At 42.3% G+C, this 288,358-nt stretch overlaps 7 protein-coding genes across 16 annotated transcripts in view; 4 read left to right on the top strand and 3 right to left on the bottom strand.

Annotated features, from left to right (window-relative positions):
- The window catches only part of atg2a (autophagy related 2A), a 59,635-nt gene extending 32,487 nt beyond the window's left edge, over window positions 1–27,148 (top strand). Inside the window, exons 19-42 of one of the 2 annotated variants that reach the window (XM_034180909.1) lie at window positions 735–856; window positions 1,170–1,324; window positions 1,595–1,727; window positions 1,882–2,066; window positions 2,790–2,870; window positions 3,326–3,432; window positions 3,567–3,659; window positions 3,793–3,863; window positions 6,429–6,505; window positions 11,714–11,884; window positions 12,081–12,207; window positions 13,343–13,566; window positions 15,598–15,827; window positions 15,939–16,074; window positions 16,452–16,679; window positions 16,797–16,898; window positions 17,126–17,210; window positions 23,921–24,074; window positions 24,318–24,387; window positions 24,536–24,618; window positions 24,816–24,937; window positions 25,034–25,188; window positions 25,342–25,500; window positions 25,600–27,148. In XM_034180909.1, the coding sequence (XP_034036800.1) occupies window positions 735–856; window positions 1,170–1,324; window positions 1,595–1,727; window positions 1,882–2,066; window positions 2,790–2,870; window positions 3,326–3,432; window positions 3,567–3,659; window positions 3,793–3,863; window positions 6,429–6,505; window positions 11,714–11,884; window positions 12,081–12,207; window positions 13,343–13,566; window positions 15,598–15,827; window positions 15,939–16,074; window positions 16,452–16,679; window positions 16,797–16,898; window positions 17,126–17,210; window positions 23,921–24,074; window positions 24,318–24,387; window positions 24,536–24,618; window positions 24,816–24,937; window positions 25,034–25,188; window positions 25,342–25,500; window positions 25,600–25,836 (3,307 nt within the window). In that variant the 3' untranslated portion in view covers window positions 25,837–27,148. Of the gene's footprint in view, window positions 1–734; window positions 857–1,169; window positions 1,325–1,594; window positions 1,728–1,881; window positions 2,067–2,789; window positions 2,871–3,325; window positions 3,433–3,566; window positions 3,660–3,792; window positions 3,864–6,428; window positions 6,506–11,713; window positions 11,885–12,080; window positions 12,208–13,342; window positions 13,567–15,597; window positions 15,828–15,935; window positions 16,075–16,451; window positions 16,680–16,796; window positions 16,899–17,125; window positions 17,211–23,920; window positions 24,075–24,317; window positions 24,388–24,535; window positions 24,619–24,815; window positions 24,938–25,033; window positions 25,189–25,341; window positions 25,501–25,599 lie in introns of both variants that reach the window. The other variant, XM_034180908.1, reaches the window with a different exon arrangement.
- A 6,175-nt stretch (window positions 27,149–33,323) lies between these two features.
- trmt112 (tRNA methyltransferase subunit 11-2) lies at window positions 33,324–40,601 on the top strand. Its single transcript, XM_034181281.1, has 4 exons — window positions 33,324–33,491; window positions 38,265–38,366; window positions 39,686–39,778; window positions 40,222–40,601. Exons 1-4 carry the CDS (start codon window positions 33,417–33,419, stop codon window positions 40,321–40,323), a joined length of 372 nt encoding a protein of 123 aa, XP_034037172.1. The 5' UTR covers window positions 33,324–33,416; the 3' UTR covers window positions 40,324–40,601.
- A 4,543-nt stretch (window positions 40,602–45,144) lies between these two features.
- tgfb5 (transforming growth factor, beta 5) lies at window positions 45,145–76,150 on the top strand. Its single transcript, XM_034181963.1, is given in 9 exon segments — window positions 45,145–45,523; window positions 46,046–46,209; window positions 68,463–68,595; window positions 68,701–68,811; window positions 70,818–70,900; window positions 70,902–70,937; window positions 70,939–71,003; window positions 71,400–71,550; window positions 75,749–76,150. Coding segments are annotated over 9 exon segments (1,254 nt in total). The 5' UTR covers window positions 45,145–45,171; the 3' UTR covers window positions 75,908–76,150.
- Window positions 76,151–99,255: 23,105 nt separating this feature from the next.
- On the bottom strand, window positions 99,256–139,665 carry kcnk4a (potassium channel, subfamily K, member 4a). 4 transcript variants are annotated; one of them, XR_004563374.1, is made up of 11 exons: window positions 139,533–139,664; window positions 136,066–136,156; window positions 133,709–133,975; window positions 128,419–128,536; window positions 126,425–126,594; window positions 118,368–118,554; window positions 117,303–117,421; window positions 115,581–116,162; window positions 114,940–115,547; window positions 102,749–102,751; window positions 99,256–99,265 (listed from the first exon to the last, which is right to left on the bottom strand). XR_004563374.1 is itself a non-coding variant. In XM_034180875.1 (9 exons), exons 3-9 carry the CDS (start codon window positions 133,892–133,894, stop codon window positions 115,098–115,100), a joined length of 1,812 nt encoding a protein of 603 aa, XP_034036766.1. In that variant the 5' UTR covers window positions 133,895–133,975; window positions 136,066–136,156; window positions 139,533–139,664; the 3' UTR covers window positions 114,777–115,097. The 4 variants fall into 4 exon arrangements, 3 of the variants coding, with proteins under 3 accessions (XP_034036766.1, XP_034036769.1, XP_034036767.1); XM_034180875.1 differs by lacking the exons at window positions 99,256–99,265; window positions 102,749–102,751 and having other exon boundaries at window positions 114,777–115,547; XM_034180876.1 differs by lacking the exons at window positions 99,256–99,265; window positions 102,749–102,751 and having other exon boundaries at window positions 114,778–115,547; window positions 126,434–126,594.
- Window positions 139,666–142,342: 2,677 nt separating this feature from the next.
- Window positions 142,343–242,056, bottom strand: si:dkeyp-115e12.6 (centromere protein F). 6 transcript variants are annotated; one of them, XM_034180874.1, is made up of 19 exons: window positions 241,881–242,056; window positions 220,844–221,021; window positions 220,408–220,604; window positions 214,781–214,875; window positions 214,396–214,457; window positions 213,641–213,905; window positions 186,822–187,018; window positions 183,294–183,419; window positions 182,264–182,392; window positions 173,132–173,254; window positions 162,070–162,205; window positions 160,260–161,620; window positions 156,994–157,156; window positions 156,368–156,918; window positions 154,697–155,070; window positions 150,509–150,599; window positions 148,594–149,170; window positions 146,725–146,850; window positions 142,343–144,802 (listed from the first exon to the last, which is right to left on the bottom strand). In XM_034180874.1, the coding sequence occupies exons 2-18, from the start codon at window positions 221,003–221,005 to the stop codon at window positions 146,738–146,740; spliced, it is 4,722 nt and encodes a 1,573-aa protein (XP_034036765.1). In that variant the 5' UTR covers window positions 221,006–221,021; window positions 241,881–242,056; the 3' UTR covers window positions 142,343–144,802; window positions 146,725–146,737. The 6 variants fall into 6 exon arrangements, with proteins under 6 accessions (XP_034036765.1, XP_034036760.1, XP_034036762.1 ...); XM_034180869.1 differs by having other exon boundaries at window positions 156,368–157,156; XM_034180871.1 differs by having other exon boundaries at window positions 156,368–157,156; window positions 186,822–187,015.
- Window positions 242,057–260,693: 18,637 nt separating this feature from the next.
- On the top strand, window positions 260,694–262,353 carry zgc:162144 (RD3 domain-containing protein). The gene is made up of 3 exons (XM_034181353.1): window positions 260,694–261,062; window positions 261,178–261,485; window positions 261,983–262,353. Exons 1-3 carry the CDS (start codon window positions 261,057–261,059, stop codon window positions 262,350–262,352), a joined length of 684 nt encoding a protein of 227 aa, XP_034037244.1. The 5' UTR covers window positions 260,694–261,056; the 3' UTR covers window position 262,353.
- A 2,820-nt stretch (window positions 262,354–265,173) lies between these two features.
- On the bottom strand, window positions 265,174–287,118 carry stx5a (syntaxin 5A). Its single transcript, XM_034181352.1, is given in 13 exon segments — window positions 265,174–265,926; window positions 265,929–265,981; window positions 268,425–268,546; window positions 268,787–268,890; window positions 269,044–269,130; window positions 270,663–270,744; window positions 270,836–270,892; window positions 271,204–271,320; window positions 271,418–271,488; window positions 271,623–271,678; window positions 277,696–277,766; window positions 286,398–286,616; window positions 287,000–287,118. Coding segments are annotated over 12 exon segments (987 nt in total). The 5' UTR covers window positions 286,461–286,616; window positions 287,000–287,118; the 3' UTR covers window positions 265,174–265,822.
- Window positions 287,119–288,358: the final 1,240 nt, after the last annotated feature.

Below are 288,358 nucleotides of genomic sequence, written 5' to 3'. Positions count from 1 at the left end.
GGGGCAGGACCAGGGTCAAAACATGACAGTATTGAGGTATTGAGCATTCTCCTTATGTAGTTGGTCATCAGTTGTAGCTGTTATTGATGTGAGACTTTAACTGAACCACCAAAGTTAGAAAACATCATGATTATTATTAGTACTGGTACTAAACAGTGCACTTTTTTCCTGACCGGCTCTGCTCTGAGCAGCAGGCAGCGTGATGGAGGCATAAACTCCACGAGCTGCTCTTAGATTAGCATTGGTGTGAAAAATCTGCTACCATTTTGTATTTGTCACAGGACTGCATCTAAATCGAACCCTGAGCTGAATAATCACACCCAAACTGCACCCCCCCCCCCCCCCCCCCCCCCCCATCTTACCTTGCAAACTCACTCACCCCTTGTTTTCCAGCATAACAAAAAGAGAAAAAAGTTGCCAAATTTGCTAGGCGCTCATGCCTGAGTAGTTGTAGAAACTGCTCTGTCTAAAAAAAAAAAAAAAAATGGTCGCAACCCTGTCAGGTGTTCTAAAACAGGTGACAAATGATGTCTATCAGAACATCACTGGATGAACAATAAGCTGAGTAGTGCAGCGTAATAGTCTGTTCACATAATGAAGCAGAAACTGTTGTTTCCCTGTTGATGTTATCGGCTTGGGCTGTTGTCATGAATCACAGCCGTATTCTTGTATCAGCATTGTTACTCTGGTTTGTATCACAACTGAAATGATGTGTGCACCTACTCACCCAAAAGGATCAACAATGATTTATTGATGTGGGAGCCGGTTTCCCCTCCTCCCTCCTTGGCCCAAAGCCTGATCCACAGCCACCATCATCAAGACGAGTTCCAGCTCTGCAAGTCAGCTTTTAAACTGGGTAAGCTGAACTGCACCTTTGATGGAGAAACCTGGACATCTCTCAGACAAAATTACACATATTACACATTTTGTAGCCTGATTCAGTAGAAAAATGGTGGTGTGCAATTGCAAAACTGAAGCAAAGTTGAGAGTGCATTACAAAAGTCTGCTTTTTGAGTTGAATCAAACCTGGCAACACACAAGGAAAAAAAATGTGATTGTTTTGGTGGCTTTGTGATTTAAAGGGGACCCCCCCCCCTTCTTCTCTCTCTTGATAAACATATTAAAATTACACTGTTCTTTCTGTCTAATATTTCTTTCTAATATATTAGACTCTGATTCTGAAGAGGATGAGACTCAGTTCTTCTTGGCCAGTGAACCAGCTGGAAGAATGCAGTCAGTTTCTCGTGCCAACCACAACCTCAGCTTCCTCTCTCTCACAGTTGTCATTGGCAAAGGTCGTCTTCAGGCCAGGACAGACCAAAAGGTGAGCCAAATAGCTTCTAACCATAATCTAAAAATGGTCGTATCCTTCAAACTGGACAGAGAATGGTGTGCCATTTCCCGATTGGGGCTGAAAAATTCCACCTTCTGGTAAGAAAAGCCAGAGTACTGGTCATCTTCAATATTTTCCTCTGGAAATAAATTCAGAAATACTGTTTTTCAGAAGACAGATATTTATATCTTTATCATCTGGGTCCCACTGTACTGCAAGGTGTATTTGAATATCATTCCACTTGTGCTCCTGTTAATTCAGGAGGATCACAGTCATGGAGAGATTGTGCTCGACGTTGAAGATGGAAAGATATTCAGTGTTGCACAGTACCAGAATGACCCCAACCTCAACTACCTTTGTCTGGAGAGCAGACGAGTGCAGCTTTACCATCGAGGTGTGCGCCATCTCCAAAGCAATAGTTTATCCCAACTTCCACCCCCCTCCCTCCTCATTTCTAATAAAAGCTAAAGTATATGTGAGGACAGAATATTATCTACACAGTTGTTGTTTTTTTTTTTTTTTTTTTTTTTTATATCTCACTGCTACAGCACTGGTCGAAGACACGCCCATCCCACAGCAGCTGGAGATGCCCACCTTCACTTCCCCAAAGCATTTGCAACTGACCATCTACCCCACAGAGGTGGGTGTAAGCAGTATAAGTGGCAGGGAGAGGGAACTGCAAATGCTGTCTGCAGCCATCAAAATCACCCTGGACCTCCAGAGAAATGTAAAGGTAGGTGCCTCTCTAGCAGTAGTTGTTGGTATGTCCAAAAAGCCATACTATGATATATTTTAAATATTTGGCCAATAGGGCTCCTTGGCCTTCTGGTTAGAGCATCCACCTCCCTTACCAGAGATTGTGAATTCGCACCCCGAGGGGAGCGAGTGGGACAAGTCAGCACACACAACACAACGCAGAAGAGTACAGCTGCTACACCCAGAAGAATTTATGGCTTTTCAGCCTTTTAGTATCTCATTTTCATGTGAAATTCATGTGTTTCATGTTGTTTGATGTAACCACTGAACTCTTCAGCAGCAATGAATTATTGTTACGAGTTGCAGGTAGACATCAGTGCCTCAAAAGTGTCTGCATCATTTGATTATGCATAATTCAGGTGTAATGCAGTGAAATGGTCTTTTAACAAGCACTTGAATGGACTTTCTTGCTATGAAGCAGGTTGACAGAATTTATGAATTGTAAACCGAATGTAAGTTTTGAACCAGTATACCAGGTCAGACAGTCCACTGCTCACTGCTAATCCAGATCATAAAAAAACAAAAAAAACAAAAGTAAAAACTTTACTGAAGCTATCTGGGTCAGCATAAAATGAATCTGTTTCATGTTTCTTCTGTGAGCAGAGTAGCTGTAGTGCTTTAAATCCTCAATAGCCATGAGAAATTGTGATACATCACAGAGGTGTGAAATTAAGCTATATTTATTTCTGTCTGTTTGTAGGAATTTCTGGTTGCGCTTCGACTCCAAGGTGCCACCATGCGACATTACATGACACAAACCAATCAGAGCTGGCATGAACAGGTGGGAAGTAGTGCTCAGGTGCAAATGGATACAAGCCCTTTCTCTAGCACTGAACTATACTTTAAATCAGAGGTCTCAAACTCTTTCCAGAAAGGGCCGCGAGGCTGCAGGCTTTCTTTGCAATCACCAACTCCACCAGGTGATTTCACTGATTAACATCACTTTGAGCAGCAGTAATCAGTGAAATCACTGTCCCAGATTTTTTGAAATGTGTTGCAGGCATCCGTTCCAAAATGAGCTAATATTTGCACAAAAAACAACAAAAAAAAATCTATCAGAACATTAAATATCTTTTCTTTGTGGTGTATTCAATTGAATATAGGTTGAAGAGGATTTGCAAATCATTGTATTCTGTTTTTATTTACATTTCACACAGAGTCCCAGATATCTAGTTTGAACACATGTAGACATTTTAGTTCTTTGTTCTGTCAGGTGAATATTGTTGGTTCTTCTAGCTTGTAGACTTCCTGGATGTCGTTGACGATCCTATTCTGGGATACACAGCACCTGCTGTCATCACTGTACTCCATACACACCTCGCTACCTGTGCTGTGGACTACAGGTGTGTACACACAGCGCAATTCTAAAAATAATACTTTTTAGTGTGGTGTTATCATCATATGTGATTAATAAGATAAGTTTAATTTCATTTTAATTTTCTACCTTTCTCCTTTATTCCTCGCTGCTTCCTGTCAGACCTTTGTATTTGCCACTGAGGGTGCTGTTCACAGCAGAATCCTTCTCACTGTCCAGTAACATCATTTTTGACACTGCCACCTTCCACCTCAGGTACAGAGAAAAGATGTTCTTGCAATTTATTTTTTAACGCACACTATTAAACATCTTGGATTAGTTTATTATATCAGTAAATAGGAACCTTGCTGTAATTTTAAATTCTGTTTTTTCATTATGCTGCTTTCAGATTCATCTTGGATGACTCTGCTCTCTACCTCTCTGACAAATGTGAGATGGACTGTGTGGACCTGAGGAGGGGTAAAACACACAAAACACATCCATGCTTGCACGTAAAGGAGAACTCTTTAAAGACTGCTTTAACGCTTGCATCACTGTGACGCTGTAGTTCTTTGTTTTGTTCATGACGACCATGCACAAATTACACCTCAGTGTCAACTTTCCAGGAGTGCAAAGCCGTTCTGAATGCTGGACTGGATGAGGAACAAATAACTCTAGCACATTTTCAACTTGCATTCCAATCATCCATAAAAGATTTTCAGTCCTTCTATGTCCCACAGTTCACTCTTAAAACATCAAAAACAAAGCAAAGATAATTTTGTGTGTGCATGCCTGTATGCGCTTGCTTGCGTGCTGGACATTCAATCAATCAATCAATTTTATTTATATAGCGCCAAATCACAGCAAACAGTTGCCCCAAGGTGCTTTATATTGTAAGGCAAGGCCATACAATAATTACGGAAAAACCCCAACGGTCAAAACGACCCCTTGTGAGCAAGCACTTGGCAACAGTGGGAAGGAAAAACTCCCTTTTAACAGGAAGAAACCTCCAGCAGAACCAGGCTCAGGGAGGGGCAGTCTTCTGCTGGGACTGGTTGGGGCTGAGGGAGAGAACCAGGAAAACGACATGCTGTGGAGGGGAGCAGAGATCAATCACTAATGATTAAATGCAGAGTGGTGCATACAGAGCAAAAAGAGAAAGGAACACTCAGTGCATCATGGGAACCCCCCAGCAGTCTAAGTCTATAGCAGCATAACTAAGGGATGGTTCAGGGTCACCTGATCCAGCCCTAACTATAAGCTTTAGCAAAAAGGAAAGTTTTAAGCCTAATCTTAAAAGTAGAGAGGGTGTCTGTCTCCCTGATCTGAATTGAGAGCTGGTTCCACAGGAGAGGAGCCTGAAAGCTGAAGGCTCTGCCTCCCATTCTACTCTTACAAACCCTAGGAACTACAAGTAAGCCTGCAGTCTGAGAGCGAAGCGCTCTATTGGGGTGATATGGTACTATGAGGTCCCTAAGATAAGATGGGACCTGATTATTCAAAACCTTATAAGTAAGAAGAAGAATTTTAAATTCTATTCTAGAATTAACAGGAAGCCAATGAAGAGAGGCCAATATGGGTGAGATATGCTCTCTCCTTCTACTCCCTGTTAGCACTCTAGCTGCAGCATTTTGAATTAACTGAAGGCTTTTCAGGGAACTTTTAGGACAACCTAATAATAATGAATTACAGTAGTCCAGCCTAGAGGAAATAAATGCATGAATTAGTTTTTCAGCATCACTCTGAGACAAGACCTTTCTGATTTTAGAGATATTGCGCAAATGCAAAAAAGCAGTCCTACATATTTGTTTAATATACGCATTGAATGACATATCCTGGTCAAAAATGACTCCAAGATTTCTCACAGTATTACTAGAGGTCAGGGTAATGCCATCCAGAGTAAGGATCTGGTTAGACACCATGTTTCTAAGATTTGTGGGGCCAAGTACAATAACTTCAGTTTTATCTGAGTTTAAAAGCAGGAAATTAGAGGTCATCCATGTCTTTATGTCTGTAAGACAATCTTGCAGTTTAGCTAATTGGTGTGTGTTCTCTGGCTTCATGGATAGATAAAGCTGGGTATCATCTGCGTAACAATGAAAATTTAAGCAATACCGTCTAATAATACTGCCTAAGGGAAACGTATAAAGTGAATAAAATTGGTCCTAGCACAGAACCTTGTGGAACTCCATAATTAACCTTAGTCTGTGAAGAAGATTCCGCATTTACATGAACAAATTGTAATCTATTATATAAATATGATTCAAACCACCGCAGCACAGTGCCTTTAATACCTATGGCATGCTCTAATTTCTGCAATAAAATTTTATGGTCAACAGTATCAAAAGCAGCACTGAGGTCTAACAGAACAAGCACAGAGATGAGTCCACTGTCTGAGGCCATAAGATCATTTGTAACCTTCACTAATGCTGTTTCTGTACTATGATGAATTCTAAAACCTGACTGAAACTCCTCAAATAGACCATTCCTCTGCAGATGATCAGTTAGCTGTTTTACAACTACCCTTTCAAGAATTTTTGAGAGAAAAGGAACATTGTTCAGCCCATTTTGCTATCCTTCTTGTCTTCTGAACAGTCATTAATCTGTGCATGTTTGTCATTTCAGTCTATGACAAAAACAAAATAGTCATTGTTGGTCAAGGATATATTAAATACAGTAGGTGCCCAATGTTTTCATCATATTGATGACTAGAGTTGGTCCCCAATTGCTGGATGTGGCTGCCTGCTGTGCTTAGCGGGCAGGAATGTGTCCAACTGTAATTGGTATTTGTTGAATACAGAAGACTATTATTGTATTATTGTTGTATATGGCAATAAAGCATTCTTGTTCTTCTTAAAATATGGTGGTTTTGCCTGCCATCATTGGCTGTAATTTTCGCTTCGTTTGTGGTACATCTGCAGTTCCAGGTGTTTTCTTCACAGTATTGAATGTTCGTGACGTTAATGGAGAATTGGCGTATACCATTTAAGAACAATCAAAGGGAACCTTCACATTTACTTGACATCATCTCCTTGTGCCATACAGACTATGTATGTGTTCTGGACATTGATCTGCTGGAGCTCGACATTACTACTTGGAAAGGCAGTGATACAGGAAAGCTGGTAAGTGCACGCCATCTGTTTACACCATAGCGATGAATGAATGCTAGAGCGAACATAATTATTCACTGAAGTAGCCAGTAACGGGTCACTCATGCCGCCATCTTGGGAGAGGGATTGAATGACATTCCACAATATTAACGAAGCAACATGCGCACTGCTTACACCACAAAAGTGGTAGAATAGTTTGCAGAGGGAGAGCCTGTCAACAAACCTGTTATATGTGTGTATTATGTGGATCTGTTCCTGTTAAAAGAAAAATAATTTAGTTAAAAATACTTTTACTGGAAATGAACGGCAGCTGGCACTAATTTAACTGGGTGTCAGTTCTCAGTCAGTGTGATAAACAGCTCTGTTCTCTGTAAACAGAGGAGAGCTGGTTTTAGGAGAAACTGCTCTATCCTCTGCAGTCAGAGAAGAGCTGGTCACAAGATAATTGCTCTTACTAACTCATCGGCAATATCACCCAAGTCATCCGAGTTTCAGCTTATGGTTAAAATTTTAACCAAACTAATTTTGGACGTTATTTAAATTAACGTCACTTCTGAAGTTTTATAAAATGAAAACATCAGCTATATGTTTTAGTTTTAAAGTATTGCACTAATTTTGAAGGTTTTAGTGTGGACACGCTGTGTCCAGGTGGGTAATCTTGGTATAGTCACGACAGGAGAAATGCATTTGAGACGCTCTGATCAGGCTCCACATAGACAACAGCATTAAACTCTTTATATATTGTGCCTAAAACTCTCATGAATATATTCTCTGGGTTATTGTGTTTGTTTTATGTAAAAATGCCAGAAGAAACTCAGGTTGCTTCTCCATTATTTTCAATTGGAGTCACTGTGAGTTGTAATCGATTCCTGTTTGCTTTACAACGTCTTGCTTATTGTCCTTATTGTCGTCTTTGTTCCAGAGTAATAAATATAAGATCTCTGAAATTCGGTTTGCATTTATTAAATTCCACGCAGATTAAACGTAGCACACGGATTATTTGGAATATTTCTTTTGGCAAGTTTTCACGGTCTCTACTGGCCAGTAATGTTCATGGCAGTATTCGCCCTAAGTATTGAGATATCCCATAATCCTTTGTGTGCCTGAGAGATGTTGCAGCCTCTTGCAGAAGCTAAAGAAATAAAAATGTACATTTTGGTTGTGTAATGTTCATTTACAATTGTCGTGGATTCTGTTGCTTAAACCACAGCAACTCTCTGGCGTATGAAAAAAAAAAACTGTTACGCAAAGGATTATGGGTAAGGGTCTGAGCGTCTGGGCACCAGTAGATGGCAGTGTTCTTTGCATTTTGACCCTGGTTATATCAGACGGTTGTCTAATCGCAACTTGACGTTTGGCTTTTTTTTTTTTACATATGAATAAAATGGCATATTTTACAAAAGCACATTTATACGTAAATACCAACACATGTCATTTCACATTAACGTGTTGGTTTTTACATAGAATGAATGAGTCAACCAATCAGTGTTAGCGGAGGCTCATTTACCCATAATCCCATTGGCATCTGTCTGTGTTTGTTACAAAACTTCAGAATTAGTGCATTATTTAAAATTAAAAGATATGTGTTATTTTAACTTTGTACAAATGACAGAATTAACATTAATGGAGTTACTCTTTCTGGATTCATTTTTTTTTTTTTTTTTTATCAAACCCATAAGTCAAAACTGCTTTATTTTCCAAGACCTCTGCCTCACGGCGACATTGCTATATTCTGTTAAGGAATAATGGCGTATTTTTTGTGTGTGTAGAGTTGAGCTTCACTGGTCCTCTCAGCTGCTTCACTGCTGCAAGCTATGTAGTAAATAGGAGCTTCCAGCAGTGGGCAGGGGGCACAAAGACTGAAGTGCTGACTCATTGTTTGGGTCTGTGGTAGCTTTTAATGCTACCAGAAGTGATTCTGGTGTTAAAACTCATAATCAGCTTGTTAGTAGTTGTTGCATGTGTACCGGAGACAGTACTGAAAGTTAGCGGTTAGCTGTAGTTTCCGATAAATTTTTGGGTGGTTTATTGGTTTAGCGTTATAAAAGATGGTAAATGGACTGCATTTATATAGTGCTTTTCCATCTGAATCAGACGCTCAAAGCGCTTTACAGTTATGCCTCACATTCACCCCGATGTCAGGGTGCTGCCATACAAGGCGCTCACTACACACCGGGAGCAATAGGGGATTAAAGGCCTTGCCCAAGGGCCCTTATTGATTTTCCAGTCAGGCAGGGATTTGAACTCATGATCTTCTGGACTCAAGCCCAACACCTTAACCACTAGACCATCACCTCCACTCTTAGTTAGCTGATTAGCTGTTATCGAAGCTAACTTTTTGGTTAGCTGTGCCCACCATTGTATATAAGAAACTTAATTGTTCATGGTTACTTATTTTACTTCAAAGCATAAAAGCTAAATTATTAAAACCTTCTATCTATGTTTAAATACCAGCTCACTTGTGGAAAATAGTTTCTGTATTGGTGCACTATGGTGGTGTTATGTTTGTGGTATTATGTTTGTTCTTGAGTCACTAACAAACAACTTTATGAAACATGGCTCAGAGTTTTGTCGTATTTGCAGACTCACCAGATAGTGGGTATTATGTAATAAATTTATCTGACACGTCTTGAGTGTCAGCAACATGGTGGCTTGGTGGTTAGCACGGTTCCTCACAGAGAAATGGTCCAAGGTTCACTTCAGACCTGGTCCTTTCTGTGTGGAGTCTGCATGTTCTCACCATGGTTGCGTGGGTTCCCTCTGGGTACTCTGGCTTCCTCCCACTTCCAAAGGTTAGGGGAGTTGATAACTCTAACTTATCGGTAGATGTGATTGAGAGTCAATCAATCAATCAATCAATTTTTTTATATAGCGCCAAATCACAACAAACAGTTGCCCCAAGGCGCTTTATATTGTAAGGCAAGGCCATACAATAATTATGTAAAACCCCAACGGTCAAAACGACGAGAGTATGAATAAGTTTGTCAATATATGTATGTTGGCCCGGTGAAAGACTGGCGACCTGTTCAGGGTGGAGCTTCTCTCTCACCTAATGACCACTGGAATAGGCTCTTACTCCTTCATCCACTAACCCTTAACTGAGTCAGAAATTCGTGGCAGTCCCTCATCCAAGATAGTGGACGAAAACATAAAGGGAAAAAAAAGAGTTCAGTGTACACTGTTTATTCACAACTCTGGTTTTTACATACCTGTTTTCATTTATACTGCTGTGGAGCAGAAAAATACTTCTTTTGCCTCCCAGCAATATAACGATAAACAAAACATAATTTAGTTTATTTTGTACACCACAGGCCTGGTGTTTCTAAATATTTGTTTTATCATAATGAAATTTCCCTAAAATAGCCTTAAACGTATAATTTAAGCCAAGGTTTTTGTTGAAGTTTATCATGGAAATGAAGTCAGTAAGCTAACTGTAAATATGTCTAGCCTCAAAACATGATTCAGCTGTTCTTTGTGCCGGTCAGGAGCAAGATGTACCGACATGACAAAAGTCACTCTCATCTGTTACGTTGCAATGAAAGTACACTTGATTTTTCTATTGTAGAATTTCTTTCTGCAGGCTAATTTTTTCATCATATTCATGTGACATAAAAAACAAAAACAATGATTTAATTACAGTAGTGTTCAGAATAATAGTAGTGCTATGTGACTAAAAAGATTAATCCAGGTTTTGAGTATATTTCTTACTGTTACATGGGAAATGAGGTACCATTAGATTCAGTAGATTCTAATAAATCCAACAAGACCAAACATTTATGATATGCACACTCTTAAGGCTATGAAATTGGGCTATTAGTAAAAAAAAAAAAAAGTAGAAAAGGGGGTGTTCACAATAATAGTAGCATCTGCTGTTGACGTTACAAACTCAAAACTATTATGTTCAAACTGCTTTTTTAGCAATCCTGTGAATCACTAAACTAGTATTTAGTTGTATAACCACAGTTTTTCATGATTTCTTCACGTCTGCGAGGCATTAATTTTGTTGGTTTGGAACCAAGATTTTGCTCATTTACTAGTGTGCTTGGGGTCATTGTCTTGTTGAAACACCCATTTCAAGGGCATGTCCTCTTCAGCATAAGGCAACATGACCTCTTCAAGTATTTTGACATATCCAAACTGATCCATGATACCTGGTATGCGATATATAGGCCCAACACCATAGTAGGAGAAACATGCCCATATCATGATGAGTGCACCACCATGCTTCACTGTCTTCACTGTGAACTGTGGCTTGAATTCAGAGTTTGGGGGTCGTCTCACAAACTGTCTGTGGCCCTTGGACCCAAAAAGAACAATTTTACTCTCATCAGTCCACAAAATCTTCCTCCATTTCTCTTTAGGCCAATTGATGTGTTCTTTGGCAAATTGTAACCTCTTCTGCACGTCTTTTATTTAACAGAGGGACTTTGCGGGGGATTCTTGCAAATAAATTAGCTTCACACAGGCGTCTTCTAACTGTCACAGCACTTAAAGGTAACTCCAGACTGTCTTTGATCATCCTGGAGCTGATCAATGGGTGAGCCTTTGCCATTCTGGTTATTCTTCTATCCATTTTGATGGTTGTTTTCCATTGTCTTCCACGCGTCTCTGGTTTTTTTGTCCATTTTAAAGCATTGCAGATCATTGTAGATGAACAGCCTATAATTTTTTGCACCTGCGTATAAGTTTTCTCCTCTCCAATCAACTTTTTAATCAAACTACGCTGTTCTTCTGACCAGTGTCTTGAACGTCCCATTTTCCTCAGGCTTTCAAAGAGAAAAGCATGTTCAACAGGTGCTGGCTTCATCCTTAAATAGGAGACACCTGATTCACACCTGTTCACTGACTGAATTCCACACTACTATTATTGTGAACACCCCCTTTTCTACTGTTTTTTTTTTTTTTTTTTACTAATAGCCCAATTTCATAGCCTTTAGAGTGTGCATATCATGAATGCTTGGTCTTGTTGGATTTGTGAGAATCTACTGAATCTACTGGTACCTTGTTTCCCATGTAACAATAAGAAATATACTCAAAACCTGGATTAATCTTTTTAGTCATATAGCACTACTATTATTCTGAACACTACTGTATGTCCTTGTATATTACTTTTTTGGTGGTTACTTCACACTCAACGATTTTATTTTGCAATTTGTAATTCATGTTGTATTGCCTCACACTAGTTCTTCTTCAGTAATGCCTGGTCCCTTTGTCTTTTAGTCTCAGCCTCTGTTTGAGCTTCGTTGCTCCAACAATGTAGTTCACCTTCATACCTGTGCTGATTCCTGCGCAGCACTGGTCAACCTGCTGCAGTACCTGGTATCCCAGGGTGACTTGCATCCCCCAGTGCGACACGCGTTGCCCACAGAAATTGCTGGCCAGAAACTACCAGTAAGAAAATGTTCATTCTTTTGAGAAAGACGATATGAATATCGGGAGATTGTGGCTTTTTGCTAGTTTAATCTGTCTTTATCGGTTGTCAAATGAATACTACAATTTTGTTACTTTCTCTTTTTTTTGTGTGTATTGATTGACCCCAAATTTTCCTTCTGTGTAATATATTTTATTACACAATTATTTTTACTAGCTGTCGGAAAGTCCTGCCTCTTTGCCAGTGTGTCCTCCAGCTGAAACTGCTGAGATCAACCAATGTGATCTGGCTGATGCCTTAATTGACACAGACAAGAGTCAACAAGAGGACTGTCTAGATCCAGGTACTGTTAGTTTTTTAATAATATGAAGTGTTTTTGATTGTCTGGACTGTAAGTCACACCAATATTGTCCAAACATGTGACAATAAGAGGAATAAAGTATGCAGTCTATAAGGTGCATTTATTTCTGAAAGGTGGTGCTAATGTTTCATGCAACAAGAACCAAAATTAATCTGTGCATTGTTTATCACACAAAAACTGTCAACAAGCAGAAGTTACCAAGCGAATTAAAAGGCACAAAGAACTTGACTAAACTGGTTCTTGTGGGCACTGAACAGTCACAGATGAGGTCAACTTACCAAATAATTAAACATTTGAAAATTCTGCACCACTGAACAGACATTTTCATCTGTTCATTGTAATTAAACATTTGAAAAATATTTTGTAAAACCTGTGTAAAACATCACAGCATTACCTTAGCTTAAGCTAGCTTAACTGACCTACCGTTGTGGTTCTTGTTGTCACACAGTCTGAACAAGTGTTGTGCTAAGTAAAAGTCAGTCCCTTCAGCTGCTCCCTTATTTGCACGTGGGGTCACCACAGCAAATCTGAGGTGGATCTGCATGTTGAATTGGCACAGGTTTTACGCTGGATGCCCTTCCTGATGCAACTCCACATTACATGAAGAAATGTGGCAGGGGTGGGATTTGAACCGGGAACCTTCCGCACTGAAACCAAGTGCACTAACCACTTGGCCACCCAAGTAATATGGTTACATTTCGTCTTTTTATTCATCATTGTGGTCTTTCAGTTTGAGAGCATGATTTATGTGAATCACAGTACCTCATTTGATATACAGTGTGTAGACTGTGCTATCTTTTGGCCAAAGATGACAATGAAGTATTTTTTCCATGTATGTGACTTTAGAATAAAAGATGCAACTTATAGTCCGGAAAAAAATGGTACTTATCTGTGAGGCACAAATGCTGATTCAAAATATTGAACTTGCTATTAATGAAAGAAATAAACTTGAAATAACACCTTCATTTTCTAGCTATAGCCAACTCAGGATAGGACAAAGGAATGGATGTAGTTCCTGGAGAAAGTTGTTCGCAGTACCATCAAGTTTAGCCTGAAGATTAGTTTTCTGTTTGATTTTGTTGATTTTCATGAACGCTGGATCTTCTGTTTTTTACAGCTTTACCTTCAGTGCCCAGAGGCTCGCCTGTCTCTGTCTATTTGTTCCCTGGTGAAGTGACGAAGCACAGCCCCTCCATCCTGCAGGAGGATGATTCTGAGCTTGATGCGCTGGTTTCTACAGCAACAGAGGCTCAGGCTGACATGATGTCAGAAGAAGGGTCAGAGGGCTCCACCGACGATGATGATTTTTGCATATTGGAGGCTCCTGGCATGGGAATTCCTGTGAGTTTCATTAATTTTCCAGCTTGATTAGTAGTAAAGAGTAGAAATAAAATCATGTTAGCCTTGAGTTTGTATGTTTTTATTAATGTTCATTGTGTTTTTTCCTTTTACAATGTGCTTTTAATGGGGTTGTAAAAAGACTGCTAACTTGAAATACAACCCCTGGCAATAATTATGGAATCACCGGCCTCGGAGGATGTTCATTCAGTTGTTTAATTTTGTAGAAAAAAAGCAGATCACAGACATGACACAAAACTAAAGTCATTTCAAATGGCAACTTTCTGGCTTTAAGAAACACTATAAGAAATCAGGAAAAAAAATTGTGGCAGTCAGTAACGGTTACTTTTTTAGACCAAGCAGAGGGGAACAAAATATGGAATCACTCAATTCTGAGGAATAAATTATGGAATCACCCTGTAAATTTTCATCCCCAAAACTAACACCTGCATCAAATCAGATCTGCTCATTAGTCTGCATCTAAAAAGGAGTGATCACACCTTGTAGAGCTGTTGCACCAAGTGGACTGACATGAATCATGGCTCCAACACGTGAGATGTTAATTGAAACAAAGGAGAGGATTATCAAACTCTTAACAGAGGGTAAATCATCACGCAGTGTTGCAAAAGATATTGGTTGTTCAGTCAGCTGTGTCTAAACTCTGGACCAAATACAAACAACATGGGAAGGTTGTTAAAGGCGAACATACTGGTAGACCAAGGAAGACATCAAAGCGTCAAGACAGAAAACATAAAGCAATATGTCTCAAAAATCGAAAATGCACAACAAAACAAATGAGGAACGAATGGGAGGAAACTGGAGTCAACGTCTGTGACCGAACTGTAAGAAACCGCCTAAAGGAAATGGGATTTACATACAGAAAAGCTAAACGAAAGGCATCATTAACAGCTAAACAGAAAAAAACAAGGTTACAATGGGCTAAGGAAAAGCAATCGTGGACTGTGGATGACTGGATGAAAGTCATATTCAGTGATGAATCTCGAATCTGCATTGGGCAAGGTGATGATGCTGGAACTTTTGTTTGGTGCCGTTCCAATGAGATTTATAAAGATGACTGCCTGAAGAGAACATGTAAATTTCCACAGTCATTGATGATATGGGGCTGCATGTCAGGTAAAGGCACTGGGGAGATGGCTGTCATTACATCATCAATAAATACCCAAGTTTACGTTGATATTTTGGACACTTTTCTTATCCCATCAATTGAAAGGATGTTTGGGGATGATGAAATCATTTTTCAGGATGATAATGCATCTTGCCATAGAGCAAAAACTGTGAAAACATTCCTTGCAAAAAGACACATAGGGTCAATGTCATGGCCTGCAAATAGTCCGGATCTTAATACAATTGAAAATCTTTGGTGGAAGTTGAAGAAAATGGTCCTTGACAAGGCTCCAACCTGCAAAGCTGATCTGGCAACAGCAATCAGAGAAAGTTGGAGCCAGATTGATGAAGAGTACTGTTTGTCACTCATTAAGTCCATGCCTCAGAGACTGCAAGCTGTTATAAAAGCTAGAGGTGGTGCAACAAAATACTAGTGATGTGTTGGAGCATTCTTTTGTTTTTCATGATTCCATAATTTTTTCCTCAGAATTGAGTGATTCCATATTTTTTTCCCGTCAGCTTGGTCTAAAAAAGTAACCGTTACTGACTGCCACAATTTTTTTTTCCTGATTTCTTATAGTGTTTCTTAAAGCCAGAAAATTGCCATTTGAAATGACTTTAGTTTTGTGTCATGTCTGTGATCTGCTTTTTTTTTTTTTTTTTACAAAATTTAACAACTGAATGAACATCCTCCGAGGCCGGTGATTCCATAATTTTTGCCAGGGGTTGTACATGGCTCACATACTTTTACACAGTTTTTAAAGTTACACTTGCTAACAGTGGAGTGTTTTGACCAACATTCGTTTGTTGTTACGTGCAGTCCACAGCATAACTCTGCATTACATATGTGCTTCCAGAAAATTTGGGCTATTTGTTATGTGTGCTAAGTGATCCGTATCCCACTTCCAGCCCAAAGATGGAGAGCCTGTGGTGACAGTGTTGGCCACAGGGCCCATCTTGGTGAAGGACAGTCACTTCTCCAGGCCCAGAGGCAGCACAGACCTGCTTCGGGCTCCCAGCCGCTTCCCTGTACCCCAGACCAGAGTGGTGCTGCGTGAGATTTCTGTGGTGTGGCATCTCTATGGGGGCAAAGACTTTGGTGGCAAACCTTTATCTATGCATGTCCAGCATGCAAACAGGTAGCAGACAGAAATACTCTGAATACGAGTAGATTCTCAATGATGCTTTCATTTTTTTTGATCAGTTTTGTCTCTCCATTTCTGTGTCATCCATTATCGCTATACCTGCAGAGGTCGTTCAGTCCCCACTGGTGTTCAGAGCTCTCCTTCTCGTTCCGTAGCTTCTTCCCGCCCACAGAACTCATGGCGTTGGACTGGAGGCATCAGCCGTCAACATACAGTTCTGATGGAGATCCAGCTCACCAAGGTGTGTGTATTTAAGTCATTTCCTCTCAGAAGGCAGCCTGATTGTCATGATACCAGTTGCTGCAGGTGTTGGACCACTACAGGTCCATGTTGGAATTTGGCAAAAGTTCTATGCCAGATGCCTGAGCTGACACAACTGCAGTTCTGCATGTAGAAACACACACAGCCACTGGTGTTCCGAAGCATCTCCCAGTCAGATACTATTCAGGACCTAATCCGCTTCACTTCTGAGATCTGATGGGATCAGGTGCACACGTGGCAAGATGACATATTGTTGTGTTTAGCAGAATAAGTAAAATAATTTTTGTTTATAGCTTTCCAGAAAAAAATGCTGTTTTTAAAATCACTTTCTGACGTTTGTTCTGTTTTGTCCCTTAGGTGTCCTTCCAGCATGAGACTTACCCAGTGGTCATTGCTGGGCAGGATGGGGATGGGTCGCAGGCATGTGGGGTAGGAGTGGGGCCAGGTGGGGAACATCCCCTCTCCAGGCAGGTGTTCATTGTTCAAGAGTTGGAGGTTCGAGACCGACTGGCCTCCTCACAAATAAACAAATTCCTCTACCTCTATACAAGTGAGAGCATGCCGCGCCGAGCCCATTCCAACATGGTGAGATGGCAAATCGACATTAGGACAACAGACAAAAGCAATTATTTGTGATGACTGTTGGTCCTAGTAACATCTGGTAAACGCTCGCTGTGTTTGTGTGTGTGTGTGTTGTCTTAGCTAACAGTGAAGGCCCTGCAGGTGTGTCCCGAGTCTGGCCTCGGTGGTCCGGAGTGCTGTCTCAGAGTCAGCCTGTTGCCTTTACGACTTAACATCGACCAGGTAACTATGATTCCTGACACTAAATACCAACAGCTACTGTGAACACGTTTGTCAAAGGCCAGTATTTTGGTTAGACTTAAACATTGTTTGAGAGAGCAGACAAAATTTGCACAGTCTTGTCTTTGGTGTTTTGAGATGTATTAATTCTATGAACAGTCACTAATTAATTAATTAAGCTATTCCTGGTCTTAACTAACCTTTTTCTTCTTCTTCTTCTTTGCCATTAGGATGCATTGTTCTTCTTAAAGGATTTTTTTAGTAATCTAGCTTCCTCTGTTAACCCTTACCTGCCTGTGGATCCTGCAAGTGAAGGTTTGCTTTCTTTTGATGATTATTATTATTATTATTATTATTTCATTTTGAGTCATACATAATGGTGAGGTTTGCTGTTCAAAACACAAATGAGTTTTTTAAAGTTCCATCACACAGCCTACTTAATTTTTTTCAAGATGCTCTTTTGTGCTGTACTGTGCAATAATTTTATGTACATTTATGAACATTGAATGAAAATTCAGTAAGGTATATCTTATATATTATATTCCAATTCTAAGGTGAAACTATGCTAGTATACTAAGGTATATCTAAAAAGGAAGAGTCATATTTTAGGCAAACTATAAGGTAAAACAAAGTCACAGTCATTTAATCAATTTTGTACATTCATAATCAAGTTTATTTCAGTGATTCTGTCACTCCTAGAGACTATATCTTGGCTAACAGGAGGTAAAGGGAAAGGGCATCAGAAACAGCCAGCTAATGTAACGTCAGGCCCGGATCCAGACTGGTTTGGACCGATGCAATTGCATCGGTCAATTTTTTTTATGCATCGTTCGTCATCGGTAAAAAAAAAAATCTTGAATAATCCCGAATAGTGCCGAACGTGTCCCCGCGGTGAACACAGCTTTTCAGTGGTTTTCATGTCAACCTATAGTCCGTAAATTATATGTTTCAGAGTCATACGGACGTACAAATATAATCAACTGTTTCTGCAGCGCGGCTCCACTTTGAAGCCGTGAAGCAATGCTTCGATCCACTAGCTCGTTGGTTCTTTGATTCGCTGTTCTTCAGAAACGGCAAGTCCGCTTCTTAACCCTCTCAAAGCCATTAAAATACTGTGAGTCACTTTTGTGTGGATTAAAGTCACTAACTGGGACTCTTGTGTTGCTGCTGTCAAGAAACGAGAATTGTCCTCCGTTCCGTTCACACAGCTCAAAACGCTGCGCAGCTCTCTGCCGAGACAGAGTCCGGTTGGAATTACTTCAAAACGAATCGCCGCTTTAAATAAAGTGACACTTCTTTCCAAACATTGTAATACAGACAAGAAACTACAATCGACTAAAACGTTTTTCCTCCCAAAATGAGACGCGCTCTATTTCTTTACAAATTACATCCTGAAGTGAAGCACAGCAGCTGCAAGAGCTCAGCTCAGATATATGGAAACACTTTCATGTCAATAATGTCTGAAAGGAAATGCTTTTGACAAAAATTACAGATTTTGTTTATTCCTATTTATGTCCAGAGATCAAGGATCCGCCATGTAGAGTTTATGTCAAAAGTTTAAGGATCCAGTGACCAATTTCATATTTATTTACTTTAAGACTCAATAAAATGTTCAATTTCAGTTCAGTTTCAATTTAATCAGCCTATAAAGTGCCAAATCACAACAAAATCTAAATATACTAAAACAAATACATCACAATTGTACACATCACAGTTGTGATATGTGTACAATGTAACTGTCTGTATCTCAATATATTATTACTAAGAATATATGCAGTCATATTTTTATTGATTTTATCAATAGAAAAAAAAATCATATATAGATTCAGGTATAATTGAAAGATTTTGGCAATAAATTTGATCCTGTTTACAGTCAATTTTTGTTATAGTGTTGTTTTTTTAGGACATCATATTTATGCAAATAAGAAGTGTTCACTATGGTCCATGAAGTATAATAAATATTAAAAGAAGTGTGACAGTGTATGTTGCACATGAATAAAAGAATGAGGATTATTGAATAACAAGACGCGTACGATTTTTATTTTATCATTGGGCAAAAATGCATCTGTCAGATTTTCACTCTGGATCCAGCCCTGAACATGTCGAAAAATTATTTGATACAAGCAGCAGGGAGCCATGGTGGCTACCTGACCTAGGCTTTGAAACTGACAGAAAGAGACACACAAGCTACATGTAGCTTCAGTCACAAACATGTTGATAAAATGAAGCAGCCTTTTTTTTTTTTTTTTTTACATGTAATAAGATTATTTCCTGAAATGAGCCTACACTTTTTCTCCAGTATGAATTTATTTTATGGGTATAGCACCAAAGCACAACAGTGCTTCCTCAAGGCACCCCCTAGCAAGCGCCCAGGCGACAGTGGTTAGGGGAATGATAATGAGGAAGAAACTTCAAGGACACCAGACACAGAGGAGTGACGTACTGCTTGGGCCATTCTAACAATTACAAGATTTTAACAAATTTTACAAAAATTTCTTAACAAACAGAATAAATGGAAAACAGGAAAAAAAAAAAAACAGAAGAGCAACAACAACAGTCTTTAATTGGGGGAAAAAGAAAAGAATCAAATCAATTTTATTTATATAGCGCCAAATCACAACAAACAGTTGCCCCAAGGCGCTTTATATTGTAAGGCAAAGCCATATAATAATTACAGAAAAACTCCAACGGTCAAAACGACCCCCTGTGAGCAAGCACTTGGCGACAGTGGGAAGGAAAAACTCCCTTTTAACAGGAAGAAACCTCCAGCAGAACCAGGCTCAGGGAGGGGCAGTCTTCTGCTGGGACTGGTTGGGGCTGAGTGGAGAGAATCAGGAAAAAGACATGCTGTGGAAGAGAGCAGAGATCAATCACTAATGATTAAATGCAGAGTGGTGCATACAGAGCAAAAAGAGAAAGAAACACTCAGTTTTAAGCCTGATCTTAAAAGTAGAGAGGGTGTCTGTCTCCCTAATCCGAATTGGGAGCTGGTTCCCCAGGAGAGGAGCCTGAAAGCTGAAGGCTCTGCCTCCCATTCTACTCTTAAAAACCTTAGGAACTACATGTAAGCCCGCAGTCTGAGAGCGAAGTGCTCTATTGGGGTGATATGGTACTATGAGGTCCCTAAGATAAGATGGGACCTGATTATTCAAAACCTTATAAGTAAGAAGAAGAATTTTAAATTCTATTCTAGAATTGACAGGAAGCCAATGAAGAGAGGCCAATATGGGTGAGATATGTTCTCTCCTTCTAGTCCCTGTCAGTACTCTAGCTGCAGCATTTTGAATTAACTGAAGGCTTTTCAGGGAACTTTTAGGACAACCTGATAATAATGAATTACAATAGTCCAGCCTAGAGGAAATAAATGCATGAATTAGTTTTTCAGCATCACTCTGAGACAAGACCTTTCTGATTTTAGAGATATTGCGCAAATGCAAAAAAGCAGTCCTACATATTTGTTTGCTATGCGCATTGAATGACATATCCTGATCAAAAATGACTCCAAGATTTTTCACAGTATTACTAGAGGTCAGGGTAATGCCATCCAGAGTAAGGATCTGGTTAGATACCATGTTTCTAAGATTTGTGGGGCCAAGTACAATAACTTCAGTTTTATGAGTTTAAAAGCAGGAAATTAGAGGTCATCCATGTCTTTATGTCTGTAAGACAATCCTGCAGTTTAGCTAATTGGTGTGTGTCCTCTGGCTTCATGGATAGATAAAGCTGGGTATCATCTGCGTAACAATGAAAATTTAAGCAATGCTGTCTAATAATACTGCCTAAGTGAAGCATGTATAAAGTGAATAAAATTGGTCCTAGCACAGAACCTTGTGGAACTTCATAATTAACCTTAGTCTGTGAAGAAGATTCCCCATTTACATGAACAAATTGTAATCTATTAGATAATATGATTCAAACCACCGCAGCGCAGTGCCTTTAATACCTATGGCATGCTCTAATCTCTAATAAAATTTTATGGTCAACAGTATCAAAAGCAGCACTGAGGTCTAACAGAACAAGCACAGATATGAGTCTACTGTCTGAGGCCATAAGAAGATGATTTGTAACCTTCACTAATGCTGTTTCTGTACTATGATGAATTCTAAAACCTGACTGAAACTCTTCAAATAGACCATTCCTCTGCAGATGATCAGTTAGCTGTTTTACAACTACCCTTTCAAGACTTTTTGAGAGAAAAGGAAGGTTGGAGATTGGCCTATAATTAGCTAAGATAGTTGGGTCAAGTGATGGCTTTTTAAGTAATGGTTTAATTACTGCCACCTTAAAAGCCTGTGGTACATAGCCAACTAATAAAGATAGATTGATCATATTTAAGATCGAAGCATTAAATAATGGTAGGGCTTCCTTGAGCAGCCTGGTAGGAATGGGGTTTAATAGACATGTTGATGGTTTGGAGGAAGTAACTAATGAAAATAACTCAGAACAATCGGAGAGAAAGAGTCTAACCAAATACCGGCATCACTGAAAGCAGCCAAAGATAACGATATGTCTTTGGGATGGTTATGAGTTAAAATTTTATTACCAAAGAAAGTCATGAAGTCATTACTAGTTAAAGTTAAAGGAATACTCGGCTCAATAGAGCTCTGAGTCTTTGTCAGCCTGGCTACAGTGCTGAAAAGAAACCTGGGGTTGTTCTTATTTTCTTCAATTAGTGATGAGTAGTAAGATGTCCTAGCTTTACGGAGGGCTTTTTTTTTATAGAGCAACAGACTCTTTTTCCAGGCTAAGTGAAGATCTTTTCAATTAGTGAGACGCCATTTCATCTCCAACTTACGGGTTATCTGCTTTAAGCTGCGAGTTTGTGAGTTATACCACGGAGTCAGGCACTTCTGATTTAAGGCTCTCTTTTTCAGAGGAGCTACAGCATCCGAAGTTGTGCTCAATGAGGATGTAAAACTATTGACGAGATAATCTATCTCACTCACAGAGTTTAGGTAGCTACTCTGCCCTGTGTTGGTATATGGCATTGGAGAACATAAAGAAGGAATCATATCCTTAAACCTAGTTACAGCGCTTTCTGAAAGACTTCTACTGTAATGAAACTTATTCCCCACTGCTGGGTAGTCCATCAGAGTAAATGTACATGTTATTAAGAAATGATCAGACAGAAGGAGGTTTTCAGGGAATACTGTTAAGTCTTCAATTTCCATACCAAAAGTCAGAACAAGATCTAAGGTATGATTAAAGTGGTGGATGGACTCATTTACATTTTGAGCGAAGCCAATCGAGTCTAACAATAGAGTAAATGCAGTGTTGAGGCTGTCATTCTCAGCATCTGTGTGGATGTTAAAATCACCCACTATAATTATCTTATCTGAGCTAAGCACTAAGTCAGACAAAAGGTCTGAAAATTCACAGAGAAACTCACAGTAACGACCAGGTGGACAATAGATAACAACAAATAAAACTGGTTTTTGGGACTTCCAATTTGGATGGACAAGACTAAGAGTCAAGCTTTCAAATGAATTAAAGCTCTCTCTGGGTTTTTGATTAATTAATAAGCTGGAGTGGAAGATTGCTGCTAATCCTCCCCCTCGGCCCATGCTATGAGCATTCTGACAGTTAGTGTGACTCGGGGGTGTTGACTCATTTAAACTAACATATTCATCCTGCTGTAACCAGGTTTCTGTTAGGCAGAATAAATCAATATGTTGATCAATTATTATATCATTTACCAACAGGGACTTAGAAGAGAGAGACCTAATGTTTAATAGACCACATTTAACTTTTTTAGTCTGTGGTGCAGTTGAAGGTGCTATATTATTTTTTCTTTTTGAATTTTTATGTTTAAATAGATTTTTGCTGGTTATTGGTGGTCTGGGAGCAGGCACCGTCTCTACGGGGATTGGGTAATGAGGGGATGGCAGGGGGAGAGAAGCTGCAGAGAGGTGTGTAAGACTACTCTGCTTCCTGGTCCCAACCCTGGATAGTCACGGTTTGGAGGATTTAAGAAAAAGAAAAGAAGACCATTATGGGTCTCCACAAGTCATCCTTGGCTCTTGGACAACTCTTCCGATAATTCTTTTCACTCCTTTGTCAGAAATCTTGCAAGCACCACCTGTTCATGGTCAGTTTATGGTGAAATTATGTTCTTTCCACTCCTGGATCATGGCTCCAACAGAGCTCAGTGGAACATCCAGAAGCTTAGAAATCCTACTGTAAGCAATGGCATTAGTACGTTTTGCAACAATAAAGTTGCACAGATCTTGAGAGAACTCGTTGCTTTTAGATGAGATGTTTCTTGTGTGACACCTTGGTAATTAGACACCTTTTTATAGGCCATCAGTTGGGACTGAACCAGTTGATATTAATTTGCACTGACAGGGTGCAGGATTGCTTTCTAATTACTGATAGATTTCACCTGGTGTCTTGGCTTTCCATGTCTTTTGGCACCTCCATTTCTTCAGGTGTTCAATATTATGCATGAATGTCATTTCACATTATTGCACAACTTAATTTATGGACTTATTTGTTTTAGTTTCTTTGTATGTGTGGATTACTGGAGTTGTTACTGATGTGGTGAAAGTTTTATGTCAATAGCACCTTTAGAAATATATTTACTGAAAATACTTATAATACTTATTTTACCTGCTGTGTATATACAAAAGGTACAGAGCTGCAAATGTTTGACACCCTAGAATTTTGAAGGGAGAAAAAAAAAAAACAAGAATAATGTAACTACTTTTTTTACTCCTTCCTTTGGTGAATTTGAAAATTTCTCCATAACATTTTGAATAAATACCTGAAAATTTTAAAGTGTTTTTTACTGACAGTGATGAATGAAAAACTATCATAAATGACATTTATGGCTGCAAACTACCAAAAATTTTCCGAAGCTCTGCAAGTCATCAATATTAAAACTGTTAAAGCTGATTTTCTCGTGTGACCCTTATTTGGACTAAGCGGGTATAAAAAATTAATGCATGTTTATGATAGTAATTAGCAGAAACATTTTGTCCTAGACAGGTTCTTGTAAATTTATATTTTTTTCCATCCATCTTCAGTGAGGGCAGACCCTTCACAGAAGGCATCTGAGGAGGCGGAGTCAGCTAGTGACTTGGGACCTGATCTCACAGCATCAGTAGAAACCACAAACAGTGAGAAGAGCTCATCCTCTGTTGGCTCCACCTCCTCCTCTGACCAGCCAATTTATTTCCGGTGAGTAAACCCTGCTTCACCCAGAGAAATGCACGGAGTGTGTTGCAGCATTCATAATCAAACCGGAAAATCAAGAAAAAAAATTGGTGTTTTGAAGATTATCTGCCACAAAACTAAAATTTGTCACACAAAAGCCAAAATAGGAAGCAGTCATCATGATGTGCTGTTTTTCAATGTGTGACATTATTTGGAAAATGCTCAAGTCAGCTTTTCTGGGATAAATAAAACTTTACACTTTTTCAGGGAGTTCCGCTTCACCTCTGAAGTGCCTATCTGGCTGGATTATCATGGTAAACACGTCGTTATCGAGCAGGTGAGGCTCAGATATCTCTTCTGTTTCCTGCTTTAAATAAAAGCTTAAAATGCAGAAACACCTAATGGCATTTTGGGGAAAATTCACTCAGCATACAATGACCCAGCATGCTATGTTTTCACACTGGTCCTCTCCTCGGGTTTCACAGGGAACGTTTGCTGGGATTTTGATTGGCCTGGCCCAGTTGAATTGTTCAGAGCTCAAACTGAAGAGACTGTGCTGCAGACATGGGTATTAAGACAAACATTTACTGCTTGAAATACTTCTTCTTCTTTTTTTTAAGCTGAAATGTTTATTCTTAAAAATGTCCCAAAAATTTACTTTTTAAGACTAATTCCTGAATTAGTCAGGAAACAGTGTCACGTGTAAGAAACAGTGTCAGTTAGCATTTGACACATTTCTGGTGTTTCTCTTTCAATGCTTTCCAGTCTGCTGGGTGTTGACAAAGTGATCCAGTACGCTGTCACAGAATGGTTAACAGACATCAAAAAGAATCAGTTGTCGGGCATTCTCGGAGGTGTTGGTCCCATGCACTCTGTTGTTCAGCTGTGTGAGTTGATACACCACATGTATGATGCCACTGTTGAGATCACCTTTTTCTTCACCATTTCCTTTCTTGCTTTTCTCCTTTTCTGTGTTTCTCCAGTCCATGGAGTCCGGGATCTGTTCTGGTTGCCCATAGAGCAGTACAGGAAAGATGGTCGCATTATCCGAGGTCTCCAGAGGGGGGCAGCATCTTTTGGCACATCTACAGCATCTGCCGCTCTGGAGCTCAGTAATAGGCTTGTGCAGGCCATCCAGGTACCCAAGCTGTCAAGGAAATCCAGTACCGATTCTGAATTTTAAAGCTGTCTATTATGTAGAATATTAGCAATGATGACTTCAGAATTCTTCTTTTAGCTACTGATTTGAGCATGGTTACTGTTGTTGCTGCCTGTTATCTGTAATTCACAGGCTACAGCAGAAACGGTGTATGACATCCTGTCTCCAACACCCCCGCTAACAAGCTATGCCATCACAGAGGGCCGCGCCCCCTCCAGCCGATCACGCAGAACCACCCATCCTGCAGACCTCAGAGAAGGTGTGGCCAAGGCCTACGACACAGTCAGAGAGGTGTGTTCATTAATCCACACTGTTGGAGTTTAACTGGTTGCTTCCTGTACATGGATTCCGTGCGGTACACTCATGCTGCGCTCTTACTCCGCTCTGCAGGGAGTGATTGACACAGCTCAGACCCTGTGTGACGTAGCATCCCGTGGGCATGAGCAGAAGGGTCTCCCTGGTGCTGTGGGCGGAGTCCTGCGGCAGATCCCGCCTACTGTGGTTCGCCCTTTAATACTGGCTTCTGAAGCCACTTCCAATCTGCTTGGTGGCATGCGCAACCAGATTAAACCAGACGCCCGAAAGGAGGATTTCCTAAAGTGGCGTACAGAAGATAACCAAGAATGACGCGTGTGTGCATGAGTGAGTGAGTGATTTGGGGAAGTTTAAATTTAACAGGGTGAGTCCAAGGTTTGAATGTGTCTGTGCATGTGTTTGTACTAATGAGACTGTGTGTGTTTCAGTCCAGACATGAATCATCGAGTAACTACTAATGCAGTTACTGACACCCAGTGTTTTACGTGACTCCGCTGGACAGTGGACGTAACTTAAATTCTGAACTCATAATTTAATTCCTTCTTGTAGTACACTAGTAGCAGATGAGTTTGCAAACATATCGCCACTGCTCTCGTCTATTCCACTGCTTCTTTTTAAGGTTGCACCAGCAATGAGGAAAAATTATATATAATTGAAGCTTCCCTCCGCTGTTTGTGAGACACTGATTCCAGGCGCGAGCTGAACTTGCACAACTTGTACTGTTGCCGGAAAATGTTTGTTTTATAATTCAAACCTCACTTTATGTAACCACCACCATGTGAAAGGTTTTCCAACAGATCAAGTCTGTGCATGCACCAGATCTTCTGCAGTTTTTTTTTTTTTTTATGAAGTGTCCTTTACTAAAATCCATGTAGATTTTGGTAGGTTTTCCACAATAAAATGCTGTACGACTGGTTCAGTTTTGGGCTCACTATGCACCTCCTCTTCCCCAGTGCTGTTATTAGTGCCATAAATCTTGCAGTGTCCTTTTTACCTTGTTTGTGTTGCCTTCCTTACTACTGTGCCCTTCCTGCTCATATAATGGTTCATATTGATTTGCACACCCATGATAAATATCCTGACTCACACACACTCATCTTCAACCTCTTATCCAAGACTGAATTTTAAAAAAAACAAAAAAAAAAAAACTGAATTCTCTCTCTAAATGTTCATCGTCCTAATGTCTGAAAACTTCCTCCACATGAGCTACTGCTAATCTCTGCTTCATTCTGCTCAAAGGTGTTGGCAAAGGGTAACTTTGATCTAAATAGGTCTTCATAAATTACTTTTATAAGATCATTTAATCACCTTCCTGCATTTATTATTTGTAATATTTAATCATTGTCATATTTGTCTTCTGAATAATTGCGTTGAAATGATGTTCATGTGGACTTTTGTGATATAAAATGTTCTACATTTTTTGTGTGCGTGCGAGTGATGTATGAGATACAACAGTGAAAACGTGCACATGTGCGCGCATGATGCATGTCTGTGAGTGACGAGGTGATACTTGACAACTCTTGTGTGTAATTATGAATTACTATATCATGTGACCTGTATAATACAAAGACAAGAAGTATTAAAAAAATGAATACAAAAATTAAAAATGTCTACAAAAACTGAACATTGGCTTTGTGTGATGTAAGTATTGATCATAACCACTTAGTATTGTAAAAATCACTGCATCCAAAAGGGGTACATTTCACTTATTTGTTTATTGTAACGTGGGGGTTTAGTGCATGAGGAATGTGGCAGCACTGTCTGAAGTGTGGATACCTGGAAAAGACCAGATCTCTGTGGGTGAACATACTTTTGGTCTGGTTGCCCCAGTTGGTATACGGAATGGGAGTTTCTGTGGCAGACCAGCACCATCTAGTGGTGTTGGATGTCAGTCCTGTCTGTTAGTGTATTATGATGCTCAGACTCAAACATTCTCAGTATATGCACCGAGTGCGGTTAACAATATCTCTCTGAGGGGGATGTTTTATTTGCACCTTCACTCTGTGATAGAGGACTTCCCCAGCGGTGAGACTTTGTTCATGGGTGATTTCAATGTGACCATTGGTACTGACGGGGCTAGCTACACTGTGTTGGTCCGCGTGAATCTGCTAATGTAAAATTGTGTCAGTGCTCCTTGACTAGAAAGTCGGGGCTACAAGTTGCTGGATCCTGGCTTCAGTGTACCAAATGTACACTGTTGGACACAATGTTCTAATACTGACATTGACCATGTCCTGTGGGAAAATACTGGAGAATTCTGTAGAAATGTGGGGTCTTCAGACATAACCACTTTGTGAATTTCAATCACAGACCTGTGGTTTCTCTGAGGTTTAAAGGCAATTGAAGTCTCACAGAATCAGAAACACTTTTATTGTCATTATACAATGTATAATAAAACTGGAGTTTAGTCTGTATGGTTCCACCCACAGTCCAATGTGTGTATTGTGTATCTGGTGGGGTGTGATGGAGGCCACAGCTCGGGGGTAAAAGCTGCGCCTCAGATGTTTTGTACTGGACTTTATTATTCTGAATGGTTTCTGGCGGTAGCGGTTCAAACAGGAAGTTGCCAGGGTCTGTTCTGTCCATTTCAATGTCTCTGGCCTTCTTCCTCAGTCTGCTGGCGTAGAGCGTGTTAAAGTGAGGGACCTCCATCCCAGTGATGCACTGGGCTGCCTCCATCCCTCTATGCAAGGCCCTCCTCTCAGCAGCTGTGCAGTTCACGAACCACAGGGTGATGCAGTTCATGAGGATGCCCTCAATGGTACTCCAATAGAAATTGAGCATCAGTCCCTGGGGGATTTGGGGCTTCCTCAGCTTTCTGAGGAAGAAGAGTCTCTGTTGGGACTTTTTGACCAGGTTTGAAGTATTGACAGTCCAGGACAGCCAGTTGGAAACACTGACTCCAAGGAACTTCACCCTCTCCACATTTTCCACAGTTGCTCTGTGAATTTAGAGGGGGAGATGTATTCTTCCCTTTGATCTGAAGTCAGTGATTACCTCTTTTGTCTTGGAGGTATTGAGGACCAAATTGTTGTACTCATACCACTCAGCCAGATGTGCCACCTCCCGCCTGTACGCTGTATCATGATTTGATACTGTAGTATTGTCGGTGAATTTGATAATGGAATTGGCGGAGTGGATGGGAGTGCAATCCAGTGTAAACAGTGTAAAGAGGATGGGGCTCAACACACAACAGTCCCAGTGCAAAAACATCAAAGGGACTGTGTCCCTATAGCTTTGAACGAGACACACATTGAGGTGTGAAGCACGCACCACAGTGCATTGGTAAATGCACTGTGAAGCACAGTGCATTTGCACTGGTAAATGTACAACACAGAACACACTACCATAAATAACTGGGTATGGTGAATTACCTCCACAATGTCTATTACATATTGATTTTTTGTGAGCTACACACGTCACCCCAGTATTCACTATAAATGAAAACAATAAATGGGTGATTCTAACTACGGGCACTATTGGCCTTGTAAATGTAATTTCCACCACACCATTGCCTTACAATATAAAGTGCCTTGGGGCAACTGTTTGTTGTGATTTGGCGCTATATACATGTGCTCTGATGTCACTGTTTATCTCCATAGAAAATACCCAAACAATCTTTCATACAAACTGTTTAAAGGGACATTACAGTGTTGTGGTGGAAATTACGGCAATAGTGTGGGACAACTACATTTTGTTTAAAAAAAATCACAACAGTTGTATGACATTGAATACCCCAATTATGTTTTGATTATTTTACTGATATTTTATTGAGATATTTTAAAACATTAGAAAAAAAACGTTTCTTTACCATTCATTTTTATCATTGAAGACCAATGCGACTTTAGCCGTGATGAAGTCCCAGCTAAACCTCTGGCCACCAAAACACAAATCAACATGTTGGGTGCCATAAGTGTGTAACGGAGGCCAGCAGGTGTCGCTGTGCAGACGTAGTTAGTAAACCTCACTCCCAACAGCTCAAAAGGATTCTCTGGTCACAAGGCCAGAGCCCTGGGTTTTAGCCTTCTGGTTAGAGAGTCCGACTCCCATGCCGGAGCTCATGAGTTCGCATCCCGAGGGGAGCGAATGGGTGGAGTTATAACAACACAACGCAGAGTGCAGCCGCTACAAGTGCATATGAGGCTGCCATTGGTGGCTTCTGGGGGTGCAGAAGCTCATCCATTGTGATGTCCAGTCTCAAAGTCTCGGTGTTACCCAAGAAACGATGCCCAGAGATGTCCTGGATGAACAGTAGCCTGCCGGTGTGGCCGACACGCATGGCCACTACTGAGCACCAGCCCTGACATTTCTCTTCACAATGAAGCTGCAAGGTGACTGGCAACGCTTGGCTCTGGATCCAAATTTAGCGTGGTAGAAACACAGGCCGGGCTCACCTGGGAGCGGCGCAGCTGGTGTGAAAGGTGTGAGCTGAGGAGAGTGTGGCAACAGTCATGCGTTGACCAACCAGAAAAAAACCTGCCTGCTTCCTCTACCAGAGGACGGTAGTCAGTGAAGGTGGTGTTGGCTAAAGCTGCACCCACCTGAGGAGGGAGCTAATGCAAAAAAGGTGGACAAGAAAATCAGGCCTGTGCTCCCCCAGCAGGCCTAATCTGTTCATAAGGTCAGAGGGTTTGTTGTCTCCTAAGCTGTGCAGAGAAAATAATTTGTTAGCCCTCTCAGCATCAGAAAGTTCAAATGAATTTCAATTTCAAATTTATTTATTTATATAGCGCCAAATCACAAGTTACCTCAAGGCGCTTCACAAACATAAGAAAAGGCTCTGTAACCCGCTGACTTTTTAATTCACCCTAGGGACGCACAATAGTCCTGCACCTTGTGAACGCAGGGCCCGAGCTGGTACGTAGGGCTCAACCAGGCCGGCCAGGTAGGGGGGTGCCAGTCCGTGAACAATTTTATAGGTCAATAATAACACTTTAAAATCCGATCTTAAAGAGACCGGAAGCCGGTGAAGGGATGCCAGAACTGGTGTAATGTGGCCAAACCTTCTGCTTTGTGTCAGAATTCTGGCAGCAGCATTTTGAACCAGATGAAAACCCCTGATGCTGGACTGCGGTAAACCAGAAAACAGAGCATTACAATAGTTCAATCTGGAAGGAATAAAAGCATGCATCAGAGTCTCAGCATCAGCCATAGATAGGATGGGACGAATCTTCGCTATATTTCTTAGATGGAAGAAAGCAGTCCATGTAGTGTACCTAATGTGGAGGTCAAAGGACAACATAGGATCAAAAATTACCCCAAAGTTCTTCACTTTGTAAGTATGAAGTATAACATACGAACCTAGGCTAAGTGCTAGCTGATCAAATTGATGCCGATGTCTTGCTGGACCAAGAACCATCATTTCAGTCTTTCAGAGTTCAAAAGTAGAAAGTTACTAGACATCCAACTTCTCACTGCTGCAAAGCAGTCTTCTAAAGAGCTGACATAACATGTGAATTTCTCCTCTGTGAGATCAATAAAGTTTATCTTTGTCTTTAAAGATTTTATGTGGACAAGATTTCCAGCAGTTTAACAGGTGAGCCTTGAGAGCTGCATATTTATCCACTGCAGGGGATTTTTCAGGAGACTAACCAGTTTTGTCACATTATGTCGTGTCGTGTCACTCCCGACACGACATAATAGTATTTTGTGTCATCCACAGTAATCTCACGCAGTGCAAACTGTGCCTCCCTCTGAGCGAACCAAGCTGAAGCAGACAACTCTCAAAACTCAGGAAACTTCAATGATACAGTATTTGCTGTTATGCTGATGTCAGAATGTCCTTCAAAAACATCCAAAAGACAAACGCTGGGGTCACCAGTGTGAAAATTGGAATAGATGGAAAATGATGAGACAATTTCCCACATTGATAAAGCAATGGCGTGCTATTAATTTTTTAATGGCTCAAAAGCTTTTTAAAGGTTTAAAAACTCACACACCAGATCAAAGCACCACCCTTCAAAAACGCAGCAGTCCCGGTGCTAAAACATCACAGGGGCCGTGTCCCTGTAGCTTTGAATGAGACACACGTTGTGTGCAGCACTCATCTCAGCATATTGCTAAATGTACAACACAGAAGACACTAACCAATGATAACTGGGGATGGTGAATTATGTCCACTATGTCCATTACATATTGAATTTTATCTGCTACAGTGTCTGGGTTTGTGATTGTCCTGGATCAAGGCTAAGATCCAGGCTTTTAAGAACTCTCTTGACTTGGCCATCATTTGTATGTGGTGAAAGTGTTGAACTTGTAGAGGCATTCATGTGTCTGTGCTTGCTCTCAGCCTTTGAGCTTAAAAGATGCCTGGACTTACAGAGTCATGAGATTGCCGGACAGAGGAGTTTGGTGTCTTTAGGATCCTAGTGATTCCTGTCTTACTGTACAGTTGTAAGACTTGCCAGCATGTCTTTGGTACCAGATCTCTTTGGAGGATCCCTGGATGCCACTGGAATGACTGTCAAATGAGTGTCACTTGCATTGTGTGGGAATATCGGCTTCAAAATTTTGGCCATGTGGCATGGTTGTCTGTGCATGCCCTTGCATATAGTGGATGCCAATGGCTGGATAATTTCTGATATTTTTTTCATTAAACCTGCATCATATCATTACTGTTATGTCATTTTTTTTCTGCTTTGTAACTTGGTCAAACAAAACATTGCTATAATTGTGGTGCGGATTTTGAATGTTTTTCTGACCGTTTAAAAGTAGGGCAAGACTCCGTATCCATTTTGCTTTCTGTACCCGGCAGTCAGTTCGCCCTATTGAGGTTTCAAATCCCACAAAATCTCTCAAAATTTCAGAGCGTTTGCTGCACTGCGAGATGTCCGTCATATTGAGAACTGCATTGAGTCGGTCTGTTAACGTGGCAATTTAACCGCTGCGCACAGACAATCATTAACATCACAATATAAAACTGTATACTGTCCCTAAATGTCTTGTGAATATATCATCTGTGTTTTTAGACGTTATTGTGTTTATGTAAATGTGAGAAGCTCAGGTTGTTTCTCTGTTATTTTCAATGCGAAATGCTGTGAGCTGCGATCGCTTCTTGTTCATGTCATTCTGGGGGAAAGTGAAGTTTGCTCTTTAACGCCCTGCTTATTGACCTTTACAACACTGTTTGTGCTGTTTGTATAAGATGTCTGAAATTCATTTTGCGTTCATGAAGATCCACGCAGGTTGTAGGTTGCAGGCAGAAAATATTTGGAATATATGTTTTAGCAGGTTTTCAGGGTCTCATGCATATGCAGTCTCTTATTAACGTGATGAGAAGCATAAAAATTTAATTTGCATCAACTCTCTGGCGCGCAAGGGATAATGGGATATCTCAATGGGGCGAATGGCAGAAGCCTGTATGCAAACTTCAGTAATATCAAGGGCCCATATCCACGAAGCAACCTAAGGTTAAAAATAGCTCCTAGTGACGTTATTCTAAGAAAAACCTTAAAATTCCTTGAATTCTTAGAGTTTTCTTAGGGCCCGCTCACACATAGTACGAATAAGTACAAATCAGGGCGAATCACGGCTGAGGTTTCAAATTCCACAAAATCTCGCAAGATCTCAGAGAGGTAGCTTTCACTGCTAGATGTATATTATATTATATTATATTATATATGTAGAATTATAATGGTTTCACGGCTATGGAATAATTTCGTTTAAGGGCATAAGCGAATAGAATTCAATAATTATTCAAATTAAAAAAGGCAGTGCAGATCTTAAAAGAGGAACGAATGTTAGTAGCGTATGGTTTCGGGGAACCTTAAAAATGATGCGCAATATATATAAACGTGATCGTTACTAGTGGTGGTTGTACGTGAAGTCGTCTGTGTACATTTGTAAACTGCTGTGCAGTCGCTACTTTTCCCATTTATACAGCATCGATAAACATGAAATTGTTGACACACAACATGTTGATGTCTCATGTGAAGGGAGTTGTCAAAGGATACCCGCTTCTTATCAAGGTAAAACGTACGGTCATTGTCAGCTCCAGCGCTAGCTTCAGGGATGCTACTAATTTTTGTTCATGTTGTATGTAGTTGTCGTTCACTTAAACGAGAGTATAAAAACCTACTTCTCTCTGTGAGGGAAGGTGAATATTTATGTTTTATTATTTAATGTTCAGTGGTTAGCGTTTCGCGTTTCAGAAAAAGATTCGATATTTTGAAACATCTCGGCAGAGGGAATTTTTTTTTTTCCTCTCCTGAAGATGTAAAAAAAAAAGGTATTGTTACAGATAAATCCCAACAAGTCGATGGGTCCAGACGAAATCCACCCTCGAGTTCTTAAGGAGTCAGCCGCGGCCATTTATTTACCCTTGTATTGCATTCTGTGGTAGTCCAGATATATGGAAGTGATCTAATGTCACCCCTACAGTCATTTGCCCAGTTCTGGATTACGTTTTTGAAAGTCCCGCTATACGGAGCCATAATGCAACTGAATATCCTTTATTGTGTATTGTTGTATTGGGTATTTGGATGTTATCTAACTGAAAAAGTCAGGATGGGGTAGCCCTTCTACTTAAAGTGTGAAGCCACATATGTGTGTGCCAATATTTGCCGGAAATGGATCACTTTGCCCGGTTCTGGATCACAAAACTCTGTTGCTTTGGGGGCATTCCTGGCATCTGGCTGGAGCCCCTCTAATGCAGAGTGATACACACTGTGCCCGAGAATGTGGTTTGAACACAAAATGATATAAATTATACTTATTAAATGAGAATTTACTTAGTTTTGAAAGGCACTGTTATACGTTTTCTGAGCAAAAAATGAAGTGTTTTGAAATACCGTCCAACCTGCATTATTTGGTCCATATATGGTCAGTAAAATGTTGCTAAATTGAAATATGTTTATTGAGATTCTACATTATTTCTGAAAAAGCATAAATGTGCTGTGTTGCAAGAGCGTGTATCCACCATTCAACCTTCATGAACAAAATAATACTTCTTTTAAAGGGTTATTAGCGCATTTCATGTTTTATTTATATTGTTAGAGATGGAGAGCAAAGAAGGGTTTTAAATGTGTGGAGATGAGATTTCTCCCGAATTAAAAAGTAAAAGCCCCCACATTCATGCCCATTCATGATGTTGAGATGACCCCCAAAGTAGACATGGCTCACAAGTACAGACACGAGGCTGCTGCTTCAGTGATCCACAACCAGCAAATTTTTGCATCACAGATAAATGCGTGCAACAATTAAACAGCAAGACATAACACACTGACATTTTCTACCCAAATAAGTAAGTATTTTCCCACTCTAGAACCAATGACACTGAATGGCTAACTCACCTTTGCTACTTCTTAAAAATCATCACTTTCACACTTGCACAAATGAGTGAGTCAGAAAACGCACGCACACCATGGAGACTGGATGTTTTGATTCCTCTGCTGATCACAAAGATGGCTGGATCCGGACGAATTTGTGGTCGTTTGTAGACAAAACATCCATCTTTCCATTGGTACCAAGAATTAGCTTATTCGCATTGATTACAAGAAACGCTGGCGCAAATACTACAGTAGTGATCCGGAACCGTCAATGATCCAGAACTGGGTGAGTGACTGTATCTTTAAGAAAGGGGACAAGGCAGTCACAGGCAACTATAGCCAAGTGAGCCTGACCTCGCAGGTCTGTAAATTATGTGAGAAACTTGTCAGGGACAAACTTGTTTTTTTCTTGAAAAAGTACTTTCAAACGAACAACATGGTTTTCGAAGGGGCATGTCTTCTCTCACAGATTTGCTCATTACTTTAGAAGAATGGACGACGTTGTATGACAGTGGCTTGTCCTTTGATGCCCTGTATCTCGGTTTTAAAAAAGCATTCCATTCTGTGGCAAGTGCCAGACTGATGTATAAATTACAGTAATTATGTTATTGGGGGAAAACTCTGCAATTGGATAGAAGATTTCTGAAGCTATAGAGAACAGCGGGTCTGTATGAATGGAGTTAGGTTCCCTTGGATGCAGGTTACCAGCTGAGTCCCCCAGGTCAGTCAATGGGCCAATATTGTTTGTGTTATTTATTAACGATTTGCCATGTGCAATAAGATCGAGCTGTAAAATCTTCGCCGATGATACCAAGGTGTACCATCCCATTTTTTCATTTGTCAATGGGGAGGATCTCCAAAAAGACTTAAATAATCTTATTGCTTGGTCAGAGGAGTGGTTACTTGGCTTTAATGAAGAGAAATGTAGAGTTACCCATATGGGGAAGAAAAACCCATGTTATGATTACGTTATGAATGAAAAAGTTTTAGAGACTGCCACAGAGGAAAAAAATCTTGGAGTCTTGATTACAAATGACCTGTCCTTTTGTAGGCATGTGGCTGTTTCAGCATCCAAAGCTAATAGAGTTCTAGGCATGATTTAAAAAAAAAAAGAGCATTCTCATTTATTGACAAAGAGTCATTTCTTCTTTTGTATAAGACCTTTGTTCATCCCCATATTGAATATTGTGTTCAAGTTTAGGTGCCATAACTTGAGAAAGATAAAAATATTTTAGAAAAAGTGCAGCGGAGGGCCATGAAGTTGGTTCCAGAATTGCAGCATATGTCTTATGAAGAGATTTTTAGAATTAAGTTTAACTACCTTAGAAGACAGATGTACTAGAGGTGACGTTATCGAGATTTATAAAATTATGCATGGTTTTGAAAATGTAAATTTTGCAGATTTCTTTCAAATGAGATGCTGGCCTGGGAGGCCATGAACTGAGCCTTGAAGTACAAAGGTCCAGGTTGAATTTAAGGGAAAAAAAAAATTAGCAATTGAGCAACTGGAATACAGAATAGTTTACCACGAGAAGTGGTCTCCTCACCTAGTGTTAACGTTTTTAAAATAAATTATGATTTGTATTACAGTATAACGCCACCAGCTTTTAAAATTTTTTCTTTTAAATAATTTGAAATTGCATTATTTATTGTTATGATGTATTTTATATATATTTTTGTATACATCTATTTTACACAATAAACTGAATTATGAATTATGATGTCTTATCTACTAGATAGGACATCTAGATAATGTTATGCTAGATAATTTAGCAGCCAAATGTTTGCACAGAACTAATCAGCACGGAGTTAAAACATTTATTTAGGTCTGGTCATTCTAGTCTTACACACACACACACACACACACACACACACACACACACACACACACACACACACACACACACACACACACACACACACACACACACACACACACACACACACAAGTGAAGAAAACTTTATATATTCTATGGGGGGGGGGCAATTCAAGTCTCAGAACAGTACAAAAACAATACACCATCAGTGCAGTGCAAATTAGAAAAAGAAAACATGAGCATACTTCAGTTTAACACTATTCTTTCTTTCCATCTCCCCTTCTCCTTTTAATAGACAATTTACAAAAGACTTTAAAATGGTGGGAGAGCATCAAATGAGTCTACGCGTAAATAATGAGTAAAAAAGTGAAAAATAAAATACAGAATGAGCACATGCACATATACACACAGATGTCTGTGTGCTGTTGTGTAAGATGCTCATCTGGACAGGGTAAAAGAGCTTGCCCAAAGGACCTGTTTGATGCAAAAGTCTAAACCCCTAAAAAAAAACAAAAAAAACAAGGCATTATCTTTTATTCTTTTGTAGATATGGCCATTCAAAGTTTGCAAGAAATTAGGCGTCCTGGCTAAAAAAAAGTGCCCAGCCTCCTTTTTCAGCCCTTCTAAAAGAAAAACTATTTGAAATATGAATGTAATATTTTGTATATTTTGTCAAAATATACAAAATGGGCAGCAAGGTGGCTTAGTGGTTAGCACTGTTGCCTCACAATGAGAAGGTCATGGGTTTGATTCCCACCTGTGGCCTTTCTATATGTGGCCCTGTGACAGACTGGTGTCCTGTCCAGGGTGTACCCTCCCTCACGCCCTATGACTGCTGGGATAGGCTCCAGCCCCCTGCGACCCTTAATTGGACTAAGCGGTTGAAGATGAGTGAAGCAAAATATGTGAAAATAAAGCAAATCTGAGACAAACACCTGGGAGCCACTTGATTTCATATGGAGTGACCCTTCAGCTCGGCACAAGAAAAATATATTCTTTAAAATAAGTTTTCAGTTGACTAGTTATCTTCCTGATACTTTTTTTTTTTTTTTTACAGAAGAAAAAAAGTAAGTCCTTTCGGTTTCTTCCTTGTTTTCACTCGGGGTCGCCACAGCAGATCTGACATGGATCTGCATGTTTATTTGGCACAGGCTTTACACCGGATGCCCGTCCTGGCGCAACTTATTGGAGAATGGGCAGAAGTGGGGCTCTAACTGGGAACCTTTCGCACTGAAAACAAGTGCACTTAACCACTTGGCCACCACCCCTGCATTTTCTTTCCTCCTTCTGTGTTACTGAATGGAAAATGGTAAATGGACTGCATTTATATAGCGCTTTTCTAGCTGCATCAGACGCGCAAAGCGCTTTACAGTAATGCCTCACATTCACCCCGATGTCAGGGTGCTGCCACACAAGGCGCTCACTACACACCAGGAGCAACTTGGGGATTAAGGACCTTGCCCAAGGGCCCTTAGTGATTTTCCAGTCAGGCTGGGATTTGAACCAAGGATCCTCTGGTCTCAAGCCCAACAGCTTAACCACTAGACCATCACCTCCCCATTGAATATTATCTGTGGAGAAGATTAGCTTGTGTTTTTAGTACCCTAAATGCTCAGTTTCTGTGCACGTGAATGGTTTTCTTGATGTTCCTCTGCAGGCCACTGAGGTTAAGGTGAATGAGGTTGAATTCAACCCTCAGTTTGTCAGTCGGATGATTCCCAAACTGGAGTGGAGTGCACTGGTACAGGCTGCAGAGGGGGTGAGTTGTCCAACCGGAGACGTAACACAGGGAATGGGCGGCTTGAAATTTGATTTCTGTAGATCTAAGGAGTTCTTGCTTCCTTCACTTGCTTCTCTTCCTCACATACTAAACTCAGGTCAGACCACACGTTTCCTAGTCAACTGTAACTATAAAACACTGAACAGCGCACATTTAGTGATGAAAATACAGTGATGTCACACATTTTTTCACCCGTTTTTCTATACACGTGCATAAGACCTGATGTGGATGACGGGAAATGCATAAGAGAACAAATGCCTTCACGTGTCTATTTCAGTATTTCAGTTCCTTGTGCTTTCACGGTCACTTCCTAATCCATTTGACAAGCATTAAAAATGAACCTTTCAGATGTATTGCATTCCAATTCCGTTACATTGCTGAAAGGTGATATTACAGTAAATTTGATCTCACAATGTTTTCACTGCAAAAAAAGGCCTCTTCCTTTAGATTTCACATTTACTTAAGTTATAAGTAAAAGTAGTTTTGCACTCATGGGACAGTTATAAGATCAGTTTGAGGATATTTGTAATAATTAACATGAGATGTGCAACGAATCATCGACCATTAAATCAATCCCAAAGTATTTTTACAATCATTTAATTGTGATTTTTTTGTATTCATTTTTTAAGTCCAGATTCTCTGATTTCAGCTTCTAAAATGTGATTTTTTTTTTCCAGTTTCATTACTTATTTATAATCAATAAACAGAATATGTTTGGATTGTGGACAAAGTAAGACATTTGAAGATGTCATCTTGGGTTTTTGGAGACATTAATCAACATTTTATGCACCAAGCAACTAATCGATTAATTGAGAAAATAATCAACAGATTTATTGATTATGAAACTCACTTTGTTTATACAGCCCCAAATCACAACATGAGTCACCCCGAAGTGCTTCACAAATACATGAAAATAACCAGTGGTTGTAACCCTAATTGACACAGAGTTGGATCTTTCACTCACACACACACACACACACACACACACACACACACACACACACACACACACACACACACACACACACACACACACACACACACACACACACACACACACACACACACACACACACACACACACACACACACACACACACACACACACACAGAGATTACAGCTTTAGCTTCCTTGGTCCTACCTTTAGTTGTTGAGGTGCTGGTTGTTACAGTTTTAAAACCCAGGTGTGTCAGTCTGCAGGTGGCCTTCAGCTTGTAACATGCTAGGCAGACTGTTGCATGTAGCTTTGGGGCTCACGCAGCTCTTGACTTTTTTCTTTCCAAATCTTTGTTTATAGTTGGGTCATCGGCAGGACCTCCCCACCGAGCTGGTTCAAGATTATGACAAAAATGAAGAGTTTCTGAAGAAAGTGCACAGAGTGTTATTAGAGGTATGAACCCCAGCATCATTGATAGGCACGTAGGTGAGGTTTGTTTTCTGTTGTTGTCTGTATCATAAAGCAGCTGTTGCCTGCCTGGGCGTAAAATATAAAAAGTAACATTTTGTTTGGTCCATTGTAGCATCACAAGTTGTTTTTATTGTAATTTTCAATAAAAAAGCAGATTGGGTCACTAAGGACATTTCTAACTGGAAGGTAAACCTGCTTTGTTGTTCTTGGAATTTATGAATTTCTCAACTATTTCAGCAATTTGTTAAAACTGAAAACTAAAACTTGATCAGGACATCCCAGTTAAGTTTTATTGTTTTACTCAAGTTTGAGTTGTATTGTATTTATTATCATTCTTTTATTAAACTGGTATGCATGTTTCTCGATGAGGACATCCAGTGGTGGTTTGACATCATGTCTGTTTATTGGGGGGGTTGATGTTGCAGGTGGAGGTGATAGAGGGATGTCTGCAGTGTCCTGAATCAGGGCGTGAGTTCCCCATCACCAGAGGGATTCCCAACATGCTGCTGAATGAAGATGAGGTTTAAACGACAGCAGCGCCTGTGGTTCTGACACAACCTCACCCAAGACTATCACTCAAGTGGGACTGTGAGACATGGGATGTTGGACTCTGGGTTGAGTAGATGCCATGACAAGAGTTGGTTGCAGTTGCAGTTTATTATTTCTTTGTTGTACTTTGGAGCAAAGAGAGTTGAAGAATAATTGATGGAATTGTTTCCTCGGTGGTACCGCCAGTGGTTTTATCTGTATTTATTTTTGTATTAAAATAAATAAATCAATAAAAGGTTTTGATCTGATTTGCATGACAACCAAAAGAGTTTCACATTGTATGCTATACTACAAATTAGATCTGCAACAGTTAACTGATTATTAAGCAACAGCTATTTTGATAATCAAATTTCAATTAAAAATCAAATCAAATAAAAATTTATTATATAACGCCAAATCGAGCTGAGCTTCATAGAACATCATTTAAAAAGCAGAACATAATGAATTAGAAGATTAAAAACACAATAAAAGAATGAAAATATAAGTAAACAGAATAAAAGAAGACACACAGTAACATAAAATACTACTAATAAAACAGGGGGAAAATTGTGTCTTCCGTTTAGATTTAAAAGTCTCCACAGAGTCTAATTGATGGATCTGTGCGGGCAGATCGTTTTACAGAGCTGGGGCATGGTAAGAAAATGCTCTGTAACTTGCTGACTTTTTATTTACACTAGGGACACACAGCAGACCTGCACCCTGTGAACGCAGGGCCCAAGCCGGTCCATAGGGCTCAACCAGGTTGGGAGGTGCCAGTCCGTGAACAATTTTGTAGCCCAGTAACAACACCTTAAAGTCCGATCTCAGAGAGACTGGAAGCCAATGAAGGGATGCCAAAACCAGTGCAATGTGGTCAAACTTTCTGCTTTGTGTCAGAAGTCTGACAACAGCATTTTGAACCAGTTGAAGACCCCTAATGCTGGACTGAGGTAAACCAGAAAACAGAGCATTGCTAAAGTCCAGTTTGAAAGAGATAAAAGCATGAATCAGAGTCTCAGCATCAGCCATAGATAGGATGAGACAAATCTTCACTATATTTCGCAAATGGAAGAAGCTAAGTGCTAGCTGATCAAATTGATGTTGATGTCTTGCTGGACCAAGAACCATCATTTCAGTCTTATGAGAGTTTAAAAGTATAAAGTTACTAGACATCCAACTTCTCACTGTTGCAAAGCAGTCTTCTAAAGATTTTATGTGGACAAGATTATCAGCTGCTATAGGCATGTACAATTTAGTATCACCAGCACAGCAATGAAAGGCAATCCCAAAACGCTGCAATATATTCCCAAGGGGTGCGACATAAAGGGGAAAAAAGCAGGGGTCCTAAAACAGATTCCTGCGGAACCCCAAACTTTATGCCCCTAAGATCAGAGGTAGTGCTGTTGCACAAAACACAGAACGGCCGGACAGGTATGACATTAACCACGCAAGGGCAGGTCCAGTAATCCCGAAATGATTATCCAACCTATCAAGTAAAATATGATGATCACCGGTATCAAATGCAGCGCTGAGATCCAACAGCCCCAAGACTGTAGTGGTATCCGAGTCCATTGCTCGCATAAGATCATTCACTACTTTAATAAGTGCTGTCTCTGTGGAGTGATATTTTCTAAAAGAAGACTGCAGTGGCTCAAAAAGATTATTCTCAGTAAGGTGGTCCATGAGCTGCCGTGAAACCACCTTTTCCAGAATTTTAGAGCAGAATGATAGATTTGATATCGGCCTATAATTTTTCAATACACCAGGGTCAAGATTAGATTTCTTAAGTAATGGTTTAACCACTGCAGATTTAAAACATTTTGGAACAGATCGAGAAGTTAGTGAAAGGTTAACAATTTTCAGCGCAGTCGGCCCAAGAATGGGCCATAGATCCTTGAACTGTTTTGTTGGTATGGGATCAAATAAACAGGTTGTGCTTTTTGTAGACATCACAAGTTTCATCAGCACACCTAGTGAAATACTATTAAATTCCAGAAATCTTGGTAACACCTCAGTGGTAGTCCCACCTCAATAGCTGGGTGCAGTGACTGGACCAAAGTATGCTGAGATATGCTCAACCTAATAGCTTCTATTTTCTTCTCGAAATAATACAGGAAGTCCTGTGCTGAGAAAGAAAAACGACTAACAGGTGGCTGAAATGCTACCGTATCAAACAAAAACTTTTTATTGATCAAATCAGATTAATAGGCCTGCATCGTAGCCCATAGTGCATGCTTTAATCTAAAATAGCATCACGCAACGCAAGGTGGAACACCTCTAATTTGGAACTATGTCATTTCCATTCCAAACCTCTAGCCTTCTGCCTAAGGTTGCGCAAATAACCATTGAACCAAGGTGACTGTGCCTTGGGAAGGCGTGGTCTTAATAGAGGAGGCGCAATCTTATCAAGTGCGGGTTTTAGTGCTGAATTCAAGCTATCCATAAGACTGTCCACTACAGCAATGATAGGAAGAGTCGACATCAAAGGATCAAAAAGCAATGTAGCAGTGAACGCTTGGCTGCCACAAGCCTGTTATCACTGTGGTAACTTTTCTGACATCTACTGCTTAAAACCCAAAAAGTCAGAAGGATCGTGAGGCCCCGCTTTCATGGTCTGTATTACTGAAATCAAGATCAAGCAAGCTTTTGCCCTTCTGCTCCACGGGAGGTTTCTGTCCTCCCTGAGTTTGCCTTAGGACTGAAAAATTAATCATTTTAGGTCTCTTTTCTATCCAGATTCTCTGATTTCTTTTTTATTTTACTAATTTTTTTACTGCTCTCTGTAAGTAAAATGAGTATCTCTGGGTTGTGGATGAAACAAAACATTTCATGATTCTGGGCTCTAAAACAAAGACATTTCTCCACTTTCTGGCAATTTAAGGACCTAACAATTAATTGCTTAGCCAATTATTTTCTTGATTGATTATGAAAGTAATTTTTAGCTGCAGCCCTACTTAAGATGTGCTAAAATAAAGCTGCAGTTGTGCACTGAGGACAGACGGTTCACTGAATGAGAGGCTGTGAACCCCGTTGTTCAGCTCAGCAGTGCTCGCGCCTGGTTAAAGTGCTGAGGTTCAGATGACGTGGCAGCTGCTCGGCTATATTTGGATTTAAAGAAAAGCAGGGAGAAAAAGCAGCCATAGCATTCAAAGGTTTTTGTGTGCGTGTGTGTTTGTGTTTTTGGTCTCAGAGTACGTAGGATGCTCACCTGCAAGGTGGGCTGCTGTGATCCGAGATACGCGTGTCTGCACTTCAGATAGGGGTAGACAAGAAGTATGGAAACATCTGCCCCACTTTCACTTCTGCCTGATTCTCCAGCAGCAGTCGAGTTGGAACTGAACCCTGTTTGTTCCCAGGCAGTTATCATTTTTAGAAGGGGGCTCGTCTGGAGGCTGCCTGAGTCTCTCCCTCCCTTACCTTTCCCTTCTACTTACAGCAATTACAGGCCTGCAGCCGCAGCTATAATAACGGTATCATGAGATGGTAGCAGAGCAGCAATAAATGCCAACCCTGACAGATTAACAGTCCTCTGAGTTCTGAGCTGTAATTAAGAGACCAAGATGAACAGAGAGGAAAGAAAGCAGCTAAATTGAAAGCCAGGAAAAACAAAAAAATTAAGTCTGGGGAGTGATTTATTAGTCTCACACATTTATCTGTTGGCAGAAATGTGTGTGTGTGATTGGAAATGGCACAGAGGTCCTCTAATTCAACCAAACTGCTGATGTAAGGATGCTTCCATCCTTCCTCCTTTTTAAGCATTGCAATGTTTAAAACTTGATAAGACCTCAGAGTGGCGCAAACATTCTTGTGGGTAGAAGAAATTGCAAAATGTGTGCGTGTCTGTGCGTCCAGTGGTGAGAGGAAGATTCTCCCCCTTCGTCATAGGCTCCACTTTGGTGGCACCACCTCCTCTCTCTCTCTCTCTCTCTCTGTCTCTCTCTCTGGAGCGCCACTCATTTCTCAGAGGTTCTGCACAATAATGGAGTCGCATCGTGCTCTCATCGGGTCTCTTCTGCATCTTCAGGAGACATTTCCCTGTAAAACCCAGGATCTGCAAAGTTAATTTGCTCTTGACCCCATAAGGACTTCTTTCATGTGTGTGTGCTTTTTTTCCTACAGCATGGCTCCTTTGGCAGTCTGACTTTTTCCACGTTTTGATGTTTATATGGGAGCATTAGCACCAGCATGGGTTTTTCCGAATAAGTCGAGCTTTATAGCGCAGGCTGGTCTCTGTTTACCTACAGCAGGGGATGGGAGGATCTGACTGGTTTGTATTTAAAGAGGAATCAGCACTCCGTGGACGCAGGCATGGACCTGTACTCTGATGTCCTGATGGCTCTTTGGGAGGTAAAAACACAGCAGCAGTCCTTCAGATAAAGTGAGCAGCAGTGGCTTTTTGGAGAACTTTGCGACATGGGCTGAGCTCCTGTGAGGACTTTTCTTCTGGAAGCTGTTTAGTTATCCCAGGATGAACTCCTGCATACAAAGGAAATCTGTGACTTAATTAGCCAACTGATATATTTTTTTTCTTTCTAAATGGACAAGGGGTAGGAGGTGATTTAAATTAAAGTGTCAACCAAATCCTCAAATATTTAAAATACTGTATTATAAGCTTGTTAGATGCAGTTTCCTATTGCTTTTTTTTTAATTGTTAGACAATATTAATGATAGTGTGAGACAGGTTCATAACACCCCCGCCACCCGGCAATTTTTTTTTTTTTTTTTTTTTTTTGCAGCAGTGTTTCCACTTTTAATCAACTCTGACTTTAGTTTTGTTGTTTAGTTTTTAGTTTTTTTTTTGTTGTTGTTTAAGTCCGTTGCTGTAGTTACCAGATCCTCGGCGGACAATGTGGCTCGCGCACCTGGCGCTCGTGCTGCTGCTCCGCTTCTCCGGTGTCGCGGACGGACTCAACACGTGCCAGTCCATCAACCTGGACGAGCAGAAGTCGCGGCGCATCGAGGCGGTCCGCGGACAGATCCTCAGCAAGCTCCGCATCCGCAGCCCGCCGGACGACGACGACCTGCCGTCTTCGGGCTCCGTGCCCGCCGAGGTCATGCTGCTCTACAACAGCACGCGGGAGCTGCTGAACGAGCGCGCGCGACAGGCCGAGTCCGCCTGCGAGCGCGAGAGCAGCGAGGAGGATTATTACGCCAAAGAGGTTCAGAGGATCAACATGACGCCGCCCCGAACCGACACCAGTGAGTCCGACCACAGCACGTTTGTTTAGACTTTGTTTTAAAGGTGGTAGGGAGGCTGTACGGTCTGTGGGGGTGTGTATGCTAAGTGCCAGCAAAAAGTTCATAGTTGGAAGGTGACGTTTGAACACCACACGTTAAGTACAAGGCTAGACGCCTTTATTCACTACTGCACCCAACCCTAGCATTTAGTTTTGAGACACCCGTTAACAGTAATTATGTCCGAGACAATGCATCACACTCACTGTTTTTACTGATATTATAAATAGTAAGTTCTTTCAGTTTCTCTTTTTTTTTTGATTTGGCACAGGTTTTACACCGGATGGCCTTCTTGACACAGCTCCACATTACATGGAGAATGTGCACAGGTAGTCTTGAAGTAGGAACCGTCTGTTTTGAAAGCAAGAGCACTAACCCCTTGGCCACCAAACTGCTGTTTAGAGTTGTCACAACAAAACAATTAAAGTTTTTTACAGGTGACTGTGAATTGTCACTTGTCACCCTGTTTGTGGGTCTCTCCTTCAGATGCAGTGCACCCGGCGCCCGCCAGCCCCCATTACAAAGTCATCCACTTTGATGTCAGCAGAGTGGACCTAACCAACAGCACACTGGTTAAAGCTGAGTTCAGAATCTTCAGGGCTCCAAACCCGCAGGCACGGGCCACAGAGCAGCGAGTGGAGATCTATCAGGTAACAGCAGGAGACCAACATGGGTCAAAAGAGTTTTTCTGTATTTGACTAAACTGCTTTGGAAGTCATAAGAACACAAGCTATAATCTTAAAAAAAAAACTTCCAAGTATTTCTCATGTGTGAAAATTACTTCATGTGTGCATGAGTGGTGTCTTTTTCCAGGTAAGAGAATTTAAATAGTTTTTCAGGGTTTTGAACATTAGTTCAGCAAGACTTTTGATTAACTTTTTTTTTGGAGCTTGAGAAAAACACTTCACACACACTCTCTCACAGAGAAATGTTAGTGCTCAGAAAGTGAGCTCCCATAATTAACTGTCAGATGACAGGTTATTACAACTTTGTGCTTTCCACTGTGTTATGTAGTAAATGAGTGTGAACTTAGTGGCTCCTTCACCATAGTGGAAATTATACCAGCTGATGGTCCTGACAGGAAAAGACATTAGAATGTTGAGCCAAGCACATGAACAGAAATTACATCTTAATTGTTGATGTGTTGTGTATTTGCTCTGAGATGTTTATTTTCAACTTTGTGGAGTGATGGTTGTGAAGCTGTGACTGCGTACATGACCTTCAGTGTGCACGGTGTCGAGAGGGTCTGGTCTATATCAAATATGGCTGACAGAGAGAGCTCATACACACAGGTCTGCGACAACAACGTCTGAAGAGCACCAATTGCACCGAATGGATGTTAGAAACAGTTGATACCTGTTTTAACTTATGGATCCACTGATCTAAGATCGGCTGATCCTGGTCACATCTGTGTGTGTGTGTGTCTGTGTCTTTGTGTATTCTTTGAATGTAAGTGAGGAGTTGATGAGACAAGTTAGAGTCAGTCATCCGATATAATTGCATGTGCATGCACCTGTGATCATTCGCTGGGGATTGTGTGTATGTATGTACCATGTATTTGGAAAGTATTAACAGCGCTTAACTTTTCCCACATTTTGTTTTGTTACATTATTATTATTATTATTGTTATCCTTATTCCAAAATTCAGTAAACCAATTTTTCCTCTTAAAATTCTACTCACAACACCCCATAATGACAACATGAAAAAGTTTTTTTTTTTTTCCAAATTTATTGAAAATAAAAAAATAATACCCCTGTCACACAGCCAGAATCATGCAGAGTGGCGTCAGAATGACAAATCGGCGCACATCCGAAAAGTGTCGGGTTTCAGTTCCAAAACGTTCTGACAGCCATCTGCGAGAGGCCACACAGTTGGTCAAAATCGGCTGGCGGCCCCGAGTGTGATGCACATGTTCTAAAGCCTCCGGGAGCCATCGAGATGGGACACCGATCCGATGGCGATCCATGTGCAACCTGAGGACCATCTGACTTCAATTTACATATTCTGATGGCAGCAAAACAGGATCCTAAATGATTTGAGCGCATACAGTGGGGTAAAAAAGTATTTAGTCAGCCCCTGGTTGTGCAAGTTCTCCTACTTATGATGAAAGATGAGAGAGGTTTGTAATTTTCATCATAGGTACACTTCAACTATGAGAGACAAAATGAGAAAAAAAAAATCCAGGAAATCACATTGTAGGATTTTTAAAGAATTTATTTGTAAATTGTGGTGGAAAATAAGTATTTGGTCACCCACAAACAAGCAAGATTTCTGGTTCTCACAGACCTGTAACAACTTCTTTAAGAAGCTTTTCTGTCCTCCACCTGTTACCTGTATTAATGGCACCTGTTGGAACTCGTTATCTGTATAAATGACACCTATCCACAGTCTCAAACAGTCAGAATCCAAACTCAACCATGGCCAAGACCAAAGAGCTGTCAAAAGACACCAGGAAGAAAATTGTAGACTTGCACCAGGCTGGGAAGAGTAAAACTACAATCGGCAAGTAGGTTGGAGTGAATAAATCAACTGTGGGAGCAAAGCTGTCCAGTGGCACGCGCCCCACGAGTGTGCTTAGTGGCTCATGCAGCGTTATGCATACACACACAGACACACGGCTGAGTGATAATTTCAGCACCATGCGAGTGTGTGGAGCGCACACGTCCTGTCCGTGCACGTGCGCATGAGGAACACAGCACTCCCTCCGACTCCGGCCCCGTGTTTGCCATCCAGGTGTTTTGACATCGGGCAGTCTTCAGTGCTTTTTATGGCCGTCTGACAGCAGTCTGTGTCATCTCCCTGTTGTCTACATACGCTTTGGATGCCATCGTGCAGGTGTGGACGAGGTAATCTGGATGCGTTCCGACAGGGCTGGTCATGCCTCTTTTCCTCCCAACTATGTGGGATTATGGCAATATTTGCCGTGTCGGGCTGGTTCCTGCACATTCTTGCTATGTTTGATGGGGGCTTAATAAATCATACGAGGTCTGTCAATAAAGTATAGGTCCTTTTTATTTTTTCCAAAAACTATATGGATTTCATTCATATGTTTTTACGTCAGACATGCTTGAACCCTCGTGCGCATGCATGAGTTTTTCCACGCCTGTCAGTGACGTCATTCGCCTGTGAGCACTCCTTGTGGGAGGAGTCGTCCAGCCCCTCGTCGGAATTCCTTTGTCTGAGAAGTTGCTGAGAGACTGGCGCTTTGTTTGATCAAAATTTTTTCTAAACCTGTGAGACACATCGAAGTGGACACGGTTCGAAAAATTAAGCTGGTTTTCAGAGAAAATTTTAACGGCTGATGAGAGATTTTGAGGTGATACTGTCGCTTTAAGGACTTCCCACGGTGCGAGACGTCGCGCAGCGCTCTCAGGCGCCGTCGTCAGCCTGTTTCAAGCTGAAAACCTCCACATTTCAGGCTCTATTGATCCAGGATGTCATGAGAGAACAGAGAAGTTTCAGAAGAAGTCGGTTTCAGCATTTTATCCGGATATTCCACTGTTAAAGGAGATTTTTTTTAATGAAAGACGTGCGGACGGATTGCAGCGTCAGCTCGCAGCCGCCGCGACTCTCCGCCACTGGAAAAACACCTCTGTTGGAAGCTTTAAGGACAAGTTGGAACATGTCCAGCTGTTAAACAATTTCTCATATACTCACTCCACTGAAAGCCATCAAAAGCCGCCTGGATTTTACAAATGGTTATCAACACGGAGGTGTTTTTCCTGTGCCGCCGACCGCGCCGGCTGCGTCCCGATGCGCGGACCCGTCCGCACGTCTTTCATTAAAAAAATCTCCTTTAACAGTGGAATATCCGGATAAAATGCTGAAACTTCTCTGTTCTCTCACGACGTCCTGGATCAATAGAGCCTGAAATGTGGAGGTTTTCAGCTTGAAACAAGCTGACGACGGCACCTGGGACCGCTGCGCGACGTCTCGCACCGTGGGAAGTCCTTAAAGCGACAGTATCACCTCAAAATCTCTCATCAGCCGTTAAAATTTTCACTGAAAACCAGCTTAATTTTTCGAACCGTGTCCACTTCGATGTGTCTCACAGGTTTAGAAAAAATTTTGATCAAACAAAGCGCCAGTCTCTCAGCAACTTCTCAGACAAAGGAATTCCGACGAGGGGCTGGACGACTCCTCCCACAAGGAGTGCTCACAGGCGAATGACGTCACCGACAGGCGTGGAAAAACTCACGCATGTGCACGAGGGTTCAAGCATGTCTGACGTAAAAACATATGAATGAAATCCATATAGTTTTTGAAAAAAATAAAAAGGACCTATACTTTATTGACAGCCCTCGTATGTACATACAGTAGTGTTCAGAATAGTAGTAGTGCTATGTGACTGAAAAGATTAATCCAGGTTTTGAGTATATTTCTTATTGTTACATGGGAAACAAGGTACCAGTAGATTCAGTAGATTCTCACAAATCAAAAAAGAAAAGGAGGTGTTCACAATAATAGTAGTGTGGCATGTTAGATAAATTATACTGTAAAAAACACAGTATAAAACAGGTGTGTCTCAGGTGTACCCTATGTAAGGATGAAGCCAGCACCTGCTGAACATGCTTTTCTCTTTGAAAGCCTGAGGAAAATGGGACGTTCAAGACATTGTTCAGAAGAAGAGTAGTTTGATAGGCCATTCATGTACAATGATCTCCAATGCTTTAAAATGGACAAAAAACCAGAGACGTGTGGAAGAAAACGGAAAACAATCATCGAAATGGATAGAAGAATAACCAGAATGGCAAAAGCTCACCCATTGATCAGCTCCAGGATGATCAAAGACAGTCTGGAGTTACCTGTAAGTGCTGTGACAGTTAGAAGACGCCTGTGTGAAGCTAATTTATTTGCAAGAATCCCCCGCAAAGTTCCTCTGTTAAATAAAAGATGTGCAGAAGAGGTTACAATTTGCCAAAGAACACATCAAATGGCCTAAAGAGAAATGGAGGAATATTTTGTGGACTGATCAATCAATCAATCAATCAATTTTTTTATATAGCGCCAAATCACAACAAACAGTTGCCCCAAGGCGCTTTATATTGTAAGGCAAGGCCACAAAGAGTCTGTTGCTCTATAAAAAAGCCCTCCGTAAAGCTAGGACATCTTTCTACTCATCACTAATTGAAGAAAATAAGAACAACCCCAGGTTTCTTTTCAGCACTGTAGCCAGGCTGACAAAGAGTCAGAGCTCTATTGAGCTGAGTATTCCATTAACTTTAACTAGTAATGACTTCATGACTTTCTTTGCTAACAAAATTTTAACTATTAGAGAAAAAATTACTCATAACCATCCCAAAGACGTATCGTTATCTTTGGCTGCTTTCAGTGATGCCGGTATTTGGTTAGACTCTTTCTCTCCGATTGTTCTGTCTGAGTTATTTTCATTAGTTACTTCATCCAAACCATCAACATGTTTATTAGACCCCATTCCTACCAGGCTGCTCAAGGAAGCCCTACCATTATTTAATGCTTCGATCTTAAATATGATCAATCTATCTTTGTTAGTTGGCTATGTACCACAGGCTTTTAAGGTGGCAGTAATTAAACCATTATTTAAAAAGCCATCACTTGACCCAGCTATCTTAGCTAATTATAGGCCAATCTCCAACCTTCCTTTTCTCTCACAAATTCTTGAAAGGGTAGTTGTAAAACAGCTAACTGATCATCTGCAGAGGAATGGTACATATAGACTGATGAGAGTAAAATTGTTGTTTTTGGGTCCAAGGGCCGCAGACAGTTTGTGAGACGACCCCCAAACTCTGAATTCAAGCCACAGTTCACAGTGAAGACAGTGAAGAATGGTGGTGCAAGCATCATGATATGGGCATGTTTCTCCTACTATGGTGTTGGGCCTATATATCGCATACCAGGTATCATGGATCAGTTTGGATATGTCAAAATACTTGAAGAGGTCATGTTGCCTTATGTTGAAGAGGACATGCCCTTGAAATGGGTGTTTCAACAAGACAATGACCCAAAGCACACTAGTAAACGAGCAAAATCTTTCTCCAAACCAACAAAAATTAATGTTTTGGAGTGGCCTGCCCAATCCCCGGACCTAAATCCAATTGAGAACTTGTGGGGTGGCATCAAAAAAGCTGTTTCTGAAGCAAAACCAAGAAATGTGAATGAATTGTGGAATGTTGTTAAAGAATCTTGGAGTGGAATAACAGCTGAAAGGTGCCACAAGTTGGTTGACTCCATGCCTCACAGATGTGAAGAAATCATGAAAAACTGTGGTTATACAACTAAATACTAGTTTAGTGATTCACAGCTACTATTATTGTGAACACCCCCTTTTGTACTTTTTTTTACTAATAGCCCGATTTCATAGCTTTAAGAGTGTGCATATCATGAATGTTTGGTCTTGTTGGATTTGTGAGAATCTATTGAATCTACTGGTACCTTGTTTCCCATGTAACAATAAGAAATATACTCAAAACCTGGATTAATCTTTTTAGTCACATAGCACTACTATTATTCTGAACACGACTGTAGGTATTCATACCCTTTGCACGAAACTTTGTTGATGCACCTTCGCCAGCAGTTACAGCCTAAAATCTGCTTGAATATCAATTTCAATTTATCAATTTTTATTTATATAGCGCCAAATCACAACAAACAGTTGCCCCAAGGCACTTTATATTGTAAGGCAAGGCCATACAATAATTACGTAAAAACCCCAACGGTCAAAACGACCCCCTGTAAGCAAGCACTTGGCGACAGTGGGAAGGAAATCTCCCTTTTAACAGGAAGAAACCTCCAGCAAAACCAGGCTCAGGGAGGGGCAGTCTTCTGCTGGGACTGGTTGGGGCTGAGGGAGAGAACCAGGAAAAAGACATGCTGTGGAGGGGAGCAGAGATCAATCACTAATAATTAAATGCAGAGTGGTGCATACAGAGCAAAAAGAGAAAGAAACACTCAGTGCATCATGGGAACCCCCCAGCAGTCTAAGTCTATAGCAGCATAACTAAGGGATGGTTCAGGGTCACCTGATCCAGCCCTAACTATAAGCTTTAGCAAAAAGGAAAGTTTTAAGCCTAATCTTAAAAGTAGAGAGGGTGTCTGTCTCCCTGATCCGAATTGGGAGCTGGTTCCACAGGAGAGGAGCCTGAAAGCTGAAGGCTCTGCCTCCCATTCTACTCTTACAAACCCTAGGAACTACAAGTAAGCCTGCAGTCTGAGAGCGAAGCGCTCTATTGGGGTGATATGGTACTATGAGGTCCCTAAGATAAGATGGGACCTGATTATTCAAAACCTTATAAGTAAGAAGAAGAATTTTAAATTATATTCTAGAATTAACAGGAAGCCAATGAAGAGAGGCCAATATGGGTGAGATATGCTCTCTCCTTCTAGTCCCCGTTAGTACTCTAGCTGCAGCATTTTGAATTAACTGAAGGCTTTTCAGGGAACTTTTAGGACAACCTGATAATAATGAATTACAATAGTCCAGCCTAGAGGAAATAAATGCATGAATTAGTTTTTCACCATCACTCTGAGACAAGACCTTTCTAATTTTAGAGATATTGCGTAAATGCAAAAAGCAGTCCTACATATTTGTTTAATATGCGCTTTGAATGACATATCCTGATCAAAAATGACTCCAAGATTTCTCACAGTATTACTAGAGGTCAGGGTAATGCCATCCAGAGTAAGGATCTGGTTAGACACCATGTTTCTAAGATTTGTGGGGCCAAGTACAATAACTTCAGTTTTATCTGAGTTTAAAAGCAGGAAATTAGAGGTCATCCATGTCTTTATGTCTGTAAGACAATCCTGCAGTTTAGCTAATTGGTGTGTGTCCTCTGGCTTCATGGATAGACAAAGCTGGGTATCATCTGCGTAACAATGAAAATTTAAGCAATGCCTAAGGGAAGCATGTATAAAGTGAATAAAATTGGTCCTAGCACAGAACCTTGTGGAACTCCATAATTAACCTTAGTCTGTGAAGAAGATTCCCCATTTACATGAACAAATTGTAATCTATTAGATAAATATGATTCAAACCACCGCAGCGCAGTGCCTTTAATACCTATGGCATGCTCTAATCTCTGTAATAAAATTTTATGGTCAACAGTATCAAAAGCAGCACGGAGGTCTAACAGAACAAGCACAGAGATGAGTCCACTGTCTGAGGCCATATGAAGATCATTTGTAACCTTCACTAATGTTGTTTCTGTTGTGTGGGCCGCTGAAGAGGAGATACTGCTGGCCCACCACCACAAGATGGCGCCCTGCTTGAAGTGCGGGCTTCAAGCACGAGAGGGCGTCGGAGCGACCGGGAGTGACAGCTGTCACTCATTATCCGTACCAGCTGTCACTCATCCACTACTCATCACCACCACCATAAAGGCCGGACTGCAACTCCACCTCCCCGCCGAGAAATCAGCTACCATTCAGGTAATTTCTCTGCTAAGCTTAACTGTGACTAATAGTCTGATCTCATTTGCAGCCGTTTTCCTGTGACGGTGTCCTTATCTGTGGTATTGGCTTCGCCTCACACCCCAAACCAGATAAGTGGTTTCACAGGAGCTGTACGAGTGTGTGATTGGAGGTGGAGGTTTTCCCTCCTAACTGTATACAGACTGTGGGATTACTGAGTGTGCGAACTCACACTCATCAGGACTGTCTCTGTTCTCTGCCAGCAGTACCGGGTCTAACTGCTGAAGACAGCGGCCACCTGGGGCGCAGGGCTTGGCGGCTCCGGTGTTCTTCAGCTCCGTTGGTGGTGGAAGCTGTGTGGAATCCGGCTCTTCTCTCGCCAGGCGTCTTCTATCGTCGAGCCTGCCCACACGTCACCTGGTGTATAATTGACATTCCACCATATTGTTATTGTCTGTACGTCGTTGTGCGATTCACAACATTAATTGTTACTTTTGGCTTATCCATTGTCCGTTCATTAACGCCCCCTGTTGTGGGTCCGTGTCACGACACTTTCACAACAGTTTCTGTACTATGATGAATTCTAAAACCTGACTGAAACTCTTCAAATAGACCATTCCTCTGCAGATGATCAGTTAGCTGTTTTACAAGTACCCTTTCAAGAATTTTTGAGAGAAAAGGAAGGTTGGAGATTGGCCTATAATTTTGCTAAGATAGCTGGGTCAAGTGATGGCTTTTTAAGTAATGGTTTAATTACTGCCACCTTAAAAGCCTGTGGTACATACTTTTGGCTTATCCATTGTCCGTTCATTAACGCCCCCTGTTGTGGGTCCGTGTCACGACACTTTCACAACAGGATTTCTTGGCCAGCGTCATGGATCCCGAGGGGCGTCAACCATCGCTTGAACAGCCAATGGAAGAGCAAGGTGCACAGGCGCCAGCAGGAGGCGTGTTGGGTGAGCTGCAGCACATCTTAACCGCCTTTACCGCTCGGTTGGACTTAGTTATCGAGCAGAGCATTATTCTCAATCGTAGGATGGAGGCTCTCACCGCCCAGGTGGAAGCGCATGCTCAGGGCGCTGCTGCAGCACCTCCTCCTGCTGACAGTGTGCCAGAGACAGACATTCCGCTGGTCGTTCAACGAACCCCCCCACCTTCCCCTGAAGCATACATGAGCCCTCCGGAGCCGTACGGAGGCTGTGTGGAGATGTGCGCGGACTTCTTGATGCAGTGCTCGCTTGTCTTTTCACAGCGTCCCGTCATGTACGCGTCAGACGCTAGCCGGGTGGCTTACGTTATAAATTTGCTTCGAGGAGAGGCACGCGCCTGGGCTACGGCGCTCTGGGAGCAGAATTCATGGCTCCTAACGGTTTACACTGAGTTTGTGAGGGAGTTCCGACAGGTATTCGACCACCCTCATAGAGGCGAGACCGCTTCAAGCGTGCTGCTGTCGATACAGCAGGGGCATCGGAGCGCAGCGAAGTATGCAGTCGACTTCTGCATCGCGGCAGCGCGAGCTGGCTGGAATGCTGTTGCGCTCCGCGCCGCCTTTGTAAACGGACTGTCTCTGGTCCTTAAGGAGCACCTGGTGGCGAAGGACGAGCCGCGGGATTTAGATGGGCTTATCGACCTGGTTATACGGTTAGACAACCGATTAACAGAACACCGACGGGAGCGAGACGAAGGGCGTGGTCAGGCACAAGCCATCCCTCTTCCTCCCGGGTCTGAAAGGGAGCCGACTTCCCCACGCTCCACTGCCAGGGCTCTCCACGTGACTACAGCTCCCCCTGCTGATGTTGCTATGGAAATGAGCAGGGCCAAAAAGCGATCAGATCAGAGACAAAGGAGGCTGATCCGTGGAGAGTGTTTTCTCTGCAGCTCTACCGAGCACACACAGAGAGAATGCCCCAAACGGTCAAAACAGCAGCACTCGTCCTTAGAGACTGGGCTAAGGGTGGGTCACAACACCCACATGGGGAGACCCCGACGATCTGCACGTATCCCAGTCACGATCCTGAGTGGGGATCTAACCCTTCACGCCCCAGCACTGGTGGACACGGGGTCGGAGGGGAATCTGCTGGATAGCAGATGGGCAAAGGAGGTTGGGCTCCCTCTAGTGGCCTTACCGTCACCATTGTTGGTGCGGGCACTAGATGGCACCCTTCTTCCACTAATCACACACCAGACACAGCCAGTGACATTGGTGGTGTCTGGGAATCACAGGGAGGAGATTGTGTTTTATGTAACACCTTCAACCTCCGAGTGATTTTGGGTTTTCCATGGGTACTAAAACACAATCCCCGGATTGATTGGCCATCTGGGGTTGTGGTTCAGTGGAGCGAAACCTTCCACCGGGAGTGTTTAGGATCCTCGGTTCCACCCGGTGTGACAGCTAAGGAGGAGGTTTTAGTCCCCCCCAATCTGGCGGTGGTGCCAGCCGAGTACCACGACCTTGCTGACGTCTTCAGCAAGGATCTGGCACTCACGCTGCCCCCACACCGTCCGTACGGTTGTGCCATTGATTTGATACCGGGCGCTGAGTACCTGTCCAGCAGGCTGTACAACCTCTCACGTCCGGAACGCAAATCAATGGAGACCTACATCCGGGACTCGTTAGCTGCCGGGTTGATCCGGAACTCCACCTCCCCGATGGGTGCTGGTTTCTTTTTTGTGGGCAAGAAGGACGGCGGACTCCGTCCATGCATTGATTACAGAGGGCTGAACGAGATCACGGTTTGCAACCGATACCCGTTACCTCTGTTGGATTCAGTGTTCACGCCCCTGCATGGAGCCCAAATTTTCACGAAATTGGATCTTAGGAATGCTTATCACCTGGTTCGGATCCGGGAGGGAGACGAGTGGAAGACGGCATTTAACACCCCGTTAGGTCACTTTGAGTACCTGGTCATGCCGTTCGGCCTCACCAATGCGCCCACGACGTTCCAAGCATTGGTTAATGACGTCTTGCGGGACTTCCTGCATTGGTTTGTCTTTGTATATCTAGACGATATACTCATCTTTTCTCCGGATCCTGAGACCCATGTCAAGCACGTACGTCAGGTCCTACAGCGGTTGTTGGAGAACCGTCTGTTTGTGATGGGCGAGAAGTGTGAGTTTCACCGCACTTCTTTGTCTTTCCTGGGATTCATAATCTCCTCCAACTCCGTCGCCCCTGATCCGGCCAAGGTTGCGGCGGTGAGAGATTGGCCCCAACCAACGAACTGTAGGAAACTACAACAGTTCCTCGGTTTTGCAAATTTCTACCGTAGGTTCATCAAGGGCTACAGTCAGGTAGTTAGCCCCCTGACAGCCCTGACCTCCACAAAAGTCCCCTTCACCTGGTCGGATCGGTGCGAAGCCGCGTTTAGGGAGTTGAAACGCCGGTTCTCGACTGCACCGGTTCTGGTGCAGCCCGATCCCAAGCGCCAGTTCGTAGTTGAAGTGGACGCCTCTGACTCAGGGATAGGAGCTGTGCTATCCCAGAGCGGGGAGTCCGACAAGGTTCTCCATCCATGTGCCTACTTTTCCCGCAGGTTGACCCCAGCTGAACGGAACTATGACGTCGGCAATCGGGAACTTCTTGTGGTGAAGGAGGCTCTTGAGGAGTGGAGACACCTGTTGGAGGGAGCATCGGTACCATTTACGGTTTTCACGGACCATCGGAACCTGGAGTACATCCGGACCGCGAAGCGTCTGAACCCCAGGCAAGCCCGCTGGTCGCTGTTCTTCGGGCGTTTTGACTTCCGGATCACCTACCGCCCCAGGACAAAAAACCAACGATCTGACGCCCTGTCCCGGGTGCATGAAGAGGAGGTCAAGACCGAGCCGTCAGACCCCCTGACACCATCATCCCCGAGTCCACTGTCGTGGCCACCCTTACCTGGGACGTGGAGAAGACTGTCCGGGAGGCCCTGACACGGAGCCTGGACCCGGGGACAGGTCCGAAGGACAAGTTGTACGTCCCACCAGAGGCCAGGGCTGCGGTCCTTGACTTCTGTCACGGTTCCAAGCTCTCCTGTCATCCAGGGGTGCGAAGGACCGTGACAGTGGTCCGGCAGCGCTTCTGGTGGGCGTCTATGGAAGCCGACGTCCGGGAGTATGTCCAGGCCTGCACCACCTGTGCCAGGGGCAAAGCCGACCACCACAAGGCCCAAGGCCTCCTCCAGCCTCTGCCCGTGCCTCGTCGCCCCTGGTCTCATATTGGCCTGGACTTTGTCACGGGCCTCCCGCCGTCCCAGGGCATGACTTCCATCCTCACGATAGTGGACCGGTTCTCCAAGGCGGCCCACTTCGTGGCCCTTCCGAAGCTCCCGACGGGTGTGGCGTACCGCCCGCTCTGCCCTGCTCAGAGCCCGGACGAGGGCTAAGGCCCATGCAGACCGCCGGCGTTCCCCGGCCCCTGCATACCAGCCCGGGCAGGAGGTCTGGCTATCCACTAAGGACATCCCCCTGCAGGTGGAATCCCACAAGCTAAAGGACAGGTACATCGGACCATTTCCCATACTCAAAGTCCTCAGTCCGGCCGCAGTGAAGCTGAAGCTGCCAGCTATACACCCCGTTTTTCATGTGTCAAGACTCAAGCCCTGCCATACCTCACCACTGTGTGCCCCGGGACCAGCGCCGCCTCCTGCCCGGATCATCGACGGGGAGCCCGCGTGGACGGTACGCCGGCTCCTGGACGTCCGTCGAAAGGGCCGGGGGTTCCAGTATCTGGTGGACTGGGAGGGTTATGGCCCCGAAGAGCGCTCCTGGGTGAAGAGGAGCTTCATCCTGGACCCGGCCCTCCTGGCCGACTTCTACACCCGTCACCCGGACAAGCCTGGTTGAGGGGGGGGTCCTGTTGTGTGGGCCGCTGAAGAAGAGGTACTGCTGGCCCACCACCACAAGATGGCGCCCTGCTTGAAGTGCGGGCTTCAAGCACGAGAGGGCGTCGGAGCAACCGGGAGTGACAGCTGTCACTCATCATCCATACCAGCTGTCACTCATCCACTACTCATCACCACCACCATAAAGGCCGGACTGCAACTCCACCTCCCCGCCGAGAAATCAGCTACCATTCAGGTAATTTCTCTGCTAAGCTTAACTGTGACTAATAGTCTGATCTCATTTGCAGCCGTTTTCCTGTGACGGTGTCCTTATCTGTGGTATTGGCGTTTGGTGTGGACTGTGACGGCTTCGCCTCACACCCCAAACCAGATAAGTGGTTTCACAGGAGCTGTACGAGTGTGTGATTGGAGGTGGAGGTTTTCCCTCCTAACTGTATACAGACTGTGGGATTACTGAGTGTGCGAACTCACACTCATCAGGACTGTCTCTGTTCTCTGCCAGCAGTACCGGGTCTGACTGCTGAAGACAGTGGCCACCTGGGGCGCAGGGCTTGGCGGCTCCGGTGTTCTTCAGCTCCGTTGATGGTGGAAGCTGTGTGGAATCTGGCTCTTCTCTAGCCAGGCGTCTTCTATCGTCGAGCCTGCCCACACGTCACCTGGTGTATAATTGACATTCCACCATATTGTTATTGTCTGTACGTCGTTGTGCGATTCACAACATTAAATTGTTACTTTTGGCTTATCCATTGTCCCTTCATTAACGCCCCCTGTTGTGGGTCCGTGTCACGACACTTTCACAACAGTTTCTGTACTATGATGAATTCTAAAACCTGACTGAAACTCTTCAAATAGACCATTCCTCTGCAGATGATCAGTTAGCTGTTTTACAACTACCCTTTCAAGAATTTTTGAGAGAAAAGGAAGGATGGAGATTGGCCTATAATTAGCTACGATAGCTGGGTCAAGTGATGGCTTTTTAAGTAATGGTTTAATTACTGCCACCTTAAAAGCCTGTGGTACATAGCCAACTAATAAAGATAGATTGATCATATTTAAGATCGAAGCATTAAATAATGGTAGGGCTTCCTTGAGCAGCCTGGTAGGAATGGGGTCTAATAGACATGTTGATGGTTTGGATGAAGTAACTAATGAAAATAACTCAGAACAATCTGAGAGAAAGAGTCTAACCAAATACCGGCATCACTGAAAGCAGCCAAAGATAACGATACGTCTTTGGGATGGTTATGAGTTATTTTTTCTCTAATAGTTAAAATTTTATTAGCAAAGAAAGTCATGAAGTCATTACTAGTTAAAGTTAAAGGAATACTCGGCTCAATAGAGCTCTGACTCTTTGTCAGCCTGGCTACAGTGCTGAAAAGAAACCTGGGGTTGTTCTTATTTTCTTCAATTAGTGATGAGTAGTAAGATGTCCTAGCTTTACAGAGGGCTTTTTTATAGAGCAACAAACTCTTTTTCCAGGCTAAGTGAAGATCTTCTAAATTAGTGAGACGCCATTTCCTCTCCAACTTACGGGTTATCTGCTTTAAGCTGCGAGTTTGTGAGTTATACCACGGAGTCAGGCACTTCTGATTTAAAGCTCTCTTTTTCAGAGGAGCTACAGCATCCAAAGTTGTCTTCAATGAGGATGTAAAACTATTGACGAGATACTCTATCTCACTTACAGAGTTTAGGTAGCTACTCTGCACTGTGTTGGTATATGGCATTAGAGAACATAAAGAAGGAATCATATCCTTAAACCTAGTTACAGCGCTTTCTGAAAGACTTCTAGTGTAATGAAACTTATTCCCCACTGCTGGGTAGTCCATCAGAGTAAATGTAAATGTTATTAAGAAATGATCAGACAGAAGGGAGTTTTCAGGGAATACTGTTAAGTCTTCAATTTCCATACCATAAGTCAGAACAAGATCTAAGATATGATTAAAGTGGTGGGTGGACATTTTGAGCAAAGCCAATTGAGTCTAATAATAGATTAAATGCAGTGTTGAGGCTGTCATTCTCAGCATCTGTGTGGATGTTAAAATCGCCCACTATAATTATCTTATCTGAGCTAAGCACTAAGTCAGACAAAAGGTCTGAAAATTCACAGAGAAACTCACAGTAACGACCAGGAGGACGATAGATAACAACAAATAAAACTGGTTTTTGGGACTTCCAATTTGGATGGACAAGACTAAGAGTCAAGCTTTCAAATGAATTAAAGCTCTGTCTGGGTTTTTGATTAATTAATAAGCTGGAATGGAAGATTGCTGCTAATCCTCCGCCTCGGCCCGTGCTACGAGCATTCTGGCAGTTAGTGTGACTCGGGGGTGTTGACTCATTTAAACTAACATATTCATCCTGCTGTAACCAGGTTTCTGTAAGGCAGAATAAATCAATATGTTGATCAATTATTATATCATTTACTAACAGGGACTTAGAAGAGAGAGACCTAATGTTTAATAGACCACATTTAACTATTTTAGTCTGTGGTGCAGTTGAAGGTGCTATATTATTTTTTTCTTTTTGAATTTTTATGCTTAAATAGATTTTTGCTGGTTATTGGTGGTCTGGGAGCAGGCACCGTCTCTACGGGGATGGGGTAATGAGGGGATGGCAGGGGGAGAGAAGCTGCAGAGAGGTGTGTAAGACTACAACTCTGCTTCCTGGTCCCAACCCTGGATAGTCACGGTTTGGAGGATTTAAGAAAATTGGCCAGATTTCTAGAAATGAGAGCTGTTCCATCCAAAGTGGGATGGATGCCGTCTCTCCTAACAAGACCAGGTTTTCCCAGAAGCTTTGCCAATTATCTATGCAGCCCACCTCATTTTTTGGACACCACTCAGACAGCCAGCAATTCAAGGAGATCATGCGGCTAAACATGTCACTCTCGGTCCGATTGGGGAGGGGCCCAGAGAAAACTACAGAGTCCGACATTGTTTTTGCAAAGTTACACACCGATTCAATGTTAATTTTAGTGACCTCCGATTGGCGTAACCGGGTGTCATTACTGCCGACGTGAATTACAATCTTACCAAATTTGCGCTTAGCCTTAGCCAAATTTCCTTCAATGTCGCCTGCTCTGGCCCCCGGAAGACAACTGACTATGGTTGCTGGTGTCGCTAACTTCACATTTCTCAAAACAGAGTCGCCAATAACCAGAGTTTGATCCTCGGCGGGTGTGTCGTCGAGTGGGGAAAAACAGTTAGAAATGTGAACGGGTTGGCGGTGTACACGGGGCTTCTGTTTAGGGCTACGCTTCCTCCTCACAGTCACCCAGTCGGCCTGCTTTCCTGGCTGCTCGGGATCTGGCAGAGGGAAACTAACGGCGGCTAAGCTACCTTGGTCCGCACCGACTACAGGGGCCTGGCTAGCTGTAGAATTTTCCACGGTGCGGAGCCGAGTCTCCAATTCGCCCAGCCTGGCCTCCAAAGCTACGAATAAGCTACACTTATTACAAGTACCATTACTGCTAAAGGAGGCCGAGGAATAACTAAACATTTCACACCCAGAGCAGAAAAGTGCGGGAGAGACAGGAGAAGCCGCCATGCTAAACCGGCTAAGAGCTAGTAGCTGCGCTAAGCTAGCGGATTCCTAAAAACACACAAAGTGAATAATGTGTAAATAATTTAGAGGTGATTCAGCAGAGGGAGTGCTTTAGTTAAGGCACGTGAAGATTACACTGTGAAGCAAATCGTTATCTAGGTAACTAGATCAATCTAACTGCGCAGATTTAACAGATACACCGCTGTGCTCCGGAACAGGAAGTGATACAATACCGCAGTGAGAGCCAACCACCAGTGGAGGCAAGCAAGAGCCAAAAAAGAATATGATGCCACAAGCTTGGTGCACCTATCTTTGTACAGTTTTGCCCATTCCTCTTTGCAGCGCCTCTCAAGCTCCATCAGGTTGGATGGGGAACATCGGTGCACAGCCATTTTCAGATATCTCCAGAGATGTTCAGTTGGATTCAGGTCTGGCCACCATGCTTCACTGTAGGGATGGTGCCTGTTTTCCTCCAAACATGTCGCCTGGCATTCATGCCAAAGAGTTCAATCTTTGTCTCATCAGACCAGAGAATTTTATTTCTCATGGTCTGAGAATCCTTCAGGTGCCTTTCGGCAAACTCCAGGTGGGCTGCCATGTGCCTTTCACTAAGGAGTGGCTGCCGTCTGGCCATTCTACCATACTGGTCTGATTGGTGGATTGCTGCAGAGATAGTTGTCCTTGTGGAAGGTTCTCCTTTCTCCACAGAAGAATGCTGGAGCTCTGGCAGAGTGATCATCGGGTTCTTGGTCACCTCCCTGACTAAGGCCCTTCTACCCCATTCGCTCAGTTTACATGGGTGGCCAGCTCTAGGAAGAGTTCTGGTGGATCTGTACTTCTTTTATTTATGGATGAGGCCACCATGCTTATTGGGACCTTCGAAGCAGCAGAAATGTTTCTGTACCCTTCCCCAGATTTGTGCCTCAAGACAATTCTGTCTTGGAGGTCTACAGACAATTCCTTTGACTTCATGCTTGCTTTGTGCTCTGACGTGCACTGTCAACTGTGGGACCTTATATGTAGACAGGTGTTTGTCTTTCCAAATCATGTCCAGTCAACTGAATTTACCCCAGGTGGACTCCAATTAAGCTGTAAAAACATCTCAAGAATGATCAGTGGAAACAGGATGCACCTGAGCTCAATTTTGAACTTCATGGCAAAGACTCTGAATACTTATGTAAATGTGATTTCTTAGTTTTTTTATTTTTAATACATTTGCCAAAATCTCAAAAAAGAAAAAAAAACTTTTTTCACATTGTCATCACGGGGTATTGTGTGTAGAAATTTGAGGGGAAAAATGAATTTCATCCATTTTGGAATAAGGATGTAACATAACAAAATGTGGAAAAACTGAAGTGCTGTGAATACTTTCAGGATGCACTGTAAATATGTATATGTGTGTGTGTGTGTGTATATATATATATATATATATATATATATATATATATATATATATATATATATATTTGTGTGTATTATAAACCCCAAATTGATAAAGATTAGGAGCAATTGTTATATTTAACCCCTTAATGCCTATTGTCGCATATATGCTACAGTATTTGACTCAAATATGCAACATACCAAATTGACCAGTATGCCTGTCGTCTCATATTTGCAACATACCAGTATTATTATTATAACATTATAACATAAATTATAACCAAAATACCAAAATTACTATTTATTTTTTGTGTAAAAGTGAAATTAATAATCTCAACATTATTTACCATCTACTTAATGGCAAAAACACACACAAAACATTTTTTATATACAGCTATATAAATTCATGCGTTAAGGGGTTAATTTTTCCTTTCCATTGCAGACAGTATGAACCCAAGATATCTCACGTTTTGGTCCGTTTCATTTGTGAATATACAGGGTGTTTCAAAAAAAATTTGATATCATTTGAGATGTAAAAAGCTGAATAACTACATAGTCTTGGCAAATTTATTCATCAAAATTTCAATGAGAAATTTATAAGGTATGTGGATTTCATGAACAATTTCACAAGTTTACAGTATGTGCATCGCATTGACATGGCACACGTCAAGTCGGTCGACACGCCAAACTCTCCTTGAAGGAATTTGGATTTTCAGACTTGCTCTTCTTATGGACTTCCTGGGGCTTCTCCAAAATGTTTCTCAAACCCACTCGACCATTTCTTCAGATACGTATGGTCGTCCAGATCCTTTTGCCCTGTACAGATGGCCTTTCTCTTTGAGCATTTTGCACCATGTCAAATAAGTTGGTGCATTTTTAGTGAATTCTCTCACAAATGCATGCTGCACAGTCTTGTTCGACTGTGTTCTTGAATACTTTAATGCAGAAAATGCTTTTTCTTTTCCAGTTAGTGGCACTTCTATACCCGAAAAGAAAAAAAAAAACATTACACATGGAATTTTGAGTGACTTCTACATATGTTGTTAAAATTTGAGATCATTTGAATGAAAATTGTTCAAGTTATTAGATTACGAAATATCATTTTTTCTGAAACACCCTGTACAGCCATTGAGGCTTTTCAGGCCTGCAACACATTCCAAATAAAACTTCCTTCACAATTCACTGGACATGTGGTGGACACGTACAGGCCCCAGGGAGTAGCAGGGGTGCCGCAGGTATCTGGGAAAGTTTGTGAAAGAGTACAGACATCATACTTATCAGGTACAGGCTGCAGGAGGTGTTGGGGATATTGCATCATCAGCCCGTGCCATGTATGTGGGACACACGTGAGCCGTGTGTGTTCATTGAGTGAGGAGTGCATGTAACTTGCAGTCAACCAGTGTTGTAAGCCAGGAGTAACAATGATTCAATTCAATTCAATTTTTTTTTTATATAGCGCCAAATCACAACAAACAGTTGCCCCAAGGCGCTTTATATTGTAAGGCAAGGCCATACAATAATGATGTAAAACCCCAACGGTCAAAACGACCCCCTGTGAGCAAGCACTTGGCTACAGTGGGAAGGAAAAACTCCCTTTTAACAGGAAGAAACCTCCAGCAGAACCAGGCTCAGGGAGGGGCAGTCTTCTGCTGGGACTGGTTGGGGCTGAGGGAGAGAACCAGGAAAAAGACATGCTGTGGAGGGGAGCAGAGATCGATCACTAATGATTAAATGCAGAGTGGTGCATACAGAGCAATGATGCACGTGGTAATCATTGTTCACTAGCATGTCAGCAAAGCCATTATCACTTCTTGCCTGTCCTCGGCTTCTGTCACCTGCCTGTAGCGGTCCAACACCCTCAGCCATTGCAGCAGTATATTTGAAGGTTGAAGGAAAAAGATTGGCGCTTTCCATCACGGAGCATTTTCAGCAACAATTCAAGAGCGCTATCACATCATGATAAACAATTCTGCTGCTTAAAAATGCAACGTTTCATTCATTCGTGGAAAACATTCATGTGTCCTGCTCCAGTGAGTTGTCATGAAAAGAAAACAAGTAAATGTTTTTCAGGCATGTAGGAATAGTTTCAGTTGATCACATCTCCTCTCTTTAAAGACCAACAAAAGAAAACATGCGTTGCATGCACACTACACATGGGAGGAGCGTGAGATGTACTTCAGTCTTGTGGGCTGCACAAATAGCAGGTACAGAGTACTTGTGTAGTCCTTCTGATGCACAGCACCTGAGCAATCACTGCGTGTCTTACCATCATCGCACAACCTGTACTAATAGTACTTTACTCCTGACTTGGGTCAGAGGTACGACGGCAGTAGATTATGTGCTGTATGTGTTCTTGAGCTTTCACAAGATCCATAGAATTTGCATATGCAGCAGTGAAGATCTTCACAGGCAATCTGCCACCTTCTATGGCGCTGAACACACACATGTGATGCTCATGTCTCATGCACATTTTAACCATTTTTTCATCTGTAGACTGACCGTAACAGCACGTACGACGAGTTGTGAGGGAGGCTTAAAGTTGGGTTGGGGGAATTTAGGGCTAGTAATATGGTTTAAAAAGAGATTATTGACATGTTTAAAAAAGATGTTCCTCAAAAAAGATTGGAAGGAATTTGCATATTTCTCCCTCTACAGTGCATAACATCATTAAACGGTTGAGGGAAGGTGGAGCAATTCCTGTGCATAAAAGCTAAGGTTGCAAGCCTTAACTGACTATCTGTGACCTCTTATCCTTCAGACATCACTGCATCCAGAAACCGCATTCATTAATATATAACCACATGGGCAAGGGATAACTTTGGGAAGGCTTTATCAAGCACCACAATATGGAGTTACATTCACAGATGCCACTTAAAACTTTACTGTGTTAAAAAGCAGCCTCTAGTTAGCCTTGTCCAGAAGCAGCATCGATGTCATTTTACTCAGAGGCATCTGGGTTGGACCATCACACAGTGGAAATGTGTATTGTGAACAGACTAATCAATATTCCAGATTTTTCTCAGAAGAAATGGATGCAGAGTGCTCCAAGTCAGAGACAAGGAACATCCAGACTGACCTCACCAACAAGTCCAGAAGCCAGGGTGTGTCATGGGATGGGGTTGTGTTGGTGCCCTTTGAAAAGGTTATTTACACTTCTGTGATGGCGGCATTTATGCATAAATGTACATTGAGATATGAACTCAACATATCCTGCCTTCAAGACAACATCTTTTCCAGGGATATCCATGCATTATTCAAAAAGACAATACAAAACCACATTCTGCACACATTACAAAGCCATGACTGCGGAAGACATGGATGCAGATGCTGGATTTGCCTGCCCGCAGTCCTGACCACTCCTCAGCAGAGAATGTGTGGAGAATTTTGAAACAAAAAATGAGACTGACAGGATTTTCTATATATTAGCAATATGATTATCAAATATTAATGTCTTTACTTTGATTGTTAATGCCTTTACTTTGATGTACTGTCTTTGATCTTGTCTTTGATTCTGTTCTCTATTTTCATATATACATATATGCATGTGTGGGAGTTCATGTACCATTATTCTTTTAATTGATCACTCATTGTCAAAGCAACCATATACACTGAACTGTTCAAGTAATCATTAAAACTGCTCACACGAGACGGTGAACAGATGATCTTTGGCTTAGTGAATGTGCAGACTGTTTAGCTAAAGCTATGTTTTTGCTGAGCGCAGATGTGCGTCTTTAATTAACGGTTCAGCCTTGAGGGAAGAGCGGTGTGACCGGCACACTGGTTCAGGGCTGTACATTGTTATGGGAAGCGTAGGAGACTGAAGGCTTAAAGCCATAACAGTTTTCATATCAATGTGAGACCAGATTCTGTGTCTTTTCCTTGTTTGTGATATTGCCGCTCCTATATGCTTGTATGTAACTTTTATTCAATAAATGTGAGAGGGAGAACGGCAGGGCCCTTCAGAGCTGACGGGATGGTTGGTGATGAGGGTTGAGCTCGTTCTGCTCTCTCCTGATCAGGAAAAGAAATTCAGTGTATCCTGTGTGATTATTTCTGTGAGTTCTTTTCAGGTCCAGCTCTGAACAACTCTGACATAGACAATGATGACCCTGTACTTTTGGACACCTTAAGATGTGTTTGCAGAAGGAATGCGAGAAAATAACTTTTCATTGCATGCTTGAGATTCTCAATGCTAAACATTATTTTAAGTGTTGGTAGAAGGAATGACAAAAATTGCAAAATGCTAAATACTTTAGCGTCCCAGTGTTTTTGGAATCTTTGGTCCCAACTTTTTCTGATTTGGGGTTGTAAATTACCCAGCACAGTATAAAAGGCTGCTTGAAAATAAAATTGGACAAAAATATAAAACTGAAGAAGACATTTGAGCAAGAGAGTTGGACTTGGAGGAACACAGTAGGAGAATCATATTCCACAAGCAGAAAGTGATGAACACATTTTTGTATTCTGATTTTATATCCAAATACAAAAATGTGCTGCTTGTCAAGAATTCTAGGCCAGCGGTCACGAGGTGGTCATTGGAGTCAGTTTGCCACAACCCTTACTGTCTTCATGCCCATGGGTACTATTACATATGGAATCCACATTAGCGAATTGGGCTTAGTGGATGGCTGGTTTGACGGTCACACCAGAGGCTATTACAGAAATGCATCCTTGTGTAATGGGAGTCTCTGAGGCTGAACATGTACTTCTCTGCACACAGGAAACCTTTTGTTTTATTTTTACTGTTGTGCTTTCTGTCCATCAGTTGCTGCAGCATGATGAAGACAGCACCTCCACTCAACGTTATATCGACTCCCGCACTGTTCAGCCTCGGGCAAAGGGCACCTGGATCTCTGTGGACGTCACTGAAACCGTAAAGGACTGGGTATCAAATGCAGGTTGGTTTCTACACCACACAGCCATGGCCTTCACATTCTGATAGCAGAGTTTACAAAGTTTATTTCCATGTGTGTATCCTCCTCTTCCTCCTTCCAACTGAGCAGAGAATAATCTCGGTCTGAAGCTGGGTGTCCACTGTCCATGCTGCACCTTTGTCCCCTCCACCAACAACATTGTTCCCAATAAAAGTGAGGAGCTGGAAGCTTTCTTTGCAGGTTTGTTGAGGTTACCTCTTTTATTGCCCTTAGCGCACTCACAGATGTCTTGAAGAATGTCTCTGTGTTAATTTTACTTCCAGATTATTTTGATTCCTTCAGATTTTGTTTCTGTTTTCTTTTTAATCTGTAAAAAGAGACAGAAATGCAAAACTTGTCCCTCTGCCTTCTTTGAAGTACCATATTTTCTGGAGTATAAGTGTTTTAAATTTGTTTTTTTTAGCACCTCTAAATCTGAGGCCATGGCACTCAGCAAGAAACCAATGGATTGCCTGCTCCGGGTAGGAAATGAGGTCTTGCCCCAAGTGAAGGAGTTCAAGTACCTCGGGGTCTTGTTCACGAGTGTGGGGACATTGAAGTGTGAGATTGGCCGGCGAATTGGCACAGCACGGGCGGTGTTGCATTCACTGTACCATAGTGTTGTGACGAAAAAAAAGGGGTAGTAGAGCGAAAGGCAAAGCTCTATATCTACTGGTCAGTCTTCATTCCTACTCTCTCCTATGGTCATGAGTGTTAGGTCATGACCGAAAGAACTAGCTCGCGGGTACAAGCAGTTAAAATGGGCTTCCTCAGCAGGGTGGCTGGTGTCTCCCTTAGAGATAAGGTGAGAAGCTCGGTCATTCGTGAGGAGCTCGGAGTAGAGCCGCTGCTCCTTCGCGTTGAGAGGAGCCAGCTAAGGTGGTTTGGGCACCTGGTAAGGGGGCCTTTTCGGGGAGGTGTTCCAGTCACGTCCAGCTGGGAGGAGACCACGGGGAAGACCACGACTAGGTGGAGAGATTATACGAGGTCTGTTAGAAAAGTATTACTACCTTTTATTTTTTCAAAACCTGATGGATTTGAATCACGTGTGCTTGCGTGAGCAAACCTTGAACCTTCGTGCGCACGCGTGAACTTTTTCACGCATGTCGATTGCATAATTTTCTGGTAAGCAGCCTTTGTGTGAGGTGTGTGTCGTGCGCTCGGCGTTTTTTTCATTCCAAGGAAAAAGACGGAATGACTGGAGCAGCGCCGCATCAAATTTTGCCAGAAACTGGGCGACAGCCAGGTGGAAAACATTCGGATTATTCAGACGGCTTTCGGTGATGATCCTATGGGCATCACACAGATTAAGGAGCGGTACAACCAGTTTAAAGACGTCCGCACAACGGTGGAGAGCGAGCCACGCTCCGGTCGGCCATCAACATGTTGAAATGACCAGATCATTTCCAAAGTGAACGCTGTGGTGATGCGGACCGTCGTGTGACTGTCCGAGAAATTGCAGAAAAAGGTGGACATCAGCACTTTTTCTGTACATTCCATTGTGACAAAAGATTTGGCCATGAAAAGCGTGGTGGTGAAAATCATGCCGATGACTTCGGCACGAAGCTGCCGACGGCGGAGCAAAAGCGCCTTTGTGTTGAAGTCTCACAGGACATGCTGTGACATGCCCACCTCTTCCACAATTTCTCGGATAGTCACATGACTGAAAAGTCACTGAAAGCCGTCTGAATCTTCCGAATGGTTTCCATCTGGCTGTTGCCCAGGCAAAATTTGATGCGGCGCTGCTCCAGTCGTTCCGTCGTTTTCCTTGAAATTAAAAGCCGCAGAGCGCGCTGCACACGTCCCACACAAAGGCTGCTTACCAGGAAATGACGCAATCGACAGGCGTGAAAAGGTTCACGCATGCGCACGAAGGTTCAAGGTTTGCTCATGCAAACACACGTGATTCAAATCCATCAGGTTTTTGAAAAAAATAAAAAGGTCCGATACTTTTCTAACAGACCTCGTATCTTCGCACTGTCCTGGGAGCGCCTCAGGATCACCCAGTCAGAGGTGGTAAATTTGTCCCAGTAAAGGGAAGCTTGGGATCCCCTGCTGGAGCTGTTGCCCCCGCGACCCCACATAATCTTTGATGGTCACTAATGTTTCATGACCAGATTCTGTGAACTGTGCACGAATCCTTATATTTTGAGGCATTTCCTTTAATAAAAAGTATTTTAATTCTGGTGCAACACATCTTTCGGCAGGTGTGGATGATGAGAAGCTTCGAATGTTAAAAAAATCAGGCCAGATTAAAGGCCAGGCAGATTTCAGCACCAAAATGCCACACCATCATCCTCACCCTGCTACCCAGCGATCGGGTGGACCAACCCAGCCAGGAAGAACCGCAAGAGGCGGGCAGCCACCACAGACACCACAACCTGTTCCCGTAGGCCCGCCAAGCAGCCGCAAGTATGCATGTGGTGTTTGTAGGACACAGAGGATGACTGACTTCATGAAAATTGCTTCAGGACTTGTAGTCTTCTAAATCTTGCTGTGGTGGTCCCTGGATTTCAGGGCTTTTGTTTCCTGATAAAATTTGTTCAGCAGAGTATTGTATGGCAAAGCTAACAGTATCGCTGCTTGTGTTAGACTGCAGGCCAAGGAGTGTGCAGTGTTTTATTTAGACTACCTCGCACTGCTGGGGAAAGCTTTGGTGGCCTGACATAGATATTAATGTTTGACAGCTGCTTCTCCAACTCCTGTGCCATTTTCCCATGATCTGCTATTGGGTGGTTGCATCAGACCTTGAGAAGGACTTCAGATCTTTCTGTGTTCTCTTTCTGTAGCTCAGACCAGGGTTGCTGCCTACGATCGCTGTACATTGACTTTCGTCGCGACCTCAACTGGAAGTGGATCCATGAACCAAAAGGCTACAAAGCCAACTTCTGTGCCGGCAGCTGTCCTTACCTCTGGAGTGCCAACAACCACTACAACATGGTGCGTTATTGCTGGTGACACATTGCTGTAAGGTGTCTGAATCCAGATAAGAAAAAAATGATCTGATTTGCAGTGCATCCAGAAAGTATTCAGAAGGCTTCACTTTTTCCACATTGTTATGTTACAGCCTTATTCCCAAAATGGGATGAAATTCATTTTTTTCCTTAAGATTCTACATACAATAATACCCCATAATGACAGTGTGAAAAAAGGTTTTGTTGTTGTTTTTTTGAGATTTTGACAAATTTATTAAAAATAAAAAAAGTTACATTTACTTAAATATTCACAGTCTTTACCATGAAGCTCAAAATTGAGCTCAGGTGCATCCTTTTTCCACTGATCATCCTTGAGATGTTTCTACAGCGTAATTGGAGTCCACCTGGGGTAAATTCAGTTGATTGGACATGATTTGGAAAGACACACACCTGTCGACATATAAGATCCCACAGTTGACAGTGCATGTCAGAGCACAAAGCAAGCATGAAGTCAAAGAAATTGTCTGTAGACCTCTGAGAAAGGATTGTTTTGAGGCACAAATCTGGAGAAGGGTACAGAAACATTTCTGCTGCTTTGAAAGTCACAGTGAGCACAGTGGCCTCCGTCATCCGTAAATGGAAGAAGTTCAGATCCACCAGGGCTCTTTTAGAGCGGGCCACCAATCTGAACTGAGTGATCAGGCAAGAAAGGCCTTAGTCAGGGAGGTGACTAAGAACCCGATGGTCACTCTGCCAGAGCTCCAGCATTCTTCTGTGGAGAGAGAAGGACCTTCCAGAAGGACAACCATCTCTGCAGCAATCCACCAGTCAGTGCTGTATGGTAGAGTGGCCACACAGAAGCCACTCCTTAGTAAAAGGCACATGGCAGCCCACCTGGAGTTTGCAAAAAATGCCCCTGAAGGACTCTACAGACGAATGAGAAACAGAATTCTCTGGTCTGATGAGACAAAGATTGAACTCTTTGGTGTGAATACCAGGTGTCATGTTTGGAGGAAACCAGATACCATCCCTACAGTAAAGCATGGTGGTGATAGCATCATGCTGGGGGGGGGGGGGGATGTTCTTCAGCAGCAGGAACTGGAAGACTAGTCAGGATTGAGGGAAAGATGATTGCAGCAATGTACAGAGACATCCTGGATGAAAACCTGCTCCAGAGCGCTCTTGACCTCAGACTGGGGCAGATTGCCAGTGACCCTAAGCACACAACCAAGATATCAAAGGAGTGGCTTCAGGACAACTCTGTGAATGTCTTTTATTGGCCCAGCCAGAGCCCAGACCTGAATCTGATCAGATCAGGCCTGTATGGTAGAGTGGCCAGACGGCAGCAACTTCTTAGTAAAAGGCACATGGCAGCCCACCTGAAGTTTGCTGAAAGGCACCTGAAGGATTCTCAGACCATGAGAAATAAAATTCCCCTTTCTGATGAGACAAAGATTGAACTCTTTGGCATGAATGCCACATGACATGTTTGGAGGAAACAGGCACCATCCCTACATTGAAGCATGGTGGCCAGACCTGAATCCAACTGAACATCTCTGAAGAGATCTGAAAATGGCTGTGCACCGATACTCCCCATCCAACCTGATGGAGCTTGAGAGGCGCTGCAAAGAGGAATGGGCAAAACTGTACAAAGATAGGTGCACCAAGCTTGTGGCATCATATTCAAGCAGATTTTAGGCTTTAACTACTGGCGAAGGTGCATCTACAAAGTATTGTGCCATAAAAGGCGCTGAAGACTGCCCAATGTCCAAATGTCTGGATGGCAAACATGGGGCCGGAGTGCACCAAGCTTATGGCGTCATATTCAAGAAGCCTTGAGGCTGTAATTGTTATGAAGGGTTCAACAAAATACTGAGCAAAGGGTGTGAATACTTATGTATATGTGATTTCTTAGTTTTTTAATTTTTAATAGATTTGCGCAAAAAAAAAAAAAAAGATTCATGTTCTCATTATGGGGTATTGTGAGTAGAATTTTGAGAGAGGCGCAGCTGCCCGTGTTATGGTGGAGACAATGGTTCACATTATTTACCTCGCCCATGGGAAGGAATGGAGAGATATCTGTATTGTAAGGTCAAGGATATAACAGGCCGTTCAGATTTATGACGGCGTGCGGACAGTAGCGCATGGAGCTTTTGTTTTGATAGCCACTGTTCACATTCACTGTATATGATAATAATTCATAATTATTATCATGGTGAAGCGTGCCACATTTCAACAGTTCCTTAGCGCTTCGGGGGGGCATTATTATAAGTGGCACCCCAGGTCATACCGGCAGGCTTTTTCGTGCCAGATCCATCTCGAGGTTCCCTCGTATGCGCTCAAATTGTTTTGGATCCTGTTTTCCTGCCATCGGAATATGTAAATTGTGGTCAGATGGTCCTCAGACTGCGTAGACGGATAGGTGTCCCATCTCGACGGAGCCTGGAGAGTTTTGAACATATACATCACATTTGGGGCCGCCGGCCGATTTTGACCAACCGTGTCGACTTCCACAGATGGCTGTCAGAATGTTTTGGAATTGAAATCCGACACTTTTCGATGTGCACCCATTCATAAGTCCAACGCCACGCTGCGTGATTCCGGCTTTGTGTGACGGGGGTATTAGATTGATATTTTGTTCATTATTTTAGCTGTCCCTATTGCTTTCGCAACTGTGTCATAAAATGTAATGCAGTTGAAAGATACATAAAAATCCTACAGCAATAATATGCAACAGCCAGTCACATTTACTGCTCACAGCTAGCTGCTATATTTGATGATGTCATTTAGCCTACTGCTTTATGTACTCCTGGGTTTTGTTTTAAATTAGCATTAGTGTGTATTTTTAAAAACCCAACAAACCGATCCCAAACCAGCCCAAAGCTATTTTTACCCACAAAATAAAATGCAAGGCCGCTCAGTCTGGCAGTACTGTGTAAATAAAATTCTAAACTGCCCATATGTGCGGGAAACTTCCCAATCTGACAACACTGTTAAACACTCCCCTGAGGGGTGATAACTCACCATCCTGGGTCTCAGCAAAGTTATTCCAAGCCCGAGTGATGTTTGCAATGATTACTTTCTCAGTTCTTTTCCTCTCCTTTTTTTTTATAAACAAACTTGCCATTTTTTCTGTGTTTTCAAAAAGTCTGCCTTCATTCTGGTAGCAGTGAAATAAGTTTAACTAAACTGATTGTTAATGTTAAAAACAAACCATCAACCAGATCGTAGTACATTTGGATAGTTTCAGGGGTCTGTCCGTTAATGTAGCTGTAGGCTTTACTGTAAAATCGACTTCTAGTCCTTGTCTGTGAATTGTTATAACACTGTGTATTATATATCAAAATTAATCACATTTATTAGCTTTTTATGGCATGTTGCATTTTTAATCTGATCCTTAAGCTATATTTAGTTTGTCCAACTGTTTATGGCCTCTGAAAATAGTGTGTGTGTGTGTGTGTGTGTGTGTGTGTGTGTGTGTGTGTGTGTGTGTGTGTGTGTGTGTGTGTGTGTGTGTGTGTATACATATAAATGGCACTAATTCCTAAATGGTTAATGCAGTCTATAAAATTCTGCACTAAACGCATAAACCAGTACTAATAATTTCATTTCACCTCCACTGTGGTGGTGTAGAGAAGCAAAATTACAGAAATGGTTAGTGTCCAAATACTTATGGATTTAACTTTACGGGTCATGAGTTCAAATCATTTGAAGAGTTAACACAGTCATAACTTCAGATCTCAAAGGACAGGAAATGGAAAAAAGTTCTTTTCCAGACTATTGCGTAAAACCCTGGTTTGGCTCAGACTCCACTCAGTTTTCCCACCCAAGGTTCAGAGAGTTTGAAATGACGTAGTAGTGTCTGCTTTGTGTGCTTAGTGTGCTTTGTTGTGGTCACTGAATACCGCAGCTTGCTTGATTGGTTAAGCTCAGGCTCATAAATTTGGTGCCACCTCACATAAATCTGTTACGGCTTTTAGAACAGAACACATGGGCTTAAAGAACGCACTGTGCCCGTCTCATAAGGTCATGCACGGCTGGTAGCCACTCAGCCATGCACACTGATTTTTTTTTTTTTTTAATCCTTTGACTTAAACAAAAGGATTTAATATAAACCACTTTGACAACTTTATAACATCAACATTGAGGTTGACTTTCCAGTGATATTAAAACAGATGGACGTCCTTCACTTGGTGCTGCTTTGTCTCTGTGTCCGTGGTCAGATCCTGCCCCTGTACAATAAGCTGAACCCCGAGGCGTCGGCCTCGCCCTGCTGTGTGCCGCAAGACCTGGAACCTCTCACCATCATGTACTTCATTGGCCGCACGCCACGTGTTGAGCAACTCTCCAATATGGTCGTCAAATCCTGCAAGTGCCGCTGAGGGCGGAAAAGGTGAGGGAAGCAAAAACGGAGGATGGCAAACACAGGAGAAAAACGTTATCTCAGAGAGACAATGAGACGCATGGACCTAAACAGACTTGTGAGATATTATTTTTTTACATTACCCAAGTATGGTGTACGTACCCGTTCTCTCCAAACATGAAACCATAAAAAAAGTCATGATGCTCTTGATGTAGGACACTGTAAATATGAAATAGATGAATTAAAGCTGTATTTGAATATTGAAAGTTGTCTGTGTGATTCAGCCACATTTTATCCGTCTGCTACATTAAAAGGAGTCTTTATTGCAAATTTCATGTCACCTCAGCTGTATTTCTGTGGTCATGGGCCGTGGAGAGAGTTTGTGCACTTGTTTGCTTAAGGTTGAAGGTGTTGATAGGGTGCTGGCATCTTGGAAAGTTTTGCAAAGGGAGAACTGAGATCTTTTGGAGAGGTTGCAGGGAGAGAGGGAGCAGATAGAGAGAGAGAGAGAGAGAGAGAAAGGAACTGTGTCCAGAGAGAGATCCTGCCAGCTCTCTGCGGTTCCTGGTCTGAAATCTGCCCGGCGTAAACAGGATGTGAAAGATTTCCAGACACCAACTCCACCACTCACGGAACTCTAGATTTAAATGCTCCCCTCATCTCTCTCTCTTTCTCTCTCTCTCTCTGCTTTAGTTTCTGGGATTTGTGGTGGGAGGAGAGAGGGAGGAAAGAGAGGCTTTGAAAATGAGATGTGGGATGATAGGGCTGGATTTGGAAAGGCTACAACTTAGGAAGGTGGTATTTTGCAGCCTTAGCAAATTTGTAACTATTTGGGTCTGGCACAAACATTTGAAAATTCACTCTTGTGCAGAGTTTGTCAGTGTGTTTTTATTGTTTTATTGTGAAAAAGTGTTGACTCATTGCTATTCTGATGCTGTGATTATTTTGTTGTAACTCTGTTTACCGTCAGGCACGCTGATACACTCACACAGTCTCTCTCTACACCCGAGTATCCACATTGACCACTTTTGATAGAATGTCTAAATGCTGAAAGAAAAAAAAATATCCCGGGGCTCATTTTAAATATAGGCTCTCTGGTGTGCCAGTGGTTTGTGTGTGTGTCAGACAGAGAGAGAGAGAGAGACGTGCACGAGTTTGTGGTTGATGAAGTCATAAAAAGTCTGACAGATGCAAATTTCACAATATCCAAATATGTTTATGCATTCATTACACTTGTCTCTAATTGGCAGGTTGTGTCGTTTATAATTACGAGCTCCAATTTCGACAAAAACATTTGAACTTACACTTGGGTTGGATTTCTTTTTTTTTTGGGCTCAGAAACTGTAGCGGAAATTCACTGCTCCAGTTTATCTAACTTGATGTTACAAAAAATACAATTATACTGTCCTCCACCGTGAATATTGTCATATAGGGTAACGCAGTCTCGTTCGAACCCTGCGTCATATCGTGGGATTTGACCACTTATGGGGACAGCCGCCGCTCCCGTTGTGCAGTATATACACAGCATAACTTCACATGGAAATATGGTGTGCTGTTTTGTTTACGGCTGCAATCACTGAAGCAGTCGCAAAAAGTGTTTTTTTTTTTTTTCGGTTCCCACTGGAGAAGGGAAGACAAAGTGAGTGGCAGCGGTCATGTCAGTAAGTGTTAGCCTACATAGCACTTTCCACCGCATCGTCATTTCTTTTTTTTAGCATTTATACTTTTTTTGCGTGTAATTTGCCCAAAAACCCAGAGAAAATGCTGTGTTTTTGTCCCCGGAAGTAGAGAAATTATGTCATATGCATCATATTTTACCCTTTTAGCGCCCGCCCTCAAACGAGACTGCACTGCCCAATTATGAATGCTGTTTAATTGTTCTTAACAAATATTTGCTTATGTACTATGCTTGCATTCTTTATATGTTAGTGATTATAATTTTTGCAAAGATCTCTGTAATACTTGATATTGTCACTGAGTCAGTTCAATTCAATTTATTTATGTAGTGCCAAATCAAAACTTAAGTCACCCCATGGCGCTTCACAAGGGTAAGGTCTAACCTTTCTACCCCCCCCATACATACACAGGTGCAGCTTGAGGTTTACACCTTGATGATTACACCTTGTGGCACACACACACAAACACACATGAATAAATAAATTTATTCATTTTCTATACCTAATTACTCCAATTAAGGGTCACAGGCTGGAACCTATCCCAGCAGTCGTAGGGCGTAAGGCAGGGCACACCCTGGATAATCTATTACAGAGCCACATACAGACAGACAAACACATTCACACCCACATGCACAGTCAATTTATAATTTCCAGTTCACCTAACCTGCATGTCTTTGGATGTGGGAGGAGCACCCAGAGGGAAGCCATGCGAACACGGGGAGAACATGCAAACTCCACACAGAAAAGCCTCAGGTGGGAAGTGATCTCATGACTTTCTTGCTGTGAGGCAACAGTGCTAACCACTAAGTCACTGTGCTATCCATAAAATTGATTGATTTAAAAAAAAAAAAAAAAATCAGTAAACTTTTTTCAATCAATCCTAGACGTATTGTAGAACTAGAAGTAAATCTCAGATACTTAGTGATAGTGACAGAATGTTTAAGTTGTTAAAATTTGTATTATTTCTCATTACTTTTTTAAACAATGTTTTTATTGATTTTAACAGTAAAATAATAAAACACCAGAAGCATCATTAAAAAAAAACAATTCAAGATTTTACATGAAATACAACAAATTATAATACAATAAATGAATTATACTTAAAATAATAAATTGGTCAGTCTCTCCAGTGTAACGCATCTTGTCATCTCTCCCATCCAGAATTGTAGCGAACAAACTTCAGTCTCTCTCTAAGACAAAACAATTATCCTCCTGGCCTGCGGGAGGCCTAAGCCGATTAGAGTCTGATGTCCAGCGCAAACTGTGAAGTTATGTGGATATATTCCTAAAATACAAAGCCTTAGCACACCTGTAATTTTCCTTAACCATTGGACCACCATTTCCCAAAAATCTTTCAACTTAGGACATTCCCAAACACAATGAATTAATGTGCCTTTTTCAGTTTAACATTTTGCACACGTCTGGAATACCCGGGGACCATTTGTTAAGCTTCTCAGGCATCACATGTCCTCATCAACCGTTTATGCTGTAGTAGTTTCATTCTAATGTTGATTGTTTGTGTTTGAGCTTTTGAACAGGCTGTTGCCCACTCAGCTTCATCAATCTCTTCTTTAATCCAAGCTCCATGCCCTCATATTATCAATGCTGGACTCTTTGTCAAATGCAGCAAGTGTTGCATACAGGATAGAAATTTGATGCTTCCCCTGTCCATGTTTTATCATTATCCCCTCTAGACAGGACAGAGGTGGTTCACGTAAAGCATCACAATACTTTGAGATAAAATGTTTCAATTGTAAGTTCTTAAAAAAATGTTTTTTGGGGATTGAATATTTCCGACTGAGATTGTCAAATGTTGACAAAGTGCCTTTGTCATATTGATCTCCAACTTTTCGTATATCTTTGTCAGCCCAAGCCTTAAAACTGCCATCTGCCCTTCCCAGAGTGAACTGTAAATTACCCCAAATGGAAAACTGAGAAATAGAGGGCTCAGGCTGTGTTTATGAGCTTTAAACCATATATCAGTAGTATTTCTTGGGAAGGGATTTGTTGTTTCTCTTTTTAAAATCTTAGGATTTGATGAATATAAATGTATTTTAATGGGAGCTTAGATATTGTTTGTTCAATAGAGACACATGCTGGACATGGTTGAGTGAGAAAATAAAACATAGCGGACCTAAGTTGAGTGGCCCAGTAGTACCATTGTAAACATGGCATTTGCAAACTGCCCCTATCATATGGAAGATAGAGTAGTTTGAGTCTGAGATGAGATTTCTTATTCCAAATTAATCTACAGAATAGACTGTTAATTTCTTTGAAAAAGGATTGTGGCAGTGCGTGGAAGAGATTGAAACAGGTATATGAATTTTGGCAGAATAGTCATCTTGATCAAATTGATACTGTCAGTTATTGATATAGGCAGTGTTATCCATCTTTCAAGGGATTCTGGCACTTCACGCATCAGTGGGTCATAATTTATGTTGTGAAGGTGTAGGAACACGGACCCACAACAGGGGCGCTAAATGAACGGACATGGATGAGCAATGGATAAGCCAAACCGTAACAATTTAATGTTGTGAAGTGCACAATGGAATACAGACAAATACAGTTTTGGTACCACAGACAATTAAATGTTGAGTGATGTGTGGGTAGGCTTGAGGATAGGAGACGTCCGTCCTGAACCGAGCCGGATCCCACACGGCCTTCACCGCCAACGGATCTGAAGAACACCGGAGCGCCAAGTCCTGGAGCCCCAGGTGGCCACCGTCTCCAGCTGTCAGACCGGGTACTGCTGGCAGAGAACAGAAACAGTTTTGATGAGTGTGAGTTCGCACACTCAGTAATTCCACCGTCTGTGTTCTTATGGGAGGGAGCACCTCCAATCACACACTCGTGCAGCTCCTGTCTAACCACTTATCTGGTTGGAGTGTGAAGCGAAGCCGTCGCTGATCACACCAAACGCCAATCCAGCAGATAAGGCACACCACAGGAAAGCGGCTGCAAAAAGAGTTCAGACTATGACACAGTTTTAGATACAGCAGAGAACATTACCTCCAAGGTAGCTGATTTCTCGGCGGGGAGGTGGAGTTGCAGTCCGGCCTTTATGGTGGTGGTGATGTGATGTGGATGAGTGACAGCTGGTGCTGATGACGAGTGACAGCTGTCACTCCCGGTTGCTATGACGCCCTCGTGCTTGAAGCCCGCACTTCAAGCAGGGCGCCATCTGGTGGTGGTGGGCCAGCAGTACCTCCTCTTCAGTGGCCCACACAACAATTTACTTGGATTATTGTATTTATTTGGGGGATAATCTTAATTCCAAAGTAAATAAAACTTTCCCTCGCGTTACAAAATGGTGAGTTTATGATTGGTTATTTCTTTCCTCCTTATTCAAAAAGAGTATTCAATCAATTCAATCAATTTTTTTTTATATATATATAGCGCCAAATCACAACAAACAGTTGCCCCAAGGCGCTTTAAATTGTAAGGCAAGGCCATACAATAATTATGTAAAACCCCAACGGTCAAAACGACCCCCTGTGAGCAAGCACTTGGCTACAGTGGGAAGGAGTATTGAGGACTTATTCTCATTAATATTGTATCCTGAAAACCTACCAAATTTATTCATTAATTGCAATAATGTTGGAATGCTGGTTGATAATTTAGACAGAAAAAGTATCATGTCATCTGCATACAGTGAAATTCTATGTTCTTGATCCCCGAAAGTTATTCCTGACAGGCTGACCGCTTTTCTTATTGACATGGTTAGTGGCTCTATTGCCAAGGTAAACAGCAATGGGGAACGCGTGGTCATTACACAGGCTGTAGGACTGGTGTACAGCAGCTGTATCCTTTTTTTTTTTTTTAAATTTCCCCCAAGTCCGTATCTCATCAGTAAGTTAAACAAATAAGGCCACTCAGTTCTATCAAACACTTGTCTTGCATCTAAGGATAAGAGTGCTGTATCTTTAGAGTTGTTATTATAGTGAATTATATTCAGTACTCTTCTGATGTTATGAAAACCCTGACAGCCCTTCACAAATCCGTTTTGATCACTATGCACTAAAGAAGGAATATATGGGTCTAATCTTTTAGCAAGAATTTTACATAATATTTTTGTGTCAATTCCCATAAGACTAATAGGCCTGTACAAAGAGCAGTCAGTTGGTGTTTTGCCAGGCTTTAAAATAAGGACTATTGTAGCGAGTCTTAAAGTTGGAGGCAAAACACCGGTATGGAATGATTCACCGAACATGTCAAGAAATGAAGTTAAGAACTGATTTTGAAAGGTTTTATAAAACTTGATAGGTAAGCTGTCAGGCCCGGGAGCTTTACCTGAACTAACCCCTTCAATGGCTTGTAATACCTCTTATACAGATATGTCACTGTCCAAATCTTTCTGAACATTCTCTGGGAGTACTTTAAATTCAAGATGATTAAGAAAAGTGTCTCTCTCAGTGGAGTGATCAGAATACTCTGGCTGATAAAATGATTGATAAAATTCTTTAAATGCATTGTTAATATCTTGTGGATCATTTGTGATCTCACCAGACTGTGTGGTTATGCCATTAATAGTGCTTTCAGATTCATTTTTTTTAATTCTCCATGCAAGAAGCTTACCGGCCTTTTCCCTCGATCATAAAAAGCTTGGTTAAGCCACAATAGACTTTTTGCCACCTTATCACTTGTTAATTTGTTGTATTTCACTCTTAAAACTAATAATTGTTTTGGTTTGTCAGCGTCATCCTTTTTATTTATATCAATTTCTAAAGATTTTATTTGTTTTTCTAATTTAATCAGTTTTGCTTTTTGCTTCTTATTATGGGTACATGTAAAGCTAATAATTTCCCCTCTGATGTATGCCTTGAATGCTTTAGTGCATTAGTTAATGTAGCTGTATGTTTTATGGTAAAATGCATTAGTTTGATTAGTATTTATCTCAAAATAAACATTGATTTTATTTTCAACACATTTAAAAAACTTTGGGTTGTTAAGCCACCTAGCTTGTAAACGCCATTTGGGAGGACACAGTTTAAGCTTTTCCAAGAACATACATAAAGAAATGGGAGAATGATTGCTTATAACTATACAATCATATCAGCAGTTCTTTATATTTGTAACTAACTTTTGTGATACTAAAAAGTAATCTAGACTTGTGTAAACCTGAATAACATGAGTATTTTCTTCCTCAGAGGGAGTTTTTCCTTACCACTGTTGCTCTGGGGGTTGGTAAGGTTAGACCTTACCTGTGTGAAGCGCTTTGAGGCAACTCTGTTGTGATTTGGCGCTATATAAATGAAAATAAATTGAAATTGTATTCCAATTTATTCGGATTAAATTTCCTCCAAATTTCTGTCATATTTAAATCAGTCATATATTATAGTCTTTCTAGATTGTACCTTTTGAGTGTCTGATTTTGTGGAATGATCTAGCACAGAGTTCAGAGTACAATTAAAATCCCTACCAATAATGTTAAGGCCATACAACGAGGATAAATTGAAAAATAGATTTTCAAAAAATTTGGGGTTGTCCTCATTAGGACCATATATGCTGACAAGGTTTAATGCAATAGAAAAAATATTGCCCTGAGCGATAACAAACCTTCCTTGAGGGTCCTGAATAGTTTTTAATTTGAAAAGGAATGGTCTTTTGATTTAGGATAAGCACTCCCCAAGCATAATTATTGTATGTTCCATGTATTACTTGACCCGCCCCCCTTTGTCATATTTGTTTAATTTCAGAAACTGCAAGGTGAATTTCCTGAAGAAAAATTATTTTAGACTGTAAATTCTTTAGTCTGTTCATAACCTGTTTCAGTTTAGTTAGTTTATTAAGTCCTTGGACATCCCAGCTTGTAAGTCTTAATTCAGATAATTTTGAAATTCCCATAATGATTTAAATATCTTATTTTAGACAACCATGATGAGTGTGACACAAGTAAAATAACTATAGAAAAACAAACAAACCAAATAAGAAGAAGAAACCTGAACATATAACACCCATTTAAACCTTGAAGGTCCATTCTCCCCTTAATCAAACAGTAAAGGGGCTAACATCAATCCACACAACGAGGAGTGGCAAAACTATGAAGGCACCTCTCTGACAGCCACGGCAACCCCCCTGCAACTCCACATCATAACTACTAAAAGAAACATTATAATAATAATAATAATAATAAAGAGGGGAGATAAGAAATAATATTAATCTGTATTTCTTGTATAGTAACTAACAATACACTTATCACAAATTAACCCCTTTAACATAATTAACCCCTTTTAAGGAACACTACTCTAAAGCCTACATGAGAATCAGTCAAATTTATAGGCCCGTATCAACTATATAAAATAAAGTATCAAGCAAATATGATGGTTAAACTCTGCAGAAAAAAGGCAAAAAATAAAATAAAAAATAAAATAAATGAAAGGAGACTCTAGCAAAAAGTACAGATATCATAAAATACTTGAAAAATCTAAATTGCACAATGTGATGTCCGAAGGTCTGATACAATAACCCATACTTCATGGCTGTGTAAGAAGTACAGTTAGTTCAGAAGAAAGTTGTCAGCCTCTTCAGGTGTGGAGAATAGAATGATATTTTCGTTCTGAATCCTCATCTTGCATGGATGCATTTGAAAAGTGTTGATAATTTATTCATTTATTTTCCCTTATTTATTTTCCTTCACTGCGTTGAATGGGCTCTGTGTCTTTATGGTTTCTGCAGAGAAATCTTGATTGAAGAAGATTTTGTGGCCCTTGTGTGAGATCTTCAGCTTTTTGGCTGTGCGAAACACAAACTCACGGTCTTGAAGTTGCAGAAAACAAATAATGACCGCCCTGTTCTGAGCCTTCTTTTGGTTTTTCCAGAGTACGATGCACTCTTTCCACAACAAAGTGTCTGGTTGCGTATTATTTCGCATTACTAATAAGATGAGATAATAGCTATGTGCAGTACTTTGTGAACCGGGAGATATTAAGTCTATTCGATGCCAGAGGATCGTGCGCTGCTCCTCCACGGAAGAGGCACATTGATGAGGAACTAATAAAAAGTGCATGCTGTGAAACGGCAAATAATTCTTTTCTTGCCACAACAACAAACATGAGTCTTGGTCTTTAATCAGCAGACAGGTGAGTTATGATTGACATTTTTAAATGGCTTTGAAAGAGGTTGATGAATTGTGGACTCGCTGCTTAAAAAAAAATTAAAATAATAATCAGCCCCACCTATAATTCTCTCAGGCTCAGACACACACTGGCATGACAAATGAGTACGATGATTAGATTCAGCAAGGTTTTATCACTTAATTACTAGATAACACCGAAAGATCACAACTTGTACAACACGTTCGAATAGGCGGACGATGCGGGATGTCCCTAAGTAATCCCAGCGTGCACCTCACCAGATCCAAAATGGAGGTATTTGTGAAACGGCCTATCGGGGGCCATTTGAGCGTCTTTTTCTGACTCTGTATTGTAAAGTTTGCGCACTTTTCTCTCAGAATCAGAATCTAATTTATTTCCAAGTAAGCTCTCGCATACAAAAAAAATTTGATCTGGTGTCACTGGTGCATAAACAACAATTAAAAGAAAAGGAACACATAGTTCTGTAAGAAGTAAAGGATTCAAATAGGCAAAACTATGTTCACTGTCAGATAAATATAACAGTGGAATGGGGCTGTGCAAAGGCATGCAGATGTACAGTATGTTTCAGTGCAGGGATGATCAATCTGTACTTTGTGTGTGTGTGTGGGGGGGGGGGTAAATGGTGGTCTCTGGCATTATGTATAAGTCCAGCTGCCAAACGTATTTGATCCTTGATCGAAATGTAATCGGTGTGTGCACTACGAAAACTTTTAAAATATGACGGGAGAGGAAGGAGTGAAAAAAAAGTGACAAATCACAGCCTTTGCGGTCTCAGTCATTTCTTATCGTTTATTTAAAAATATGTGCAAGTGACTGACTTCTGTCTAGTTCTGCTTTCCTGTCAATCCACTACAAGTTTAATTACTGTTTACAGTGGAAGAATAGTTACGAGAGGTATAATTTACAGTGGAGTGAACACCTGATACTGGCATTTGTCTCTGTGCATTGCTGTTTTTTATGCATCATCTGAGAGTCTGCACTGATTCCTTTCTGTTTCCTTTGGTTAAAAACAGTTAAAAAAAAAAAAAAAAGTGGATGTTTACTGTTGACAACCTTCAATGAACGTTTCATCACAACAGTAGTGTTCAGAATAATAGTAGTGCTATGTGACTAAAAAGATTAATCCAGTTTTGAGTATATTTCTTTTGTTACATGGGAAACAAGGTACCAGTAGATTCAGTAGATTCTCACAAATCCAACAAGACCAAGCATTCATGATATGCACACTCTTAAGGCTATGAAATTGAGCTATTAGTTAAAACAAAAAAAAAAAAGTAGAAAAGGGGGTGTTCACAATAATAGTAGTGTGGCATTCAGTCAGTGAGTTCGTCAATTTTGTGGAACAAACAGGTGTGAATCAGGTGTCCCCTATGTAAGGATGAAGCACCTGTTGAACATGCTTTTCTCTTTGAAAGCCTGAGGAAAATGGGACGTTCAAGACATTGTTCAGAAGAACAGCGTAGTTTGATAGGCCGTTCATCTACAATGATCTCCAATGCTTTAAAATGGACAAAAAAAACCAGAGACGCATGAAAGAAAACGGAAAACAACCATCAAAATGGATAGAAGAATAACCAGAATGGCAAAAGCTCACCCATTGATCAGCCCAAGGATGATCAAAGACAGTCTGGAGTTACCTGTAAGTGCTGTGACAGTTAGAAGACGCCTGTGTGAAGCTAATTTATTTGCAAGAATCCCCCGCAAAGTCCCTCTGTTAAATAAAAGACGTGCAGAAGAGGTTACAATTTGCCAAAGAACACATCAACTGGCCTTAAAGAGAAATGGAGGAATATTTTGTGGACTGATGAGAGTAAAATTGTTCTTTTTGGGTCCAAGGGCCACAGACAGTTTGTGAGACGACCCCCAAACTCTGAATTCAAGCCACAGTTCAATGTGAAGACAGTGAAGCATGGTGGTGCAAGCATCATGATATGGGCATGTTTCTCCTACTATGGTGTTGGGCCTTTATATCGCATACCAGGTATCATGGATCAGTTTGGATATGTCAAAATACTTGAAGAGGTCATGTTGCCTTATGCTGAAGAGGACATGCCCTTGAAATGGGTGTTTCAACAAGACAATGACCCCAAGCACACTAGTAAATGAGCAAAATCTTGGTTCCAAACCAACAAAATTAATGCCTCGCAGATGTGAAGAAATCATTAAAAACTGTGGTTATACAACTAAATAGTAGTTTAGTGATTCACAGGATTGCTAAAAAAGCAGTTTGAACATAATAGGTTTGAGTTTGTAGCGTCAACAGCAGATGCTACTATTATTGTGAACACCCCTTTTTCTACTTTTTTTTTACTAATAGCCCAATTTCATAACCTTAAGAGTGTGCATATCATGAATGCACTGTGCTGCTCCACAGCCTGTCCAGTGGATTTTGATTTTGATTTTATTTTTTTGGGCGCTGTTGTCGTGCGTTACCTGTGCTGCTCCACAGCCTGTCCAGTGGATTTTTATTTAGCGCTGTTGTTGTGCGTTACCTGTGCTGCTCCACAGCCTGTCTAGTGGATTTTTATTTTGTTTTAGCACTGTTGTCGTGCGTTGCCTGTGCTGCTCCACAGCCTGTCTAGTGGATTTTTATTTTGTTTTAGCACTGTTGTCGTGCGTTGCCTGTGCTGCTCCACAGCCTGTCCAGTGGATTTTTATTTTTATTTTATTTTATTTTTTAGCACTGTTGTGCGTTACCTGTGCTGCTCCACAGCCTGTCTAGTGGATTTTTATTTTATTTTAGCACTGTTGTCGTGCGTTAACCTGTGCTGCTCCACAGCCTGTCTAGTGTCGGATTCCCTGTTTGGGAATCCGCTAGCTTAGCGTAGCTACTAGCTCTTAGCCGTTTTAGCATGGCGGCTTCTCCTGTCTCTCCCGTACTTTTGTGCTCTGGGTGTGAAATGTTTAGTTATTCCTCGGCCTCTTTTAGCAGTAACGGTACATGTAATAAGTGCAGCTTATTCGTAGCTTTGGAGGCCAGGCTGGGCGAATTGGAGGCTCGGCTCCGCACCGTGGAAAATTCTACAGCTAGCCAGGCCCCTGTAGTCGGTGCGGACCAAGGTAGCTTAGCCGCCGTTAGTTCCCCCCTGGCAGACCCCGTGCAGTCGGGAAGGCAGGCTGACTGGGTGACTGTGAGGAGGAAGCGTAGCCCTAAACAGAAGCCCCGTGTACACCGTCAACCCGTTCACATCTCTAACTGTTTTTCCCCACTCGACGATACACTCGCCGAGGATCAAACTCTGGTTATTGGCGACTCTGTTTTGAGAAATGTGAAGTTAGCGACACCAGCAACCATTGTCAATTGTCTTCCGGGGGCCAGAGCAGGCGACATCGAAGGACATTTGAAATTGCTGGCTAAGGCTAAGCGTAAATTTGGTAAGATTGTAATTCACGTCGGCAGTAATGACACTCGGTTACGCCAATCGGAGGTCACTAAAATTAACATTGAATCGGTGTGTAACTTTGCAAAAACAATGTCGGACTCTGTTGTTTTCTCTGGGCCCCTCCCCAATCAGACCGGGAGTGACATGTTTAGCCGCATGTTCTCCTTGAATTGCTGGCTGTCTGAGTGGTGTCCAAAAAATGAGGTGGGCTTCATTGATAATTGGCAAAGCTTCTGGGGAAAACCTGGTCTTGTTAGGAGAGACGGCATCCATCCCACTTTAGAGGGAGCAGCTCTCATTTCTAGAAATCTGGCCAATTTTTTGGGATCCTCCAAACTGTGACTGTCTAGCGTTGGGACCAGGAGGCAGAGCTGTGGTCTTATACACCTCTCTGCAGCTTCTCTCCCCCTGCCATCCCCCTATTACCCCATCCCCGTAGAGACGGTGCCTGCTCCCAGACCACCAATAACTAGCAAAAATCTATTTGTGCATAAAAATTCAAAAAGAAAAAATAATATAGCACCTTCAATTGCACCACAGACTAAAACAGTTAAATGTGGTCTATTAAACATTAGGTCTCTTTCTTCTAAGTCCCTGTTGGTAAATGATATAATAATTGATCAACGTATTGATTTATTCTGCCTAACAGAAACTTGGTTACAGCAGGATGAATATGTTAGTTTAAATGAGTCAACACCCCCGAGTCACACTAACTGTCAGAATGCTCGTAGCACGGGCCGGGGCGGAGGATTAGCAGCAATCTTCCATTCCAGCTTATTAATTAATCAAAAACCTAGACAGAGCTTTAATTCATTTGAAAGCTTGTCTCTTAGTCTTGTCCATCCAAATTGGAAGTCCCAAAAACCAGTTTTATTTGTTATTATCTATCGTCCACCTGGTCGTTACTGTGAGTTTCTCTGTGAATTTTCAGACCTTTTGTCTGACTTAGTGCTTAGCTCAGATAAGATAATTATAGTGGGCGATTTTAACATCCACACAGATGCTGAGAATGACAGCCTCAACACTGCATTTAATCTATTATTAGACTCTATCGGCTTTGCTCAAAAAGTAAATGAGTCCACCCACCACTTTAATCATATTTTAGATCTTGTTCTGACTTATGGTATGGAAATAGAAGACTTAACAGTATTCCCTGAAAACTCCCTTTTGTCTGATCATTTTTTAATAACATTTACATTTACCCTGATGGACTACCCTGCAGTGGGGAATAAGTTTCATTACACTAGAAGTCTTTCAGAAAGCGCTGTTACTAGGTTTAAGGATATGATTCCTTCTTTATGTTCTCTAATGTCATATACCAACACAGAGCAGAGTAGCTACCTAAACTCTGTAAGGGAGTTAGAGTATCTTGTCAATAGTTTTACATCCTCATTGAAGACAACTTTGGATGCTGTAGCTCCTCTGAAAAAGAGAGCTTTAAATCAGAAGTGTCTGACTCCGTGGTATAACTCACAAACTCGTAGCTTAAAGCAGATAACCCGTAAGTTGGAGAGGAAATGGCGTCTCACTAATTTAGAAGATCTTCACTTAGCCTGGAAAAAGAGTTTGTTGCTCTATAAGAAAGCCCTTCGTGAAGCTAGGACATCTTTCTACTCATCACTAATTGAAGAAAATAAGAACAACCCCAGGTTTCTTTTCAGCACTGTAGCCAGGCTGACAAAGAGTCAGAGCTCTATTGAGCTGAGTATTCCATTAACTTTAACTAGTAATGACTTCATGACTTTCTTTGCTAACAAAATTTTGACTATTAGAGAAAAAATTACTCATAACCATCCCAAAGATGTATCGTTATCTTTGGCTGCTTTCAGTGATGCCGGTATTTGGTTAGACTCTTTCTCTCCGATTGTTCTGTCTGAGTTATTTTCATTAGTTACTTCATCCAAACCATCAACATGCTTATTAGACCCCATTCCTGCCAGGCTGCTCAAGGAAGTCCTACCATTATTTAATGCTTCAATCTTAAATATGATCAATCTATCTTTGTTAGTTGGTTATGTACCACAGGCCTTTAAGGTGGCAGTAATTAAACCATTACTTAAAAAGCCATCACTTGACCCAGCTATCTTAGCTAATTATAGGCCAATCTCCAACCTTCCTTTTCTCTCAAAGATTCTTGAGAGGGTAGTTGTAAAACAGCTAACTGATCACCTGCAGAGGAATGGTCTATTTGAAGAGTTTCAGTCAGGTTTTAGAATTCATCATAGTACAGAAACAGCATTAGTGAAGGTTACAAATGATCTTCTTATGGCTTCGGACAGTGGACTTATCTCTGTGCTTGTTCTGTTGGACCTCAGTGCTGCTTTTGATACTGTTGACCATAAAATTTTATTACAGAGATTAGAGCATGTCATAGGTATTAAAGGCATTGCGCTGCGGTGGTTTGAATCATATTTGTCTAATAGATTACAGTTTGTTCATGTAAATGGGGAATCTTCTTCACAGACTAAAGTTAATTATGGAGTTCCACAAGGTTCTGTGCTAGGACCAATTTTATTCACTTTATACATGCTTCCCTTGGGCAGTATTATTAGACGGTATTGCTTAAATTTTCATTGTTACGCAGATGATACCCAGCTTTATCTATCCATGAAGCCAGAGGATACGCACCAATTAGCTAAACTGCAGGATTGTCTTACAGACATAAAGACATGGATGACCTCTAATTTCCTGCTTTTAAACTCAGATAAAACTGAAGTTATTGTACTTGGCCCCACAAATCTTAGAAGCATGGTGTCTAACCAGATCGTTACTCTGGATGGCATTTCCCTGATCTCTAGTAATACTGTGAGAAATCTTGGAGTTATTTTTGATCAGGATATGTCATTCAAAGCGCATATTAAACAAATATGTAGGACTGCCTTTTTGCATTTACGCAATATCTCTAAAATCAGAAAGGTCTTGTCTCAGAGTGATGCTGAAAAACTAATTCATGCATTTGTTTCCTCTAGGCTGGACTATTGTAATTCATTATTATCAGGTTGTCCTAAAAGTTCCCTAAAAAGCCTTCAGTTGGTTCAGAATGCTGCAGCTAGAGTACTGACGGGGACTAGCAGGAGAGAGCATATCTCACCCGTGTTGGCCTCCCTTCATTGGCTTCCTGTTAATGCTAGAATAGAATTTAAAATTCTTCTTCTTACTTATAAGGTTTTGAATAATCAGGTCCCATCTTATCTTAGGGACCTCATAGTACCATATTACCCCATTAGAGCGCTTCGCTCTCAGACTGCGGGCTTACTTGTAGTTCCTAGGGTTTGTAAGAGTAGAATGGGAGGCAGAGCCTTCAGCTTTCAGGCTCCTCTCCTGTGGAACCAGCTCCCAATTCAGATCAGGGAGACAGATACCCTCTCTACTTTTAAGATTAGGCTTAAAACTTTCCTTTTCGCTAAGGCTTATAGTTAGGGCTGGATCGGGTGACCCTGGACCATCCCTTGGTTATGTTGCTTTAGACGTAGACTGTGTTTCATAATTATTGTATGGCCTTGCCTTGCAATGTGGAGCGCCTTGGGGCAACTGTTTGTTGTGATTTGTCGCTATACAAGAAAAAAGTTGATTGATTGATTGATTGAATGCTTGGTCTTGTTGGATTTGTGAGAATCTACTGGTACCTTGTTTGCCATGTAACAATAACAAATATACTCAAAACCTGGATGAATCTTTTTAGTCACATAGCACTACTATTATTCTGAACACTACTGTACATAGAACTCAACTCTTTCAACACACTTCACTGTTTCCGTGCCTTACTTGTACAGTTGTATGCAAAGGTTTGGGCACCCCTGATGATTTCCATGATTTTCATTTATACTGTAAATCATTGGTTGTTTGGATCAGCAATTTCAGTTCAGTATATCATGTAGTAGACAAATAGTGACATTTGAGAAGTGGAATGAAGTTTATTGGATTTACAGAAAGTGTGCAATAATTCTTGAAACAAAATTAGGCAGGTGCATACATTTGGGCACCCAACAGAAAAAAATCACTACTAAATCACTATTTAGTAGAACCTCCTTTTGCAGAAATAACAGCCTATAAAAATGCTTCCTGTAGCTTCCAATGAGAGTCTGGATTCTGGTTGAAGGTATTTTGGACGATTCTTCTTTAGAAAACATCTCCAGGTCAGTCAGGTTGGTTGGTTCCTGAGCATGGACAGCTGTAAAAAATGTCCGTGAAAATTACAGTGAAAAACTGAAATGGCAACAGGAATAAACCGTAAAGCAAGAAGAAGCTTATTGTTGTAGAATAAACATTGAATTACCATAAATTTAAAAACTGTCAAAAATGTTATTTTTAATTGTTTTAACATGTGAAATATATGGTGAAAAGCTGAAATGGTGACAGCATTGGACAGTCATATTAAAAATAGCACATTACTGTATTATTCACGGAATATCACCCAAGTCATCCAGAGGCATACATTTTTAACTTATGGTTCAAATTTTAACCTACTCATTTTGGACAAGTTATTTAAAATTACTGTCATTTCTGAAGTTTTATAAAGTGAAAATATCAGATATATGTTTTCGTTTTAAAGTAATGTGCTAATTTTTAAGAACCAATCAGTGTTTAGCAGAGGCACTTTTACCCAGAATGCTTTGCAGTCTGTGTTTGTTACAAAACCTCAGAATTAGTGCATTATTCAACATTAAAAAATTATAGGTATATTTTAACTTTGTACAAATGACAGAATTGACATTAATGGAGTTATTCTATCAGTATTTTCACAAAACCATAAGTTAGTATGACTTTATTTTTCAAGACCTCCGCCTGACCGGAGCATTATGATTAGTAGAGAGCTGGTTTTGTGGGTGTTCTCAGGATTTGTCTGTGCAGCTTCCTACAGGGGGCAGTATGGTCAAACATGTAAATACTGGCTCATTCTTTGGGTCTTTTGTCGCTTTTGATGTTTTCAAAAGCAATCATGTTAAAAGTCAATTTCAGCTTCTTAGTAATTGCAAATGTACCAGAAAAAACACTGGAATTTATCGATTATCTGTAACTTCCGATACATTTTTGTGCTGTTGTTTTTAGCAGGAATAAACCATAAAATAGGGTAATAAATTATGTGGAATGGATAGAAATTCACCTTAAAAGCAAAGGGTTTATACTGTGAATTGAACAGTCATACCGTCAAGGCATAAATAATTGTGCTGTTGTTTTAACAGAAATTGACCATAAAATAGGACAATAAATGCTGTGGAATGGATAGTATTTCACTTAAAAAGCAACAGGGTTACATTGTGAATTGTACAGCTATACCATGAGCCTATATACAATGTCACCGTTATTTTAACAGTAACTCATCTTTATTGGAACATTTTCAAACTGTTCTTTTTACAAGTGTTAATATAACCTTACCCGTGAAGCCACATACAATATATACTGTATTGTATACAATATATCACTGTATTTTTTACGGTGAAAAAAATGGCAACCACAGCTGCCAGTTTTTCACCATAAATTTGGCAAGATTTTTTTTTACAGTGTGCTTAAAATCACACCATAGATTTTCAATAATATTCAGGTCTGGGGACTAAGATGGCCATTCCAGAACATTGTAATTGTTCCTCTGCATGAATGCCTTAGTAGATTTTGAGAAGTGTTTAGGGTCGTTGTCTTGTTCAAAGATCCAGCCCCAGTGCAACTTCAACTTTGTCACTGATTCATGAACATTGTTCTCAAGAATCTGCTGATATTGACTGGAATCCATGTGACCCTCAACTTTAACAAGATTTCCAGTACCTGCGCTGGCCACACAGCCCCACAACAAATTTTACTGTAGGTAGCAAGTGTTTTTCTTGTTCCAATAATTAGTGCTAAATGTATTCAAATCAATAAAATCAAAAGGGTGCCCAAATTTATGCAGCTGCCCAATTATGTTTAAATAATTATTTCACACTTTCTGTAAATATTAGAAACTTCATTTCACTTCTCAAATATCAGTGTGTTTGTCTGCTATATGATATATTTAACTGAAATTTCTGACCCAGACAACCAATGATTTATAAAGGAAAATCATGAAAATTATCAGGGGTGCCCGAACGTTTGCATACAACTGTATGTTTATGCTGAAATGCTTAAAAGACAAGTTCTCCCCTGCCCCGCTTTTTAAAAAATATTAATGCATTGTTAATCAAGACGCTAAATGCTCTACTCAGCTTTGACCATTGCTTAATTGATATAAAACTATTTCTTTTCTTTTCTTTTTTTAAGGAATTTAATATGTATATGTTGCAGATGTGAACAAGGAAGCTCTTCAGCGTCTCACCATGTCATTGAGGTCCTTCAGACCTGCTTTTTGAGCAAATGCTTCAGGGGAGCATTAGCATGGCTAAAACCTTACAGCTTCTAATTACAGCCCTCTTAACCCCCTGCCACTTTTTTTTTTAAAATGTAGATGTAAATTATATTCAAGGTTTTTAGCTAGTTGACAGTAGGGCTGTATAATGTGGCCAAATTATTGTCTCTCAATATTATCATATCAGTATGATATACGATATAACTATTTCACACAAAGTGCAGCAACTGTGAAAATTAAACATTCTTAAACAAAACAGTAATAATACCACACTCATTTTACACTCATCATAAGGATAGGATACTGTGCCCTCCAAAAAGTATTGGAACACTTGGTATTTCACACATTGTAATTGTTGATGCCATTTCAAATACAGGAAATACAAAAATATAAAGAAAAAATTCTAAAATTATCAGTCAATCAATCAATTTTATTTATATAGCGCCAAATCACAACAAACAGTTGCCCCAAGGCGCCTTATATTGTAAGGCAAGGCCATACAATAATTACGGAAAAACCCCAACGGTCAAAACGACCCCCTGTGAGCAAGCACTTGGCAACAGTGGGAAGGAAAAACTCCCTTTAACAGGAAGAAACCTCCAGCAGAACCAGGCTCAGGGAGGGGCAGTCTTCTGCTGGGGACTGGTTGGGGCTGAGGGAGAGAACCAGGAAAAAGACATGCTGTGGAGGGGAGCAGAGATCAATCACTAATGATTAAATGCAGAGTGGTGCATACAGAGCAAAAAGAGAAAAACACTCAGTGCATCATGGGAACCCCCCAGCAGTCTAATTCTATAGCAGCATAACTAAGGATGGCTCAGGGTCACCCTGATCCAGCCCTAACTATAAGCTTTAGCAAAAAGGAAAGTTTTAAGCCTAATCTTAAAAGTAGAGAGGGTGTCTGTCTCCCTGATCTGAATTGGGAGCTGGTTCCACAGGAGAGGAGCCTGAAAGCTGAAGGCTCTGCCTCCCATTCTACTCTTACAAACCCTAGGAACTACAAGTAAGCCTGCAGTCTGAGAACGAAGCGCTCTGTTAGGGTGATATGGTACTATGAGGTCCCTAAGATAAGATGGGACCTGATTATTCAAAACCTTATAAATAAGAAGAAGAATTTTAAATACTATTCTAGAATTAACAGGAAGCCAATGAAGAGAGGCCAATATGGGTGAGATATGCTCTCTCCTTCTAGTCCCCGTTAGTACTCTAGCTGCAGCATTTTGAATTAACTGAAGGCTTTTCAGGGAACTTTTAAGACAACCTGATAATAATGAATTACAATAGTCCAGCCTAGAGGAAATAAATGCATGAATTAGTTTTTCAGCATCACTCTGAGACAAGACCCTTTCTAATTTTTAGAGATATTGCGCAAATGCAAAAAAACAGTCCTACATATTTGTTTAATATGCGCATTGAATGACATATCCTGATCAAAAATGACTCCAAGATTTCTCACAGTATTACTAGAGGTCAGGGTAATGCCATCCAGAGTAAGGATCTGGTTAGACACCATGTTTCTAAGATTTGTGGGGCCAAGTACAATAACTTCAGTTTTATCTGAGTTTAAAAGCAGGAAATTAGAGGTCATCCATGTCTTTATGTCTGTAAGACAATCTGCAGTTTAGCTAAATTATCTTCCAAATCTCTAAAAACGTTGATAATACCTGTAAATAATAACCAGTTTTATTGCCAGTTTTCTTCAGACAAGTCAGAGGATGGAAACATAAACATTTCCAAGTCACTGAATATGTCTTGGACTTTATCTACATAAATTATGAAGACATAACAGAACAAAACATCAAATCTAGGCTTGCATCTTAGATGTACTTTCTGGCAAATTGTAGCTGAATGTTCAGGTCTTCTTTTTAAGAAAATCCTCCTCTATACCACTTCATCAGGAAGCTGAATTTTATATTTTAATTAATTTATGTCAAGTTGTAGACATTTGCTTTCAGTTTGTGTTTAAGGAAGACAACTTTAGATTTATTTATTTATTTGTATTTGAAATGGCATAAACAAATTAAAATGTGTGAAATGCCGTGTTACAATACTTTTGAGTACATTTGAGAAACACTCCTTGGCATGTGTGTTTTTAAGTGAAATGCATAATCTGGTGTCACTCAGACAGCAAAATTAAGAGGTTATTTAATCAACAGTTGCCTGCTTGTTTAAAAAATTCACTGGAGACACATGCATATATAAAGCAACCCAAATTAATGGAGAAATACCGCTTTTAACAACCTGGACCTCATTTCTGGCATAAAATACGGTCGTTTGCTCACCAATATCAATCAATCAATCAATTTTTTTATATAGCGCCAAATCACAACAAACAGTTGCCCCAAGGCGCTTTATATTGTAAGGCAAGGCCATACAATAATTATGTAAAACCCCAACGGTCAAAACGACCCCCTGTGAGCAAGCACTTGGCTACAGTGGGAAGGAAAAAACTCCCTTTTAACAGGAAGAAACCTCCAGCAGAACCAGGCTCAGGGAGGGGCAGTCTTCTGCTGGGACTGGTTGGGGCTGAGGGAGAGAACCAGGAAAAGACATGCTGTGGAGGGGAGCAGAGATCGATCACTAATGATTAAATGCAGAGTGGTGCATACAGAGCAAAAAGAGAAAGAACAGTGCATCATGGGAACCCCCCAGCAGTTTACGTCTATAGCAGCATAACTAAGGGATGGTTCAGGGTCACCCGATCCAGCCCTAACTATAAGCTTTAGCAAAAAAGGAAAGTTTTAAGCCTAATCTTAAAAGTAGAGAGGGTGTCTGTCTCCCTGATCTGAATTGGGAGCTGGTTCCACAGGAGAGGAGCCTGAAAGCTGAAGGCTCTGCCTCCCATTCTACTCTTACAAACCCTAGGAACTACAAGTAAGCCTGCAGTCTGAGAGTGAAGCGCTCTATTGGGGTGATATGGTACTACGAGGTCCCTAAGATAAGATGGGACCTGATTATTCAAAACCTTATAAGTAAGAAGAAGAATTTTAAATTCTATTCTAGAATTAACAGGAAGCCAATGAAGAGAGGCCAATATGGGTGAGATATGCTCTCTCCTTCTAGTCCCCGTCAGTACTCTAGCTGCAGCATTTTGAATTAACTGAAGGCTTTTTAGGGAACTTTTAGGACAACCTGATAATAATGAATTACAATAGTCCAGCCTAGAGGAAATAAATGCATGAATTAGTTTTTCAGCATCACTCTGAGACAAGACCTTTCTGATTTTAGAGATATTGCGTAAATGCAAAAAAGCAGTCCTACATATTTGTTTAATATTCGCTTTGAATGACATATCCTGATCAAAATGACTCCAAGATTTCTCACAGTATTACTAGAGGTCAGGGTAATGCCATCCAGAGTAAGGATCTGGTTAGACACCATGTTTCTAAGATTTGTGGGGCCAAGTACAATAACTTCAGTTTTATCTGAGTTTAAAAGCAGGAAATTAGAGGTCATCCATGTCTTTATGTCTGTAAGACAATCCTGCAGTTTAGCTAATTGGTGTGTGTCCTCTGGCTTCATGGATAGATAAAGCTGGGTATCATCTGCGTAACAATGAAAATTTAAGCAATACCGTCTAATAATACTGCCTAAGGGAAGCATGTATAAAGTGAATAAAATTGGTCCTAGCACAGAACCTTGTGGAACTCCATAATTAACTTTAGTCTGTGAAGAAGATTCCCCATTTACATGAACAAATTGTAATCTATTAGACAAATATGATTCAAACCACCGCAGCGCAGTGCCTTTAATACCTATGGCATGCTCTAATCTCTGTAATAAAATTTTATGGTCAACAGTATCAAAAGCAGCACTGAGGTCCAACAGAACAAGCACAGAGACGAGTCCACTGTCCGAGGCCATAAGAAGATCATTTGTAACCTTCACTAATGCTGTTTCTGTACTATGATGAATTCTAAAACCTGACTGAAACTCTTCAAATAGACCATTCCTCTGCAGATGATCAGTTAGCTGTTTTACAACTACCCTTTCAAGAATTTTTGAGAGCAAAGGAAGCGTGGAGATTGGCCTATAATTAGCTAAGATAGCTGGGTCAAGTGATGGCTTTTTAAGTAATGGTTTAATTACTGCCACCTAAAAGCCTGTGGTACATAGCCAACTAACAAAGATAGATTGATCATATTTAAGATCGAAGCATTAATAATGGTAGGGCTTCCTTGAGCAGCCTGGTAGGAATGGGGTCTAATAAACATGTTGATGGTTTGGATGAAGTAACTAATGAAAATAACTCAGACAGAACAATCGGAGAGAAAGAGTCTAACCAAATACCGGCATCACTGAAAGCAGCCAAAGATAACGATACGTCTTTGGGATGGTTATGAGTAATTTTTTCTCTAATAGTTAAAATTTTGTTAGCAAAGAAAGTCATGAAGTCATTACTAGTTAAAGTTAATGGAATACTCAGCTCAATAGAGCTCTGACTCTTTGTCAGCCTGGCTACAGTGCTGAAAAGAAACCTGGGGTTGTTCTTATTTTCTTCAATTAGTGATGAGTAGAAAGATGTCCTAGCTTTACGGAGGGCTTTTTTATAGAGCAACAGACTCTTTTTCCAGGCTAAGTGAAGATCTTCTAAATTAGTGAGATGCCATTTCCTCTCCAACTTACGGGTTATCTGCTTTAAGCTGCGAGTTTGTGAGTTATACCACGGAGTCAGGCACTTCTGATTTAAAGCTCTCTTTTTCAGAGGAGCTACAGCATCCAAAGTTGTCTTCAATGAGGATGTAAAACTATTGACGAGATACTCTATCTCCCTTACAGATTTTAGGTAGCTACTCTGCACTGTGTTGGTATATGGCATTAGAGAACATAAAGAAGGAATCATATCCTTAAACCTAGTTACAGCGCTTTCTGAAAGACTTCTAGTGTAATGAAACTTATTCCCCACTGCTGGGTAGTCCATCAGAGTAAATGTAAATGTTATTAAGAAATGATCAGACAGAAGGGAGTTTTCAGGGAATACTGTTAAGTCTTCTATTTCCATACCATAAGTCAGAACAAGATCTAAGATATGATTAAAGTGGTGGGTGGACTCATTTACTTTTTGAGCAAAGCCAATAGAGTCTAATAATAGATTAATGCAGTGTTGAGGCTGTCATTCTCAGCATCTGTGTGGATGTTAAAATTGCCCACTATAATTATCTTATCTGAGCTAAGCACTAAGTCAGACAAAAGGTCTGAAAATTCACAGAGAAACTCACAGTAACGACCAGGTGGACGATAGATAATAACAAATAAAACTGGTTTTTGGGACTTCCAATTTGGATGGACAAGACTAAGAGACAAGCTTTCAAATGAATTAAAGCTCTGTCTGGGTTTTTGATTAATTAATAAGCTGGAATGGAAGATTGCTGCTAATCCTCCTCCTCGGCCCGTAACATATTCATCCTGCTGTAACCAGGTTTCTGTTAGGCAGAAAAAATCAATATGTTGATCAATTATTATATCATTTACCAACAGGGACTTAGAAGAGAGAGACCTAATGTTTAATAGACCACATTTAACTGTTTTAGTCTGTGGTGCAGTTGAAGGTGCTATATTATTTTTTCTTTTTGAATTTTTATGCTTAAATAGATTTTTGCTGGTTGTTGGTGGTCTGGGAGCAGGCACCGTCTCTACGGGGATGGGGTAATGAGGGGATGGCAGGGGGAGAGAAGCTGCAGAGAGGTGTGTAAGACTACAACTCTGCTTCCTGGTCCCAACCCTGGATAGTCACGGTTTGGAGGATTTAAGAAAATTGGCCAGATTTCTAGAAATGAGAGCTGCTCCATCCAAAGTGGGATGGATGCCGTCTCTCCTAACAAGACCAGGTTTTCCCCAGAAGCTTTGCCAATTATCTATGAAGCCCACCTCATTTTTTGGACACCACTCAGACAGCCAGCAATTCAAGGAGAACAGGCGGCTAAACATGTCACTCCCGGTCCGATTGGGGAGGGGCCCAGAGAAAACTACAGAGTCCGACATTGTTTTTGCAAAGTTACACACCGATTTAATGTTAATTTTAGTGACCTCCGATTGGCGTAACCGGGTGTCATTACTGCCAACGTGAATTACAGTCTTACCAAATTTACGCTTAGCCTTAGCCAGCAGTTTCAAATTTCCTTCAATGTCGCCTGCTCTGGCCCCCGGAAGACAATTGACTATGGTTGCTGGTGTCGCTAACTTCACATTTCTCAAAATAGAGTCACCAATAACCAGAGTTTGATCCTCGGCGGGTGTGTCGTCGAGTGGGGAAAAACGGTTAGAAATGTGAACGGGTTGGCGGTGTACACGGGGCTTCTGTTTAGAACTACGCTTCCTCCTCACAGTCACCCAGTCAGCCTGCTTGGGATCTGCCAGGGGGGAACTAACGGCGGCTAAGCTACCTTGGTCCGCACCGACTACAGGGGCCTGGCTAGCTGTAGAATTTTCCATGGTGCGGAGCCGAGTCTCCAATTCGCCCAGCCTGGCCTCCAAAGCTACGAATAAGCTACACTTATTACAAGTACCATTACTGTTAAAGGAGGCCGAGGATACACCAATATAACTTTGGTGTCATTATTAATCCATGGTTCAAATGATGTGTTAAGTTCAAATCTCAGGTAAACATTTTTTTTCTTCTACTAAGGTGGATTTGAATTTTTTGTGGTACACAGCACCAACTACTGGACAGGAGGAACCAAGGAGTCAATGTGACTCACTGATTTCAAAATGTCTGTCTTTTCAACCAGACGTGCGGTGCTGTGACATGTCAATCATCTGTGTCCAATCAGATTTTAGGGGAGTCCAGTGCAACCCCGGCTTCCGCTCTAAGTCCACCTATGCCAGGAAGTGTTCAACATTTGACATTTCCTGCTTCACTGTTGAGTCAAAATTTGGCACTTCCTGTTACAGTCTGAACTTTCCAATGAGCCCCCGTGAGATTCCATGGGATCTCGTCTGTCAATCCAGGAAGTGTTTGACATTTCCTGTTTCACTGTGGATTCAAAATTTGGCACTTCCTGTTTGGGACTCCCTTTACCATGAGCGAGCTTCGTGCCGCTGTGCAGCACTTTGCTCATATTATATATATAAACATGCAAACTTCTGCTATAGGTTGAATATGAAAGCTGCTGAGGGCTCGTAGTCAGACATGTTTGCTTTCTTCACCTCCGTGAAGAACTTCCTAACAGATTGTCCGGTTGTTAGCTGGTAAGCTTTCAATCTGTGTTTTTTCTGATGCTGTTTAGGGGTGATTCTTAGAGTACTGGCACTTATTCGGGACTTATACGGGACTCTTGCTTGCCTCTACTGGTGGTTGGCTCTCACTGCAGTATTGTATCACTTCCTGTTCTGGAGCACAGCGGTGTTTTGCTGTATCTGTTAGCTGTTTAATCTGCGCAGTTAGATTGATCTAGATAACTAGATAACGATTTGTTTCACAGTGTAATCTTCACGTGCCTTAACTAAAGCACTCCCTCTGCTGAATCACCTCTAAATTATTTACACATTATTCACTTTGTGTGTTTTTAGGAATCCGCTAGCTTAGCGCAGCTACTAGCTCTTAGCCGATTTAGCATGGCGGCTTCTCCTGTCTCCCCTGCACTTTTCTGCTCTGGGTGTGAAATGTTTAGTTATTCCTCGGCCTCCTTTAGCAGTAATCGTACTTGTAATAAGTGTAGCTTATTCGTAGCTTTGGAGGCCAGGCTGGGCGAATTGGAGACTCGGCTCCGCACCGTGGAAAATTCTACAGCTAGCCAGGCCCCTGTAGTCGGTGCGGACCAAGGTAGCTTAGCCGTCATTAGTTCCCTTCCAGCAGATCCCGAGCAGCCAGGAAAGCAGGCCGACTGGGTGACTGTGAGGAGGAAGCGTAGCCCTAAACAGAAGCCCTGTGTACACCGCCAACCCGTTCACATTTCTAACCATTTTTCCCTACTCGGCCACACACCCACCGAGGATCAAACTCTGGTTATTGGCGACTCTGTTTTGAGAAATGTGAAGTTAGCGACACCAGCAACCATAGTCAGTTGTGTTCCGGGGGCCAGAGCAGGCGACATCGAAGGAAATTTGAAACTGCTGGCTAAGGCTAAGCGTAAATTTGGTAAGATTGTAATTCACGTTGGCAGTAATGACACCCGGTTACGCCAATCGGAGGTCCCAGACCACCAATAACCAGTAAAAATCTATTTAAGCATAAAAATTCAAAAAGAAAAAAAAAAATATAGCACCTTCAACTGCACCACAGACTAAAACAGTTAAATGTGGTCTATTAAACATTAGGTCTCTCTCTTCTAAGTCCCTGTTAGTAAATGATATAATAATTGATCAACATATTGATTTATTCTGCCTTACAGAAACCTGGTTACAGCAGGATGAATGTGTTAGTTTAAATGAGTCAACACCCCCGAGTCACACTAACTGCCAGAACGCTCGTAGCGCGGGCCGAGGCGGAGGATTAGCAGCAATCTTCCATTCCAGCTTATTAATTAATCCAAAACCCAGACAGAGCTTTAATTCATTTGAAAGCTTGACTCTTAGTCTTGTTCATCCAAATTGGAAGTCCCAAAAACCAGTTTTATTTGTGGTTATCTATTGTCCACCTGGTCGTTACTGTGAGTTTCTCTGTGAATTTTCAGACCTTTTGCCTGACTTAGTGCTTAGCTCAGATAAGATAATTATAGTGGGCGATTTTAACATCCACACAGATGCTGAGAATGACAGCCTCAACACTGCATTTAATCTATTATTAGACTCAATTGGCTTTGCTCAAAATGTAAATGAGTCCACCCACCACTTTAATCATATCTTAGATCTTGTTCTGACTTATGGTATGGAAATTGAAGACTTAACAGTATTCCCTGAAAACTCCCTTCTGTCTGATCATTTCTTAATAACATTTACATTTACTCTGATGGACTACCCAGCAGTGGGGAATAAGTTTCATTACAGTAGAAGTCTTTCAGAAAGCGCTGTAACTAGGTTTAAGGATATGATTCCTTCTTAATGCCATATACCAACACAGTGCAGAGTAGCTACCTAAACTCTGTGAGTGAGATAGAGTATCTCGTCAATAGTTTTACATCCTCATTGAAGACAACTTTGGATGCTGTAGCTCCTCTGAAAAAGAGAGCTTTAAATCAGAAGTGCCTGACTCAGTGGTATAACTCACAAACTCGCAGCTTAAAGCAGATAACACATAAGTTGGAGAGGAAATGGCGTCTCACTAATTTAGAAGATCTTCACTTAGCCTGGAAAAAGAGTCTGTTGCTCTATAAAAAAGCCCTCCGTAAAGCTAGGACATCTTACTACTCATCACTAATTGAAGAAAATAAGAACAACCCCAGGTTTCTTTTCAGCACTGTAGCCAGGCTGACAAAGAGTCAGAGCTCTGTTGAGCCAAGTATTCCTTTAACTTTAACTAGTAATGACTTCATGACTTTCTTTGCTAATAAAATTTTAACTATTAGAGAAAAAATGACTCATAACCATCCCAAAGACATATCGTTATCTTTGGCTGCTTTCAGTGATGCCGGTATTTGGTTAGACTCTTTCTCTCCGATTGTTCTGTCTGAGTTATTTTCATTAGTTACTTCCTCCAAACCATCAACATGTCTATTAGACCCCATTCCTACCAGGCTGCTCAAGGAAGCCCTACCATTAATTAATGCTTCGATCTTAAATATGATCAATTTATCTTTATTAGTTGGCTATGTACCACAGGCTTTTAAGGTGGCAGTAATTAAACCATTACTTAAAAAGCCATCACTTGACCCAGCTATCTTAGCTAATTATAGGCCAATCTCAAACCTTCCCTTTCTCTCAAAAATTCTTGAAAGGGTAGTTGTAAAACAGCTAACTGATCATCTGCAGAGGAATGGTCTATTTGAAGAGTTTCAGTCAGGTTTTAGAATTCATCATAGTACAGAAACAGCATTAGTGAAGGTTACAAATGATCTTCTTACGGCCTCAGACAGTGGACTCATCTCTGTGCTTGTTCTGTTAGACCTCAGTGCTGCTTTTGATACTGTTGACCATAACATTTTATTACAGCAATTAGAGCATGCCATAGGTATTAAAGGCACTGCGCTGCGGTGGTTTGAATCATATTTATCTAATAGATTACAATTTGTTCATGTAAATGGGGAATCTTCTTCACAGATTAAGGTTAATTATGGAGTTCCACAAGGTTCTGTGCTAGGACCAATTTTATTCACTTTATACATGTTTCCCTTAGGCAGTATTATTAGACAGCATTGCTTAAATTTTCATTGTTACGCAGATGATACCCAGCTTTATCTATCCATGAAGACAGAGGACATACACCAATTAGCTAAACTGCAGGATTGTCTTACAGACATAAAGACATGGATGACCTCTAATTTCCTGCTTTTAAATTCAGATAAAACTGAAGTTATTGTACTTGGCTCCACAAATCTTAGAAACATGGTGTCTAACCAGATCCTTACTCTGGATGGCATTACCCTGACCTCTAGTAATACTGTGAGAAATCTTGGAGTCATTTTTGATCAGGATATGTCATTCAATGCGCATATTAAACAAATATGTAGGACTGCTTTTTTGCATTTGCGCAATATCTCTAAAATTAGAAAGGTCTTGTCTCAGAGTGATGCTGAAAAACTAATTCATGCATTTATTTCCTCTAGGCTGGACTATTGTAATTCATTATTATCAGGTTGTCCTAAAAGTTCCCTGAAAAGCCTTCAGTTAATTCAAAATGCTGCAGCTAGAGTACTGACAGGGACTGGAAGGAGAGAGCATATCTCACCCATATTGGCCTCTCTTCATTGGCTTCCTGTTAATTCTAGAATAGAATTTAAAATTCTTCTTCTTACTTATAAGGTTTTGAATAATCAGGTCCCATCTTATCTTAGGGACCTCATAGTACCATACCACCCCAACAGAGCGCTTCGCTCTCAGACTGCAGGCTTACTTGTAGTTCCTAGGGTTTGTAAGAGTAGAATGGGAGGCAGAGCCTTTAGCTTTCAGGCTCCTCTCCTCTGGAACCAGCTCCCAATTCAGATCAGGAAGACAGACACCCTCTCTACTTTTAAGATTAGGTTTAAAACTTTCCTTTTTGCTAAAGCTTATAGTTAGGGCTGGATCAGGTGACCCTGAACCATCCTTTAGTTATGCTGTTATAGAATTAGACTGCTGGGGGGTTCCCATGATGCACAGAGTGTTTCTTTCTCTTTTTGCTCTGTATGCACCACTCTGCATTTAATCATTAGTGATTGATCTCTGCTCCCCTCCACAGCATGTCTTTTTCCTGGTTCTCTCCCTCAGCCCCAACCAGTCCCAGCAGAAGACTGCCCCTCCCTGAGCCTGATTCTGCTGGAGGTTTCTTCCTGTTAAAAGGGAGTTTTTCCTTCCCACTGTCACCAAGTGCTTGCTCACAGGGGGTCGTTTTGACCGTTGGGGTTTTTTACGTAATTATTGTATGGCTTTGCCTTACAATATAAAGCGCCTTGGGGCAACTGTTTGTTGTGATTTGGCGCTATATAAATCAAATTGATTTGATTTGATTTATTATGTCCTTTGATCATATTGTATGAAAAACAGAAAAAAGGGGAAATTTCACACTTTTATAGTTATCTTTACAATGAAAGTTTGTTAAGAAATTTGTTCTAGTAGTCTATGATGACTTTTTCACCTTTTTTCTGCATCATTATATGCAAATATTGCCGTTTTGTGCTTGTCCCACACCCAGATTTTTGATCTTCAATGATAAAAATGAATGGTAAAAAAACGTTTTTTCTAATGTTTTAAAATATCTCTGAATAAAATATCAGTAAAATAATCAAAACATAATTGGGGTATTCAATGTCATACAACTGTTGTGATTTTTTTAAACAAAATGTAGTTGTCCCACACTATTGCCGTAATTTCCACCACAACACTGTAATGTCCCTTTAAACAGTTTGTATGAAAGATTGTTTGGGTAGTTTCTATGGAGATAAACAGTCACATCAGAGCACATGTATATAGCGCCAAATCACAACAAACAGTTGCCCCAAGGCGCTTTATATTGTAAGGCAATGGTGTGGTGGAAATTACATTTACAAGGCCAATAGTGCCCGTAGTTAAAGAATCACCCTTAGATATTTATGACGTATGTTCATGTTTGACTTGGTTTTTGTAATCGTGTTTTTAGCTTCCTGGTTTGTGATATGCATTCCGGACCGATTGTCATGGTAACCAGTCTAAGCGCATAGCATCACAGCCATATAATAGTGTCAGTTATTTTATTTTTAAAAACGTATTGGCTCACAGCTGGCTGTGATTCTTTTGCTCACGTTGATTCCATCTTTTATTTTTTTTCTTCCTCAGAGAACTCTGCTTTTTATTTGATCTTTTCCCAAAGTTAAAATACCTCAAGGCGCTGCAAATATTTCTCCAGCCATTGCAGTAAAATGGTGTTTTTGATGGAGCCTCAGTGTGTTTGTCAGGGTGCTCGAGCTGCGGTGAGTCTCCCTCCTCCCAAATAAACTAGCTCCAGCATCTGTTAGTCTTTTCCACTTAACTACCCCTTGCTATGTGCAACCTGTACTTATCCCACGGTACAGCGTCTCACTCCATCTCACGCTGGGTCCCACTGTCCTTGGGAGAGAATTCTGTTGTTGACATTGACCCTTCCCTTGATAAACGCTGAGCAGAGGGAGGAGATGCTGAAAACAGACCCGGAGCACACATCCAGCGGAGCTTGTATAGCGACGCCATTCAGAGCGCTGCTACACGGACTACAAACAGCTTTTGATAGTTCAGAAGGCAGTTCATTTTCCATCACCAAATATTTTTAGAATCAGAACGATGTAGAAATAATTCTTTTAAAAATTTACAGTAGCTATAATGCAGCACAAAGAGCAAGTGGACTCCATAAACACAAAATAAACCATTACAACCATTACACCAGCAGCCAGGTGGTAACGAGGTCAGACTAAATAGATGATAGATGATCTGCAACCTCAGAATGATTGAAGCCATGTTGTTCTTCTGGTTCAACGTGGATCCTGCAGCTTCACTCAGGGCCCCACAGCTGTGAGGCCAAACCCACAACGGCTGGCCTGTTCTCTTTTTAAACACATGAGGGTGACATTGTCATAGTTTGTCCCCTTTGGGACTCAGGCTGAAATTTGAATATCAAAAGAAAAACAGAACTCATGAGTCAGATTTTGTATTCACAGTATAGCTAATGGTTTAACAGGAATTCCAGTAAAGGGCGGTGTGGACGTCCGCCCCTTCCAAACCTCTGTCAACAAAAGATAAAATATATGAAAGTCTGAATCAAATGCGGATTCAGTCTGTTCTTATTTTGGACGTGGTATCTGGCATGTTAGCAGTGAGCAGCTGTGAGTAAGCAGGAACGTAAACCCACATCCACCATAATCCTGTGCTCCCCGTCACATAAGGGCTACTATAGATTTCACTGCAAATAAAACTATAGTACAAATTAACTGAATTGTCACGAGGTAAAGGACATTAACTTCGGTTAAACCAAACCAGTCGGATTTGCACAGACTCTTTTAAAATAAGTGACAAATTAGTCCAGGGGCCCGTAGCCAGTTTTGACCTAACTGGTACCAAAGTGAGCAAAACGGTACTTAAAATGCAGCCTCAGTTTACCACGACCTACACAAAAAAGTATGAGAACTATACCCCGGTTGGTGTCAGAGATTAAAAAGGTACGACACATTATTTGTCTCGACATAAAGATGCCAAAAATGTTAGAATTTGTACTCTCTGACAAAATGTTGTGGGTGAAAACAATAAAGATGTTGACAAAGGTCAATTTTGTGCTGGGCTCAAAAATTAAACTTGCTCCAATCTTGGTTAAAAAAATGCAATTGGGTGATTCTTTAACTACGGGCACTATTGGCCTTGTAAATGTAATTTCCACCACACCATTGCCTTACAATATAAAGCGCCTTGGGGCAACTGTTTGTTGTGATTTGGCGCTATATACATGTGCTCTGTTGTCACTGTTTATCTCCATAGAACTACCCAAACAATCTTTCATACAAACTGTTTAAAGGGACATTACAGTGTTTTGGTGGAAATTACGGCAATAGTGTGGGACAACTACATTTTGTTTAAAAAAATCACAACAGCTGTATGACACTGAATACCCCAATTATGTTTTGATTATTTTACTGATATTTTATTCAGAGATATTTTAAAACATTAGAAAAAACGTTTTTTTACCATTCATTTTTATCATTGAAGATCAAAAGTCTGGGTGTGGGACAATCACAAAACTGCAATATTTGCATATAATGATGCTGAAAAAGGTGAAAAAGTCATCATAGACTACAAGAACAAATTTCTTAAAACACTTTAATTGTAAAGATAACTATGAAAGTGTGAAATTTCCCCTTTTTTCTGTTTTTCATACAATATGATCAAAGGACATAATAAGTGCCCGTAGTCTAAGAATCACCCAATTATTTGTAGAGTTAATCGGATTTTAAAAAGGAATAATTCTTGATTATTTTGTGTGTTTAGCAAAGGAAAGGCCAAACACGGTAAACAGCCATTGGGATGTGTGACATATATGTTTCCACATAACGTAGTCAGATCAGGGAGCACGTGCTGGTGCCGCACTTTTTAAGCACAACAGATGGCGCAAATTATTACTTTTAGTAATAATTAAAAATATGCTATTAGTTCTACCAATCATTTCAGGTACATAAAGAAACAAACAGTGGGATAAATCAGTAAGCTGCCAATGTGTAGACCTGTGTTTGATTCCCAGCCATACCATTGGTCTGTGTCCAAGGACAAGATATATCATGTGTACTATCACAGTCCACCCAGCTGAAAATGGTTTACTTATCTGGGCAAGTAACCTGTGTTGGTCTGCTCTCCCATCCTGGGGCAGTCACAGACTTTGTAACTCTACAGCTTTCAGCCTAAAATACCACAAAGTATACTTTTTTGGAATCCTCATGAGAAGGCAAGTGCTGCAATATATACTCAACAAAAATATAAACGCAACACTTTTGGTTTTGCTCCCATTTTGTATGAGATTAACTCAACGATCTAAAACTTTTTCCACATACACAATATCACCATTTCCCTCAAATACTGTGCACAAACCAGTCTAAATCTGTGATAGTGAGCACTTCTCCTTTGCTGAGATAATCCATCCCACCTCACAGGTGTGCCATATCAAGATGCTGATTAGACACCATGATTAGTGCACAGGTGTGCCTTAGACTGCCCACAATAAAAGGCCACTCTGAAAGGTGCAGTTTTGTTTTATTGGGGGGGATACCAGTCAGTATCTGGTGTGACCACCATTTGCCTCATGCAGTGCAACACATCTCCTTCGCATCATCCGTGAAGAGAACACCTCTCCAAAGTGCCAAACAGCAGCGAATGTGAGCATTTGCCCACTCAAATCGGTTACGACGACGAACTGGAGTCAGGTCGAGACCCCGATGAGGACGACGAGCATGCAGATGAGCTTCCCTGAGACAGGTTCTGACAGTTTGTGCAGAAATTCTTTGGTTATGCAAACCGATTGTTCCAGCAGCTGTCCGAGTGGCTGGTCTCAGACGATCTTGGAGGTAAACATGCTGGATGTGGAGGTCCTGGGCTGGTGTGGTTACACGTGGTCTGCGGTTGTGAGGCTGGTTGGATGTACTGCCAAATTCTCTGAAACGCCTTTGGAGACGGCTTATGGTAGAGAAATGAACATTCAATACACGAGCAACAGTTCTGGTTGACATTCCTGCTGTCAGCATGCCAATTGCACGCTCCCTCAAATCTTGCGACATCTGTGGCATTGTGCTGTGTGATAAAACTGCACCTTTCAGAGTGGCCTTTTATTGTGGGCAGTCTAAGGCACACCTGTGCACTAATCATGGTGTTTAATCAGCATCTTGGTATGGCACACCTGTGAGGTGGGATGGATTATCTCAGCAAAGGAGAAGTGCTCACTATCACAGATTTAGACTGGTTTGTGCACAGTATTTGAGAGAAATGGTGATATTGTATATGTGGAAAAAGTTTTAGACTGCCGTCTGGTTGTAGCTACTCATTCCTGTCATACATTTCTTGTTCATGTTTGGGTGATGCCAAATGACAGTGGCAGTTGCTTTTGGTTACCCAAGACTTTGCCATATTTGCAGCAGATCTAAGGACTTAATAACATTGATAGTGAACTACAACAGCCTTTACAGTCCCAAATATTAAATCTTTACAACCTGCTGTGGCCAGAAGAGTGCTATCAAACACAGACTATTACCATAATCCACACAGAACACCACCTGTCACAGACGGGTGATTATTGGCAGAAAAATAAAAAACCTGAGTTTTAAAGAGTCAATTTCCTTGACTCAGCATCTCGAGCTCAACCAAGAACAAAATGGTACATGCAAGCTGCAAAAGTTGTACAGTGATTTATTTGGCAGGAAGAACATGGCCATTAAAATAAGGACACAATAAAATTAAATAAAGAAATACACAAACTACTAGTGCACAGGTGTGCCTTAGACTGCCCACAATAAAAGGCCACTCTGAAAGGTGCAGTTTTGTTTTATTGGGGGGGGGGGGGGGATACCAGTCAGTACCTGGTGTGACCACCATTTGCCTCATGCAGTGCAACACATCTCCTTCGCATAGAGTTGATCAGGTTGTCAATTGTGGCCTGTGGAATGTTGGTCCACCCCTCTTCAATGGCTGTGCGAAGTTGCCACGACGAACTGGAGTCAGGTCGAGACCCCGATGAGAACGACGAGCATGCAGATGAGCTTCCCTGAGACGGTTTCTGACAGTTTGTGCAGAAATTCTTTGGTTATGTAAACCGATTGTTTCAGCAGCTGTCCGAGTGGCTGGTCTCAGACAATCTTGGAGGTGAACATGTTGGATGTGGAGGTCCTGGGCTGGTGTGGTTACACGTGGTCTGCGGTTGTGAGGCTGGTTGGATGTACTGCCAAATTCTCTGAAACGCCTTTGGAGACGGCTTATGGTAAAGAAATGAACATTCAATACACGAGCAACAGCTCTGGTTGACATTCCTTCTGTCAGCATGCCAGTTGCACGCTCCCTCAAATCTTGCGACATCTGTGGCATTGTGCTGTGTGATAAAACTGCACCTTTCAGAGTGGCCTTTTATTGTGGACAGTCTAAGGCACACCTGTGCACTAATCATGGTGTCTAATCAGCATCTTGATATGGCACACCTGTGAGGTGGGATGGATTATCTCAGCAAAGGAGAAGTGCTCACTATCACAGATTTAGACTGGTTTGTGAACAATATTTGAGGGAAATGGTGATATTGTGTATGTGGAAAAAGTTTTAGATCTTTGAGTTCCTCTCATACAAAATGGGAGCAAAAACAAAAGTGTTGCGTTTATATTTTTGTTGAGTGTAAATCTTGGCTGAGCTGTCGGTAAGAGGCCACAAATCAAATTAAAGAGTGGGATCATTAAAAGTGCATGAAGGTCTGGACACTTTCCATCATGAAGACAGTTCACCAGTCAGGGCTGGTATCACAGCAATGTATAAACAGAGTGATGCACGAGTGTGTCAGATTCACACCCTGTGATTAAGACAACTTAGCGGTTACTAAACACGAGTTCCCTGAAGCCAGTCGAAGTCTGAGATTTTACGCCTTAATACAACTAAAGAATCACTTAAGCTCACGTCTGAACAGCACATCAGCTAAAACTGAACTGATGCTTCTGGAAACTCCTGAAACTTACAAATAAATGTCGTGTTGTGATGACGGTCATAATAAAGAGTTTAAGTCTCAGGGTGCAGTTAACTGATGATTGATGGTTGTAATTGATGTCGCTACGTGGCGGAGTGTGGCTGACTCACTTATCAACTGCGAACATAATACCTGACACGGCAAAGTGGAATTCTGAGAGTTGGATACAACAGAGACACACCAAGAAAGTCTGGTAGTTGGCCATATTGGCCTCTCTTCATTGGCTTCCTGTTAATTCTAGAATAGAATTTAAAATTCTTCTTCTTACTTATAAGGTTTTGAATAATCAGGTCCCATCTTATCTTAGGGACCTCGTAGTACCATATCACCCCAATAGAGCGCTTCGCTCTCACACTGCAGGCTTACTTGTAGTTCCTAGGGTTTGTAAGAGTAGAATGGGAGGCAGAGCCTTCAGCTTTCAGGCTCCTCTCCTGTGGAACCAGCTCCCAATTCAGATCAGGGAGACAGACACCCTCTCTACTTTTAAGATTAGGCTTAAAACTTTCCTTTTTGCTAAAGCTTATAGTTAGGGCTGGATCAGGTGACCCTGAACCATCCCTTAGTTATGCTGCTATAGACGTAGACTGCTGGGGGTTCCCATGATGCACTGTTTCTTTCTCTTTTTGCTCTGTATGCACCACTCTGCATTTAATCATTAGTGATCGATCTCTGCTCCCCTCCACAGCATGTCTTTTTCCTGGTTCTCTCCCTCAGCCCCAACCAGTCCCAGCAGAAGACTGCCCCTCCCTGAGCCTGGTTCTGCTGGAGGTTTCTTCCTGTTAAAAGGGAGTTTTTCCTTCCCACTGTAGCCAAGTGCTTGCTCACAGGGGGTCGTTTTGACCGTTGGGGTTTTACATAATTATTGTATGGCCTTGCCTTACAATATAAAGCGCCTTGGGGCAACTGTTTGTTGTGATTTGGCGCTATATAAAAAAATTGATTGATTGATTGATTGGTAGTCTGTGTTTTGTTTGTTTGTTATGAAGGTCGGCTGAAACATTCTGACTCCAACGCCATTATGTCAATAACAAGCAAAATGCCAAAGTGAAACAGGCAGGAGAATCATCATTTACTACATCAAACAGTTTTTGCCTGCAGTTTCAGGCACATTATCACCTTCACCGTTACACATGCGAACAGTAGTTGGTAAAAATAAATAAATAAATAAAACACAAAACTGATGATGTACCTAGATGTGCTTTTGAAACCACATGCTGTTATTAAATCCTCAGGGTAGAAGAATGTGCACCTGTAAATGAATGTTACGTATGACGAGGCCTGTATGGAAGTCAGGAGGTGAGCAAGAACTTTGAAGTCCAGCCTCCATGAACAGACGTGTCGCGAGCACCTCATAACCGCACCAGATATACAGCATCAAACGTGGGTGTGATGGCATAGTCCTCACAGGATTATTGGAACACAACACTGTCAACTCTGACCGATATGTGGTCTCTTTGCAAAAGCTGCGTGCACAATTTGAAGTGAGTTTGAGCAGAGAAGATGCAATTCTTCAGCATGACTGCTCATTCACACACGAGGTGACAAACACAGGATGCACAGCTGCCCCGGCCATACAGCCCAGATCTTACACTCTCTGACTTTGTCCTTTTTCCCACACTGAAAGAACACCTCAAGGGACATGTTACACTAATAATACAGAGGTTCAGGAGGCTGTGTGCCACTGGTGCTGAGAAGACAACTGATTTCTTCACCGAGGGGAAGCACGAACATGTCTGGGTTTGGTGTAAGTGTGGAAAGGGAAGGAGACTAGGTGGAAAAGTAATGACACATTCCAAGCTTTAAGCCAGTGTTTCTCAAAGTTTTTACACCAAGGACCAATTAAAAAATAAAATAAAAAAATATCTCACACCCTGCCAAACTCCCCAAATATCCAACTAAGTGTACATTACAATTACAGTCTAATGACAGCTTCACAAATAGCTTCGTTCAGTCACATATATGTTACTATCTGTTAGACTTTGGAGTCATTTTTACATAGTTTGGGAAACGCTTTTAACTTAGAATATATTAATTTTTTGAAATGTGATCTTTTACCAATATATTCACTGACCGACCACCAGAGGTCCACGGACCACTCTTTTGAGAAAGGCTGCTATCACTTGTGCAATTCACACAAGGATCTTGGTTGTTATTTAAATACTTGTGGAAGGCAAAAATAATTATTTTGTAGAGGAGGCGTGTCTTTTTTTCCTAAAAAAACCTCCCTCACTGTTCGTGCCATTAAAAGTCCTCAATAACTTCTTTTTCACACCAGACGTCTATGTTGTTAAAGTCAAAGTGCCATTTTTAAAAAGTTGTAAAATTTTCACATTTGGGGAGGTCTCTATTTGTTTAAAATCTTCATGGGGTCTGGAGTCAAACTTTCAAGTAAGCAGTGCGTACACATGCACCCTGAGATGTGCTCGTGATGACGGCTGGAAAGTCTGACCATAAATATGCACATTAAATTTTGATTAATTCAAATACACTGGTTGCAGGAAGGTTCGTGATGCATCTTTGTTTTTTTTTTTTTTGTTTGTTTTTTTTATTATCCTCATGATTTTTTTTCTATGTGATATACCAAGTGGCTGGTAAAAGTGATTATTTCACAGAAAAACACATTCGTCTTATATGAAATGCAGAGTTTTTTTTTTAATTAAACTGTGTAAGGACTATGGTAGGATTTCATAAATTATGGAAACATCACTAAAGTTTGCATTTCCTATGTCTCACATTTTTTCTCTCAATGCACCTCGCAATCCGAGTCCCCCAGTAAGCACCACAGGCCCTGAGAAAACTTCTGCAGGAACACTGACGTATTCATTCACAAACTCTCCAGCAAAGAGCTGCTGTGTGTAAGAGTCACAGATACCTTATTGCACTTTTTCCAGACCTGATATCACAAACCGCATTACAACGAGCTAATAGAAGATGGTCTGCAACACGATGGTGATGTTTGGTTAGATTTGGTGTGGACTGTCATGCTGGCATCACGTTCATAAATCAGCCTCAATTTGAGCGCAGCAGCCGTCAGAGGGTAGACGCTTCGTTAGTCTCATTCTTAGAATGAGATGTTGGCGGCGGTGTGGGGGGATTTGATGGCGGCAGCATGTCACTGGTTTGCTTCCTCACCCGCAAAGGGCTCCACTTGTGGGACAGTTGCCTCCTCATGCTACTCCTCTTGGGCTTTCGTGGCCGCTGCCTCTTGTCCTCTTTTGCTGCTTTTTGGACGCGGTCACTCAGTGCGTCTGACGACTCATCAATGTATGCCAAGTTCTCTCCAAAGAAATCCAACAGCTGGCACCCTGATGAGGAGACAGCGGAGACTGGAGGGGTGACAACAAGGACCGGGTGGAGAGATGTATGAGGGGAAGGGAGGGGTAGAAACCCAGGGGAAGGTGTACAGTTTTGGCTGTGGTCCTCTCCAACTCCAGACTCTTTGACTGGAATCTGTTTATCTGCTGCATAGTTTCTGTCTGCAGCATCTGAGCCTCTCGCCTCTGTGCTTCTGACGGCAAGACAGCGCTGGAGTCTGTGAAAGTCAGAGTATGAAGAGGAGGCAGAAGACACGCCTGACCTGGAATCAAACGAAGACTCTGAACCAGAGAGGGATCCTCCCTGCATGGCTGCACCTGGAGAGTCCAGCTCTGAGGCAGAACGAGTCACAGGGAGTGAGAATGAGCGGGGCAGTGGGTAGGGAAATGACTTGCCCTCCACCTGCAGGGCCAAATTAGAGTCGACTTTCAATCCAGGACCCACCCTTGGGACTGTTGCCCCTCCCGTAGCTCGCACTCTTGGCCTACGCTGGGAAACCACTGATCTCTCAAGGGAAGCATGGACCTCTATTTGGCTCAGGGAACTAGAAAGGCCAGCCCAGTGATTGGGTAAGTGTCCATTCTCAGGTCCCCCGTGAACCCAATATCCCAGAGTACCATGGGCTCCTCGACGAATGTGGCGACGCTCGCTGCGTTTCCAGCGTCGTCGTTGCAGCAGGAAAGGGTCATTGAACTCCAGTGGGTTAGGGATACGGAAGTCCTTGGACATATTCTGGATGTTCTGGGTCCAGTCTGTAGCGTGGGCCCTTAATTCCTCAATCTGAGGAAGAGAGAAGCAAACAGACAGGAGTGCATGAGAGCATTTAAAAAATAAACCTGTACCTCTTCTGAGGCTTCATGAGCATTCCTGGTTATTCCTTTACCGGGTGGAGGAGCTGAGTGGCTCACATCATTAAGTCTGAATTTTACCACACACACACACACACACACACACACACACACACACACACACACACACACACACACACACACACACACACACACACACACACACACACACACACACACACACACACACACATGTCTACATATTAAAATCCAAGTGGCCTCTGTGTACACGTGCATGTGTATAACTTTGATAACGGAGAAACTGGGGAGAGCTGATGTTTGCCATTTGGTATGCTTATGTATTTTGGGTCAAAGATGAACACAGCAAAAAACATAAAGTTACTTATACTTTTGTAGAAATGAGGGATATTACATAACAACAGTGAACAGTCGATGTTGATATCACCATTAATCAGTCCCTGGTAACCAGACAAGCTCTGAACAAAGGAAATATCTCAACTTTGCCAGTTGTAAAACATGACATAAACTAAATGTGCCAAATAATAAATACAATTATTCACAAACTTTCTCATTTAATTTCCTGCACTTTTAGTTAAAATCATTATAGAAACTTTGCATAATTTATTACCACCCTTGAAAATTGTCAGCTACGTATTTTATAAACACTACCCAATTTAGAGAATACAATGATTTGCAAATCCTCTTAAAACTATATTCAATTGAATACACTACAAAGACAAGATATTTAATGTTCAAACAGATAAACTTTATTGTTTTTTGCAAATATTTGCTCATTTTGAAATGGATGCCTGCAACACGTTTCAAAAAAGCTGGGACAGTGGTATGTTTACCACTGTTACATCACCTTTCCTTCTAACAACAATAAGTGTTTGGGAACTGAGGACACTAATTGTTGGAGCTTTGTAGGTGGAATTCTTTCCCATTCTTGCTTGATGTATGTATTTTGTGCTTCATAATGCAGAAGCAAATCAGGTTTAAGGCAAACACAACGCTACCAAATGAGTATTTCATCTACAGTTACTTGGTTCATCACAAGGGTAATTGGCACCCTACTGAGTGCCATTCTGTGCCAACAATGTAAATCTCTTACCTCAGCACGGGTCCTCTTGGACAGAACCCTCAGCCAGTTGTCAATCATGGTGAGGATGGATGCAAAGTAGGCGAGGCCAAAAACTATCCACAACAGCACCAAGGGTTTGTACACCATACCTGGGTACAAAGAAAGTGGAGTTAATGTGGAAGGATCATTCCAGGGAGTCACAGGTCATATTTGGAGTCAGAACAGCAGTCCTAGAGCAAACTGCATCCAACATCCATTTGGGAAGTTTCTGTGTAGGCTCTCAGTTGTCCAGGTGGTTTCCATAGTAGAGAAGCTTGAATCTTCAACTGGACTGGGTTGCTTGACGCGAGGACGTTTCGCTTCAAATCGCAGAAGCTTCCTCAGCTAAAATTCTTGCTCTGGTGGTCTGACTTCTGTCTTGACTCTTGTAGAATAATCAAGAAGTCACAAAAGCTGGAGTTTTAAACCTAACCAGACCCCTCCTACCGAGAGGCAGACTGCTATAGGCTAGTGACTAAACAATAGCTCTAATTAGCACCTATTGTGCTCTAGTTAGCACCCTCCTAATGACTAAGGCTGGGTTTTGAAACCCAGCCTTAACCGGGGAGGGGGTCTGAGACACACTTTATCCCCTGTTTACAATGGAGTACTCGGGTCAAAGCAGTTTCAGTCTTTTGTTCATGGTAATGAGTCATTCACGTCATCAGCAGAGTCGTTAAAGGAGCCATCAGGAGAGGGACAGCTGCCCTGTCATTAGGAGGGTGCTAACTAGAGCACAATAGGTGCTAATAAGAGCTATTATTTAGTCACTAGCCTATAGCAGTCTGCCTCTTGGTAGGAAGGGTCTGGTTAGGTTTAAAACTCCAGCTTTTGTGACTTCTTGATTATTCTTCTCTACAAGAGTCAAGACAGAAGTCAGACCACCAGAGCAAGAATTTTAGCTGAGGAAGCGTCTGCGATTTGAGGCGAAACGTCCTCGCGTCAAGCAACCCAGTCCAGTCAAAGATTCAAGCTTCTCTACTATCCATTTGGGAAGCTTCACACATTTCTATTAGATGTACTATGTGTGAGAATTGTTGTAATATGAATCTGCACCTGGTACAAAATCCCCAAAACCAACAGTGGTGAGGGTCACGACCACAAAATAGAGTGACTCCAGAAATGTCCAATCCTCCACCTTCTGAAACACTACTGCCGGCACAGCGAGGAAGATCAGACAACCAATCAGGATGGAGAGCACTGCTGAGATCACACGCACAGTGGTGGGCCTGACCTTGTGTTTCTGAAGGAGGAACAAATCAGAAAACAGACAAATAATGTTATTAATTACTTTATTACTCTGCACCAGCAGGGTTCATGGAAAAACAAAGTTGGTACTGTTGACGCTGTTCAGTTTTCTTCTAATATGTATATGTCGCAGACACAAACGAGCGAAGCTCTTCAGCGTCTCAACATGTCATTTAGGTCCTTCAGACTTTTTTTTGAGCAAATGCTTCAGGGGAGCATTAGCATGGCTAAAACCTTTCAGCTTCTAATTACAGCCCTCTTAACCCCCTGCCACTTTAAGCATTGTTAAATATAGATGTAAATTAATATTCAAAGTTTTCAGCTAGTTGACAGTAGGGCTGTACATTATGCAGTGTTTCGCAGTTGTGAATCTTGCGCCGTCTGGCGGTCCATGACTCACGTGAGAGGTCAGTTTCAGCAGAGTTTCGGTGTCAGGAGCTCAGCACTCACAGTGTAAACACATCTCGTGAAGTATGGACAATATAGGGGAGTAGCAGACAGCCAAAAAGGGCTCTATTTTTTGAGATTCCCCTCCCGGAGTTATAACAAGATGTATTTGGTATCAAAATTTCTGGTAGAACCTCTACTTTTCAGATCTGAGGTTGTACTTTGAGAAAGTTTATTACAACATGGTCAATTAACCCCTTTTTTGCCGAATCATGCAAAGAATTGAGACTGTCATAGGCCCACAAAATATTAGACTGTCATAGGCCCTATTGATATAAAAATGTGTTAAATGCCCACATCAGCAAGGGTCTGTAGACATCATTTTGACACATTCAGGGGTATCCAAGGTTCAGGCGGTGGTCTTCAGGCCCCCCAAAATAAATTTTTTTAACCCCTTTTCTTCATTTTGGGGAGTTTTGAGACCTAATTTAGCATGAATAAAGGGTATTCCATAATCATATGAAGGCAGAGGGGTCCCTTGCAAGCAAAAATTGATTTTTGTGCCACAGATAACAAATTCAGCCAGTTTAACCCTTTCACATTGGAACTAAAGCACCATCCAGAATTTGATGTTTGACCGGATGATGGTTTTTCATATGAAGATCTTTCCTCTATCCTTTCCTTTGTCCAAAAGGCTTGTAATGAATAAATGACTAATTGGTTGATTGACTGTAAAGATCTTCTGGGTATAGGAGTGGGTGCCATTTTGGTATCCAGGACTATGATTAGGGTCATCCAGCAATCATTAAGTGGTCGTGCCTCAGCTTCTAGGCCATTAGGCTTTTCAAGAATCTCTTAGGTTTGGAATCTTATGAAAAGAGAAAAGTTCTTTTTCCAGACCATTTGTATTTATTTAAGTGCAAAATTTCAACAAGGAATGTAATATTTTTACCTATACATGTATGCCCTTATTTGTAGTTAACTGGCCATGAGATAGTGGCTTACAAGATCATTGCCAAAAGAAGTTCAGCATGGCTGCTCAGTCGTTCGGCATAATGCTACGTCAATTTGACTGTATTTTGCACCTGATAATTTTACATCAGGTCAATCTTGACAATACATATATTTAGTGGTCATCGCCATCGCCATCTGCACTATCCTGCTCAATGTGGAGATTATTCAGGCAGTCACTGCATTTGCATGCATTAATGCATGGAAGGCCAACCTGGAGGCAGGGGCATTTAGCCCCATCAATGCAGCTTGTGTCTTGGCAGTACAAGTGAGTTAGGTTTGGAGCATAAACGCATAGACCATTTTGTATATATTGTTCAAAATGTGCATTTGTGTTTATTGTTTGAACTTTTTTGTTGTACAGTCTTTCACACAAGACCTCAAATTACCTTTATAAAGTGTCAAAACAGTTGTTTATTATAGTTTGCTGTGTGTTTTGAATAAATGTGTGTGGAAAATTATTTTCCACTTTACTTTTTTCTTTGTTATTTGTGATTGTAAACCTTTATTACACTTATAAAACACAACAAAAGCATATATATTATGAAAGAACAGGTTGTCCTGAAAAAAAGAGACATAAAACTTGATTGTGGGATGCAGGGAGAGTTGTTAACAGCAATAATAAAACATTTATGCCAGGTGAGTGACCTGTCCAAAAAATGGCCTTGGACCCTAGAGGGTTAAGGTGGTCGTGTGAAAGGGTTAAAGTGACATGTTTTATTGTTTACAGCTCTCAAATGACTTTTTTTCCAGACAGGTCACCTCTGCCTTTATTAAATTGATGGCTGCCCTCTTTTTCAACAAAATTCGTGGCAGTAAGGGGTCCTTTCCTGAAAGATACGTAGATGAAAAAGGGTTAAAATTTTTATTTTGGGGGACCTTAAGACCACCCCTGGTACCTTGGATACCCCTGAATGTGTCAAAATGATGTCTACAGACCCTTGCTGATGTGGAAACATGTTTAGATGGGCATTTAACACATTTTTATATCAATGGGGCGAAATATTTTGTGGGCCTATGACAGTCTCATTTCTTTGCGTGATTCCGCAAAAAAGGGGTTAATTGACCATGTTGTAATAACGTTTCTCAAAGTACAACCTCAGATCTGAAAAGTAGAGGTTCTACCGGAAATTTTGATACCAAATACATCTTGTTATAACTCCGGGAGGGGTTTGGTGATTTTTCATCCCTGCTGCTACTCCTCTAATAAGACAACATTGGGGCACAGCAGAAGTCCATCACAGGTGCTACACCTCCTCCACATAACCCTCTCAACTTGGAAGAGTGTATAATCATCATAATCGCCCGTGAACCCGTTAAATTAACGCCATCCACATACTCGCTTTGCCATTGTTTACATGTGCTATGAGACAGCGGAACTCTGCTGGCGCTGTGGTGCATTCTGGGAAGCACAGGCGGCCATCGGGGGCATTATGGGAAATGCTGAAACACCGAATGGCCAAATTATTGTATCTCAATATTGTCGTATCAATACAATATGACTACGATTTCACACAAAGTGCAGCAACAGTGCAAATTAAACATTCTTAAACAAATCAGTAATAATACCACAGTCATTTTGCACTCACTCCAAAAGTATTGGACCACTTGGTATTTCACACATTTTAATTTGTTTATGCCATTTCAAATACAAGAAATACAAAAAATATCAAGAATAAATATTTGTAAAATTATCTTCCTCAAACTCAAACTGAAAGCAGATCTCTAAAACTTGATAAAACCTGTAAATAATAATCAGTTTTATTGCTGGGCGAAGACGACGAAGAGGAGGAGAACGTTTCTACAAACAGTGGGAGAAGAAGAAAACTAGAAGGATGGAAATGAGAGTGGGGACTTTAAATGTTGGTAGTATGACTGGTAAAGGGGGAGAGCTGGCTGATATGATGGAGAGGAGAAAGGTAGACATATTGTGTGTGCAAGAGACCAAGTGGAAGGGAAGTAAGAGCAGGAGCATCAGCGGTGGGTACAAGTTGTTGTACCATGGTGAGGACAGGAAGAGAAATGGTGTTGGGGTCATTTTAAAGGAAGAGTATGTGTGTATGTGTGTTGGAGGTTAAGCGAGTGTCTGACAGGGTGATGAGTATGAAGTTGGAAATTGAAGGGGTGATGATGAATGTCATCGGTGCATATGCCCCACAGGTAGGTTGTGAGATGAAGGAGAAAGAAGATTTCTGGAGTGTGTTAGATGAGGTGGTGGAGTGTGCCCAAGCATGAAAGAGTGGTGATAGGAGCAGACTTCAATGGGCATGTTGGTGAAGGGAACAGAGGTGATGAGGAAGTAATGGGTAGATATGGTATCAAGGATAGGAATGGGGAAGGACAGATGGTAGTTGATTTTGCAAAAAGGATGGAAATGGCTGTGGTGAATACCTACTTTAAGAAAAGGGAGGAGCACAGGGTAACATATAAGAGTGGAGGAAGGTGCGCACAGGTGGACTACATTCTTTATAGGAGATGCAAGCTAAAAGAAATCACAGACTGTAAGGTGGTAGCAGGAGAGAGTGTCACTAGACAGCACAGGATGGTTGTTTGTAGGATGACTTTAGAGGTAAAGAAGAAGAAGAGAGTAAGAGCTCAAAAAGGATCAGATGGTGGAAGCTGAAGGAGGAAGACTGTTGTGTGAAATTTAGCGAGCAGGTGATAGAAGCACTGGTTGGAGGGGAAGCAATTTTGGACAACTGGAAAACTACTGCAGATGTGGTGAGGGAGACAGCTAGGACAGTACTGGGTATGACATCTGGACAGTGGAAGAAAGACAAGGAGACTTGGTGGTGGAATGAAGAGGTCCAGCAAAGCATAAGGAGAAAGAGGTTGTCAAAAAAGTTTTGGGATAGTCGGAGAGATGATGAAAGTAGACAGGAGTACAAGGAGATGCGGTGTAAGGCGAAAAGAGAAATGGCAAAAGCGAAGGAAAAGGCATATTGCAAGCTGTACAAGAAGTTGAATAGTAAGGAAAAAGAAAAGGACTTGTACCGATTGGCCAGACAAAGGGACAGAGCTGGAAAGGATGTGCAGCAGGTTAGGGTGGTAAAAGATGCACATGGTAATGTGCTGACAAGTGAGGAGTGTGTGCTGAGAAGGTGGAGGGAATATTTTGAAGAGCTGATGAATAAAGAAAATGAGTGAGAGAAAAGGGTGGATGATGTGGTGAGAGTAAATCAGGAAGTACAAGAGATTAGTAAGGAAGAAGTGAGGGCTGCTATGAAGAGGATGAAGAGTGGAAAGGCAGTTGGTCCACATGACATTCCAGTGGAGGCATGGAAATGTCTAGGAGAGATGGCAGTAGAGTTTCTAACCAGATTGTTTAATAAAATCTTGGAAAGTGAGAGGATGCTGGATCCTATTTTCAAGAACAAGGGTGATGTGCAGAGCTGCAGTAACTACAGAGGCATAAAGTTGATCAGCCACAGCATGAAGTTATGGTAAAGAGTAGTAGAAGCTAGACTTAGAAAACAGGTGAAGATCTGTGAGGAGCAATATGGTTTCATGCCGAGAAAGAGCACTACAGATGCAATGTTTGCTCTGAGAATACTGTTGGAGAAGTACAGAGAAGGCCAGAAAGACTTACATTGTGTGTTTGTGGACTTAGAAAAAGTTTATGATAGGGTGCCAAGAGAAGAGCTGTGGTATTGTATGAGGAAGTCTGGAGTGGCAGAGAAGTATGTTAGGGCAGTGCAGGATATTTACAAGAATAGTGTGACAACCGTGAGATGTGCAGTAGGAATGACAGACTCATTCAAGGTGGAGGTGGGATTACACTAAGGATCAGCCCTGAGTCCTTTCTTGTTTGCAGTGGTGATGGACAGGTTGACAGATGAGATCAGACAGGAGTCCCCATGGACTATGATGTTTGCAGATGACATCTTGATCTGTAGTGAGAGTAGAGAGCAAGTTGAGTCTATTCTGGAGAGGTGGAGATATGATTTGGAGAGAAGGGGAATGAAAGTCGAAGAAGCAAGACTGAGTACATGTGTGTGAATGGGAAGGAGCCCAGTGGAATAGTGCAGCTACAAGGAGTCTAGATGAGTTTAAATATTTGGGGTCAACTGTTCAAAGTAATGGAGAGTGTGGTAGAGAGGTGAAGAAGAGAGTGCAGGCAGGGTGGAGTGGGTGGAGAAAGGTGGCAGGAGTGATTTGTGACCGAAGAATATCAGCAAGAGTGAAGAGGAAAGTTTACAAGACAGTAGTGAGACCAGCTATGTTGTACGGTTTAGAGACGGTGGCACTAAGAAAAATACAGGAGGCAGAGCTGGAGGTGGCAGAGCTGAAGATGTTGAGATTCTCTTTGGGAGTGACAAGAATGGACAAGATTAAGAATGAACATATCAGAGGGACAGCTCAGGTGGGACGGTTTGGAGACAAAGCCAGAGAGGCGAGATTGAGATGGCTTGGACATGTGCAGAGGAGGGACCCAGGGTATATAGGGACAAGGATGCTGAGGATGGAGCCACCAGGCAGGAGGAGAAGGGGGAGGCCAAAGAGGAGGTTTATGGATGTGCTGAGGGAGGACATGCAGGTGGTTGGTGTGACAGAGGAAGATACAGAGGACAAGGTGAGATGGAAACGATTGATCTGCTGTGGCGACCCCTAATGGGAAAGCCGAAAGACAAAGAAGAGGATTGCCAGTTTTTTTTTCAGACAAGTCAGAAGATGGAAACATGTTACTGAATATGTCTTGCACTTTATTTACATCAATTATGAAGAAATATAAAAGTGTCATTCACCAAAAACATAAAATCTAGCAAATTGTAGCTGAATTATCGGGTCTTCTTTTTAAGAAAATTCTTCTCTACACCACTTCATCAGGAAGCTATATATTTTTAATTAATTTATATCAAGTTGTAGAGATTTGCTTTCAGTTTGAGTTTAAATAAGATTAACTTTAGATTTATTTATCTAAAGTTGTGTCACTGGTGTGTCACTCAGAGAGCAAAATTAAGAGGTTATTTAAAAATAAGTCCTTCAGAGAGCAAAATTAAGAGGTTACACAGGTTTTATACAGAACAGAGGAGGAGTAAATTACCTGTATTTCTTTCAGCCTGAGCGTCTTCACGTTATATCTCATGAATCAACAGCTGCCTGCTGGTTTAAAATCACTGGAGAAACACGTATATATAAGGCAACCCGAATTAAAGGAAAAATGCCGCTTTTAACAACCTGGACCTCATTTCTGGCATAAAATATGGTCGTTTACTCACAATATAACTTTGGTGTCATTTGGAGTCCATGGTTCAGACGACGTGTTCAGTTTAAATCTGAGTCAAACATTTTTCTTCTACTAAGGTAGATTAGAACTTTTTATGTTACACAGCACCAGCTACTGTACAGGAGGGATCGAGCAGTCAATATGGGCCACTGATTTCAAAATGTAGCTCTTTTCAACTAGATGTGCAGTGCCGTGACATGTCAATCATCTGTGTCGAATCAGATTTCAGGGGAGTCCAGTGCAACCTTGGCCTAGCTCTAGCTCTGCCCATGCCAGGAAGTGTTCAACATGTGACATTTCCGGTTTCACTGTGGACTCAAAATTTGGCACTTCCTGTTTCAGTTTCAACTTGCCACCGAATCCCCGTGAGATCCCAAGAGATCTCGGCTCGTGGGAGCCAGGAAGTGTTCGACATTCGACATTTCCTGTTTCACTGTGGACTCAAAATTTGGCAGTTCCTATTTAGGAACCCTAACCCTAACCCTGCACTATGAGAGAGCTTCACGCCGCTGCGTGTTGCTTCAATCGTACTGATGATTGCTTTAAAGATTTAAGCAGCCCTTACACTTGAATGAGTTCAGGGTAAACCACCATCTCCTGATCAGCTGGAGGCAGACCAGGGCAGCTTGCATTGAATTTTCATGCAGAGCACAGGGAGAAATGTTCTGACATGTATAGAATTAAGGATGATGTGTACAATGATCTCCCAGGCAATTGTCAGGTGCACGCTGGAGCCCATCCAGCTTCAGCGGAAGAGGGAAAAAAAACCCAAACAAACAAAACAAATCTTTTTGACTTCTGTTGAATGGTGTGCCTGCTCGGAAGCCAAATGAGCTGCTTGAGGAAATCAGCTGAGGCATGCAGAGTTGTAACTTGGCTGATTATGGCACCAAATTTGGCCACATCTAAGAGCAACTTTAATGATACATACATGACATATTTGGGTTGAGATAGTGGACTGTGGAGAAAAAAAAAACACTTCAAAAATAAATCTCTTAAATTCTTCACAAATCTATTTGTATGTTAATCTCAGCAACACAAACAGATTTGAATCTTCACATATATACATGTGAGGTTTTTTGGGGGGTGGGGGTGCTGCCGGTCAGAATAATCACAAAAATGATTTCTGAGTGCAAGTGTATAACAGAAATAGTTTCTGGGCTGCATAGGATGTGGATTCAAAGACGTGATTTTAGAGAAGTGTAAATCCAGCTGAAGCTTGGTTCTAGGTAGGACAGACCATTCTCACCAAGAAGAGGGTCTCAATCTTGGCAACAGCTCTCCGCAGCACCCTGCCCATGTAGTCTCCCACTCCGGCCAGCAGTATGCCAAACATGGGGATGCCCATCAGGGCGTAGCACACAAAGAACAGCTGGCCGTACCACGTCCGAGGAGAAAGGTTCCCAAAACCTGCAATTTTAAACAACGACCTTCAGCTATGTGCAGAACAACAAGCTTTAATCCTCTGGGGCCGACACCGTCGTATATGACGGCTAAGACCAAGCTTTACTAATTTATAAATCACTTTTTATATGAGATAACTTTTGATATGAGATAGAAACTTAATTTTTTTGCTGAAAAGTTAACTCCGCTGACTTTCGAGTCAGCCATCGGCCATCTTTGTACTCCTCATAGAAGCTGTGTGATGACGTGCGCAATATAAGTGTCCAAACGGAATTGGTTCACCGTCACATGGTTTTCCAAAATCCAATCGTAGGGCAGATTTAGCTCACGTGAAAAGCCAAAGATCATTTTCAGGAGTGATATATTACTAGTTGGCCCGTTTGAATAGCCCCTCTGTGTTGTAAAGTTGGTCATATTTGCTGATTTTTCTGCCAAACGTATTTGATCCATGACTGAAATATAATTGGCACACGCACTACAAAAACTATTAAAATATGACAGGAGAGGAAGGAGTGAAAACGGAAAAGTGACAAATCACAGCCCTTGCAGTCTCCTTCGTTTCAACTGGGCTATGGAGAGGGTTCGCAGCCATGCAGAGGGCTCTGATCTAAAGTGGTTGTCTTTGGATCACCACACCCAGGGATGTGAAACCTAACACCATATTACAGCACAGGCAGCAAGCAGCATTTTGTTGACGATGATATCTTGACAAAGACTGCGACTGCGTAAGATTAGCTTATGAAGTCCTTGGAGAAGTTCAGCTTTGGGCACATTTCTGTTCTAATTATGGCTACCATGGGGCAAAATGTGTGAAGCTTTGTGTACATGACTTGATCAATGTGAAACTTGCAAATCAATTCACCAAGTCCTTGGAGAGGTTCAGTGTTGGGCATGTTTTGATTGTAATCATGGTCAGAGTGGGGTAAAGTCTCTGAAACCTTCTAAAAACAATATCTTGCCAAAGACTTCATGTATTGAAACCTGGTACACAAGGTTACTTCATCAGTAACTCCAACAAGACTGACCTTGGAGCAGCACAGTGGCTAAGGTGTTAGGACACTTTCCTCACAGTGAGAAGGTCTCAGAATCACTTTCTGTGTGGAGGTTGTTCTCCCCGTGTTTGCGTGGGTTCACTCTGGCTTCTGTGGCGTCCTCCCTCTTCCAAAGACATTCAAGTTAGTTTAAATGGAAAATCTAAATTGACCATAGGTGTGAGTGAGAACGTGACTGCCAGATAAACTGCCAGTCTGTCCACAGTCTACCCTGCCTCTCGACCAGTGACCACTGGGATAGGCTCCAGCCCCCCATCATCCTTCATTGGAATAAATGGGTATTTAAAAAAAAACATGAATGAATGAAAATTTGACGTTGGGCTCAGTGGCATAAGCTAGGGTAAGTATTGCCCTTATTCAAGTACATTTACTTATATTTGACATTTAGCAAGTGAAGTGTTCTTTGGTTACTGTAAAAAGCAAATCTGAAATTATAGACCCAGTCTGTGGGATGACAACTTTAAAGTTCACACTAGTGATTTTCTTGGACATTTTAAATAGATTTTATTTGGTTTCAGGTCTTTGTTGTGGCTCTGGATTGTGCCCCAAGCACAATATATAAATATATCACAATATATAAATATATTGAATACATAAATTGTGAGATTGATTATTTAAATAATGCTGCACTATTTAAATGCACAACGTCACGTCAGACTTCAAATTTTTTAAATGCAACAACAAATGGAAAGCTCATCATCATCTTATTTAAAAAGACAACAAGAGTCACATCTCCAAATAAGTTCATTGCGGTGCCACGGTGACGAGGCCCACCTACCAATGGTGGTAATGATTGTACCACAGAAGAAAAAGGCAGAGTCCATGTTCCAACGACTGGTGAAGTCTGGAGAGATGCTGGTCACGTCCACTCCTGCGTCCACTGCAGACATCACCTCCTGCATGGATGGAATTTAGTCATCAAAATGTCTACTTGCCCTCTATCACAAATATCATGAAGTGTCATCAACATGTCTGTTGGACAAATGGTAAAGTTAAAGAAAATGGTTGTGAAATTCTTAAGCTTGGAATTGATACTGCAAAATTTGGGGTATATTTGTATTAGAGGGATGGAGCTAGACCATAACCCCCCCCCCCCCAAGAAAAAAGTGAAAGGGCCCTGTTTGGAGGCAGTTGTGCGCACAGTGGCAAAACACACCATAATCATTCAATCATTTGTTTATCATGGATGTAACAATAATAAAATATCTCAAACTGGAGATAGTTTGTTTGTTTGTTGTAGTAACCAGCGCATGAGCACCTTAATGTGCTGTGCATCCTTTACACACAACCATGATGTCCCACACAGACTCTGATATCCGTTTGTGGTCCGCCTGTTATGCATGAAACATTTATTCTTAAAGAAACAAATACAAAATAAATATGCAGCAAGTCTCTCCTCATGTGCACAGCACTGGCCAACAACACGATCATGGGCTGCCATGCCCTGGCTGCCATGCCATTTTTCATGGCAGGCCAGCACCATGGCATGACCGCGGCACCACTTGCCACATCACACGCAACAGCAGAAGCCCCGCACCACACACACACACCAGCACAACCGCGGAGGAGCTGCAGCTCCACCACAAAAGCGCTCAAAACCCGGCTTTTGTACTGTGTGAAAACATTCAGCTGGTTCAACTAAGTCAAACGAAAGGCTAACGTTACAAAAACTAAGCAAACGATAAGAAACCGCCAAGAACGACAGCAAAATGAAATATGGACGAAGTGAGGTTTTTTTTGCCCTTCATTCAAATTTTTCAACAATTTAAAAATTGTGACGAAGTGACAGGAACAAAGCTGAGCGAAGGTTAAGTGATGCTAACGAAAGTCCAGATTTCTTGTTTCATTAGGGCTTTGTTGCCCTTCGTTAAGTACCATGTGACTGGGCTTTAAAGCTTCAAGCAAGCTTCAATGTAGAGAAATTATCATTTTCCCGATAAACACCCTCAGAAACAGTGACCACTCTGAAGGACTGATACGGGAATCATTAAGCAAAAAGGCTATTGATGTCGGTGGATCAAATCATTTGTTAACGATTATTGAAAAGAACCAGTTTTTGATACCCAACCCTATACATAAGAATTCGCAGCCTTTGCCTTGAAGCTCAGAATTGAGCTCAGGTGCATCCTGTTTCCACTGATCATCCTTGAGATGTTTATGAAGCTTAATTGGAGTCCACCTGGGGTAAATTCAGTTGATTGGAAAAGATCTGGAAAGACACACACCTGTCTACATATAAGGTCCAACAGTTGACAGTGCATGTCAGAGCAGAAACCAAGCATGAAGTCAAAGGAATTGTCTGTCACAGGATTGTCTTGAGACACAAATGTGGGAAAGGGGACAGAGTATTTCTGCTGCTTTGAATATTCCAATGAGCACAGTGGTCTCCATCATCCATAAATGGAAGACGTTCGGCTCCACCAGGACTCTTCCTAGAGCTGGCCGCCCATCTAAACTGAGCGATCGAGGGAAAATGGCCTTAGTCAGGGAGGTGACCAAGAACCCAATGGTCACTCTGTCAGAGCTCCAGCATTCCTCTGTGGAGAGAGAACTTTTCAAAAGGACGACAATCTCTGCAGCAATCCACCAATCAGGCCTGTATGGTAGAGTGACCAGACGGAAGCCACTCCATAGTAAAAGGCACGTGGCAGCCCACCTGCAGTTTGCCAAAAGGCACCTAAAGGACTCTCAGACCATGAGAAACAAAATTATCTGGTCTGATGAGACAAAGATTGAACTCTTTGGTGTGAATGCCAGATGTCATGTTTGGAGGAAGCCAGATACCATCCCTATAGTGAAACATGGTGGTGACAGCATCATGCTGTGGGAATGTTTTTCAGCAGCAGGAACTGTGAGACTAGTCAGGATTGAAGGAAAGATGAATGCAGCAATGTACAGAGACATCTTCAAACCAAGATATCAGAGGAGTGGCTTCACAACAACTCTGTGAATGTCCTTGAGTGGCCCAGCCAGAGCCCAGAACCCGATTGTACATCATTGGAGAGATCTGAATATGGCTGTGCACCGACGCTCCTCATCCAACCTGATGGACGTTGAGAGGCGCTGCAAAAAGGAATAAGCAACACTGCCCAAACATATGTTCACCAAGCTTGTGGGATCATATTCAAGAAATATTTAGCCTGTAATTGCTGCCAAAGGTGCATCAGCAAAGTACTCTGCAAAGGGTGTGAATATTTATGTAGATTCGACTTCTGTAATAAATTTGCAATTTTAATATAAACTTTTTTCATGTTTCATTATGGGGTGTTGTGTGTAGACTTTTGAGGGGGAAAAAAAGAATTTACTCAATTCTGGAATAAGGCTGTTATGTACAAAACTACTATGAATACTTTCCAGATGCACTGCATGTTCACACACACACACACACACACACACACACACACACACACACACACACACACACACACACACACACACACACACACACACACACACACTCACTCACTCACTCACTCACTCACTCACTCACTCACTCACTCACTCACTCATCTTTAACCGCTTATCTGGGATCAGGCCATGGGGGCAACAGCTCCAGCAGGGGACCCGAGACTTCCCAGGCCACATTGACCACCTCCGACTGGGGGATCCCGAGGCATTGCCAGCCCAATGTGGAGATATAATCTCGCCACCTCATCCTGGGTCTTCCCTGAGGTCTCCTCCTAGATGGATGTGCCTGGTACACCTCCCTAGGGAGGCACCCACGGGGCATCCTTACCAGATGCCCGAACCATCTCAGCTGGCTCCTTTCAATGCGAAGGAGAAGCGGCTCTACTCCAAGCTCCCTATGGATGACCAAGCTTCTCACCTTATCTCTAAGGGTAAGGTCTTACGTGCCTTAAGGGGTGGCAACCCTCGAACACTATGGTGGACACTGGTGGTCAGGGAAGTCATCCGACTGAAGGAGTCCTTCCGGGATATGTTATCTCGGAGGACTCCGGAAGCAGTTGCAAGGTACTGACAGGACCAAAGGGCACCAGCCTCTGCTGTGGGGGAGGCAGAGCAGCGGGTGTTAGAGGAGTTCAGAGCAACCATGGAGAAGGACTTTCAGTTGGCACCAAGGTGCTTCTGGCAGACTGTGACACACATCAGGAGGGGAAAAAGGGGAACCATCCAAGCTGTCTACAGTAAGGATGGGACTATGTTAACCTCAACTGGGGATGTAATCTGCCGCTGGAAGGAACACTTTGAGGAACTCCTGCATCAGACTGGAGCACCCTCTATAGTTGTGGCAGAGCTGGAAGCTGTTGGAGGATTATCATCAGTTTCCCTGGTGGATGTCACTGAGGTAGTTAAACAACTCCAAAGTGGAAATGCCCCACGGGTTGATGAGATCCATCCAGAAATACTGAAGGCTCTGTGTGTGGAGGGACTGTCTTGGATGAGATGTCTCTTCAACATTCTCTTCTGGGACAGTGCCTAAGGAGTGTCAAACTGGGGTGGTGGTCCCTATACTTAAAAAAAGGAGACCACAGAATATGTGCCAATTACAGGGTCATCAGACCACTCAGCCTCCCTGGTAAAGTCTCCTCCACGGTGCTGGAAAGGAGGGTTTGGCCGATAGTTGAATCTCTGATTGAAGAGGAACAATGCGGATTCCGTCCTGGCCATGGAACAATTGACCAGCTCTTCACTCTATCCAGGAGGGTCCCTGGGAGTATGCCCATCCAGTCTACATGTGTTTTGTGGACTTGGAGAAGGCTTATGATTGGGTACCCCGGGAGGTGCTGCGGGAGTATGGAGTGAGGGGGTCCCTTCTCAGGGCCATCTAATCTCTGTACTCACAAAGCGAGAGTTCTATTTGGGTGCTCTGCAGTAAGTCGGACTCCTTTCCGGTGGGGGTTGGCCTTGCACCTTGTCACCAATCCTGTTTGTGATATTCAAGGACAGGATATCGAGGCATAGCTGGGGGAGGAAGGTCTTCAATTTGGTGGGCTCAGGGTTTCATCACTGCTTTTTACAGATGATGTGGTCCTGTTGGCTTCATTAGCCTGTGACCTCTAACACTCACTGGATCAGTTCGCAGATGAGTGTGAAGCAGCTGGGATGAGGATCAGCACCTCTAAATCTGAGGCCATGGTTCTCAGCAGGAAACCAATGGATTGCCTACTCCAGGTAGGGCATGGGGTTTCGCCCCAAGTGAAGGAATTCAATTACCTCGGGGTCTTGTTCACAGGGCGGTGTTGCATTCGCTCTACCGTACTGTTTTGATAAAAAGGGAGCTGAACCAAAAGACGAAGCTCTCAATCTACCAATCTTCATTCCTACTCTCACCTATGGTCATGAGGGTTGGGACAGGTGTTGCCTGTCAAATGTTTGACTTAATTTGATGTTACTTTGACCTTTGCTTGCGTCAACTCTGTTATATATTCAGTCATACATCATCACTCCCTCAGCGGAAGAGGTTATGTTTGATGTGTTTCTGTCAGACTGGAGGATTTCTTGAAAGGATATCAATGAAATTTGATGGACAAGCAGGGTATGCATCAAGGAACAGTTGATTAAATGTTGGTGCAGGTGGATCTTGCCTTTGATATTGATTCTATTGACTTTGAACCTGACACTGATCTTTGATTTCTCATCCTCTTTGTAGGATCAGGACAGACAAACTGCAACAGTAATGTGACATCCTTGATGAGGTTCAAAGATGAGAATCAATGCTCAATATCAAAGTTCAGCAATCAAAGATGAATGATCAAAATCATGGTTCAGTGATCAGGATCTGAGAATGCTGGATATCAGAGGAATAATCATGGCATTGCACAACAAAAAAGAAAGACATTAAAAGAAAATGTCAACAGAGATGAATGGAGAACTGTTGGACCTTGGCAGAAGTGTACGCTCTGTGGGTACCCTTCAAGTTGAAATGAAGTTTTGGATGAAGAAAGCAAATTACCCCACAATTAATGTTTTCATGCGGCTATTCTGTTCTTCCTAACATGAAATACAAAATAAAAGTGCCGTTTCTTGTCTGTGTGTCAGAGTTGTTTTCCTGTAACAGCTGTTGCTACACAGTACATGAACGGCGGGTTCGGTGTGTCCAGCGGTACCTCAAGAAACGTGTTGAAGTCCAGCTCGCTGACGCAGGAGTGATTGAGGAAGCTGCGCTTGGCTGCAAGCAGCTTCTTGTGTGCCTCACTCTCCTGGGAGTCTTCCAGGGTGCTGAAAACAAATGCTCCCATCCCAAGGTACAGCATGACTCCCATTAGCAGGGCCAGCAGGGTGGTGGACCGCATTTTACCCCTGACGACACCCAGCCCTCTGGGGTCAGAGGTCAGAGATCAGCAACCAGGATCCACTGGGGCTCTCAGAAGACACTGAGGTAAAGACAGAATGTTACTTAAGACATTATTCGAATTCAGAGTCACAATTTTGTGACAAATGTGTGGAAAAAATATTTCATAATACAAAATGGTACTTCTTAGTGTTTGTTGTTGTTTCTAAGGTAAAACTACCTGCTCTTTCAGATTTTAGCCCTTAGAAATGTCTAAATACGACCTAAGTGCTAGTTTTTTGTATTTTTCAATAAAAAAAAATACCCCTTACATAGGCGTTTTTCTGTGACAATTTTTTTTTTGTTGTAAATTTTTTCAAGCAATAGACTAGCAGTGAAAGTATGTTTTAAGATGTAACATACTTTTTATTCCTAGTTTTTGTGTTATGTTGTTTTGCTACAAGTTGAATTTTAAGATTTTCAGACAGATTAGATCATCCTTCAGAATTATTTGTCTTATGGCTGAGTAACAATTTTTTTGGCAAAATGTTATGCTTAGGTAAGATATACTTTTTTTTATTTTTTTTACTATGATGGTGGTGTTTTTAAAGCTATATTTACAAACTGCATACCAAATTATTCAGTGGGTCCTGTGCAATCCACTGATACCTTACAATAAGCAATATCTAACTGTAGGGTCACATGGATTCCAGTCAATATCAGAAGATTCTTGAGAACAATGTTCAAGAATCAGTGACAAAGTTGAAGTTGTGCCAGGGCTGGATCTTTCAACAAGACAACGACCCTAAACACTGTTCAAAATCTACTAAGGCATTCATGCAGAGGAACAAGTACAACGTTCTGGAACGGCCATCTCAGTCCCCAGACCTGAATATTATTGAAAATCTGTGGTGTGATTTTAAGCGGGCTGTCCATGTTTGGAAATCAACAAAGCTGAGATGTTTTGTAAAGAAGAATGGTCCAAAATACCGTCAACCAGAATCAAGACTCTCAGTGGAAGCTATAGGAAAGCGTTCAGAGGCTGTTATTTCTGCAAAAAGAGGATCTACTAAATATTGATGTATTTTTTTTCTGTTGGGGTGCCCAAATTTATGCACCTGCCTAATTTTTTTATAGAATTATTGCATACTTTCTGTAAATCCTATAAACTTCATTTCGCTCCTCAAATATCACTGTTTCTTTGCTATATGACATATTAAATTAAAATTGCTGATCCAAACAACCAATGATTTCTAAGGGAAAATCATGGAAACATCACAGTGCCCAAACTTTTACATACAACTGTATACTCGTATACACACATATATAGACAGCCATTGATGCAAGATGTTAAGAGCTGAAAAGTGGGGTAGTAGCACCTTGCCTTAAAATAATGTAGTGTTAATTTTCTACATCTTCTATGTTGATTTTCACAGTATTTGATTTGACTGACTGGACTGCCCCCTAGCCTGAACACAGGCACTGTGAATACCCAGGTTTCACTGGGCTGCAGCAAATAGATGTTGCATTCAAGAGGTGGGGATGGAGCAGATGTCTGCCTGAGTCATTGTCATCCAGGACCCAAGGTGTTACCATAGTGTGGTGGGTACGATGACCTACAGCACAACCGCATGCTCCCAGAGCTGATGTTAACTAGGCTGTAGTGCCTAGCCTTCAATTACTATTTTAAGTAAAATTTTATTAAAATCTATATATTTTTTTAAAGTATGACATTTAATCAAACAATTTGTACTAACAAAAAATAAATATCAAACAGCTGTGACAGCTGTTGTGAAATGTTGGAATTAAGAATGGGTACCAACACCTGGTGTTAAACAGCCCCAGTGCTAAATTGTTAAAAGCCCCGCCCCTTAACAGCTCTGCTTTCGGTACTGGAGAAATTAATACAATCTGAATAACAGCCATCCCTCAGTGGAATGAATCACCATTTAACTGAACTTGATCTGTGAAAAAAACTGCAGAGGAAAAAGCAACACAATCTGAGTCAAACATATGTCCAGTGTGAACACAGACAAATATAAAAATACTACAACATGAATGCATCCTTTGTTCCATTAGCATTTCTGAATACTCATAATAAAAGTACAGACATTTAACCTGTGGTTTAAACATACAACATGTCTGTCTTTTTTCTCTGTCAAAACATGGCATGACCAACCCTAAAGACAATACCTTTGAGACGGTGAAGTCAGGAGCTCATCCCATGATAGAGTTCCACAATCAGGTGGAGACAGATGAATCTTTGTCCTCCTCCGACAGTGTCCTTAGTATTCAGGAGTACAGCACAGAGTCCATCTCATGCTCGTCCGATGGATTTGAATACTTTACTGGCATGACAAGATGGGTATCGTTTCAGATTTCAAATACATTTGCCTACAAACGGACTGTGTGCTGTGGCGATTGAGCATGCATGGACTTAAACAGGAGTTCTGGAGTTTGTCATAATACCCAGGGAGAAGCTGACACACACCAGCAAACGATCAGCTGCTGCCAAACCGCCACACGTATATCTACGTTAATCAAAAACATGTCCATCGCTTATTTTCATTTGGCCTCTAATGTTTCTTTGAACTATGTTCAGCTTTGAGATAAACGTGTACTGTCACAGGAGTAATGGCTTCAGGCCAGCCAATCTGGAATGAGAAGTAGGAACTTCTGCTGTGGGTCAGACGTATCAGCATGGACTTTGACAGTGTTCTGAGACGTCCCAGTGTTTTTGGCCTGCTGTTTGCATTCCCTCCTAATGGACTGCAGGTTTTGTTTTCTATGGACAGTCCTGTTGTCTCAGCCCTTCTTTTAACATGAATTCATTGTCTAAACCTGCACTGGCACATTCTGAGGAAGAGGTTTGGGCAGAGCTGAGTCAGTGCTGATGGGCTGTGCTGTTTGAAAATAACCACATGGGTCTGTGAAGAAGTACACATTTAATTCTTTCCATTAATTCCATTTTGTATCAGCTTGTGAATTAAATATCAGATTGCAACATCTTGATCAGTCAGACCATTTTGCATTATTATGCGGTTATTGCATTGAGTTGTGGAATCCGGATCCAGGTAAAGTCCGGGTCATGATGTGAATCACTTATCTGTCAACCCTTGGCGGACGTTAGAAATCTCTGATTGTTTTTGTTTTATATTTTTCTCACATTAACCATTTTGGAATACAACCATTTTATACACATTCCATGTATTTTCGGAGGACATATGTGATTGGACAAACTAAATATAATTTTTTTTAGTAAAAATCATGCCTTTTACAGCCAGTTTCCTTTAGACAAGTCAGGGGATGGATACATTAACATTTCCATGTCAGTGAATATGTCTTAAATTTACTTTCTATAATTAAGACATACAAAGAGTATGGGACTGTGTTCTAAATCTGTCTGGAGAAGACAGTTCTCAAAAACTGATAATGCAGAGAGGAAATTAATGAGGGAAGCCACCAAAACACACATGACATCTCTGAAGGACTCACCGGCTTCTGTGGCTTTGATTGGTGAAACTGCGTTGTGCAAGTTTTGACTGTTGCACCACCAGTTATAGAGTACAGCTTCATGATGGAGTGACGGAGGAGTATTTTCTTAAAAAGGTGGCACATGGAAAATCCAAGAACTGTATAAAAAGGTTTTAATTCCTTAATGGTTAATGGAATATTTTTTTTGTTAAACTCCTTGAATTCAAACTAAACGTCCACACTGCAAGCACATCTTCATTCTTTGAACTCCACTGAAGTGGTGCACAGAGGCAAAATAAGTATCACATCACTGCCCAAATCCTACAGGCCTGATGAAATCAAAATCTACACTGTGATTCACTGTTTTAAAGGGATCATGTTATAAATCCCATCAGTAACTCAACATAAGTACTGAGAGTTCTATAAACACGTTTAAAATGTGTAGCCAAACACACCATAGAAACGCTGTTTTCAGGTTGATAAATGGCTTTTTTTGGGGTCTGTTCATTTAAATTAATCAGGAAAATCTGATTTATTTATTTTTGCATTTGCCATTTCAGACAGCATGTTGGAGTTCAGATACAGACTTCTGTTATTTATGTCATGGAAGTAATATTTCAGACCTGAATTCTGTTTATAGCAGAAGAATAACTACATTTAGACCTTAAATTGTGGCTTTAGGGAAGTTTAAGATTAAATTATACCATATCTAAGCATAAATATGGAGGGGTGTTATTTCAAAAAATTTGTAAATCTATAAATGTTTGCATGGAATATGGAAATATACATGGAATAAACCACAGCAGGATAATTTTTGGGTCATTTGGTTCCAAAAACCCATAATGACGGAGCGTTTGAAAATTTCAAGTAACGTGTGTCGCATATGTGCTGTTGACGTAGAAAACCACTCTGTTGCTTATAATTAGTTCACTGTGGCCATGTCATTCTCTAGATGTGATTATTATACTCAACTGATGTTCCTGAAATAAAAATTACATAGATTTTTTGTTACAATTGATCATATGTACTGAAATTAGTTTTTTGTCAATTACTCTTAAAAAACACCAGATAGGCTTATTGTTACTATAGAAGTTGAATATAAACTTGGGGTCAAGCAACATTTGGAGCCAAATTTCAAATCTCTAGGTGCAGCGGTTCTCAAGATATGACATTTTCGTTGATATTTTTGGCGATTTTTGAACCCGATATCTTCACTGGCTCCATCCATATAGGGTTTTGGAACCAAATGACCCAAACTTTATCCTGCTATGGTTTATTCTGTGTGTATTTCCATATTCCATGTAAACATTTATAGATTTCCAATTTTTTTTTTTTTAAATAACACCCCTCCCTAGCATAAAGGTTTGAATAGAACATTCTGTCAAACTTTTAAAGGTTATCCTTCAGGATTTCTGTGATTTCTACTGGATGCTAATCAACAAATGGCTCAGTGTTTCAGTTATATATTATAAAGAGAAATCTAAATATATTATCTGAGACAAAGCTCCAGAGACGACTGAAACTCCCTGCATGCAAAGACGGCATCTCAATGTGGGAAATCATTGCAGTGGAAGAAAGAAAGCTCTCACAGAGTTCCTGTTTTTAATGCACGTGTACACACACACACACACAAACACAGAGACGTCAGGAGATCACAAGTTACAACTCTGGTTCTCCAAGTTCATGCTGTGGAAGATTATTCCCAAACATAATGAAAGGAGTAAGAGAAGAAAACTGACTGACAATTTGCTTAAAGGCTAAAAAAAAAATAAAAATAAAAAAATAAAAGGAATGTTTACAATGAAGTATTTCTGAAATGTAGTGGGTGTGCTTGAAAGAAGAAAAATACCACAGATACATCAATTTCACAGCTTTAAGTCTCTATTCCTTTCTATATTTTGGATATAAATTACAGTTTTGGCTGCACAGGAATGTTCGGACAGGGAATTGATCATGTCTTTAGTTCTTCCTGCTAAACTTGGTAATCAATAATTAAAGACTTATTTTGAACTTAAAAAAAAAGCTTGTATGTGCATTTTGCAAACCATAACAAGCAGCATGCATGAAAAATGTGCAGGTTTCTACCCACAATGTGCAAATATATAACAATCACAATGTTTTTGAAGATATTGTTGATTAAACTTCTCATAACCCCAACGTAGAGAATGATTCCCTTCATGTCTTACCTTCATTTTCGGGAAACGTTCATCTCATGCATACTGTAGTTCTCTCATCATTCCAGCAAGGAGCTGTTTTCTCCTTGGAAGGTCTTTCCCCATTCTTGTGACCCTACATCACTGACAGAGGAGAGCAGACTGTGGAGGAGGAGGAGGAGGGCTGTGAAGTCCATTACAGCCCTGTGAGCGAGATTAAGTGCAGAGGAAGAGGAGAGGGTCCAGTTTCCTGATCTGGATGTAGGGGTTTAGTGCTCTAAATCCTCCCCTTTACAACTTACGTCTTTTTTGGGGGACATAGGAGAAAGTGCTTCATGACATAAACCAGAAGCTGAAGATGGAAAGCTTCATTCCTGTCTCTTCCCTTTAAATTTCCACAGAGTTCTCAACAACTCCCTAATTTCCAAGAAGCAAAGGGAGATGACATTGCAATTGTGGAAATAGTTGAGCATTATTGGATTTGTCACAAGGCATTGGATTTGTCTCTCATTTCAGCCTAATTGGGCACCACCAGTAAAAGATTCATGCAGCCTTTAGCTGGATGACTTCAATGTTAGACTGAAGACAAATCTAGATTCAAAATTTGCATTTGCACATGAAATATACAAGGTCTGTCAATAAAGTAACGGTCCTTTTTATTTTTTTCAAAAACTATATGGATTTCATTCATATGTTTTTATGTCAGACATGCTTGAACCCTCGTGCGCATGCGTGAGTTTTTCCACGCCTGCCGACTTCTTCCCTTCACTCTTGTTTATCTTGTTTACAGTAGTGTTCAGAATAGTAGTGCTATGTGACTAAAAAGATTAATCCAGGTTTTGAGTATATTTCTTATTGTTGTTGTATATGTCTTATTGTTCAGCCAAATACTCATTAATGGGTATTCATAGAGAAACCTCACAACATACACAGAGTACTGCAGCTACATGAGGCAGGTGAAGGCACCTTCCAACCAGATGTAGGGTGGTATTCAGGCAGCAATTGCACTGCACCTGTACAGCATTTGAGGTGCAAGCTTAATATACTAACTGCCTTCCAGCAGCATTCTAGGTATTCCGACTGTGCTTCAGCTACATTTGAACTGCATTTAGGAATATACATGGAATGTGCAATAACCATTCGAGGTGGCTTTGGCCCACATTCTTAGTATTCGAACGCCATTCCTACACAGTGGTTTGAATATCTGTAACTCCCGAACGCATTTCAAATTTTGTTTTTTTTCCCCTTTCTGGCTGACTCTGCTCGATTCCTCCTCATTTCTGCTAAGTGTGACTGGGTTCTTATGCCTCTGTATTTACTGGTGCTCTGCACATCACCGTTGTTCTTAAACATAGGAACAGCACACTTCGTCTCCACACCTTAGGCATCCTCTCACGTTCCGATATTTTATTAAACAATCTAGTTAGAAACTCCACTGCCATCTCTCCTTGACATTTCCATGCCTCCACTGGAATGTCATCTGGGCCAACTACCTTTCCACTCTTCATCCTTACTAATCTCTGGCACTTCCTGACTTACTCTCACCACATGATCCAGCCTTTTCCATCTCATTTTCTTCAGCTCCACAAAATATTCCCTCCACCTTCTAAACACTCTCTCCTCGCTTGTCAGCACTTTATCACCTGTATCCTTTATCACCCTGACCTGCTGCACATCCTTTTCAGCTCGGCCCCTTTGTCTGGCCAATCAGTACAAGTCCTTTTCTCCTTCCGTACTGTTCCAGTACAGCTTGCTATGTGCCTTTTCACTGTATTTTGCCACTCCTCTTTTTGCTTTATGCCGCATCTCCTTGTACTCCTATATACTTTGTTCATCTCTGACTATGCCAATTCTTTTTTGCCATCCTTTCTCCTTATGCTAAATCAAATCTCATCCAAATCTCATCTTCCTTCCACTGTCCAGATGTCACACCCAGTACCTTCCTAGCTGTTTCCCTCACCACATCTGCAGTACTTTTCCAGTTGTCCAACAAAAGTTTTAAAACTTGGTCTGCTGCAGCACCGACTGTGACTGATGATCTTTGAGAATAAAATAGACTTGTGCATTTAAAGTAAAGGACAGCCTTAATTTGCTTTAAAAACATGTACACATCACTATGCTGAAGCACCTGCGCTGACTTGCGCTATCACCGCCTATATGAAATGGAGGGAAAGAGCTATCCAGAACGAGTAAAACTGTACAAGGCTTATCACCGAAATAAACAAATTTGATTGTGATTAAAGTTTGAGATTGGTTAATCGCGCCCAGCCCTATGTCTAGGAAAACCAAAACATTCTAATCCCATTGCTCTTATATAAAAACATTTCTCTTGTGATTTGTATTGACCTCAGAAAAGGCCCAGATCATCCTAAGAAACTCAGAAATCTGCTAAACTCCTGAAAATTTTCATGTCTGATGTCTGAATATGAGGAAAATATTTCTTGCAGCACAGACACACATACACATGTATTCATACAATGGCAAAAAATGAACATTATTTACTATTCACACACAAATTTTTATTAGTTCTCATTTTTATTTATGATGATTTTAGGTGCAACTGTGGCAGTTATTTTTAATAATCAGTTACATTTACATATGTCTTTTCCGAACCTCACAATGGATCCATCCTTTGAGCAACGCAGTGACAGGTGGACAAACAAATGAGTTTTTGAGGCCGTCTGTCCACTCATGGAAAAAGATGGGATTACACAGTATGTCCATGCACGTACACACATCCACAGCCACGGACATTTAGAAAAGAAATTCATGCCTACAATATACACGGCTTTCTAACACTGGAGAAAAGAATGTGTCTGCACATTTCTGCCTTTGTGTGTGTACAGTTTTAGTCATGATTCCACACAGTTTTATACAACAGGAGAAAACAACAACAACAACAAAAAAGAACAACAAACACAGAATACTAAAGCTTCATCCTAAAAGCTAGGACACACCTGCTCTAATAATGTGACTACACACGTGGAAAAATGGGTGAATTCACAACGCCGCAAAGTGTAACCGAAAATATATTAAAATTGACAGTTGGATCCTCTCGCTATCTTTCGTGTTTATGTTAGTTAATATGACTCCCAATTTTTCTGACATTTACTTTGCTGATTTCAGCACAATGAACATAAAAGTGTGACACCACTACTCCCCCACACATACACACAAATTTCCTTTCTTTTTACTTATGTTTCTTCTCAGGAATAGCTCCTTTGGTGATCATGCGCGAAAAGACGCTGTTGAACATCTCATGACTGAGCAGCTTCCCTCCTTCTTTAACTCCTACCACACCATGTTGTGTGCACTTGACGGCTGCGTTGTTGAAGCCATTTTCATGTGTAAGTGTCATTTTTTTAAAAAAAGTATAAATTTGATGTTTTACTGTGCAGTGCATTACAGTTTAGTGGTGACTGGTGGACAGCAGCTCATTAAATTTCTGTGTAAACCAGTGCTGCCCAGTCATGCAGGTTTTATTTTGACCTGATTCAGCAGAGGTGCCTGAAGTTACATTTTCAAGAGTAAAGTGGATGCCCACACAAAACAACCCGAGATCTGCCAACAGCAGATGAAACAGTGTAAAATACCATTTTTATAAAACATATAAAGTTAATTGTTCTTTAATTCTAATCAAGGTAAAAGTTTGAAATAATGGAGTCTTCGGGGTCCTGGTGCTTCCTGTGTGGTTGTGAGACCTGGACACTAACCAGTGATCTAAGGCAGATGTCTTTGGTACTAGGTCTCCTCGGAGGATCCTTGGATACTGCTGGAAGGACTCTGTATCAGCTGAGTGGTTACTGAGTCGAGGAATATCACGTGGATGACGAGGGAGCATCAGCTTCAACGTTTTGGCCATGTGGTGTGTTTCTCTGTGCACAATCCGGCACGCAGGTGCCTGAGTGCTGAGGGCCCCAGTGCCTAGAGAAGGCCAAGGGGACGGCAAATAGGTGATTATTTTAGAGACATGGGGATTGACCAGTTGTCTGCCCAGGTGATTGCCATCCAGGACACAAACCAGTTTCGAGGTGTCATGAATGCTGCGAAGCATGGTACCGGTGCACACTCCCAGACCATCACCCAGCCCTAACTAAAAGTTTATTTAAATAAACAAAAAAAGTCACCCAACGCAACAACAAAGACCAATTCTTGTCGTGGATTTGTTTGACACACGTGCCGTGTCAATGATCAGCACAGTGAGGACGACTGCTGTCAGCAGCAGAAAGAAAATCTAACAAACAGATCCATCAATAAAATATCTGATTAAATCTATTTGTTTTAAAAAGACTTATCTACATACATCTGGATACAATAAAGCTTCACATGTCAAGTTTTTGCTAAATTCATTATAAAGCAAACTGAGTGAGAGCGAGCTGGAGAGAGAACAGTGTGTATATCACCATACATGGAGCGGAAACCAGCGCAGATTCGACTGAGTCACAGGCTTCTGCCCCCCCCCCCCCCGCCATATATACACACACACACACACACACACACACACACACACACACACACACACACACACACACACACACACACATTAATATCAAGACAAGGGAATGTGCTCTTCCACACACCATACTGTCAGATGATTTTTGTAAACATGAACATCTGCCCTCCACATCACACATTCAAGTGTCCATAAATAAGAAATCTCCTCTACTGAAAAATAATCATATTAAAAATGATCTTTTCATAACTGGGCTCGACCTTGTGGAAAATAATTCAACGTTATTGGCAAGACGTGGTAAAAAGACAAAGAACAAGGCACCATTTTATCTGAAGTAGAAGCTAAACACACAATTCTGAACTGCAGAAGTGTTCCTAAAAACTAAGCAGCACCGACGCAATAATGTCTCTCACCATCAGTAAACATCATTAATAACCAACACCAGCACAGCCACAAATGTGTGGAAACCAGCTGCAGAGTGACGGACAGCAAAGATCCCATGATGACATTAGAGGACAAATCAGTGTTCAGAAAAAAAAAAAATTGAATCCACAGTGCAGGTCCCATTACCTGCACATGCTCACACAGATGTTCATGCTTCACATCCAGAGCTGCTCCTGTGTTGGTTTCTGAAGGATTTCAAGTTGTTGGTGATTGTGAGTATTGCCAAGCGGCTGCTGTCATCCATTCCTGAGTCTTCCTATAGAGATCAGTTCCTCCTGATACATCTGGAGACAATCAGTCTGCAAACACGTGCAAATGTGATGACATTTGTTTAAACAATCCAAAGTTCATTCTCAGTGAAAATGGTTCCTGTTGCTTTTTCACTGCTCCTCATATGCCTTTGTATCTAGATTAAATGAGTAGATATGATCATATCCAGTCCAGAGCCACTGGACATCTTCTGTTATAAATAATGAATACTTAAAGTGTAGGTAACACCAAAAATGTGCATAAATAATCACGAAAAATTATGAAATGTTTATATTTTAAAAAATTTTGAACAATAAAAGTCGATAAGTGTGCAAGTGAAGGATAAACAACTGCTGTCTGAAACCTGCGCTCTATTTCAGCCCTCGGCCGTGGCCATATTGTTCTATGTCATCACGAGAACAGGACCTGCTGATTCAAACCCAAATAAATCGCAAACACAGTCTGACAACACTGACGATATTGGCAGAGTTCAGAACACAGAATGGTGATTACAAAAAAAATAAATAAAAAATAATGCAGGCGATTTCGGCATGCAGGAGATGATACTGTGTTTTTGTCCCAGCTTTGTGGTCATAATCGACTGATAAAAAAAAAAAAAAAAAAAAAAAGTTCTCTGCTGTTAATGAGCTGCTTTGTGCTGCAAGTTGAAAGACTCCCAGCACCTCATCTGCTCATAACGTCTCAGTCTGCACGCAACAAAATTATCCCATGATCCATAAAACAATGAAATAAAATAATGTTAAAATACTCAGTTTTGCCTCCGTGTCGAGTGGAGAAGCCGCAGATACCGTGCATGCGCGCTCGACAAAATAAGTGTTCCACCTGTCAATCAAAAGGATTCTGCAGGTGAGAATGAACCGTTATGACACCAAAAACATGGTGCAGCTCTGGCCCGAACCATTTGGTGGAAACGGGGCTGTCAGCAGCCTGTAAAAATCCATAAATTAATGGGGCTATTCAGATAATGGTTCTGGGGCTGATATCATTTCCTCCCTTTTCTCCAATGTCGGGACTCACCAAGAAGTACCTGGTTTTTAGTGGCACGCAGTTCAAAATCTGAATATTTATCTCTTCAGTAACCGTGCATCAGGAAAGGATGAATTTCAAACTGTTGTTTAATTTTAGTCTTAAATACTCAAAAAAAAAACAAAAACCCAAGAACAACAAAAAAAACATTACATATAGTGTCACCTACACTTTAATGTGGACTGTCGAGCTATAATATGACTACAGTAATTTTTGAGTGATATTATGGGATGAGGTGTGTTTGAGGTAGTTGCTGTTAAATACAGTGTGGTCACAACATTTGACTACTTTGTCATGAAGAACTCCCTAAAGCAGCCACTAGAACTCTGAGTTTAGTAACAACGGTTCAAAAGCAGCTTGAAATGGCTGTCTGTCTGTATTTTATATTATGGCCATTGTGCAAGTTAAAAAAATGTGAATATGGCCTAATAAAGGTGGTTCACTGGTTCAGAGCTGCATATGCAGTAGCTTTTATGGTCTTTGCTCTTATAAAAACTTTGTGGAGCCATTGACTCCATAAATCCCATTTACCTCATAATCACAGGAATATGAGAAACACCACACCACTGATAGATGATGGAAATCACTCATCACATGGGAGAAACAAGGCAACCTTCGGCATAATTGTGTTTTTGTTGGCTGAGGTCACTGCTCTAAGTACATTGTTTTTAGGCACAGTACCAACAGCACACAGATCTGGTCTGAGTTCTGGTATTCATAAAGCTCATAGCTTTTTTAAACCTCCTCCTGACTGTAGTCACAGTGTAACTAGTGGGTATGCTGGTAAAGAGTGATGACACATCAAGTGATACCATGGTTTCATCTGCATCTTTTTGCAGCAGTCTTACTTTTGAAGCAAATTCTGAGTATTGAATATGATGTTCTGTGTGTTATAGACTTAAAATGTAAACTGTAGGATATTAAGGCTTTGCAGAATCTACAGAATAATCTGATGATGGCATGTAAAAGAAAGACTTGATGACTGAATAGAATTTTAGTTAAAGAGTCACTGAACAAGAGTTTTCCAGTTACCTTTAACCATCTTTCAGTCCGTTTCCTCGACAGTTTCTTTCTGGGGGATAGGCACCACAGCTGTCCCTAACAGGGCTCTTCTCACTATGTAGGGGCATGCAGGATCACTGGGTATGCTGGCAAAACCTGCAGTATGGGAAAAGGTGGGACACAGGACAGCATCACTCATTCATCTTCAACCACTTATCTGGGATCGGGTCGTGGGTGCAACAGCTTCAGTAGGAGACCTTACACTTTCCTTTCCTGGGACACATTTACCACGTCTGACTGGGGGATCCCAAGGCGTTCCTAGGCCAGTGTGGAGATATAATCTCTCCACCTAGTCCTGGTTCTCCTCAGGGTCTCTCCACAGCTGGACGTGCTTGGAACACCTCCCTAGGGAGGTGCCCAGGAGGCATCCTTACCAGATGCCCAAATCACCTCAGCTCCTTTAAATGGCTCTACTCCAAGATCCTCACAAATGACTGAGCTTCTAACCTCATCTCTAAAGGAGACATCAGCCACCCTCCTACGGAAGTCCATTTCGGCCGCTTATACCTGGGATCTAGTTCTTTCGGTCATGACCCAACCCTCATGACCATAGGTCAGAGTAGGAACGAAGATTGACCAGCAGATTGAGACATTTGACTTTTGGCTGAGCTCCGTTTTCCTCACAATAGTAGAGGGAATGCAACACCGCCCCTGCTGTGCCAATTCTCCAGCCAATCTCACGCTCCACTGTCCCCTCACTCGTGAAAAAGACCCCAACGTACTTGAACTCCTTCACTTGGGGCAAAACCTCATGCCCTACCTAGAGTAGGCAATCCATCGGTTTCCTGCTGAGAACTATGGCCTCAGATTTAGAGATGCTGATCCTCAACCCAGCCACTTCACACTCTGCTGCGAACTGATCCAGTGAGTGTTGGAGGTCACAGGCCGATGAAGCCAACAGGACCACATCATCTGCAAAAAGCAGTGATGAAACCCTGAGCCCACCAAACTGAAGACCCTCCTCCTCCGACTATGCCTCAATATCCTGTCCATGAATATCACAAACAGGATTAGTGACAAGGTGCAGCTCTTGCGGAGGCCAATTCCTCCACCGGGAACGAGTCCAACTTACTGCCGAGCACCTGTACACAGCTCTCGCTTTGTGAGTACAGACATTGGAGGGCCCTGAGAAGGGACCCCTTCACTCCATACTCCCGCAGCACCTCCCGGGGTACCTGATCATACACCTTCTCCAAGTCCACAAAACATGTAGACTGGATGGGCACAATCCCAGGCACCCTCCAGGATCCTTGTGAGAGTAAAAAGCTGGTCGGTTGTTCCACGGTCAGGACAGAACCCCCATTGTTCCTCTTCAATCTGAGGTTCGATTACAGCATATAAAAACAAAAAATAAAAGCATATCAGGAGAGGAAGCATGTAGGGAAAAAGCACAAAAACCAGGAACTCCTGTTCTCTGGGCATTACAGGCTCAGAGAGTCAAGACAAAGCTTCACACACCAGAAACACCCTTAATGATGTACATCCGGCTTTTGTTCCAACATTTGTTTTGAACAGGCAACATATGAACTCCTAAGTTGTACGTCAGAGTTTCATGCAACATCTAGGATGACAAAGAAAAGTTGTACATGTGGTGCTTGTTTTTGTACTGCTCTGACCTGTTAAATATTTGACTTTCAGAGGAGGACTGTAAATTAAAGGCAGTCACCAAATCATTAAAGAAAATGAAGTAAGAATATGGAATGTGCAGAAGTGCACAGTACTGTTCAAGTCCTCATCAAACCAATGAATTCTAAAAGGTTTTCACATTTCAGAAATGGCATATATTCCATAACAACCACATTTTGTTCAAATAGTGCGCGCGCACACACACACACCTACCTTTCATGACATCTTCTGGTAGGCCATACAGTTCATATTCTGTGTCATCAAAAGCAGCCGACAGCTGTGTCCTGTTGCGTCGAATTCTTTCAGCCAAACATGCCAGGTCGGCCGGAATGGGAAAAGTACTGGAAAGCAACATTTTGTCTCCTATGTTTGTTGCCTCAGAAAGTGGGACAGGAGAGGCAGTGGGAGATTCTGTTAATTCATTGTCCTCCTTGTGTTCCTCCTCCGTTTGTGTGTATGAATGATGGACCTCAGGTGCTGTAGGAGCACTCAGAGGATACACACACTCCTCTGTCTGAGTGCTGGCTGTTCTTATTTTTGAAGGATGGCAGCTCATGGCTAGTTCACTAGCTGCTCTGGAAGCATCTGGTTTGGTTTCAGGATTCTCTTCTGCTTTGGTTTGCTTTGGCACAAAGACTTCTTGGTGACTTCTTGGATCTTTGGTGATGCCCACACCGGTTTTATCAGATGACATTTGGATAAGTTCAGACTCTCTCTCCTGTTTGTGTTGTATTTGGCACATTTTTGACTGCTCCGAGTCATCTACCTCCTGGTTTTCTTTATCAGACTCCTGAGTAAAAAGAGCAGAATTGAAAACCCTTAATTCAATATATATATACAGTACTGTTGGGAATTGGACATGCCTTCCTCCTTCGAGTGCTTAGCAGTTTTTTTAAGCAAGTTGAGCAATAAATGCATATAGAGCGGACAACCTGCCAGTCTAGCGTTGATCCTGCTGCCATGTGAGTCGGGTGTGAGGTCCCATCTCAGCTTATTTTATATGAATGCTTTTGGACATTGTTTTTTTTTTAATTTTTTACTGCACACATTTAATTTGGACTTTTTTGTGTATTTCTTTGGGTATGTTGCGTGCACTGCACACATTGCTGTCTCCAGGGGAAGTAAAGTGGGTGGTGAGGTTTTTAATTTTTTTCCCTTCAGGTTAGTTGCTTCACATTAAGGCAGACTGCTGGGTGTGGGACTGGCTGCCTGCGTTTGAGGTGTTTTATTCCAAACCCTGTAACTTATGGCTGCTTTTGGATGTCAAATTTTTTTGACAGTGTGCATTTAATTTGGGCTCCTCCCTTTGACAGTAGTTATGTGATTTTTTTTTTTTTTTTTTACTGTTTTTTATACTTTTCCACATGTAAGCGCTTTCCCAGTCATCAAAAGTGCAGTCAAAGGTGTTAATTCTTTAATGTTGCCCAACAAAATGAGACAGATCATTTCTGTCAGCTAAGTGCTGCATGTTCGCATGGACTGATCCACAGCCACAGACATATTTGGCAGCTCAGATCTTTTGATGTGGCTACAGTTTAAGCTAAAATTAAAATACAACGTAGTTTGTTTTCTGTTTTGAAAATGTAGAGCAAAGGGAATAAACAGGAACCTGTCTGTGGCTGTGGGTGGGGCAGTGGAATTTCTGCAATGGTTTAATGATTGCAGTGCTGGAGTTAATCCATACATGGCCAAGGTCATTGCATGAGCCATCTTTCTATACATCAAATTAGGTAATCCTGCTGTTATTTGTTCTCAAGGTATGTTTACCAAGAATCCTTAGTTGACCCGTGTGACCTTGAAAAGTAGGTTGACGCAACACATATGCAAACTCATCTGAGGTCCTCATCAGAAGCACCTACACACCAGGTTTAGTGGGCATGCTGTCATTCGTTCTCAAGTTACCATGTTCACAAGCTGCATGACTGACAGACAGACGGACAGAAAATCAATCGCTATATGCCCTCTGCCCTGAAGAGGGCACAATAATGGCAGAGGCTAATGATAATGGTGGTTCTGAGTTTCAAAAAAATGCTGAAATATTGCATTAAACCCTGAGGAGCTTGACAAAAGCTTATAACATTATTGCCTCCAATGTGAATGATAAACCTTAAATAAATAAACTGTTCACCTTGGTGGGGTCTTCAATGTGTCCACGAAGTGTTGAAACCTTTTTACAAGGCTGGAGAGTCTTTTGTTCAGAAACTGTACCAGGCTGCATTCTTTGTATATATATATATATAAAAAAAAAAAATAAGTAAATGAAAAAGTAATTCACAAAGTAACTATTTTAAAAAGCACATACTTTCTCATTCTATTGAATGGGAAAGTGCATCCACACTTTTGACTGGTAGTACACACACACACACACACACACACACACACACACATATATATACATATATATATATATATACAACAAAAATATAAACGCAACACTTTTGGTTTTGCTCCCATTTTGTATGCGATGAACTCAAAGATCTAAAACTTTTTCCACATATACAATATCACCATTTCTCTCAAATATTGTTCACAAACCAGTCTAAATCTGTGATAGTGAGCACTTCTCCTTTGCTGAGATAATCCATCCCACCTCACAGGTGTGCCATATCAAGATGCTGATTAGACACCATGATTAGTGCACAAGTGTGCCTTAGACTGTCCACAATAAAAGGCCACTCTGAAAGATGCAGTTTTATCACACAGCACAATGCCACAGATGTCGCAAGATTTGAGGGAGTTTGCAATTGGCATGCTGACAGCAGGAATGTCAACCAGAGCTGTTGCTCGTGTATTGAATGTTCATTTCTCTACCATAAGCCATCTCCAAAGGCGTTTCAGAGAATTTGGCACTACATCCAACCAGCCTCACAACCGCAGACCACGTGTAACCACACCAGCCCAGGACCTCCACATCCAGCATGTTCACCTCCAAGATCGTCTGAGACCAGCCACTCGGACAGTTGCTGGAACAATCGGTTTGCATAACCAAAGAATTTCTGCACAAACTGTCAGAAACCGTCTCAGGGAAGCTCATCTGCATGCTCGCCGTCCTCATCGGGGTCTCGACCTGACTCCAGTTCGTCGTCGTAACCGATTTGAGTGGGCAAATGCTCACATTCGCTGCCGTTTGGCACGTTGGTGAGGTGTTCTCTTCACGGATGATGCGAAGGAGATGTGTTGCACTGCATGAGGCAAATGGTGGTCACACCAGATACTGACTGGTATCCCCCCCAATAAAACAAAACTGCACCTTTCAGAGTGGCCTTTTATTGTGGGCAGTCTAAGGCACACCTGTGCACTAATCATGGTGTCTAATCAGCATCTTGGTATGGCACACCTGTGAGGTGGGATGGATTATCTCAGCAAAGGAGAAGTGCTCACTATCACAGATTTCGACTGGTTTGTGAACAATATTTGAGGGAAATGGTGATATTGTGTATGTGGAAAAAGTTTTAGATCTTTGAGTTCATCTCATACAAAATGGGAGCAAAACCAAAAGTGTTGCGTTTATATTTTTGTTACACACACACACACACACACACACATATATACACACACATACATATATATATAATAGTGGGGGAAATAAGTATTTGATCCACTGTCAATTTTGCAGGTTTTCTCAACTACAAAGAATGTTGAGGTCTGTATTTTTTTATCGTAGGTATACTTCAACTGTGAGAGACAGAATCTTAAAAAAATAAAATAAAAAAATCCACAAATCACACTGTATGATTTTTAAATAATTAATTTGCTTTTTATTGCATGAAATAAGTATTTGATCCCCTAACAACTAGCAAGAATTCAGGCTCTCACAGACCTATTCATTTTTCTATAAGAAGTCCTCCTATTCTGTACTCTTTAGCTATATTAAGTGCACCTGTTTGAACTTGTTACCTGTATAAAAGACACCTGTGCACACACTCAATCAATCACACTCCAACCTGTCCACCATGGCCAAGACAAAAGAGCTGTCTAAGGACATCAAGGACAAAACTGTAGATGTGCACAAGGCTGGGATGGACTACAGGACAACAGGCAAGCAGCTTGGTAGAAGACAACAACTGTTATGATTATTTATTAGAAAGTGAAAGAAACACAAGATGACTGTCAATCTCCCTCGGTCTGGGATTCCATGCAAGATCTCACTTTGTGGGGTAAGGATGATTCTGAGAAAGCTAAGAACTACACAGGAGGTCCTGGTCAATGACCTGAAGAGAGGTGGGACCACAGTCACAAAGATTACATTAGTAACACACGATGCCGTCATAGTTTAAAATTCTGCAGGGCAGCAAGGTCCCCCTGCTAAAGCCAGCACATGTCCAGGCCCGTTTGAAGTTCACCAGTGACCATCTGGATGTTCCAGAGGAGGCATGGGAGAAGGTCATGTGGTCAGATGAGACCAGAATAGAGCTTTTTGGAATCAACTCCACTTGCCATGTTTAACATTTCTGTGAAGGCTCTAAGTTGTCCAGGTGGTTTCCATAGTAGAGAAGCTTGAGACAGAAATTAGTTCACCCTAAGGACAGAATCCCTAGTTATAAACAGAGCAATGTAGTGTAGTCCATCAGATGTCAGGAAAACTGTAACGAACTAGACTAAGCAGCCGTTGCACAAAAGACTATACCAGAGAGGGTGCTGGTGGACCTCAGTCTGCAGTTCATCTCCACCTTAAAGACACTAACCACACATTTGAGGACAAGGAAGTTAAAATCTTCAATTTCAATTTATTTCCATTTATATAGCGCCAAATCACAACAGAGCTGCCTCAAAGCGCTTCACACAGGTAAGGTCTAACCTTACCAACCCCCAGAGCAACAGTGGTAAGGAAAAACTCCGTCTGAGGAAGAAACCTCAAGCAGACCAGACTCAAAGGGGTGACCCTCTGCTTGGGCCATGCTACAAAACATAAATTACAGAACAATTCACGGACGAATATACAAGAAATGCTATTGGTGCACAGGACAGGAGGAGCGTCAACACGAACACAACTCCTATCTCTGGATGGAACTGCACCTTAAACAGAGAGAAAAAACAGAATCAGGCATCAGAAAGACAAGAAATACTGTATAATTTGTCAGCATTAAACAACAAGAAAAACAGAGAAATACTAAGGTGATCGCAGGCCACTAGCCCTAAACTTCACTAAAAGACCCAGAATTTAGGTAAAGTTGAGGCCGCGGTCCGCTCCAATTACTAATAAAATGAATTAAAAGAGTAAAAAGCGTAAAACAAAACTGTACCAGTATGCTAGCCATATGAAAGGGAAAATAAGTGCGTCTTAAGTCTGGACTTGAAAGTCTCCACAGAATCTGACTGTTTTATTGATGCAGGGAGATCATTCCACAGAACAGGGGCACGATAAGGGAAAGCTCTGTGACCTGCAGACTTCATATTCACCTTAGGGACACAAAGTAGTCCTGCACCCTCAGAACGTAAAACCCGGGCCGGTACGTAAGGTTTAATTAGGTCAGCTAGGTAGGAGGGTGCCAGTCCATGAATAATTTTATAGGTTAGTAGCAGAACCTTAAAATCTGATCTCACTGGGACAGGAAGCCAGTGAAGGGATGCCAAAATGGGTGTAATGTGGTCGAACTTTCTGCTGCGTGACAAAAGTCTGGCTGCAGCATTCTGAACCAATTGGAGACCCCTAATGCTAGACTGCGGTAAACCAGAAAATAGAACATTGCAGTAGTCCAATCTAGAAGAGATAAATGCATGGATCAGGGTCTCAGCATCAGCCATAGACAGGATGGGACGAATCTTCAGTATATTTCGCAGGTGGAAGAAAGCAGTCCTAGTAATATTTCTAATGTGGAGGCCAAAGGACAACGAAGGATCAAAAATTACCCCAAGGTTCCTCACTTTGTCAGTGTGATGTATGACACACGAGCAGAGGCTGAGCGTATGAAGATCTGTATGGAGGAGTGAAGCAAAATCCCTGTTGCAGTGTGTGAAAACTTGGTCAAGAACTACAGGAAACGTCTGACCTCTGTAATGGCAGACAAATGTTTCTGTACCAGTTGTTATGGTCTGTTTTTCCAGAAGATCAAATACTTATTTCATGCAATAAAAAGCAAATTAATTATTTAAAAATCATAAAATGTGATTTTCTGGATTTTTTTTTATTTTTTTTAGATTCTCTCACAGTTGAAGTGTACCTACGATAAAAATTACAGACCTCTCCATTCTTTGTAGCTGGGAAAAGCTGCAAAACTGACAGTGGATCAAACACTTATTTCCCCCACAGTACACTTAACATGAGAACGTAAATTACTATTATCATTTTCAATATGCCCTGCTACATCTGTGTTACCTGGTAGTCAACATTTGGCCTTGCAGCATCCCAGATAAGCAGGACAAATATAACTCATCTTCTCGGATGACTGTCACTTGACAAGAGTTCTGGGAGACACAGGAGGGTGCTGGCTCATTTAGACCCATCACTGGTGTCTGAACCTGAGGGAGTGGAGTCGGGGTCTGTGGCATGTCACCAGTCTGTGGCTGACCTAAATGGGACTGCCTCAAAGTAAAGACCTGGTTCTGAGCCTCAGACTCCTCGTCTGTGTGGGAAAACATCTGGTCAAATGATGGGGGTGGTTGCGAGGCCAGTCTCCATACAGAGAGTTCCTCAGCCTGCTGCTGGTTCTCTTCAGACAGTGCCTGTAGTTTTGTGTGCACTGCCATCAACTGGGCAAGAGGAAAAGTACAAGATAGAATAAAATAATAAATGTCATATGGTCAAAGTCTGTCTAGAATTAGCTTCACATTGATTTTTGTTTACATTCCAGAAACATTCACACGTGTTCAATAAGAAATTTAAAGACGTAGGAGGAACATATTTCATGGAGGCTGCCAAAATGTATTATGAGTATCAAAAAACCAAAGATTGATGAGCTCTTTAATGCACTGTACATTTATTTTTAAAGTGAATTTCCACAAATCAAAAGCTCCAGATCAAAAATATGAGCAATACTGAACAATACAAGGTCAATACTATATAACATTTCTACTGAACCTCTGCCTAATATTAACACACATAAACTTCACCACCAAGTAGAGTTAAAGTTTCTTTTAACCACTAAAAAAGGTATCTCTGCCATGACATCTGGCAAAGACATCAGTAACAACTTCAATATTTAACTTGTTCACAAAACTCCTCTCAATCATCTGGCTGTTTTGAACACATATTCCTGTTCCATTGTAGGATGCAAATATGTTTTCAGCCTTTTAAGGCCTGAAAATTACCCATCTACTGAACAGAATGTTGCCAGAATGGTAGCAATTATGTGAACTACTCTGAAGAAATGGAGCAATGCTGACAGCAAAGATGTTCCCAGCCAGTGATCAAGTTCAAGATTTTGCTAAATATCCTTTTCTGTCTTTAAACCCACTTACATGAGCGATACCAAAAGGTAGGGACGTCCGCTGACTGGAAGCTGCTAGTCTGTGAACTATCGTTGCTAGCAAACACTGAAGCTATTGCTTATTACAGTTGTTGTAAATTATACTCCAGAATAAAAATAAATCAGTGATTCTAATGATGCATAACTTATGTTCCCTTCAAAGCTCAACAGTCTAGCTGAAATCTTGTGAATTGATTCAAAATTACCTTTGATCAATAAGTTCTGATAGGGATGGGAAAACACTGACAGAACAGCTACCTGTTGACTCTGCGCATGTCTGACTTTCAGCACTATTTTTTTTGTAACCACAAGATCTGCCCCCATTACTACAGCCAGTGCCCCCTGCAGTATGTACCTTGTTTATAATCACTTCAACCTACAGTAGTGTTCAGAATAATAGTAGTGCTATGTGACTAAAAAGATTAATCCAGGTTTTGAGTATATTTCTTATTGTTACATGGGAAACAAGGTACCAGTAGATTCAGTAGATTCTCACAAATCCAACAAGACCAAGCATTCATGATATGCACACTCTTAAGGCATAATACAAAATTCCTCCAGTGGTATTAATCTGGTACTACCTGTTGCTGTAAGAGGTTGATGTGTCGCTGCTCCTCTCCACTCATAGAAGTCCTTGTATCCTGTCTTTCTAGATGTTCACCATCAGCTTTCCTCCTCTGCAGCACTGACTGCTGGGCAGCAGTGGTAATGTCACGCAGCTCTCCTGTGCAGTGTGACTTCTGATCCTCTGAACAGAGCACGGCTACATGTCTTGGGTTTGTGCCTTCCTTAACTTGAGTTTCCTTGCCAGAGTGTACTGCTGCATTACCTCTATTCAAGACTGTCAAGGTCTTAATTCTTAGTTCCGGCTGCTGGAGAGATGGAGGTGTTGTAACCAAGGCTGCTTCAAAAGGCTGCAAGGTTCTTCGATCTTGTACATGGTCAAGCTTGCTCCTCCCACATGCTTGATGCTCTGTCAGAGACGTTTGTAGTTTTCTGTCTGTTTTTTCAGCATCAGCTATTAAAATCTCTGCATCTCTCTGTGCACTAGTGTCAGTGTCACTCTTTGAATTTGCCGTGAGAACAATGGCAGTACATTCCTTTTCCTGTCTTGGCTGTAGCTCTGATAGCTTTCCTGAGTTCTCTTGCTTTTCACTCTCTTTGAGCTCTTTGTCTTTCTCCTCTATTTGTGTCTTTTTTTCGCCTTCTTTCTCAGCCTTCAATGCATCCAGCTCTTGCCTACAACGTTGCAGTTCCTCTCCCTGGCTACTGAGGGAGCACTCCTTCTCCTGCAGCTCAGCGAGCAAGTCTGAGATATTCTGGCTTTGCTTGTCAAAGGCCGTACTTAACTGTCGGGTCTGACATGTCACCTGAAGGGAAGATTAAAAAAATTTAAATGTTGGAAGGTCATCTATGCTGTCGCAATGAAATATTGTGGCACATAAACAGTGAAAACTGGAGCGCATATTCAAATATACAAAATAAGAATCAGAACAAGGGGACAAAAACTGTACATTTAATAATTTGTCATAACTACCCTGTGAACTACACTCTTCACAAAACAAGGCCTAGGTTTGACATTACTAGAGTGCGTTTGATTAAGTTGTGCTTCATTGTGCTAAAGCAGTGTTTCCCAATCCTGCTCCTCAGGACCCAAAGTACTGCATGTTTCCTTTTCGCCCTGATATACTCACACCAGGTGAGCTCAGTCAATCAACAGCTGGCAACTACAGAAAAACAACTGATTTGGATCGTTATGTGCAGTTAGGGCAGGGAGAAATGGAAAATGCACACTACTTTGGGTAGCAGTGGGCAGTTCTGCTAATCCGCTAACTAGCGAAGCTAACTTTTTTGTTAGCGGATTAGCTTTTCAGCTAATTTTGAAAGCCATCAGTGGACCACTTAGCTTCTGCTAAATGTAGCTCCGCTACCTTTCAGTCTGTTAACTTTTTGTTTTGCTGGCATAATAAATCAAAATCATACATTTCAGCACACAATTGTGGAAATATGTTGTCTACAATTGTGTCAAACACAGGTTCCCCTCAGGGATGTGTACTGTCCCCTCTGTTGTTTATCATGTACACTGATAGCTGCAGGACTTCTCACGAGATTTCTTGTTAGGTTTTCTGATGACACTGTCCTCCTATCTCTACTACAAGGCTGAGAGTCTGATCATGGCCCTGCACTACCTGAGTTTGTTAATTGGTGTGATGATAATTTCCTTAACCTGAATGTGTCCAAAATTCAAGAAATGTTCACTGATTTCAGGCATACCAACATGGGACACAAAGCAAGAGTCATACATGGTGTAGAGGTCCAGAGGTTTCAGTCTTATAAATACCTTGGAGCAGTGTTCGACTCTCAACTCAAGTTTGACATCAACACTGAGTCTACTGTCAAATGTGGACAACAGAGAATACATCTGATGAGGAAGCTGAGCTCTTTCAATGTTGGTGTGAGGATTTTAAGTAACTTTTATTGGTCATTCATTAAAAGTGTGTTAACATTCTCTTGCATTTGTTGGTTCAACTGATTGTCTAATAAGGACAAAAACAGCCTGAATGACACTGTCAATATTTGCTCTAAAATAATTGGGGTCAAGCAAAGAGACTTGTGTTCATTTTGGGAGAATCGGGTGAAAAAGAAAGCTAAGTGTATTCTCAGCCAACCTGCTCACGTGCTGTCCGGCAGTGGTGGGCACAGTTCCGATAATCCGGATACTGATTAATTATCGAACATAATATTTTCATTATCGGATTATCTTTTTAGATAACTTTAAAAACCACTCTCGGACTAATTATCTTGCAATAAATCTTTGTCTGATAATTTTTAGCCCAATAACGTGGTAAATAAAGCTGAACAGATACAAACTTTTATAAAATTTAAAATCAGTTGAGCACCTACCTGTTAAATGTTTCGTGGCTTTTGTGTAGTTCTACTCTCTGCAAAACAGAGGAGAGCTGCTTCAAAAAGAAACCGCTCTATCCTCTGCAGGCAAAGGAGAACTGCAGCCTGCTGAACTGCAACACAGCTGTCTGTCTGAGCTGATAGAATGTCTTTTACAAATGAAAAAATGACATATTTCAAATACACATTTATTTGTAAAAACCAACACACGGTACAGTAACTTGTGTGTTGGTTTAAAAAAAAAAAAACAATCAGTGAAGGAGACTCATTTTTCCCGTAATGTCTTTCGGCAAGTGTGTCTGTTGAAGCTCAAACCTTCAGAATTTAGCGCATTCCATTAAAAGATGTGTCATATGTGTGATATTTTCTCTCTAAAAATGACAGAGGTACCGTTGATATCAATAAACTGTTCAAAATTAGTTGTTTACGAGTAAAACCATGAGTGAAAAGTGCGTTGCGCTTCACGTCTCCTCCACACTGATCGTCTTTTTGCATGTTGAAACTAAATGACTTTTTTCCCCCCTTTTGGGCAACAGCAGTCGGCCTGCTTCTGCTAAAGGAGGACTGAGCTCACAGCCGTCTGACTATGTAAGACAGAAGCTCTGAGAAGCCTCAGCGGTGCTTAAACTCAAAACTGGCTTACCAGTAGCCTACGGTACTAATAGTTAGCAGTCAGCTGTAACTTCCGCTAAATTTTTTTTGCGGTTTATCGGTTTAGCATTATAAAAGTTAACTTTTCAGTTAGCGGATTAGCAGCTATCAAAGTTAACTTTTTGGTTAGCTGTGCCGACCACTGACTTTGGGTTCCAAGGACAAGGACAGGTAAACACTGTGTTAAAGGATCAGTGGGGGTGACATTTCTCCAAAACAGAAGCAATCAGCGGGAGAAATGATCAGGTCAGGTCTGACAGCATGCTCTGCAGTCACTGGATCCATCACACTATGGGACCACCATGGGTCCTGAGAGGCAGCCATGCAGGCAGCCAGCCATCACAGCCAGATGAAACATGGGCATCCCAATGACGGTTTCCAGTTGCTGACGTCCTTAACATTGACTCACGTGTGTTGGATTGTGCTCAGAGAAATAAGCCACATGATCAAAAATTTGTAAATTATTGCATTGCTGATCCCCAGCAATGCAAGTGATACTCCTCGCATTCATCTCCCTAAGTAGTTGTTTCTTTGACCTAAAGTAATTCCAATGTTACCGAAGGATCCTCTGAAGAGACCCAGTACCAATAACACCCAGCCTCGCATGAGATCACTGGTTAATGTCTAAATCATGCAACTACATAGTGAGAAGGAAGCACCAGGAATCTAAAGACTAGGATCTTGGTTCAAATTATTATTACTATTATTATTAGAAATGATTCGTCACATGAATCAATAATCTAATCAATTTTCCCTTAATCCAAGGCAAACATCACCATAAAATTTCTTTTAAATCTTTTGAGGTACGAAACATTCGCTCCTGGGCTCATGTCATTAAAAATGTTACACGGTGGACCTTGTTTTATTGGTAGCAATGCAGGCTCCTTGTACTAAAGTTTATGAACCATTATTTACCTGCCTCTGCAGGGCCATCAGCTTCATCTGGCACTGGTTAGCCCGCTCAGTCTCTCTCACTTTCTCTTTCTGCAGGCGTTCAACCTCCTTGGCCAAGTCCGAGGTGATAAACTCACACTTCTGAAGGTCAGATAATGTCTCTGTCTGGTCTGAGAGGGAAGGTGCTGTTAAACAGTCATGACTAGAGGTTTCTTCTCCTTCATTTGACAAAGGACAGTAGTCTGGGTTTATGACTTTTCCCTCTTCCTGAGGGAGATCTGCTGTTTCACACACAAGTGTGTTGTGCTGGTTGGTGGACTGACAGAATAGGAGGTGCTGCACTGCTGAAGGGAGGTTTTTTTCACAGTGGACGATGTTGGCATTACGTTCATCATCACGGAGAGTCAAATATGTCAGTGGGCTGTTTAATGAGAGTTTCTTTTCGTCCAGTGTGTCTTCCGTTTGGCGATTCTTTAGTTCCTCAAGTTCAGCTTTCAGTTCTTCTATTTTTACAGTTAATTCCTCCTTTCCATCTTCATTCCTCCCTTCTTCTCTCTTTCTCTCTTCTCGCTCTAAAGCCAGTTGAGCCTTCACCTCCACTAGCTGCTTCTTGAGTTGGATATTCAGCTCTATTAGTTCACTCTCACGGTCTTCTAACGCTTTCTTTTTACCCTCATCCTCCACCTCGGCCTCCCTTACTTCTCCTTGCATCTTCCACCTCTTCAACTCGGTCTCCAAAGCAGCAAGGGTCTCCCTCAAACTTTCTGCCTCTGCCCTCTCCTTCTCCACCTTAGCATTCCATTCTTTGTCCTGCTCCTTCCTCTCTACAGCTTGGTTGGCAAGTTTCCGACTAAGTTGTTTAAGGCGTGTCCTTGCTTCTGTTTCAGACCGTCGTTGGGTTTCTAGATCCTCCAGACGTTTTTGGAGTTCATCACGTACATCGTGTAGGTCTGAACGTAGCATGGAATTCTCCCTCTGGAGGTCTTTTCCCTGATCACAATCAATGGAGGGACTAAAGGAAGTTTTGCTACCAGACTGAGAGGAAACACGGAGTGCTTTCTCAGTCAAGGAGTCCTCCTCAGACTCCTTCTCCCTGTTACCATCTTTTTTGTGCCCTCCACTTTGTAAACATTTGGAATCTGTGGGATGAACAACTGTGATGTGTTCAGAGTCGATACCTTCACCCGGCTCTCTGTCAGTGGGGTAAACTGTTGTAATTTTATCTTTTTTCTCATCCTGCTCTTCGCTCCTCCACTTGCTTTGGGTGGTGCCCGAGACCTTCTTGGTGAAGGTTGATGGTCCGGACCTAGCAGATGAAAAGCTCTGTCCAACAGGGCAAAACTGTACTTGCTGTACAACAGGGACTGGGAGAGTTTTTTGTTCTGGAATTCAGAGGGAGAAAAAGCACACACCACAATAAAACATCATTTTCTAACCAGACCATGAATGCAAAATAATTTCCTGAAGTTGCAGAGCACCAAAACAATTCCTGTTTTTATAATACAGCTGTCAGTTATCAGAATGATTAAGCGTGCTTTGACTTTATAAAATATAGCACTTACCAGAAGGGGGCAGCACTGGAATGAGTGAGATCCAGCCATCTCATTCCAGTGCTGCTACATTAGACTTCAGTCATCACGGTTTGAACATGAAATACTGTACTTTCTTTATAAAATTCAAAATCAATTCACAGGGTGACAAACTGGAAGGAAATCCACCAGAGGAGAGAAAAAACAAAACACTTCTCTAAAATTACAGGACATAAGGATTTCAAGTATGCATATGAGAACATAACCTGTGTTTAACAAATGCCATCTCTCAGTTTTCTCACCCTGCAGTTCTTTGACAAGGCAGAGTGCTTCATCTCGCTCGTCTGCCAATCTTCTCCCCTCCTCCTCCAAGGTTCGTTCTTTTTTCCTGCTCTGCTCAAGAGACACTGCCACAGCCTCTGCTTCACGCTTTGCTTCCTAATACAGGAATATAAAAATGCATTTTAGCTCAACAAAAAGCAAACAAGAGTGCTCTGAGAGCACAATACCCCCCACTGGCAAATGCTGCTTTGGTACAAGTGCTTGCTTCATTCTGATAACATTTCAAGGACAAAATGTCGTAAATATGTGAGGAGTTGATTCTAGAATGCAGGCACCAACTCATGAAACTGGCAGTGTCTAGATTTGTTAATCAAGGGCCATAACTCTGGAAAAATTGGCCAAACTCGATATGATATGATAATATGGGTATTACACAACCTATAACAAAGACTTGCACAAAGTTTCACAAAATTCCTCCTAAACATGTGAGAGGAGTTGATTTCAGAATGCAGGCACCCAAGCATGAAACTGGCGGAGACTCAGTTTGTTAATCAAGGGCCATAACTCTGGTTAAATGGGCCCAACTCGAACAATATAATGTGTACAGTAAAACTCACATATAACGGATTCAGGTGGACCAGTGAATTTTTATAATCAAAATCTGCTATACGTATAAAATGGACAAAATCTGCTTTATTATATATATATATATATATATATATATATATATATATATATATATATATATATATATATATATATATATATCCCAAACTCCAATTACGCTTATGAATTTCCTTGATTAAATGCCTGACCTTGAATGGGGGCCTGCCTCATTCAATGGCTGGGTTATGTCTGCTTCAAATAAGCACCGGACATTATGTGCACTAAAAAGTTTCCATTTGGTCAAGACACTGTTTTCTCTATGTCCGCTGTGGAGTGGTACCTTAAAATCCTAAAGCTTGATTTATGCTTCTACAACTCAATAACTCCATGGCCATGCAATGCCGCCAACATGCGCATGACCCTTTTAAAGTTCTCAGTTGTGTCTTAATGCAATTTTCCGCAGCAATAGTGGCTTTTGCTGGGTCAATTTGTCCCTCAACAAGCTCCACTTCTTTATACAATCACCAACCTCCAAACCAACATTACAGTACGTGCAATTTCCCTCCATGAATTGTGGGTCATCTTTTTCTGATTACTTGTTGTGTAGTTGGTCATATTTGCGGACTCTTCTGCCAAATGTATTTGATCCAAGATCAAACTGTAATCTGCAGATGCACTGCAAAAACTATTAAGATGTGACAAGAAAGATTTAAAGAATGTGAAAAATGTGAACTTCGCAAATATTAATGAAGAAGAATTGTAAAATGGTGACTGTAATATACAAACCTGACATTTTTCCCCTTTTTTTGCATATGGTGAAATTGAGAATTTGATTGTTTATCTAGACAAAAGTGGACAGACACAAGAACTGCTACGTTTGGGGAGCGAGTTTTTTTTTTTTCCTCTTTTTCCTATTGTTCTTGTTATTAAGGTTTTATTTTCTTCATTAATGTTTTTGCAAAGTGCTGACAAATAATTCTGATGTATAGTTGTATGTGTGTCAATTTGAAATAAATAAACAGTGTTCCAAAAATATGACGGGAGAGGAAGGAGTGAAAACATAAAAGTGATAAATCACAGTCTTTGCGGTCTGCATCATTTGGCAGGTGCACGCCAGGCTCTGGAGACGGTTCACAGCTATGCAGAGGGCTCTGATCTAAATCATTGTCTTTGGTTCGCCACACCCAGGGATGTGTGTGAAACTTAACACCATATTACAGTGCAGACAACAAGCAGCATTTTGTTAATAATCGCCAATCGGCCTTGAATAAAGGCCTGCCTCATTTAGGCACTGGGTCTGAGCACGGTTTGAAAAAAATTAACGCAAGAGCTTTTAATCAAGGAAATATGGTACACACTTTCTTCAAATTGACGTGTCAGTGCTGAACTTTTGTACCTCTGTTACTGGGTACATCCAGACTGCTCTGTCCAGTATATGCGAGTGATTTTTAATGGAAATAGATTGCAATGTGACATTTTGTCCAATGTGAGTGAAAATCCATTGTACAAAATCCAGTATATACAGTGTTTATTACATGGAAAACCATACAAAAGCACTGGGACTTTTGCTTTTGTTCAGTGAGTGAGAGTATCCAGTTTATACAATGACAGTTAAGGCAGGTTTTGCTGAATTACCAACCTACAAGGACTTGTACCAAGTTTCATAAAATTTCTCCGAAGAGCGTGACTTACGAGGTCTGTTAGAAAAGTAATGGAACTTTTTATTTTATGCAAAAATATATGGATCTGATTCATGTTTTTACGTCAGCCAAGCTTGAACCTTCGTGCGCATGCGTGAGTTTTTTTTCACGCCTGTCGGTTGCGTCATTCGCCTGTGGGCAGGCTTTGAGTGAGCACTGGTCCACCCCCTCGTCGTTTTTTCATTGTCAGGAGAATGTCTGAACGACTGCCGTTTTGTTGCATTAAAATTTTTTCAGGAACAGACTCTTGCAGACAAGAGTGTCCGCATCGGATTACATTATGCCAAACAAAATCAAATATAGAACACAGTTAACTTAATAAACTCTGTAATAGACAAGTTTTTAATGTCTGGATTTTGCAGTACAGCAGTAAGGCCAAATACAAAACATCACTGGACAATGCTGATAATGTCACCATAACAACAAACCGCAAACTAACAAGTCAGAGTCAACACTGCTACACATGTTCAAAGATCATGCTCATTAAATGAACCACAACTAATAAACAACAATGGAGTGTTACAGTTGCTGTAGTGATGTGCTGCCCTGGTAGTATCTAATTTTCAAGAAGGATTTCTGAAGCATACAAACGACAGATGTTCTTGTTACAGTTGAAGCAATACAGCAGACTTGGATTTGTACAGTCTACAAGAGAACTTTTTGTGAAAGCAGTAGGATTTGAATGGATTTGTTAACCATCTATCAAAGTAAGCATTACAAGACATACAGTAAGTTGGGAGATAGATATTGGTTATGGTATTGACTTTTCAGGTGAAAGAAAAAAAATCCTCTTCAGGACTTCACTGTAATTATCGTAATGAAGAAGTGTGACAATATATGACCATAAAGCCACAATTTTTATATTTATTTTTAATGTGATAGTTTAACACATGGCAGGTTAAGAGAAGTAAAATAAAGTCAGACATGATACAGTGTTGTTCTTCATCACTGAATCCACCACACCCTGGAATCAGCCAGGATGCTGACTGGGAAACGGAAACGCATGCACGCGTGTGTGTGCTGGGAAACGGAAACGGAAAACGTGCTGGGAAACGAAAACGCACGCACGCCCGTTTCCCAGCACGCACGCACACACACACACACACACACACACACACACACACACACACACACACACACACACACAAACACCAGCGCATGTCCACCTCCTAAAATAACAATCCATGTTGCCACAGTGAGGTGACAGCTGCGGGTGGATGGGAGATATAACCTAAAATTAATATCAGGGCATTTTTCACTTTTTGGATGGTGACAGTATTTGATCAGTGTATTACTAGTATATACTACAGTGCAGAAAGTATTGACAGTGATTCACTTGTTTAACATTTTGTTATGTTGTAACCTTATTCCAAAATGGAGTAACTTATTTATTATTCCCCTCAAAATTCAACTCACAACAACAAGTTGGACCTACCCAAGTGCCAAAGGTCATAAAAATAACATCGTACACCTCACAGGATTGCAATATGCTATGTACAGTTCTTCTAGTTTCTTGTGATATCCACCTTAACACTTCAACTATTACACAAATCAAACAATGGCAGCTTAAATTTGACAAAGTTTTATGTTTTTTTTCTCTCGAAAATAAAAAACCTATGTATTCATGTCATTGGCTGAGTTTACATTATACTATGCATTTGAAATTCACAACACTTATTCATGATGTTAACAACAAGTGTGACAAGTTTTATGTCTTTGGCTCAAAGTATGTTGATATTGTAGGTGTTTTTTATATGAAATGGCTCCATTTGGCACAATTGTGCCAAATCTTGCCAAATGTATCAACTTTGGTACATGCATTTTACCACTCATTTCATCATAAAAAAGGGTTTTTATCATTCAGATAGCTATAAAAATAATCTAGACAATGTTTTTTTTCAGACTGGTTTTCAGTCAGGTCGCTGTGCGCTCGCTGATAACAACAGTCTGTATCATCCACTTTACGCACGCTATTTACATGTCTACAGAGTGAAGAACCCCTAAGACCCGCCTATCGATGGAAACATCTGCTTATTGGCTATAGGCTGGTGTCAATCATTTTGACGTAAACTGTAATATGAGGTGATGTCATGTGAGAAAACAAGGACAGAGCATGCGCATTGCCGTTCAGCGACAGGAGTGTTTGTTTTACTCAAAGGGGTGGAGAAATCTACTCTTTTCACATAGACTTAAGAGGATTGCGGTGGCTTGGAGATAATAATCTAACGAACATGCACATACCAAGAAGATGGCAGCCATGTATGGACAAGAGCCTCTTTTTCATTCCAGAAAGTACATAAAGACTTTTTTTTTTATTTTTTTTAACAGAAGAAAAACATGTTTTGAAGGATTATACGAGGTCTGTCAATAAAGTATAGGTCCTTTTTATTTTTTTCAGAAACTATATGGATTTCATTCATATGTTTTTACGTCAGACATGCTTGAACCCTCGTGCGCATGCGTGAGTTTTTCCACGCCTGTCGGTAACGTCATTCGCCTATGAGCACTCCTTGTGGGAGGAGTCATCCAGCCCCTCGTCGGAATTCCTTTGTCTGAGAAGTTGCTGAGAGACTGGCGCTTTGTTTGATCAAAATTTTTTCTAAACCTGTGAGACACATCGAAGTGGACACGGTTCGAAAAATTAAGCTGGTTTTCAGTGAAAATTTTAACGGCTGATGAGAGATTTTGAGGTGATACTGTCGCTTTAAGGACTTCCCACGGAGCGAGACGTCGTGCAGCGCTCTCAGGCGCCGTCGTCGGCCTGTTTCAAGCTGAAAACCTCCACATTTCAGGCTCTATTGATCCAGGACGTCGTGAGAGAACAGAAAAGTTTCAGAAGAAGTCGGTTTCAGCATTTTATCCGGATATTCCACTGTTAAAGGAGATTTTTTTAATGAAAGACGTGCGGACGGATTGCAGCGTCGGCTCGCAGCCGCCGCGACGCTCCGCCACAGGAAAAACACCTCTGTTGGAAGCCTTAAGGACAAGTTGGAACATGTCCAGCTGTTAAACAATTTCTCATATACTCACTCCACTGAAAGCCATCAAAAGCCGCCTGGATTTTACAAATGGTTATCAACACGGAGGTGTTTTTCCTGTGCCGCCGCACCGCGTCGGCTGCGTCCCGACGCGCGGACCCGTCCGCACGTCTTTCATTAAAAAAATCTCCTTTAACAGTGGAATATCCGGATAAAATGCTGAAACCAACTTCTTCTGAAACCTCTCTGTTCTCTCACGACGTCCTGGATCAATAGAGCCTGAAATGTGGAGGTTTTCAGCTTGAAACAGGCCGACGACGGCGCCTGAGAGCGCTGCACGACGTCTCGCTCCGTGGGAAGTCCTTAAAGCGACAGTATCACCTCAAAATCTCTCATCAGCCGTTAAAATTTTCACTGAAAACCAGCTTAATTTTCTGGACGACTCCTCCCACAAGGAGTGCTCACAGGCGAATGACGTCACCGACAGGCGTGGAAAAACTCATGCATGCGCACGAGGGTTCAAGCATGTCTGATGTAAAAACATATGAATGAAATCCATATAGTTTTTGAAAAAAATAAAAAGGACCTATACTTTATTGACAGCCCTTGTATCTGCACAGGGAGCATTTTTATGGAAGAAAGGATTATACATCGTGATTCTACAGGCTCTAACGAGTGTTTTGACACCAAATATGAGTGAAAAGGACGCAGTACGGAGATTCTATACCTCGTTAGATGTAATTAAATGTTTTTTTCTATGCGGTAATCCTCACACAAACTTGTTTGTTGTATTTTGTGGGACGTTTGTGTCATATTTTGAGTGATATGATCATTTTCTTGAGAAAGAGATGAAAAGAATGGTGTATGGTGAGCAGGTATTGGGAAAGATTTAGACCAAACTTATAACTCGTGAACTAAATAAAAATGGATATATCCCGCCGGCGGTATAGGGTAGGCTGCAAGAGGTTAAACTCTAGACATAAATAAACTTTACACTATGAATCCTTGATCTCTGGACATAAATAGAAATAAACAAAATCTGTAGTTTTTGTCAAAAGCATTTCCTTTTAGACATTATTGGCACAAATGTCACTCCATACCTCTGAGCTGAACTCTTACAGCTGGCTCTGCTGCACATCAGCATCAATTTAATTCATAAAGAATGCAGGTCATCTCATTTTGGGAGGAAAAAACTTTTTAGTTGATTGTAGTTTATTGTCTGTATTACAGCGTTTGGAAAGAGGTGTCATTTTATTTAAAGCGGCAATTCGTTTTGAAGTTATTAATTCCAACCGGACTCTAACTAGACTCAGCAGAGAGTGAAGCAACGTTTGGAGCTGTGCGAACGGAACGGAGGACTATTCTCGTTTCTTGACTGCAACAAGACAGGAGTCCCAGTTAGTCACGTTAAGCTGCACAATAGTGACTCACGATTGACATTTTTTAATGGCTTTGAGAGGGGTAATGGCCCAGTCACACGGCACTTAAAGGGCAATGAAGTCCTGATGAAACAAGAAACCTGGACTCTCGTTGGCATTGTTTAACCTTTGCTCAGCTTCATTCTTGCAGCGGTCGCTTCGTTAGGATTTTTAAACTGTCAAAAAATTTGAACGAAGGGCAACGAAAACCTCAATTAGTCTGTATTTCGTTTTGCTGTCATTCTTGACTTTTTTTAATCGTTTGCTTAGTTTTTGTAACGTTAGCATTTGGTCTGACTTTGTTCGACCAGCTGAATGTTTTCACAGTGCAGAAGCTGGCTTGTGAGTGTTGCTCCTGCCGCTACGTTCATGTACCGTCAGAAATTACAGGGCAAACTCAGCCCGTTTGCTTGGATTTTTTATTTTTTTTATCTGGGTGGGGTATCAGCTTCAATGGGCTCAGGCACCTTATATAGGTCAGAATTAATCTTTTGTGTGGCTACAATTAATTATTTTTCCACAAGCAACTGCTAAATTAGAAACAACAAAAAAGTTGTGTAATTTCCGACAGTACTTGAACGCAGCGGCAGCTTATTTTTTATTAAATATAACAATATGACAATCAAGCCCTTATGTACATGTGGCAAGAGGTAGATGATTCAAATGATTATATAAAGAGCTGTTCTGGAAGGCAGAATTCACGTTGTGGATCAGCTGCAGCTGGTGGAATAACCGCACATAGGGAGTCAATGCGCGGTGTTCACACGGACTGATCAATTTACCGCTCCGATATATTCAATCATCTTTACACTTATATTTATTCTCCCTTTTGACAGTTTTCTATTAGAAATCAATATATATGGCTTAGTAATGTAATACAGCAGTCACCACGGCACACCAGTTTTTTTTGTTGTTTTTTTCTAAATTGGAGTAAGATGGAGTGCGTAGCATGTCGTCAGACAGTTTGGATTCTGATGATGAAGGAGATGATCCCTCTTTTGTTCTGGACAAGGAACCAGAGCAGGTGGGTCCACCCATGTGCACACAGATCTCCACAGCTTCTGTTTGCAGTTTCTCCAGGACTCAGGCGCTATAAGCTGCGTCCCAGCGCCGAGTCCTGGAACGCAGAGTTGCAGACACACACCGCTCCAGTAGTGGCTCCAGGCACGTTTCGTTTAAAGAGTTGAGATCAACTTTAGCTTTGGTTTCATTTAGTTCCTTTTTCATCCCTTTTGCGCTCTTGCTTTGCAGGCTGTTCGGTGATAAAGCTCTTTCGTCCACCTTTTCTCAACGAATTGTGACTTTTTTTGTACTTCTTTCCCTTCGTTCAGGAATCACCATGTGCCGTGTGACTGGGCCATAAAGAAGTGGAGTTGCCGCTTCTAAAGAGCAGTGAATCAAAGAACCAACGAGGCAGTGGCCCAAAGCACTGTTTCATTGGTTCAAGCTTCAAATCGGTTGATTACAGACCCGCTGCAGGGTCTGCAATCAATGTAGAGAAAATATCATTTTCCCGACAAACACCCTCAAAAACAACGGCTGCTCTGAAAGACTAATAAGGGAATCGTTAAGCAAAAAGGCTATTGATGTCAGTGGATCGAATCATTTCTTAATTTTTTCTGAACGATTTTTTCCTTGGCAAATAGCGTAGTCACCAAGCAGTTAGTGTGCTTGTTTCCAGAGCAGAAGAGTCACAGTTCAAGTCCACCCCTGCCCATTGTCGATGTAATGTGAAGTTGCATTAAGAATAGGAGTGCCGGAAAAAATCGATTCACGTCCGAATCGCGATTCTTATTTATTACGATTCTGAATCGATCCAAAATGAAGAATTGATTTTTAAAAAGCATTTTTTAAAAACATTTTCTTACTTACTTGCTGCGTGTACTGTTTGTCAGGCAACGGCTTCTGTACTACAGCGTCCCCGCGAGGGGAGGGTCCGGCATGCTTCAAGCATTCGTGAGCTGTAGCTTAGCATGGCAGACGAAGAGCTAATTCAGCCAGCACCATCTTTGCTGAAGGCAAATGTTTGAGCGCATTTTGGATTTTATTATTTGCTGCGTAAGAAGGAGCTTGACATGACTTATGCAGTGTGCAAAATCTGCAAAATGAAAGCCAAGCACTTCGGAAACACTTCAACTCCGCAAGCCCACATGCTACGCTATGACCTGGAGCTAAAAGGAGCGGAGCAGCGGTATCTGCCGACGACTGACCAGCGCTTCGCTAAACTGCCAGCCAACTCTGAACGAGCAAAGCAGATAAGTAAATTTACATCTAGAATCACTTGATTAACCTTGTAAAGCTGCATTTTCTTAAACATAAACATTTTTTAAGTAATATAACTATTTCTCAGAGCTGTTTGAATCGAAAATCGATTCTGAATCGAATCGTCACCCCAAGAATCGGAATCGAATTGAATCGTGAGTTGTTGTACGATTCACATCCCTAGTTAAGAAGGGCATCCGGAGTAAAATGTGCCAAATCAACATGTAGATCCACATCAGATCTGCTGTGATGAACCCAAAGTGAAAAAAGGGAGAAGCTGAAAGAACTTACCATAAATAATAATGATGATGATAATAACAACAATAAAATTAGCCTGTGTGTTTTGTATTATCACAGTGTTGACGGTATTACATAATCCATTTTGTGGTGCATTATTATACCGTGTCCAGCCCACCCCTACTCATAGGCCTTTTCCAATTTTTGGCATCCTCTGCACTGAGGCACCTGTGTACAGAATCATTCTCTGTGAAGCAAGCTACAATGTGCAAGTATTACAGGTCATCAGATTCTCCCTCAGGAGTCACTGATATGACACAGTCATTCAAGCATTAGCAACAGACTCTCTGAAGAGACAACACCAAAGACATGCAGCCATCACCTTGGATCATTGGTCAGAGTCAAAATCTCAGAACGCCACAGGAAGGCTGGAAACACCATGACCTCAAAGACTTGGACTTAATTTTTACTGTAAAGATCCTGGCATCAGCAAACACCTGTAACAACTGGCCTCAAGAATCCACAATTTCATGAGTTCTTCCCAGTCCAGGAATTTATTGAAAGCATGACTCTTCCAATTGTAGTTTTGATCAAAAACAATTGCAAAACCAGCAAATCTTGATTCTTCCACTGCTTCTCAATTGCTGCATGGCATCACTGATTCCATAAAGGTCACAGCTTTGTCAGCAAAGTCAAAGTGAACAAACAACCACTGAACAGAGTTGTAAGAACAACACATTCTTGACAAAGGCCTGAATTCACTAGAAGTCAGAGTCTGGAACCACTCTGTACAGCACTTTCAGTGTTTAGGCTGACTATGCTGTCCAGTAACATATTGAGTATCAAACATTCTCAGGATCTTCAGACCTTTCATCCAGTCTGTTGAGATTGTCCCAGTCTCTAAAATGGAAGCAAATTAGCTTGCAACACCAGCAGAACAGGATCTCTGCTAACCCAAAGAAGTTCAGCCACGACACCACAAATCCCTGCAGCATTACTTGGCCCTACCTGATTCACCACCGTTGCAATCTCATAGATTTGGTGATTCACACTTGCATGACAGATGACCCCCCAGATTTATCACCAGAAGTGTCCACTAACCAGGCAGGAGGATCAGCCCGACACAACTTCTCAAATTAGCTGGCTCAGCTGGACATGAGAACGAAGTCATCCATCAGGACTGTACCATCAGTGTTGTGGGATGAAATGTAAGAGGACTGCAGTGCTTCTCTTCCTCTGTAAGGAGGCTGAAGGTGACTCGACCACGGATCATTTGTCAGACTTCTTTAACAAACACCTCCTCGTCATGAGAGCCCTGTTTCTCACCTTGCTGTACAGCCTGGAATTATCACCAACCTGTGCAATATGACTCATCTGGATAATATTCAGAGTGTCTGCTGAGATAAAACACCTTTTCCTGTGAGCACTGATGACTCCATTGCAATCTCTGGCCATTTTTAGGGGCTTATTACAAAAGACCTCCCCTATTTCATTTGTCATTAGTTGAGTTCATGGTTGCAAAATTTTCACCACCCCTACAGGACACCTGCTGTCCACCGATGGATGGCAGCAGTAGAGGTAACTCCACAGAGTGCAGAAACAAGAAATCTTCTTTGCCTGGGTCATGCTTTTTGAGTAATTTTATAGTGGCAGAAGTGTCAATCCCACCACCAGCCCCGATCAGATGAGGTATTTGCAGACTGGAGTACTACCTGTAGGCTTTGGTGGAGTTTGGCATTGCAACCAAAGATGAATTAATAGAATGGTTACATTTAAACAACTTCACTGTGTACCTACTTCCCAGTAACAAATAATGTACCTCTCCCTGGCTGTCTAGGTTCAAGGTCATCATTAGTCTTTGTGTGCAGAGAAATGTGTTACCAGCAGTTTAGCCTGCGTCTGTGCCTCTTTCTTTTGGGTCTCTTGCAGCTGTCCTTCCGTCCACTTCAGTTTCTCTTTCAGAGTGTCCAACTCTTTGTCCAATGATTGCTTCTGCAGAGACATCTGACAGAAAACATGATTCAGGTGGAGCCGAAAAAGTAGACAAAAAAAACAAAACAAAAGAAAGGGATGGTTGAATATATGAAAATGAACATGACTGGAAAGGACAGCGAAAGGGGAAGCAACAACTAATCGCCACTAACAATTACAAATCCGATATATTCTCTACCTCTCTGTGGAAACTACAAAAATAAAGAAATAAAATGAGGGGAAACATACTGGATTACCTCCCGTGTACATAAATATCAATATAACCTTTTCAAGTCATGGTACAGATGAAAAAAATATTAAAAATGCAGAAGTAGCACAGTTTTGTAAGGTACTGCAATTCAGTTGGAGCAGCCACATTTCATTTACTAATCCAGCTAATAGGCTGCTACTTGTAATGGTTTCTTTAGTGTGAAGTATGTTGCTCTTTTTGCATTATAGACTGCCTGAGCACGTTGGCGAAGGGAACAAAGGTGACGAGGAAGTAATGGGTAGATATGGTATCAAGGACAGGAATGTGGAAAGGCAAATAGATGGTAGTTGATTTTGAAAAAGGATGGAAATGGCTGTGGTGACAACCTACTTTAGGAAAAGGGAGGAGCACAGGGAGGCGTAAGAGTGGAGGAAGGAGCACACAGGTGGACTACATTCTGTGTAGGAGATGCAAGTTAAAAGAAATTGGAGACTGTAAGTTGGTGGCAGGAGAGAGTGCAGCTAGACAGCATAGGATGGTGGTTTGTAGAATGACTTTAGAGGTGAAGAAGAGGAAGAGTCAAAGATCAATAAAGGATCAGATTGTGAAACCTGATAGAGGAAGACTGTTGTGTGAAATTCAGTGAGCAGGTGAGAGAGGTACTGGATAGAGGAGAAGCAGTTTTGGACAATTGGAAAAGTACTGCAGATGTGGTGAGCGAGACAGCTAGAAAGGTAGTGGGTGTAACATCTGGACAGCGGAAGGAAAACAAAGATTTGGCAGTGGAATGAAGATGTTCAAGAAAGCATAATGGGAAAGAGGATGGCGAAAAGAATTTATCATATCATTATTATTAGTAAGGTGAAAAAAAGTGTCAAAAGCTACGGAAAAGACATATTGCGAGCTGTACAAGAAGTTGAACAGTAAGGAAGGAGAAAAGGACTTGTACGATTGGCCAGACAGAGCTGGAAAGGATGTGCAGCAGGTTAGGGTGATAAATCAAATCAAATCAAAATCAAATCAATTTTATTTATATAGCGCCAAATCACAATAAACAGTTGCCCCAAGGCGCTTTATATTGTAAGACAAAGCCATACAATAATTACGGAAAAACCCCAACGGTCAAAACGACCCCCTGTGAGCAAGCACTTGGCAACAGTGGGAAGGAAAAACTCCCTTTTAACAGGAAGAAACCTCCAGCAGAACCAGGCTCAGGGAGGGGCAGTCTTCTGCTGGGACTGGTTGGGGCTGAGGGAGAGAACCAGGAAAAAGACATGCTGTGGAGGGGAGCAGAGATCAATCACTAATGATTAAATGCAGAGTAGTGCATACAGAGCAAAAAGAGAAAGAAACACTCAATGCATTATGGGAACCCCCCAGCAGTCTAAGTCTATAGCAGCATAACTAAGGGATGGTTCAGGGTCACCCGATCCAGCCCTAACTATAAGCTTTAGCAAAAAGGAAAGTTTTAAGCCTAATCTTAAAAGTAGAGAGGGTGTCTGTCTCCCTGATCTGAATTGGGAGCTGGTTCCACAGGAGAGGAGCCTCAAAGCTGAAGGCTCTGCCTCCCATTCTACTCTTACAAACCCTAGGAACTACAAGTAAGCCTGCAGTCTGAGAGCGAAGCGCTCTATTGGGGTGATATGGTACTATGAGGTCCCTAAGATAAGAAGGGACCTGACTATTCAAAACCTTATAAGTAAGAAGAAGAATTTTAAATTCTATTCTAGAATTAACAGGAAGCCAATGAAGAGAGGCCAATATGGGTGAGATATGCTCTCTCCTTCTAGTCCCCGTCAGTACTCTAGTTGCAGCATTTTGAATTAACTGAAGGCTTTTCAGGGAACTTTTAGGACAACCTGATAATAATGAATTACAATAGTCCAGCCTAAAGGAAATAAATGCATGAATTAGTTTTTCAGCATCACTCTGAGACAAGACCTTTCTAATTTTAGAGATATTGCGTAAATGCAAAAAAGCATTCTTACATATTTGTTTAATATGCGCTTTGAATGACATATCCTGATCAAAAATGACTCCAAGATTTCTCACAGTATTACTAGAGGTCAGGGTAATGCCATCCAGAGTAAGGATCTGGTTAGACACCATGTTTCTAAGATTTGTGGGGCCAAGTACAATAACTTCAGTTTTATCTGAGTTTAAAAGCAGGAAATTAGAGGTCATCCATGTCCTTATGTCTGTAAGACAATCCTGCAGTTTAGCTAATTGGTGTGTGTCCTCTGGCTTCATGGATAGATAAAGCTGGGTATCATCTGCGTAACAATGAAAATTTAAGCAATGCCGTGTAATAATACTGCCTAAGGGAAGCATATATAAAGTGAATAAAATTGGTCCTAGCACAGAACCTTGTGGAACTCCATAATTAACCTTAGTCTGTGAAGAAGATTCCCCATTTACATGAACAAATTGTAATCTATTAGATAAATATGATTCAAACCACTGCAGTGCAGTGCCTTTAATACCTATGGCATGCTCTAATCTCTGTAATAAAATTTTATGGTCAACAGTATCAAAAGCAGCACTGAGGTCTAACAGAACAAGCACAGAGATGAGTCCACTGTCTGAGGCCATAAGAAGATCATTTGTAACCTTCACTAATGCTGTTTCTGTACTATGATGAATTCTAAAACCTGACTGAAACTCTTCAAATAGACCATTCCTCTGCAGATGATCAGTTAGCTGTTTAACAACTACCCTTTCAAGAATGTTTGAGAGAAAAGGAAGGTTGGAGATTGGCCTATAATTAGCTAAGATAGCTGGGTCAAGTGATGGCTTTTTAAGTAATGGTTTAATTACTGCCACCTTAAAAGCCTGTGGTACATAGCCAACTAATAAAGACAGATTGATCATATTTAAGATCGAAGCATTAAATAATGGTAGGGCTTCCTTGAGCAGCCTGGTAGGAATGGGGTCTAATAGACATGTTGATGGTTTGGATGAAGTAACTAATGAAAATAACTCAGACAGAACAATCTGAGAGAAAGAGTCTAACCAAATACCGGCATCACTGAAAGCAGCCAAAGATAACGATACGTCTTTGGGATGGTTATGAGTAATTTTTTCTCTAATAGTTAAAATTTTATTAGCAAAGAAAGTCATGAAGTCATTACTAGTTAAAGTTAAAGGAATACTCGGCTCAATAGAGCTCTGACTCTTTGTCAGCCTGGCTACAGTGCTGAAAAGAAACCTGGGGTTGTTCTTATTTTCTTCAATTAGTGATGAGTAGTAAGATGTCCTAGCTTTACGGAGGGCTTTTTTATAGAGCAACAGACTCTTTTTCCAGGCTAAGTGAAGATCTTCTAAATTAGTGAGACGCCATTTCCTCTCCAACTTACGGGTTATCTGCTTTAAGCTGCGAGTTTGTGAGTTATACCACGGAGTCAGGCACTTCTGATTTAAAGCTCTCTTTTTCAGAGGAGCTACAGCATCCAAAGTTGTCTTCAATGAGGATGTAAAACTACTGACGAGATACTGTATCTCACTTACAGAGTTTAGGTAGCTACTCTGCACTGTGTTGGTATATGGCATTAGGGAACATAAAGAAGGAAACATATCCTTAAACCTAGTTACAGCGCTTTCTGAAAGACTTCTAGTGTAATGAAACGTATTCCCCACTGCTGGGTAGTCCATCAGAGTAAATGTTATTAAGAAATGATCAGACAGAAGGGAGTTTTCAGGGAATACTGTTAAGTCTTCAATTTCCATACCATAAGTCAGAACAAGATCTAAGATATGATTAAAGTGGTGGGTGGACTCATTTACATTTTGAGCAAAGCCAATCGAGTCTAATAATAGATTAAATGCAGTGTTGAGGCTGTCATTCTCAGCATCTGTGTGGATGTTAAAATCGCCCACTATAATTATCTTATCTGAGCTAAGCACTAAGTCAGACAAAAGGTCTGAAAATTCACAGAGAAACTCACAGTAATGACCAGGTTAGATAACAACAAATAAAACTGGTTTTTGGGACTTCCAATTTGGATGGACAAGACTAAGAGTCAAGCTTTCAAATGAATTAAAGCTCTGTCTGGGTTTTTGATTAATTAATAAGCTGGAATGGAAGATTGCTGCTAATCCTCCGCCTCGGCCCGTGCTACGAGCGTTCTGGCAGTTAGTGTGACTCATTTAAACTAACATAATCATCCTGCTGTAACCAGGTTTCTGTAAGGCAGAATAAATCAATATGTTGATCAATTATTATATCATTTACTAACAGGGACTTAGGAGAGAGAGACCTAATGTTTAATAGACCACATTTAACTGTTTTAGTCTGTGGTGCAGTTGAAGGTGCTATATTATGTTTCTTTTTGAATTTTTATGCTTAAATAGATTTTTGCTGGTTATTGGTAGTCTGGGAGCAGGCACCGTCTCTACGGGGATGGGGTAATGAGGGGATGGCAGGGGGAGAGAAGCTGCAGAGAGGTGTGTAAGACTACAACTCTGCTTCCTGGTCCCAACCCTGGATAGTCACGGTTTGGAGGATTTAAGAAAATTGGCCAGATTTCTAGAAATGAGAGCTGCTCCATCCAAAGTGGAATGGATGCCGTCTCTCCTAACAAGACCAGGTTTTCCCCAGAAGCTTTGCCAATTATCTATGAAGCCCACCTCCCATAAAGGATGCAGATGGGAGTGTGAGTGTGTTGAAAAGGTGAAGGGAATATTCTGAGGAGCTGATGAAGACAGAAAAGGTTGGATGATGTGGAGAGAGTAAACGATGTGCAAGAGATTAAAAAGAATGAAGTGAGGGCAGCTATGAAGAGGATGAAGCGTGGAAAGACAGTTGGTCCAGATGACATTCCAGTGGAGGCATGGAAATGTTTAGGAGAGATGGAGTTTCTAACTAGATTGTTTAATAAAATCTCCATGTCTCCATGGACTATGATGTTTTCAGATGACATTGTGATCTGTAGTGAGAGTAGACAGCAGGGTGAGTCTATCCTGGAAATGTGGAGATATGCTCTAGAGAGCAGGGGAATGAAAGTCAGTAAGAGCTAGACTTAGTACATGTGTGTGAATGAGAGGGAGCTCAGCAGAATAGTGTAGTTACAAGGAGTAGAAGTGGAGAAAGTACATGAGTTTAAATACTTGGGGTCAACTGTCCAATGTAATAGAGAGTGTAGTAGAGAGGTGAAGAAGAGCGTGGAGGCAGGCTGGAGTGGGTGAAAGGTGGCAGGAGTGGTTTGTGACCAAAGAATATCTGCAAGAGTGAAGGGGGAAAGTCTACAAGACAGTAGTGAGACCAGGTATGTTATACAGCTTAGAGATGGTGGCTTTAGCAAAAAGACAGGAGACAGAGCTGGAGATGTTGCGATTCTCTTTGGGAGTGACAAGAATGGACAGGATTATGAACATATCAGAGGGACAGCTCAGGTGGGATGGCTTGGATACAAAGTCAAAGAGGTGAGATTGAGATGGTTTGGACATGTGCAGAGGGACCCAGGGTACATATGAAGAATGATGTTGAGGATGGAACCACTCGGCAGGAGGAGGAGAGGGAGGCCAAAGAGGAGATTTATGGATGTGCTGTGGGAGGACATGCAGGTGGTTGGTGGGACAGAGGAATATAAGTACAGGGTGAGATGGAAACGACTGATCTGCTGTGGCGACCTCTAACGGAAGCAGTCGAAAGAAGTAGTCAGCCATGTAAGGATTTTGTAGTAAACACCACAAAGGAGCTGAAATGATGCAATCCAGATGTGATTAAAGCATTGGATATAACGTTTAAATCAAAGGGTTTCCCAAAAATACCACAATACCGTAACCAGTAAGTAATTATAGCCATTTTTACAGACCATAAGTAATTGGACAATTTATTGATTAACAAGCAGTTTTATGGCCAGTTGTCCCCAATATCCTTGTTAGCTCACGGTAAATTAAGCAAGAAGCAATTAAAAAGTCTGGAGTTGATTCCAAGTGGGTAATTGGTGGCTGTTCATGAGAACTCTCAATAGGAGGTCCAAAAAGTTAATTTACACGACTCACAATTATTAAAGGAGAAGGTACAAATTTTAGGTTACGTTATATAATTGCAAGTGAATGGACAAAAGTGTGTATATATTTGTTTGTTTTGATACTTAATCTGTTGTTGAGTGGTTTGGCAGTTTTTCTCAAGACCAAATACACAAATTAACCCAAATCAATTAAGTCTAAAAATTACCCCACAACAATTCAGCGCAGTATGCTAACAAAACGTTTATTAAACCAAATTTAAACATTAATCAACAAGATGTATTCCCCTCTCTAGCATTTAAACACTTCTGCCATCAATTTGGCATACCCCTGATAATCCTATCAATAGTACAAAAACATACCTGCTCCTTTAATAAATGTGAGTTGTGTAATTTGAACTCCATTGTAGTGATCTGCAGATGCAACATAATGAAAATTGTAAAACTGTGTCACTGACCAAATACTTACATACCTGACTGCCTACTACTCTCATTTAATGTTCATCATGCAAAAATTACACATGCATCCAAGCATGTGTGCACAGGAATCCAATAATTCAAATCAACTCCTCTGTCAGTCAGATATGGTAAGTGGATTATTTCTGAAGCAAAATCTACAGCCAATGCCAGTGTACATCACTGGCACCAAACACAACTTAAGAGTTTCTGTGAAAACTAAGACCAGCACATTCGATTCCACAAAGAGCAATCTTTTCTCCCAGATCAAACACCCTGAAAAACAACGGCCGCTCTGAAGGACCGATAAGGGAATCATTAAGCAAAAAGGCTGTTATGAATATTTATTAGAAAGTGGAAGAAACACAAGATGACTGTCAATCTCCCTCGGTCTGGGATTCCATGCAAGATCTCACTTTGTGGGGTAAGGATGATTCTGAGAAAGCTCAGAACTACACAGGAGGACCTGGTCAATGACCTGAAGAGAGCTGGGACCACAGTCACAAAGATTACATTAACATGATGCTGTCATGGTTTAAAATCCTGCAGGGCAGCAAGGTCCCCCTGCTCAAGCCAGCACATGTCCAGGGCCGTTTGAAGTTCACCAGTGACCATCTGGATGATCCAGAGGAGGCATGGGAGAAGGTCATGTGGTCAGATGAGACCAGAATAGAGCTTTTCAGAATCAACTCCACTTACCATGTTTAGACGATGAAAACAACCCCAAGAAAGCCATCCCAACCGTGAAGCATGGGGGTGGAAACATCATACTCTGGGGGTGCTCTTCTGCAAAGGGGACAGGGCGACTACACTGCATTGAAGGGAGGATGGATGGGGTCATGTATTGCGAGACTTTGGGAAACCTCCTTCCCTCAGTAAGAGCATTGAAGATGGGTTATGGCTGGGTCTTTCAGCATGACAATGACCCCAAACACACAGCCAGGGCAACTAAGGAGGGGCTCCATAAGAAGCATTTCAAGGTCCTGGAGTGGCCTGGCCAGTCTCCAGACCTGAACTCAATAGAAAATCTTTGGAGGGAGCTGAAACTTCAAACTGAAAGATCTAGAGAAGATCTGTATGGAGGAGTGGACCAAAATCCCTGCTGCAGTGTGTGCAAACCTGGTGAAAAACTACAGGAAACGTTTGACCTCTGTAATTGCAAACAAAGGCTACTGTACCAAATATTAACATTGATTTTCACAGGTGTTCAAATACTTATTTGCAGCAGTAACATACAAATAAATTATTAAAATAATCATACATTGTGATTTCCAGATTTTTTTTTTTTTTTAGATTATGTCTCTCACAGTGGACATGCACCTAAGATGAAAATTTCAGACCCCTCCATGCTTTCTAAGTGGGAGAACTTGCAAAACCGCAGGGTGTTCAAATACTTATTTTCCTCACTGTAAATGTAATTCTGATTTGGTATGCGATATGAGTGCATGGACAATGTGCCTTTAATTTTTGTATGTACTCTGTCTTAGCATTCTCAGATAAAGGGAGATATCACCTATGTGGTTTCCAAAGGACAAATACAACAAATACAACTTTCAAGGGCATGGGTCCCAGAACTAAATGTTTGGTGTGTGTGTCTTACACCATGAATAAAAAGCAGAGATGGAAATGCTTTTCAATTATTTGTGTGAATAATGTTTGGCCAAAGTTCAAAATTATTATTATTATTGTTGTTGTTTTCAAGACTGAAACAACTAAAAAAAGGTATTCATTTCCATGAATGGATGTATGGGAAAGCTTAAAAGAAATAAAAATCACAACACAGTCCTCTATCTTTCCACTCATGCAATTTGTCACAAACATACCTACTACTGTTCCCTTCAAACTTTACCCTCATCCTCCAGCCATGATTTAGTAAGAATGCTTAGTATTTCTCACAAACAAGTCGAGTTTATTTCATGCTTTAGTCAAAGCATTCTGCACTGTCAAACAGAGTCACGCCACCATTACCTTTGCAGCTCAAACTTTCCACTGGGGAGAAACCGAGCAGAGAAGACAGAGAGGAGAAGAGGGCAGGTAGTGAGGAAGGGAAAAAAACAGAGAGAGCAAGCGATTGATACAGAGACCTTGACAAAACAAGGGCAAGAAGCAAGCATGGGAAAAAAAGTGACAAAGTTATTGACCTGTGGTACAACTAAATATAAAGTCCTTAGCAGAGAGAAAGAGAGACACAAAGAGAGAAGAAGAAAACAAGACAGGAAATAACTGGAGAAAAAAAAAAACACACCACATGCACAGACTCAAAAAAATAAACAATGGCAGATAATTTTGGCACCATGTTTTCACTGTTGATACAGAGGAGATTTAAAGGCTTCAATTTCACACATGTATGTCTGACTGTGTACATTAAAAGCCTTGTTCATATGTACATACATAGATGATATCTACCTTGTCAACCTGGGCCTGCAATGCATTATGAAGTGTCCTGGCCTGCTGGAGCTCCTGATTGAGCTTATTCACCTCTTGCTGATGATGCTTCTGCAAACACTGACACTCCTTCTGAAGCTCCATCACATCCTATGCAACACACAACAGTTGATGAGCCAACATCTTTAATGTATCAACTGAAATATATCTATTACAGTGGTCCCTCGCTATATAATACGGTTCACCTTTCGCAGCCTTGCAGTTTCGCGGATTTTTTTAGTCTAATTTTGCATCTCTCTTTTTTTTTTTACAGCACATTGTGTTCTGCGTCCTCATCAAGCAGGCCGGTCGCGGCACCGCGAAGGGAGAGTACGCGCATTGTGTTCTGCGTGTCTGTTTACAAGAATCTTCTTGCCCAGAAGAAAAAAAGAGCGCCAACAACTACCCATAACTGTGTTCTTCACTCAGAAAAAGACACCTGCACCGAGGTGTGATGAAGAGGAACTGTGAAATACTAGTCAGTCACTATTAATAATTTCTTATGTGTCCAACCTCGTAGGTTGATCGTTAAAATTAAATTTGTTAGTTCTAAAAGCCATCATAATTATTTATAGGAAAACGTTCTATTTTTATTTCTCAAACAAATGTTTGGGCCTGAAAACAGGTTGGTCTTATTTTTCTACTAAGGTTTGAACTTTGAGAGTGTTTACACAAGAGAGAAAAGTGAGAAAATGTTAATGCCTGTTTGAGAAAAGTATATAAAGTGTGTAGTGTATAAAGTGTGTAGTGAGGGGTTTTACAGCCTTAAAACGTCTATAATAACTGTAAAAAATAAAGCTGACTACTTCGCGGATTTCGCTTATTGCGGGCTATTTTTAGAACTTAACTCCCGCGATAAATGAGGGACCACTGTATAACCAAAAAGAGAATAAAAAAGGGGCTGATGCTATTACTCTTAAATGAGAACAAATCTTTTCATTCTGTGTGTCATTTCTTTTAGCAAAGTTCCAGCAATACTTCTGATTTTTCACCTGTCACCCTGTTGCCTCACCGTCTGATGTTGTTTCTCCAGCTCTTTAATGCGCTGCAGGTGATGCAGTCGGCTGCTCTCTGCATTCTGCCTCTGACACTTCAGCTCCTCTTGTACCTGTTTCAGCTTCTGCTCTACTCCAGATGTCTAGTATAAGAACACACATGAAAATTCAGTAAGGTATATTTTCTATTATACATTCCAAATCTAAGGTGGAACTCTACTAGTGTATACTAAGGTATACCTAAATATCTTTAAAAAAGAGAGTAGAGCCACTTAGGTGCCTGGTTTTGAGAACCAGGGATGGTAGGTTTATAATAATGTCAATAGACAAAGTTGCTTGAAATGTAAAGCTAAGTGAAATATTATGCATTAAGGCAATCAAGTTACAAAAGCAGTTTCTGCGCAGTATTTATATGCGTTTATAAATCACTCACTTGTCAATGCCTATTTTCTGACTAATCATGGCATTGGTTTGTCTGTGGTGGCATGGTGGATTACTGATTAGCACTGCTGCTTCATAGCAAGAAGGTCCTAGGACCAGGACCTTTCTGTGTGAAGTTTGCATGTTCTCCCCGGGTTCGTGTGGGTTCCCTGCAGGTGCTCTGAAATCCTCCCACTTCCAAAGCCTTGCAGGTTAGACGAATTGGAAACTTTAAGGTGCGTTTACACATAACCAAGACGCGTTACGAATGTCATTTTTCTGTCATTCGTGACACATTCCTGACATTCTTAATGTGACTTAACACATTTGTATAGGTTTCTTAATAGTGCGTGTTGGTGCGTGATATTCTTGATATTCGTGGAGCATGTTTTTGCCTGTCAAAAAATCTTCCACGAATGTCACACACCACCCTCATTTCGTCTCACGTCGTGGAGGTCGCAACTGAGCATGTTAATCCATCTTGATGAGTAGTGATCCTTAATAGAACGTGACAACGTTCGTAGTGGTTCCTGTGATGGTTCTTGGAGCCCAAACTGTCACGTGTTATTATGAAGTGATACGGAAACTGTCAAGTTTTGACACGACTTGTAATGCGGCGTCACATTTCACTGCACGCCACAACAAATGAGTTTTCTGTCACGTGTGCACAATTAAACTCGGCTCCAAATGTCGTTCCACAGTTCCTGGTGAAGCTCCTCAGGACGCTCCTGCGGGTGTTCCACCTGCTGTTTTAACCGATGAGCGGGAGAACAAGTCTTGAGCCAGAGGAGCGAGAGGAGACTCACGTGCAGCCAGACATCTCTGCACCTCCTCCAGTCCGGCGGAGGAAGAAGTGCGTGCACAATTAAACCCTGCTGCACCGCATTCAGTTTGATTGCTGACACCAAGTCGGCTAAAAGTCTAATTTCAGTGCTCTTCAGCGCACTCCTGCATGTGTTCCACCTGCTGCATGTGCCTGATGTTTGGGAAAATGCGCGAGACGACAGCTGCATGAAGCCACACATCTGGCTCTGTCCTCCTCCTCCTCCTCCTCTCTGCACCACTCCATGGCACAGAGCCCAACTACGCATGCAGTCACAACGTTCTGAAAAACTGGAGCGATCTGAATTTGGTTGGATGAATATGGGTGTGTGTGTGGAGACAATTCACCTCATTCACAACGTGACAGAACTTAATGATGCGCTGTTCCGCGCAATAGCGTGGAACACTATTCTTGACCGTGCGTAATGGTTCCTGATAATTCTCCAGCACCACGTGCCATTAATTGTAACGTGTGGTAACAGGTTGCAGCAGTTCCTGAGGAGACCTGACGCCTCTGCCCCGAATCATCACATTCGTGATCAGCTGCCAAGAATGTATACTTCGTGGCATTCGTGACTTGTCGTCGTTATGTGTAAACGCAGCATTAAACTGACCACAGATATGTGTGTGAGTGCAAATGAGTTTGTTCCTCTATATGTGGCCCTGTGATAGACTGGCGTCTTGTCCAGGGTGTACCACGCGTCTTGACCTATGACTGCTGGTATAGCCTCCAGCATTCCCCCCCCCGATTTGTAGTAAGTGGGTACAGAAAATGAATGAATGGTTTGTCTGTTATCAGAGTTAAACAAAAAGTAATTGATTTTTAGCAAATGTTTGGGTGATTATCCATATTTAGATGCACTTTAAGAACTAGCATTGATCCAAGATTGCAAAATGGGTTTTTGAGGGCTCTCCCCACCACCACTTTAATTTTATTATTATTATTTATTGGTCAATAGCTCCCAGGTTTAATTTATTCAAAACTAAAACAAACAAAGAAAAAAATGTTAGTTTTCCCAGTACAAAGAAAAAAAGTTGTATATAGTCCCTGAGGCCCATTAGTGTTTATTCTTGGACACCACTGCATGAAATGACAGATTGTTTGACTAAACCTGAATGAGAAGCCAGTCCATTGCAGGTTACTTCCCTAGCCAAGGCCGGTAGCTATTCACAGCTGGATGAGAAATGTGCATGAAGTGTCTTGTCCAAGGACACAGACGGGTAGTGTGACAGACCAAAACCAAATCTTATCCCAAATCAAAACTAACTCCTATCCCACTTAGCTACCTGCTCTACATTATAAAGACAAACTAAACCAAAATTTATTGCAATTGTCACAAAGAGTCTCTGACATCTTCTCAGTAAATTCTGGCATTTACCGGCTCCTGCTCTGTTATATGCTAGCATGGACTGGATATTGGAAGGACTGCTGACCAACAGTGGTTTAGGTGCCTTTGTTACCACAAAAAGTTTACTGAAGTCAAAGTGTCAAATGTCTTGACATTTACTTATCTTGGCAGTGACATTCATATCACTGGGTCCTCACTTTTTGAGACTGGGAGACACATGGGAAAAAATTATGGAGTCATAAAGTTCCTGAACAAATATGTTTGGTGATGCAGATAAATTTGCAGGACAGCGAATGTCCAAGTCTTTAGGTCTCTGACGTTTCCTGTATTACTGTATGGTGTGAGACTTGAATGCCAACTAGCAACACAAGACAACAACTAGATGTTTTATTACTAGGTCTCTTAGAACAGAGATGAGGCCTACCGCTTCCAGTGTGATGCCATCAGTGATGGCATCACTGATGGCATTTTTAACATGTCGCTAACTTCCCCGGGCATAATCCAGCACACATGTGCCTCAGTATTTGGAGACCACAGCAACTTGAAAAGGCTAAAAGGATGTCCACAGTTCACCTGGCTGCATTAAATAAGAGGTTCAAGACAGTTCAGTACTGACCCTGCAAAAAAAGTAATGTTAAAAAAAAAAAAAAACAAAAAAAAACAAACGAAAATAACACTGAAACAAGTGTTACCAGAAGTCTAAAACTAAAAGAAAAACAGTGTTTGGACCAAAATTAAGACTCCAGAAGTGTCTAAAAATAAAGCATATGTGTGATTCCTTTGGCTGCTCCAGTTTCACTCAGGTTCACAACAGTAGCATAGAGAATGCATATAGAGAATGGGCATAGTGGATTTTGAACCCAGGACCTTTTTGCTGCAAATGTGAAACAGGGACTATTTATTAGTGTTTTTAAATCAGTCATTAGGGTCTCAAAACTGGAGGTGTGGAATTACCCGTTCAGTCTCTTGGGTCACACGTGTGTGCGCCAGGCTCAGCTCGTCACGGACTTTCTGCAGGTTGCGCTCCTTGGTAGCAACCTCCTTCTTACTCAGCACCACTTCATTCTGAACAGATTTCAATGTCTCAGATGTCACACGCAGCTGCTCCTCCAGAGTAGCCACACGACTCCGTGCATCTGACAAAAGGGCTGCTCAAAAAAAAAAAAAAAAAAAGAAAGAAATCAGACTGTCCAGAAACTGAACACCATCAACAAGTGGAATAAAACTCCATAGGGACATGAAGTACAGTGGGGTAAAAAAGTATTTTGTCAGTCCCTGATTGTGCAAGTTCTCCTACTTAGAAAGATGAGAGAGGTCTGCAATTTTCATCATAGGTACACTTCAACTGTGAGAGACAAAATGAGAAAAAAAAAAAAATCCAGGAAATCACACTGTAAGATTTTTAAAGAATTTATTTGTAAATTATGGTGGAAAATAAGTATTTGGTCAATAACAAAAGTTCAATTCAATACTTTGTAACATAATCTTTGTTGGCAATGACAGAGGTCAAACGTTTCATGCAAGTCTTCACCAGGTTTGCACACACTGTAGCTGGTATTTTGGCCCATTCCTCCATGCAGATCTCCAGATCTCCTCTAGAGCAGTGATGTTTTGAGGCTGTCGCTGGCCAACATGGACTTTCAACTCCCTCAACAAATTTTCTATGGGGTTGAGGTATGGAGACTGGCTTGTCCACTCCAGGACCTTGAAATGCTTTTTACGGAGCCACTCCTTTGTTGCCTGAGCGGTGTGTTTGGGATCATTGTCATGCTAGAAGACCCAGCCACGTTGCATCTTCACTGATGGAAGGAGGTTTTGGCTTAAAATCTCATGATACATGGCCATGTTCATTCTTCCCTTAACATGGATCAGTCATCCTGTGCCCTTTGCAGAAAAACAGCCAAAAAGCATGATGTTTCCACCCCAAGCTTCACAGTATGTATGGTGTTCTTGGAATGCAACTCAGCATTTTCTTCCTCCAAATATGATGAGTTGAGTTTTTACCAAAATGTTCTATTTTGGTTTCATCTGACCACATGATATTCTCCCAGTCCTCTTCTGGATCATCCATATACTCTCTGGCAAACTTCAGACGGGCCTGGACACATACTGGCTTAAACAGGGGGACACGCCTGTAGCCTTTGTTACTTTGGTCCCAGATCTCTGCAGGTCATTCATCAGGTCCCTCCGTGTAGTTCTGAGATTTTTGTTCACCGTTCTCATGATCATTTTGACCCCACGGGATGACATCTTGCGTGGAGCCCCAGATCGAGGAAGATTATCAATGGTCTTGTATGTTTTCCATTTTCTTACAATTGCTCCCACAGTTGATTTATTCACACCAATCTGCTTGATTATTGTGGATTCACTCTTCCCAGCCTGGTGCACATCTACAATTTTCTTCCTGGTGTTCTTCGACAGCTCTATGGTCTTGGCCATGGTTGAGTTTGGAGTCTGTCTGTTTGAGGCTGTGGATAGGTGTCTTTTATACAGATGAGTTCCAACAGGTGCCATTAATACAGGTAACAGGTGGAGAAGAAGATGTTACAGGTCTGTGACAGCCAGAAATCTTGCTTGTTTGTGGTTGACCAAATACTTATTTTCCCACCACAATTTACAAATAATTTATTTAAAAATCCTACAATGTGATTTCCTGGATTTTTTTTCCTCATTTTATCTCTCACAGTTGAAGTGTACCTATGTTGAAAATTACAGACCTCTCTCATCTTTCTAAGTAGGAACTTGCACAATCAGGGACTGACTAAATACTTTTTTACCCCACTGTATAATTTATATTCAGTTGAAAATGCAAAAACTGCACCCAGATTTGCACAAAGTAAAAAGTGGAATCACATTTTTGCAAGTTTTACTTTTACCATAAACTACTTACAGTTTGAAATACTTTCTACCCAATTTCTACTAGAAAGTGATACGAACTGGGCAGCGCAGTCTCGTTTGAAGGTGGGCGCTAAAGGTCTAAAATGTGACGCATATGACTCAATAATCCTGCATCCGGGGACGTAAAACACGCCACTTTCTCTGAATTTTTGGGCAAATTACATGGCAAAAAAAGTGAAAATGCAAAGAAAAAGTGACTATGTTGTGAAAAATGGATGTATTACAGTTTGTTTATGACCCGGAGCTCAAACATGTCGAGCCGGTTGTGCAGGCAAGAGAACATAGCTACTCTGTCAAGGTGTGTAGGCTAACACTTACCGACACGACCTCTCCCATTTTTCTCGTCTTCCCTTTGTAGAAGAATTTTTAGGTCCATATTTGAACTGTGATGAACTATCAAGTGTCCTGATCCGAACTGTATGTCCTCTGGTTGAACTAGCAGGTGTTCAACCCAAAAAAAGGGCTCTATTAGTCATTTAGTCTGTCAGGGGCTTTCCAAGGCCTTTTAGGTGCTTTCCCGCAGGCCACGTGCGGGGGCCTCAGGCCAGCTGCACGTGTGGCTGAGGCCACGTGCGGAGGGGGCCTCAGGCCAGCTGCACCTGTGGCTGAAGGTCTTTTAAAAAAATCAGTAGTAAATCCTTCATGTTTTAATGGGAGCGTTTGTCACATTGAAATAATGGCCTAACACCTGCTTAGGGTTCACTAGAGGACGCTTCCAATAGAAAACCATGTCTTGGGAATGAAATAAATAAAAAAGTCGAAGGAGGCGTGATGCCCGCGGGTCTCCAATAAATAGACGAGCGCGGTTGTCATATTCAGTCTCTCTAGAGGACTCAGTTTGTCTAAGCTTTGTGTCGAAGGCTTAAATAAACTTAAAAACTCTGTGCATTTTATCTTGCTTAAGGCTGAATTATTCTAAAGTGTTGTGTCCTCTTTCTAGCATATCACTTGCAATTAGTTTGTGTTATCTAAAAGACGACATCCTGAGAAGACCAAAAAGACGAGCCGCGACAGAACTTGGCGAGCCAGCTTCAGGAGGGTCCAGGGGCATTCCGGCAGCCTGGGGCAGTCCAGCTCATCCCTCCAGACCGTAAATAACAGTGATCACGAATAAAAGGTAAGCAGAAACCTTTTATAATTTCTGCACGATCTGGAGGAGTGAGTCGGGATTTCCGCCCAAGTTGACAGGTGATAGTTTTTAATTGCCTCTTACCCAAAAGAACCTGGACTAAGAAAATTGATAAGAGACTAAAAAAAGATAAGATTGAAAATTATCAGGCCTTGTAGATAAAATGCTCAGAAGGTGTGTGTGTTCCCGGGAAAAAGAATGTCTATGTGAGTGAAAGTTCAGGAATGTTCATGAACTCTGGTGCGGAAAGAGTGCGTGGAGAACTAACCTGGATGCTTGGGGAATAATTGGTGTTGAAATTCGTTACTAACGTGCCGGCTGATAGCATGCGCTGTAGGGGTTAATTTAGGGGAGTATACTGACAAATAGATACAAGGTAATACAAGGTTATTTAAAGAGTTTAACAGAGACTGAAGTGAAATAAGTGAGAAAAAAGAGTTTAACAAGAGAATACGTGCAGAGAAAGCACAAGATAAGCGCCTGAGGGGGCGCAGTAGAAATACCGTACGTGATAAAGAGATTTAAAAGTGCAAAGTGGCACAGCTGACAGTAAGTAAAAGAGCTCAATAAAGGATGTCATTTTTTAAGAAAAGAGAAAAACTATAAAAAAAAAAAAAATAAATAAATAAATGAAGAGTTAGTGCAGAATACATGAGAATTAATGAAGCAGAAAATAGTGCAGTAAGGCACCAAATACACGCTTGTGGGGCGTGGGAGAAGAATAAGTAATTAAGTACACAGTAATATGAGTTTTTTTATAAGAAAAGAAAAAGAGAATATTTTCAGTGCAAAGGCACATTAAGCTCACGAGGAGCTCAGTAAGTGAAAAAAGGTAGAAGAAAGTGCAGAAAGGCACAGGATTCGCACGCGAGGCGCGGTAAGGCGTAGAAATAAATGAAATATTGTATGCTCAGAAAGGAGCTGGTGAAAAATAATATATTAAGCACAGGATACGCACGCGAAGCGCGGTAAGGCGTAGAAGTAAATTAAATATTGTACGCTCAAAGAGGGCTTGTAAAAAAGTAATATATGAAGTTGCTGACAGCGCCGGAGAAGCTGTCTAACGTGAAGAAGAGATACATGCTTAAACAGAACACATTGGTGTTAAGTGAATAAAAAGGTTGTTTAAAGCCGCGGAGTGAAAAGTGGCAGAAGTCTAGATAGAGATATATAGAAAGTTGTTTTTAATAATTTTTGTGTATAAAGCTGTTGAAAATTGTGTGTGGGAGAGTGGAGAGTAAGCGGGGAGGTGCAAGCAAAAAGCTGTGGGCTTGCAAGCTGGCTGACATACAAGATTAATGTGAAAGAGTACGAGGGGGAGGTATTTAGACCCAACAGGAGGACTTGGGAGGTGCATGACAGGCAGAGAGTAAAGTGTGAAACAGAGACAGTGAAGAAAAAGACAGAAGAGTGCTATGTAAATACAGAAAAGGTAGATATTATTTCAAAGAGAGAAAACTAATAAACAAACATAGCAGAAAAAGAAAGAAAAACAAAAAGAAGAAGATGCAGCAAAATCCCTGATGAAAAAATTGGTGCAGATGCAGTTGGGAGAGCTAACCAAAGTCAAGAAAGAAAAAACAAAGACCCAGGCACCAATGATGACCCCTGTTCCTTCTGAGTCGGCAAGCACAGGCCCTACGGCAAACACTGCTGCCACCTTACAGGCACCTGTGGTAACAGCCACACAGAGCCCCCAAGGAGCAGCAGGGAGCACTGCTGCAGGAGAAGTCTCAGCACCAGTGGAGCATCACTATCACTACCATAGCACTGGCACACCCGGAAATGGACCCACCTACAGTCATGGGTGGAGAGGAGAGTCACGGAACTTTCAAGGTCAAAGAGGAGGGTGGCGAAGAGGATCTCGCCAACCTTCATTTGGAAACAGATTCCAAAACTCAGCTCCCAGGAACAGTCAAGCGGGACCGCCTATGGGACCAACACCCCCAATAGGGGATCAACCCTCTAATGAGTGTTGGAGCTGTGGACAACCTGGACATCGAATGAGAAATTGTCCGGCCCGACCTTGGGTTGGACCCTCTGCCTATTGGCAATAGGGAGGCCTAGAGAAGACAGAGGGGGAAACGGTGGCATTGGCTATTTCGATGATACCTAAGGAAGAGCCAACCGTCACTGTTAATATACAAAACAGAGATTTCCCTTTCATGGTGGATACAGGGGCAACATACTCTTGCATAGGGAAAATGGGCGCTCATCTCCCCCTCTCTGGGTCTGTAATTAAGACCATCGGCTTCTCTGGGAAAACTCAAATAATACCTTTGACACGCCCACTTCCTGTAACGATTGCAGGAAAAACAATTGAAGCACCCCTGTTATACTCACAAAATACACCTGTGAATTTGCTGGGAAGAGACATTTTATGTAAGCTACAAACCCAGATATACTGCAAATACACTTTCCTGACGAAGCACTTGCCAACATTATGGTGCTTATGGACATGGAAAACAAGGTCCGACCTGTGCAACCCATGGTATACTGGCTGAAGTTACAACCAGAAAATTCAAATCTTCAACTGGAATGGGAAAAATGGAAGCCCTGGGCAGAACAACACTATGAAGCAGTATGTACACCTAGTTTACCTTTACATGTCACCCTGATGTTCGATGCTAAACAAGAACAAACTGACTATGCATGCTGCTGGGATGCATTGATGAATCAACGGCTGTTTCACATAACCACCACAGAAATTTAGTTAGGCCCCCAAGGGGCCGCAGCTTCTGTCAAGCTAACTTCAGCTGAACAACAATGGTATCAAGTGCCGAATGCCATGCCTCATGTGACCCTTTTAGTCTCAGAAAAGTACGAATCCCATGACCTAGGTCCAATGGTAAAGACAGCCTCAGAAGTTGAAGAATGGCAAAACATGGAAAGTCCACAAGTACATCTGTCAAAAGACCAGCAGTTTATACGAATTAATTTAAAAGTAAATGATGAGGCTATAGCTCAAAAAGTGGAGCTCAATCCTAGACCAGAGGGACAGATGGTGTTATCGGCCCAACAAGAGAAATTGTTAGAGCAAATACCACCAGTGGTGTGGTCCAAAAGCAAAACGGATGTAGGACTAGTAAAAACAGCCTTACCAGTAAAAATAAAAGTAAAACCGGGAGCAAAACTGCCTCACCAAAGGCAGTATCCATTAAAACCTCAGGCTATTGAAGGCATAAAACCAGTAATTAAGGGACTAATGGCAGCTGGAGTTCTAATAAAAACTGCAAGCCCATGCAATACTCCTATCTATCCTATCCCTAAAAACAATACCAAAGAGTATCGGCTGGTACATGATCTGCGTCCTATCAATGCAATAATAGAAATGGATGCACCTATAGTACCTGATCCGCATACTATACTATCAAGCATCCCTGCTGGAGCAAAATGGTACACGGTAATCGATCTGTGTTCAGCCTATTTCAGTGTGCCTGTGCACCCAGACTCACAACATTTGTTTGCATTCACATTTCTGGGACAACAGCTAACGTATACACGGCTACCTCAGGGACTGAACCTGTCCCCAGCCATCTTTAACAAAGTCCTGGCTGAAGATTTACAACACCTTGACATACCCAGTACATTGGTGCAATATATGGATGATCTCCTTATTGCATCAGAGACTCAAGAACAGTGTGAAAAAGATTCATTAATTGTATTGCATGCATTGGCAGATGGAGGTCATAAAGTAAGTAAGGACAAATTGCAGTTCTGCAAACAACAAGTAGAATACTTGGGAAGACAGTTGTGTGGGACCACGCGATGTATAGCCCCAAGCCAAGTGGAGGCTATAGTCAAGGCTCCCAAACCCCAAACAGTGGGACAGATGCTTTCATTCCTTGGGATGGCAGGGTACAGTCGGCCGTGGATTTGTGATTATGCTATAAAAACTGCACCTTTGCGTGCCATGATTAGAGCAGTGGGGCAAACAAGCAATGCAGCTCTCCTCGTCTGGACAGATCAGGCAACGGGAGCTTTTGAGGCCCTAAAAACAGACATGCAATCTGCTCCCGCGTTAGGTAACCCAGATTATGGGAAACCTTTCCATTTGTATGTTACTGAAAAAGCTGGATATGCTTGTGCTGTACTAATGCAGGAAACAAATGAAGGAAAACAACCATTGGCCTATTATAGTACAAAGCTTGACAACATTGAAACAGGATTGCCACCATGCTATCAGGGTCTAGCAGCAGCTGCCTTTGCATTTCAAAAAGCATCATCCATAATCATGGGACATGCAGTAACGTTGTACACGTCGCATCAGTTACATCCCCTGCTAACCAGTCAACGTTTTGTCTTAACACAAGCTAGACGCTAGATATGAAGTTGTGTTGTCCGCTCCAGAAATAACAATACAACGTTGTCACACGGTGAATCCCGCCACCAAATTGACCACACCGTTAGATGGTACTCCACATAACTGTGTGGCAGAGACAGAGAAATTTTTGAGAGCCAGAGAACATTTGTATAATCACGCCATAGATGCAGATCTAACCCTGTTCGTGGATGGCTCATGCTTTCGGGATGCCGCGGGATTGCATGCGGGTATGGGGATTGTTAAACTAAACACGGATGGCGAGACCTTTGAATTACTGGAGTCCCAAGGAATTGATCAGCCTTGTTCAGCCCAACTGGCAGAAATCAAAGCCTTAACTATGGCTTGCCAGATAGCTAAAGATCAACGTGTTAATATCTACACAGACTCAGCCTACGCTTATGGCGTATGTCATGTACATGCAAACATTTGGAAACAAAGGGGATTCCTGAGAGCAGATGGCACCCCTGTCACTCATGGAGAAGCGATTTCCCAACTGTTACAAGCTCTCCAATTACCGTCTGAGGTAGCCATCATTAAATGTGCAGGTCATCAAAAGAATAATAACATCATAGCTCAAGGTAACAACCTAGCAGATGACGCAGCGCGCAAAGGAGCACAAGGAGAAAATATGTTTCCCCTGCTAACCATCCAAGATTGTGCCCCACTGGTTTCACTTGACGCACTGATAGTGGCTCAAAGTAGGGCCAGTGGAGAAGAAAAACGAATGTGGGTTAAACGAGGCGCTATTGAGACACGCAGTCAGGGGCCAGCGGACAAGCTGTGGCGCAGTAGTCATGGACATTTTGTGTTACCCACCAATTTATTACGACATGCAATCATTTGGGCCCACGGACCCGATCATTGTTCGCGAGTCCAAATTATGAACAAACTAAAAGCTGTCTGGTGGTCACCATATATGGCAGCAACAGTGGACCGTTTGTTGAATGAGTGTGAGGTATGTGCACAGTACAATGTCCGGAAATCATTCACAGCCCCTTTAGCCCACATTCCGGTCCCTGATGGGCCATTCAGACATCTTATGATGGATTTCATAGACATGGGAGCTGAAAATCGAGTTAAACGAATGAGATATGTTTTGGTAGTGATATGCAGATTCAGCCGATGGATTGAGGCAGTAGCCTCTGCAAATCAAGACCATAAAACGGTAGCCAAATTCTTGTGCCGAGATGTCTTTCCAAGATTTGGCATTCCAGATACTATCTCATCTGACAACGGTAGGGCTTTTGTAGCCAAGGTTACACAAGAAACATTCAAACAATTGGGTATCAAACAGAAGTTTGGGTGTGTTTATCACCCTCAATCAAATGGGGCAGTGGAACGGGCTAATGGCATTTTAAAGAACAAACTAGCAAAAATCATAGCAGACAGCAATGGCAAACTAACCTGGCTGGATGCGTTGCCGCTTGCTTTATCGTCAATGCGCTCACAAACTAACCGACTAACCCATTTGACACCATTTGAAGCTCTTACAGGTCGGCCGATGCCTATTCCATACCTGAGAGGACCCTACGAAGGACCATCGCTGGAGCAGCTACAAGACGAATGGCATAATTATCTGAGACAGTTAACCCAAATACACAAAACTATCTTTTTGCAGGTCAAAGGTGCTACAGAAGACAGAGAAGCAGAGATTCCACTCGAAAATCAGAGCATCCAGCCTGGTGATCTGGTTTACGTCAAGGTGTTCAAAAAGAAGTGGGACAGGCCCCGCCGAGAAGGTCCTTTTAAAGTTATTCTTGCCTCACGTACAGCAGTCAAAGTAGACGGTAAGGACACTTGGTTTCATTTAAACCACTGCTGTAGGGTTGGTGGCCCAGCGCCCCTGTGGCCTCGGCAAGCTCGTCTTGGCAGAGCCACCGGGCCAAGGGGGGAAGCAGGAGAAGCCAGAGACCCTACAGCAGCACCGAGGGACGGCCACGCCTCCCTGCAGCCAGAAGAAGCACCGAGGGAAGGCCACGCCTCCCTGCAGCCAGGCGAACACTGGCCAAGGCGCTCACAGAGACTGATTGAACAAAGACGACGCACAGCTTCAGAGAGTAGTGGATCCCTGCCAGATAGAGCAGCGACAGACTCAGATGCAGACTCAGAGACAACTGGAGACGTAGGCCAACAGACAGACAGAAATACAGACCGACAGATAGACAGGCCACAGGAGACATCAGACTCGGACAGCAACTCAGTAGATTTACCGACAGAAGAACCGCAGGAAGTACAACCCAGACAAAGCACAGATACACCACACATCCCTAGTGACAGCTCATCTAGTGACAGCTCACTTAGTAGCACATCTAGTAGCACATCTCAACAGTCATCAGAGCAATGATTAAGGAATTATTCAAGGGATTGACAATACTACTGGTGGTCAGTATGGGAGAAAATAGACATCCAAAACATACAACGGACTGTGCCGTGGCCATGGCCGCAATAGCAGCTAAACAAGGCATTCTAAACACAGGAAAAACATATAATTTGGTATACATTAAATCAAAAGCCTACAAGAACATAGGAATACAGGGAAAGCTGGGGGATTACATATTAGGTGAAGCCATTAGCATCAAATGTGAAGAGGAGGGAACACTCAACATAGAGGTAATTTGTGATAAAAGAGGATGCAGGGAAACCAAGCAAGACGTAACTGTTACAGTACATGAAGCCACAAAATGGGTAAAAATCAAACCAAGGAAAAAGAGGATAATTAGAAGCCTAGAAACAAGCAGTCACTTAGGGAGATGGGATCCCAGTACAGACCTAGCCCGCACACAAGGGTTGAAGACCAATTTATTTTACCAATGGTTGAAATTTTCGGCTAGGCAGATCAGTGAAAAGCCTTGCATAGCCTGTCACCGGAAAGGTGTGATACCTCAGGCTAAACCCCTACCTGATATCAACAACTGTTATAGGAGTCCCCAACATAACTCAGACCAAGCAGAATGCTATACACAATGTGTTATGAAAATGGCAGTAGGTGATGAAAAATATGCTGCCGACAGTAAACTTTGTCCAGTGCCCCTAAGTACAGAAGGAACCGTTCCACCTATGATTAAAATAGAGAAAGGGATGATACACCCATTCTGTATAGCTAAAGGCTTAGTAGCACAATACATAAGCGATTGGCAGGTAGGGACGACCCAGCCAAAACACCACATACAGTGTATGCAAAAGCAGCAAGAATACAAACCGGCTAAAACAGCATGGAACATTACCGTCTGTCACACCCTGCCAGCAGCAGGCATACAGTGTGAACAAATAGTACCGGCCACAGGGGGGTCGGTAATTGGACTGAATCTCACCCATGCTTCATGGGTATCTACTCCAAATTTAGCTAAGGGAACGGTACCCTTAGCTGACATCTTTTGGATATGCGGACAAAGAAGGAAACTCCTGTCATCGCTGTCCCCTAATTGGAAGGGCCTTTGTGCTCCTGTGATGCTCACAGGAGCTATAACAGTAATTGAAATGCCAAATTCAATACAACCCATGCCACAGAAACTTCGTAAGAAAAGAGGAATAATGACGTTTAAAACAGACTACAACATCACAGTAAGAAACGGGATACCAGAAGGGATACCCCGACAGTTAGAAGCCATAGACAGTAGCAGAGTTAAAGCAGATGAAGATGCGGATAAATGGGGATGGGCATTGGCTCTGTTCGGGGTTACTCCAAAAATCCGTTCTAGGTTCCAGGAGGTGCAGTGGATTAATTACTTGTGGTATAATCAGCAAAGATACCTGAACTGGACATTGGCAGCTGTAGGAGCCTTAACCGAACAACTGCACGCCACCTCGCTAATGACAATGCAAAATAGATTAGCTATTGAGATGATGATGGCTGATGAACAAGGAGTTTGTATTATGATCAAAGCCACCGAATGTTGCACAGCTATTCCCATGCGTACAGGGGAAGACGGAAATTTGACAGAGCTCTTAATCACACTTGAAGAGATGCAACAGGAACTGTTAAGTAACTCCATAGGAGGGAGAAATGAAACTGACGATTCTGGATACATTGTAGGGAATGGAATGAATATTGGCCCACTGTTTTCACTGTTTGGGACTCTAAGGAGAGGGTGGATATCATGGAAAGACTGGTTATACCAGATAGGTGTAATCTTGGCACTAACAGGGGTGGCGGTCTTGCTGGTAATATGTTGTGGTATTCCCTTGATAAAATTTCTGGTCAATAAATTGCTTTCATCCACAGTAGGACAGCTCCCACTGTTAGCCATCCGAGCCCTAGAAGAAAGCACAAACGAAACAGACAGAGAACCAGAATATATGGAAATGGATGAAATACCAATTATCCTCCCCGACAGCCCCCAGCTCCCTAATATTGTGGCGTACACCCCAGATAGGGAGGACTGGGATGGACCGTGCTTGGTGATATTGTAGACGAGGAAGAAGACATGCACGCACATTTACATTCACACACATGCACCCACAAAAATGAGGGATAGGATAGACAATATCTGAAAGAATGACATGGAGCTGTAATAATGAACGTATATGTATATTACTAGGACACAGGAGTATGGCTGAGAGACCAGACTCCCCTGATCAGGGACCTATGCCTGATCTGCCTCTATCAAGTCTGATTGGACTCTCAGAACTGTTTGGAGAAGAGGATATGCAGGAGGGATGGTCGAGACATGATTGGTCGCCACAGCCGCCTTCCATCCAGCAGCTAAACCAGTTGGCAACAGAAGGATCTTCATCGTTCCAGCACCTGGCGATGACGGCTTCACAGAATCTGCCTGCAGCAAGAGTCGGCCCGAGGACTCCACCATCACCTGAAGGACCCTTTGGACTCAGGAACACACCCCTTCCGCAGATGCCATGGAGACAGTCACATGTGCCAGGGGCAACGATACCCTCCAGGGGAGGCAGCCAAGGTCGGCCATATGCAGCAACCGCCCGAGTGCATCCTAGACCCAATTCACTGCTAGGACCTGTCCCCAGCTTTCCACCCCCAAGGCAGGAGAGATATTCTGATCAGCCCAGTACCTCTGGAGGAGGATCAGCAGGGGTAGACCTTAGCCAAACTCACCAGGACAGAGGGGAGCTTTGTACAGGCTGCTAAATGCCCAGAGTGTCCCACCCACTTGCCTGTGCGACATCAACAATACTCCCCACACACGAAATGCCTTCTCCCTTGTACTTCCTGTCCCCTGGACTGCACAACCTTAATCTGGTCATGGTCACCCCACAGGACATGGCAATCTTGGTTCGAGAGCTTCGTCTTCCACAAGAGTCTGTTCCAAAAACCTTGGAGCAGCTCCTGCCCCTCACAAATCACATTCCCCATGAGCTATTTGAGGAAATCATGCCACAACTAAGTCAGACAGCTGCATACCTGTTCAGGATACACCGTGACAATGCCAACATCTCTTGTGCTCAGGAGGGCCTCCATACTCAACTGTGTGGTCTTCAGTCTAGTATGGACATGCTAGCCTGCATGATGGAGCATATGGAAAGGGAACAGCTAGGGCTGGCCACCACCACCCTGAATGTGGGCAAGAATTCTCTGGGGGCCCTGTACAACCTGGCCAAGCAGCACAAGGAGCTGGAAAGATCCATCAGAGAACTGCACGACTGTCTGAAAGCCAGAATTCCTGATCCTTCCCCCACTACCCCTGAAAGGCCAACCTCCCCATGTTCCCCAACTTCTCCCAAAACTTCAGATGCTGAGTAAATGCTGAGGAGCGCGGACTGACGTAATGGCACTGAACACGGACTATGATCTTGGTTCTTGAGTTTGAATTGCGGACTGGTTTCAGAAATCTGAGTGTAACTAAAAACAAAGAAGGATATATGTTAGTAACGAAAGTTGGGTAAATGTCTGTCCTTACCATCATCTGCGTAACACAGATAAAGCTAAATGCATACACATAGATATCACATTGCAAAGTTATAAAAAGGGGACCCTTACACGGCGTGTTTGTAGATTTAGTAGTAAAGATGCACCATAGGGACCCCTTTTTTCTTAAATTATAGCATGCCTCAAGAGACATGCATTGCCTAAATTTGGTGTCTGGCCAAACGGGCATTAGAAAACAAGCTGAAAAAGAAGAAAAACAAAGTGGAGAATGTTGAGAAATGGCCTATAATGAAAACCATTATATGATTGACTAAGGCAAATGACTTAAGGACGGACATGAAGGGAAACCATTTATTGTGTTTATCATTTAACTAGACATAGCTGCGCTAACCTTAGAATAGTTTCTTGATTGGTTGACTAAATAGTGGTAACGTAGGGGTTATTTGATGCATTTAAATAATAAATGTGTGACGCTTTAACAAAATAATATGTAGAACCAAGTATAATGGGTTGGAGCCTCTGGTTGAGTGAGTCAATAGATGCCAGAAGATGATTGGTTGCACTGATGTCAATGTGAAGCCTTTACTTTGCCATGATTAAGAGGTTGATGTAACTTGTTTTATGTGGCCATTTTAAGTGCCTTGAATTACACCAAAACTCAATGTTTGAATGTCACCTTGTGTTGATATAATCCAGCTAATTGCTCACCTTGTGCCTTAGTATGTAGGTTCACCTGCACTGCAATATATTTACCGTGTGAAGTATCACTGATATTCATATCCGCACCAGAGTTATCAGTAACTCGAGTGATGTGTTTTTCTTTTTTATTGCAATGCACAAATGAGGATGTCTTGTCAGTAAACAACCCAAGAGTATAGTTGATGTAATGGGACTCTTTCGAGTCCCAGAGGAGGGACTGTAGAAGAATTTTTAGGTCCATATTTGAACTGTGATGAACTATCAAGTGTCCTGATCCGAACTGTATGTCCTCTGGTTGAACTAGCAGGTGTTCAACCCAAAAAAAGGGCTCTATTAGTCATTTAGTCTGTCAGGGGCTTTCCAAGGCCTTTTAGGTACTTTCCCGCAGGCCACGTGCGGGGGCCTCAGGCCAGCTGCACGTGTGGCTGAGGCCACGTGCGGAGGGGGCCTCAGGCCAGCTGCACCTGTGGCTGAAGGTCTTTTAAAAAAATCAGTTGTAAATCCTTCATGTTTTAATGGGAGCGTTTGTCACATTGAAATAATGGCCTAACACCTGCTTAGGGTTCACTAGAGGACGCTTCCAATAGAAAACCATGTCTTGGGAATGAAATAAATAAAAAAGTCGAAGGAGGCGCGATGCCCGCGGGTCTCCAATAAATAGACGAGCGCGGTTGTCATATTCAGTCTCTCTAGAGGACTCAGTTTGTCTAAGCTTTGTGTCGAAGGCTTAAATAAACTTAAAAACTCTGTGCATTTTATCTTGCTTAAGGCTGAATTATTCTAAAGTGTTGTGTCCTCTTTCTAGCATATCACTTGCAATTAGTTTGTGTTATCTAAAAGACGACATCCTGAGAAGACCAAAAAGACGAGCCGCGACACCTTCTCCACTGGGAACAGAAAAAACTGAACTTTTTGCGACTGCTACTGTGATTGCAGCCGAAAACAAAACAGTACACCATTTTTCCATGTGAAATAATGCTATGTTTATGTATCGCAACAGCAGGCTGTCCCCGGAAGTGGTCTAAACCCACGATATCATGCAGAGGTTTAAACGAGACTGCGCTGCCCTATTCAAATGGTCTGCAAAAAATAAGAAAAATAGGCAACATTCCTTTTATAAAAAGGTTTACGCTTTAGTAAGTACAACTAATGAACATCACCTATTAAGTACATCACCTTGGGGAGGTGATGGTCTAGTGGTTAAGGCACTGGGGTTGAGACCAGAAGATCCTCGGTTCAAATCCCAGCCTGACTGGAAAATCACTAAGGGCCCTTGGGCAAGGTCCTTAATCCCCTATTGCTCCCGGTGTGTAGTGAGTACCTTGTATGGCAGCACCCTGACTTCGGGATGAATGTGAGGCATTATTTGTAAAGTGCTTTGAGCGTCTGATGCAGATGGAAAAGTGCTATATAAATGCAGTCCATTTAACTGATGGTCTTCACAAAAAAAAAAAGGGTCAATCTATACAGATCAGCTGACTGATGATCAGTTTCTGCTGTTCTCTATCTCAACACTTTTACTAGGCCTGTAGCTGCCAAGTTACAAAGCAAACATTTCAAGATACATCCTTCTTTGCCTCAAATGTTCTCTTCTGTATCATTTAATTTTACAGCTACAAGAAATCTAAAAATAAAAAAGTGGGCGATGTCAATATCGTTGCCTGGAATGGAAAAAAACTTAAACTAAGCTATAAATAACTTCACTTAAGTTGATTTTGAAAGATACTTTGGAATATTTGAGGTACAATATTGTAATCACAATTCATTCTGCTTAAAAAGGAGGACCACAGCCATGGATTAAAGCATATATATATATATATATATATATATATATATTGGTCTCACAGGACGGCTTTGAGATGGCGTTCAGACAGCTGTCGGTGGTTTTTCCATCGAGTGATTATCCGAGAAATTGTGGATGTGCCTGGACATGCCAGAACATGTCCCGTGAGGCTTCATCACGGCGTTGCTTTGCGCCATGCGGTACCGCCGCGACGCGCGAAGCCTCCGCTCCTCTTTCCATGACAAAAACTCCTGTAACAGTGGAATGTGCCGTTCATTTCCAAACTGGATGCTGTGTTTTATCCGGGACGTCGTCTGACTAGCACAGGAATTGTGAAAAGACGTGGACATCATCACTTTTTCGGCACATTGAGACAGACATGCGGAGGAATTCCGCGCGTCTCAAAGCCATCTCAAAGCCGTCCTGTGAGACCAAAACGGAGGTGGTTTTGTCTCGCTCCAGTAGCGAATCCATCGTGACGCGCGAACCCTCCGCTCGGCTTTCCATGACAAAATCTCTTGTTAAAAGTGAAATCTGCCGGAAAATGGTTGATGTCCAGCTCTTGTGATAACCAGAAAAATGGCACACGATGGTCACGGATCCAGACAGCCATCCGTTTAGAAATGAAATGGTCGTTCAGCCTGTCAATGGCAGCTTCGGAGCGCGGCGCGCCCCACAGCCGCTGGGGGCCGTCCTTAAAGCGACAGCAACACTCCTTATTCTCTACCAAGCCCATAACATTTTCACCGTAAGCCAGATAAATTTTTCTAATGGTTTCCAACTTCCAGTCTCTAACAGTTTCTGAAAAAATTATGATGGAAAAAAAGCCCAAATCATTCCGCCATTTCCTGGCAATGAAAATCCGACGAGGGGGCTGGACCACTCCTCACTCAAAGCCTGCTCACAGGCGAATGACGTAACCGACAGGCGTGGAAAAACTCAACGCATGCGCACGAGGGTTCAAGCTTGTCTGACGCAATCACACGTGATTCAAATCCATATGGTTTTTGAAAAAAATAATGAGGTCGGATACTTTTCTAATAGACCTTGTGTGTGTATATATATATATATATATATATATATATATATATATATATAGTGAGGAAAATAAGTATTTGAACACCCTGCGATTTTGCAAGTTCTCCCACTTAGAAATCATGGAGGGGTCTGAAATTTTCATCTTAAGTGCATGTCCACTGTGAGAGACATAATCTTAAAAAAAAATAAAAAAAATCTGGAAATCACAATGTATGATTGTTCAATAATTTATCTGTATGTTACTGCTGCAAATAAGTATTTGAACACCTGTGAAAATCAACGTTAATATTTTGTACAGTAGCCTTTGTTTGCAATTACAGAGGTGAAACGTTTCCTGTAGTTTTTCACCAGGTTTTCACACACTGCAGCAGGGATTTTGGTCCACTCCTCCATACAGATCTTCTCTAGATCTTTCAGGTTTGGAGTTTCAGCTCCCTCCAAAGATTTACTATTGAGTTCAGGTCTGGAGACTGGCCAGACCACTCCAGGACCTTGAAATGCTTCTTATGGAGCCCCTCCTTAGATGCCCTGGCTGAGTGTTTGGGGTCATTGTCATGCTGGAAGACCCAGCCATGACCCATCTTCAATGCTCTTACTGAGGGAAGGAGGTTGTTTCCCAAAATCTTGCAATACATGACCCCATCCATCCTCCCTTCAATACGGTGCAGTTGTCCTGTCCCCTTTGCAGAAGAGCACCCCCCCGAGTATGTTTCCACCCCCATGATTCACAGTTGGGATGGTTTTCTTGGGGTTGCTCTCATACTCTAAACATGATAAGTGGAGTTGATTCCAAAAAGCTCTATTCTGGTCTCATCTGACCACATAGATTCCAGTCAATATCAGAAGATTCTTGAGAACAATGTTCATGAATCAGTGACAAAGTTGAAGTTGCGCTGGGGCTGGATCTTTCAACATGACAACGACCCTAAACACTGCTCAAAATCTACTAAGGCATTCAGGCAGAGGAACAAGCACAACGTTCTGGAATGGCCATCTCAGTCCCCAGACCTGAATATTATTGAAAATCTGTGGTATGATTATAAGCGGGCTGTTCATGATCGGAAACCAACAAACCTGAGATGTTTTGTAAAGAAGAATGGTCCAAAATACCTTCAACCAGAATCCAGACTCTCAATGGAAGCTATAGGAAGCGTTTACAGGCTGTTTCTGCAAAAGGAGGATCTACTAAATATTGATGCATTTTTTCTGTTGGGGTGCCCAAATTTATGCACCTGCCTAATTTTGTTTAAAGAATTATTGCACACTTTCTGTAAATCCTATAAACTTCATTTCACTTCAATTGTCTGGTATATGATACATTTAACTGAAATTGCTGATCCAAACAACCAATGATTTATAAAGGAAAATCATGGAAATCATCAGGGGTGCCCACTCTTTTACATACAACTGTATATATATAGATTCCATATCATGAACAAAACTGAACAAGAATAAAAGTGGATGGATAAAAAAAGTCATGATGGATAATATAGCAATAGTGGATTTTTTTAATACTTGCAATGAAAGAATAAAGCACCACTTAACTAGCTAAAGAAGAGTTGGTTTTCCCTTGCAATGACAATATTTATTACACATAGCTCTATGAGCTTCAGCCTAATATTAGTAATAAAACTTGTAGCAACAACACCTAAAGCTCCAAAACTATAAGTTTAAAACTCCAGCTTTTGTTGGCTTCTGTTCATTCGTCTCTACAAGAGTCAGACAGAAGTCAGACTTCCAGAGCAAGAATTTTAGCTGAGGAAGATTCTGCGATTTGAAGCAAAACGTCCTCGCATCAAGCAACCCAGTCCAGTTGAAGATTCAAGCTTCTCTACTCCAAAACTATGTACATTGCACAAGTAGACCTAATAAATAGCTTAAAATAGTTTGTCCAACACAGATCTCAACATGTGGCTACACACAAGCCATGCCACTTATTATTATTATTATGATCTTTATCATTATTATTATCATCTAGGCCTATATCCTGGAATAAAGGATAGAACTCTTCAAATTATTGTTCATTACTTGCCATTTCAAATCATACTCACAGGTGCAATGTTTGTCCACAGCCTTTGAACTGGTGATTTGTACAGTTTATAGCTGCATATGAAGGTATTTTTGGGCAAAATCACAAAGAATAAAACTGTGTGTGCCTGGTTAAAGATCGGTAGAAAAGACCGTTCGGGAGCGGTACATGTGAGGGGTAATACGGTGTCCGATTTGCTTCAGAAATATTGTCTAATAAGCTATCCAGTGTTCTATACAGATCAGGTCAGGACGGCTCAGCGCTAACACTGCCTTTTGGCAGCCCAACTGAGGGAAATCTGTCGTAGCGATAGAGAACTTTAATCCCTGTACAGTTGTTCATGAATAGAAGAGTTGGTGAACTGTTCCCTGGCTGCGCATGTCTGTGTGTTGAAGTGTCCTTGATCAAGACACCATAGCTCAAACGGCTGTGTGCAGGTCTCTACCTTGCATGGAATGGAATGGCATTTGAATGGAGTTTTTACTGAAGTAATAATAATGTCTTTGCCCCATTCATAAGCAAATCTGAATAAAATCCAACATATGGCAAATCAAGGCATTACTGTGGACAGGAATAAAAAACAAAACAAAAAAAAACACAGACACACACACACACACACACAACAAAAACAAACAAACACGTGCACGCATGCACAGACACACTTATCATCCAGGCAGCAAAACACACCTAAAGTAAACATGGCACCAGGCCCTCCCACTCTGTCCCAGTAGCTAAAACATTTATTGGTTCACATGGAACCTGCTCTGAACAAACAGATAGGCAGTGGGGTTTTGTATCACCTACTTTTACACATTATGAGCTGTGGACATGGCAAAGGGAGGCAAAGAAAATAAAAATATGCAGCTGTTAAACTGCATTTCTGTAAATTTTCCTCACATAGCATTTCATCATTTGTTGTTTCTACAACCCCTGGCAAAAATTATGGAATCACCGGCCTCAGAGGATATTCATTCAGTTGTTTAATTTTGTAGAAAAAAAGCAGATCACAGACATGACACAAAATTAAAGTAATTTCAAATGGCAACTTTCTGGCTTTAAGAAACAATATAAGAAATCAGGAAAAAAAATTGTGGCAGTCAGTAACGGTTACTTTTTTAGACCAAGAAGAGGGGAAAAATATGGAATCACTCAATTCATAGGAATAAATTATGGAATCACCCTTTAAATTTTCATCCCCAAAACTAACACCTGCATCAAATCCGATCTGCTTGTTAGTCTGCATCTAAAAAGGAGTGATCACACCTTGGAGAGCTGTTACACCAAGTGGACTGACATGAATCATGGCTCCAACACGAGAGATGTCAATTGAGACAAAGGAGAGGATTATCAAACTCTTAAAAGAGGGTAAATCATCACGCAGTGTTGCAAAAGATGTTGGTTGTTCACAGTCAGCTGTGTCTAAAATATGGACCAAATACAAACAACATGGGAAGGTTGTTAAAGGCAAACATACTGGTAGACCAAGGAAGTCAAAGCATCAAGACAGAAAACAGAAAGCAATATGTCTCAAAAATCAAAAATGCACAACAAAACAAATGAGGAACAAATGGGAGGAAGCTGGAGTCAACATCTGTGACCGAACTGTAAGAAACCGCCTAAAGGAAATGGGATTTACATACAGAAAAGCTAAACAAAAGCCATCATTAACACCTAAACAGAAAAAAACAAGGTTACAATGGGCTAAGGAAAAGCAATCGTGGACTGTGGATGACTGGATGAAAGTCATATTCTGTGATTAATCTCGAATCTGCATTGGTGATGATGCTGGAACTCTTGTTTGGTGCCGTTCCAATGAGATTTATAAAGATGACTGCCTGAAGAGAACATGTAAATTTCCACAGTCATTGATGATATGGGGCTGCATGTCAGGTAAAGGCACTGGGGAGATGGCTGTCATTACATCATCAATAAATGCACAAGTTTACATTGATATTTTGGACACTTTTCTTATCCCATCAATTGAAAGGATGTTTGGGGATGATGAAATCATTTTTCAAGATGATAATGCATCTTGCCATAGAGCAAAAACTGTGAAAACATTCCTTGCAAAAAGACACATAGGGTCAATGTCATGGCCTGCAAATAGTCTGGATCTTAATCCAATTGAAAATCTTTGGTGGAAGTTGAAGAAAATGGTCCATGACAAGGCTTCAACCTGCAAAGCTGATCTGGCAACAGCAATCAGAGAAAGTTGGAGCCAGATTGATGAAGAGTACTGTTTGTCACTCATTAAGTCCATGCCCCAGAGACTGCAAGCTGTTATAAAAGCCAGAGGTGGCGCAACAAAATACTAGTGATGTGTTGGAGCGTTCTTTTGTTTTTCATGATTCAATAATTTTTTCCTCAGAACTGAGTGATTCCATATTTTTTCCCTCTGCTTGGTCTAAAAAAGTAACCGTTACTGACTGCCACAATTTTTTTCTCCTGATTTCTTATAGTGTTTCTTAAAGCCAGAAAGTTGCCATTTGAAATGACTTTAGTTTTGTGTCATGTCTGTGATCTGCTTTTTTTCTACAAAATTAAACAACTGAATGAACATCCTCCGAGGCCGGTGATTCCATAATTTTTGCCAGGGGTTGTTCAACTGACAAAGTGAATGTAGTTTCTCCATTAAGAGAGAGACTGTGATACTGTGTAATTTAAAATTATTTATTCCACATGTCCTCTAAATGATTGATTATTGACCCAACTCTCCTCCTTACCGCGATATGTCCCACTTAGTTCATTTTATGTCAACTTACATGAGATGCCTTTCATGTGCTGTTTTCCTGTGGTCACAGTCAGCTGTGACAGGGATGGCATTCTGAGCCCTCAGGTCAAACAAACACACACGCGCAACATGTGAAGATGTCCATTTTGCATCATGGTACCATTCTGGAATTAGATACATCCTCTTTCATAACAAGCATTTTTGAAGTGACAAGTTGATGAGCTTTAAGATGGTGAGGTACATCGCCCCACCAGAGATAATACCTAAATCAAATCAAATCAATTTCATTTATATAGCGCCAAATCACAACAAACAGTTGCCTCAAGGCGCTTCATATTGCAAGGCAAAGCCATACAATAATCACAGAAAAACCCCAACTGTCAAAACGACCCCCTGTGAGCAAGCACTTGGCGACAGTGGGAAGGAAAAACTCCCTTTTAACAGGAAGAAACCTCCAGCAGAACCAGGCTCAGGGAGGGGCAGTCTTCTGCTGGGACTGGTTGGGGCTGAGGGAGAGAACCAGGAAAAAGACATGCTGTGGAGGGGAGCAGAGATCAATCACTAATGATTAAATGCAGAGTGGTGCATACAGAGCAAAAAGAGAAAGAAACACTCAGTGCATCATGGGAACCCCCCAGCAGTCTAAGTCTATAGCAGCATAACTAAGGGATGGTTCAGGGTCACCTGATCCAGCCCTAACTATAAGCTTTAGCAAAAAGGAAAGTTTTAAGCCTAATCTTAAAAGTAGAGAGGGTGTCTGTCTCCCTGATCCGAATTGGGAGCTGGTTCCAGAGGAGAGGAGCCTGAAAGCTGAAGGCTCTGCCTCCCATTCTACTCTTACAAACCCTAGGAACTACAAGTAAGCCTGCAGTCTGAGAGCGAAGCGCTCTATTGGGGTGATATGGTACTATGAGGTCCCTAAGATAAGATGGGACCTGATTATTCAAAACCTTATAAGTAAGAAGAAGAATTTTAAATTCTATTCTAGAATTAACAGGAAGCCAATGAAGAGAGACCAATATGGGTGAGATATGCTCTCTCCTTCTAGTCCCTGTCAGTACTCTAGCTGCAGCATTTTGAATTAACTGAAGGCTTTTCAGGGAACTTTTAGGACAACCTGATAATAATGAATTACAACAGTCCAGCCTAGAGGAAATAAATGCATGAATTAGTTTTTCAGCATCACTCTGATACAAGACCTTTCTAATTTTAGAGATATTGCGCAAATGCAAAAAAGCAGTCCTACATATTTGTTTAATATGCGCATTGAATGACATATCCTGATCAAAAATGACTCCAAGATTTCTCACAGTATTACTAGAGGTCAGGGTAATGCCATCCAGAGTAAGGATCTGGTTAGACACCATGTTTCTAAGATTTGTGGGGATAAGTACAATAACTTCAGTTTTATCTGAGTTTAAAAGCAGGAAATTAGAGGTCATCCATGTCTTTATGTTTGTAAGACAATCCTGCAGTTTAGCTAACTGGTGTGCGTCCTCTGGCTTCATGGATAGATAAAGCTGAGTATCATCTGCGTAACAATGAAAATTTAAGCAATGCTGTCTAATAATACTGCCTAAGGGAAGCATGTATAAAGTGAATAAAATTGGTCCTAGCACAGAACCTTGTGGAACTCCATAATTATCCTTAGTCTGTGAAGAAGATTCCCCATTTACATGAACAAATTGTAATCTATTAGATAAATATGATTCAAACCACCGCAGCGCAGTGCCTTTAATACCTATGGCATGCTCTAATCTCTGTAATAAAATTTTATGGTCAACAGTATCAAAAGCAGCACTGAGGTCTAACAGAACAAGCACAGAGATGAGTCCACTGTCTGAGGCCATAAGAAGATAATTTGTAACCTTCACTAATGCTGTTTCTGTACTATGATGAATTCTAAACCCTGACTGAAACTCTTCAAATAGACCATTCCTCTGCAGATGATCAGTTAGCTGTTTTACAACTACCCTTTCAAGAATTTCTGAGAGAAAAGGAAGGTTGGAGATTGGCCTATAATTAGCTAAGATAGCTGGGTCAAGTGATGGCTTTTTAAGTAATGGTTTAATTACTGCCACCTTAAAAGCCTGTGGTACATAGCCAACTAATAAAGACAGATTGATCATATTTAAGATCAAAGCATTAATTAATAGTAGGGCTTCCTTGAGCAGCCTGGTAGGAATGGGGTCTAATAGACATGTTGATGGTTTGGAGGAAGTAACTAATGAAAATAACTCAGACAGAACAATCGGAGAGAAAGAGTCTAACCAAATACCAGCATCACTGAAAGCAGCCAAAGAGAACAATATGTATTTGGGATCGTTACGAGTAATTTTTTCTCTAATAGTTAAAATTTTATTAGCAAAGAAAGTCATGAAGTCATTACTAGTTAAAGTTAAAGGAATACTCGGCTCAATAGAGCTCTGACTCTTTGTCAGCCTGGCTACAGTGCTGAAAAGAAACCTGGGGTTGTTCTGATTTTCTTCAATTAGTGATGAGTATTAAGATGTCCTAGCTTTACGGAGGGCTTTTTTATAGAGCAACAGACTTTTTTTCCAGGCTAAGTGAAGATCTTCTAAATTAGTGAGACGCGATTTCCTCTCCAACTTACGGGTTATCCGCTTTAAGCAGCGAGTTTATGAGTTATACCACGGAGTCAGGCACTTCTGATTTAAGGCTCTCTTTTTCAGAGGAGCTACAGCATCCAAAGTTGTCCTCAATGAGGATATAAAACTATTGACAAGATAATCTATCTCACTCACAGAGTTTAGGTAGCTATTCTGCCTTGTGTTGGTATATGGCACTGGAGAACATAAAGAAGGAATCATATCCTTAAACCTAGTTACAGCGCTTTCTGAAAGACTTCTACTGTAATGAAACTTATTCCCCACTACTGGGTAGTCCATCAGAGTAAATGTAAATGTTATTAAGAAATGATCAGACAGAAGGGGGTTTTCAGGGAATACTGTTAAGTCTTCAATTTCCATACCATAAGTCAGAACAAGATCTAAGGTATGATTAAAGTGGTGGGTGGACTCATTTACATTTTGAGCAAAGCCAATCGAGTCTAACAATAGATTAAATGCAGTGTTGAGGCTGTCATTCTCAGCATCTGTGTGGATGTTAAAATCACCCACTATAATTATCTTATCTGACCTAAGCACTAAGTCAGACAAAAGGTCCGAAAATTCACAGAGAAACTCACAGTAACGACCAGGAGGACGATAGATAACAACAAATAAAACTGGTTTTTGGGACTTCCAATTTGGATGGAAAGACTAAGAGACAAGCTTTGAAATGAATTAAAGCTCTGTCTGGGTTTTTGATTAATTAATAAGCTGCAGTGGAAGATTGCTGCTAATCCTCCGCCTCGGCCCATGCTACGAGCGTTCTGGCAGTTAGTGTGACTCGGGGGTGTTGACTCATTTAAACTAACATATTCATCCTGCTGTAACCAGGTTTCTGTAAGGCAGAATAAATCAATATGTTGATCCATTATTATATCATTTACTAACAGGGACTTAGAAGAGAGAGATCTAATGTTTAACAGACCACATTTAACTGTTTTAGTCTGTGGTGCAGTTGAAGGTGCTATATTATTTTTTCTTTTTGAATTTTTATGCTTAAATAGATTTTTACTGGTTGCTGGTGGTCTGGGAGCAGGCACCGTCTCTACGGGGATGGGGTAATGAGGGGATGGCAGGGGGAGAGAAGCTGCAGAGAGGTGTGTAAGACTACAACTCTGCTTCCTGGTCCCAACCCTGGATAGTCACGGTTTGGAGGATTTAAGAAAATTGGCCAGATTTCTAGAAATGAGAGCTGCTCCATCCAAAGTGGGATGGATGCCGTCTCTCCTAACAAGACCAGGTTTTCCCCAGAAGCTTTGCCAATTATCTATGAAGCCCACCTCATTTTTTGGACACCACTCAGACAGCCAGCAATTCAAGGAGAACATGCGGCTAAACATGTCACTCCCGGTCCGATTGGGGAGGGCCCCAGAGAAAAGTACAGAGTCCGACATTGTTTTTGCAAAGTTACACACCGATTCAATATTAATTTTAGTGACCTCTGATTGGCGTAACCGGGTGTCATTACTGCCGACGTGAATTACAATCTTACCAAATTTACGCTTAGCCTTAGCCAGCAGTTTCAAATTTCCTTCAATGTCGCCTGCTGTGGCCCCCGGAAGACAATTGACTATGGTTGCTGGTGTCGCTAACTTCACATTTCTCAAAACAGAGTCGCCAATAATCAGAGTTTGATCCTCAGCGGGTGTGTCGCCGAGTGGGGAAAAACGGTTAGAGATGTGAACGGGTTGGCGGTGTACACGGGGCTTCTGTTTAGGACTACACTTCCTCCTCACAGTCACCCAGTCGGCATGATTTCCCGGCTGCTCGGGATCTGCCGGGAGGAAACTAACGGCGGCTAAGCTACCTTGGTCCGCACCGACTACAGGGGCCTGGCTAGCTGTAGGATTTTCCAAGGTGCCTCCAAAGCTACGAATAAGCTACACTTATTACAAGTACCATTACTGCTTATGGAGGCTGAGGAATAACTAAACATTTCACACCCAGAGCAGAAAAGTGCGGGAGAGACAGGAGAAGCCGCCATGCTAAACCGGCTAAGAGCTAGTAGCTGCGCTAAGCTAGCGGATTCCTAAAAACATGCAAAGTGAATAATGTGTAAATAATTTAGAGGTGATTCAGCAGAGGGAGTGCTTTAGTTAAGGCACGTGAAGATTACACTGTGAAACAAATCGTTATCTAGTTAACTAGATCAAACTAACTGCGCAGATTAAACAGCTAACAGATACAGCAAAACACCATTGTGCTCCGGAACAGGAAGTGATACAATACCGCAGTGAGAGCCAACCACCAGTCACCTACCTACAATAAAAAAATTAAGCCTTTACTGTCAATGCCAGGATCATAATGACCCCTATCCCGTGTTATTCTATTTTTGCTGTTATACAATTATGGTGTACTGCAACTGTTACCTTAATCCTGATAAGTTTTGTTGCCCCAAAAAGTCAAATGACTGACATAAAGGGACTGTCTCACAAAGTGGGTTTGTAAGGTTAAACAAATAAAAGCACTGAGTAAAACTCAGAATTGCTCTTTTTGCTTGAATCCATATGGTGGATTCAAAAGTATTTCATTCTACTCAGCACAATGAAAGCAGATAACTCTACTGATTCATTAAATAAGACAGACCACTGGGCTCAGCTGTGCACCTTCATGCTTTAAGTAGGCAACAAGCAGTTTTCCTTGTTACCAAGGAGACCATTTGCCATCACCACTCACTGTCTGTTTCTGTCCTGGTGTCCTCTGCCTTCCCACAAGACCCCGATTCTGAACGGACGTGACTTATGACATCAGCTGAGGGTGTCTGGGGAGAAGAAGTGGTTCGTCTCCTGGGTGCTGGCCTCAATTCGTCCCTTTCCCATGGAAACACAGCTGAGGGAGTGGAGAAGGAATCCAATTGGTCGGATGAGTGGCGGTGGGGTGCAGTCTTGTGCTGCTGTCGTGGTAAAGAGGCCATGGGCGTGTCTGAAAACTGGAGCTGCTGCTGAAGAGGAGAGAAAGATGTTTAGATAGAAAACAGGCAACCCAGGACAGAATAGTTTGCCAAGCTACAAAGAAAGATTTAACAACATTCTTACCACAGAATTTTACGAAAGTCTGACTCAGCTATTGTGTTCTTATACAAGCAGCAATTATAGACCCAGTCTACTCCCATTGCGCACTTGCAATACTGGCAGATGCATTTCTTTTCAAGTATGAGTAGAATATTGTGAGCATTTTTTTTAAGTCATAGATTAACTTGAGAGAATAAAAGTTAACTGCTGCAATATTTGGACTTTATCCTCAGTTTTCTTTTGTTTGTTGATCTGTAAACAAATGCAGAACACAGAGTTTAGCAGTGCTTAAATATGAATGTAAGCCTCACTAATGCAAGAACACAGTGTTGTGGTCTCTGTGCCATGATGACAGCATCGTAATAGTTACTAAATTATGTAATGTGTACAAAGTCGTCAAAAGAAGTAGCTGTTACTCACTCGGACATGAGATGCCTGGCTGTGTCCTTTCTGCTGTGCCGTCTCTTTGCTTCTGCTCCCTACAGGACAAAAACACAGCATATTGATGAGGCCGTGTTGGTCCAAACAACAACAACAACAAAACTCGCTGAATGCAAACAGCAGCATTGAAGAAGCCAAGTGATTTAATGAAAACTCCAATAACAAGAGAGGAAAATACAAAGTCCCAAGAGAAAGAGGGGAAAAGGGGAAGAGCTAAGGGAGTTACTCTAAAGCTGCTCTACTCAAATGACATCCTGTGGTCTTTTGCTTTATTTTATCAATGGCACTGTCCATATCCACAAGATAGGAAAGAAACATCAAAGAGCAGCAAGATGGGAGAATCCAAAAAGTAACACTGCTGTACCATTGTGTTCCCAGGGCGAGGCTACATTCCAGCTAGGTGTCGAGAACACACTGGAGCTCGGAGACATCTGCAGCTTCTCTAGCTCTTCCTCCAGCCTGGGATAAGAAAGTGGAGAGTACTTTGGGTACAAAACTCAAATTAAGTATATGTAAGGGGTTAAAAGTTGATCATGCTAGTTGGCAGGATGAAGTACTTCTCTATTACTAGTAATAATATGGCATAAATAATAGAAGTAACCATATTATGATGAAAACTGCTGTAACCTTAAATCTTTAAAATCTAATACAACCCACACGGGGAAAAAAAAAAAAAAAAAAAATCAATCCAGTGTGTCATTTTCATTGTCAATTTTCACAGTCATTTGAAAATAAACTATTTTTCTTATTTCTTCTCATAAAAATCAATCAGTTCCGAGGACTGAGCTTCTCTTTGCCTCAAACAAATAATAACTTGAGGAAACTCAGATGAGGCGTATCACTTGCGTTGACGGAACGCCAGCTACAACATTTGGGCCATGTGACACATTTTTCTGTACATGATCCAGCATACAGGTACATTGCTGTTGAGGACCCCAGCGGATGCAGAAGGCCAAGGCAAAGGCCACACCTGGCTGTGGCAGGTCCATCCCACTGATTATTTTCAGGAGGTGGGGATGGACCAGTTGTATGGCTACATGGTTGCCATCTAGGACCCACGGGAATTTCATGGTGTGGTGGATGCAGTGACACACCAGTGCATGCTCCCAGACCTGACCTCAGTACTAACATCTTATTCTCAACTAGATTCACTGCACAATAACTCATCAGACAGCTGCGTTCCCACTGTCAGGAAGATCTATAAGCTTTTTGCGTGTACAGCATGTTAGATCAATATTTGTTTTCTATGCTGCTATTTGTGATGATGCATATAATTTTAAGAGTCAGGGTTTTTGGTTATTATCAAGATTAGCAAAGTACCCTACCTATGGGCAGGAACGTTACTAGGTGAAAATTTTGAATGCTGAACTCATATGTACTGGAATGGAATTATGATCCTTATTTTGTCATTTACCTGATATACGATAGTCATGATGGCAGGGCTGTTAAATAAAAATTGTGAAATCCGAGGAAAATTTGCAGGAAGTCTGGGGGGGGTTCAGCACCCCAGGAGCCGGGGTCTAGGGCCCTGTGGGGCCCCAGAATTAAATGACACTTTTTCAGCATCTCCTGGAAGAACAAATCTCAAAATTAGTGGATATTTAAATGATCCTATATTCAACCTTTTATTTGACCTGTCAATGATGATGTTGAAATAATAGAATATGATGTGGAAGTAGGACCTGGAATGATTTTCCTTTTAATTGTAAACCAAATTATGCATTAACTCAGAACAATTAAACTACATGAAATTTATGAAGACTTCAAAAACCACAGCTAAAGCTTGTAGAATATTTGGAAAATCATGGTAAAATATTAATAACATACCTTATAGTAAAAAGTCACATATTCTTGTGTAAATTCATTTTACAATGAAAGAAAGTCTAGATTAGTGAAAAATTCACATAATCTTGTCTAAAATCCTGTTTGAACAGCAGAATGTTTATTTTCCAAGGAGAGAAAAATTCTTACCGTGTTTTCCTGAGAGGGCACAGTTCACTTTTCCCGTTTCTTTTATCTTTCAGGTGTGTTGATGAAGCCAGCGACAATTCCACGGATTCTTGTCCTTATAAGACTTTTTCAAACAAACAGTCTTTCTCGCCATCTTCTCTCTGTGCGACGTCGGTCCGTGACACAGACATGCTGCACAATTCTTCTTTTATAAACTTGAAAGCTCTAAAAGTTTGGGATGTCCATATGCTAAGTTTAGCTGTGGTGTCGCACAGAAGCCACACAGCGTCGCCGCAGCAACCAACCAGTCCTGCTTTACGACAGCTGTCGTAACAGCTACTCTTTGAGTGGCATTTTTCCTCCGTGAAACTCCGCGGAAACTGATTTGTATCTGTGACACACAGATCAGTGTCCGCGGACTTACAAAACTTACACGATGTCGGAAAAAAAGAGAACGCATTGCGATAAGCATTTTAAAAACTCAGTGATGTTCACGATTATTGTTGAGTTTGTGTGCCAAATAAATTCATTCATTCATTAAAGAGCACATCACTAACACCCCGCCCCGCCTCCCCATGATGAAATCCGCGGAATCCCGTGGATCCGCGGAGTTTTCACAGCCCTGTGATGGGGACATTTGATCGAAGAGTTTTGCCTTTTCACAATCACAGTGGTCACTTATTTTATACAGTGATGTAAAAGTAATACATTTTGATGCAGCTATTTTTGCATCAGTTTCACCAGTGGTGGTGGGCAGCTCAATCCAAATATTGAGAATATCGATAACGTTGGTATTGATATTGATTGATACCGGTGTAATGAAATTAATAGTTTAATTTCAGTTTCTCTCCTGTATGCACTGCTGCATTCAGCAAAGAAGCGCACTGAAGTGGAGAAATTTAGTTTTTGTATTTTATTTCCTGAACACACATTCTACTTGTTTTATAACTTTTTGTGGAGTGATAATTTCATACACTTTGTTTATTTAAGAAAAATCCACAAAAGAAGTGCAATGAAGGGAGAAATTTTATAAAATTTTTGTCTATTAATTTCTGAACTCTCTACCTGAAAAAAAAAGAATATCATTTGTTCTTGAATGATTATTTATTTTGTTTATAAAAAAAAAAAAAAACAGACATGACAATATATAGTGAAAATTGCTTTGTTATTGTTCTATTGCTTCTGAACAAAAACTTTTACAATGATAATAAAGTATCTACACATTTATCAATAAACTTTGCCCAAATTCTGTCCTGGGTTTTAACTAATTAATAATAAACACTTAAAGGTCATGAAAGTTCATTTAGATTTAGCAATTTGATGATGCATCCACCTTAATTATTAAAAAGTATCTGTATCAGCGATACTGGCCCTGTATTTCCTTGGTATTGGATTGATAGCAATTATTGCAGTATCGGTTGGGTAGGATTACTTTGAAATGTAATCCAAAAGTAATCCAAATGTATGTACATACATACATGTAATCCACATGTATTCTTTCAAAGTAATCCTACCCAATCTTGAGTATCGCACACCACTAATCACCACTATCACACTCCACACTCCTATAATACAACCTCCGAGTACACAACTTTGTTGATGAATGCTTCCTCTTTGTCTTTTTAGTCCATGAGCCAGTCCTCAATTTTGACCTAATCAGTACCACTTAAGGAGACAAAATTACACTTAGAATCCAGCTTCAGTGTGTCATGGCCTACACAAAAATGTATGCCAGCCATCCCAGGGTGGTAGCTGCAGCCAGGTAGGGGTCAATGAAGAATTACACAGAGGTCAAACTTTAAAAATGCTCCAATCATGTTGAAAACTACATCACATTACTTGCCTGATCATAACAATTCCAAAAAGGTATAGTCTGGACTATCTATGACGGAATGTTCTGAATTATGGAGTCAAAACAGCAAAAATGGTGTCAAAGGTCAATTTCAGTTTGTACAGTGGTCAAAAGTTAAAGTTGCTCCAATTTCAGTAAAAAATAATTTTTTGGGTTAATAGGGAATAAGGAAAGGTTTGCACCATCTGTCAAGCTTAGTTATCATGTTACAGGGTAACATATGTCACATGTCATAGAATCTAATGGATGTTGACCTTGTTTGACCTTTACTTTGGAGACCAAGCATTCAACACAGTCAAAACTATTCCATTTATTAATCCTTTTATTAATCCATGATACACTGAGGCTGGATTCTAAATGTTGTTTCGCCCCCTTAAAGTAGACCTGCATTGAAATAAATGTGGTCAGATCTCAGAAAAAAATAGCTGATATGTATTTATAAGACCCTTATGAATGCAGTAATGTAAATCTGCAAGCCCAAATTTGTAATTCAGGGGAGAAATCTTCATTTAAAAAAGACAAATTTGCAGCTAAAATTTGGCCCTCAGCGAAAACTGTTTGTACATCCAGGACATTGCAGTGACGTCCGGCAGAAGACGGAGCACTTGCGCCTTCAGTCCAATCCCACATTGAAACTGATTTTATCTGTTAATATGTTACTGTTATACACATCCTGGTTTCAACATCCAAAAGTAAGCTGCAATGAATGTGAGATACAGCTCTGCATGCTCAGATCAGCAGCGACATCAACAGCGGGCGACGTTCTTCCCCGACACCTCGCTCTCTGCCTCCGATGCGCTTACCGAGTCTGTGGGCTCGGTAAACGCCGAAGCGGGCCACTCACACCCCTGTGTCTGCTGTGCAGCCGGCACCACCTCTCTGTCTACTGAATGGAGGTGCAGCCAACTTGGCACAAGTCCAGAGACTACGCTCACCGTTTTGATGCGGAGCGCCCGGTGACACCTGTTGCTCGCAAGGACAGACTTCTTGCGGCAAAATTCGCAGCGCTGCACATCTCGGTAATCGGAGCCGCAGAGTTCCGTGGCCGCTGAGAGAGGGTTATATCTTTTTAAGGACTTGAATTCTTTGCGTGTCTTTGAGGTGAAAGACAGTAGATTTTCAATGCGACACCACTCAATCAAATGGGCGTATGAAAAAGTCCCCCAAAATAATTTTCAAGCACAAATAAAAGAAATGTGTACTCACCAAACATGCCGCAAGACAATATAAAGTTTTAAAAAAGTAGATCCGTCTGTATAAGACAAGAAAAAGGTGCAGATGCAAACTGACGTAAATCCACAAATTACAGTTGGTGCGCGCAATGCATGCTGGGATAGGGTCTTCTCCCTGACGTCTCGGCAGCATCCCGGATGTGATGACAGTTTTGCGGAGGGCTAAATTTTAGCTGTAAATTTGTCATTTTTAAATGAAGATTTCTCCGTTGAATGACAGATCTGGGCTTGCAGATTTACTTTACTACATTCAGGAGGATCTTATGTGTAAATATAAGTCATTTTTTTGGTCCAAAGATCTGACTGCATTTATTTCAATGCAGGTCTACATTAAGTGGTACAGAAAACCTATTTGGTCCATGGACTATTTAAGGTTCTTTAAAGACTTAAATGCTCACGGTCCCAGGTTAATAGCCTGTTCAATGTGAGAATTGCTGTGTGTTCAGATTCATTGTCTATTAACACTCCAAGCCAGATGGTGGCGCTAATGCAGTTGTCAGTCTGGCAACCGCCATAAAACTTCATAGAAGAAGCAGCGTTGTGGCTAGTTAGCCTGCTAATACTTTTGTCTGATATGACTGTACCTAATTCTACATAACTATGACGGGCATGCAAAAATTAACCCCCGTGTTACTCCAGGGTCTACATAGATGACACAGAACGAAAATTACGGTGATCGGGTGATCCATTTTGGCGTGATGCAGGATCAGACTGATAGATGGACCAACATTTGGTGAATTATAGTATAGCTTAGCTACAATGAATACTCCATAACAAGTATTTACATTTTGTTAAAACATCAGATTTCATTGTCTAAAATTAGATTTTAAGAAATTGCTATGTAATGAACAAGGTAGAAACCCCTGTCCTGAATTAGAACAGATAATTCCTTAAAACTGAAGACATAAAATTAAAGCAACTGATGGACAACCCCAGCTCATATCAGGTGGTGCTGACCTTTTGACTTCCTGGGTGAGTTTGTTGTTGAGAGTCCGAGCAGTATCAAGTTGTCCCTCTAAAGCGCACACCTGAGCCTGCTTGGTTTGAAGCTCCTGTGACAGGCGTTCCCTTGTGGACACGCCCGCCTGGGCCTCCTCCCGAGCACTCCAGAGCTCCTTCTGTACAGACTGGAGCTCGTCACGGACCTCCTCATACTTGACAGAACAATGGAGAAGACAGGTGACAAATTTCATGACAGAAAAACAATAATAATCATAAAAAAGTTAAGTTCAGCTGATAAAGTGTGCGCAGACACCAGCTCTTGATCAATTGATTACATACTGACTTGGCTAATTCAGTAGAGCAGAAAGATAAAGATATTAAAATGTTGGAGGTTTTCTATTAAGAGAACTGATATAAAAAAATGGTGCTAAACCCTCATGCCTGCTTGTACCTTCACAGTCTGTTTTTGGAGGGCTGTCTGGCTGTTATCCAGCTGCAGCTGTTTCTGCTTGTTCTCTCTTGACAGTCGCTCCTGTTGAACCTGCAGGTCCTTCACCTTTTGCAGAACCCATCCAGACAGCCCCACTGTCCAGTCCTCCTCAGCCCAGCTCATCTTTGTATGCCTGGGTCTGAAAAACAGGAAACATAATGTCTGTTCACTTCTACCAATCATCTCTGTTTACCTGTGTTACCAAATAATCTGACACAACAAACAAACACAAACACAAAAACATTCCTTTCATTTCTAACAGGAAACAAAGAACTTTGTGAGTAATTGGCGTGGCTGATAAATTTTAGCATCACAAAGTTCCAGCTGACCTGACTTGCCCTGCCTGACAGATCCAAAAATTAGACAGTTACTGCAGCCATGGAAATCAGCAGCAGGAGTGAGTGAGTGAGTGAGTGAGTGAGTGAGTGAGTGAAAGAAAGAAAGAAAGAAAGAAAGAAAGAAAGAAAGATTGTACTGTTTGGTAAAATACAGGTAGTTGTGTTCCATTTTGACAAAAAAAAAAAAAAAAATTCATGTGACATCTGTCTATACTTTGATCAGCTATCTTGACTTATGAATGTTGCTAAGGTTTGAATCCTGTAGGGAGTGCAGGTTGTCAGTGCTGGGCTGCTGTGACTGTTTGAAAACAGCACATATGACAACTGCTTCACAGTACATCTCAAAACCCTGTATATATGTCACGCTCCAATGGCCAAATACAAGCACTACTGAAGATGAGAATGGTGGAATGAAGAAAAGCCTGACTGAAACCTGTAATCTGAACAAAGAACCAGTCACTAAAGGTTAATGATCTTAGTTTTGACATGCAGTCTCGCTGGAAGGTTTTTACTAACTACAGTCAGATTGCATCTCTATTTTAGCTCACACTGTCATTTTTACTTTTTGTAAAGAAAGAAAAGTGGCAGAAACCCATTAATATTTTGACAGCCACCCTTTTTTTAAACCAATCTCCAAAACCTACAAAACAGCTTGAAGGATCGATTCATATTCACTGACTTCAAGGTGAAATAGATTTTCTCTTATGAAGAACAAAAAGCTGTTTTAAGGGGAACTCCAGAATGTTTCAACTTTCAACACAATAAAGGGCTAACCAGCTACATACTGTTACTACTGCAGCATGGCTTAGTTTTTTGCACTGTTGCCTCACAGCAAGAAGGTCATGGGTTTGATTCCCACCTGTGGCCTTTCTGTGCGGAGTTTGCATGTTCTCCCCATGTTTGTGTGGGTTTTCTCCAGGTGCTCCAGTTTCCTCCCACATTTAAACACATGCAGGTTAGGTGAATTGGAAACTTTATAATTGTCCAGGTCTCCCTTGCAAGAGGTCTCGATCTCAATAGGACTAACCTGGTTAAATACTTAAAGGTTACATAATGACAGGCAATCTAAAAACATGATTAAACCACTTCCTGTCGCAACTGAACAAGTAAAATAAAGAATAAAGTAAAAAAAGAAGTCTAATACCACGAAAAGGATCCCTACAGAGGTAAAACTGCTCATTTACCCCAATAATGTATATAAACATTTTAAGATGACTGATTATATAGTCAGTTGCTTACCTTTGCCTCCTCACAGGTCAGTGGTACTGCTGTCAGCTGAGTCATTACAACGCCACTGGATTTCAAGTAGAGTGCTGATGAGGAGCTGTGTCTTACAGAACAAGTCCCTCATCTGCATTCAAGTTGAGAAGAAGCAGTGCCACGGGACTGGCAGAAGCTAAAGTAAGTGGTAATGTAAACTAGGGCTGCACACTACATTATTTCATCATCACTGCAATGTGAGACTGCGCAACAGTCACTTCACAGGACAATCAATGTCAAGTAAAGTGAATTAAATCACACATGAAACCCAACATCTCTTTTTTTTTTTTATTTTTTTTTTTTACTTGATTTAAAAAAATAAAACCCTCTCAGGTTGTTGTGTGGGCCGCTGAAGAGGAGGTACTGCTGGCCCACCACCACCAGAGGGCGCCCTGCCTGGAGTGCGGGCTCCAGGCACCAGAGGGCGCTGCCGCCTGATGAGAGCAGCTAGGGTGACAGCTGTCACCCATTACTGGACACAGCTGACTCCACTCTGCACGGAGGTATATCATCAGGACGGCGTCTCCACCTCAGTGCCGAGATATCGCCTTGAGATAGAGGTAACATTCTCTGCAGCATATTCTGTGTTAAATTGATAAACTTGTTAAACCTTTCAGGACAGCTGACTACCGCAGGCCGAGTGATTAGATAAGTACTCACCTTCCTGCTTTTTTGGGACGAGAGGTGGAGGCAGCTTCTCCCCTCTCCGTGTTATTGGGTGCAGCCGCATCCACACCTGTGTGTTGTTGCTCTCTCTTGCCAGCAGTACCGGATCCGACGAGCGGAGGCAGTGGCCACCTGGGAATTCGGGACTTGGCGGTTCCAGTACTTCCAGGGTTCGGTGGCAGAGGAGATCTGGATGGTTCCGGTTCGACCTGGACGGACGTCCCCTACCTTCGAGCCTGCCCACACGACACCAGCAGAATTCGGCTTAACCCCAAATTATTGATTGTTGTATTGGTTGTGCTCGTTTCACAATAGCAAAACTTGTTATTTATCTTCTCCATTGTCCGTTCATTTGCGCCCCCTGTTGTGGGTCCGTGTTCCTACACTTTCACAACAGGATATCTCGGCCAGCGTCATGGATCCCGAGGGGCGTCAACCGGCTGTTGAACGGCCAATGGAAGAACAGGGAGCGTCGGCGTCTTCGGGAGGGGTAATCGGTGAGTTGCAGCGGATCCTCACCGCTTTCACCACTCGGATGGATTTAATGACCGAGCAGAACGTTCTCCTAAACCGGGCGCCGCTGCGGCTCTCCCTCCCGAGGACCCTGCGCGTAATAGTGACGTTCCACTGGTCGTTCAACGGCCCCTCCCTCCGTCCCCAGAAGCATACATAAGCCCTCCAGAACCGTACGGAGGCTGTGTGGAGACGTGCGCGGATTTTTTGATGCAGTGTTCGCTCGTCTTCGCACAGCGTCCCGTGATGTACGCGACTGACGCTAGCAAAGTAGCTTATGTAATAAACCTGCTTCGCGGGGAGGCACGCGCTTGGGCTACAGCGCTCTGGGAGCAGAACTCACGGCTCCTTCATACATACGATGGGTTTGTGCGGGAGCTCAGAACGGTGTTCGATCATCCCAACAGAGGAGAGACCGCTTCAACCGCGCTACTGTCAATAAGACAGGGGCGTCGGAGCGCAGCTGCCTATGCAGTCGCCTTCCGCATCGCGGCGGCGAGATCCGGCTGGAATAGCACTGCCCTCCGCGCCGCCTTTGTAAACGGACTGTCACTGGTCCTAAAAGAGCACCTGGTGGCGAAGGATGAACCGCGGGATTTAGATGGGCTCATCGATCTAGTCATACGACTCGACAACCGGCTAGAGGAACGCCGTCGGGAACGAGGCGAAGGGCCTGGCCAGGCACGCGTCGTCCCTCTCCCTTCCGGTTCCGACCGAGCTCCGCCCTCCCCACGCTCCTCTGTTCCTGCGCTCCGTGCGCCTACGGCTCCCCCTGCTGACGAAGCTATGGACACGAGCAGGGCAACATTTAGGGCACCTGGAGCACAAAGGAGGCGGGCCTACGGAGCTTGCTTTGTTTGTGGCTCGAGTGAGCATCTCGCAAACGACTGCCCCGAGCGGTTAAAACTCCAACGCCCGCCCCTAGAGACTGGGCCAGGGGTGGGCCGAAACATTCACGTGGGACACACCCACATTGCTACACGACTCCCAGTCACGATCCTGTTTGAGGATTCAACCCTGAAGGCCCCAGCACTGGTGGACACGGGCTCTGAGAGGAATCTGCTAGACAGTAGATGGGCCAGGGAGATAGGGCTCCCTCTGGTGGCTCTTACCTCGCCGGTGCAGGTTCGGGCACTAGATGGCTCCCTACTCCCACCAATCACGCATAAGACACCTCCAGTAACTCTGGTGGTGTCAGGTAACCACCGGGAGGTGATCCGAGTTCTTTGTGACTCAGGCCACCTCCCGTGTGGTTTTGGGTTTTCCCTGGATGCTAAAACACAATCCCCGGATCGATTGGCCGTCCGGGGTAGTGGTTCAGTGGAGCGAAACCTGCCATCGGGAGTGTCTAGGTTCCTCGGTTCCTCCCGGCTCCCAGCTAAGGAGGAGGTCCGAGTCCCGCCCAATCTGAAGGCGGTGCCGGCGGAGTACCATGACCTCGCTGACGTGTTCAGCAAGGATCTGGCTCTCACGCTTCCTCCCCACCGCCCATATGATTGTGCCATTGATTTGGTTCCAGGCAGTGAGTTCCCGTCCAGTAGGCTGTACAACCTCTCACGGCCGGAGCGTGAATCAATGGAGACCTACATCCGGGACTCATTAGCTGCCGGGTTGATCCGGAATTCCACCTCTCCGATGGGTGCTGGTTTCTTTTTTGTGGGAAAAAAGGATGGCGGGCTTCGTCCATGCATTGATTATAGGGGGTTGAACGAAATCACGGTTCGCAATCGATACCCGTTGCCCTTGTTGGATTCAGTGTTCACCCCCTTGCATGGAGCCAAAATCTTCACCAAGCTTGATCTTAGGAATGCGTATCATTTGGTTCGGATCCGGAAGGGAGACGAATGGAAGACGGCATTTAACACCCCGTTAGGTCATTTTGAGTACCTGGTCATGCCGTTCGGTCTCACTAATGCTCCCGCGACTTTCCAAGCGTTAGTAAACGATGTCTTGCGGGACTTCCTGCACCGGTTCGTCTTCGTGTATCTGGACGATATACTCATTTTTTCCCCGGATCCTGAGACTCATGTCCGGCATGTCCGTCAGGTCCTGCAGCGGTTGTTGGAGAACCGCCTGTTTGTGAAGGGCGAGAAGTGTGAATTCCACCGCACTTCTTTGTCCTTCCTGGGGTTTATCATCTCCTCCAACTCCGTCGCCCCTGATCCGGCCAAGGTTGCGGCGGTGAGAGATTGGCCCCAACCCACAAGCCGTAGGAAGCTGCAACAGTTCCTCGGCTTTGCTAATTTCTACAGGAGGTTCATTAAGGGCTACAGTCAGGTAGTTAGCCCCCTGACAGCCCTGACCTCACCAAAAGTCCCCTTCACCTGGTCGGATCGGTGCGAAGCCGCGTTCAAGGAGTTGAAACGGCGCTTCTCGTCTGCACCAGTTCTGGTGCAGCCCGATCCTAGCCGCCAGTTAGTGGTTGAAGTGGATGCCTCGGACTCAGGGATAGGAGCGGTGCTCTCCCAGAGCGGGAAGACCGATAAGGTTCTTCACCCGTGTGCCTATTTTTCCCGCAGGTTGACCCCCGCTGAACGGAACTATGACGTCGGCAATCGGGAACTCCTAGCTGTGAAAGAGGCCCTCGAAGAGTGGAGACATCTGTTGGAGGGAACAGCCGTGCCATTCACGGTTTTCACTGACCATCGGAACCTGGAGTACATCAGGACCGCCAAGCGGCTGAACCCCAGGCAAGCCCGCTGGTCACTGTTCTTTGGCCGTTTTGACTTCCGGATTACCTACCGTCCCGGGACCAAGAATCAAAGATCGGATGCATTGTCCCGGGTGCACGAAGACGAAGTCAAAACAAAACCGTCGGATCCCCCGGATCCCATCATCCCGGAGTCCGCTATCGTGGCCGCCCTCACCTGGGACGTGGAGAAGACCGTCCGGGAGGCCCTGACCCGTGACCCGGACCCCGGAAACGGACCAAAGAACAGACTATACGTCCCACCAGAAGCTAGGGCTGCAGTCCTGGACTTCTGTCACGGTTCTAAACTCTCCTGTCACCCTGGGGTGCGAAGGACCGTGACAGTCGTCCGGCAACGCTTCTGGTGGGCATCCCTGGAGGCCGACGTCCGGGACTACGTCCAGGCCTGTACCACCTGCGCCAGGGGCAAGGCCGACCACAGAAAGACCTCAGGGCTGCTACAGCCACTGCCCGTGCCTCATCGCCCCTGGTCCCACATCGGCCTGGACTTTGTCACGGGTCTCCCGCTGTCCCAGGGAAACACCGTCGTCTTCACGATAGTGGACCGTTTCTCCAAGGCGGCCCACTTCGTGGCCCTCCCGAAGCTCCCAACGGCCCAGGAGACAGCGGACCTCCTGGTCCACCACGTCGTCCGTCTGCATGGTATACCATCAGACATCGTCTCCGATCGCGGTCCCCAGTTTACCTCACACGTTTGGAGGAGCTTCTGCCGGGAACTGGGGGCCACGGTCAGCCTTTCGTCCGGGTATCACCCCCAGACCAACGGGCAAGCAGAGCGGGCCAACCAAGAATTGGAGCAGACACTACACTGTGTGACTGCCGCGCACCCGACGGCCTGGAGTACCCACCTGGCCTGGATCGAGTACGCCCACAACAGCCAGGTGTCATCAGCCACCGGCCTCTCCCCGTTTGAGGTGTGCTTGGGGTATCAGCCCCCCTTGTTTCCGGTGGTCGAGGGAGAGGTCGGTGTGCCCTCGGTCCAGGCCCACCTACGGAAGTGCCGTCGGGTGTGGCGTGCCGCCCGCTCTGCTTTGTTGAAGGCCCGGACGAGGGCGAAGACACATGCAGACCGGCGGCGGGCCCCGGCCCCCACGTATCGTCCTGGGCAGGAAGTGTGGTTGTCCACCAAAGACATTCCCCTTCAAGTGGACTCCCCCAAGCTCCAAGAACGATACATCGGTCCCTTCAAGATCCTCAAAGTCATCAATCCCGCCGCAGTGAGGCTTCAGCTTCCGGCCTCGCTGCGGATTCACCCAGTGTTTCATGTCTCCCGGATAAAACCCCATCACACCTCACCCCTCTGCACCCCGGGTCCGGCACCACCTCCTGCCCGGATCATCGACGGGGAACCGGCTTGGACAGTGCGCCGGCTCCTCGATGTCCGTCGAATGGGCCGGGGTTTTCAGTACCTGGTGGACTGGGAGGGGTACGGCCCCGAAGAACGCTCCTGGGTGAAGAAGGGCTTCATCCTGGACCCGGCCCTCCTGGCCGACTTCTACCGTCACCATCCGGACAAGCCCGGTCGTGCGCCAGGAGGCGCCCGTTGAGGGGGGGGTCCTGTTGTGTGGGCCGCTGAAGAGGAGGTACTGCTGGCCCACCACCACCAGAGGGCGCCCTGCCTGGAGTGCGGGCTCCAGGCACCAGAGGGCGCTGCCGCCTGATGAGAGCAGCTAGGGTGACAGCTGTCACCCATTACTGGACACAGCTGACTCCACTCTGCACGGAGGTATATCATCAGGACGGCGTCTCCACCTCAGTGCCGAGATATCGCCTTGAGATAGAGGTAACATTCTCTGCAGCATATTCTGTGTTAAATTGATAAACTTGTTAAACCTTTCAGGACAGCTGACTACCGCAGGCCGAGTGATTAGATAAGTACTCACCTTCCTGCTTTTTTGGGACGAGAGGTGGAGGCAGCTTCTCCCCTCTCCGTGTTATTGGGTGCAGCCGCATCCACACCTGTGTGTTGTTGCTCTCTCTTGCCAGCAGTACCGGATCCGACGAGCGGAGGCAGCGGCCACCTGGGAATTCGGGACTTGGCGGTTCCAGTACTTCCAGGGTTCAGTGGCAGAGGAGATCTGGATGGTTCCAGTTCGACCTGGACGGACGTCCCCTACCTTCGAGCCTGCCCACACGACACCAGCAGAATTCGGCTTAACCCCAAATTATTGATTGTTGTATTGGTTGTGCTCGTTTCACAATAGTAAAACTTGTTATTTATCTTCTCCATTGTCCGTTCATTTGCGCCCCCTGTTGTGGGTCCGTGTTCCTACACTTTCACAACACAGGTCTCATCTTCCATGACTCATCTAACAGGTTGTGAGAGGGCTGCCTGATAATATAATGTACACTCAACAAAAATATAAACGCAACACTTTTGGTTTTGCTCCCATTTTGTATGAGATGAACTCAAAGATCTATAACATTTTCCACATACACAATATCACCATTTCCCTCAAATATTGTTCACAAACCAGTCTAAATCTGTGATAGTGAGCACTTCTCCTTTGCTGAGATAATCCATCCCACCTCACACGTGTGCCATATCAAGATGCTGATTACACATCATAATTAGTGCACAGGTGTGCCTTAGACTGTCCACAATAAAAGGCCACTCTGAAAGGTGCAGTTTTGTTTTATTGGGGGGGGATACCAGTCAGTATCTGGTGTGACCACCATTTGCCTCATGCAGTGCAACACATCTCCTTCGCATAGAGTTGATCAGGTTGTCAATTGTGGCCTGTGGAATGTTGGTCCACTCCTCTTCAATGGCTGTGCGAAGTTGCTGGATATTGGCAGGAACTGCTACACGGTGTTGTATACGCCGGTCCAGAGCATCCCAAACATGCTCAATGGGTGACATGTCCGGTGAGTATGCCGGCCATGCAAGAACTGGGACATTTTCAGCTTCCAAGAATTGTGTACAGATCCTTGCAACATGGGGCCGTGCATTATCCTGCTGCAACATGAGGTGATGTTCTTGGATGTATGGCACAACAATGGGCCTCAGGATCTCGTCACGGTATCTCTGTGCATTCAAAATGCCATCAATAAAATGCGCCTGTGTTCTTCATCCATAACAGACGCCTGCCCATACGATAACCCCACTGCCACCATGGGCCACTCGATCCACAACACTGACATCAGAAAACCGCTCATCCACACAACGCCACACACGCTGTCTGCCATCTGCCCTGGACAGTGTGAACCGGGATTCGTCCATGAAGAGAACACCTCTCCAACGAGCCAAACGCCAGCGAATGTGAGCATCTGCCCACTCAAGTCGGTTACGACGACGAACTGGAGTCAGGTCGAGACCCCGATGAGGACGACGAGCATGCAGATGAGCTTCCCTGAGACGGTTTCTGACAGTTTGTGCATAAATTCTTTGGTTATGCAAACCGATTGTTTCAGCAGCTGTCCGAGTGGCTGGTCTCAGACGATCTTGGAGGTGAACATGCTGGATGTGGAGGTCCTGGGCTGGTGTGGTTACACGTGGTCTGCGGTTGTGAGGCTGGTTGGATGTACTGCCAAATTCTCTGAAACGCCTTTGGAGACGGCTTATGGTAGAGAAATGAACATTCAATACACGAGCAACAGCTCTGGTTGACATTCCTGCTGTCAGCATGCCAATTGCACGCTCCCTCAAATCTTGCGACATCTGTGGCATTGTGCTGTGTGATAAAACTGCACCTTTCAGAGTGGCCTTTTATTGTGGGCAGTCTAAGGCACACCTGTGCACTAATCATGGTGTCTAATCAGCATCTTGATATGGCACACCTGTGAGGTGGGATGGATTATCTCAGCAAAGGAGAAGTGCTCACTATCACAGATTTTGAATGGTTTGTGAACAATATTTGAGGGAAATGGTGATATTGTGTATGTGGAAAAAGTTTTAGATCTTTGAGTTCATCTCATACAAAATGGGAGCAAAACCAAAAGTGTTGCGTTTATATTTTTGTTGAGTGTAAGTTTAAGGATTCTTGCATTCATGGAGATTTTCTTCTTTTTTTTTTTTTTAAACATGCGGACGCTGCACGTCAATCTAACAGCAACTTATAAACTTGTGGAGCTTGTCTGTGCCCACCAGTATTAAATTATATAGGAAGGAGGATCCTGTAAACACGACCGTACATTTGGGGAATAACTCTCTTCTGTTTGATGATTTGCAGACATTAATGCTGGATTTTACAGTTGCAAATTGAGTTTTACCGGTGCTACGTTACCGGAGCCAGTAAAAAGGAGTCTTAATGCGGCTATTTGCGACCGTAATCCAGCATGAACTTCCACAAATCAGCAGACACAAGGAGGTTATTCCAATTCTAATCCGATTCCAACATTTACATGGATCCGTGTCCACCACTGAAGGCAACATCTTAATCTGCATAATAATATAGTTCTGTAAAAATGTTACACAGACAAAGGGTGTGGTAGGCTCATCAAAGCTTACCGTCTTCATGCCAAAATGGAAATTCTGTGAGCAGAATCCACATCACTACTTTCTTATGGTATCTTAAATTAATCCATTTCGGCGTTGTTGCTCCGCCAGTTTTTTCTTCTTCTTTCGTATTTAATGGTGGACGACACCATCTCTTCTTCTTCTTCCTCTTCGTGTTTAATGGCAGTTGGCAACCTCTCGCTCTCAGCTGACAGTGCCATTACTGACATCTACGTAGCCACATGTGTGGACAGGGCGTGGATTAACACATTAAATGTGAAACGGTTTTAATATTTTATGTCAGGTTTTCCGAAGCCTAGACCTGTGTAATGACTTTCTTTCCCCACCAGCTGGATGTTCTGTTCTGGTAATACATTCTGTTCTCGACGAGATGTTGTACTGCACAGCAGGTTTGTAATATCAGGGGTTTGGTACCATCCGTACCACTTTCTGCTCATGGTGTAACATTAAAGGGTGTTATTTGGATGATTTGGATTGCCTAATTAATAATGATTGTTTCATCATTAAAGAAATTTTCTTATGTCAACACCCTTTTGGCAGCCATTTTCCAAAGGCTTTATTTCAAGTGGCTCCATAGCTATTTCCTTTACTAGTCCCATGGTCTAGACATGTGCCAAATTTTATGCTTCTATGTACAAACCCACAGTTTTTTCACCTATCTGCCTGACTATTAGGAGCATCTTGGATCTTCTCAGAGATGCATTAGCCATCCGGGATGATCCAGGGGATCTCGAATTAATTTCTTTGGCAATCCGTGTAGATATGCGTTTAAGAGCGAGGCGCCAAGAGAAGAGCAGTGGGCCGGGGGGGGTCCCCTGTTCTTGCCCGACTACGTCAGTTCTGCCGCTTCCTGAGATCTCTCACTCCGACTCACCAGCTCCCCCTGCCAAGGAACCTATGGAACTCGGCAGGGCCAGATTGGCTCCAATGGAGAGAAAACAGAGACTGGAAGTTGGAGCTTGCCTTTATTGTGGATCTCAGGGACACATCTGCCTTAACTACCCCGTTCGGCTTTGTAGGATCGGCTCACTCGTCATGTCCGGGTTGTGAGTGAGATGTGCTAAATTCATGGGTGGATCATTGGGGTGCATCTAAATCCCGGTCACAATTTTGTTCTGTGTTTCGTCCATTTCCCGCACTGGTGGACACTGGGGCTGAGGGCAACTTCCTTAGCGATACAGTGTTTGCTGAGGCTCGCATCCCCATATTTACTCTTTCTGAGCCTCTTCCGGTCGCGTCTCTAGACGAAACTCCGCTTCTGTCCATCACACATCAGACTGAACCTGTCACATTGGTGACTTCTGGTAAGCAACGGAAGCTAATCCAGTTCTTCATTGTTCCTTCCATTAGTTCTTGGGCACCCCTGGGTATTAAAGCACAACCCCCAATGTGACTGGCCTTTCAGGGAAGTTAACTGTTGAAGTGAGGCTTGTCACCGTGGGTGCCTGAGTTCCGTGAATCCTCCCGGTGAGGCCATTCCAAGATTGGTCACCCGTCCTCCTGAGCAGTTCCTAGCTGCTCCTGAGCCCCATGACTCCCGCAGGTTCTTAGCAGCTCCTAGCCATAGTGATCCAGTCCCCTCCACGGTAACTGCTGTCTCTGAGTGGCCTGGTCCACCCACCTGTAAACAACACCAACAGTTGTTGGGTTTTGCTAATTCTTACTGGCGATTCATCCACGGGTACAGTCAGATTGCAGCCCCTCTTACCGCTCTGAACTCTCCAAAGGTCACCTTCAGTTGGACTCCCGCTGCAGACAACTCCTTCCATACACTGAAACATCTCTTTTCCACCACACCCATACTCACACAGCCAGATCCAGACAGACAGTTCTTTGTGGAAGTAGATGCTTCTGAATTAGGGGTGGGTGTGGTGCTATCACAAAAGACATCTGACGACAACTGCATGCAGCCATGTGCCTTTTTCTCTCTGCATCTTACACCCACAGAAAGGAATTATGGTGTGGATAATAAAGAGTTGTTAGCAGTTAAGGATGCGCTTGCAGTATGAAGACACTGGCTGGAGGGAGCTGCAGCCCGTTTGTGGTATCGACTAACCATAGGGACCTGGAATTCATCACAACAGCAAAACGTTTACATCCCCGACAGGCCAGGTGGGTGTTGTTTTTTGCCTGGTTCAGATTCACCACTACCTTCTGTTCAGGCAATAAATATGGTGTTCCACACACCCTGTCCTGGATGTTCCTGCCCACGACCTCCGTAAAGAATTAGGGCGTGTGGGTTTGCAATTGTCCAGGATAAAGCCTAAGATCAAGGCTTTCAATTACACTCAGCAAAAATATAAACGCAACACTTTTGGTTTTGCTCCCATTTTGTATGAGATGAACTCAAAGATCTAAAACTTTTTCTACATACACAATATCACCATTTCCCTCAAATATTGTTCACAAACCAGTCTAAATCTGTGATAGTGAGTACTTCTCCTTTGCTGAGATAATCCATCCCACCTCACAGGTGTGCCATATCAAGATGCTGATTAGACACCATGATTAGTGCACTGGTGTGCCTTAGACTGCCCACAATAAAAGGCCACTCTGAAAGGTGCAGTTTTATCACACAGCCCAATGCCACAGATGTCGCAAGATTTGAGGGAGCGTGCAATTGGCATGCTGACAGCAGGAATGTCAACCAGAGCTGTTGCTCGTGTATTGAATGTTCATTTCTCTACCATAAGCCGTCTCCAAAGGCGTTTCAGAGAATTTGGCAGTACATCCAACCAGTCTCACAACCGCAGACCACGTGTAACCACACCAGCTCAGGACCTCCACATCCAGCATGTTCACCTCCAAGATCGTCTGAGACCAGCCACTCGGACAGCTGCTGAAACAATCGGTTTGCATAACCAAAGAATTTCTGCACAAACTGTCAGAAACTGTCTCAGGGAAGCTCATCTGCATGCTCGTCGTCCTCATCGGGGTCTCGACCTGACTCCAGTTTGTCGTCGTAACCGACTTGAGTGGGCAAATGCTCACATTCGCTGGCGTTTGGCACGTTGGAGAGGTGTTCTCTTCACGGATGAATCCCGGTTCACACTGTCCAGGGCAGATGGCAGACAGCATGTGTGGCACCGTGTGGGTGAGCGGTTTTCTGATGTCAATGTTGTGGATCGAGTGGCCCATGGTGGCGGTGGGGTTATGGTATGGGCAGGCGTCTGTTATGGACGAAGAACACAGGTGCATTTTATTGATGGCATTTTGAATGCACAGAGATACCGTGACGAGATCCTGAGGCCCATTGTTGTGCCATACATCCAAGAACATCACCTCATGTTGCAGCAGGATAATGAACGGCCCCATGTTGCAAGGATCTGTACACAAGTCTTGGAAGCTGAAAATGTCCCAGTTCTTGCATGGCCGGCATACTCACCGGACATGTCACCCATTGAGCATGTCTGGGATGCTCTGGACCGGCGTATACGACAGCATGTACCAGTTCCTGCCAATATCCAGCAACTTCGCACAGCCATTGAAGAGGAGTGGACCAACATTCCACAGGCCACAATTGACAACCTGATCAACTCTATGCGAAGGAGATGTGTTGCACTGCATGAGGCAAATGGTGGTCACACCAGATACTGACTGGTATCCCCCCCAATAAAACAAAACTGCACCTTTCAGAGTGGCCTTTGATTGTGGACAGTCTAAGGCACACCTGTGCACTAATCATGGTGTCTAATCAGCATCTTGATATGGCACACCTGTGAGGTGGGATGGATTATCTCAGCAAAGGAGAAGTGCTCACTATCACAGATTTAGACTGGTTTGTAAACAATATTTGAGGGAAATGGTGATATTGTGTATGTGGAAAAAGTTTTAGATCTTTGAGTTCATCTCATACAAAATGGGAGCAAAACCAAAAGTGTTGCGTTTATATTTTTGTTGAGTGTACTTCCTGGGCTCAGCCAAGTGCATCTACACATGGAGAAAGTGGTGAGCTTGAAGAGACATTCACTTATCTCAGCAGTGGCATTATGTCTCTGCCTCCTCGGCCCTTCCCAGTCGACAGATGCCAGGGAAGGACTTACTCTATTATGAGGTCGCTGAACAGATATGTTTGGTGATGCAGATGCCAGTACACGAGAATGAAGGTCTAAGTCTTCAGGGTCCAGAGCCCTCATTCATCAAACAGTGCGCAGAAAGGTTCTAAATGCTGTTGTAGGAAAATAATTTAGTGTGTGTCTAAGTACCAAAAAAACAAACAAAAAAAAACAAGCACACCAATCAATCAGTATCAGCTACTGATAAATCCCACATGTTCTAAACCACCATGCTGATGTGCATTCGTGGTTATCTGCATTCAGAAGTGCCCTCAATTACTGATATGGTAATAAAGCACCCATTCTCGTGTTTGTGTTCCTCACTGGGATAATGGAGCAAAGAAAATAAACTTTTGTGAAACAGAGATTGAGGTGCTAGTGTGTCGTCACAGCAGTGAGATGGCAAAAATAAATACAGCGGGTGGCAACGCTAGGTGGCAACAATGTGTCCACAAGTAGTTCTGAACCCAACCATTCACAATGACCATTCACTCATGGTATCACTTATGGACATAATTTTAACAAACTCACCCAAGAACCAGAATTCGCTGTTTCGCAGCTGTGAGTCTCCTGCCATCTCACGGGCTGTGACACGCGAGAGTTCGGTTTCAGCAGAATTACAGTTCAGGGCACAATGAAAACACACCTTGTGAAGTATGGACAAGACAACATTGGGACACGACAGAAGTCCATCACAGGTGCTACACCTCCTCTAGATAACCCTCTCAACTTGGGAGAATGTGTCATCGTCATAATCACCCGTGAACTTGCTGGATCAATGCCAACCATGTCCTCGCTAGCCATTGTTTACATGCACTGTGAGACTCCAGATCTTTGCTGGCACCCGCGGTGCATTCTGGGAAGTGCAGGGGGCGTCAGGGGGATTATGGAAAATGTTCAAGTACTGAATAAAGCTTTCCAATTACAGAGTAGGTAGACAACTATTTATGTTTTTCTGTCCCAAATCCTCTGTGTGCTCCTGTGACATCACCACACTGCGGTCTTTATTAATATAAAACCTTCCATCCATCCATCCATCCATTTTCTTCGGCTTTATCCGGAGTCAGGTCGCGGGGGTAGCAGCTCAAGCAACGCTGCCCAGACCTCCCGATCCACAAGGCCCATTTTTTAATATAAAATTGCAGGAGGGAAACTATTTTTGTCATGCACTCCGAAGTAGCAGGCGGTGATCAAGGGCTTTTTGCTGAAGGTGGAAGCCGAAAGCTGCATTTAGCTCACGTCTTCTGTAGGTTCTCACACAAATGAGACTATGTGTCTGTTTCTAACTACACATAAGTACCAATTATGTACTTATTAATCAAGGGAATATAGTATGTATGCAGGTGAGGTTGCATGCTGTTGACAGAAGCAATGCCTTCTAGTTGCAGTTCCCTGTTCTACCACTAGATGTTATGCGTATGCATGAGCACAGGTGTGTGTATATTTACACAGACTACGTTTACACGTCGTTAATATTCAGGTTAAGGTCAATACTCCGGTTTCTGAATCATAAAGGGCCTTTCACACTGAATACGTCAGCACGACGCTTTAACGCCCCCCAATGTGTCGTAACGCCAGGCCGACGCGTTTCCGTGACGTCAGACACATTGCTTCGGAAGCGGCAAGGGGGATTGCAGACAGGGGGAGATTGCAGCTACGTCACACTCTGGCTGTTTCCACAACCTGAAAAAAGTTCAGCGATCGCCATTTTGAATTTGGGACACCTGAACCACAAAAAAGCTTTAAAAAACAGTAGAACGATTCTCCCATCACCCTGCTGGGAGAAGCTTTTTTTCAGCTACTTTTCGGAGTGACGCCGACCGAGGGAGGACTGACGACTTGGTGGGATATCGATCGAACCGCGACAGCAGGCCGACCCGCACGGAGAAGCCGGCCTTCAGGCATCATTCCTGGGTAGACCGAGGCAGGCAGCCGGGTGGGGGGGGGATGGAGCAGACCCACTCACTCTGAAATCTCCCATTTTTTGGATATATGTGAAGTCCCAGTTTGCCCAACGGAGTTTAGTTCTGCAGCTTTTTCGAGGTGAGAATAATATTAAAATAAAATGTGACATTTGCACTGCTGTGAAGGTTTAATGATCGGCTAACATTAGCGTAGCCTTTTAGCACAGTTGATCTGAGTGAACGCTTTAATTTGTAAATGGTTCAGTCTTTTGTTATTTTTATCAAATAAAGCTACAGCTTTTTTCAGACACACAAAAGCTCAACTTTAAATACCTTTTTTTCTGGCGTTTTTTTTTCCCGTCGTTTTTTCTTCTCTTTTTTTTTTATATATAACTGTTTAGTGTTTCTTTATATATTTAAAGAAATATTTATTTGTCCCAATCAGGAACATTTTCTGTGCAGACAACCAAACTTCTATTGATGAGCTGAACACCATGAAGTCCAGTTGAAAGAAAACATCTCTGCTCTTCAAAATAGGACAAAAGTGTCTTCAGCAACACCACCAGAGTTCAAAGCTGCAGAGGAGACCTTCATCTGGTCCCGAGAATCCAGCATAACATCACCTGCTTCTAAATAAAAGGCTCTTTCAACAGCAACTATTTTATTATTTTTTAAAAAGCTGTTTCATTTTATATTTTAACAATAAATGAACGGATCATTAAAAATGTCCACGAATCAAAGTCAAAACACATTTGCACAATTAGAAGCTCTCCACTTATTGTGCTCAAATTCATATTTTAGAAATGACTCTGTCCTGATAACATTAAAGGCAATTACATATTTTGACGAAATTACAAATTGAAATTACTATATAAAAAAAAAAATTCATCATGAGGTTTATGTCACAGAAATCCTACTTTACAATCACACTGCAGTCATTGTTAAATTATTTCCTGTTGCATTTATAATAAACATTTGTATTTATTTAGTGTCTGTTTTTCTAGTTGAAATGACATATAAATAATCTACCAGACATTAAAAAATGTACAAGTTTCCATGTTATTTTATTTTTCTAAAAATAAATGTCCAAGGTTCCTTATGTTAAACAAGAAATTATCTAATCTGAAATAACAGGTGGTTTTAATTTACAGATGAAAGGTTTCTAAAGAACCATTTATTGATTTATTTAGCTATTTTAATTACAAGTGTTCTAAACTTTTTTTTTACAGTAATCAGAAATTTTGAGGTAACAAACAACAACAACAAAAACATTTCCAATGATTTTTCTTCAGAAAACTGCTCTATAAATGAGCAGTCCTGTGACATGTTTGTTTTGTACAGATCAGTGGTTTCTGCACCGATCCATTTTGTAGAGATCAGTGGTTTCTGCCACTAGTCTTCTGTGTTTTGGCCCGACGCGTAGCTCCTATTGGACAACGCGAAGGTACGTCACAGCTCAGAGTGTCACAAGCTGGATTGGATTAAACTTTGACCGCGTCAGCCTGCCGACAAGCGGCAATGCGTGCTCTCCTTAGAAGCGTCGTTTTAGCTCGGCATTTGACGCAACGCTTCTGACGCGTCTAAAAAGCAACGCGTCTCATTGAAAATAATGCTTTTTAGACCGATTTTTGATGCGTCTGACGCGTTCAGTGTGAAAGGCCCTTTAGGAATAACCCATTTACGTGCTTAAGCAGACAGAGTTACTCCTGTATACATGGTCATTGGTATCATTTGGAATATCCCCATCTAAACAGCGACGCACGTCTTCCACCAGTGCTTGATTTGGTCTGGCATTCCTGCAAATCCTGCTCCGTGTAACTTTTCGGCCACCTTCTTGTAAATGTCGCTATCTTGGTACTTTCTACCGTCAATAAAAGACATTATATTCATGTCTTTCACGATACTAATGAAGTACAGTGGTTCCTCGTTTATCGCGGGAGTTACGTTCTAAAAATAACCTGCAATAGGTGAAATCCGCGAAGTAGTCAGCGTTAGTTTTACAATTATTATAGATGTTTTAAGGCTGTAAAACCACTCACTACACACTTTATACACTTTTCTCAAACAGGCATTAATATTTTCTCACTTTTCTCTCCTGTGTAAACGCTCTCTTTTTTCTTCTGGGCGAGAATATTATAAACAGACACATGCAGAACATAATGCGCGTCTCCCTTACCTCACTGCCTCCGGGGGTACGGATGCGGGACCCGCAAAGAATCGAAGTCATGGCCATGGAGCTCTGCAGCTGCGTTATACCAAGACCCTGCGGCGCTGTGGATTTTTCCGCAAGAAATCTACCCTTGCGGGCTGCCAGAGCGCTCCGCATCAGAACAGCGAGCGTAGTCTCTAGACCTGTTGCCAGAGTTGGCGCAGCTCCGCACAGCAGAGAGGGGGTGGTGTGAGTGGCCCGCTGCGGCATTTACCGAGCCCACAGACTCAGTAGGCGCATCAAAGGCAGTGAGAGCAATCACGGTGATGCCGACCGGTGCCGCGATCGGCTCGCCTGATAAGGACGCAGAACGCAATGCGCTGTTTACATCTTCTTCCGTGGTGTCCGGTGGGTTGAAGGAGCCATATACAAGTAGTTGCCATATTCAAAAGACCAAGATTCCTTGCAGATAGGACATGCGCAGAACACAAAATAATGTTCTTTTCTATGGGGATATCCCAATGCGCATTTACATGACCTGATATTGGGGTTAGAAAAGGAGTAACCCAGGGATCTTATTCGGATTTTTAAAAAACGGAATATGAGCATATTCTGGTTTCTGCAGGTGTTTACATGGCTGTACGCAACCGGGTTATTGCTAATATTCCGGTTATGAAAGGGTTATTGGCTGCATGTAAACGTAGTCACAGATTTATAAGTACAAGTTGGCAAATTTGACAGTTTGTGTAGAAATATTCCTATATACGGTTTACATACAAATCTGTGTGTTTGACTGTTTGATAAATGAGGAACCTGATGCTTTCATTTTATGGTATTGTTGTGAGACTTGGATGATAACCAAGATGACAACTGGATGTCTTTGGTACTAGGCCTCTTTGGGTAATGCTTGGGTATTGCGGGAGTGACTCTACATCAAATGACCAATTACTTAGAGAGACTCAGATCAGAGGCATCACTTCAATTGTGAGGGAATGTGAGCAATGGCATTTGGCCATGTGGAACATTTTTCTGGGAATGATCCAGCGCCAGGTGCCCGAGTGATGTGGAACACAGCGGCTGGAGAAGGACAAGGAGAGACCCCCATCTGACCTGTCTGTGGCAACTGTCAAGAGGTGAGGATGGTCCTATTGCCTATGTGGTTTGTTGCTATCCAGGATCTAAGATGGCTCTGTAGTGTGGCAGAAATGGTGGCATGCAGCATCAGTGCATGTTCTCACAACTGACAGCCACAGAAGCCTACGTATAACTTGTCATAAGTGATTTGGTGGCTTCACTCACTAGTCTTCTTGCAGTCACTCAGGTTTAGAGACTTACTGACTCTAGACAGATCTACTACAGCACCACACTGTCTGTATTTCTTAATGATTGATTGAAGTCCAAGATATCGAAAATACTCATTCAAAATAGCCATCCCTAGACTCTCTGTTACAGGGTTACCCCAGGTGGACTCCACCTGAGGTAAACTGGGGTAAGCACCTGCTAAATGCTTAAATGTAAGATATGGTTAGGTGTTGTGAATGATGTGGTTCTTTTGGCTTCATCAAACAGTGACCTCCAACTTGCACTCAGCAGGTTTGAGGCAGAGTGTGAAGCAGCTGAAGATGAGAATCAGGACCTCCACATTTGAGACCATGGTTCTCTGTCAGAAAAGGATGGATAGTCCCCTCTTGTTAAGGGGAGTTATTCTGGGCATCCTCATCTCCACAGATCACTCCTGGACTTCCAACATCAGGGATCTGGTTAAGAAGGCTCAGCAGCTGCTACATTTCCTGTGTGTCTTCAGGAAGAACAACCTGACATGAAGCTACTGCTGGCCTTCTATCGCTCCTCGGTGGAGTGCGCACTGACATACTGTCTGGGTGTGTGGTTCACAGGCTCCACAGCCGAGGACAGAAAGGTGGTGCAGAGGGTCATAAACACTGCCCTAAAGATCATCAGCTGCCCTCTGCCCAGTCTGGAAAAAAACATCCTGCTGCCTTAGGAAAACCAAAGCTGTCACAGGAGACCCCTCACACCCTGCCTACCCCATGTGATCTTTTGCCCTGGGAGAGATGCTACAGGTCAACAAAGTCCCACACCAGCAGCCTCATAGTATATACTATACCTTCACTCGTTATGTCTCTGTTTTAAGAGAATACCTTCTTCAGTCTGTCATACTGTTTCTCACTTGTGTTGTTTTTCTTTTTGTTCCTTGTGATCTTGTTCATCTCGCCCTTTTAAACTATTTTTGTGGTGTACTGTAGCTCTGTGGGAGCTCCCCAATTTCAATGTACCTTGTTTATGAGTGGGGGTAAGCTGGAGTGTGAGATCAGTAGACTGATTGGGACAGTATCTGATGTTTTATGGGTACTGTACCTGACTGTCATGGTGGAGGAGTTAAACCGGAAGGTGAGGCTATCAATTTACACTCCAATCCTCACCTGGCTTGGGAACACTTCGGGATCCCCCGGGAACAGAGTTACGGACTTGACTGATGATAAGGAAGTGTGGGAGGAGCTGCTTAATCTGCTGCCACTGTGACATCAGATAATTTGCAGAAAATAAATGAATAACCGTTTTAGGGGGAGCTGCCTTTTAAAGCACTGATGTGTCCGAGATATCTGATCCACTGTGAATGTGGAACTAGAAGAACATGCACAACAGTTGCTGTGTGACATCTCTGGAATCAGGATCGACTATTAATAATAATTCAGAACGTCAACACCCATGGCGGACATGTGCACTATAATGAGTGCTGATTTGGTCCAGAGTGTGGACCCTGGAGACACTGGACCCTCACCTGATCATAAAGAAGCAGACCGTGACAGTCAAGTGACTTACAGACTTGTTTATGTCTCATGTATCGTCTGTCAGGTGTCACTGACACTTAACTGGCTAAAGCTACAAGCTAAACAACACACACACGATCGCAGAAGCTACTTACCATTCACTTTACAAGGAACGGCAAAAAAAAAAAAGCCAAAGTTCTCACAGCGACGTAACGCCGGTCTGTAGCGAACTACGAAATATACAAAAAGCAAACGACCAAATTTAAATAAACCACAGCTGAAGTGTAGCCGATAGCTTCCATAGCGTCTCTCGTGCAGCTGACAAGGGAACAGGCGCTATGGCACGAGGAGCGGCGGGAGTTCGTGACGTAGCAACAGCAGAATGTTTTGGGAAAGTCCTCGCGGCGAGGACTGAGACGAGCTCTATCGACATCTAGCGGCCATGCCTTAAAACGCACCAGGTAGTTGATTATCTTGAGTTTTCTTTATTCTCGAATTGTTTAACAAGTGCTGACAATTTCATCGAACAAGGAGGTTCTAATTGCATTCAAAATCTCTGTTTGATATAAATTATCCTACATACCAAGCATACATTCCACCCTGTACGAAAGTTTGCTAAAACCCTGTAAAAAGTTAATGAGATGGACACAGCAGTGAAGCAGGATCACTGCTTGACATTTTTCAAGGGTGGTCATAAATTATGCAGTGAGTTGGAACTGGTGTGTGAGTCCAGAATGTTTTTAGAACCTTAGACCTCAACAAATTTTAGCAGAGGAACTCAACCCCTGTATTTCCTGTTAATTATGTCATTTTTAAAGTTAAGTTACTGTCTTAATGTATTTAAAAATGTTTAGGTTGTTGTTATCATATACACACTAGCATGGCTAAAAGATTTCAGATTACAATATGATCATTTGGCCATATTGTAGGCAAAAAAAGAAAAATGCTTAAAAAGGCGGGGGGCCTGAGGGGCTCTGCTCCCCCAAACCCCCCGCCTTTTTAAGCATTTTTCTTTTTTTACAATACAATATGGCCAAATGATCATATCGTAATCTGAAATCTTTTAGCCATGCTAGTGTGTATATGATAACAACAACCTAAACAATTTTTAAATACATTAAGACAGTTTTTTGTTGTTGTTGTTGTTGTTGGCAGTTTCCTCGCTTGCGAGGATAGTGGGAAGGCCTTTTTTTTTTTTTTTTTTTTTTTTTTTTTAGTTTATTTTCTACAAGCCCTCTGGTGGCTGAAAAGTCTGATGCGGGATGCACAAGACCTGTTACACTTGGGGCAAATGAACACTTGAGTAGGCTGGGCTTGTGCTGCTGCCCGCTCTTTCTGTCTTTGACGCTTCTGGCGTGAGGCCTCACTTCTTTCTGCCTCAAACTTCAGGCTGGCGGATTTGATGCTGGAACGCCAGCTGAGTCTATCTGTAGCTAGATGCTGCCATGACTGATGCTGAATGCCTGCAAGGGAGAGCTGTTTCTTCAGCTGGTCCTTATAGCGCTTTTTGGGGGCCCCTTGGTTTCATCTCCCTTCCTTGAGCTCGCCAAAGAGAATTAATTTCAGCATGCATGTATCATCCATCCTGGCTATGTGACCTGCCCAACGAAGCTGTTGTTTGAGTATAATAGACTCCATGCTGGGCAATTTGGCTCTGGTAAGGATGTCCTCATTTGAGACGTAGTCCTGCCACTTGATCCCGAAGATGTTTCGGAGACAACGCTGATGAAAGCGTTCCAGTAATCTGATCTGCTGGCGATACAGAACCCAGGTTTCAGCTCCATACAGGAGGGTAGGGACCACAATGGCTCTGTAGACCTGCACTTTTGTGGAAAGGCGCAGTGCATGATTCTGCCAGACTTTCTTTGAGAGTCGACCAAAAGAACTGCTGGCCTTGGCAAGGCGACTGTCTAGGTCCTTGGCAACAGATGCGTCGTTTGAGATAACACTACCTAGATACGTGAAGTCTCTACTGCATTCAGGCTGGTACCCTCGATGTTGATTTGGGGTGGGGTATATGCTGTATGGAGGACCGGTTGATATAGCACGTCTGTCTTTCTCAGGCTGATGGTGAGGCCGAAGGCTCTTGCTGCTTCAGCAAAACAGTTGACAATGTGCTGCAAGGCTTGCTCCATATGGGCGACAAGGGCGCAGTCATCTGCGAAGAGCAGCTCCATGATTAGCTGTTCTGTGATCTTAGTGTGGGACAGAAGGCGCCGTTCTGAAGTGGATATAGATGCCGTCTGTCAAGTCTTCTTTGGCCTCACGAAGCATCATGCTGAAGAAGATGGAGAACAGAGTGGGCGCGAGGATGCAACCTTGTCTGATGCCATTTGAGATGGGGAAGCTGCCGGACAGAGTCCCGTTGTACTTCACTTGTCCCATCTGGCCTTCATGCAGCTGGCGGATGATGGTGAGGAGCTTTGGAGGGCAGCCAAGGCGTGCAAGAATCTTCCACAAACCCTCACGACTGACCGTGTCAAAAGCCTTGGTTAGGTCTATGAAGGCTGCATAAAGGGCCATGTTCTGCTCTCTGCACTTCTCCTGGATCTGTCTCAGGACGACAGTAACTTTAAGACAGTAACTTAACTTTAAAAATGACATAATTAATGTATAATTAATTAATGTTTATTATGTTAATTATTAATGTTAATTATTAATTAATGCATAATTAATTAATGTATCCTAAGCTTATGAGTGCAAAATGAGTGTGGTACTGTTTTGTTTAACAATATTTCATTTTCACTGTTGCTGCACTTTGTGTGAAATCATATTCATATCGTATATGATATTGATATGACAATACTGCGATATGATGATTTGGCCATATTGTAGGCAAAAAAAGAAAAATGCTTAAAAAGGCAGGGGGTCGACCCACCGCCTTTTTAAGCATTTTTCTTTTTTCACACACAAAGTGCAGCAACAGTGAAAATGAAATATTGTTAAACAAAACAGTACCACTACACTCATTTTGCACTCATCATAAGCTTAGGATACAATGCCCCCCAAAAGTATTGGAACACTTGGTATTTCACACATATTATGTTAGAAAGATTAAAACTCGGCCACATGGGGTGTGCAGCCAGTACATTCTGAGTGCCGGCCCCAAGCCCGGATAAATGAGGAGTGTTACGTCAGGAAGGGCATCCGGCGTAAAACAAGCCAACCCAACTATGCAGACTCAGAATAGAATTCCCATACCGGATCGGTCGCAGCCCGGGTTAACAACGTCCGCCAACGGTGCTATTGCCCAACAGGGTGCCGGTGGAAATTGGGCTACTGCTGGGCAAAGACGACAAAGAAGAGGAGGAAAACATTGCCACGAACAGCAGGAGAAGAAGAAAACTAGAAGGATGGAAATGAGAGTGTGGACTTTGAATGTTGGTAGTATGACTGGTAAAGGGAGAGAGCTGGCTGATATGATGGAGAGGAGAAAGGTAGACATATTGTGTGTGCAAGAGACCAAGTGGAAGGGAAGTAAGAGCAGGAGCATCGGCGGTGGGTACAAGTTGTTGTACCATGGTGAGGACAGGAAGAGAAATGGTGTTGGGGTCATTTTAAAGGAAGAGTATGTGAAACGTGTTTTGGAGGTTAAGCGAGTGTCTGACAGGGTGATGAGTGTGAAGTTGGAAATTGAAGGGGTGATGATGAATATCATCAGTGCATATGCCCCACAGGTAGGTTGTGAGATGAAGGAGAAAGAAGATTTCTGGAGTGTGTTAGATGAGGTGGTGGAGAGTGTGCCCAAGCATGAAAGAGTGGTGATAGGAGCAGACTTCAATGGGCATGTTGGTGAAGGGAACAGAGGTGATGAGGAAGTAATGGGTAGATATGGTATCAAGGATAGGAATGGGGAAGGACAGATGGTAGTTGATTTTGCAAAAAGGATGGAAATGGTTGTGGTGAATACCTACTTTAAGAAAAGGGAGGAGCACAGGGTAACATATAAGAGTGGAGGAAGGTGCACACAGGTGGACTACGTTCTTTATAGGAGATGCAAGCTAAAAGAAATCACAGACTGTAAGGTGGTAGCAGGAGAGAGTGTCACTAGACAGCATAGGATGGTTGTTTGTAGGATGACTTTAGAGGTAAAGAAGAAGAAGAGAGTGAGAGCTCAACAAAGGATCAGATGGTGGAAGCTGAAGGAGGAAGACTGTTGTGTGAAATTTAGTGAGCAGGTGAGAGAAGCACTGGTTGGAGGGGAAGCAATTTTGGACAACTGGAAAAGTACTGCAGATGTGGTGAGGGAGACAGCTAGGGCAGTACTGGGTATGACATCTGGACAGTGGAAGGAAGACAAGGAGACTTGGTGGTGGAATGAGGAGGTCCAGGAAAGCATAAGGAGAAAGAGGTTGGCGAAAAAGTTTTGGGATAGTCGGAGAGATGAAGAAAGTAGACAGGAGTAAAAGGAGATCAATCAATCAATCAATCAATCAATCAATCAATCAATTTATGCGGCGTAAGGCGAAAAGAGAAGTGGCAAAAGCAAAGGAAAAGGCATATTGCGAGCTGTACAAGAAATTGAATAGTAAGGAAGGAGAAAAGGACTTGTACCGATTGGCCAGACAAAGGGACAGAGCTGGAAAGGATGTGCAGCAGGTTAGGGTGGTAAAAGATGCACATGGTAATGTGCTGACAAGTAAGGAGTGTGTGCTGAGAAGGTGGAGGGAATATTTGAAGAGCTGATCAATAAAGAAAATGAGCGAGAGAAAAGGCTGGATGATGTGGTGAGAGTAAATCAGGAAGTACAAGAGATTAGCAAGGAAGAAGTGAGGGCTGCTATGAAGAGGATGAAGAGTGGAAAGGCAGATGGTCCAGATGACATTCCAGTGGAGGCATGGAAATGTCTAGGAGAGATGGCAGTAGAGTTTCTAACCAGATTGTTTAATAAAATCTTGGAAAGTGAGAGGATGCCTTAGGAGTGGAGACGAAGTGTGCTGGTTCCTATTTTCAAGAACAAGAGTGATGTGCAGAGCTGCAGTAACTACAGAGGCATAAAGCTGATCAGCCAAAGCATGAAGTTATGGGAAAGAGTAGTAGAAGCTAGGCTTAGAAAACAGCTGAAGATCTGTGAGCAGCAGTATGGTTTCATGCCGAGAAAGAGCACTACAGATGCAATGTTTGCTCTGAGAATACTGTTGGAAAAGTACAGAGAAGGACAGAAAGAGTTACATTGTGTGTTTGTGGACTTAGAAAAAGCTTATGATAGGGTGCCAAGAGAAGAGTTGTGGTATTGTATGAGGAAGTCTGGAGTGGCAGAGAAGTATGTTAGGGTAGTGCAGGACATGTACAAGAATAGTGTGATAGTGGTGAGATGCGCAGTCGGAATGACAGACTCATTCAAGATGGAGGTGGGATTACACCAAGGATCAGCTCTGAGCCCTTTCTTGTTTGCAGTGGTGATGGACAGGTTGACGGATGAGATCAGACAGGAGTCGCCATGGACTATGATGTTTGCAGATGACATTGTGATCTGTAGTGAGAGTAGAGAGCAAGTTGAGTCTAGTCTGGAGAAGTGAAGATATGCTTTGGAGAGAAGGGGAATGAAAGTCAGTAGAAGCAAGACTGAGTACATGTGTGTGAATGAGAGGGAGCCCAGTGGAATAGTGCAGTTACAAGGAGTAGAAGTGGTGAAAGTAGATGAGTTTAAATGTTTGGGGTCAACTGTTCAAAGTAATGGAAAGTGTGGTAGAGAGGTGAAGAAGAGAGTGCAGGCAGGGTGGAGTGAGTGGAGAAAGGTGGCAGGAGTGATTTGTGACTGAAGAATATCAGCAAGAGTGAAGGGGAAAGTTTACAAAACAGTAGTGAGACTATGCTATGTTGTATGGTTTAGAGACGGTGGCACTAACAAAAAGACAGGAGGCAGAGCTGGAGGTGGCAGAGCTGAAGATGTTGAGATTCTCTTTGGGAGTGACAAGAATGGACAAGATTAGGAATGAACATATTAGAGGGACAGCTCAGGTGGGACGGCTTGGAGACAAAGTCAGAGGCGAGATTGAAATGGTTTGGACATGTGCAGAGGAGGGACCCAGGGTATATAGGGAGAAGGATGCTGAGGATGGATCCACCAGGCAGGAGGAGAAGAGGAAGACCAAAGAGGAGGTTCATGGATGTGCTGAGAGAGGACATGCAGGTGGTTGGTGTGACAGAGGAAGATACAGAGGACAGGGTGAGATGGAAATGATTGATCTGCTGTGGCGACCCCTAATGGGAACAGCTGAAAGACAGAAGATGTTAGAAAGATTAAAAAGAAACATAAGATTACAAAATCAAACCTTCACTGTGCCTTGTGATAGAATCACTACGATGACTGCTCCAAGATGGCGGCAGCATTTCTTGCGCCTCAGTAACCAATGTGCCGCCCATGGAAATAAAGACTGGAATGGACGTGCGCGCCTCAATCTATTAGTGTCGCTCAGGACAGGAAGGCGCCATTACTAAGGGTGGAGATGTGCCGATCAACAATAAGAAACTGACCGCTTTTTTTTTTGCACTAGCGTCGCTATTTCTTAACAGATTTTAATAAATGTAGGCTTGTTTTAAAGCCCTTTGAAAGCTCTTTCCCTGAAGCCTATCCCTTTCATTGTATTCATGTCAACGATCCCAAATTTGGATTTAAAACTGCTATATCATATATTCGAGGACATATATACTGTGAGGGCAGCACGGTGCTTAGTGGTTAGCACTGTTGCCTCGCAGCGAGAAGGTTGTGGGTTCAATTCCCATGGCCTTTCTGTGTGGAGTTTGCATGTTCTCCCCGTGTTTGCGTGGGTTTCCTCCAGGTGCTCTGGTTTCCTTCCACATCCAAAGACATGCGGGTTAGGTGGATTGGAATCTTTAAAATTGTGTGTGTGGGTGTGTCTGTGTTTGTTTGTCTGTTTGTGGCCCTGCGACAGACGAGCGTCCTGTCCTGGGTGTACCCCGCCTCACGCCCTATGACTGCTGGGATAGGCTCCAGCCCCCCGCGACCCTTAATTGGACTAAGCGGTAGAAGATGAATGAATGAATATACTGTGAGTTAACTTGATCATTTTAAAAAACACAAAAAGCTGTATTATAGGCCTATATCACTGTTGAATGTCTTGGTGACAGATGCACTATGTATATATGCATGCGCGCTCACCCAGCCGCACGTATATTTATATATTACTTGTTACAATTTTTGAGGATTATTGGGAGGTCAACAACCTTGGAGGTTACGGGCTAAAACGACTATGACTATGACGACTACGAACCTATACATGTGTGGGTGAAAAAAAAAACATGTAAAATGCAGAAATTTGGGGAAATTATGACAAACTGTGCTGCTTTTCTCATTCTATTGTCGTTATTTGTTAACAGATTGTTGGGAAAGTGTAGTGACACGGACCCACAACAGGGGGCGTAAATGAATGGACAATAGAAGGAGTTAAATTAGAACACTTTACTGTTGTGAATGCCACAACCAAACACAGCAGATTACAGAATGAATACAAGTCAATCAATAAAGGTGTCGTGTGGGCAGGCTCGACGATAGGAGACGCCCGTCTGGAGACGAACCGGAACCACACGATTTCCACCGCCACCGAACCTGAGGGATACTGGAGCCGCCAAGTCCCGAAGTCCCCAGGTGGCCACCGTCTCGGCGTGTCGGATCTGGTACTGCTGGCGGAAAACAAAGACAGTCAAGTGTGGGTGTGTGTACACCCAGTAACAATTATGGTGGGAATTCCACCTCCACCTCTCACTCAATATCTTGCAGAGTACCGCAGTGATTCCTCAGGGGAAAAGAGTGCCGTCCAGCACTCACTCAGCTTCCACCGACAGAGGGACCAGTACTCCTGCAAACACACAATATACAGATTATACTGTACCACACAAACGGCTGAGGATATTACCTCTCAATGAAGTTGATATCTCGGCGATGTGGTGGAGGTGTCTTCCTGCTTTTATTCCTGGTGTGATGTAGATGATCAGTGACAGCTGTCATGGTTGATGGGTGACAGCTGTCACCTCGGCTGTTCCTGGAGGCGGCAGAGCCCTCTCGTGCCTGAAGCCCGCACTTCAGGCAGGGCACCCTCTGGTGGTGGGCCAGCAGTACCTCCTCTTCTGGCGGCCCACACAACAGGACCCCCCCCTCAACGGGCGCCTCCTGGCGCCCGACCAGGCTTGTTCGGGTGGCGACGGTAGAAATCGGCCAGGAGGGCCGGGTCCAGGATGAAGCTCCTCTTCACCCAGGACCGTTCTTTGGGTCCATACCCTTCCCAGTCCACCAAATATTGAAAGCCCCGGCCCATTCGACGGACGTCCAGGAGCCGGCGTACTGTCCAAGCCGGCTCCCCGTCGATAATACGGGCAGGAGGCGGCGCCGGACCGGGTGCACAGAGGGGTGAGGTGTGATGTGGTTTTACCCTGGAGACATGGAAGACCGGATGGATCCGCAGTGAGGCCGGGAGTCGGAGCCTCACTGCGGTAGGACTGAGGACCTTGAGGATGGTGAATGGTCCGATGTAGCGGTCTTTCAACTTCGGCGACTCGACCTGGAGTGGTATGTCCTTGGTTGATAGCCATACCTCCTGCCCGGGCTGGTATGCGGGGGCCGGGGACTGTCGACGGTCTGCATGGGCTTTTGCCCTCGTCCGGGCCCTCAACAAGGCCGAACGGGCGGTGCGCCACACCCGACGGCATCTCCGCAGGTGGGCCTGGACCGAGGGCACACCGACCTCTCCCTCCACCAAAGGAAACAAAGGGGGTTGGTACCCCAGACACACCTCAAATGGGGAGAGGCCGGTGGCAGAGGACACTTGGCTGTTATGCGCATACTCGATCCAGGCCAGATGTTCACTCCAAGCCGTCGGGTGTGCGGAGGTAGTACAACGAAGGGCTTGCTCCAACTCTTGATTGGCACGTTCGGCCTGTCCGTTAGTCTGAGGGTGATACCCAGATGAGAGGCTCATGGTGGCCCCCAGTTCCCGGCAGAAACTTCTCCACACCTGCGAGGAGAACTGGGGACCACGATCCGAAACGATGTCTGTAGGTATCCCATGCAGCCGGACAACATGGTGGACCAGGAGATCCGCCGTCTCCTGGGCCGATGGGAGCTTCGGGAGGGCCACGAAGTGGGCCGCCTTGGAGAATCGGTCCACTATCATGAGAATGGTGGTGTGCCCCCGGGACGGCGGGAGGCCCGTGACAAAATCCAGACCGATGTGGGACCAGGGGCGATGAGGCACAGGAAGTGGCTGTAGGAGTCCCTGTGCCTTCTGGTGGTCCGCCTTGCCCCTGGAGCAGGTGGTGCAGGCCTGGATGTAAGCCCGGACGTCAGTCTCCAGGGACGCCCACCAGAAGCGCTGCCGGACCACTGCCACGGTCCTACGCACCCCTGGGTGGCAGGAGAGTTTGGACCCGTGACCGAAGTCCAGGACGGCAGCTCTGGCCTCTGGTGGGATGTACAGTCTGTTTTTCGGTCCTGTTCCGGGATCCGGGCTCCGTGCCAGGGCCTCCCGGACGGTCTTCTCCACGTCCCAGGTTAGGGTAGCCACGATAGTGGACTCCGGTAAGATGGGTTCCGGTGGATCCGACAGCTCGGTCTTGACTTCTTGTTCGTGCACCCGGGACAGGGCATCCGATCTCTGGTTTTGGTCCCGGGGCGGTAGGTGATCCGGAAGTCAAAACGGCCGAAAAACAGTGACCAGCGGGCTTGCCTGGGGTTCAGTCACTTGGTGGTCCTGATATACTCCAGGTTCCGGTGGTCAGTAAAAACCATGAAAGGCACTGACGCTCCCTCCAGCAGGTGTCTCCACTCCTCAAGAGCCTCTTTCACCGCAAGGAGCTCTCGATTGCCCACGTCATAGTTCCGCTCTGCCGGGGTCAACCTGCGGGAAAAATAGGCACACGGGTGAAGAACCTTATCTGTCTCTCCGCTCTGGGATAGCACGGCTCCTATCCCTGAGTCAGAGGCGTCCACTTCAACCACAAACTGGCGACTAGGATCGGGCTGCACCAAGACAGGTGCAGTCGAGAAGCGCTGTTTCAACTCCCTGAACGTGGCATCGCACCGATCCGACCAGGTGAAGGGAACTTTTGGTGAGGTCAGGGCTGTCAGGGGGCTAACTACCTGACTATACCCCTTAATGAACCTCCTGTAAAAATTTGCGAAGCCGAGGAACTGTTGCAGCATCCTACGGCTCGTAGGTTGGGGCCAGTCTCTCACCGCTGCGACCTTGGCCGGATCCGGAGTGACGGAGTTGGAGGAGATGATAAACCCCAGGAAGGACAAAGAGGTGCGGTGAAACTCACACTTCTCGCCCTTCACAAACAGCCGGTTCTCCAACAACCGCTGCAGGACCTGACGTACATGCCGTACATGGGTCTCAGGATCCGGAGAAAAGATGAGTATATCGTCCAGATATACGAAGACAAATCGGTGCAGGAAGTCCCGCAAGACGTCATTAACCAAAGCTTGGACCGTCGCGGGGGCGTTAGTGAGGCCGAACGGCATGACCAGGTACTCAAAATAACCTAACGGGGTGTTGAATGCCGTCTTCCATTCGTCTCCCTTCCGGATCCGAACTAGGTGGTATGCGTTCCTAAGATCCAACTAAATCCCCGCTAAGGATTGTAACTGGGAGTCGTGTGGAAATGTGTGTGTGTCCCACGTGAATTTCTTGGCCCACCCTAAGCCCAGTTTCTAGGGGCGGGCGTTGGTGTTTAACCGTTCGGGGCAATTGCTCAATTGGTGCTCCATTGAGCCACAAACAAAACACGCCCCGCGGGGAAGCCTCCTCTGTCTATTCGGTGGTCTGAATGTGGCCCTGCTCGTGTCTGTAGCTTCGTCAGCAGGGGGAGCTGTTGCCCCACGGGACGTAGAGGCCAGGGAGCGTGGGAAGGGCGGAGCTTTTTCAGACCCGGAAGGAAGAGGGACGGCGCGCGCGCGGCCACGTCCTTCGTCTCGTTCCCGACAGCGTTCTTCCAACCAATTGTCTAACCGTATAACAAGATCGATAAGCCCATCTAATTCCCGCGGTTCATCCTTGGCCACCAGGTGCTCCTTCAGGACCGATGACAGTCCGTTTACGAAGGCGGCGCGGAGCGCAGCGTTATTCCAGCCGGACCTCGCAGCCGCGATGCGGAAGTCGACTGCATAAGCGGCTGCGCTCCGGCGTCCCTGTCTCATTGACAGCAGCACAGTTGAAGCGGTCTCTCCCCTGTTAGGGTGATCAAACACTGTTCTGAACTCCCTCACAAACCCAGTGTACGTGTGAAGGAGCCGTGAATTTTGCTCCCAAAGCGCCGTAGCCCAAGCGCGTGCCTCTCCCCGAAACAGAGTAATCACATAAGCTATTTTGCTACCGTCTGACGCGTACATGACGGGACGTTGTGCGAAGACGAGCGAACACTGCATGAGAAAGTCCGCGCACGTCTCCACACAACCTCCGTACGGCTCAGGAGGGCTTATGTATGCTTCAGGGGATGGTGGGAGGGGTTGTTGAACCACCACTGGAACATTCATATTCTACACAGGGTTGGCAGGAGGAGGAGCTGCAGCAGCGCCCTGAGCGCTCGCCGCCACCTGCGCGGAGAGAGCCTCCACCCTGCGGTTCAGGAGGATGTTTTGCTCGGTCATTTGATCCAACCGAGCCGTAAAGGCGGTGAGAATGTGCTGTAGCTCACCAATCACGCCTCCTGCAGACGCCTGCGCTCCCTGCTCTCCCATTGGTCGTTCAACAGCCGGGTGACGCCCCTCGGAGTCCATGACGCTGGCCGAGATATCCTGTTGGGAAAGTGTAGTGACCCTGACCCACAACAGGGGGCGTAAATGAACGGACAATAGAAGGAGTTAAATTAGAACACTTTACTGTTGTGAATGCCACAACCAAACACAGCAGATTACAGAATGAATACAAGTCAATCAATAAAGGTGTCGTGTGGGCAGGCTCGACGATAGGAGACGCCCGTCTGGAGACGAACCGGAACCACACGATTTCCACCGCCACCGAACCCGAGGGATACTGGAGCCGCCAAGTCCCGAAGTCCCCAGGTGGCCACCGTCTCGGCGTGTCGGATCTGGTACTGCTGGCGGAAAACAAAGACAGTCAAGTGTGGGTGTGTGTACACCCAGTAACAATTATGGTGGGAATTCCACCTCCACCTCTCACTCAATATCTTCCAGAGTACCGCAGTGATTCCTCAGGGGAAAAGAGTGCTGTCCAGCACTCACTCAGCTTCCACCGACAGAGGGACCAGTACTCCTGCAAACACTCACAATATACAGATTATACTGTACCACACAAACGGCTGAGGATATTACCTCTCAATGAAGTTGATATCTCGGCGATGTGGTGGAGGTGTCTTCCTGCTTTTATTCCTGGTGTGATGTAGATGATCAGTGACAGCTGTCATGGTTGGTGGGTGACAGCTGTCACCTCGGCTGTTCCTGGAGGCGGCAGCGCCCTCTCGTGCCTGAAGCCCGCACTTCAGGCAGGGCGCCCTCTGGTGGTGGGCCAGCAGTACCTCCTCTTGCGGCCTCTGGCGGCCCACACAACACAGATTTAAATAAAATCTGCCCTTTAATTGCTCTTTCTAATGAACCCATACATGCCTGGGTAGAAAAAAATGTTTTATGTAAAGTGTGGAAATTTGGGGAATTTACTGTGTTTTTCCTGTCATCATAATTCTCGATAGATTTTTATAAATGAGGCCTCGTAAGTTGTATTCAAGCTGATTAAAAGCTCTAATGAACCAATACATGCCTGGATAAACAATCCTTATGTATTAAAATATAAATCTGAAGTATGCCTTGCCATTGTGGTGATTTACCTTGCTGCTTTTTCCACTGTAATATTATTGGTAGTCTTTTAATGACAACAACATATATATGAGTTTTACTAACATTTTATTCCAAGTAGATATAAAGCCATTCATAATTTATGACTTTTGACCCTCAGTTAGGGTAAAAAGTACCTCCTCCATCCCCTCCAACCACAGTTAAAATTTAAATGCCGCCTGTTGCCACCATGTACATATCATATTAAACAACACTGCAAGTATATATACATAAATATATTTAAACATTTTTGTTTCTGTATCTGTATGCATGTGAATGCATACAGATGAACAGAACTTAGGCGTTGAGTTATAGTCTCAGTGTATCAATATTAAATTGTGACATAACTACTTTAAAATAGACATTTATTTTACATAATTACATTAAGGCTCTTGTACAGTTCATTTTAGTATTCGAGAATTTGTTTTTGTAGTTGGTGCAGTTGATGGTGAAGCATGGCTGCCTTTTTTTCCCCTCATTTCGCTTCTGTTTAACTGGCTCAAGGTGCTCTCTCCACCCTTAGTAATGGCCGCCGTGCGGCACGCTGCTAGTCACGTGACGTTCATTCCAGGTCTCTATTTCCATGGCGCCACCTACTCCTCTTTATAATGTCTATGTTTGTCTACCGTTCGTTTGTGGCTTTTTACGACAATGTTGTCTGGTTTGTGGCTTTTTCTCCACTGGGGCTGAATTTTTGTGCCATTTCCGGTTTGTGCCTTCGTCTACCATAAAAGTGAGCTTCGCGGCGCTCGCTCTTATGATAGACTAATATGTATATGTCGCAGACATGATGAGCGAAGCTCTTCAGCATCTCACCATGTTGTTTAGGTCCTTCAGACTTTTTTTAGTAAATACTTCAGTGGAGCATGAGCATGGCTAAAACCTTTCAGCTTCTGGGGGGCTTTATGTTAGAAAGACTAAAAAAAGAAAATAAGATTATAAAATCAAGCCTTCACTGTGCTTTGCGATCAGTCCAAGATGGCGTCTGCATTTCCTGGGCGTCTACTCCTCTTTGTAATGCCTACCTTCATCTACCGTTGGCCTTGTGATAGAATCACTACAACGACTGGTCCAAGATGGCTGACTGTCTCTGGCCATGTCAAGTCTGGTGTTTCGTAGCTCTTCATTGACTGATCACACCGAGCTGCGCCAATCAGAATTAGGTGGAGCAGGTCAAGTTGAAAAACATGATCTCCAGGTGAAGACACTAACTTCAAAACAATGAATGCAATTTCCTCGTAACTCACCAAATTAAACACAGATACAGTATAATTTGGACAAACCCTGTTACATCTGGTTAACTTAATGCATCCTGTTATCAAAAAGGCAACTTTATTTTGTACGTAATATCCTTTGTCTGGCAAATACTGGATAATTTATTGGAAATTACAGTTTTGACTGAACTCACATGGACTTTGTCAGCCTCCTGAACACTGTGTCCTCATCACGTGTCCTCATCAACCCAGCTAACAAGCTAGCTAGCAACTGAGGGAAGCATGATACAAAACAAAAAACATACAACAGAATGGGAAAGTAAAAACAGAATTAAACAATGAACAAAATGTGTGGCTGAGACTGATGCCAAAATGTTCTTTTCATATGGCCAATTAGTGCTGAGAAACTCCAAACACTGTTTCAAAACGTTTTGAAATCTATGAGTCACCCTCCAGGGAAGATATTGTGAGCCAACCATTCCATTAACATTCCATAAAACATTAAAACACAAGTAAAGAGACTGTTCACAGTGTTCTTGAATTTCATATTCACATTATGGTGCTTGTTAATTTTGTCGCTCATAGAAAAAGGACGTGTTGTTAAACCTCGTCTGGACGGGAAGTTGCTGGCAAACTATAGAACTGTTTCTAACCTAAGGCTTTATGAGCCTATGCAGTCAGTCTTTAGAATCAGAATCAGAATCAAATTTATTGCCAAGTTCTCACATACAAGGAATTTGATCTGGTGTCATTGGTGCATAAACAACCAGAGTAAACAAAGATTTCTGACATCTGCCAATCCAGATCCGGATCACCTCCAAAATTTAATGGAGTCTTCCATGGCCTAATATCCATCTGTGGTGCAAATGTGGTGAGAATTTGTTAAGTGGTTTTGAAGTAATATTTCAAAGCCTATATAAAGTAAACTCTTGATCCAGAATCCTGATCCGGATCCAGATTGCCTCTAAAATTTAATGGAGTTTTCTATGGCCTAATATGTATCTGTATTGAAAATTTCGTCAAGATCTGCAATGTAGTTTTGATGTAATCCTTCAAAATGCATATAAAGTGAATCTTGATGCGGAATCCGGATCACCTCCAAAATTCAGTGGGGTCTTCCATGGTCTAATATGAATCTGTGGTGAAAATTTTTGTCAAAATCCATGCAGTAGTTTTGATGTAATCCTGCTAACAGGCAGACAGGCAGACATAGTAGAGAAGCTTGAATCTTCGACTGGACTGGGTTGCTTGACGCGAGGACGTTTTGCAGACAGACAGGCAGGCAGACAAACAAATAAACACAGGCGATTTTATTACATCCTTGGCAGACATAATAAAAAGAAAAGAAATATATACTTCTGTAAGAAGTGATTGGTGCATAAACAATATAAGAAAAGGAAAAATACTTCTGTAAGAAGTAAAGGAGTCAAATAGGCAAATCAAAAAAATTGGCAAAACTATGTTCACTGTCAGATAAATATAACAGCAGAATGGGGCTGTGGAAAGGCATGCAGATGTACAGTACGTTTCAGTGCAGGGATGATCAATCTGTACTTTGTGGGAGTTGTGGGGAAGGCAGGGTAAATGGGAGTCTCTGGCATTATTTATAAGTCTAGCTGTGGATGGAAAGAAGCTGTTTTTGTGTCTTCAGGTTTTAGTCCTGCTGGACCTCAACCACCTGCCAGAGGGGAGGGCAACAAAAAGTTTGTATCCTGGGTGAGAGGGATGGGCCGCTATCTTCCTAGCTTGCCTCAGGGCCCTGGAGGTGTACAGGTCCTGTAGGGATGGCAGATTGCAGTTGATAACCTTCTCTGCTGTGTGGATGATATACTGTAATTCTTAGCAGTGGCAGCAGTGTACCAGACGGTGACAGAGGAGGAGATGATGGACTCAGTGATGGCAGTGTAGACGTTCACCATGTTGTTTTTGGTAGGTTTACCTTCCTCAGCTGCTGCAGAAAGTACATCCTTTGTTGTGTTCTCTTGGTGAGAGAGCTGACGTTTCGCTCCCACTTGAGGTCCTGGGTGATGGTGATCCACAGAGTCTGCACTCACTAAAGTGGAGAATAAGAGTCTACATTTGTGTTGCTCTTATTGGATTTACTGGATTCACCTTTGTTTTTAGGTTTGCTGATTTTCTGATTTGTGCTTTTAACATTTGTGTTATTGTCTTTTTTCATGGCATAATGTCTACAAAAGTGTATGGCCTGAAAATGCTATGAAAATCTATTAATTTTATTCCTGCTGCTTTGCAAGACAAGCACTGAATCAATCTGTGCTCTGTGTTTGGCTCACATGGTGTGTGGACCAGTGACTGAGTAACACCACCTGTTTTGCAGAAATGTAAAAATGCCTACCTTCTTATTTTAAGAGTTCACCATTATAATGACTTTGGGATATTTTTGACCACAAACTTTAACATCTATATTTAAAATACCTGGAGACCTGGTTTGCTGAAAAGGTGTAGAATATGACCCCATTAACGGGAGAACGATGTCTCTTTCGTAACAAAACCCACTGTTGCCATCTGTAATTAGATTATAACAGTCATTACAACCACTCATTCTTCCAGGTAGGCTCTGGATTTGAATGTAATCTCAGATTAGGCGTCTCAATGCTGCTGAGTGGTGTGGAAACCCAGGAGGACCATAATAGTTAACTCATGTACAAAACTATATCTTGTGTTGGTTAGATTGCTCACTCACAGAGTTATGTAATCTACGCATAATGTTTGGTTATAAAAGGCGCATAATTACTATCTGATATTGAAAAATATGTAATTTTCAAGGACAATGTAACAGCAGCCACTTTGAACAAGAATTTCTCATAGTTTAATTTAAATTTAATTATCTTATAATGCGCCAAATCACAGCAAAAGCCGTCTCAAGGCGCCCTACAAAAAACAATTCAACATAAAATTTAAATAAATCATCCATCCATCCATTTTCTTCCGCTTTATCCGGAGTCGGGTCGCGGGGACAGCAGCTCAAATTAAAAGCCGCCCAGACCTCCCGATCCACACACACCTCCCCCAGCTCCTCTGGGGGAACCCCAAGGCGTTCCCCAGCCAGCCGAGAGATGTAGTCCCTCCAGCGTGTCCCGGGTCCCCCCGGGGCCTCCTCCCAGTTGGACGCGCCCGGAACACCTCTCCAGCGAGGCGTCCAGGGGGCATCCGGAAAAGATGCCCGAGCCACCTCAACTGACTCCTTTCGACGTGGAGGAGCAGCAGCTCGACTCCGAGCTCCTCCCGAGTGACCGAGCTCCTCACCCTATCTCTAAGGGAGCGCCCAGCCACCCTGCGGAGGAAATTCATCTCGGCCGCTTGTACTCGCGATCTCGTTCTTTCGGTCATGCGCCAAATCTCATGACCATAGGTGAGGATCGGAACATAGATCGATCGGTAAATCGAGAGCTTTGCCCCCCTACCTAAAAATTAAATAAATAATTAAAAATGAATTAAAAAATTCAAATACATAATTAAAAACAGAAATAAAACAATAAAACAGATAAAAAAAAATAAAAACTATTCATAAGAAAGAGAATAAAAATAGGTTTTCAGTCTTGACTTAAAAATGTCCATGGACTCCAACTGCCTCATGGTCGCAGGAAGACTGTTCCACAGGGTGGGTGCACGATACGAAAAGGCTCTTTGACCCGCTGACTTCTTCTTCACCCTGGGAACACAGAGAAGTCCCGCATCCTGCGACCGCAAAGCCCGGGCCAGCACGTAAAGTTCCACCAGATCAGCTAGATAAGATGGCGCCAGTCCATGAACAACCTCATAAGTCAATAAGAAAACTTTAAAATCTGCTCTCATAGAGACAGGGAGCCAGCACAAAGATGACAAATTTTGTGTGATATGTTCAGACCTTCTGCTACATGTCAGAAGTCTGGCGGCAGCGTTCTGAACCAGCTGAAGACCCCTGATGCTGGACTGCGGCAACCCTGAAAATAGAACATTACAATAATCTAGTCTAGAAGAAACAAAAGCATGAATCAGGGTCTAAGCATCAGCCATGGACAGGATGGGGCGGATCCTCACTATATTTCTCAGATGGAAAAAGGCAGTCCTAGTAACATCCCTGATGTGGAGGTCAAAAGACAATGTGGGATCAAAAATTACCCCAAGGTTCCTCATTTTGTCCATATGATGTATGACACATGAACACAGACTGAGCGCCAGCTGTTAGGCTTTTATGACTGTTTCACGACGTGCCTTTGAGCAAGGCAGCACATCCACTTGTATGTTTGACTTAAGTCCTGCACAGAAAAATCCCTTGCCTTAAATTCTTTTAAATTTATCAGTAAAAAAGTGTCTGTATATGGCCACACTTTTCAGTGTTAAATTAACACTTTTTTAACACTAACATTATCTTGTAAACTCTTACAGAAGGAAACTTTGTCAGTGTTTCAAGATGAGGCACAACACACCCACAAAGATACACAGTTGAGTTTGAACCGACAACTTTGTGATCACTGCATAGGACGTTACCTCAGTATTCAGTCATGGGTGGAACACCTGTAGAGTGTTGAATTAACACTATGATTTAATGACAATATTGTGTGTGACACCAGTGTGGTGTACAACTTATTCGAAATTAGCACCAAAACCTTTATACTTTACACCAAGATGCTAGAAATTTGACACTGACAAATTATCTAAAATCCAGTAAGTAAAGAAAAAATGAAGAAACCTGCTAAGTGTCCCATCAGTATCATGCAAATGGATTTTAACTCCCAAAAAAGAGAATCTTGTCCATGAGTTGTGTGAGAAAAGAGAGGAACTTTTATGACTTAATTGCTGTGAGTTTTCAGCTCCATTATGGGTTCAAATTCCATCTGAGACCTTTGTGGTGTTATATAAACAGCACTTACACTTTAATACTTAAAATGTTAAAGTGCTCTCTACACAAAGATACACTACCATAAGTGAACACTGTTAACATTTTATACTGACAAACTGTAACTTGGACTCAGAATCACTGAGAATGACATCAACTCTTTGATAATGTTCATTTTAACACTGAGGATTTTGGTGTGAACCGCTCTCCTCGGGTGGGTGCACGCTGATGAGGTCAGCTCATTAATGCAGGATTATATTTATGCTCAATCCTGAGCTCGCTCACACACACACACACACTCCTCACAGGAGTACTTACTGTCTGCCAGGGACCATCACAGGTACGCAAGGCAGCCAGTGTGCAGAGGAGCTTCAGTTTGTCACCATCTGATGGAGGCCTGCTGTCCACCCGGCTGCTAACAGGTGGATTTCTCTCATAGGAGGCTCCCTTACTGCCGTGCAAACACACTCTCATGAAGGTGAGATGTTAATTTGTAAAATTCTGCGTGGAATATTTTAGAACACTTCTCATAAAAGCTGGTTGGATTTGATATTTGCAGTTAACCACAAATACCGCCCTCCCTTCCTTCCCAGATGTTTCCTTGGTCAGCTGTGTTCTCCTTTGAGCCCAAAGTGCCCGGCCAGCGCACCATCAAGGAGATGGTTACCAACACTCTCATGCTGGAGCTGGGGGCGATAGTGAAGCGCACTGAACGCATCCATTTGGAACGGGTATCAGAGGGCCGTCGCCGTCGCTGCAGCACCTCCTCCTCGGCTGACTATAGCTGGCTGGTCAACACCCCAGTCCCACGGCATTATCAGCTGACGCCCAACGACCTGCTGGAGCTCCAGGACCTCTGTGAGAAGATTCCTCCTGCACAGTGTGGTCCTGTGATTGTCAGGTGAGACCATAAAGACAAACTGGCAGCGAAGTACAGATATATCTGTTGTTCAAGTAGAATTTTAGACATGCAGAAACAGAAGAGAGGAAACCCCCCCCCCCCCCCCAAAAACCATGTGCAATGTTTCAATCCAGTGATTGCAACATACGTGCATGCAAGAAAGAAAATGTATATAGATGAGCCATTTACTTATGAAGTCATAGCAAGCACTGAATCATACTTTGGTTGAAATTAAGATAAATTTTGTGATCAATGCACGCAACAGTGGTCATAAGTCAACACTGCAGCTATTCACCAGCATTAATAATTATGATGCTAAAATAAACAGACCCATTCCAGTAAGATTGGATTATACTTTGAAACAAAATTCTACAATACTTTAGTACTTTTGTTTCATCTGCTACCTTGCATCCTCTTAAAAAACAAACTTCATCCTTGCTTTAATAACCATGTGCACATTTCTTCTTGTACTACGCTCAACTTGTCTCTCACTCTAGGTTCAGAAGACTGGTGTCACAGATGGAACCTGAGGTTCACGAGGTCCCCCGACTCTTTCGGTCCGTGCTGCGTGACTGTGTGGATGAGTTGAGTGGGAATGATGACGATGCACCAATGAACGACCCGGTGTTCGAGAAGCGGCATCGCAGCAAAAGCCTTTCCTTTGTTACTTTCCGCAGCAAGTTCTGCACGGGGCATTTCCCGAAGGGCAACAACCTGAGAGGCTCCAGAGCCAATCTGCAGCAGCAGGTGGACTGGACCGATGAGGACAATGAAGGGGAGGAGGAGGCCATTAAAGCCAGGGCGAGGAAAGGAAGGAGTAAGAGTATGCCCGAAATCTGCCCCATTGAAGAGAGTGCTCATGGGTGAGGGGGGTTTGGGGGCGGGGGGTGTCTGTCAAGGAGCTCTGGCTGGGGGAGAAAGCCACTGGGAGCACTGGGGAGGTGGCATTTCAGCTAAAAGGGTGGATTGCATGTTAATGTTACATTTTCATAATATCTCTAACTTTTTTGGCCTCCTTCAAAAGGGAGTAAATCATAAGGATTTCTTTTAGAAGGTTGTTGAATTCCCAATGAACTTCCAAGTCCATTTCACAGTCGCTGCAGCAGTCTTGACTTTGTCTCAAAGAGTAGGGTCATTTTTGTACCTATTTGTGAAATCCTTTTATTAGAAATGTCACATGTTCTGCAAGTCAACTTTCTATTGCAGGTTTGCCTGAGATATACATGACATCAGTGAGGTTCAGGCTCTCTGAATGACATAATCTGCTCGAAAACATGCTCTGCAATACTCGGTGGGGGGGGGGGGGGGGGGGGGGGGGGGGGTCACCTTAAGCTACTTTTACTCAGCAGTCAGTTTCTGGACCACCAGCTTAGTTTGACGCATATCCAACACAGTTCTTTGGCAGTAACTAACTAATTGTGAATGGAAGGAGGGGAGCAATTAAAGGATATATATATATATATATTTTTTTTTTATAAAGATGTTTGTGTGATCCATTGTTCCTGATGTAAGGGAGACCAAATGGTGTTTCCAGACCATGGGCAACTGGTTGTGTTTATTTTTTAAATGTCTTGTCTCAAATGCTAGGGAGAAACTGAGTGAAAGATGCCTACTCCTTGATGCATAGAGTACAAACTGAATTGCAGTGCAGCCCTTCTTAGCGCCTCAGATACATCCCAGCACGACTAATTAGATCACTGCTGATTAATCCTCTTAAACCTTGAAAATGTCAGCCCACAAAACCAGCAGCTATTGTTTTATTAATATACACTTCCTTGTCAATACATCATTATCACTATTCACACTTTATACATGAAAGTGAGGCATTTGGCCACAAAAAGAAACATCAAGGGGAAAAAAAAAAAAATCTTTGTAAATGCTGTGGTCCTTTAAACAATATCCCTATTAAAATTGCTGATGAGATGCAACTACAACAGCAGTATGCAATTGGAGGCTGTTGAGGAAGCCACTGCATTTGTGCACCTCCACAACCAGCATAATCCCTTCATAAGCAGGGATGCAAAACCCGGAGCCTTCTTAAATACTTTGCCATGTACTGCCCAAACTGTGTTTGAGTTTTACAGTAGTGTTCAGAATAATAGTAGTGCTATGTGACTAAAAAGATTAATCCAGGTTTTGAGTATATTTCTTATTGTTACATGGGAAACAAGGTACCAGTAGATTAGTATTCTCACAAATCCAACAAGACCAAGCATTCATGATATGCACACTCTTAAGGCTATGAAATTGGGCTATTAGTAAAAAAACACAAAAAAAAAAAAAAAAAAAAAGTAGAAAAGGGGGTGTTCACAATAATAGTAGTGTGGCATTCAGTCAGTGAGTTCGTCAATTTTGTGGAACAAACAGGTGTGAATCAGGTGTCCCCTATTTAAGGATGAAACCAGCACCTGTTGAACATGCTTTTCTCTTGAAAGCCTGAGGAAAATGGGACATTCAAGACATTGTTCAGAAGAACAGTGTAGTTTGATTAAAAGTTGATGGAGAGGGGGAAACTTATACGCAGGTGCAAAAACTATAGGCTGTTCATCTACAATGATCTCCAATGCTCTAAAATGGACAAAAAAAAAAAAAAAAAAAAACAGACGCATAGAAGAAAACAACCATCAAAATGGACAGAAGAATAACCAGAATGGCAAAGGCTCACCCATTGATCAGCTCCAGGATGATCAAAGACAGTCTGGAGTTACCTGTAAGTGCTGTGACAGAAGACGCCTGTGTGAAGCTAATTTATTGCAAGATCCCCCGCAAAGTCCCTCTGTTAAATAAAAGACGTGCAGAAGAGGTTACAATTTGCTAAAGAAACACAACTGCCTAAAGAGAAATGGAGGAAATGTTGTGGACTGATGAGAGTAAAATTGTTCTTTTTGGGTCCAAGGGCCACAGACAGTTTGTGAGACGACCCCTAAACTCTGAATTCAATCCACAGTTCACAGTGAAGACAGTGAAGCATCATGATATGTGCATGTTTCTCCTACTATGGTGTTGGGCCTATATATCGCATACCAGGTATCATGGATCAGTTTGGATATGTTAAAATACTTGAAGAGGTCATGTTGCCATGTTGCCTTATGCTGAAGAGGACATGCCCTTGAAATGGGTGTTTCAACAAAACAATGACCCCAAGCACACTAGTAAACGAGCAAAATCTTAGTTCCAAACCAACAAAATTAATGCCTCGCAGATATGAAGAAATCATGAAAAACTTTGGTTATACAACTAAATACTACTTAGTGATTCACAGGATTGCTAAAAAAGCAGTTTGAACATAACAGTTTTGAGTTTGTTAGTGTCAACAGCAGATGTACTATTATTGTGAACACCCCCTTTTCTACTTTTTTGTACTAATAGCCCAATTCATAGCCTTAAGACTGTGGCATATCATGAGTGCTTGGTCTTGTTGGATTTGTGAGAAAACTACTGAATCTACTGGTACCTTGTTTCCCATGTAACAATAAGAAATATACTCCAAACCTGGATTAATCTTTTTAGTCACATAGCACTACTGTTATTCTGAACACTACTGTACATGTTTACAGCGACTCACACAGCTGGCAACAAGACAGCACAAACAGTTTCATGTAAACCAGGGTTGATGATTCACAATTTATTCAAGAGCTGCACAGCTCTTGTGGATTACATCTGCATTACCTGGATGTACTGCCTTTTTGTGCCTTCAGGAGAAAAGCTGGACCACAGCTGCTGTCTATTGTCACAGTTCTGCAAGAGTACTCATTTGGCAAATTATCCTCAAAAGCATAAGAGATTAGCTGAACAAAAGTAAAAACGTACAGAACAAATGAATGGTGGTGGGTGAAAATATGTTGATATGCAAGAGATATAGTTATACCAGTCACTAAAAATCAAGATAAAATCAATGAAAAATCCCAGCTTGGTGTCTGGCTTTAAAATAACTACTGCACGACATGAAAGAGGGGAAAAACAAAAACAGTTTGTAGAATCAAACCAAAAATTCTTCCCATTCTGATTAAATGCTTATGAATAATTGGTCGAAGTAAAATAAAGATCAGTTTCCTACTCGCAATATACAAAATGGGAATTTAAGATAAATTATTTTTATTTGGACAAAGTTCAACACCTTCATTCTCTACTGACAGAGAAATGCATAGTTGAATTGAGATGGTTTTCTGGTGTTTGGAAAGAAAAAGAAAAAAACAAAACAATGTCCGTATGTGGATTCCAAACCTCCAACTTCACTGACAAAAAGCTTGTCTGGACATTTTGTCTCAGTCCGGCTTCAACTTTATGCTGTCGTCTTTCTTGTGCTTTTCACTTTGCGTCGACTTTTATCGTTTTTATTAAGCAAAGAAGACGACAAAGACGATAAAGAAGACAACAAGAACAAGAAAGATCTTGATCATCAGCCAGCGGTTGGAGGAAACTGACTGGAAGTATTTGAGGATTCGGTGTGAGCTGCCTCCACGTTCAGCTGGGTATCCTCAACGTTAGCATCAATCCTGTGAGGAGGACATATCATATGCATATTAGGAAACATACAGAGGAATGGTTAAGGTTTTTGTTATTTTATGTGGCTACATTTCCTGCATAAACTGCAAGGCATATTTCAGTTGGTCATCAATAAAACACTAGTCTCAAAAATATTATGGTACTTGATTTTCTTCCTTTATTTTAATGTTCCCAAGTTGATTATCTTTTCCGTGAAGCATAAGACACACCGAACTAATAGTCGGCCATCTGGCCTCATCAGGAGACAACCCAAGTCAGCTCGGTGTGTCCACTCAGCACTCAATGACAGCGGTCATTAGCGGCTTTTTCACCAATTCATGCTCTATCAGTTTTGGTGCTCATCTGTGAGAGAGTGCACTCCGATTGGCTGTTCAGCTTTTAACAAATCAGTGCACAAGAAGAGAAGTGGAAGTTGTGAAAACACGCAAATGACGAAACCAGGAGGGCACACAAACAGACACTGTATATAAACAGTTTGACACGATCATTGACCGATGTGTCACCAGCTGTCAGTGCCCACCAAAGCCGTCAATGACGAGCAGGTATAAATGTTGAGCAAACACTGCTTTGTTCACAATTTATATCGCCACGCTTCCGTTTTCTCTTCCTGAATGATGCATATGGACTAGTGCCACGTCCTGGCATACAAAGTTAATGCATGCATAGAACGTACGGGTGATTCTTAGACTACGGGCACTTGTTATGTCCTTTGATCATACTGTATGAAAAACAGAAAAAAGGGGAAATTTCACACTTTTATAGTTATCTTTACAATGAAAGTGTGTTAAGAAATTTGTTCTAGTAGTCTATGATGACTTTTTCACCTTTTTTCGGCATCATTATATGCAAATAGCCGTTTTGTGCTTGTCCCACACCCAGACTTTTGATCTTCAATGATAAAAATGAATGGTAAAGAAACGTTTTTTCTAATGTTTTAAAATATCTCTGAATAAAATATCAGTAAAATAATCTAAACATAATTGGGGTATTCAATGTCATACAACGGTTGTGATTTTTTTTTAAACAAAATGTAGTTGTCCCACACTATTGCCGTAATTTCCACCACAACACTGTAATGTCCCTTTAAACAGTTTGTATGAAAGATTCTTTGGGTAGTTTCTATGGAGATAAACAGTGACATCAGAGCACATGTATATAGCGCCAAATCACAACAAACAGTTGCCCCAAGGCGCTTTATATTGTAAGGCAATGGTGTGGTGGAAATTACATTTACGAGGTCTGTCAATAAAGTATAGGTCTTTTATATTTTTTTCAAAAACTATATGGATTTCATTCATATGTTTTCACGTCAGACATGCTTGAACCCTCGTGCGCATGCGTGAGTTTTTCCACGCCTGTCGGTGATGTCATTCGCCGACAGGCGTGGAAAAACTCACGTCTTAATGAAAGACGTGCGGACGGGTCCGCGCGTCGGGACGCAGCCGGCGCGGTGCGGCGGCACAGGAAAAAACACCTCCGTGTTGATAACCATTTGTAAATCCAGGCGGCTTTTGATGGCTTTCAGTGGAGTGAGTATATGAGAAATTGTTTAACAGCTGGACATGTTCCAACTTGTCCTTAAGGCTTCCAACGGAGGTGTTTTTCCTGTGGCGGAGCGTCGCGGCGGCTGCGAGCCGACGCTGCAATCCGCCCGCACGTCTTCATTAAAAAATCTCCTTTAACAGTGGAATATCCGGATAAATGCTGAAACCGACTTCTTCTGAAACTTCTCTGTTCTCTCACGACGTCCTGGATCAATAGAGCCTGAAATGTGGAGGTTTTCAGCTTGAAACAGGCTGACGACGGCGCCTGGGAGTGCTGCACGATGTCTCGCACCGTGGGATGTCCTTAAAGCGACAGTATCACCTCAAAATCTCTCATCAGCCGTTAAAATTTTCACTGAAAACCAGCTTAATTTTTCGAACCGTGTCCACTTCGATGTGTCTCACAGGTTTAGAAAAAAATTTTGATCAAACAAAGCGCCAGTCTCTCAGCAACTGCTCACACAAAGGAATTCCGACGAGGGGCTGGACGACTCCTCCCACAAGGAGTGCTCACAGGTGAATGACGTCACCGACAGGCGTGGAAAAACTCATGCATGTGCACGAGGGTTCAAGCATGTCTGACGTAAAAACATATGAATGAAATCCATATAGTTTTTGAAAAAAATAAGGACCTATACTTTATTGACAGACCTCGTACAAATCCAATAGTGCCCGTAGTTAAAGAATCACCCGTACATGTTAGATGGCAGTCTGCTGTAGGCTTTCTAGTTTGTTTAAATGAAAGTTTCTCAGGCGACGGGGGCTGGATGGTCGCAAACTCACGGCTGATCTGAGTGTCTGCAACTCTCCCTGGTGTGTCTCAAGCTTTAGTCACACAATTTCCTTTGTTTGCCAAACTATTTTCATCAACTCTTTCTTTCCATCTTACCGTTGAATTGTCTCCTCTTGCTCCTTGACCATGTGTGCCAGCTGCTGAAATATGGACCCAAGCTCCACGATGGTGCTCTCAATGTTCTGCATGGTGTCTGCACGGCTCTGGATGTATGAGTCCTTTCACAGAACAGTGAAAAGTATTTCAAAAATGGCAATATTTAAGTACAAATGTGAACAACTGACAAATTTTCTGACATTTCTGAAACAGATTTGTTTACGTTTTTCATAGGAGATGGACCACTGTGTATCTACAACACCATGTTCTGGCTGTCAGGTTGAAGTCTAAAGGACATGTACACTTGTGGGGCAAAGCTTTTCAACGTGTATAACTTCAGAATATGTTGGAAAATAGCTAACCTGCTCATCAATAAGCTGGAGTTGTAAAGGATTGCTCTGGGAGTCCATACTGATGGCCACCTCCCCCATACTCCTGGATTCATCCTGCATTAAGACTGAGCTCTCTGAAGGGAGATAAACAAAAAAAAAAGCACATACATGTTGACTGGCATCAGACAGGAAAAACCTCTAGTAGAGGGAAAAAGGCAGAAAGACCAGCGGGCATGTACAGTAGTTACTTAAACCCGCTGGGAGAGTCAAACATTCCAGGGAAATACCTTTTAAATTTGAGGTTGTATAGCCCTGGTAGTCAATGCGCTGATCGCGAGCTGCATGCGGCTCCTGGGCCCCTTTTTTGCGGCTCCCTAAAATATTTTTTAATTTTTACATTACAGATAACCAAATACAGTAATAATCATTTACATGGATCTCGAGCAGTCCCTGTAGCAACAGACCTTTTTTTCCCCTCCCTTTTAAAAGACAACACTGGCAGTCAAATGTTTATGTACAGTCTACTGACTTTTGCTAAATGTAAAGCAATAGGCTTCACAATTTAGAATAAAAGACAAAAAACCCCAAAAAAACAACAATGGCTCATCTTTTGTTATGAACAGACATCTATTTCACAAATATAGTGTTTGAAAAATTTGAAGATTTTTTTTTATTATTCACAAATCTGAGTAATTTTTTAGTCATCCAGCTGTTAAACTGTGTTAATGTGCACCACTGACAGACCAGCACACTATGAGTGACTGACCAGCATGATCAACCAACATCACATTGCATAGTAGAGCGACGCAATCAGTTTATTAGCGGCATTTCGTAGGTGCAGTGCAGAGACATAGAAAAGCTTAAAGCCTCATCAGCTCCAAACTAATACGCCCTCCAGACATATATTCAATACTATGTATTTCATTCCTCTCAGGGGACAGGGTGTTGTATACCATGGCGTAGAGAATAAAAAGCCCACAGACAGTCTGATTTGGCCCTATACTAATAAAATGAAGAATGACATGTAACAAACTACACTTAAAATGTTGTGTCAAGCATTGTATCAGAGCCTTTATGTGTCTTCAATTTGCTTCATACTTGTTGGAGCCATTAAATGATAAATGTAACATACAGTATATGAATGATGGAGCATGGAACATGGCCATACATAAGCCTACTATAATATGCACATAAATTTATGGTGTGCAACATAAGGATCATTTCATATTTTAACAATGAAAGAAGTAAAAAGTAGGCTGTTTAAAAACATTTTATTGCCAGTGTCAATGTACTATCTGTTGATAAGCAACCTGTTTGCAAATGTCAAGATACAGTATGATCACATATGACACAGCAAAGTGAAGCAAGAGGCAGAGGTGCTGAATATCACTTCAAAGTCAAAACAAAGAATTATTATTAAGAATGTGTTCACACTAAACTGCCAGCTCCTACTCCCAACTCCTTCCATGAAAACACAGGGAGAATGGACTGTTTTGGATTATAATCTCAAAGCCTGAAAAATTTTAAATTTTGGACTAGTGTACACAATTCAGGGTATGTTTTTGCACAAATGGGATTTGTCCTACATTTAATGTCATGTGTAATACAGCAATAGCAATGCAAACAAGCAGAAATTACTACACTGGTCAATGCTATAGGAGTGATGTTTTATTATTCATCAGATGGCTAGAATACTGCAATGTGTTGAATAAAATGTCAAGACAAAAAAATTAATAATCCTGAACTGTAGTTGCTATAGCGACAACAAGAAACAAAAACAAAAAATATCAGTATAGAGTGAACACACCCTTATACAGCATGCCATGTTCACCTATTGGTACTGTGAGACCTTTGTAAATGTAGTATTAAGCAACTGCATGAGTAAATTTGAGTGAGAATGACTTACTGAAGTTGTTGGCCATCATAGGGGAGGATGACACAGGAGGCTGAGAGAACTGCTCTCTCCTGCTGCGCTGCTGCTTCAAGTTCTGCAAGCACAGAGACAAATTACTACAGTGAGGCAGAAGAAACGTTACTCAAAATCAAATTATACATTTGACTCAAATCAAGGCTTCTCACCTCTGTTCTGACCTCCAAAACAGATTTGAAGTCATTGGACATGGAAGCCAGTTTAGACTGTAGACAAAGAATGGACAGCAAAGTTAATAGAAAAAAGAAATATAGAATGTTACCATGCTTTAAAGTGCAATCAGAATTGCTACAAACATGCAATTTCTGAAGCCAAAGCTTCAATTAAATTAAATTAAAGACAAATTTCAGAACATACACTGTTTATTTTAATGTCAATTTATTTGACTAAACTAAAATACATTCCAGAGCCTTACCAGTGGGAATGGAGGAAGACACAAATACAAACACCTTTCACTAGCATGTTACTATAGCCATGCACATATGTGAACATGTTTATTAGACTGGTTCAGCTGTACCTGTAAAGACACCACTATCGTGTTAGAGTGGCTTTGGATATGCCGTCCACCTGGTGCTCCACGGGACCTCACCAAGTCCTGCAGCTTTGCTATCTGTGTGTTTAAGCTGTTTATGTCCTAGGTACACAAACAAATCGCGTGTAAAACAAGTGCCATAGCTCGAAGTTCACACGTTTTCAACAATAACAAATGGGATGACAAAAATTTGACTCACTTTTTTAATTATGTATGTTAATTCCTCAATCTCCACTGCTTTGTCATCAAATAGAGATTTTCTTTTAGCCACTGAAACACCAAAACAACAGTATGCAGCTATCAGCACAGTGGACTATCACACACACAAAGTAACATTTTTAAGAAAAAAAAATCCATCAAATACTGAAATAACACAACATAATAATAACATAATAGTCACTTACAAATAGTGAGTTTTTCCAGTTTGGCAAATGTATTGTTCAGGTCTTTTCCAATTCTCCTGCAAGAAAAAAAATAGCCTAAGATTTTAGAGGTGACGCTCTCACAGACACCGCCTACCCAAAAAACAAAACAAAAACAACAACAAAACTAATTCGCAAAGAGATTAAAATCAAAGAGTTTCAGATGCAAAGAACAAAAGTGACACAAAATTGCTATTTTTTTTTAAGAGGCAAATATGCCATTGGTAAAAAATACATTAAAAAGTGACATGATTTTTGAAAGTATTAAATAAGTTTACAAGTATGATTTTTATTTTTTAAGAAAAGGCAAGAAACCAGTTAAATGTGTAACTTTGCCAAAACAAATGTTTGTATTTGAAAACTTTATGAATGTTTCCTTATTACTGTTTTTTCTATAAATAGGGTTAAGAAAAAGTGTGTGTTAATTGTTGAACATTGATGAGCTAATTCATTGATGAGCATTCATTTTGGAAATGTGATGCATTCATTTGCCTGCCCTATAAGGCTACAAAATGAGGACTAGAAACATGAACACACTATCTCAAACACTTGCGAGTAATGTGTGAATATTCAGTAATGAACACAGAGCTGGGAGCTTATGTCATTAATGGTCACATTAATATTTTAATTCCCATTTTACAACCTTAAAATGTTATTGACAATTAACACACATCAACATCACATGCTATGACTGTTGTCTCTCACTGCACAGTACATAATCTTAAAACCTTACTGGAGCACAATGGCAACAGCTGCCCAACAATTAACAGGTTCATTTTCCATACCATATTTTATATATATATATATATATATATATATATATATATATATATATATATATATATATATATATATATATATATATATATATATATATATATATATATATATATATATATATTAAACAGTTTATCATTATTAAAGGTTTTTCCCCCAACAAATTACAGTGGTACTTGAACATTGGTTACCCCTTGAGCTTTTATATGTCTGAATTTTGTAATGACATGAAAATTAACTTGTCTCTCTCTCACACACAAACAAACGTGTTGCCCGTTTGATTTTTAAATGGACCAAAAGGGAAATAACTGTTTTCACTTACTTGTGTCATCCATGCATTTTTAACATATTTACAATTATATGAATAAGTTACATTGAACTTACTAAATACAATCACATGCCCACTCACACTTTTAGTATAAAGATGATTTACCGCCCCCTGCTAGAACGGCGTGCAAGTCTAGAATGTAGTTAGCAACGTTAGCAAATATCCATAGCTTCTCCAAAAATATTAGTCCTATCAACATTCCATTTTGGTGGCATTCATCCTTGACCCAAAAGACATAAGCATACCAAATATCAGCTCCCCAGTTTCCTCATGATCAAAGTTACAGGCACGCACGGACAGGTTTTTGTCTTTTCCGCATTCTGCCACAAGCAGGTGGTTCTAATTTTAGACATGCAGAAACAGAGACTGTGGCAAAAGACATCAAACACAATACCCTTCTCACTTATGGTACCTGCAACATGAGACTTAACTAAACTGACTAAATCAGTTAATCTACAAAACACAATAAATCAATAACACTAACAATACTATTAAACTAACATGAACCACAATAACATAAAACCCCAAACTTCCATGGTGCACTGCAGCACAACATTCATTGTTTACTGGTTAGCTAAAATTGCTAATTTCTCCAAAAATATTTGTCATATCAACTTTCCGTTTACTCAGTGTTCATTCTTGACCCATAATACATAAGCATACCAAATGGCAAATGTCAGCTCTCCCTGGTTTGTGCGTGATCAAAGCCATACACACGCAGACAGAGGCCACTAAACTATTATAATATATAACAGGGTTCTCAGCAAGATTTTTTCTCAGCCTAATGGGATGGAAAAAAAAACATGTTAAATAGCCGGGGGTTCGGGGGGATGCTTAGGCTTTCCCCCCCTGAAGTTTTTGCATTATGGGCTTATGAAGGGCCTTCTTTGTCAATCTAAATATATCAAAACCTGAAGTCCAGGCAGAAGAAGAGAACAGCTTTGCACTTCAAAATGTGAGGAAAGTGTCTCCAAAAACTCCACCAATCTGAGGTTGAAGCTGCAGATGCTAGCGACAGACACACACACACACACACACACACACACACACACACACACACACACACACACACACACACACACACACACACACACACACACACACACACCATAAAAACTGAGAGCACGGGACACCCCAAGGCTGTGTGCCAAGCCCACTGCTCTATGCACTCTTCACGTTTGACAGTGTACCCTCCCAGAATAACAACACTTCGCAGATGACACTACAGTTGTTGGAAAGGCAGTGAGTTCACAGAGATATTCTAGTTATAGCAAGGTGTATTTAGACCTCTCATGGCGAGCACTGGTAAGTGCGCTCTTTAGCTTAGAATTGTACAACACGAGGCTGGGACATGTACAGCCACATTGGCAGCTCAAGTTATGTGCGTAGCTGACAAAAATAAGTTTAATATCATGATAGCTGCATGAATGATTGTCATGCGTTTTTCACTGTATAAGCAATGTGTAGTTTGGGTTTCATACTATTTGTTCTTAGTTCTGTGGATATCAACACCAAAGCTAGAACCTATACAGTCCTTGAACCCAAGTTCCTTGCCATTGGTCTGATCACTGGTGGGCACAAGACAGCATAGAGAAGAGAGGTGGCACATTTGGTAGCCTGGTGACACAACAATAATCTTTACCTCAATGTAGACAAGACCAAAGAGATGGTTACTGATCCAAGGAGGAGTGGGAAGCTGCACACACTACATGAGGAACCAGAGGTGGAGAGGGGGAAAACCTACAAATTCCTCAGCACTCAGATTAATGATCTCACATGGGCTTACAATAGGGCACCGCAGTCTCCTTTGAACCCTGGTGATATCGCAGGATTTGACCACTCATGGGGACAGCCGCTCTAGCGTACAGTTTTATTTTCGGCTGCAATCATGGAGGCAGTCGCGAAAAGTGCAGTTTTTTCAGTTTCCAGTGGAGAAAAGAAGACGAGGCGAATGGGAGACGTCGTGTCGGTAAGCGTTAGCCTACACAGTTAACCAGAGTAGCTACATTCTCTCGCCTACGAATCCGCCTTGACAGTTTGAGCTCCAGGTCATAAACAAACAGCAACACATGTCCACTTTCCACTGCGACGTCACTTTTTCTTTGTATTTTCACTTTGTTTGCATGTAATTTGCCCAAAAACTCTGAGAAAATGCAATGTTTCCATCCCCAGAAGTAGAGAAATTACATCATATTTTAACCCTTTAGTGCCCGCCCTCAAACAAGATTGCGGTGCCCAATACCCAACAGATCATCAAGAACTCCCAACAGAGACTTTACTTTCTGATAAGACTGAGAAAATATGGTGTGTCAGCCAAAATCTCAGCAAATTCTACACGTGTACGATTGAGAGTGTCCTCACCACTGCCATCATAGTCTGGTATGGTATTTACATAGTCCAAGACAGGAAGGCTCTCCAGCGTGTGACTAAGACCTCACAGTACATCTCCGGGGCAGCCTTCCCTTCACTGCAGAACATTTACCAAACCAGAGTCCTACATAGAACACACCCCCCCAACACTCACTCTTCACACTACTACCATCAGGCAGATGCTACAGGAGTCTGAGGTCCAGCACTACTAGGCTTGCGGACTTTCTATGTGCAAATTTTCTAGGGACAATGAATAGAGTAAGAATTTCATTGTGCGGTATAACTGCCTGTTTTTACTGGGCACATGACAATAATACAACCCCAATTCCAGTAAAGTTGAGACGTTGTGTAAAATGTACATAAAAACAGAATACAATGATTTGCAAATCCTCTTCAACCTATATTCAATTGAATACACCACAAAGACAAGATATTTAATTTTCAAACTGATAAACTATTTTTTTGTGCAAATATTTGCTCATTTTGAAATGGATGCCTGCAACACGTTTCAAAAAAGCTGGGACATTTCAAAAAAGCTATGTTTACCACTGTGTTACATCACCTTTCCTTCTAACAACACTCAATAAGCGTTTGGGAACTGAGGACACTAATTATTGAAGCTTTGTAGGTGGAATTCCTTCCCATTCTTGCTCGATGTACGACTTCAGTTGTTCAACAGTCCGGGGTCTCTGTTGTCGTATTTTGCGCTTCACAACGCGCCACACATTTTCAATGGGCGACAGGTCTGGCCTGCAGGCAGGCCAGTCTAGTACCCACACTCTTTTACTACAAAGCCACACTGTTGTAACACGTGCAGAATGTGGCTTGGCATTGTCTTGCTGAAATAAGCAGGGACGTCACTGAAAAAGACACTTTGATGGCAGCATGTGTTGCTCCAAAACCTGGATGTACCTTTCAGCACTGATGGTGCCATCACAGATGTATACGTTGCCCATGCCATGGGCACTACCACACCCCCATACCATCACAGATGCTGGCTTTTAAATTTTGTGCTGGTAACAATCTGGATGGTCTTTTTCCTCTTTTGTCCAGAGGACACAACGTCCATGATTTCCAAAAACAATTTGAAATGGGGACTCAGACCACAGCACACTTTTCCACTTTGCGTCTGTCCATTTCAAATGAGCTCGGGCCCAGAGAAGGCGGTGGTGTTTCTGGATGTTGTTGATGTATGGCTTTCACTTTGCATGGTAGAGTTTTAACTTGCACTTGCAGATGTAGCGACGAACTGTGTTAACAGACAGTGGTTTTCTGAAGTGTACCTGAGCCCACACGGCAAGATCCTTACACAATGATGTTGGTTTTTAACGCAGTGCCGCCTGAGGGACCGAAAGTCACGGGCGTTCGATGTTGATTTTTGGCCTTGCCATTTACATGTAGAAAGTTCTCCAGATTCTCTGAATATTCTGATTATATTATGGACTGTCAATGATGGAATCCCTAAATTCCTTGCAACTGAACACTGAGAAACACTGTTCTTAAACTGTTGGACTATTTTTCATGCATTTGTTCACAAAGTGGTGATCCTCGCCCCGTCTTTGCTTGTGAATGGCTGAACCTTTTGGGGATGCTCCTTTTATATCCAATCATGACACTCACCTGTTTCCAATTAGGTGTTCTTTGAGCATTCATCAATTTTCCCAGTCTTTTGTTGACCCGTCCCAACTTTTTTGAAACATGTTGCAGGCATCCATTTCAAAATGAGCAAATATTTGCACAAAAACAAAGTCTATTAGTATGAACATTAAATATCTTGTCTTTGTGGTGTATTCAGTTAAATATAGGTTGAAGAGGATTTTCAAATCATTGTATTCTGTTTTTAATTTACATTTTACACAACATCCCAACTTCATGAGAACTGGGGCTGTAAAAACTCTTAACTTAAAATGACATGATGTCAAGGGTGTCTTGGTGGCTTTCCTCACTTGTCTCCTTCTGCATGGTCACTAATTTTGAAAACTACTGTCTCTATATAGATTTAACATACCGTTCATATTTCTTAGAGAATGATGCAAATGACATCCAAGACACATTCAGCCACTTGGAAAGGTTCATGTGTCCATCCCCTGACTTGGCTCCACAAAACTGTCTGTAAAAGTGATGATTTAGATGTATGTATATTAAGGTGTGTATGTTTAAGCATGCCATTGTTTTGACTTTTCTATTTTTATTTGTCACACTGTTGGGATTATTTTCCCCTGTGAGTTTAAAGGGCATAATTTTAGACATTTTAATATAAAGAAACCTGAATTTTGTGTGTGTCTGAATTATATATATATATATATATATATATATATATATATATATATATATATATATATATATAAAGAAAATTCAGATGTGTAAAAGCTCAAGGTTTCTCAAACTTTACCACTGTAGCATACAGCTTCTGAACAGTGCTGTACTTCCCTAAACAAATGGTTGGGTCTTTTAAAATAAGGTATATAGGTACATGTTCAAAGTATGCAGAGAGAAAAAAAGTCTGAAAATATAAACATTGCAACAGCCAAATATCAACATTAAAGTCTGAGATGGGGGAAATGGACTTTGGAAACTTACTTGGCCATAACTGTAAAGTCACTGCGCTGCCTGAGGGCGCTATGAGCTGGTTTACTGAGCTGAATGCCATTCTAGAAGAGAATGCAGAAGTAAGACATTACTGGAAAGAAAGAAAAACTGAAAATAAAACACACAAGCAATTATCAACAATAAAATGATTTTATAAACTGTGGACACATTTCAACTGCCCCTGTATAACATAACACTAACAAGACAAGAAATACAGCGCAACATCACACACACACACACACACACACACACACACACACACACACACACACACACACACACACACACACACACACACACACACACACACACACACACACACACACACACACACACACACACACACACACACACACACACACACACACACACACACACACAGTAGAATTTGTACTCCACTAACCTGTAAGACTGTCACTTAACATCCCCAATAATTAGTTGAAATGGGGGTGGATTAATTCAAGATTTTCCCCACAATCAGTGACTGGTTTAGGAATAATATCAAGAAAATATACCTATGCTCAGCTCTTTTTACGTACATTACCATATTTAATCAGCATACTGGAGCCAAAAGTGCAACCACTGAGGAGCTGAGAAGGAACCAAAACCAAAAGTAGCTCATAGTTGTAACTCGCCAACACAGTACAGTGAAAGTACGTACAGTAATAAGTCAAAGAAAATGTATGAGTTCCATTCGTGACAGTAATTACCACTGATAAGGAGGCATTTTTGCCATTTCCTTTATTTCAAGAACAAAACTCAAAATTACAAAATTATTTTTAAGAATTGAAATATTGGCACGTGTAAGTGGAAAAACTCTGAAACCAGAAAGTAATTAATACTAAATCATACAAACAAAGGTGCATTTTATCATCTTTAATTTAATCAATAAACCCAAAAATAATGGATATAGTGAGCCGTGATTACTTGTGAAACATTTACTCAATTGATCACAAAAAAGGTGAACTCAAAGACTGCAACAACCTGCCAGGATTCTGACATTATCATGACAACAATGACAATACTCATAATCCTTTCTTGTTTATTACATAATATATTCATGCTGAATATGATCAAGACCTCACTTTTTAACTTTTCCATTGTCTGTAATGTCTGCCTTTATTTCACCTTCAGTCAAGGAAAAGATCAACTTGTAATGAGCAACCACTCATTTAAAACCTTTTTCTTAAAGAACAAGAACCTCATCTGAAATCGACCTGTATTGACTTTGTGTAGAGCAGCGACATCAAACAGACTGCAGGCTAAGGTTAGCAGCTAACTGTATAATTGGGCATTTTAAAAAGTTTATTTACAATTAGTGAGGTACTGGATACATGCGCATGTTTATCTACGTAGAGACTCTTCATGCCATCACATGCTTAAGTCAATTATGCCTCTTCAGCGGCGACATTAAGTGATTTACTCTGAGGGTTTTTAACTTTCCTATGCAATAACGTTACGTGCGGTGCACCCAGAAAGTATTCACAGTGCTGCACATGTATAAGCAGATGATATATCTTTATCCTGAGAGCTGAATACTTCCCCCCCTGTCAATTTCACCCCACAATAAACTGTGGCACATTGGCCATTTATACTGTACTGGGATGTTATTTACATTATTTTATATCAGAACTAATTTTAAAATAAATATCACATTTTTTGATTACATGGACCATTTGTGGTTACATAAGCCATACAGAATTAAATTATTTATTCAATTTAAAAATAGACATACTTCACCTTGTTGTTTCATTGCTGTTGGTACACAGCACATTTTTATACACTGGCTTTAGCTGGTACTATGTTTTCTTTTTGTTCTTTTCTTATGAGACCATCTTCCTCGCCACCAAGGGACTGCCATGATGAGTGAGTAAGGTCTAAGCTTACCCACCCTACGATCTTATATTATACATTCTAAAGTCCCTTCGGCTGCTCCCTTGTTTGCACTCGGGGTCGCCACAGCAAATCCAAGGTAGATCTGCATGTTGATCTGGCACAGGTTTTACGCTGGATGCCCTTCCTGACGCAACTCCACATTACATGGAGAAATGTGGCAGGGGTGGGATTTGAACCCAGAACCTTCCGAACTGAAACCAAGCGCATTAACCACTTGGCCACCACCCCTGCCTTACCAGTTTAATAATACAACACACTCATACATACCCCGACCACCACTTTATTAGGTACACCTTGTTAGTACTGGGTTGGACCTTTTGCCTTCAGAACTGCCTTAATTCTTTGTGGCATAGCTTCAACAAGGTGTTGGAAATATTGCTCAGAGATGTTAGTCCATATTGACATGACAGCATCACAAAGTCGCCCATTCAACCAGTCTGACCAGTCTCCTCGGTCATCAAGAAGACGTTTTTGTCCACACAGCTGTTGCTCATTGAATATCCTCTCTTTTTCAAACCATCTATCTATAAAGCAAGAAGCGTCTGTGTGTGTGTGTGTGTGTGTGTGTGTGCATGCGTGTGTGGCTAGCATATCTCTCTGACTGTCAAAGCAACTTCAGCTTTCGGAAATGGCTTGCACATGGCACGGTAATGTGCATCCTTTATTCTGAAAATTTTTGGAATTAATTTTCAAAACCTTTATTTTTATTAACATTCTAACATTCATACTTCCAAGATGGCGTGGCTCGCCGATGCACCCTGCTCAGTGTGCTGCTCTTGTTGGAGCGACATCACTGCTATTTTGCCATTGTAGGATAGCTCACTGGACTACTTTCGCCTGACCCAGCACTGAATTTGCCAACATGCTGATGCTGCTGGATGAGTGAGAGTATTGACTTATGATCATTTAGGCATAAAAACACAAGATACACAAGTTCTTGTGGCAAATATAGTACTCCTTATGTTTTTGTTACCCTTGAAAATGCACTGTCATTGCAAATACAGCATACAAGGTCTATTAGAAAAGTATCCTACCTTTTTATTAAAAAAAAAACAAAAAAAAACAACAACAACAAAAAAAAACTATAAAACACCTCCGTGTTGATAACCATTTGTAAAATCCAGGCAGCTTTTGGTGGCTTTCAGTTGAGTGAGTATCTGAGAAATTGTTTAACAGCAGGGCATGTTCTAACTTGTCCTTAAGGCTTCCAACGGAAGTGTTCTTCCTGTGGTGGGCGCGCTGCGCCGGCTGCGAGCCGACGCACCAATCCGTCCGCACGTCTTTCATTAAAAAAAAATCTCCTTTAACAGTGGAATGTCCGGATAAACTGCTGATCCTGACCTCTTCTGAAAGTTCTCTGTTCTCTCACGACGTCCTGGGTCAACAGAGGTTTAAATTTGGAGGTTTTCATCTTGAAACAGGATGATGACGTCGCCTCGGAGCGCTGCGCGACGTCCCGCTCCGTGGGAAGTCCTTACAGCGATAGAAACAATCCAAAATCTCTCATCAGCCGTTAAAATTTTCACCGAAAACCAGCTTTATTTGTCGAATGGTGTCCACTCGGATGTGCCTCACAGTTTTGGAAAAAATTTTGATGAAGCACAGCGCCAGTCTCTCAGCAACTTCTCAGACAAAGGAATTCCGACGAGGGGGCTGGACCCCTCCTCCCACAAGGCGTGCGAAATGGTGTTGGGGTCATTTTAAAGGAAGAGTATGTGAAAAGTGTGTTGGAGGTTAAGCGAGTGTCTGACAGGGTGATGAGTGTGAAGTTGGAAATTGAAAGGGGTGATGATGAATATCATCAGTGCATATGCCCCACAGGTAGGTTGTGAGATGAAGGAGAAAGAAGACTTCTGGAGTGTGTTAGATGAGGTGGTGGAGAGTGTACCCAAACATGAAAGAGTGGTGATAGGAGCAGACTTCAATGGGCATGTTGGTGAAGGGAACAGAGGTGATGAAGTAATGGGTAGATATGGTATCAAGGATAGGAATGGGGAAGGACAGATGGTAGTTGATTTTGCAAAAAGGATGGAAATGGCTGTGGTGAATACCTACTTTAAGAAAAGGGAGGAGCACAGGGTAACATAGTGGAGGAAGGTGCACACAGGTGGACTACATTCTTTATAGGAGATGCAAGCTAAAAGAAATCACAGACTGTAAGGTGGTAGCAGGAGAGAGTGTCACTAGACAGCATAGGATGGTTGTTTGTAGGATGACTTTAGATGTAAAGAAGAAGAAGAGAGTGCGAGCTCAACAAAGGATCAGATGGTGGAAGCTGAAGGAGGAAGACTGTTGTGTGAAATTTAGCGAGCAGGTGAGAGAAGCACTAGTTGGAGGGGAAGCAATTTTGGACAACTGGAAAAGTACTGCAGATGTGGTGAGGGAGACAGCTAGGACAGTACTGGGTATGACATCTGGACAGTGGAAGGAAGACAAGGAGACTTGGTGGTGGAATGAAGAGGTCCAGGAAAGCATAAGGAGAAAGAGGTTGGCGAAAAAGTTTTGGGATAGTCGGAGAGATGAATAAAGTAGACAGGAGTACAAAGAGATGCGGCGTCAGGTGAGAAGAGAAGTGGCAAAAGCCAAGGAAAAGGCATATTGCGAGCTGTACAAGAAGTTGAATAGTAAGGAAGGAGAAAAGGACTTGTACAGATTGGCCAGACAAAGGGACAGAGCTGGAAAGGATGTGCAGCAGGTTAGGGTGGTAAAAGATGCACATGGTAATGTGCTGACAAGTGAGGAGTGTGTGCTGAGAAGGTGGAGGGAATATTTTGAAGAGTTGATGAATAAAGAAAATGAGCGAGAGAAAAGGCTGGATGATGTGGTGAGAGTAAATCAGGAAGTAAGAGAGATTAGCAAGGAAGAAGTGAGGGCTGCTATGAAGAGGATGAAGAGTGGAAAGGCAGTTGGTCCAGATGACCTTCCAATGGAGGCATGGAAATGTCTAGAAGAGATGGCAGTAGAGTTTCTAATCAGATTGTTTAATAACATCTTGGAAAGTGAGAGGATGCCTGAGGAGTGGAGACGAAGTGTGCTGGTTCCTATTTTCAAGAACAAGGGTGATGTGCAGAGCTGCAGTAACTACAGAGGCATAAAGCTGATCAGCCACAGCATGAAGTTATGGGAAAGAGTAGTAGAAGCTAGGCTTAGAAAACAGGTGAAGATCTGTGAGCAGCAATATGGTTTCATGCCGAGAAAGAGCACTACAGATGCAATGTTTGCTCTGAGAATACTGTTGGAAAAGTACAGAGAAGGACAGAAAGAGTTACATTGTGTGTTTGTGGACTTAGAAAAAGCTTATGATAGGGTGCCAAGAGAAGAGTTGTGGCATTGTATGAGGAAGTCTTGAGTGGCAGAGAAGTATGTTAGGGTAGTGCAGGACATGTACAAGAATAGTGTGACAGCGGTGAGATGCGCAGTCGGAATGACAGACTCATTCAAGGTGGAGGTGGGATTACACCAAGGATCAGCTCTGAGTCCTTTCTTGTTTGCAGTGGTGATGGACAGGTTGACAGATGAGATCAGACAGGAGTCCCCATGGACTATGATGTTTGCAGATGACATTGTGATCTGTAGTGAGAGTAGAGAGCAAGTTGAGTCTAGTCTGGAGAAGTGGAGATATGCTTTGGAGAGAAGGGGAATGAAAGTCAGTAGAAGCACGACTGAGTACATGTGTGTGAATGAGAGGGAGCCCAGTGGAATAGTGCAGTTACAAGGAGTAGAAGTGGTGAAAGTAGATGAGTTTAAATATTTGGGGTCAACTGTTCAAAGTAATGGAGAGTGTGGTAGAGAGGTGAAGAAGAGAGTGCAGGCAGGGTGGAGTGGGTGGAGAAAGGTGGCAGGAGTGATTTGTGACCGAAGAATATCAGCAAGAGTGAAGGGGAAAGTTTACAAAACAGTAGTGAGACCAGCTATGTTGTATGGTTTAGAGACAGTGGCACTAACAAAAAGACAGGCGGCAGAGCTGGAGGTGGCAGAGCTGAAGATGTTGAGATTCTCTTTGGGAGTGACAAGAATGGACAAGATTAGGAATGAACATATCAGAGGGACAGCTCAGGTGGGACGGTTTGGAGACAAAGTCAGAGAGGCGAGATTGAGATGGTTTGGACATGTGCAGAGGAGGGACCCAGGGTATATAGGGAGAAGGATGCTGAGGATGGAGCCACCAGGCAGGAGGAGAAGAGGGAGACCAAAGAGGAGGTTCATGGATGTGCCGAGAGACGACATGCAGGTGGTTGGTGTGACAGAGGAAGATACAGAGGACAGGGTGAGATGGAAACGACTGATCTGCTGTGGCGACCCGTAAAGGGAACAGCCGAAAGACAAAGAAGATGGTTTTTAAAAAAAATAATAAGGTCGGATACTTTTCTAATAGACCTCATATTTTGGGAACTACTTTTTGTGCAGAAATTCATCAGGCATGTCGGATGCGTACTAACACAGAATACGAGGTCTGTCAATAAAGTATAGGGCCTTTTTATTTTTTTCAAAACCTCCACATTTCAGGCTCTATTGATCCAGGACGTCGTGAGAGAACAGAGAAGTTTCAGAAAAAGTCAGTTTCAGCATTTTATCCGGACATTCCACTGTTAAATGAGATTTTTTTAATGAAAGACGTGCGGACGGGTCCGCGTGTCGGGACGCAGCCGGCGCTGTGCGGCGGCACAGGAAAAACACCTCCGTGTTGATAACCATTTGTAAAATCCAGGCGGCTTTTGATGGCTTTCAGTGGAGTGAGTATATGAAAAATTGTTTAACAGCTGGACATGTTCCAACTTGTCCTTAAGGCTTCCAACGGAGATGTTTTTCCTGTGGCGGAGCGTCGCGGCGGCTGCGAGCTGACACTGCAATCCGCCCGCACGTCTTTCATTAAAAAAAAATCTCCTTTAACAGTGGAATATCCAGCTTGAAACAGGCTGACGACGGTGCCTGGGAGCGCTGCACGACGTCCCGCTGTGTTGGAAGTCCTTAAAGCGACAGTATCACCTCAAAATCTCTCATCAGCCATTAAAATTTTCACCGAAAACCAGCTTAATTTTTCGAACCGTGTCCACTTCGATGTGCCTCACGGGTTTAGAAAAAGTTTTGATCAAACAAAGCGCCAGTCTCTCAGCAACTTCTCAGACAAAGGAATTCCGACGAGGGGCTGGACGACTCCTCCCACAAGGAGTGCTCACAGGAGAATGACGTCACCGACAGGCGTGGAAAAACTCACGCATGCACACGAGGGTTCAAGCATGTCTGACGTAAAAACATATGAATGAAATCCATATAGTTTTTGAAAAAAATAAAAAGGACCTATACTTTATTGACAGCCCTCGTATACAAAAACTGTACAGTAGTTCAGCCAAAACAAGAGCGTCCACTTTTAGCTTGCCATAAACTAAGCTAGTGGCGCTCATGAGAGTATGTCGCCGATGTCACTGACAGCAAAGTTAAACAACACCAGATAGCTCATGTTGCTCGCTCCGTTTCACAATAAAACGTTTCATGCCAGCATCCCAACAAATACTTTTACTGGGAAAGGCATGCTGTCAATGTTCCATGTGACTGAGTTTAACTTGACAACACTGAAGAGACTACTGGTAACCTAGCTAAATAACACCAACAAATTTCCCACTATTTGTACAACATCTTAGTTAAGTATACAAGCTGAATAAAATATTATATTTTCCCACAATTTGTACAACGTCTCATTAAATACATAATCTGAATAAAATCTCATATTTGCTGTGAGTTCAAGTTTAAATAAACTGTGTTCAGGAGATGGGATACTGATTTGTTGTTTCAAATATTCTAAATGTTCTGTTTAATTTTTGTCTGACTCTCTTCCAATAACATGTTTCATAGGAATCATTTTATTAGATTAGACTGATCCTTATTGATCCCTTGGGAAGACTCCCTCAGTGAAATTGAGGTTCCAGTCGCATTGTATAGCGGCAGGCATGAAGGGTAAGAGGCACACCGAGTATCAAAACTGAAAGCAAAAAAGAAACAGTTTGCACTATAAATACCAGACATACTAGTACATACATACATACAAAAATTACTTTTTTAAACAATATGAAATACTATATTCCACCTCTTTCTACATCCCACCTTAAAAACACAGACTCATAGGACCATGCATGAGAAATCTACTTAAGTTCCCAATTTTCTATAGGAATACAAACTTCCTACCGGCTCTGCACTAGTTCTCTGTAAACCGTAGAGATAACTGTGTGTAGATCAGTAGATCAGCAGTTTCTGAAATACTCAGACCAGCCTGTCTGGCACCAACAACCACGCCACATTCAAAGTCAGTTAAATCTCCTTTCTTCCTCATTCCGATGCTTGGTTTGAACTTCAGCAAGTCATTTTCAACACATCTAGTTGTTGCTATGCGTAGCTATTTGTGTTAACAAGCAATTGAACAGGTATACCTAAGTGTATATTGGGGCAAAAGGCATGGTGGCAAAGTGCCTAGAGGCAAAATTGACAGGGGTGAAATGTCAAGGAACCTTTTCCCCACAATCATGTGGGCTTTTTTTAAGAATGTGGGGAAGCAACATGTCATTAAACAGTTTTGGAGTTCAATGTCAAGGAAACTACACAAAAACAACCAGGGATCGACCCTTCTAGTAATGAGTAAACACGGGCTCTACCTAAAGAGCTATCATCACCCCATGACTAACACGCACACCTAGGCTTCCCTTTGTCACATCAGAATGTCAAACTGCAAACACTTCATGGTGATCCAGATCTAGGCCCACACTGCTGCTTCAATTGTCACTGTAGAGCTTGTTGTCCCAACGTACCTGTCTACCTTGAAGCGATTTACAGGCCGACTGGAACTCCAGGGTTCGATCACGGCACGTCATCCTGCTGCCGGTAACGGTCAGCAGCCCGTCAGAGAACCTTCCGGAACCGTCCGGGTCCTCTTCTCTTCTGGGAAACAGATGGATAAGAAATCTTCCGTAGTGTGGATACACTTAACTCCAAGGTGGCGAATCCTTCACGGACACCTGTGAAAACCGCTACGTAAGCAGAGGGGAAAAAAGGGGGAATTCAAAACGGTTTGATCAGTACATTAGCTAACAGCTGGGGTTCCTCATCACCAAGAAAATTTATATAAAAAAAAGCCAGCAGTACAGTCAGCATAACGACAACACATTCATACAAGTGAAGTAAATTTGACCGTTAGGTGACAGTGATTATGTTCGGACTGAGCGGGTTGTCGGTGAGTGAAGGCCGCCTACTACACAGCTGATCGCGGCCTCACCGGCTAACCACAGGCTAGCAAAGCTAACCAAGCTTTCCTTTACGGTCTAACCTGCGTTACACGAGCACAATTCAGACAAAACTAATTCTGTTGTGATTTACAATACGTTACAGAAAATTTCGATCAACTTCAACGTACCTGAATCATATTTTTCTCGAGACCCCTCCCTATTTACGGCAGACGAGACAAACCAGGAGTTAAAGTTCCGATCCGCGTCATTACCGGTAATGACGTCACTGCCACGTCTACCCCAAAAATGAAAATGCGTGCAGATTCAACATTGACCAGGAGGGGGCGACATGTATTTTGCATCCAATGTTCCCAGTCTCCCAAATAAATATTTAATATTATCAGTGCTAGAAGGAGGTATATTGATGACCATAGAGACTTTGCTAACCTGTAGGTATGTTTAATATTAATCTTCTTCTGACTGCTTTTGTCAGGAGTCGCCACAGCAGGTCAACTGTTTCCATCTTTCCATCTCACCCTGTCCTCTGCATCTTCGTTTGTCACGCCAGCTACCTGCATGTCATCCTTTAGCACATCCATAAACCTCCTCTTTGGCTTCCCTCTTCTCCTCCTGCCTGGTAGCTCCATCCTCAGCATCCTTCTCCCTATATAACCTGTGACCCTCCTGTGCACATGTCCAAACCATCTGTCTTACCTCTCTGACTTTGTCTCCAAACCATCCAACCTGTGTTGTCCCTTTGATATGCTCATGATGAGGATCATGTCTACATCATTGTCACTCCCAAAGAAAATTGCAACATCTTCAGCTTTCCCTCTTCCAATTCTGCCTCCTGTCTTTTTGTTAGGGCCACCATCTGTAAGCCGTACAACATAGCTGGTCTCACTCCTGTCTCGTAGACATTCCCCTTCATGCTTGCAGACATCCTTCTGTCACAAATCACTCCTGCCACCTTTCTCCACTCACTCCATCTTGCCTGTACTCTCTTCTTCACCTCTCTACCACACTCTCCATTACTTTGGATAGTTGACCCAAGTATTCTCCTTCTGTCCAGAACATATCTCCACAACTCCATGCTAGACTCAAACTCCTTTCTACTCTCACTACAGATCACAATGTCATCTGCACACATCATAGTCCATGGAGACTCCTGTCTGATCTCGTCCATCAAGCTGTTCATCCCCACTGAGAACAAGAAAAGGCTCAAAGCTAATCCTTGATATAATCCCAACCTCACCTTAAACACATCTGTCATTCCTACTACACATCTCATCACTGTCACACTATCCTTGTACATATCCTGCACGACCCTCACATACTTTGCCACTCCAGAAATCCTCACAATACCACAACTCTTCTCTTGGCACCCTGTCATAAGCTTTAAAAGTCTAGAAACACACAATGCAGCTCCATCAGGCCTTCTCTATACTTCTCCATCAGCAATTTTAGAACAAACATTGCATCAGTAGCGCTCTTTTTTAGCATGAAACCATATCATACCTTCTTTCCAAGCCTAGTTTCTACTACTC

Source organism: Thalassophryne amazonica, chromosome 11 (assembly GCF_902500255.1).
Source record: "Thalassophryne amazonica chromosome 11, fThaAma1.1, whole genome shotgun sequence".
NCBI lineage: Eukaryota > Metazoa > Chordata > Actinopteri > Batrachoidiformes > Batrachoididae > Thalassophryne > Thalassophryne amazonica.
Note: the sequence above shows the minus strand (reverse complement) of the source record. Positions and strands in the feature narration are given on the sequence as shown.

Bases quoted from the DNA above. Each gene is read 5' to 3' on its own strand.
- zgc:162144 (XM_034181353.1), top strand. The intron at 261,486-261,982 runs GTGAGACCATAA...CTCTCACTCTAG, and splicing joins TGTGGTCCTGTGATTGTCAG to GTTCAGAAGACTGGTGTCAC.
- kcnk4a (XM_034180875.1), bottom strand. From the start codon at position 133,894: ATGCGGTCCACCACCCTGCTGGCCCTGCTAATGGGAGTCATGCTGTAC. The intron at 117,422-118,367 runs GTGCAGATTCAT...CTTTGTACCCAG, and splicing joins TTTTGGGGATTTTGTACCAG to GTATGGTGTACAAACCCTTG. The intron at 115,548-115,580 runs GTCAGAAGCACA...GGCTCAGATGCT, and splicing joins GACTCCAGCGCTGTCTTGCC to GCAGACAGAAACTATGCAGC.
- si:dkeyp-115e12.6 (XM_034180869.1), bottom strand. From the start codon at position 221,005: ATGAGCTGGGCTGAGGAGGACTGGACAGTGGGGCTGTCTGGATGGGTT. The intron at 182,393-183,293 runs GTGAGGCAACAG...TGTGTTGCATAG, and splicing joins TGGAGAAACAACATCAGACG to GATGTGATGGAGCTTCAGAA. The intron at 149,171-150,508 runs GTGAACAGTTTA...CTTTTTACTCAG, and splicing joins ACATTGAAGACCCCACCAAG to GAGTCTGATAAAGAAAACCA.
- trmt112 (XM_034181281.1), top strand. From the start codon at position 33,417: ATGAAATTGTTGACACACAACATGTTGATGTCTCATGTGAAGGGAGTT. The intron at 38,367-39,685 runs GTGAGTTGTCCA...CTTTGTTTATAG, and splicing joins TGGTACAGGCTGCAGAGGGG to TTGGGTCATCGGCAGGACCT. The intron at 39,779-40,221 runs GTATGAACCCCA...TTGATGTTGCAG, and splicing joins TGCACAGAGTGTTATTAGAG to GTGGAGGTGATAGAGGGATG.